Genomic DNA, 273176 nt, shown 5'->3' with positions numbered 1-273176 from the left:
GCACACATCTGGATGTACACAGTTACACACCTTCTCTAGAAAAGTAGCATGCCCTATGGGCTGGCTAGCTGCTACTCATTCTGATCCAGAATGTGTAATTAACACAGAAATAACATATAGCAATATTTTCTTCTCCTCTGAGAAGTTTTATATAGCATTCAAATATTTCATGGAACTTTCTCTAATTTTTCAGTAAATGCTTAAAAAAAAATCAAATAACTTGCACTAAAATATGGTCCTAGGTGATTATAAAATGAAAAACCTGATTATAAAATAAGCATTGCAAAAATAAACAGTTGTGTCTCTGTTTCCAGAAACAAGATGGTATTAGCAGACAAATTATTAAATATAATAATCTGGATATGTTATCCACATTCAAGTGTGTGTAGGGGCTGCAAAAGTAATTATTTCTTAGTCATGCAAATTACTTGAATCCAAAATAAAATTGCCAGTGTTGCTGGGGCAGCTTCAATGTTTAAAGCAGATTCCTTTTTTTTTCACTTTTTCCAATTCTGATTGAAATAAACTGTCTGATAGAGATAAATCACTTTCATCTACAGCATTTACATTAAGAATTTAGAAAAATATGTGCTACAGAATTAGGGAGAAATACTAGCCTCCTAAAGGATTTTCACCTCCTTTCTCCCTCCTTTCCCTTGTTGTGTTTTTTGTTTTTGTTATAGGTATGGCTCCAAGGTCTGTCTCTTGGTGCTTGGTACACTATTGGTGCATTAAAGGAGAATCTTTTACAGTCCTGTCTGAGATAGTTTCTCAGGGTGGGTCATATTCTGCTGACAGGTATCACACTCCTTGTCTCCTAGCAAATCATCAGTCTGGAGTCTCATCCTAACTGATATTTGCTCTTTGGGGATGGATGAAAAACCACAACGTGTTCTATAAAGCTCAAATTGGCCTTATCAAACAAAACATCTGCTAGATGTGTGAGTGACTTGTGACAGCAGGAGACATCAGCACTGGCCTCCCCAACAGAAGACAGTTCTATTAATGGAAGCTATTATGGAAGAATTCTGGCAAGATTTTTTTTTCCAAACAGCTAAAAAAATTTAAAGAAAAAATATGTTGTTATGGTAACAGCTATTTGAAAAATACTGTAACAATAGGCAATTTAATATCAAACTACCAAGCTGTTAGTTTGACTACTTGGTTTTCTTTTTAAGCAGTTTATTTACAGAGATCCCCTCCCTCTCCCTTATGCAGTTGCAAGTATGAGTGTGCAGACACTCACACTTGCAAGTAAGGTAAGGCACCATCTGCAAATAATTAGTGTTTGTAAAATTTCGGTCTTGAAGCTGCAAAATTCCAGATACTGCAGGTTTTTGCACACCATTAGAACATCTGGTGTTATATGGGCTCAGTCCATCCCTCACATGGCAATAAACCACATTTTGTAGCATCTCCAGTATGTACTTTGGCACAAAGAGGTGCTCCTGTTGCTTCATGGAACGTGGCTAGTCAATCTGTGGGTACCACAGCTAGTCCCTGGAAAAATGCAGTATTGCATCTCTGTGCTCTGGAAATCAGCACTCCCCTCACTGCTGGGAAAGGAGGGTTTCAGAACAGCCTGTGGAGTTAAAGCATTACACAACTTACCTTTCCAAAGCCTGCAATTGTATTTTACACTTCACACCTTTTTAGAAAATTTAGACATTTCCTCAGAACAAGCACAAGTTTCTAAGTGCGCCAACTTCAACATCTTACTTTGAATAGGAGCATGTAATTCTTACTTGGATAAAGTCTCCTTTGAAGTTAGTGCACAACAACTTGGGTACTGGCTGAAAGGTCTGGTTACTTCATTTCACATCCTGATGTATGTACAGTGATAATAGGAAAGAGCTGGAGGACACTGCCTGCTCTTCTTCCTAGAACTGTGCTTTCAGCCACAATATTTACCAAAAACCAGACAAACAGGACACATTGACACATTTTTCTACATGTCTCAGGTGAACAAACCTTGGAGCTTTGCTAAACTTCCTCTAAAATGCATCATGGAGGATCAAGTTACACTGTATTAAGTAGTGCATGGGAATTGTGACCATCCTATTCCTTAATTATGGAGATGAGATTTTAGAAATGTGAAACTTGTATTTTGTTTCCCGGCTTTCAATCCATCTGAGGTGTATAATGGTCTGCCCCTACAGAGAATCACATTTCAATTAGAGTAACTAGCACATTTTATCTAAAAAAATTACAAATAGAGGGGTATGATGATAGAGATTTTGGCTTCTATTTGTTTTGCTGGGAATTTTGCAGTCATGTTGTTTTCTAAATAGACAAATAAAAAAATCTAGTTATGTTCATGTGCAGTAAAAGCCATGAGAAATATTAGACAACAAAAATCCACTACAGCTTATTTCACATCATTTTGTAAAAGAGAAAGTGAGCTATTTGTTCTCAGCCACAATCCAAATTCAGCAACAATGTGCTCCACAGGTCCTACTGACACTCATCTGCATATATGGGAATGCATTTGGAAACTGAATGCAAGTGGTGGTATTTTCTAACCTCCCCCCAAAATCCCCTGAGCATTTCAGACATTCCACTCAAAATGATTTTTTAATGTGGGACCTACTTACCACATTTGTTTTACATTACAAAATGTTGTATAGGTTGTTTACATATGGAAAAGTCAGTGGGGAGAGATTTCTGTAACTGCTCAGAAAGAAAGATTGCAACGTTATTGTAACAAGGACAATTATGGACAGACACAGGTAATAGCTGTTTAGAAAATGTTAGGAGCATTATTGTGGATAATAGACATTCTTTTCTTAGCATTGCCCTCGCCCAAGTTTAATTTTCCATTGGTGGTGTCCACCTAGATTGCTTAAGACAGCTGTAGTCTTCTCATTTACATGAAGGTAACAAAAAGTTGACTGCTGAGTTGTCCCAGGTGGAGTTCATCTGTACAAAGGTCTGAAACTATGAGAGAATACCTAAAATGTCAGATACGTCCAACATCTAGTGCTGCAGCAAATTATCACCTCCACCAGGTCACAAAGGTCAAAATAATTTCCAGCTCTATTTTCAAAAAGCCATTTTCATTTAATCTGTCCTTTACAAATGGTAAATTTAATGAGAACTTCAGGAATAATTCAAACTAAAATTAAGAAAAAATACCTTGATATATACGTGTTCAATTCAAATATATTTTAGTAAGCAACATCGTGGCCACTATTAAACTAGTTCTCAAATACTATTGAAATAATAAGTATGCTCGCAAAGGAAACCTGCTTTCTTTTAAAGTGACTGCATGCATTATTCCAGCTTCTTCTGATAATAGCACATTTAATACCGAGGCTAAGATGCAATCAATCTTTTTTGTTGGAAGAAGGTGTTATATTTTACCCGTATGCTTATACTCACCTAGAGTTCCAATCCACTAAATTAATCCAGCCTGAGATTCAGGGGGGCTGCTGCTGGCTTGGCCTCCACTGTGTTCTTCTTGCTGGCTTTGCAGAGCAGTGGGGAGCAAATCAGGTGAGAGAGGGAGCAGGGGAAAGGAAGAGCTCTGTCTCTAAACAGACACTGAATTAGGCTGGAGTGAATAGCTGACGTCCTCTGTAATTATACACACATTGAACCCTTTATAGTTGACTTAAGTTACTTCAAACTGCATTGGTCTGGCCCTCCATACTGATTAAAAGCAGCATCTATTTACCTTAACAATAAATGTGGAGATTAGTAAAAATTCACTTGATCACAATAAGAAGACAGATAATTAAAGGGCAATGCAAGCCAGATTGGAATGTAAGGGCCTGAAACAGCATATTAGGAAGCATAGGCTGCTTTTGTATACGTGTAGTTAAGGATTGCAGAAATCCCTTCGAGTAGACTGCTTTTGTAGCAATACTTAAAGTAGAGGAAGGCCAGAACACGTCCTGAGGAGATTGGCCCAGCAACTCTCCCGGGCAAAGTGACAAATACAAAGCTTTGGAAAAGGAAAAAGACTTTAAAGCACAATGTGACTAAATGGACAATCTCTACAAAATCTTTGAAAAAGGCCTCCAGATCTTTTATTCTTCTTTGATGTCTCCTCCATGATAAAGAGAAAGTTTAAGGTAAGCAGGACACTGTGCTGATTCTATGGGTAAAGCTCTTGATAGCGTAGGGGCTACGGGAGGAAAGGGAAGAAGTGGGTTTAGTGTAAGACAGACTCAACAGAAATGCTCTTCTCGATGTGGGATCTCCTTTGGGGAAGGGGGGACTGCCCTTATTCCTACTGCAACTCTCGTTTGGTTTTACATAGTGGAAATTGTATTTTAGTAATTCCTTGCTAGCAAGAAAGAAAGCAGCTGATAACCAAATAAATGAGTAGTATCAATCCCATATGGGCAACTTGGAAAATCAGGAACGGCTGCATCCATGTTTTGTAGCAAAAGGGTGGTATCTCTTGATAGAACTTGACACTCATTCCTTGTTTCTTTCCTTTGTACTGATACTGAGGAGCTCTGTGCTTACCTCCTTGCAGAAAATTATGGGATAAAACAGTGACTTTTGACAAGCATTGCAGCAATTTCCAGAGAGCAGATTGTTGCTGAAACACAAATAGTAATTGGAATCTTACGTTAATAACATTCTCTCTCGTATGATATTCCAAAATAAATTTCCAGCCGAACCAAGACTTACAGATGTTTTGGCTTTTTTTCTAACAAACACTGTCACCAGTTACACTGGTCCCATTAAAGTCGCGTTTTAAAGAATGGCTTAGGTAGTTCACATGTGTGGGGTTTTGTTTCTCAGTAGTTTTAATTTGAAGCATGTCAGAACTGTTTAACACCAAGCCAAAGATTTATTCCATCACTTTGTATGTATAGAGAAGACTAATTTTGGAGTGCTAAGTATCAAGGTAAATAAGGTTAGCAAAAAGGTAAGAAAAAGGCAAGAAATAGAGGGCATCCATTCAATGAATGGTAAATCATGGTCCCATTCCTTCTGAACTGAATCTCTATCTACCTAATAAATTGGTAGCAAGTGCAAAGTCACCAGTCTCTCCCAGCCCTTCATTTTGGGGTTGGCAGGAGCTAGGAGGAATTTCCCAGGTGTGAGAGGTTCCCTGGGTGAAAGGAGGCAAACAAAGACAGACCCAAGTCCTACAGGGTAGCATCTCTGGCTTTCACAGCAGCTGACATTTTGTAGTTTCTTAGCTGTAGAACGTTTAGAATAACCACCCATGGTGGTGAAGACTGTGCCTACCCCTGAACCTCCATCAGCAGGCACATGCCAGCCTGCTTTCCACTCCTTGGCTGTCTTGGGGCTTCCAGGGATCGTGGTTCTGTGTCCAGACTGTCATTAAAAGGCTAAATAATCTAACCAAACAGTTCGCTGAACACATGTGGAAGCCACTGCTTTCCTCCTTGTGTTGCATCTGCACAGCAGATTAGTGTCCCCTTTAGGAAGCAGTCAGGGACCTCTTTGTTTCCTTCTTTCAGGTACAAGGTGAATTAATCCATTTGGAAACCAGCAAATCCACCCCTCCCTTTCCCCCCCACAAACTCAAATTCTTCCAGCCTACATCTCTTGACAATAAAGAGATAAAGCTCAGATGCCCCACATGACGAAGAACTGAGCCTGTTTGTCTGCATTAAGTTTTACTAAATAAATTGCTTTTGTTATTTAAAGCTGTGATGAATGGAGACAGAGGGCCAGGTTGGTCGCTGGAACAGTACAATGGATGTAAGAAGGTTTTTTTCTTTGCCATATAAATCATTCACATTGTTTAAGGTACATTGATCAATCTAATGGCTTGTAATAGGCTCCTAATTGCCACTAGGAAAGTATTGCAAGCTTGCATCTGAACGTGAAATGGTTCATGATCTGAGCTGAAATTCACCTTAAGCCTGAGTTCCAGTAATTACAGAACACAGAAAGAGCATAATGAATGGCTCCCCTTCTTTCCTTGCCCTAATCCCAGGACAGGGTGAGGGGGAAGAAGAGAACATAGGAATGGGGGTCTGGCATATTTTCCTCTACCAAAATAGCAATTCATTAAATGGCAAAAGCTGCAGGAGGATTTATTGGTCATTGTGGACCGAAGAGAACTTTGTAATGTCAATCATCCTGCCAATTACCCTGCCACATATCTCTATCTCTAGATAGACAGCTTGCTTAATCGCAGTCAACATTCTGAGTCACGCCTGGCTAAAAACGCGGTATAAAAAGCGAGGAGGGCACCGGAAGCGGGATGCCAGGAGCAATGCGGGGACAGGGCTGCTCCGCGGGGAGGCTGCTCCGGCGAGGCACCCGCCCGGCGCTGCCGCTTGCCCGCGCCCCGAGGGGAGCCGCGGGGCGGAGGAGCCGGGCGGGCCGGGGCGGGCCGGGCGCTGCCCGGGACCGCCGGGCTCGGCGTCCCGGCCGCCGCTGCCCTGCTCACCGCACTCACCTCATTACCGAGTCAGCAGAGCCGCTGTAATGGGCTCGTGCGGAAAGGCGGTTTTACGCTCTATAAACGTTGGGTCCAAGCGTTTACTAATTAAACTCCTTCTATTTAGAAACACCTGCGTTTTAAGAAAGCTTTCTGAACGCTATCACCGGCTGAATTTCCAACCTGCTGCAGCCTGAGCTTGTCATGTCTAAGCTATACATCGTAACAGCACTGGAAAGCATGTGAACCAAGAGGTAAAATCCTCGTACAATGCTCCTCGCACAGTGTTCCCCAGACTTTCATACCAAGGCAGAAAACAAATCTATGATGCTGTTGAATAATCTCCCAATAATTGTAGTAATTAAAATCATCATCCAGTCTGCAGTCACCTTCCTTCCTTTGACACTAGTCTTCCCTGGAATTGTTAACGTGTCTCCGGCTGAGATAAACAGAACAAGGGAGCTTTAAAATTCACAGTCCAAATAAATTTAGCGGAAGAGAATTCATTCCAAAGACACGCTTTTGAGTGCGTTCAGTAAACGACAGGATTTCTGAAACTATTGTGCAGATTTTTTAAACACAGGGTAATATGGGTCTCCCTGCTACTCCTAAACAGCGTCACCTTAAAGATCGAGAAAATATGAAAGCCCAGCCCGACGCTCCACCTCGGGGCTCAGTGTGCAGGGGGCAGGAGGAGAGGGGAGTGCACCACGTAACAAACATCATATGAAAGATCAAGCAGAAATTGTGGGAGAGTGCCATAATTTTCATTTAATTTCCATTATCTATTTGATCCCGGTGCTCATTCCCTTTTTATTAACTATAAAAGATTTCCTTCTAATCAAAAGCTGCACTTCATCTTTACCCACAAATGAAAAACTCTATAGCAGAAAGAATTCAGTGGACTCAACAGGCACCCAGGTCTGTATTTTAACACTATCTCTATTTATACATCCCCCTTGTAGTATCTAGTCTTGGGCAGAATAGCAGGGAAGCCTTTTCCCAACTGAAGTTATTAATTTATCACCAGGTGCCCCTCTGAGTTGCTCTGATAATCAATGCTGGCTTCTAGACCACGTAAATGAAGAGAGTAATTGAGGGGGGGAGGGGGTTTCGCACGGAAGAACTGTTGCTAAAAAAAAAAAAAATCTGGCAGGACGCAATTATTTATCTCGGCAATGAGCAGTTTGCCTGTTTCCTGCCCATGTCCCTTCTGTTTGGCAGAAAATTAGGCTGCTTCTCTTAAACTTGGAAGGGTTTTCCCCCTTCCTACCCATAACTGCCACGGGTAAAACTCTGTGCCCCTCCTAGAATGCAGGGGAAATTGTACAGCAACCTTACATTTAATTGCTGCTAAATCGATTTATTTGGAAAATATTTGGCAGCTCTTTCCCAGAGCTCTTTTTGAACAGACGAGCCATTTCATCTGATGCTCTTGAATATAAACCCAGGAGCTTCCCAACCATCTGTAATGAAAGAATTGTTTCCCAGCTCTACCTCCTAAAGACAGCAACTTTAGTAGTTGCACAGATCAAAAGACACTCGTAGAGAGAAGATGGGAAACAATATTGTTCAAAGAAAGTGAACTGTTGCATTTAATTAGGCTATTCTTTATTAGTATTCATATTGAGATTTTTTTTTTTTAGATTTGCGTTGATTTAACTGTAATGTATTTATGATGTAAATATATTCTGAGATGAAAACGTCACGGATCAATTGTAAAGGACCCGGATACATAATTTTTAAAAATCAGTTTCAGTTTATATGAGGTTCTCACCCCACTTTCGCTTCTTAGTCAGATTTGTTTATGCAGAATCGACATTTAATAGTGCTAATTGCACTCCAGTTAAATTGCCCTGATTGCAGAAAGGGAAGCAATTTTCGTGCTCTCTGTCTGGGTTTGGAAGAAATTGTTTTATATTCACCTCTTTATAAAGAAGTGGAGATAAGGCACCGAGCCTTTGCACAAATTGCACTTATGGGCTGACTGGCAGCATTCAGGCTCTATAATAGAGCATTATTTGGCCGTTTTGAATAATGTAAAGCATTTGCTGAAAGCTATTCTCCTGAAAATTGCTTTAACTTTTAAAAGGGTGATGATTCACTCCAAACCAGGCCTTTGTTACATTGTCATTATCCCCCCAAATGTTTTAACAGTCAGCTCAACACTTTAGCATAACACATTGATCTTTGTTTAAAAACTCGATTTTTGGAGTATGAAAAAAATCTGTCAGAAAATACTTGACCCCCTAAAGATTTTAGCAGCGTTCCCCCTTCCGCCGCCGTTCGCTCAGCCTTTCCACCGCCTGCCTCGTTCCTGCGGGTTTTAGTTACTTTTCCGACTACAAAGGGGCGAGGAGATGGATGTGCGGCAGGCAGAGCCGCCCGCCAGTCTTCAGGCACAGCAGAATCCCTACTTTGCTGTGGGAGCGCAAGCGGGCAGCGGATGCCTTTACTCGCTGATGTAGAGGCAACATTTTTAAACGTCACGCTCTCGATCTGCCTTCCAGCCGTATTTTATTGATGCCTTTCCCCAGGATGAGAGGAAAGACCCTCTCCCCCCGCCGCCCTGGGGTTGGCCAGAAGCGCCGCGCTGCCACTTGACGACCACCATGGCAGGCTCCTGGGAAGGGAAGGAGCGGGTTTCCCCCGGAGAAAAGGAAGAGGGAAAGAAGGAAGGAGGGAAGGAAGGAGTCACCTGTTGGGCGATGGCTCCCGGGTGCCCCTGTCGGACTCCTCGCCTCACCCGTGGGGGTTATGTCGCTCCCCCCGCCACCGCCTTTCTGCCGCCTCCACCCGCCGAGCGCTACAGCCCCCCCGGGTACAGCCGCCGCTCAGGACCTGCTCCGGGCGGGCCTTTCGAGGGAAAGGTTTGCCATGCTCTACCCGGACCCCTGCGCCGGCTGCGAGTCAATGTGGAAAGAATTAAGCGCAGAACAGTATTTTTTTCACCTACTGCCCCGACTCTGTTTAATACCCGGCGACAAAAAGGCGAGCGCCCTTTGAAAATCGCCTTAGACGTTTAAATAAAAGATAATCTCCAGGGACATCCATGGCAGTCGTCCTATAGATTGCATAACACAATGTAGAAAAAACCGCAATGCCCACCTTATTTAAGCACACACACACTCGCATATATATATATGTAAATATGTGAAGAAAAGCGAAATCATAATCTCAAATTCCCGGTTTCTCCATCTTGCTCCTAAGCGATGCTTATTTTGCATCTGCTACAAGGTTTTACACTGGATGGCTGAGGCGGCACCGAGAAGGAAATATTGACTGAAATGCAGAGCAAGGGCCCGGCATTGCTAAACGCACTCATCACACTTCTGGTTCAGAATTGTACTCAGCTGCACTGGAACGGCAAAAAGGAAGGGGAAAAGCTCCTATTCCCATTCTCACAGAGCCGACCGCGATGATGAAAAGTTGCACACCTATTGATCTTCCGCGGGCACAGTACGGGCAAGTTCTAGCCAATTACTTAAGAAGCCTCCAATAATTACAAATCAAAGGGACTAGCTTGCAAGACATTGAGGAGCCGAGGTTTGGACTTACATTTTGCACATGCAGAGAGCAGGTATAGTCTCTGTCGCTCACTGGGTGCGTGGAGTGTGCACAGTGCAGAGGCCACAGGCAAGTGCTAGGGCGGCTTATTCCAGCAGCGCCCTAGCACTGCTAGGAGGGAGCAAGCTTTCTGCCATTAGCAGCACTGCTTCCACGGGAGTATATGAGGCTTGAAAAACGTGCTGCAGACTGCGAATTTGACTTTCAAAGTGTTTTGCTGGCGATTACTCTGTAAAATAACGTCCTCTACCTTAAGCGACAAGATGTCAAATGCCCCTCGTCCCCTCTCCCGCCCCGGTGCAAGAGCAAAGAGATGCCTGGCGGTTCCCTGCCTTTGGAATTTTTTGGCACTTTATATAACCACAGAGTCTCCTCCGTTCTTTTTGCAATAAAAGTAAGAAATACGTTATGCACGAAATCACTTCTGGCATTTAGTAAGTAAAACAAAAAAAAAAAAAATTAACGTGTTTTCACAGAATATCATTAGGCGCTGTTAGGTTATTTGTATCCAACACGGATGCTCCCAAATGGCTTGAAAAGGAGGCAAAGGGCCTGTTGAATAAAAGCGACGCAGGTATGGTTTACGGGCCGCGAGGATGGCAGGTGACTACACCAGCAGCAGCGCATCGGACACCTCCTGCACAGTTTACAGGGGACCGTCAGGCGTGACACCAGCCCTCCGCCGGCGCTGACCTCGCTCTCGCCTCCTGCCCTCTGCGGCTGGCCCCGCTCCCCGGCGGGCAGGCGGTGCGGGGGCGGCGGGAGCCGCGGCCCGGCGGGAGGCGCGGCCCGGGGCGCCGGGGCCGGCGGTAATTGCGGCGCGGCCGCCGCGGGCCGGAGCGGGGAGTTTTCTCCCCGCGCGCTGACTGGCACGCGCCCCGCGCCCCGGCGCCGGCACCTCCGCGCAGCCTGATTGGCTGCCGGGCCGCTCCGGGCCGCTCCGCCCGCGCCCTCATTGGGCGAGCGCCGCCGCCAGCGGTACTTCAAAGCGGGCGCTGCCCGCACTTAGGCAGAGTTTGGCCCCGCCGCGCCGGAGTGTCCTTAGTGCCGCCGGGCAGCGCGGGGCGCTCACCGAGCGCCGTCCCCTCCGCCCCACCGCCCAGCCCACGGACGTGCTATGGCTACGTCTATCCTCGGGGTAAGTCGCACCGCGCGCTTCCTCGCGGCTTCCCCCTGGAAAAACTGTCGTTGCCGCCGCGTTGTGGCTGCCCCTTGCCGAAATCGCGTGGACCCGCGGATGGGAGGTGATCCCGGCCCGCCTCGGGGGATTTCATTGCGGGCTGCCCATCGGGTCGTTCCCGAAGAGTTTAGCCTGAAAACTCGCTGGGCCGGAGAGAAGCTGTACTGCTTCTGCTTTCTTTTGTCTAGTTCTTGATTTGGTTTGGGATTTTTTTTTTTGTTTGTTTGTTTTTTAACTCGAACTACGCTCGATTTCCAAAGATTTTCGCCGGCCCGGCGTTGCACGAGGCGACAGTCGGAAGGCTCCGCACACTGCTCGCCTTGCTGCCATCCTTTTTTTTCCCCGTCGCTCCTGTACGGTTGCTCGAGGAGACGCCGCATTTCGTTCCCACGGGATTTTTGGTTTAACGGCGGTACGCTCGAGCAGCCCTCTCGGAACACGCGTGTCGCTTGTCCCCGTCGGGACCCGCTTGCGATGTAAATCTCTCGGGCGATGAGACCGGTCCCCGGCAGAAAACGAGTTGTGCCCAGCGTGGCAGGGCTGGAGCCTTCCTCTAAAATAAAAGAAAACTTTTCCGCGGTACCGCTCGTTGCGCCGCGGTTCTACCCGCGCTGCCGTGTCCCCGCGGGAGCCTGGCGAGGTGGCAAGGGTTAGGCTGACGGGCCGGCTTTGTCTCTTCCCGCAGGAAGAGCCGAGATTTGGAACGACTCCCCTGGCCATGCTGGCCGCCACCTGCAACAAGATCGGCAACACTAGTCCCCTGACCACCCTGCCCGAGTCTAGCGCCTTCGCCAAAGGGGGCTTCCACCCGTGGAAACGCTCCACCTCCAGCTGCAACCTGGGCTCCAGCCTCTCGGGCTTCACGGTGGCCACGAGCAGGGGCTCCAACGGACTGGCCAGCGGCACGGGCACCGCCAATAGCGCCTTTTGCCTGGCTTCCACCTCGCCCACTTCCTCGGCCTTCAGCAGCGACTACGGCGGCCTCTTCTCCAACTCGGCGGCGGCGGCGGGCGTGTCCCCGCAGGAGCCCGGCGGGCAGTCGGCCTTCATCTCCAAAGTGCACAGCTCGGCGGCCGAGAGCCTCTACCCGCGGGTGGGCATGGCGCACCCCTACGAGTCCTGGTACAAGTCGGGCTTCCACTCCACGCTCTCGGCGGGCGAGGTGGCCAACGGAGCGGCCTCCTCCTGGTGGGACGTGCACACCAACCCGGGCTCCTGGCTTGAGGTGCAGAACCCGGCGGGGGGGCTGCAGAGCTCGCTGCACTCGGGCGCCCCCCAGGCCTCGTTGCACTCCCAACTGGGCACCTACAACCCCGACTTCAGCTCCCTCACCCACTCCGCCTTCAGCTCCACCGGCCTGGGCTCCACGGCCGCCTCGCACCTGCTCTCCACCAGCCAGCACCTGCTCACCCAGGAGGGCTTCAAGCCCGTGCTGCCCTCCTACACGGACTCTAGCGCGGCGGTGGCGGCGGCCAGCGCCATGATCTCGGGCGCCGCCGCCGCCGCCGCCGGGGGCGGCTCGGCCCGCTCCGCCCGCCGCTACTCGGGGCGCGCCACCTGCGACTGCCCCAACTGCCAGGAGGCCGAGCGGCTGGGGCCGGCGGGGGCCAGCCTGCGGCGCAAGGGGCTGCACAGCTGCCACATCCCCGGCTGCGGCAAGGTGTACGGCAAGACCTCGCACCTGAAGGCGCACCTGCGCTGGCACACGGGCGAGCGGCCCTTCGTCTGCAACTGGCTCTTCTGCGGGAAGCGCTTCACCCGCTCCGACGAGCTGCAGCGGCACCTGCGGACTCACACGGGCGAGAAGCGCTTCGCCTGTCCCGTCTGCAACAAGCGCTTCATGCGCAGCGACCACCTGAGCAAACACATCAAAACGCACAACGGGGGCGGCGGGGGCAAAAAGGGCAGCGACAGCGACACGGACGCCAGCAACCTGGAAACGCCGCGCTCCGAGTCCCCCGACCTCATCCTGCACGAGGGCGTGGGCGCCGCCGCCCGCGGCCCGGGCAAGGAACCTACCGCGGGGCCCGGCGACTCCTAGGGCAGCGCCGCCGGAGCCGCTCGCTCGGACTGAGCCCCGCGCCGGCCGGAGGGACGCGAGCCGCCCGCACCGACGGCGCCCCGGGCCGCAGCGGGGGCGGGCCCGTGGACGGCGGGGCCGGAGAGGCGCGGCCCCCGTCCCGCCCGGCCAGTAGGTACCGAGTGACACTTTCTTCCGTTTCCCTTTTCTCTTTCTCTTGGAAGGCAAGCATCCTAAGAGAGGCTTAAGGTGAGAAATACAGCTGCAACTCTGAGACGGTCCCTCTGTATCCCATAACCATCTGTATAAATAGGGTTCAAAAAAGAAGAAAAACAGGAAAAAAAAAAAAAGAAAACCAGATCGTGTTCCCTTATTTTTCTTGTAAATGTTGATCTGATAGGGGGGGTGGGGATTTTTTTTTAATTGGTGAATTCCTGAAATTCAGGGAGGTTTTGGGGTTTTGATTTTTTTTTTTTAATTATAAATTTCTGATGCACTTTGTGGAAGTCAGTATATATGTAAAAGATATTTAAAATGTTGAGTTAACACTTCACTCAAATACACGTAAGTTAAGGTCTCTTAAAGAAATTAAATGCGTTTATCTGTATGGAAAAAAAATCTTGACATATTTTCATTTTGGTATTATTAAAGGACTCTGAACAATATACTCACGGGTTTGTTCTTCTTCGTGTCCCCTCCTTCCCCCCCGCCCAGTCCTCTCAGGGGTCACTTTTTGAGCAGGAGCTCTCGCACCCCTTTCCATCGTCCTTACAGTCACTGTGATTAAAAATACAGTCAGCAATGATATAGCTGGGAGGGGATGGGACCGGCCCCTGAGCCAGGCGCACTGAACCACTCTGCTCGCTCTTTTCAAGCCGCCTTTGCTTTGATTTACTTAAAAAAAAAAAAAAAAAAAACCAAAACAAAAAACCAACAAATTTTAACCAAGCCCGAGCCCTGCTATAGCCGGAAACCATGCTGAGACCTAAGTGGCTTTGGTGAAACCGTCCCCAAAATCGAGTGAAGGCAAACTGCGCTGAGGAACTATTTATTTAATTTTAAAAGCCTTCAGCGCCACAAGGCTGCCTAGGCTGGGAGGTGATCTCGGGGGAATAAATCGCTAGAGTCAATACTCCGGAAAAGACATTTCATGCCTAAATGAAAATCTTGTTAAATGTTATTAATTTTGACTTAGAGCACACAGCAGCCCCCTGTGCCTTGTATTCCCTTATTAGGGATTCATGTCTTATCAAATATCTAATTAATCTCCTAGACATCATTTGTTCTGGCCAACTTTATCTCAGCTGGTCCGCGGGGAAAACTCCGAATATTCTCGGTGACAAAGCTCCCTTGAAGATCCTTTTAATTGTCCAAATTAACTGCACCAAATTTGCATGTCAAACGGTAAAGGGCAACCTAAGATAAAATGTAAACGTTTTAAAAGCCCCAAACTAAGCACTTGATTTGATAACTAGGCTTTTTAATGTTATGGAAGACAACTGCTCCTTTCCTTTTCAAAGACAGTTGATCTATGCAAATAGTGAATTGGAAATGCTTATGTCCCCATGCAGTCAAATGGTCCTTGCATGTTATTTGAATATCAGTGGCTTTGCTATTGAAAAGGTTCAAGGATGCTCTCTGACTTCTTTGTGATTACTCAGTGCAGCGTCTTATTCTGAAGAAAAAAAACTCAGGAATAATTAAAGGCTGGGCTAAGGCCTGGGAACACATTTGGGACAGGAATCTCATTTAGACAGGCTCTTTCAAAATAAGGCACAGTTAAATTGACCAGAAGGCAATTATTGAAATGAAAATTATTTTCACTCCCTTTGTCTCCTGACCACCAACCTAACAGCCACAGTATTTTTTTAAAGGCAAATTGTTAAATGAGATAATTGTGTTATTAAAAAAAAAGGAAAAAAAAAAGAAGAGGGTGAGGAAAAAAAAAAAAGTTAATTTACTCTGGCCGGTACAGATTGGATGAATACAAATATTTTAATCCTCCATAAAACAGGGAATGCAAATAACATCGAGAAACGGATTCTGCTGTCGGCCACCAACTGGAATAAAGACGTTGCGTTAAAGAAAATACATCTGCCGTGAATACTAATAACCGCGTCCCACCTCCTCCGCGCCACTGTTGCACAAAAGCGGCCGGGCAGCGCCGGCACCGCCTGTGCCCTGCGGCGGCGGCGGGAGCGCGGCGGGCCGGGGACAGCAGCCTCCCGGGAGAGGCACCTCGCACCACAGCTGCCGGCAGCACCTTCCCCGAGAGCCGCTCCGGAATTTTCCCGGCCAAAAGCGTCCCGGCAAGGTGTCTTTCCCGGAGGGCAGGGGCGGGCAGCGGGCGCGGGGCGCGCTCGGGCGGCGGCAGCACAGAGCGGGCCGGGCGGCGGGAGCCGGCTCTCCTCCCCGCCGGGCGGCCCGGGGGCTGCGCAGGAATGCACCCGCGCGGGGTGCTGGGCAGGAGGCAGCTTTGTTTTCGATTTATAATAAAACACATCAAAGGACACCATGCAGGTCCAGTTTCTGCCAGGCCGGGGTTACAATTCTCAGCTCAGTGATCAAGGACCTTTTTGCATTGCCTTTGCCCCTTCGGGTCAGAAAACGTCCATCACTTACAGACTCCCCAGAAACGGGGAAGGGAGCAGCTCTGGGCCGCAGAGCCGGTTCGTTTAACCAAGAAAATAGAAAGCGTGTCACCTTTTTAAAAAATAAATGACACCATTCATTCGTAAATGTTGGAGATAATTATATGGTCTGGGGAACGTCTACACACACACAAAAAAAAAACCAAAAAAAAAAAACCCAAAAAAACCCACCAAAAACAACAACAACAAAAAAACCCACACAAAAAACAAAACCCAAAAAACCCCCACAAACCCCCCCTCCAGAGAAAAAAAAAACAAACCACAACAAAACTAAAGAACAAACGGTGTCAGAACCCGAAAAATAAATCTGATTTTGGTCTTTGAATTCATAGTTCACCTCTTTCGTAAGAGGACGCCAACCCGAGAGCGGGAGAGCACCGGCAACAGGACGGGTGCCCTCTCGGGCCCCGGCGGGTAGGGTGGCACAGGAGAAGCCGGGCTCCCCGCCTTGGCCCCACTCGCCCGTGAGCTGAGCCTAGCTCCCATTTACCATTCCGGTCCAGCTATTGCTGCCCATTTCCACACCTCGCGGACAGCAACTCCAACCCTGCTCCGAGAGCCCGTCAAAACACGACAAACAACCAGCCAGCGACGGCAACCACCACAGACGGGAGAAGGTAAAATGTCAGGAAAAATTATCCACTAAATGACATTCGATCGCTAGGTCCCCCGTTCGCAGGAAGCGTGTCCCTTGCCCCCCGCGGCGAGTTACAGACCCAACGGCTCGTTTTACACTTAAAAGGTAACATTAATGTTTTTGTTCTAATGAGATAATACATAAACACCCGATCTCGTGCCTGGACAGCCTCTTAATTGCGTCTTTTAATTCAAATGGAAACTTTATCTGCGGGAGCTGTAATTTATTTGCAGCCATTATCTGTTCGCCAGGATCCTCTCCCACCCTTCCAAAACGCAGATGAAGGGAAGCTAACAGACAGCCCGCCCCTTTGAGTAATTGCTGCGCTAAGTGTTTATTTTAAGTGAGAATAATTTAGCTACAAATTTCCTCAAGGAATAACATCCTTCGCACGTTACAAAAAGGAGAGCAGGAGCCAGCCGGGCGCGCACACCGGGACGCCCACGGCGCTGCCCCGCGCGGGGCCGCACGGCGGCGGCCGGGCGCCACCTACAGGCGGGCCCGCGGGAGGGCCGGGGGCGCGGCCGCGGGGGCGGCGGCGCTGCGCGGCCCGGGCAGCGGCGAGGAGCCGCCGGCAGGAGCGCGGGGGCAGCGGCGGCTGGGGAGGGCCCCTGGGAGCGGGCGGGTTAGCGTGAACTTCTGTGGGAGACGGCGGGGCGGGACCGCGCGCACACCCAGCCCGGGGCAGCCGGCCCGGCCTCGCCGCTCCGCGGGCCGGCACGCGGAGGGGCGGCCGGGCCCTCGACGGTCACGGCTCCACAGCGTCCGCGCGGCCCCGCACGGCTCCCGGCGGGCCCCCGCCGGCGGGCCCCGGGCGCGGCTCTGCCGCCGCCGCCGCCTCGGCGCCGCTGTTGTTCCACAAACGAGCGGCAGCGCTGCTCCCGAGATGGGCTAATTGGTACCTGGCTGGCAGGGCGCGGGGTCCCTGTCCGCTCCCCGGCACAAAGTAGGCTGCTAGAAAATTTGAAATTGCCTTTCAGCCTAAAGCTGCCTCACCTGAATGTCATAATTACAGTAATTATGTACATCCAAATTACATGCTAATTAAATTAGAATCAAATCGTTCTAAATCGAAATCAAATGAGGTAGCGAGAATTAATCAATGACAACATAAATAGAGAGCTTCCTTCAGGGATATTTATTGTACCGATCCGAGCAGGAGCCCCATCTGGGAGTAACCCGCCTATTTACTTTCGGAGAAGCAATAATTTATTGCTTGGCTTTAATTCTAAGCCAAGGGTCCGGCGGGGCGGCACACCCGAAAAGCGGCCCGGGACCCCTCGCCCGAAGCTCCCCGCCGCCAGGCCCGAACCGAGAGCCATCCCGGCCCAGCTGGCCCCGTCCCGAAGCAGCCCCAAGCCCTCGGGCCAAGCCGCAGAAGAGCGCCCGGCAGAGCCGCCGGGGAGTCCCTGCCACGGGTCCTGCCCCCCCCGCCAGGCTGAGGGAACCGCCTCACGGCGCCGCGGGCCCCGCCGCCCAGCCCCGCAGAACGCTAACCCTATTCCGCGGTTCTTACGAAAATAAATAAATAAATGAGGGAATAACGACGTCGCTGGAGCTGCTCTTACCTCCATCCGCGGAGCGACAGCACCTCCTGCCGGGCCCCGCCGGCTCTGCCGAGCGCCGCGCTCGGCCCGGGGCGGCGGCGTCCCGTGGCCCCGCGGGCCGGGGCGGGGCCGGGCGCGCGCAGCCGCCGCGGGCGGGGCCCGTGAGGGCAGCGGGCAAACACCGCCCGCCCGGGCCGCCGTGCGCCCCTCGCAACCGCGCTCTCCGAGCGCTCCGGCCGGGAGCCCTGTGGCGAGGGCGGCCCCACCCGCCCGCAGCCGGCCTCCGGGCCTCCTCAGGTCGCTTTCGTACCGGTGAGGGGACACAAAGTGGCCTAGGGAAGGTACCGGGAGTGGGACACTACCTGCACAGCCACATCGACCTTCCTCTGGTAGTCTAAGACAGATCCAAAATATGACTTTTCTGCCAGTCTCTCCCTAAGTGGAAAGGCAGGATACACTGTTTAACGACATGGAAAAGAGTAAAGTGCAGAGCCCACAAAAGAGCATACAGCTGTGTCCACTCTTCTTCAGGTGGGAGTCAATTGCATTGTAGCTGGCAGGATTCCTGAGCCAAACACAAAACAACTGGAGAGACCCTTCTTTGAAACAGAGGCACCTTCCAGTTATTCCTCTTTCCTGCTGCACTTAACACAAAAATGTTGATACCAGAATATGCCTTTCCCCTATCACATTACTCTGTCCTCTCTTTCACAGAGGTATTGTTTAGATTGCTAAAACAAGCATTTTTGCAGTCTCCTCCTGTTCTTTCTAAATCAGAGCTTCCACACATCAATATAGGGGGGCTGACTCTACTGCAGGGGCTCTTTAACTCCCAGCTACTTCAGCAAGAATGCCCAGAGCAACCTAATGCAGACACATTGAAAAGGTGACATCTCTTAATGGTTCACCCTTTCAAACTCTTCACATGCACTTAAACGATAAGCCAGGTCACTTTCACCATGTATTATTATACTCTGTGCAGTGCTGAAAATCTTCTGAGTGAAGTGGAAGTGGACTGGTAATAAAAGATAGTCCCATTTGTCCTGTGAGTGAGGAGGGTAAGAAAGTTGCTGGAATACTGAGCACAGTGACTGTTTCACGTGTCCACTAATGAATGTGCTTCCATCTACCATCCTGAAAGAGCAGAGAAGCCTTTCCTTTGCAATAAAAACCTTGTGAAGTGTTGCCTTGTGCATTTGTACTGACTCAGAACTCTGAAGAAGATGGCAATTATTACTGGTTTTAAAGAATAAGGTATTTTATTATGGACGTTCATCTTCATAACAACGTATGCAGAAAATGATTGACAATCACTAAAAACACAAAAAGGTTCATGAAAACAAAAGGATGACTATTTACACTAACTTACTACCACAAACAATGAAATACCTGAAACAGTTGAGGCAGTAAATATTCCTTTCATGTCTTGAGAGATTATTGAACAATAACTTGACATTGTACTGACACATACCAACAGGGGTTCAAGATGTTTAGATAGCCCTGACCAAGATGTACACTGCAGGAGGCCAAAAAAATGTTGGCTATACACTTATGTGAACTATGTCTCTCTGTTGTTTTAACTCATGAAATTGATCTCTTACAGGGAACTTTAGGAAAAATGTTTCGGTATGAAAAAACAAAACCCTCTACAAGACAATGCTTTGATATCTAAAGCAGTGATCTTATCCAGAACTATCTCAAATGCTTTCTCTGTTCCCCCTCGCAGTTGCATCTAAACAAAAATCATGGATGAAACCAAGAGTATCACATACTGCTTTTAAATATTTTAAAATCCTAAAATCAGGTTTGTGAATTACTGCTTGTATACAAGAGGTATTTGCCAATAAGCATATTTAGACAGTAAAAAAATACCTTAACGTTTATACCTAATTTACAAATATTCCAACATGACAGAATTGAACCATACATAAAGCTGTTTGCTTTATGTAGGAAATGCTAGCTCCAGAGGTTGGAAATGAACAGCAGTATGTAACTGAGCCCTTGTTAAAAGGTATTCATCAAAACCCAGAAAAATTCTTGTTTGCACCTGTCCCCTAGACTATCTATTTTTTTTCCTCTCTCTGCTTCTACTGCGTCTGCTCCTTTCTCTGTGTTCCACTTTACTGCACTTGTCCCCATAGCCTTCTCTACCTTTTCCCCTCTCTCTGTGCACATCTGTGCTGGGGCTTCTGGTGTCCTTTTTCCTGTGCCGCTCTTCGCCAGGGCTTTGACTTGGACTTCTTCTTATGTGCCTTTGCCTGGAACTGCTGTGATTTGAGCACGGGCTTCTCCTGCTCCCTTCATTCATGTTTTGGCTTCTACTATCCTTCTCCTTTCTTTCAGTGTCTCTTGTGCTCGTGCTATGGTATCTGCTTGTGGACTTTCTTTCCCCCTCACAGGAGCTCCATTTGTTGTTCTCTGCAGAACTATCTCGCTTTAAAAGCTTGTACTTCTCCCTGTCTTTGTCCTTGTTACCGTGACTACTGGAGAGATCTTCATAAAGTTTTTCCTTCCTCGTTTTTGCCTCTCCTTCTGAATCGCTGCTGCTGCTAGCCTCTGAAAACTTGTCTTTTTTTCTTTTCTTAGAATCCATCTTCTTTTGTGCTGCTTTATCTCTGCTGTCAGTCTCGCTGTCACTGCTGCTTACTGAAGTCTCACTGGAGGATGAGGAAGAGGATCTCATCTTATGTTTCTTGTGTTTACTTTTGCTTTTTTTCTTTTGCTGCTTTTTCTTCTTTCTATCTTTCTTCTTCTTTTTCTTCTCTAGACGATCCAACTTCCTTTTGTTTTCAAAATAAAAGAGTGGCACATTCAGACATGTAAAGATATACTAGATTGCAAAGACATTGTCTTTCAAAGTTCAGTACTTCTGATGACCTACACAGTAAATACATTCATTTTCATAAAAACACATTGAAGTCTTTTCCTTTTTCAACAAAGTTTCATTTAAAAACTTCTAACCTGCATTACCTGTAGTATGTAATCCACAGCTGCTCCCTCAAAGCAGGAATATGACTTTTTAATTTTCAAAAAGATAAGTAAGAGATATCAATTTGGGCCTTGTGACTAGGAGTAAATACATTCAGAAGTGTTTTTTTCCCCTTGTCAGGCTGCTCTGGTGACTTTAGAAAATCATTGCTGCTTTTGTTTGTGCATTTTAAAAAGGTATTTTGAAAATTAAAAAAATGCAATTAGTATTCACTTTCTATTAATGATGAAAACTGAGACTAAAACATACATCTTTTAGTTCTTTAGGCAAATAATACAGCAAATATTTAGGCAAATAATACAGAAATTTCCAGTAACCTCTTTTTTCACAACTAGAAACTTACATTTTCTATCTGTAAATATACAACATCCATCATGTACATGCATTCACTATTATTCAACTACTTTCATGTAGTTTTTATTTTTCTTTCTGTATTTATGCTCAGAAAATCAGTGAGTGAATAGTGAAACTGCTTCTAGTGTATTAAAAAAATTCGTTCAGACTAATAAAGCCCAAATATTTACTAACCTTCAACTTCTAAAATATAAAGGATTATAAAAATTTCAATGTGTTGGGCCAGCAGAAGTTCAAACAAAAATAACATTTTAAATTACTCCATCTACATACACATTCCTTACTTAAAAGGAACATAAAACATGTTGACTATTTTCAGAGAATTATTACATATGTGAATACCACATGTACCTACCTACTACCTGCTCAGCCATTCACCTTTTCCCCCCTCCCCTTGCACTCCCCACATATGTGACACCTAAAAGCTTGTTTTATCTGCATGCCTCTATGGGATCTACCTGACAGTAGTTAGCAATTTTGATTTTAAACATTTTGAGATTACTTCAGGAAAACGTTGCAAATTAAGAGAGAAAAAAACCCATTGGTCAGCTGGCACACAACATCAGATGGATAAAGGCAAAGCACAGGAACCTCAGTAACTCAGACCCACGGGAGCAGTAAGCTGCAAACCCTGACATGAGCACAGGGTGCAGCTGGGCCAGCCTTGCCCTTGGGGTACAGGGTCGGGTTCAGTTCAGCCACAGGGAGAAGATAAACTTTGTCAAGTTGTAAACCAGTGAACAAGAGCACAGATTTTTTTCATCACAAAGAAGATACTGTAAACAACAGAGTGCAGAATAGTATTTTAAAATAGCAGCACAGCATCTCTAGTGAGCCAATTAGTATGTCAGTATCCCAGTTAAACTGGGAACGAGCCCCAGCCAAAGGCATCAAAATTAGATTGTAATAAAACAAGTAGATTAAAAATCATGCTACATAATGCCATTTGTGGTCAAGTGTATGTTAAACTAAGCTGATTTTCTTCTGTACTGCTGGTGCTAAATGGCACCAAAGAGTTACAGCGGCAATCATGGATGTAGTCAGAACTAAGTACCAGACCTACCTTAGAAGTTTCTGTTTTTGTTTGGTTGATAGTGATTTTAAAAATTCAACTTCTGGATCATCATCTCCTTCACTTGTAACAAACTCCTAGAAAAATGCAGTAAGACATTAGGTTCTTATAGATAAAAATAATATATTCATTCAGTTTTCTGTTTTAAAAGTGGTGCCTCTATAAACCTTATTTTTGCACAGACACAAATATATTTGTATTACTAAGTCAGCCTAAGACACTGGTTAGAACAGAATACCCACTACCAAGTGAAAAACCCGAACATTCTCTCTCAGAGCTGAGTAGGTGTTATAATGTGGGGGCTATGCAACAGAAGTTATTACTAACACATGAAAAAAATCACTGCTAGGGAAAGAAACATTTCTCAAATAGTTAATAAAAACGAGCCGATTTTGAAGCCCACGATTCCCAGGATAAGTCATTCCATTGTTATCATGCTTGGATGAATAGGTAAGACACTAGTCCTGCTCAAACTCAGAGTAATTTAAGCAAATTACTTTTCTGTCTCGGTTTAGTCATTAGGAAAATGGGTAACACATCCACTTCGCTGTTGTGTTATTAGTTTTTAAATGTGCACAAAGACTTCTAGCAATGCAAAATACTGTAATCATATAATCTACATACAGTAACACAATCAGCAAAGCAAAACTACTTTGAAGGCCCTGAATTCCTCAAATTATATGCATCTGGTACACCAGAGTTTTCCACAGTGATGTTTTTAATTTTAGCCATACTCAGAAGACGAAAGAAGAAATAAAGATTAAAAAGCTCTTACAAACAAACCCCAGCACACATAACATAAAGCAAACATACTGATATCAATATGATTCATTTAACAGTGCCCATATGCTACATTTTTGGGGGTACATAGCTTTTTGTAAAGGCAAAGGTACATCTGTCTATGGAGACACAATGAACTGCTGATTTACTGAAGCTTTCAAGACCAGCTTGTGGTCATCCCCTCTTTACTAGCAGTTTGACTATCCTGCCATATGAACAAAGGTTACTTCAAGGACTGTATGTTAATCTTTCATTTTACACTTTTATTCAAGCAACTCAATTAGTAATAAATTTTGGGCAGTCTGAGTAAAGGCTATTGAACCATTTTCACTCCCAGAAAAAATAACAGGAACAATAGTGAATCAAGTAAAAAAATCCCTTCAGATATAGCATTCCTGGCAGTAATTATTGGTGCATACTGCCTCAACCTTCATCCAAAGGGTGTATTACAAGGATGCAGCAGAAGCCCTTACCACCCCACTATGAAGAATTCAATTTCTAGTCACCCAGAAGAGGGATTTAACTTATTATATGTGGTTTTAAAAGAAGTAATTTATGATTCACCATTCTGTATGAAACAAAGCAGGAAAACTAAGTTTTCTGACATTTTTCTACTGGTACAGCTCTTCAGCTTTCCTATGGATATGCATATTTGAAAACATTAAGTAACAATTCACAAGCAATCACATTTAGATTTACAGACATTTTCAGCTTACTGGTAAAAAGATATTACCTGTGATGGATCATTTGCGGTCAAGTTTCTCCCCAGTACATTTTGTTTCAGTGCAAACCCACTGTTTCTCATCTCCGCTATTAGCTCCGAGGGGTGCATTGATGGCCCTGTTCACAAAAATCACAGTTTGAATGTATCATTTATATCTCTCTACCTTTTTTGGACTCCACAGTAGGAATTCAGTTGAAGCTTTGTTAAGTAAAATCACAGCTAAATCAACTCAATAATCTTCTGCTGAGCAAATAATCAGATATGATTTTCTAAAACAGCAGTCTGAAGATTCAGAATGGAAAATAATTGCATTTTTCTTTAAGTACAAGGGGATTCTCTTATGTAACTTTGTCATGTTGAAAACAATATATTAGATAAGTCTAGTAATATATTTTTATTATAGTAAAAAAGCAGAGATCTAAATAAAGTATGTTAAATAAGACTCAGGTACCTCCTCTCCTTTAAAACAATGAGAAAATGTGCCTCTAATATGTCACTAATAACTGATTTTTCATAATGACACAAATTTTTGAACTTCAATGTAAAAAGTAACATTAGAAGAACACATATAAAAACACTTGAAAAATATCTATGTCCTTATTTATTCTAGGGATTGCCAAATACATGTAGCCTCTAGACTATTATCTCTTCAGAGATTTCTGGTTTTATTAGCTTAAAAACCATGCTGTATTTTTCATTAGAGTAGGTGTTGGCATTAGGCATATGATTTCTTTCTTTGCAAAAATCTAACAAGGAGTAAAATATGGGATGTATTATGGATCATTCAGACTTGACTGCGTATTTTTCAAACCTTGAAACTCACTCTTATGCTTTAATTAAATCCCATCATAATGTCACGTATTTGATTAGGTACTTTTTCTTCAGCCTAAATATTCACTCTCTTGTGAAGTCACTTTCAGTAAATTTCCTTCCCAGTTCCTTCACTAACCTTGCTGTCAATGAACTGTGTAAGGTAAATATAAATTAAAAGGAATGTGAAACAGGACATGGAGCACACGTTCACTATTACTTCAGTAAACTACTGTAAATTATAAGATTAATTAGCCTCATGATACATACTGGTCGTGCTCTGTGGTTTAAGACTTTCTTAGTTGTGAAAACTGACAAAACTCATAGACTTTTAACAGACAAATATGGAAAAATAAAGTGAGATTTTTTGCTATAGAAAATATATGGAAAGTAATATAGCACTTTGTCAAAAGAAGTAACATTTTTCTTAGTTTTCCTGTATAATATATTACGTTGCAGAAACAAACAGGTCTACATGTAAAACAGGAAGGAATAAAACAAAATTCTGGAAATGGTTTAAGGAACCCCTGTGTTAATGACATTCTTTTCACAAGTTCCTTATTTTTCCAGGCAAAAGAATTCTCAAATTAGATACTTTTTAGTCTTCCTTTGAGTTTACATTTTTCTTAAGTAGGGGGTTATTTCCCATCCCCCCTGTACTCTACCTGAAGTGCTTTTCCTTTTTCTGTGTTATAGTGTAATTGTAAGCTCACAATTAATGAATGTGTATAGGACAGGCCCCAGTCTCTACATTTTGGCCTATTTCAAATTTCACATCTTGGTGTGCTCGCCGAAACCTACTCCGGCTGGAACAGAAACTAACATCAGACAGACACCTACTGACAGAATTTGGCACCAGAAGAGGCTTTGGTTTGAAAAGTCCAGATAAAACATACAATTCAGTCAAAAACCCTGTATGACGAAGCCAAATGGAGACAAAGCATAGAGTCATGAAAGATTTCTCCACACCAAAGAAACCAAAACACTCGACCAATTCAACAGAATTCCAGAATACCTCTATTATTCAAAGGTAGTTTCTCCCTATTATTCAAAGAGCCACTGCCTACAGAAGTAACTTAACTAACTTCTTAGGTACTCCTCTTCAGTGTTTGAGCATTGTGCACATTTTGGTGTGTATCCAATACCTAATTGTTCTCATTAGTGTGATTAGATCAATAAAGAAATGCAACTTGTCCAAATCTACACAGCAGACTTGCTCAAGAACCAAGACAGAAGGCCTAACTTTGATTTAGTCCTCCTATGAGGACTATGGTCAGAATTGAGACCAGAGACACATGAAGGCACATTAGCCTTCAAAAGTACAATTCAAAATTATTTTCCAGAAACAAACATTTTTGGCATTCTTTGTGCACAACACTGGCAAGAGGCAAGGAAAATAATTTATTCTTTTTAAAGAAAAAGCTTGTAATGAATGCCCAACACTGATTTTTGTGCATCTGTTTCCTTGTATATTTATGACGTCAAAGAGAATTTCAGAGCTCCACCTACAGTATTTCAGTTGCAAGTCAGTATCACCATGATAAGGACAGTTACCAAACTACTGTTATTCCTGTTCTGTGGACATCTACAAGCTGCATCAAATGCACCCACAGAAACTTGAGACTAAAGTTGTTTATGAAATAAATTATTCCTGTTTTGGTCCCCCTACAATTGTGAGGGAACCAATCACTTAGGTTCAGCCAAGTTTGTGAGGAGATGCAAGAATCTCCAAGAAATTTTATTAAGTATGCTATTTTTACTATAACTAAAGGTTTTAGAAAACATTAGAAAATGAGATTCAGAAAATAAACCAACCCCATAAATGGAAGTAGAGTCAAAACACAATCCTGTTTAACAACTCTTGTGTGTGGAGGCTCCAGCCAGGCACGACATGGGCAGCTGTCCAGAGCGGTTGGTTATGGGAGACATTTCCTTGCAGTATGGCATCTTTGCAGTTTAAAAAAACATTAACATTTTTGAGAGGATGAAACAGATGAACTTGCTTATACTTTTTTTTAAACAATGATACCACTGAGCTTCTCAGAAGTTCTGCTGCCCAATGACAGCAAGACACAGTAGAGAGAAAACAGTATCTGATCTGTAAAGAGACTGTTTTCTACATGGTTACAAGTTCAGGCTGATAAATTCAATTAAGACATAATATTTGACAATGGCTGCACAGCTTAACTGCAAACCTTTACTACTAACTACTTTCTGCAACAGATCAAGAATCAAGAAAATTGTAATTCTCATAATTAAACTCCTTTGCTTGGAATCGAGGGAATCAAATGCTTGGTGACTTTCTTCTCTCATCCATACCTCAACAGACTGCTTTTGATTTATATTTTAATGATGTTGATAAGCAGATCTGATTTTCTTTGAAATATCAGTGACAGGTTAAGCTCTCTCAGGATCCCTGGGCACAGCTATTTTATGTGACAGCACTGAGGTGTGTAACATGCTTCCTTTTGAGATGCTTTTTCACAGAGTTCTAAAAGATGCCTAAATCTGTGAGTAAAAAATTACATTCTCATTTATACATTATAAAATGTATAGAGGATTTGTCCTGGCTAATGTAAATGGGAGAGACAAAGCCTGTAAAAGGAGCCCTAAAAACTAAACCTCACTTAACAGAAATTTGGAAAAAAGCAACTTCTCAGAAGAGCCCTTGGCTTCTCTATTAAGCAGTTAAAGCTCATACCTTGAGGCCAGCAGGCTGCCTGGCGACCCAAAGTGGTAAATCTTTTCAGCTTGCCTTTGGCTTATGACCACAGTTGTGTCTAGGTACTAGGTATACCTGGCAGCCCTATGCTCCAGCTGAGTCATTAACAGTAAAACAGATGGTAGGACTGAGCTGAGAGGCTCTCAGTTGGCTAAAATCTTCCGCTATGATGATAGCTTATTGCTCTTGAACAGCACCCATCACTTGCAAAGACTCACTCCTACATCAGGCACAAAAATCCTTTACATGTTATGAGAATCAAACTCTTCATATAGGCATCCCTTACAGCCTTGTGGGACAGCCTGTGAAGAAGCTACCTCTGTATCCTCCTGCAGGTGAAAACATCTAGAGATATTATACCACGAGCTGGCAGAACTTTAGATACAGCAATCCTATAAAAAGAGCTGATTGCTACAACTTCTGACAACTAGTCTCTCAGCATTCTTTCATCAGCAAACTTAAAATAAGTTCAAAGTTACAATGTTTCATCATCTGTTTCTTATTCTTCCTGAAACAAGTCAAATACAGTACCTTGCTATTTTTGAATATGACTGCTAACGTTATTTTCTGAAATTCACATTTTGATAGGGGAAAAAAAAAAGAAAAGAAAAAAAAAAGATCTTCAAAACTTTCCCAGATGCCACTTGGCAAAAACTAAACCATTTATCTGCTTTAGAACTAATTCATAGTCCTGGAAAAACTTTTTGTCATATAGTGTACTTAAGTGCTTGTGAATGTGACGATTATTTTTATGCATTAAGACAAGTGACAACTTCTTATATTTTCTGTAGTTACAGGTACTTAGCATTATACAAGGGCTTGCACAAAAACGTCTCCATCCTTAAATAGTTACAGATTTTTAAAGAGGTTTTTTTGGCTATTGTAATTCTCAAGAAACAGTGTAGTCATGCAAAGAGGTTACAGTTTCTTCCTGTTTCTTACTTTCCACAGAAATTCTTGCTGCACTAATTCTCTCTGTTATCTTCTGTTCAAGATACTATTTAAAGATACAATTTAGATAGCTCAGCTGACTCAAAGAGTTGGGGTACAAAATCTAGAAACTCAAAACATGCAATGAAGTGTGAAGATCTGATTCTTTACAAAGCACTACCCAAGTACAATCTTAGCTTGACAGCTTTTGGTGCATCTTTATAATACTTGTAAAATTACATAAACAGAAGACATGTAAATAGTTTTTTTCTCAGGCTTATATGAGCATCAATTACACTGGATTGCAGAAGAATATCATATTAGGATTTCTATAACATATGGTAAATTTGCTTTTTTAGAACAAGGAGCACTCCAATTTCTCATCACACAGCTGACATGAATTAACAGAATCAGTTTTGCTTCTATTAAGCCATCAGGAAGGGAATACAGTGCTGGATTTCAATTACTTAAGTGCCTGCCTTTACAGCAAGCTCTCCCACCCTGCATTACTGCCCCACACCTGTCCCAGAAACCAGAGAAACCTATAGCTGCAATACATTTTCTGTTCTGTCTGTACTTCTCTGGATGCTACAAATGCAGAGGGCAGGTAACACTCTGTTGTTTTCAGGATGTTTTCTCTAGGAAGCCCGGGCACCCTTAGGAGAGCAATGCCAGCTGTAACACAGCATCTAGCAGGCCTCCCTTACAACCTGCAAAACACTTTTTTTCTAATTATTCAACATGAGGGAGCAGTATGCTAAAACACTTTGTCGTAACACCTGTGATTAAATACCACATTTTCTGCAATAGCTTCAGTGGCAGTGAGGACAGACCATCAAGTTATGTTGCAAGTATCATCAAAAATAGCAGTTCTACATCCACCTACCCATGATGCACAATCTTGACAGTATTTGCCCAATTTACTGATAAAAGCTTTCACTACTGTCACCAGTGCAGATAAACAAACTGAATTATTCTTTACAATCAATCAAGTTTTAAGTGGATTTTTATAGTGGAATATAAATGGAAAGCAAAAACACAAGAAACAATAATACTGTAAACATTACTGCTATCTTTGGCAGAGGAAATGACAGTAAGCACTGTACTTACATTGTGGCTGCAGCTACAGAACTATAGGATATTTAAGGTTGTATGCATGTTTTATTTTGTATTCTACGCATTGTTACAAAATTAAATAGAGTACACTATTAAATACAGTATACTATATAAAAGTTAGTGGAAAATGATAGAAAATACTGGGAAAAGTAGATTCTTCATGGTGTCATTTTAATTGCAACTATTTACCTTTATTTTAACCACTGCTCATTTTTGCATATCATTAAAACAGTATTTAGAGTATGGCTTTTAGAACAAGCTTTTCTAAAAACGTGTAGGTTACAAATATGATAATTTTAATCTAAAAACATCACCATCACACTTCTCCTGGCTTGGTAAGAGAGGTAATTTACATGAAATGCAAACATAGCAAACCTGTGTATCTGCTGTCAATTTGTCAGTATACGTCATGGTCAGTAAACTCCATGCTACCATGCTTAAAACTTCATTAATGAATCCAGGACAAGATACTCTCAAGGTTTCTATTTTATTGCTACACATTTTTTGTTAGCAAAATAGGCCTAAAGCATGTTCTCACCATTCTTTCTCCTAGGCACCTTGGACCAGTGAGGCCGTAACTTCTCCAAACTGAAATTTATTTATGGTTTTCTACACAACAGTGGTACTAAAACCATGCTTTGCTGTGGCAGATAAATAAATACCTGTGGAGTGCAAAAACATCTGTTTTGAATTAACTAGGCTTTAGAAAACATCCTGATGGTGGGTTTCAGCCTAGCACACAACCACATGAAGGATAAATATACTCTGAATGCACAATACTAGCTTTTTTTTGGGTAGTAGCAAAGGGAAAACATATTATACAATGCTTTTTAGGTTTTGCTTTAAAAGAGAAATTAACTTTAAAATTAGAATAGACAGTTGTGTCAATACATCCATATACTTTCTTGTTCTGTCCACCGAGAGTTTTCTATGGCTTTTGTTAATATGGAAATTGAGCAAAAATGAAAAAAAATTACAGACTGAGCTTCATCACACTCCACAGTCTGTGAACTTTTACTCAGGTTGTGATAGAGATGAGAGTAGGCACTTATTTTATCTACAGGACAAAGAACTATAATCAAAATTATGTGATCATGATACACAGTAAGTTCATGCTGCCTCCACTAATTCAGAATCAATCATCTTTTACTGATAATTTTTTCATCTATTTCAGAGATGAGTGCATTCAGACCATATTTACACTTCAAAGCAACTGCTGCAGTTGGCATTGAGAGAAATCAATGACTAAAACCTCTGGCTTTTAATTAGCTCTTCTTCAGAGGGCCTGCAGTTTAACTGTATTTAACACTTTAGCACAGAATTTCGGTGTAATTTGCCATGCTTTTGTGATATGGTATTTCAGAGAAACCTGAGTTTCCTTTTTACTTTTTTGGAGTAGTAAAAGCCATTTAACATTATCAAACTGCTACTGGAATCCATATTTATCACTTAAATGCTAAGCACAAGATTTCTAATAGAATCTGTATTTTATGCATTCACAACAAATACCAAGGCTTCTGAAACATAAATGGAGGATTATTCTAAAATGTGACAGTTCTTAAACTATGTGAAGATTTAGTTAAGATTCCTACTGTTCACAATCAAAGGTCTCAGCTGCAGATCATAAAGGAAGGTTTCACACACTGTACGTTTCTACAGATGACCATTTATACAAATATTCACAGTTAATATATTCAAATACATTTTCTTGGTTGTGACAAATTCAAAAGAACATTAAAAAAAATTCCTGCATTCCCAATACAATGCAGACTTTCCTCTGTGGGGAAAAAAGGTACTGTATTTGTCCCTGGGAAACTGCAGTGAGATGCAGACATAATGTAACATAAACACAGATTTCATTTTTTGCTGTCTCCACGTGACTGGTAACTTCCATGATTACTCTGGAAAGGTATTTCACCCAAAATCTTAAAATCAGTGGAACACACGAAGTCATAGACAGATGGAAACAACACCCCCAGTTAGTTTAGGGACACTCAGGAGATGAAAAGAGAGGGTGCAAACCCCAGAACTGGGTAATGAGCCTTTAGAAGGCAGCACCTGCACAGCAATACCTAGAGTGGCTTTATCATGGTAGAGCATAAGACACTACATACACATACACAGTGCCCCATTAGATTTTTACCTTGATTAGCCTGAATTTTCCAGAATGTGCTAAGCACTTTACAGTACTTTTTCCTTAGGAATTCCACAGCATGGCTCACATCTAGAGCCAGTCAGCTGTAAAAAGTGCAAAGTAGCCCACAGCAGAGAAGGATGCCCAGCACTGTCCAGGCTTAGCTTTCATAGGCCAAGAGTGCAAGAACATCTTTTAACCTCACCATCCCACTTCTAACTATGCTGTTCATACAGTCTGAGACACTAGCCTCACTTCCTAAGATTGTATACCTTTCTTCATAAGAAAGGAACAGATACTGGGTTCTTTGTTCTAAAAACCATATAATAAAAATTGTAAGCATTCAAGCTTTCATAGCTTTTTAGTAATCCCTCTCCACATCTGCCCAAACCATCATTGAACAGGATAGGTTGTTTGCAGGAAAGAAGGGAAAGGAAAAAAAAAGTATTCAGCTTGTCCTAACTTCACCTGACCAAGAAAGTATCAGGTAATTTTGAAGTGAAATAACAGTATTATTTCAAAACACTTTGCACAGGACACCTAATGATCACTGTTCCAATCAAGTTAATGGTTTTTCAGGATTCACAAAAAAAACCTCACAAACCCCAACAGATGCTCCTGGCTAATAAGAAAGGACTGTAAAAACAGGCAAACTTTGAGATGCTAGTGAGCTGGTTTTTTTGCTGGTATGCATTCTGTATTTTCTACATGCATAAATACACAGTGGCACGTAAAGTCAGAAGCACAACCGATATTTTCATCTTGAAAGAACTTTGAAAGTTAGGATTTTATGAGTAAAACACTCTGCAAATCAGTTTAGCCCAAAGAAGCATTTTGATTGCCTAATTTACCTTTGTAAAGGAGAAGCAAATCTTCTAAGTTGGTCTCTGTAAGCCTCACAGCTGGAACATTCTAACACTACTTTGCAGTTTTCAGTGATCAAAGTTACTTTATATCTAAAACTAAGAATTTCATAATAGAAATAATGCAACACCAGGGGGTGCAGTTATCATGCAATAATTACACTCCTGGGAGATTACAGACAAGGCTGTACCCCAGGGGTGTGATTATCCCATGATAACCACATCCACTGAAATTGCCTTATTGAAAAAATAATCTCTAGTCACTGGTGAGATATTATTCAATAGGTGCTTTTTAATGGTAAGATTATTATTTTTTTGTGTGAATTACCAGCTAGATTAGTAAAATGGTCCCAGAAGCAAAATAACCAAGCCACCAAGCCCATGTTAAGGCACTGATTGTCCCTATTTTTGTTTGCTGAAGCACTGCAATGTATGTCAGATCTTGAAAGCCAGCAGAACACAGTTCTGTGCCACAGACACCCTCTGCCCTGCACTGGTTTCACTGGAGGAAACTGAACGCTGTGACTGGTCTTTGCACACAGAATATTCAACACCAAATCTGACACAGCAATTGCCAGCCAGTTTTATGTGTCAAGAGGAATACTACAATGTAGTTTTCACGTCAGATTAAAAGACAGCTATTCTTCTGCTGAAATGACAGAGTCACAGCTTATAAGATTTATGGGAAAGAAAAAGCCTACATTGGACACGATGTGGGGAGGAAAAAAAATCTCAGTCAATAATTCTTCTTTTCCCCTATGGAGAAACATAGCAGGAACTTTAGTGAAGTCAACTAAATCAGACACGAGTTTCACTTTCATTTATTTGCAGTCAAACCTTTCCTCTGATGCTGAAAAAAAATAATGAGTCCAAACAAGACATTTTGTTTTGCTCTTTCTGAAGCAGGAATAAATTAGAAACAAAACAAAAACTGAACCTGTATCAAGGCCTGTGACAAATCTTTGACAGGGAAGCCAGATCTTTTTTTAAAACCTACTTCTGCAGAAATGGAAGCCAGATCTTTTTTTAAAACCTACTTCTGCAGAAATTAGTGATGCCAGTGTCCTTAGCACACCAGATTCAGAACCATGAAGCCCAATGTTTCCATAGCCTGACTGGGCAGAGATTCACCACCAGCCAGGATGCTCAGCAGCACATGGACCAGAGCCTTCCAGCACTGTGCTGATGCATGGTGTGCTCTAGCAAGGGAGAGTATTTGCAAAGTTGGAAGAATTCTAACCTAAATTTAACTAGGGTAACTACCACGCACTGCCAAAAAAAAAAATTCCACTCAATTTGCATGAAAAGGATGTAAGATTGACTTCTATTAGCATGAAAAGATTATAAATCAGAAGAAATAAAGCCCTACCAAGTAAGTAACTTCAAAGCAATAGAGCTCTTTCCAAAGAATATTAAAAAAATCTAAAGATTTGCTCTTTAAAAAAATGCTTAGTTATTTAGAACTTAAATTTGTATGAACTTAAATTCATTTCACAAACTAATTGGAATTCTTGTACATTGACTACTGTGCTAAAATTTTCCTTGTTATAGCTGTACCCTTTCATTTATGAGGCAATATTTATATATCAATTTCCTGAAACACCAGCTAGAAAAAAGTTTATGACTACTTCCTAAATGTGGCAATACTTCCTAACCTTTGAAAGTACTAAATGCTCTAGTAATTTAACCAAACGTTTTTCAACTTTTTGAGAGTTCATTGCAAATGTATTTTTACATACTGAGCTATTAAAAAGCCCAGTCAAATAAATTTAGCACACATCCCAGACCTGCTGTATACTACCCGTAATCACTGCCTATCCTTGAAATCCCTATTCACTGCTCTATTCAGAGACATGTGTTTTAACCCCTAGATTTTAGAAATGAACAAACAACTTCAGAAAGATTTAATGAACTCTACCTGACCTTAGAAGCCAGTAGTTTTGCACTTTTTTTTCCCCTGTTGCTGACAACCACAAAAAATGAAAACTGTGGCCTATCTCCGTGGTTTTTTACCAGCTTTCTAAGCATGAGGAGACACTTGTGACATGTGGAGGAGGGAGTGCTTGGGAAGCAATTAATGTGCAATTCAACTTGTTTCAAGTGCAAGGGATTTTTTTAATCATCAGTTCACAAAACACAGAACAGTTTCACAAAAGGATTTTCTCATTAAATGTCTCTGTCCTTTCCAAAGTGGCTTTTTCTGGACTTCTAGCCAGTCTAAAGAACAGCGTGGCAATGGACACTTTTGCAGTACTACAAAGCACTAAAAATAATCAGGAATTTAGTCTAGAGAGCAGCTTAGGAGTGCATGCAATTACTTATAAAGAGAAGCAGGAAGAAAGAGAGGAGGTGTATTGCACAGAGCAACAGAAGAAGGCTCTTGGAGGTAGAAACAGATGCAGCAGAGCTGACTGTGGATCTGCAGCACTGTAACAACTGGGCCGAACTCTCAGCAACCCAAAGTAATTATTCCCATCCCAGCCAACATAGAACTACTTTCAGGGTTTCAACAACAACAACAAACCTCATACTTTTAAAAAAAATACGTTGCATTACATTAGCATACCATGTGGATGAACGATGAGTCTTAAGAGAAGCAGTGAATTCAAGAATTTGTGTTGTCACTTAACTGCAGTGCTTCATTTACACACATTTCCAGAAGTCATCAAAGGAGTGTAACTTAACTTGTTATTAAATCAGATGAAGTTTTAGAAAAGTTGATGAAAGGTTTGTATTCCTGAGGCTAGAACAAGCAGACAACCTTTTATTTGATGTTGTAATTAATATTACCACTTTCTCTAAGCCTTGTATTTGCTATTAAATCAAGAACTTTAAGCTTTACTTACAGTGTTCTTACATAGTTTCCCTGCAAGAAAGAGAAAGTAGCAGTATCATTACAGCTGACTATTCAAATTCAAGAACAGTGTCTTACAAATTATATATACAAATCCTGATCTGTCGCCCACCCCTACTCCCTAAAAATCCTTCCTCAGCCTACAGGAGTCTAAGCTCAGCATAGCACACTGTCTTCTAAGTTCCAGAGTAGAAAATGAGAGGGCACTGGCACAGTCTGAGAACATCTAAGTACTTCTACATCATTTTCCTTCATGCAAAATTCATTATATGTGCTAAATGCTCTCTTTAGGCTTAGAAAGATGGTTTGAAAAGCCATCTGGGGGACATCTCTTCAAGTGGGAAACACCCACAGCAGTCAAACGTTGCCTACACCTATGTAGACAGTTCAGTAAGGTTTGAAACAAGCAGTTATTCTTCTACTGACACTGCAGAGTGCCTGTATTACACTGTAACAAATAATAAGGAATGCATATTCAGGTTTGTGCAAGCACAAACAATAATTTCTGCTTTTTCCACCAAACATCCCTAAACTGACCCACATCATTTGAACTGAGGTGTGGACAGTGAGTTCCATAGCACAAAAGCATCTCTGACACACAAGAGCTGCACAATATAATTCTACCACCAACAAATGCTCAAAGCACAATCTTTTTCCAAAACATGAATGATGCAAGAAAGTCATTTAGCTTTATAACCAACTGAACAGAAAGGCTGAGCAAGTCAGCTACAGGATGAGTAACACAATGGCATAATCATCAGACAAGGCCTAAAAAGACAGGAGAGTCAGAGGCACCATTTCCTTGAACTCAACTCTTCTAGGCCTCATCCCAAAGAAAATATGTATCTATGTGACCTAATTCTGAAAAACAAGATTGTTGGTAGCCTAACAAAGCTAGGAGCTTCTACATAAAACAGATAACCTGAAGGAAGACAAGAAAAGCAGAAACCATGGAGTGTGTGCAACTCCATGTAATGGTATCCCTGCAAAATCCAAGACACAACAAGTGACCTTAAAGCACAGTACAGCAAGGCTGAAGATTCAGCCACGCTACCTGATGTTTCTTTAACATGCCCCAATTTTAAAAAACTTAAAAGCATTACAACTTGGGTTAACTCACAAAAAATATTCAATTTGAATGTTCACACCCATTTCTTCAAACACAATCTAGCACTAACTGCAGTGTGACTTCAAGTAACAGGAGAGCTAATAGAAGAAAAAAAATTGTAGCTCGAAAAGCAAAAAAGTCAGATAAAGGGAAACCAGACATTTGGAAATCTAGGTGTCAATTGCTTTTCCACTTACACAATTACATATTTTAAAAAAGCCCACAAATCTCTCCTTGTTACCAAGTATTAACAAAGATATAATGGTATATTCCATCTTACCCAAGCAGTTCACTTGAATCTGAACTGGGACAGTCTTTGACAATCCATTCATTTTTTTGGCGACACCAATTTTGTCATTCTGATCTAAAGTCTCATTGCAGCTTCTCAGTTTTAGGCAAGACAGCATCAAAGCAATATGGAATCTTTTTTAAATGAGTTATTAATTAGAAAATTAGGTCCCTGCAATATGAAATAATTGGATAAATAATTAAACATGTGGATCCTACATTTGGAATTAACTGTCTTCCAGATTTCATCAACTCTCTGAAATATGATAAACTTAAACCTTCTAAAATTAAACATGATAAGCTCCCTCCATATATGTCTAACCAGAACTTTAAAAACCATTCAGTGCCTACCTGAACCATCACTGGAGACTGAACTTGCATTGATCCCAGACAGGCCAAACAAGGGACATTCTCGATCAGTGTTTATGTGACCCCACTTGTGGCACTTAATGCATCTCACGTTCCGCACCTAAAGCAACAAAGTCAATTGACACAATTTAGTCACCAAGAGGCATAAGAGAAGCTTTTCAACCCACTGAAAAGGAGATGATAAAATTAAGAGAGTCCATGTGAAAGTTCTGCAGCCAGACAACCTTTGAAATAAACCCTAGACATCCAGAGAGTGAAATGTATGTAACTTGCCTGGATTCCAAACGGCTGATCTCTGATATTCATATCATCCTTAGCGTACCTGCACACAAACACAAGAGAAAACAAATACTCCTTTCACCACTGTTTTTTAAAAGACATCATATACAAAACTACCTTTTTGTGTGTGCACCCATTTCAGAGGTGTAATTCTTGTAAACGTTGTTTTTAATGCGTTTTCAAACATGGATGCAAAAATCAAATGAAAATAAAGCTGAGCAAGGAAATAGTTCCAAGTTAATAGTTCCTAATTAAGTGTCAGGATGTGACAAGATCACACAAGTGACCTGCCCAAAAATAAAACAGGGGAAAAAAGGGACAAGAAGAAAAGTATGTGAAAAAATCCAGATATCTTACTTTTCTCGAGGAGCAACTTTTTGCCATTCAAATTTGTATTCAGTCTCTCCTTCTTGCTATAAAACAGAAAACATGGTAAGTTTGAAGCTTTTCAGAATATATTTTAAGCAAGCAAGAAAAAAACATAAAGAAATAATGTAATGAAATACCTCTTTTGTTTCCTCTTTGTATTTTCAGAAAGCATGCAAAGAAAACAAATTATGCATTAATTATATATGTAAAATCCAGATGGTGCTCCCCCAACTAAGCCAAAGAAAAAACATTTTATGGTTTGTACTAATCAATAGTGCAAATACTCAGTAAGTAGCTTTATATAAATAGAGTGCACTTACAAATAACCAGCCTCTATTATATAGCTTTAAATGCTGTACATCCAGAATCACCTTCTAAAACTATGCTGATTTGTTACACAGATAAAAACTTCACTTTTTGCAAGAGTAGCAACAATACTTTCAAGATATTTAAAAAAAGAAGAAGTTTAGTAATAATTGCTACTTTGAAATTGCATTTCCTCTAAGCTTAAGAGATTACTATTAGAGCTTCTAAAGTTAAATAATTGCAAAACTTGGTCTACAAGAATGAGTCCATCCAAGCATTTCCCAGTGATTTCATGCAAATGGGAAAGATGCATTTTAAAGGGAACATGTTTTCTCTTAAAGGAAATATATTTTCTTAGTTCTTCACTTACATTCAGATCTTGCTCAAATTAAGTGATTGGTATGAGTGTCCAGCAGGCATTTAGAAACTTCCATTTATGACACTACCAAACAGTCATAAACTCACCAGACACAGGTCAGGCAGCACTTTTGACTACTGAATTTCAGCATTTATTATTTTTATAACTTCTGATAATTAATTTCTTGCTCTGGTATTTCCTATGTTTGACAAGCATCAAGCTGAATTATGGGCGTAACTTTTAAACAAAAGCAATCTGCTACTTCTGTAAAAGAGAGCAGGCCAAAATACAGGTTTGTGTTGCCTGAGTCACTGCCCTGGTAAGGTCTAGTCCCCCTCATCCAGTGGCTTTATAACTGGCTAAAGAAGCATCCGTGGTGGAGGCCAGAATTTATGCTGTTTCCTGGAAAGGTATTTATCTGCTCTTCCCTTCACGTTGAACTGTAGTTTAAAAAAACCCCAACCATTCTTTTTGAAAGAAATTAAAGTTTTGTGTGATCAAAATGATTACATACTATATATATATATACATACATACATATTGATCTATCTATCTACATCTATGTCTGGATATTCTCACAGAAAGAATTTTAAAAATCACATCTTCTACCATGACCTCACCATGAACACGTTATTTTAAAATAAAATACACTGTGTTTATTTCTTCACAAGGCTTTTAGCTTTGCAGTACTCCCTGCCCAGAATCAGGAAATTGCAATACCTTTCTTTGCTCCAGGTGGGGCCTCATACATGAAGTTAAGACCATTCTTCACACGCTCATCACCCATAAGCAACCTAGATAAAAAGGGCAGTTTGGGGTGTTACACACCAGTCACATTAGTAACACTCAAAAACAAACCAAAACAGTATGAAATTGTTGTGATAACTAGCATTTTTTCATTTGTTAATGTAACAAAATCTGAATTTCAAAAAATTTGAGAGACCAGTCAATGCTTTGGCATGACCCGCTGTGTACAAAAATCACACATTTCAATCTCAACTGAAAAGTATGTCCAGAGTTCTGAAAAACAGATTTCTGTGTGATACAAATCTATTATTATACAAGGTCACTGACTGTTCTGCGAAACATAGCATACTTTGAAATTAATCAGAAGACAGGCATAAACCACTAAAGAAGGTCTTGTGACTTCCGCTTAATGAGACATCACTCATTAATCACTGCCCACTCCTACTACTCCAGTCAAAGGAGACAGTACTTCAAATTGCTCATAGCAATATGATCCTCACCACCATGAAAACAAGACAGGAGGAAGAAGGGAGCAATCTTAAGCCAATTCTCACCTATTATCATAGGATTCCTGTTCTTTCAGATACTGTTGCATTAATTCTTCTTGTTTCTTCTTATCATATGAGATTTTCTGTTCTGCCATCCATACCTAGTTAAAATAATTATAGTGTATAAATAACTGGCTTACTCAATTGAAAACACTTAACGAGGGATGATCACCGTTCTAATCAAGTAAAATATATTATTCTCATCCAATATTTTAACAAATGAACTTCCCACAGCAGTACTTTTTAGAAACTCCAAGTTCCAGCGACACTTACACACAGCAAAGACAGGAGAAAATTTGGTAGCTCAAAGGGAAAAGCAGGCTCAGAAGATACCCTGTGGACCCTTGCTCGGGGTCTCGACAGACTGCAAGCCCCATGTCCCCTGGCAGGGGCCACAGTTCTGGCAGGGGCACCTGCAACCAGCTGGAGGCAGGCAGGAAACACTGGGAAACAAGGGCGCATCGTGACAGCTGGGGTTTGCCTGGACGGGGCACAGCGCCTGTTTGTTCTGAGAATCAGGTGTTGAAAAGCCCGAGCCAAGAAAATGCCATAGTCCTACACACCTAGGAACAGGAAAACCCGAAGCTTCAAGTATTTCTTAACTATTTCCCTGCCTCCTCCTTCCTCTTTGCCGCAGCCCCGGTGCCACCCCGGGAAGGTGAGGAGCCCTGCTCGGGCCGCTGCCGTGCCGGCAGCCCGTCCCGCCGGGGCACCCCCGGGCCGCCCTCACCTTCTTGATGTTGGACTTGGAGGCGGGGTGAAAATCCTTCTTGCACATGAAGTTGGCGAACGACTTTCCCATGGCGGCGGCGGAGCGGGATCACGGACAGGGACAGCGGCGCTCCGGGGCGGCCTCGGCCGGGCCTTCCGGGTCGGCGGGCGGGCCTTCCGCGGGCACCGCCCCGCGCCGCCGCCGCCGCTGTCGGGGCCGGAGCTGCCGCTGTCCGCGCCGGGCCCGCGCCCCTCGGCCCTCAGCATGTTCCCCCGGCCGCCGCCCCGCTCCTGCGACACCTTCGTGGCGCTGCCGCCCGCCGCGCCCGGGGGCCGCGTGGTGTTCGGGAAGAACTCGGACCGGCCGGCAGATGAGGTGCAGGAGGTGGTGCACTTCCCGGCCGCCGCGCACCCGCCCGGCGCCGCGCTGGAGGTGAGGGCGCGGGGCAGGAGCGCTCCGGCGGGAGCACGGCTGCCAGCCAGCCGCTGCCTGCGCGCTTCGGCCGGCGGGCCCGGACGGTGACGCCATCCAAGTGTGCTCTGACCTCTTGCAGTGCACCTACATCAGCATCGAGCAGGCGGAGAGGACCCACGCCGTGGTCCTGAGCCGCCCCTCCTGGCTCTGGGGCGCCGAGATGGGCGCCAACGAGCACGGCGTGTGCATCGGCAACGAGGCGGTGTGGGGCAGGGAGGAGGTCTGCGATGGGGAAGCCCTCCTCGGCATGGACCTCGTAAGGTGTGCACAAGCTGCTTTTTTTTTTTTTTTTTTTTTTTGTTAAATGGTACCAGATTCCGTTTACGTGGAAACAGGTTGTTTAAGTTACATGGGGAAATAGTACTTTCACTTTCAGAAGGCACTCCTTCCACTGTTCCACCCACGGTTAAAAGTAAGTATTTCTTGGCACAAGCACTAGATTTCTGCCAGGAGCCCGTAAGAAGTATCAGGCGCTAGACCAGAATTTGCCAAAGGAACTGGCAAACGTTTTTCTTTCTATAAAATTTATACTAAACTGGAACAAGGCTTTTTCAAGAGCACTGTTTTTTCAGGCACTACTTTTGGGCCTTTTCCTAGGGTCTGTACTCCTCTCCTATTCCCCCATCTATCACTCACATTATTTTTAAGTTTTGGTCTCAGGTGCCTATTTCCATGTAAATAACAAGTTCATGTTCCTACACTACAGGTGCCAGTGTAAATTCCCTTAACCTACAGCAGTCAGTCAATTCTCTTGGTAGTTTCCCCCCACTGTAAGCACTTTGTAGGATCCCTCTCCCTGCCTTTCTGTATTTCCATTTGGTGTTTTTCCCCACATCAAGTTCATAGAGGACCCACTTCAAAGAAGCCCTTTACCTGATTTGTGTTTTTCCCTTACCAGATCATACAACTGGCAGCTGCATATAGAAATATCATTCCAGGTCAATCAGAATACTCAGGCTGAATAGTTCTATGTGGAGTTCAAAGTTCCAAAAATAACATTTTTCCTTTGTTTTAGGCTTGGACTTGAGAGAGCAGACACAGCTGAAAAGGCTCTTACTGTCATAGTTGATTTGCTGGAAAAGTATGGACAGGGAGGAAACTGTATGGAGAGCAGCATGGCATTTACATACCACAACAGTTTTCTGATAGCTGACAGAAAGGAAGCATGGGTGCTGGAGACATCAGGAAAATACTGGGCAGCAGAAAAAGTAGAAGGTATGTATGATGCTCTTTGTTCTAAACATTTCAAGTGCAGTGACACTTGGAGTTCTCCAGTTTTCATTTACCTTTTCATTAAGGCATCAGACTAACCTCGAGCTGCACACATGTGCCTGTAAACAACAGGCATTGCTTTCCTGGGGCATGAGTGTGGAGTAGCTGGCAGTTTGTCAGAGGAGCTGAGGGACAGGGGCCTTTTCAGAGGCAGAGATAACCACTCCTGCACTTGGAAAACAGAGGACAGCAAGAAAGTCAGCACGAGAATGACAGCAGTATGCATTGTCTTAAGGATGGTAGCAATGCATGACAATTTCATTTAGGGACAGGGCTGATGTACTGGGCCCTGAAGTGGCTGATTCTTCCAGTGGACGTAGGAGGACAAGCTCAGTCTTTGGGTGTCTCAGAAGAATGTAAAGGTGGGAATAATCCGGACAGAATCTGAAATAAAATGTTGGCAATAGAAGCAAATGAGTCAGAAATGAGTGGCAGTGAAAATTCAGTCAGAAAAATAAATGTAGCTGGGGAGAGAGGGCCAGAAATAAACCACCAAGGGGCCAGAAATAAACCACCACTGATCTTGTAGGAGATTCTTCAGGGCTAATTTGTTTTACTAAGCTAATTGTAAACAAAATACCAAGAAAAATCATTCAATGTATTACAACAATTCTTTCTGCAACTCACAAGCAGGAGGCGTACGGAACATTTCCAACCAGCTCTCTATCACAACCAAGATTGACAGAGAACACCCAGAACTGAAGGAATATGCCAAAAGCAATGGCTGGTGGGATGGGGAAAAGGAATTTGATTTTGCTGCCACATATTCTTATGTCAATACTGCCAGAATGACCACATCTGGAGGCCGATATTGTGAAGGCTATAAGCTTCTGAACAAACACAAAGGTACCATTTTGATTTTTTTTTCAAGATATGCAAAATATTTAGTGAGCTGCATTAATTAAAGTAATAAATTCTTATACATCTGATGCAGGCAATCATTTGCATGACTTGGTGAACCACAACTTACTAGGATAATTTTTTGCCTAAAAGAGAAGCACTGAACTTGGAAGTTTCTATCCATTTTTGCTAATTTATTGAGGAGGAAAAATTAAAACAAGGGTCAAATATCAAACATACAGAGCTACAGTAACAACCCTGAGAGGTCACATTATGACCATAACACTAAATGCCCTGTAAGATCTGTTCTGAAACATTTTGATAGGCTACATATTAATATTGTACTGCTAAGGAAAAAACCTAGAAGCTAAAACAGATCCCAGCAGTTTGCAACCACAAAGAACCTTATGAACACCTTCAGTCAGGTACCATTTATATAAGGCAACAGAACAGCATTCAGTCACATATCTTGCATTCATTTTTGACATTAATTTTTAAATCTTTGTCATTTCACTGTAATAGCTACTCTAAACTTGCATAGTCTACTAAAACACACCAGGAGCAGAACAAAATCATTTTCTGTACTCTAGGCAGTCACTACATCAAACGCTTACTTTTCAGACTCCTAAAGAAAGAACCTATTACTTCACTTCTAACTGCATCCATCTAGCAGGTTTTTGCTGTAGCTGTAGTCATTTGCTCATTTGAAGTAATTAATCTGAATCAAGATTACATTGCAACCATTTGTTTCTTTTTTTAATTTGGCTGAACTCTGCTAGACCAGGTTTAGCATTTAGTTAATGCATCAGAGTGAATTACCATTGCTCTCTTGCTCTAGTGATCATGTAAATCCTGCATTCATTTTGGGAATTGCAGGTTCTGAATACTGAAAGCATTTTCATAATACCTGTATTTACTTGTATTATAACAATGCTGAGATTGTATCTGTGTTTTCATTCTAAATCCCCATTTTCAGGCATTTACCTGAGCCATTTTAAAAATCCCACTAGGTGTTCAGGCTATCAGTCTCATATGGTTCACATTGTTTAGATTTATTTTAAATAGGTGCCTTAACTAAAAGCTATTTGGTTTACAGCATCAGTAAAATCACTGGTTTCTTCATCTACCCTTCTCTGCTTTTTCAGTCAGTGGCATTACAGTTCTGGGGTTTTTCTAGGCTGTCTACTATGTGAGGGCCACTTTTAGAAAAAGGGAATGTATTTCAGGCATAAAAAAATAATATAGTCTAGTGTAAAACATGCAGTACCTTCTTCCCTGCTGGACAGGTTGCCAAGTTGTAGCTGACAAAATGACCATTGCTTCTTTTAATCTCTTTGATTCACCTAGCTTGCTGATTTCTTTAATTCTCTGACCTTCCCAGGTAACTGTAGATATATCTAAGTGTGATTTCTTGTTGAAATGTAGTGCTGCATGCCTGTCTACAGGCAACCTGGGTCATGTATGAAAAAACAATATTGGAGACATGTAACTTAGCAGCAGAGTAACTATTTTAAGAGGAAACAGCAAGGTAGTTAATAAAAAAATTCTGCAGTTAGAACTCAGTAAGGGAAACACTAAAATAGTAAAGTGGTAGACGATACCTTCCAATAAAAAATAAAGAGTAAGTGAACTAATGTTTTACTGCCATAAGCATACCCTCTACTGGTACACCAAATGTGAAAAGAAAACCATCCTGCTAGAGCTGCCTGTTAGAATATTGGATGGTTTGGTGATACCATGCCAGTATCTGAGCTTCAGCATACACTAACAGCAACAGTGATTTCACTGAACAGACAGATGTGGAAAGGGTTTTGTTCCTCCTGAGCAGGAGTTATTTTCATAGATACTTGGCAATAAACCCCACACAGCTTGCTGATAAAGACTTTTCTACAAATAGATGTACTACTGTGGCTTCTGAGCATAGAATGTAAGGCCACCCAGTGCCTCTTTGGAAAGGATGAAAATGAAAAAAATCCACTCACCAAAAAACCCCCCAAAACAAGTGACAGTCTTGGTGTTTCATTTTAAAATTTCACACAAAATCCATGCATGGCTGTTGTTATTTTTATAACTTTAAAGCAACATAGTGATATTAACTTTTTTCAAATATCAACCAGTATTATAACGATCTGTCTTACTTCCACAGAGTGCTCAAAGTTCAGAATTTAATCCAAGTTACTAATTTTTGTCTGAGAAGTTACTTTGTGAATGACCATTTGCTAGCCCTGTGAAATTTACCTTTCATTTGTCTTTCTATTCCCCATTTTTTAAGGCATGTTCTTATCACCTGTCTTTGAAATACATACTTTGGGGAAAGTAATACAAGTGTATTCCATATTAAGGTTTGCCATTGGGATGATTTTTTTCCCTGCCAACACAGACAAACTAAAACTGGCATTGCCAAAAGCAGTCAGTTGTAGGGAACATGTCAGTCAGTTGGTAATATATTAGCTCTGTGGCTAAATAATTGCATTGTATCTTGAACAGGATCTATCACTTCTGAAATAATGATGGAAATCCTTCGTGACAAAGAGAGTGGCATTAACATGGAAGGTGGATTTATGACAACTGGCAGCATGGTTTCTGTACTGCCTCAGCAGCCTAATCTGCCCTGTATTCACTTCTTTACTGGAACTCCAGATCCTGCCAGGTGATGTAGCAGCAAGTAAAGTGGATAAAAAATTACAAATATCTAAGTGAAAAAGTGTTGCAATTTGCCTAGTTATATTATAACCTTTTTGCTTTGGGTCGGTTTTCTTTTTCCCCCTGAAAAAGCACAGTCAAAATGTAGGTGGAACATAAATGTACATTATGTATATTAATGGTATCTACCAACCTACTTAATGGAACACTGCTGTGACAATGACTTTAACACCATTAGATGGTTTTTAATACTTTTTTCTTAAAAGAAGCAAGTAAAAGAATGGGAAAAAACACAGCAATTTACTGACTCAACAATTTTAACAAAACAGTGTCAGTAAAGGATCTCTGTTCTATTTTTATTTTCTAGATCTGTATTCAAGCCTTTCATTTTCGTGCCCGGTATTACTCAGTTATTAAAAACTATGTCCCCTACATTTGGTCATGATGATCCAGTTAAGAAGCAACCACGTTTTCAGAGTAAGCCAGATCGAAGACATGAGCTCTATAAAAAACATGAAAGTGCTGCTGTAGTTATGGAAACTATCAAGGTATGTTGATTAAATTAGATTTCAGTGCAAGCAGGTGGTTTATATAAGGTCCTGGCTCACATTTGGTTACTGTGATACCAGTTGATGCCCTTTGATGGATTGCAAGAACAGTGCAGTGCCCCAGAAGCCCAGTGTGTTGGCATCTGGCAGGCACGTGTCCCTGGCACTGGGAGTTGCCAGCAGCACTGTGCTGTACTGGCAGGCTGAGCTGCAGGTGAGGATCTGTGCTGCTCACCTTGCACAGCAGCCCCCGCAGACTCCCACACCAGGCACATAACGGGGAAATGCCCCAGCAGCCACAGGCCAACACACTGCTCCTGCCACGAGTTCCTGCAGCTACTCAGGCCCCTGGGCTCCGGTGCAAAGGAGAGCTTGCCTTTCATCACTGAAAGGAAACAAGATGACAAAGATAGCTGAACACACACGAGAAGTGGGAAGGTAGCTGCTTACTTTTAGCAGAAAATCTCTCCTATCTACAGATACATCTTCTCAAAAGTAACCCATATGCCAAACCTTAAGTTTTGGTAACTAATACCTAAGGAGCCTTAATATTTCTTCAATCTATCAGACAAAGGAGATTAAGTGAATGGTAGATATTAGGAAAGATATCTAAGAAAACTTTTCATGATACTGATTTCTACCAACATAAATGTGGACCCTAGAAACTCTTAAAAGATTAAAATAAGGACAGTAGAACAGAATTTTGTTAGGGTGATTACTCTGTGCTCTGTATAATTTTTAGTGAAACAAATGTTTCTTTTTGCAGGACAAAGGTAAAAAAATGCTCAAAGAGATACAGGAGTTGGAGAAACAGAAGATAAGTCAAATGGAATCAATCCTGCAAAATGGATGCCTTGATACTCAACAAGTAGTTAATCTTTTTTCACAGTGTGTAGAAGAAGAACTCAAAATATATGGCTAAGAATATTATTTGAATGTGGTAAAATCTGGATTATAATTGGGTCTTCTAATGAAGAGGCTATATAGATTAACGTCCTGTTTTTAGTCTATCACATAGCATGGACAGTTTTAAAGATGCAGATTCATATTCAGGACAAATGGCTTTTGATTATAAGAATGCTGGAAAGGCTGCTAAGAGCCAGGCAGTGGCATTGTACATGGCACAAAGCTGTCAGCAGAGATTGATTTTGCCAAACAGATGCAATTAGAATGCAATAGCTTGACTAAATTAGTGAACAGCCCCATCTCTGAATGAAGAACACTAACTCAGCTCTGGAGAACCCAGATCTAGTGTACTCACATGCAGCTTTTATAGTCAGGAGAAATGTAGCAGAATTTCAGACTACTGAATTAAAATGGCCATGCTGAAGACTTTCTAAAATGTCTATTTTAGATGATGAACTATGATGAACACTGAAGGAAAAAAACCCAAACCAAGTAAGATTAATACTCAGTTGTTTGGTAAAACTATTCTAAGATACATTTAATATATGAACCTTCTATTCCTTCAATGTAAAATGAGGCTGAGTTCAAGGTATATTAAAAATAAATCATAGTTACAATAATAATATTTTGCTGGGAGTGATTGTGAAATCTTATTACATGAAATTCAGCAATGCAAGCATTCTGTAAGTTCCCCACAGATTTCACTTTCCTGTCTATTGTTCCCACCCCAATAGTGAAAAATAAACTTATTTATATACAAGATTATTATTGTCAAATTAATTTTGCAGTGCACTTTATAACATCATGGGGGAGTTCTAAAATATTTCTTGAATTGTTACTTTTTAAAATTGGGCAATTCAAAAGGAAGAGGTTGGGCTACACAAGTATATACAAGTACTCAGCAGGACACTTAAAAGCACTTATTTTTTTTCATTTTAAAGCCTTTTAAACCATGATTTTTTTTTTGCCAGAGTGAATAGACTATGGACTTAATTTAATCAAGCTTTTTGCCCTACCAGAAACCCTTCCTGATCCTGTTTAAAAGTAATGATCAATATATGACACCACTTTTATTATCTGTGGCAGAGGCCAAACTAAACAAACAACAAGGAAGACACTGATTTTACCTCATGATCAATAAGTCAGAAAAACAAGCATGACTATAAGGAAAAACAACAAAAAAAACCACTCAAAATGCAGGACTTCTGCAAACTAGAGCTGCAGCAGCAATGTGGGACATAACACTGCATCCCTCCCCACACAGCAAACCACAGAAAGATCATTCTTTGACAATTTTTCACATGCAGTTTTCTTATTCTTAAACTATTCAATACCCCACTGGTAAAAAACGTTAAATATAAAGAATAGATAGTCAGTGAAGTTTGCAGAGTTAATATGAAAATGAAGAGCTTGGTAAAATTCTTTCTGATCCTACAATAAGAGTAGAAATTAATTTGGGATGCTGTGTTCAGATTCACAGCAAGAAACTACTGAGTTAGGAAGGGCTGATGAACTTTCTATTTCTAGTGACCTGATGTGTACCACATGGCAGTAGCAAGAATGGGAGTAAGTAAGACAAAGTATGTTTGAATTGATTGAACAATTTGTGCCTCTGTTGACAACAAAATTTCTTAGATGTTCCATAGCACAGTGGTTCAATACAGAAGTTCAATAGTCCAGTTTGATAACTGGAATATAGATTTATTAAAAATTTGCTGTATTTACCTGTTTTCCTTATGAGATGTCCTTATCCAATAATTATGTTTCTTTTCCTCTTTTTGCTCATGAGCTGTTCCACACTGATAGCTTTAAAGCATCAGTAAATGCCAGGTGAAACTGTGCTGGAAACCAAGGTATGAATCAAGTTTTCAGGCAGCACAGCAAACCAAGTGAAATAGTTTTATGCTACATTGCAAAGACTGAAGTTATACAGAAAGAACAGCAGTGAAGTTGGGGCAGGCCTTTAAGCAAACTTCTTGGCCCCTTAATCATGGGGTGGCAGTGAACGGGGTCAAGCACATTGGTCCAGTCCTAACACAGATACAGTCCAACTGTGCCTCTTATTTATGTGTTGCCTTTTCCTTGCTGGTCTACAGGATACAAAGTAAAAACAATGTAATGTGTGGAGACAGTTAAAGTGATTGCCAACAGAGTACAGGATATTTCAGTACCTTTTTCCTTGGGATTTTCTTCTCCTAGAAGACACGCAGTGTAAAAACAGAAAATAAAGATGGGATCAGGAGAAACAAATAATCCTCCCTCCCACAACCTCATATTAAAAAAAAACAAACAAAGAATGTCCCCTAGAGGGCAATCTTCTCATGGGTTTGCACCTAGGAATGTATCTTTAAAAGGTCTAGAGCTTTATGAGAGAAGGATCATTATTGAAATAAAAAAGTACTAAAATTTTGTACTAGAAAATTAGGTGTTACATCCATCCCTGTTTATTATGACAATTATTTTGAGATTAGTCCTAGAAGAAGATCCAATCTTTCACTGGACATTCCTCTAGACTTGTTCAATAGATGTTTTCATCTTCCAAGAGATTCATCCCAAACTAATCCACCTTCAAAATAAAGGAAGTCATTGCACTAGTGACCACTTCTTTAAAGCAAAGCTGTTTCTAACTACCAGAAAAACACATAGGAATATATCACCTATTGACAGAACATCAGCTTGTCAACCATTCAACACGTGCCAGTGCTCCTTGGTGAAAGCAAGCATTTACCAGATAAAAGGGTTACTTAACTTTCTAAAACAATTCAAAGTCTATTATTGGCTTCCAGAAGTACCAAGTGATTTAGAAACAAAATATTATATCCTGTATTTCATTCCTAGCTTCTTTATTTATCAACCATCACACACTCATCAGACTAATGGGTATGACATCAGCAGTCACAATATTGTAGCAGTAAATCTAAGAGAATGTGGTATTGGTTGGTAATCAAAGGTGTTCTCTGTATTAGCTTTGTAACAGAGAGCCTTTTCTAGGCAGCAATTTTGAGCAATTTCTTATTTAAAACAGATATGTTGTGTTCAAATCTAGGGGAAACAGGACTTCTATGATGAAAATGAGAAAGAGTGCAAGAACATCGGCTATAAACAGAACTGTAAAACTGCCCTCAGATCAAATTCTTGAATGTTTGAAGAATTAATTAAAAAAATTGCATTTAGTAAGTAGATGAGAATGTGGCACACTTCCAGTATGGAGGTATCTTTGGATGGACACCAATTAAGAAGTGCTCCGCCTGCTTGTAAAGGATCAAGGATGGATTCAAGAAATACCAGGACTGAAACCAAGAGCCACGTTACCAAATCTCTCAGAAACTCACATCTGCTGTAAACCTTGACATGCACACATAACCCTCTCACACACCACATCACAGCTCAGAACTCTGAAATCAAGTAACAGATTTATTGACAAGTTGCAGTGTTTAGAAGCCAGACATACTTGCAGTTTCTGCTCTTAAGTCACATATATCTAATTATTCCAAAATATAGCTGTCTTCTACATTCATCATGGAAATACACTAACATTCTCCTTTGTGGCCACAGCCTGATACAAACATCAATTATATTGTTGCTGGAAAACATTGAAATATACCAGGTTGTACAGCATACATAAGCAGCAGGATGTTATGTTTCTGTGCACACTGCAATCAGACTGACAGCAAAAGGAATTATTTTTTCAATTTAAGTCTTGCAGGAAATTATAGCAACCAGAACACAACTTCTTGTTGAATAGTAGCTTATGCTGCTAAAATCACTTTAATTCTTAATACAAAATAGATGCAAAGGTAGCTGTAATAAAAATCTGCGTACTTAAAAAAAAGGGGAAAAAAGAAGGGAAAGATTTTTTTAAAAAAGGATGAGAAGACTTATTCATATGCTTGAGCAAATAATTTTTAATACCTGGATTCCTTTCCCTCACTGCATATAATTTTTATATAGACATATAAATGCTGTTCTTGCAATTTTAAAAGGGCAGCATAATTGCTATCAGATACAATACTTTGTCTTTAGCCTTTTCAAAATATTGCAGAAGACACACAGGTCCTCAGATTCTGCTTTTAGTGCACAAGAATCTGAGTGACACAAAAGTAACTAGGAGGATACCTGAGGTTTATTAGAAACCTGTGTTAGGCACTCAACTAAAATCTAGGATGTTTAGCTACTCCAAACCCTAATATGGATGTTCATTTAGGATTTTTTATATATTAGATTTAAAAGTCATTAATTTAATTTAAAAACTAATATGATTTGAAAAATAATTTTGTCTTGACTTGCACATGTATCCAAGGCTTCCATAAAATCTTTACTTAAGGCTGGCACTTCTGATTTAAACTCTGAATGCTAATTTCAAAATGTAAAAATCTGCTCTTGATAAAGCTGTCACAACCATAAGGCAAAACAAATTGTTTATTCCATTATATAATTTCCTGTTCTGGGAGAGTGCTGAATATTTCTATGGTTTTAAGATTTGGTAGATTTGTACAAAACCATTACTTATTACTTACTCCACTCAGTATTTGCCCAGCTTTAATCCCCTGATATTGGAAACACTGTCACAGCAATTCTGTCTTTTTAATTGGAGTATTTTTTCTTTAGGAGAGGAAAAAGCCCACCTGATCTCAGGTGTAAGCAGCTAAAAAAAGTTCCTGGTGTTAGACAAGAGCAGAGTAGTAAGACTGAGGTATGACAGAAGAAATCCTACTTCTGTGAAGTCAGGAGGAAGCTTGACTGTAAACGGGCATCAATACTTCATCACACTAAAATATGGAGAACATCCAGCAACATGAAAAATACCTTTCATGGGGTTTTTTTTTCCTCATTTTGGCATCAGTATTAAAGCTGCAGTTATAATGCCTCTAAAATACAACAGTGACACATACCATTTAGTAAAATTTGTTTTGCTCAAAATAGAAAAAATGTTCTAAATCTGGAGCATCTGGTTGGAATTCTGACTAAATATAACTTTCTACCGTTTTCTTCAGCATAGACGAGTGGAACCACATCTCTTAATTTTACAAGGGAGAATAGCACAACAGTTCTGTGAGAGCTCTGAGAAAGAACTACCAATTTCAGTAGTGAAGGCAGACGAGGTGGTCACTACCTGTCCTTTCCTGCTTGCTCAGCTCAGTGGCTCTCAGCTGCAGCAGCTTTCTTGGCAATGAAGCGGTAGTACAGGTACTCGTCGCGAAACTCAAACTCGTTGGTGATGTGCTGCACGACGCCTCCTTTCAGCAGCCTGTCCCCATAGACCACAGCTTCCCCACGGTCAGAGGCAAGGCCAACTTGCATGAGCCAGTTCACCAGGTCACAGCCAAAGAAGATGCCAGTGGAGATCTTTGCACCACACCTGTATGTCAAAGGAATGATTCACCCACATGTTCTGTAAATCTGGTATCACCACTGCACGATGGGGAAAGGCAAGGAAAAATAGCAGGAAACAAGGAAAGACATCGTGATAGTTAAGAGCATGTTAGAAAAGAACTTGCAAGTTTTGTATATTCGGGACATGCTAGTGTTCACTACCTTTTCCTACAGACATTTCAATGGGAAGCAATGTGGACATACAAAGTTGTTTTAGGCTTCTAAATAAAATTCAAATTGCAAATAAAATTCAGTCGATATCAGTAGCATTTCCCCTGAAAACTCACACAATCTAATTCTGTTTCTTGGATACTTACTTCCCATGTACTGCTTACCATGACCCTTTCTGCAACAAAGTATCTGACCTGACAGCAACCTGACCCCAGCAACAGGGATTCTGTTTGAATTTTAATTAGTTTTATAATTTCTGAAGACTTTTAAACAGACACTGCTTACACATATTGTAAACAAGCCCATTTATAACTTGCATATCCTGTTAAATACTGACCACACATGCAGTACTAAAAATAAACAAAACCTTTACAACAAGACTACTTTTTAATGTATTCATGAGGCAATGATGCTATCATCAAATTTACTTGCAGCAATGTATGTTCCTGGTTATCTAAAATTTATTATGTGGAACCCAAGAACAGGGTTTCTAGAGGTGATTAAGAGCTAAAAGACAGCATTTCCCCCCCCATTTCTTTAAGTTAAGAGCAGCAGTAACACAGAGCAAGTGTTAACTTCTATTAGCATCTATTAATGAAAATAAATTAAAATCTATGGTTACAATGTCTCAGTTACAGCACATTTAAATCAAAAAGGATAGGATCAAGTTAGATGAATATTTAAAATGACAAGATAAATGCATTGTTTTAATTCATAAGGGGAAATAAGACATGAACCAAGTTCTGCACAAACATAGTATTACAACAATAAGGCAACAAATGTCATAATTTCATGTATTCTCAGGTGGATATGATTAATAAAAACCACAAAGTACAACTAAATGAACAGCCCTAAGCTCAAGAAACCACAATAGCAGCAGAGGCACAGGAAAAACAGCTGTAAAACCTGTTCTATTTCACAAGACATTTTTCTGATACATCTTTCTTATGGGACATAAGAGACTGAACAAAATCATGATGCTGTCTAGAACAGTTTTGCAATATGGTTTTGGACTACCTGACCATTAAAAGCCCACCCCACCCTGCCAAGCTAGTCCTACTTAAAAGCTTACATTACAAGAACAGCCAAAGTGTCCTGTTAGAACAATTCATGTCTCCATTTCATATATTTAAATAAAGGCAGAATCTTCCTCTTGTTCCTGCTGCTTCTGTCTGCTTTTTTCTTCTCATCTACCTACACATATCTGAAGGCATAATCCTTGATTTAGGTAACATAATTTGCCTCTGACATCTTTACTGGACTCATAAATTGAAGTTAAGGCCTCAGAGGTATGAGTAAAAGAAATTATATAAACTCAGAAACTGTCAAAGTCCTAAACCCACTCCAATCTCACACGTTGAGTGGCTCTGAGTACACACTAAAATCAGCTGCAACAGTTTTGCCTCCTATAAAAGCTACATATTAGTAAACATTTAGTTACAAATATGGACAGCATCTTACTCTACAAAACAAACAAACAAACCAAACAAACAAAGGGACTTAATGCATTTCTACAGGTGTTATTGTATACATTTTTTTAGGAAGATTTTATCCTCTGAGCTCCAGTTAAATGCAAAACCTGGAGAAATCCCTTAGTGATATAAAACGTTTAATCATTTATTAAAAACCCTGGGTGGGATAATATGATAACTTGTGCCCCAAAGTTTCAGTGTTAAGCTAGAAACATTTCTGTTACAGTTTCATTTTTAATCCTTATCTTGAGGTTTGAATAGATACACGCAACAGGAATCCCCCACAAAATTAACTGCATTTCATTGTGTTCAGAAGATGAGCTCTGTGCTTTGTAACAGGTTATATGTGCAGGGAAGAACCTTACCTTCTGCCTTTGACAATACTTTTGACACAGTGATCTCTATGATAACGAACAAACTGTTGACAGGTCATTCTGATTTCCTCAGGTACAGAGGCATCTGTGTGCCCTGCTGCTTCTCTTCCACCCCAGAAAAACTCAAGTCTAGAAAACACACACAAAAAAAAAAAAGAGAAAAATTCAAGACAGCAAATCAAGGAGGGGCATTTTTGGGAAACTGCAAATAATAGAATGTACCTCCCAGGAAGCTTATCACAACCTCTTTTTGTGCCCAATACTTGACATATAATATTCCTAATATATTTATATGACTTTTGAACACAGAGGTGTTATTCTAGGCTTGGGCAGAAGGAAAGTCAGAGAGTAGCTGGGAGCCAGCTCTGGCTGCTGGATTCACAGGGCAGCCAGTTAGCTCCAAGGTAAAGGCAGCTTGGTACAACTCACTCCTCCACTGTGGAAGGGCCTGTCCACTCAGTAGGCATGGGGTTAACACAGTGCTTTAAAACAGTGGTGATACATTCTGATTCAGCATCCAGATCTAAGCTTTAGTTTATCAGCTGAAATTATTTCTGAAGATCCTTCATTGCCAAAAATTTCACCTCTAGGGAGCCTGCAGGACTTTATATCTCTGAAAGTGTCATTAGGATGGCAGAACAACCTCTCTACAAGTGGGAGAGAAAAGAAATTTGGAAGATTAATGAAATAGGACACTGAATACTCTAGCACTGAAAACTCAACACTCATCAAAAATTATTGTTAGTAATAATTAGGTTTATCGATGTAAGTGCAAAGATTCTATTTACCTTCGCTTGAATGGCAGAATGATTAAATGCTTATCTAAGCCAAAAATACCAAAGCAAATGAAGCCCTGGAGAAAAAAAAAAACACATAAGAAAAAGCAACATGAAACCAAAGTTTTTGTTTCTATAGAACAGAAATTATAAACTCAGTGCCAAATACATTTCATGTATACATGGAAAGTATCCCTCTTCTCTAAATATCATTCAAAATGCATTTTGATTTTTCTGCTTTGATTTTTCACTTGGACCTCAGAAAGACATATCAATATGTAACAGTCACATATAAAACCTTCAATAAATAGTTCAGTAAAACTAATTCTGTGACATGCCACTTGACACTTTGGGATAACTGGCAACCTTACATAGCCAGGTATTGAATCTGTCTTTGTTAATGCCACGGAAAGAACAGATTTACTGTAATTCAAGTGCTAGAATGCTCTCTACTTAATTCACTTTTCTGTGCAGCTTTTATATAGAACTATCATTACTAGATGCTGCAGTGCATCCTGTAGGCACATGTGCCATGGATGTGTAAAATGTTCCTCTGGTGTGTGTATTATCACTGCCTGGCTTTCACCTTCACAGGTGGCAAAGCTGCCTTGTGTCAGGGGCACTGAAACAGCCCAGGTGCAGCCAGAACCAGCACCCATCTTCAGCTCTTCACTGAAACCAGAGAAATCATTTAAACCTTACAGAGACAGCATCCATGGAGCTGCCTTGCAACTGATGGAACTCCACAGAAGAGACACCAGTGAAGCTTTGGTAGAAATAAATTCCTAATCAGTTTCCATGAGCATTGGCATTCAGTTGTCACTTGCACTTTTGAAAGTGTTCTTGGTCATAGGAGATGTGCACTACCTGCTGCAACACCCACCAACGTGGTCACTTTCAGAACAAACATTGGTAAGTACCTGACCAAAATTAAACACAGCACAGAAGAACTGCAGTTCCACATACAGCCTTCCAGGCTCTTGGTTGAACAGCCACCACAAGCAACTGGAGAGATTCTGTAAAGAAAATAGAAAAACAACAAACCCCACAAACATAACCTGACTGTTAAAAATCAAAAGCTTTCTTCTCCTCACATGCTACTAATTCTTGCACAATGTTAATGGTTTCTATTTAACAAATTATTCAGATAAGACAAGTAAGAGGGAATAAACACCTTAAAATATCATCTCAGTTAGGCTTAATAGCTTGGCAGGAGGGGGAACCTTGGCTGTTTTAAACATAACAATGCAAAAGATAGCAGTGTAAGAGGTCCTGCCTCTTTGCATGTTTATGTAAGGAACTTGCCTCAAGCATACTTGGGTTTTCAGCACAACACAGGCACTATGAGCCCAGACAGATTTGCAGTGTTTGTCTTAAGGCTGCTTAGCTGAGGCCAGTGCTTTCTACATATTTCTTGCAGAGTTAGGATTATGTTAAGGTGAAGCACATACCACTTCAGCTATTTGAGATGCCTGATAGAACGAGAAAACCTCCAAAGTTAACCCATTTGGGTGTAAAGGCTAATTCTTTAAGGTAACTGATCTTATTTCATAGTATCTATGTAATCATTCAGATACAGCTAAAATATAGGCTAACAGTTGGGGTACCCCTTAAATATAAAAGATGTAAAAAAAAATACTAGCATGGAATACTTGATACAGGAAATTTGAGAGGGAAACATTTCATTTTGTAATTTAACAGAACTTGAAAAGCAACAGCAGTAGCTTTTAACCCACATTGTTGTGCTGCACTGTCCTGCTTGTAGTATATTTTTGCCACAGTATTTTCCATTTCAAATAAAAATGCTTCTACCAACTGACATCCACAAGAAACTCAACTAAGCATTACCTTCAAAGAGCAGCTTCTTGCCTTCGTCACAGCTAAAAATTAAAATTATATCCCCAGTGCATTACATTCTGGTATTTCACACTTGTACACAGGAGCAACCACCAACACATCTTGGAGTCAGTAATGATGAGCGGCAACACTAACTTAGAAACATTGCTCCAAACACCACTAAAACAACAAAATTGCATTTTCCCATTTAAAATAATCTTAAGATTATTCTTAATACCTCAGAGAAATCCAAGTTCCAATATAAGCCTGACCAGATAGAACAATTTTTGTAGTCTCCTTCAGAAGCAGAATTTAGTCTATATTTTTAATTGATAATTGTCTAGGGAAGAAGACCAACTCTTGAGGGAGATGGGCAACTCTTGGGAAGAAGGGCAGTAGTGATGAATGCTATAATGATATAACTTCACTTTTTTTCCCCCCTTTAGGGTTCTCCTGTATCTTGCTCACCATCATCAATCTTAACTTGCATTTAATTTATGATGTGGTGCAGAGAAGTTAATTTTATTATATACCTCTTCCAATAAGGAACCAAAATATAGCCTCTGCTTTATTTAATTAATTGTTACTTAAGCAACTGGAAGATTTTTACTAGACTGTCTACATAGCTTTCCTAAAAATCATTCTACCTCAAGGAGTTAACATGGGGAAAAAACATATTTACAGCAAATAGGCCAACAATAAGAAGTAAGCACAGCAGCACATGTCTGGCCAGCTGTTTGTCTCCAGTCTGTAGAAGCTGTTCTTCCTGAGCCAACACACACGTTTGAGCACTGCAGTGACTCACACACTGATCCACTGAAAAACAAATCAGAAATTCTTCTTCAGGCTTCTATCTTCAGAACTCCACAAACAAACTTGTTAATGTAAGTTGCTGAGTCAAATTACCTTGTTAAGTATCTCTACTGAAGTGACACACACAAAATTTAATATTGGCTTGGACAATAACCTGTTCAGACATCTACTCTCAAATGAAACAGTTGAAGTTTACGTGTGCTCCTAAAATGAAAAAAGTTTTTCCAACAGAATTTTTCTTTCAAAGATTTAATTCAAAGTGAATGTGTGGTTAACATTGAGAAAACACTATTAGAATTAATGAAAACAATGCAAAAAAAACTCTCTGAACACTTTTTAAATTTTAAATTTATTTCTGAAAAAAATCAAATATACTGTCAGCTCTAATGTTTTTACTCTGCATCTCAGTGTTTAGCTCTACATCAGACAGACAACCATATTTATTTCAGGTCTGTGACTGTATTTTTAACACAGTGTATCAGAACATGATCACAATTCTACCAATGAAAGGAGTCAAACACAAAGAGAATGGATGCTTGTCTTCCAGCTACAGAATTCTAAGAAATTCTGAGTAACTTCCTCTAGATGGCAGTGAAAAACTTGCTGGCAAGGCCATACATAGGAATTGGTACCAGATAAATCGAAGCACTTCAGTGAGACAGTAGAAGAATTAGTAATTATTGCAGCCAAGGTTACACAAGTGTATGCACTACAATTTGCTTTTACTGATTTATGGTTTTGAAGTGTTCACTCAGGAGGTTGAAATAATTTCCACTCAACCATAAGGTATTTTCTACCTTATCTTTTAGGATAAGAAAACTTAATTGGCCTTCCTCTATTCTTGAAGACATTTTTATGGTGCTTGTCTGAATTACTTAACAGATAAAATAGTTGGCAATAGGCAGAAAGGGAGCACTTTGTGAGACGAGACACAACTGAAGTATGCTTCAGAGTGAAATATTTAGATTTATTGAAATTTACGTTGCATGCAAACAAAGCATAAGGATATCATCTTCTTGTTAAGAATGCATGAAAACAAGAAAAAAAACTAGGAAAAAGAGCCAAGTTGTACTGGCAGCTAGCTTTGATTACTGACACTGATGTACAGTGAGAATGCACTGGGCATGCAGTTTTCAGACAGGTGTTGAACAGTCAGTTCAATCAATTTTTTTTGTATTTTAGTGACTCCTAAGGCCCTCTTAGTCAATTTTCTCCATCTCCCTTCTGTAGACATAAATAGAACACAACAGCATAGACATTTAATCTAATTTGCAGTAAGCACTTACTCCTCTAGATCTTATCTAGTGTTCAAAACCTGTGCCTGATTACAACAAAGGCTTTTTTAAAAGATGCAAGATGTGGATATGAGGATGCAAAAAAGTGGTTTATGTTAAAAGCTTGATGCAAAGTAGGATTATTCATTCAACTTTCCAGCAAATAAACAAGACAATAATGGAGAGGCAAAGTCTGAATGCTCAGAACACACCAAAGTAGCTTAGTGGTAAAAAAGTGACATCCAAACAACTGTCTATCTGGAGCGCTGAAAGACTACAAACAACTATCAGTAGAAGAGAAAAACAGCTATAATATTGACTAATAACTGAATTTAATACAAAATATCAGTTATCCAGGTGGAGTCGAGAGAACAACAGCTCCAACAGCTTCTTTGTGAGAATAACACACAGATGTTGGGGAGGAGCCTGTAGTGTTAAAACAAAGAGATGCTACTGCTTTACCTGTCTCAATTGGAGGAATCTTGCTTTCAACAGCATTTGACACTGCTTTGCTGTCTTTAGCACAGGATAATTCACCATTTGTTGTTTGACAAGAACAGCAACCTATTAAATATATACAGTAATAGGATAGTTAGCTTCCTTCACTGCCATAATTTATTTTCCAGATGTAACAATATATTCTATGCAGCTTTAACTATTATGCTCAAAAATAACCCAAAAGGAGAAGACAGACTTAATTTTTCCAGTTTGTTGAGAGGGTAAATGGGTCACTAATACTAATAGTTTAACATAACACTACCACCACTGAAGCAACAGAAGCACTTCTAGTTATAGGCAAAAATCCAGGAACTGATCAAAAAGGCTACATACAAAAAAGGATTAGAAACACAGAGTGCTTCTGTTGGCATTTAATTCGTTCTCAGAGAGACAATTTAGTGGGTAAACAATCTAAGATGCCTAGTGGGCTGCATTTATTACATCCTTATCAAGGTATCACTACTTACATAAAAATCATCCACGGGCTTTTCTTCCTGTCCACTTATACAACTCTTACAATGGTAACAATCAAACTTCTTTAGAAACTCAAACCTAAATACTTGGGCAGTTATATCTAGATTTTCTTCTGCCCTAATCTAACACCTGAAGCTGTAAACTGTCCTTCCCAGGCCAGAATTACATCTGAAATATTAGTTTATAGCACCCTAAGCCAGTTGTTCTTTATATAAATATACTTTGTCTACCTTTTTCTGCAGATGTCTGTGCAGAAGGACTTGGAGAAGACTGTGCAGAAGATTCTGGAGAAGATTGTGCAGAAGATTCTGGAGAAGACTGAGTCATAGTGGCTGAAATGTTCTGCCCACTCCCTTCCACTTCAACCTCCTCCATTGAGCTACGTGGTGAGTATGGGTTCAACACCCCATAGCTGGACCCTTGCCTACTTCTGTTCATGCACATCAGTGAGATACCTGACAGCAATATACTGATGAACAGTACCACTGCTGTGGTAATTATCTGTTAAGAAAGCAAAGAAAATGCACTTAAATACAGGGAAATAGTTGATATGTCTGTCTTTCTAACTTGTGTACTTTTCTAAATACACCTACAAATGAGTCTGAACAAGACTATGTTTCCTATATTTACTGCTCTTGCACCTCATGGCACTGAAAGAGACTAATTTTCCCTGCCTGAGCAACTTAGCTTTTTAGTTTGTTTTTTGAAGTGTGGACCCCTGTTTCCCATGCAATCCAAAAACATCCCCTCATTGTCTTCCCCCTTCCTCTCAGGATTACCAGTGTTCTGGGTTAAGTTCTGCTCAGGTACCTTTTCATTCCAAAGAGGAATGTGCTCTGATTTACATTCTTTAGCAAATGGGGAGCACCCTATTAATTAACCTTTCCTTCTAATCACCTGCACTGATACCCAGAATCCACTCTGAGGCTATTTAGTACTTGTGAAAGTGCCACAGGAACAATCCTGAGTGACTCATAGACTCTCTGTCCATGAGAAAGAGAGGGAGAAAACATGACAAATACCTATGCTAGTACACTTTATATCCTCTGAGAAGAGGAACTATTTGCTGGTAAAAATGGTAGTTCAGGGTCTTTCAATCTATGATTGTGCTGAGAAGCCTACCATAGTGCAAGTAGTTACTGCTACACAGGTGATGCATATCCTATCTATTACAGACCAGAAGCCATTAATTAGATACTGGATAATAACAATTCTAGATAACTATCATGCTAGAATACAAATTAGTCACCAGGAAAAGACCTCTGTAATTCATTACCACTCCTAAGTTTTTTCTTTAAGAAGCCTACTCCCTTTTTTCCTTAGTCACAGTTGCCTAAGCATGAAGATCCTTCTCCAAACATATGTTCCTAGTGGCTCATCACAGAAATACATTTTTGTATCAATCTATAAGCATTCTACAATGATACTTCAAGTATAGTAGCCTGCACTTTGACTGACAGCTACTTGCACAGGTAGCAAGGCAGAAGTCTGAAGTGATGAGGACAGGACATGTTCCTACCTGATGTTTTCCATAGAAAAAGGCAGAGTCAATACTAGTGTTGTTACGTTCACCAACAATTAATAAGATTCCCACCAGAACTGTTGGGACTCTGAAAGAACAAAATAGGAAGTACATAACATATTTATCATGCTCCCACTAATTCAGCAGGGAAGCATTTGAATTAACTTACCCCCATCCAGCTATGATGATAAACCCAATGGGAATCTTTATTGTTTCTCTCTTCTTCAACAGAAACAGAGAAAAAGATAGAAAACCTAAAAAAAAAATCAAACAAAATCAAAACAAAAATAAATGTCTTATTATTAAAAAGGGAACTGGTAAATACAGAGCCTAGAAACTCTATGATATGACCTGTTCAATAGCTTAAAATATTCTTCTTGGACCTTTAAATATTCCAAAATTTGTCTGATTGTATTCTGAGAAAGTAAATTAGAAATACCCATTGCCTAAAAAATCATGTTAATAGTGAAACACTGAAAAACTGCCAGGACATTTTATATTAAATATTCACTTCTAAATGTTAAAAAAGGTTCACAAGAGTAAAAAAGAAGTAATGAGAACATGTAAGATATAAGCAACTGATTTCTTTAGCTATTAACAGCACTTTTCTATCTCAACTCTTTTGCAATCAACAAATAGTGTTGTATTCAGTTACAACATTTCCTTAAAAACTGACTGGTCCTTTGTAAAGTCAATGATAAATTTAACTAAAAGGTTTTGCATGTTTTTATGTATCTAACTCTTTTGGATATCTTCTGGAACTACCTAGTCTACTCACACCTCAGCAACATTCTCATGTGGAAGCAAAGCTAGTATTTATATTAGGTCCCACCAATCATGAGCTATGTGCTTCAGCTAAATAAATACAACTCACTCCAGAAAAACACCACAGGAATTAAACCTGTAGATTCTGGACAAAAATATCTTGAATTCCCAAAGTCTCTTTTCTTTTAATCATACATGTAAGGTTCTCCAAACTTCTTGAAGCATCTTTCAATTCATTCAATTTCAATTCCTGCATTAATCTTACACACATATATTGTTTTTAGAAACTACAATTTCCAGGGGAAAGAGGTGTTAAAGCTACTTGGGTATTTCCCTTCATTCAGTATTTTGTACTTTTCATTGCACCAGTTTTTAAATCTACTTAATGCTGAATAATTAAAATCTTAAACTCTGCATTAATTAAAAATCATCATGAAGACTTTGACTAGCTGAAGGGCAACCCTCCATATTCACTCTATTTGTAGCTGCTTCTGCCTTGAAAGCAGGCTCTTGTCTCCTGTCACACACCAGCCAGGCTACTGTACCCAGCAAAGGCAATCCACAACTGCCCAGGCAGAAGCTTCCAACAGCAGCAGCAGTGCCTAACCTAAACCTCAGCACAACTTCCAGGCATCCCCACTTGTAGAACCACAAACAAGTGAAAGGATCAAGTACTCTGAAGATTGTAATTAACCTTATTTCAGGACATTAATCTTTCATTTCAGTACCTGAGCTCTGCCTAGAAAAACCATACCTGTCCATAGGTAGGTGCTGTAAAGTGAGCTGTAGAGGAATATGAATACGAGGATCTGGATGGTGATGTCTTTCTCTTTAACAGTGAAATTCCATGCCACCATTCCAATGCAAGCAATAAACTGGAAAGAAAAGTAAGATACCATCATTCAAACTGGGAAAGCAGAATGACAAAAAAAAAAAAAACAACAACTGAACAGAGAGCTATATAATTGTAGTAAGCTTTAAACTCCACCCCAGATGCACTGGAGGGTGATTTTAAGAACTGGATACTTCACTTAGCAGTAAAGTACTGCCACAGTAAATTCAGTATTACAGTTGTGTCACTTGACTATGCTACCTTATTTTCAGGAGGGCTTTTTTGACAGCAAGTATACAGCTCATATAAACTAGGAGTAAAGCAAATCAGGTAAACCCCCAACTTTATATACCTTATAGTAAGTAAATGGTGATGGTTTTGGCAAGTACAAACCATTTACCTAAAATTATCTGCACATGAAACTGAGGTAAACAGGTATTTGTTCAGCCAAGAACTACAGCAGTTGTCACCCAGTGTTACTGCATATATGATAATTTTAACACTGAAGAAATCTGAAAAGATAGGCTGAAGTATTGTGGAAACAGTAACACAATAGTCCAATTTTTTTAAGATGAAAGCTAGCTTTGTTGGTACAGAACAGAGGCACCTGCAGTTCCCATACATGACGTTTTTTTCAAATCATTTTTCAAATAATTTTTCAAATTTCCATGATCAGAGCTCAGAGAGTTTGCAATATACAGAGATATTAAAAAAAATAAACTACAGAACACTTCAGAAAGCACAACCACACAGATGCTATACAAGCACAGGCTGTTCCTGTTGTGCAATTGACTTCAAGGGAATAAGGAGCATGTAATCTGCAGTTCTCTCTCAGATTAAATAACAATTAAAATTAATCCAGAGCCACTTGGCTTTGGCCTTCCCTAGCCACCAGCCATGCATTCCCACACAGCCTTGCACGTCCTTGCACCAGCACTTGCACCTGCTGATCTCCCAGCAAGAGCTTCAGGGACATAAACAGGGATTATTTTTCTATTTAGCTCCTTGAATAGGGTCACTATAGAGTCCAACACAGGCTGCTGCTCCTGGTATTGCCAGCTTCAGATGGGCAAAACTGAAACAGAAGTGCTCTCAACAGTACTGGGCAATAACTAAGAAAACATCTCAGAAGCCACTCTCTATTCTGATTGTTTATAGTTTTGTTTAGGAATCACAGTGCCCACATTAACTGTCATTTTCTTCAAGGGTGTATTTCATAACACTGAAATTGTTTAGACAAGTCACACATTAGATTCACCTGCCCTCCACAGTTGGCTATAAAGATCTCACTGTAAAAATCAAACTTCCAAAATTGTTAAAAAATACTTAAACCCTAAACCTCACACAACAGCATTCTCCTTACTACTGACCTGAGCAACAAGTAGATTTGTTGTAATCATATGAGGAATCTGTTTGTATTTCTTACTCAGAACAACAACAGTAAGAGACCAGGTCTGTAACATACAAGAAGAAAAATTAATTTAAGAATAAAACAAAACCCAAAGGAACAAGATGAGTATTCTAGCAAATGATGGTGAAATTAAATATACAACAGATCTTAGCAACATGACTGCTACAGTATGCTGCCAGCCCCTTTGCCTCAGCAGCTGTGGTCAGAAAAAGCAATGCATATTGGTGTTCTCATGGTGAAGTACTTCCAGTAAAGACCAAGCACTTGCCTGGAGCATGCAGAAAGCTGTTAGTTCCTCAGGACACAAATGACCACAGGGTAGCCTGGAAATTTAGAATTTAAAATCCACACCCACCTCCCCTGAATCTCCCAAAATTATCTGACCAGCAACAGTTAGCATTCACTTCTGGCTTCCCTTCAGGCATAGTTTCAAGACAAGAGGACTTCGGTGAGACAACAGCTTCAGAAAATTCCAACTCCTTCCAACAGGGATGTTTTTATGTTTATAAAGCAAATAAAATAATCATACTATCTGTACTTTATTTAAAACCAAAACAAAATTCACATTGGACTTCTGGATTATCAACTCACTTTTTAAGAAAATCATTTCTAGTAAAGGAATTTGATAAACATAAATTTTTCAGGCTAAACTATTTCATTCATGCTCATTAAGACTTCATTAAACAAATATGCACTGACATTTCTGGAGCTGAAGTTTGTACACAGCCTTCATTACTGTGATATCCAAGCACCTCACTTGGCTTGATGCAACTAGTCTCTGTGGTGTAGGGTAGTACTTTCATTCCCTCACACCCTGTTATTAAAATAGGAAAACAAACGTAACAAAAAAACCTCTCAAGCTCTGCACTAAATACTCTAATTCAGTTACTCATCTTTCTCTACAGTGCAGCTTTCCAGCAGACCCACTGCTTAATCAGGATTTTTAATTCCTTCCTCATCCCTCTGCCTCAGGATCTGATGAGGAAATCAACTCCCACAATGACTCAGTCTGCTGCTTACGCACCCAGGCTGCCCTGACCCAGAGCTCCTTTGTGCCTCACCCACCAGAGAGATGAGGCTGACGATGCTGATGTCAAAGCTGACGTTCTGGAGAGCAGCTGCCAGTGGGTTGGGGTCCATGGATGGGATGGTCAGCAGCCATGCAGAAACATACATGATGGGGGCAGACACAAACGTGCTTATCACCATGCCGGAGGTAATCTGATGAGAGTCAAACAGAAACAACAGAGTTAATCACACCTCAGGCTAAATCATCTGCTTTCAGGAATACAACAACTGGCAAAATTGGAACTCTGAATTAAACATACCTAGAACTTGAACAAATAATGAGTTGTTTCTATAACAAATTATTTAGAATTTGAGCCAGAAACTATCTGGTTTATACACAGAGCTAAACTGAAAATTTTAGCAAGCTTCTGAAATAGAAGGAGTAGAGTTTCCTACTGCAGAGTTCTACAGAGCCTTCTCTGTAGGGTGTCAAATATACTAATGACTGCTGTCTAGGGGTAAATTTACACTGCCACAATTTGCTTTTGGATATAAACATTCACACCATAAATAACTAAAAAAACCCCATGTAGCTATGCAAATATTAATATACACCAATTCATGAGAAGAAACCATATATATTTGGAAGTGATTTCTAGTTTGGCTTCTCATTGTCTACTTTTTCAAATTTGCACAGTGATGGAAGTGTGAGTTGTTACTCATACTAGAGACTCCGCTTTAAAGAAATTTCTTAAGTTTGTAGAGTAAAAAATTCTATCTTGCATGATTTATTTTTATTATCCTTTTTTCTTAAAAAAACTAAACATATCTAAACAACTCCAAAATATAAACCATCAAAAACAATGAAAATCAACACAAGTGTTGATTCCACTTCAAGTGGAAGAAACAATTCCAGAATTTCTAATTAAAGTTGAAAAGGTACCCTCTACTATGTACATATTAAAAATAATAAAATGCTTTCTATTACAAGATTTAAGTGAAGGGCAGCACAATGAATCAGTTAAAGCTTAAGATCTTCCATAAATTTTCAGCTATGACACTATTCTTACTGAAGTCAGTAATGTAATTTCTTTTCTCCCCCTACAAAAACATCTCAAAGATAACGTCGTTGAAAAGAAAACAGACAGAAAACACAATCCCAAAAAACAACAAAGATACAAGTTCTTTATATCTGAAGTTATCCTATCTCCTTCTACTAGAGCCACAAATGGAAAAAAAAAAAAAGATGAGGACTATCAAGACACTTAAGACATCAGGAAAGATCCTGGGAGTACAAGTAATTCTAAGGTATCTATACTTCAGAAAAGCAAATTCTTCAAGCCTACTTATTTATTTATTTAATCAAAGAAGTCAAGCTCACAGTTAGGACACATCTGGAAAAGTTTAACTACATACAATTCCTACTTCCATGTTGAATTGACTTGCGAATATTGCGACACCAGGTGCTGCTGGAAAAACTCCATAAAGAAATGCATAGTTTGATAAACTGGTGTGATTGACCACGTTGTCACTCTTGTCCAAGAGCTCCACCATCTCTCTACAGAGAAATGGCATCATGAGCCTGAAAGAGAAAAAAGTAATTGAAAAAATATTACTCAACCTACAACAACAGTCTGACTCTTCTTTACCCAGAAAATGAACAAAAAGGAAATTTAAGGCTTGTTTGAATATTACTTATGAAAAGCAAAATACTGACATCACTTTGAATGACTGCTTTTATTGTTATCAAAATATTTCCCAGCTGCTTAAAAATCTTCCATCACAAATTACATTCAAATAAAAAGGACAAACATGACAACAAACTTGCATATAGAAGCAGCTTCCCTGAATGTGACACATTCTTTGTACAAACTTCAAATTTAGAATGGCAAAATATTAAAAACCCTCTCATTTTTCAACTGTTAAAGTCATAGTAGCTACAAGCAGTCAGCAGCTCTGAAATTCAGTCCACCTTTCTGCAAGCTGTCCGAAATATAATAAGGGCTCAAGCTTAAGTATCCCATGCCAAAATTTTTGGCCAGCAAACCACTGGCATAAAGGCTATTTGAGCAATAGCCCAGATCTCACACAGACTCAATATAAGTCTTACAGGCTTACAGTAAAGCAAAGTAGCAACATTAAAGCCCAGTGTTTTTCACACTTTTTTCATTACAAAATTTGTCATTAAACTGGTTTACTGACTAGGTCTTCAGCTTTGCTGGTTAGTTGTACTTGATATTGAAATGCACCTTCAAATTTTACAATCTAAACTTAAAACCAAACATTCTATTATGTTAATTGTAGCTCTGTAGGAAATAAAATATTTTATATTAAATAAATAAATAAATATTCCCTGAAATATATTCAAGGGAAGATATGACAGCATAAGTTTTAAATAGAACTTGGCATTTATTCATGCTTAAAAGTCAAATAGTTTGAGAGCATGAAGTGACCATATTTACGCTCTTCCAGCATAGTTGTTTCAAAGACTTATAGATAAACCAACTAATTTGGAGATGCATTGTTTAAGGCAAATAAAATACAAATACTAATCAAATATACTTAAACTCACAACTGTCTAACTACTGATTCAGTAGATTTTGTTTTAAGCTACTAATTCCCCAAATACCCAGTTCATGACAGATGGCCTGAGGGCAGTCCATGAAGGCACAGCACCCCTGATTTTCTTTCTCTGCAGAGCCTGACAACAGGTTTTTAGTCTACTAAATGTCCTTTGAAAATTTACAGCAGTATTCTACCAAAGAGTTTGGGAAGCACTCACTCAAAATACTGGAAGCTAAATGTACTATTATCATAGGGTTTTTGAGAGAAAAGCCATCTGACCAGGGTATACAGAGCTTAAAACATCTAGAGAACAAAAGTATAAAAATACATAAATTGAACTTACAGTTTAGCTGTGATGAGAAGGATCAGTGCAACAAACATACCCTTTGTCAGTTTTTTGGTTTGTCCCACCATAGTCAGTCCAAGGTAAAAAAGTGCAGAGCCAGAAAATGAACTGCCCAGTCCATCAAGGAAGTTTTCAAGATATTCAGGAATTTTCTGGCCAAGAATAAAGTTTGAGGCAATTCCTATGAAGACCATGAATACAATTGGGTTCTGCAAAACTCGAAGGAGTGCTAGGCCCACTATTTTGATTTTGCTCTGTGACACAGTGCGATTATTCCTCCACTTCTGGATTTCACAGAAGATAAACCCCAAGGGGTTTAGCATCATAAGAGATATTGGAGCCACTAGGTAAATGTACTGGAGATACTCTGGATAAGTGGTTTGATATAAAGCTTCAACTAGAAGACAGGAAATGAAGAGTTATGAGTGATAACACTTCAGCAGAAAAATACATTGAAATATTGAAATTAAATTTTACTTTCTGAAAAGTAAAGAAAATCATTTACATTTCCTCCAGAAGGAACTGAAGAGATCCATTTAATTAACAATCAATATAAGACAATGCAGGAAGAGAAGTATGTCCTATCGTATTAGGCAACAGTTATCTAAACAACACATTAAAGACCAAAGATTAACTATCCAATACTACTTAACCATCCTACAATTAGCCAACTTTTACAGAAAAAAAAGAAAGAAAACAATGTAAAAATTCTATGTTTCCTTTGAGTCATCCCAAATGCTGGAAAAATTTTGGCTTTATTTCTGACTTGCTTTTCCTCCCCAGAAACGTGACAGTTATGGAGAATTAAATGCACCTTTGCAGGATACAAGTTGCTTCCCATCTTAAGGGAGTCTCACTTTGGAATTTAATCAGTTTTCAATGGGTAAGTCAGGTGTGATCTTTCTACATTGATTCAATACAACACAACAAAGCAACAACTGGGGAAAAAAAGTTTATGACAAAATTATTGGTTCATTCTCTGGGACTACTTAGGACAAGAGTTACTGCTGTAGTTATGGTCCCTCAAGGAACTCTAAATCATGAGCTTTTGCTTTCATTGCTACTACATACTTCTGAGTCAAAGTAGAATTGCTTCTTATTTCCAGTTTGTACTAAAGGCACTTCAAAAATAATGAAAATACTTTGGAAATATAAAAGATTCAATTCTAATGTAAATTAAAAAAGCCCCCAATGCTTTAAAAGTAGAATGTTCTTTTTTACCTCATGTACAATTGTTATATTTAATATTTTTGTTATTAATAATTATAAATAATGTTATAACTATTAATAGTATGTCAGTTATATGTACATGTAGTTAATTTTATCATAATAATTACATATACTATGTATTAGATACATACTATGCAATGCATAATTATTAATAATATTATTAACCTTTTATGAAAAAGTTTTTCCTCGTGACTACATTTTTCAAAATCCAAAAGAGTTTTACCTTTGTATTATTTAAGCCTCTGGAATGACAGGAACTTCCAAGTGCTAAATCAGCACTCACTTTGAACAGTCTCCTCTTTAGAGCAAATAAACTGACATTCTCAACTAGCTGATTTCTTACACATATAAAAAAAGGCACTAAAGGCATTTTCACTTTTACAGGCCATTATTAAAGTACATGTGGAAGAACTACCTGTATAAAATCCTAAATAGACTGCTGAATAGAAGCACCAAGTTTGGGGTTAGTTACTGCATTTAACAAGCCAGTTTTAAGCACTAAACACAACCTGGCAATCAAAACCACTTGAAACATGCTGGACACTTTTTATGCAAATAGGTTATTTCCTAAAACTTCAAACCTGAGACTGATGTTTTATATTGCTTCATGCAGAATGCCCAAGTCACTCGAACACAACTCCACCCAAGTCATGTGTAATTAATGTCTGAGTGAAAAATTTTAAAAGCCTTTACATTCTGGTAAAGTGAAGCTGCATACTTAAGACAGTAAATTAAGGTCTATAAGTACTTTAAATCATGTATGATGTCAGAAAGCATTTTACTGGGTACAAAAAGTAGAGTTAGATTAGTGAGTCAGTGGGTGGAAAAAAAATAAGAAATCAGTCTTAAAGAATCATTAAGACAGTAAAAATAATCCACAACTTCTATCACTGATGAAAAGTTTTCTTTTTATTTAAATCATGGTGCCTGCTTGCTAATAATAAAAAAACTGAAGTTAAAGATACTTTAGTTTTTTAAAAAATCAATTCCTCATGTCCCAGCTGCTCAAAAGTAGATATAAAACACACACCATGCTTAATACAATGAGTATGATTAAAGTCACAGTGACTGTCACCCACACAGCACGTCTGCTACACCTGTGCTTTAACACACAGCTCTAGAGAATACCTGAATCTCTTTGTCAGACTTGTATCATTATTACCCTGTAATTAAAAACCCCAAAGCTTTCCATCATAGTAATTCTCACTACATCAGGGGTGTGCTAACAAACCTCTCTGCCAGTTGGTTCTTTTTCACCCCAACATCACTTTTAAATCTAGAACTATCATAACCATGACAATAGAAAACCAGTGATAAGCTTCAAAAATTTGACCCGTATTTTGATTTCGCTATGTGCAAATCTTTTCAAACTGCAAAAAAGAGCATAGTAAAGAAATAATAAATAATAATAGTCAGGTATTAAAGAAATTATATAGGATAAAGACTCAGGAATGATTAACAGTTCAAAATGCCTTTTTAAATAGTGTTGATTTAGTGCACAATTTGTCAATATTGATTTTTTTCTTTTACAAATTTCCACTGCTACAGCATTTAAAAATATTTTTTCATTAAAAGATCAGCCTTTGTTCAAAACACTACCTCTACCACATAAAAAACAGCAAGGTATTCTTTGTTGACCAGTCCTGCAAACACTTCAGAGAAGCTTGGGTAATATTTTACTAACAGCAAAAAGTTTGCACAGGTGACAGCATGAACCCAACACCAGTGAAAGTTTGGGGATGGGAGAAGGGAAAGGACAAGAGGAAATAAACCTCTAGAGCCTACAATGTTTCTGTTGCAGTAATTATTCCAGCAAAGCTCTAAAGGTGTGTGAATTTTGTCAAGATCATACATAGAAAAAAATATAAATCATATCTTATAAATCATGAAGTACCTAAAGAAATAGGCAGTCTTACAATAAAGTAAAAGTTGAAAGACTGTTTTAACCGGGACACAATGGAAATACATTCAGAGACCGCCAAAATACATATATATATAAAAGAGAAACACTAACGGGCATCTAAAATGCATACCAACAAACAAAGATATAATTCTCACAGCCCCATTTGTGGCACACTTCTGATTTCTTTCAAGAGGAATACATCTCAGGAGATCCAACTGAAACACAATATTTTCACTGAAAAAAATACGCAATCACATTTGTCTAAATTTTATATACATATCAAGCAAATTTGAAGAAAATAAGAAAGACTGAGGATTCTCCTGAACATGCTGCCCTGGAATAAGGAGAAAGATATTGTTAACTCCTAAAGTAATCTAAAATATGGATCTAGTTGTTACATATAATCTGGAATTGCATATTTGACGTTGCCTTTGTAATTGTACTTTCAATTCTGTAATCCAACATCTGGTTTTTTGTTTTGCTAGAACTAATTTGCTCTCTTTTTTTATTTTTAACGTTTCCTAGATTAACAGTCTCAAAGAGAATTTGAGAGGCACTTCAGAAATTACTTCAATTGCATGGGACTTCAATACAGAAGTCAATTTCAAACTATGGAAATATAAAAGCAAAGATGTCGAGAAGAGTGACAATCAATTTTAAAGAAGAAAATGCACTCACCTATTGGATATCCCAGCGCAAAGTCATTGCTTTGTGTAGCAAAAATAGGGAACAAACCTGCTTTGCTAAATCTGTTCTCAGGACTGGCTACTAACAATGTTAAAACACAGACTAAAAAAAACACAGCAGCTTTGGCAACTAAAACACTGTACAGGAAGGACCAATTCACATTAGAAAAATTAAGTACCACCATGTTTTTGAACAGTAGTGCCGGGAGTGCAAAACGGGACACGAAATTTCCCAGTCCTTTGGCCTGAGTTGATGTGATAATGTTGGCTCTTCCAGCTATGTAGCCACAAAGAATTATTCCAAAGCATTCCAACAGGGCTGGGAAAAGCCTGCTTATTGACATAGAAGGGGGACTGCCAGTGGTATTGAGTCCAGCTTGTCCAGGCAAAGAAAGAGACATATTAGCTGAAGATGAGAGGTTCTTTGCAGTGAAGTCTGAATAGCTATCCATTTCCTCTGACCACCTCTTCCAAAAGAAGAGTGTGAAATGATCTCATCTGTAAAAGGAACAAAAGTACATTTATTAACTTCATTCCTTTTAAGTACAAGCTTATGCCCTCTTAAGTTATTACAGAATGGACAACAGGAATAGCCCTTACAAGAAGTGAGCACCAGGAAAGAAAGATAAATTTGATGAAGAATCAAAGCTTCTCCACTCTGGTACAAAAACATTTGGCAAGATCCTCTCTACCTTCCAAAAAAATTTAGAGTTTAAATTACCATATCACCCTTGAAGTTTGTACCTTGCTTTGTGCAACTTTGACCTCTCCCAACATTTCAATATCATGTGCTAATGATACACTTTCAGTTAGCAAAGAATCCACAGATGACACAGCAGCCAGTGATCTAATTCATTGCGCTAGAGCTGACCCATATTTCTACATACAATTCTTTAGGTCTGGAGCAGGCAAATTTAAGCATGTATGAAGCATTTATGTGCAACAGAAATATCTGCTGACCCCTGTTCCTCACTTGTTAGCAGCAATTGCCTTTGAAAGGGCTGATTACAACACCACAGGTTCTATATGCAAGCCGACATGTAGAGTCTGAAAATCAGATTAAGAGAGTGGACATCAAACACAAATATTCATTGGTCAACAGCAAGGTCCTGTCAGAAACAGATATGGCTTTGGCAATATAGCTCTGCAACCTGTGCAGTCCATCAGGTAACTCTGCACATGAAGTTCTGACATGACTAAATCCTGAAGTACTTTGTTTAGGAAGTCAAGATTTTGTAGGGATCATTTGTAGGGATTTATATCCCTCATTTTGTAGGGATAGAAACTAAGGCAAAGGTGAACTGATTTCCCCTAAGCTATTTAAGGTATCAGTGGTACAGTCAAAATTGGCAAGTCCCAAACAATGCTTTTTATAGTACAATCTGTGCAAATTAGCAACTGGTTTAAGAATCTTCCCAGCCTCTTTGTATCCTATCCACAAGGAACACAGAACACAGCAGCCAGGTAAATAAGCAAGTAAATCAAGTCAGTGCAAAGGTGAGGTCTTGTAAGGTCTACTCACACCCTGGCATCCAGCATATACATATTCACAAGCTTCAACTCTTTGACTCATGACTTTTATTTATGCCTGAGGCTTTTTGTAAGCACTTCTGTGATGCTCTGGTAATTCATCTGGACTGAGCTGATGCATCATCCAAATCCATCCAGTAGCCTTGGCTATCCCTTCTCCCAAGGAAAAGGAGTCTCACTCCAAGTAGGGCTTATTTTAAAGGCTGTACTTTCTTATGTTATAGATGATAAATTAGCTTAGATTTATTTGGACCAGGAGCTCAAAGTATTATTTGCTACAAAACAATGGGAAAACTTGCAAGAAATTAAGCAAACAACAAATTGTTTCTTCTACTAAAAAACTTAAGGATGTTGTTGGAATTTGCAAAATATCCAAAGAGGACCAGAGACAGATTTCCAACACCGAATTCTTGAAAGAAATCAGCCACATTCTACACTAGCTACAAGGTTCTCAGCACATGTCAAATTCTCCAAGCTTACAGCACTGCATAGAGGTAAGGCTCCCAGCACTGCACTGTGTTCAGCCTACTCACTGCTCTCTCAAGGTATTTTTCTTCAGCAATAAGATACAGCTGAAACTTTTTTAACCAAATGCAACATTTGATCTGTAGTGGGAGTATATTCCAGCCGTATCTATCCCTAAATTCTAGCATTCCTTCTCCTGTGCCTTCCTATTCAAGGCTAATGACAAGCCTCTCTTCCTTCTATATTAAAATTATTATTTCTCTTCACAAAATTGCTACAAAATACAGAAGTGCTCTTGTCCCCATTTCATAATTCAGAACATAAATATGACTGACTCTTATGTTGTACCAGTCAATAGCACACACTAAAGCCCCTATCTTCCTCACTAGATCAAAACTGACATGGACACACACCCACACATCCCAAACCATCTCTTGTAAGACAGATAGAGAGATAGATAGACAGACAGATAGATAAGATAGATTGCTGCAGCCTTCCTTAGCCTACCTTCAACTTCATTACAAGGGACCCTGTCAAGTCATACAGGACAAATTTTTGGTAAACCACAAGAGTTTCAAAGAGAAGAACTCCATTACAGTAAAAGCTGCTACTGACACTCCTCAGAGGGCTTTGAGAGTGAATTATCTCTTCAGCTCGAGAGACATGCACATCCCAAACCCTTCATATTTAACACAGGGCATCTATTGCCAAACAGTGTTTTCCAGAAATGCAAGCTTTTGCATTCTGCTTAACAGAATGAGTACATTTCAGCACTTTTTGCTCTATAGGATACAGACATTTATATAACTGTTATGAGATTATGTAATGACTAATCGCAGATTTAATATACAGCTTTGTTACACCTCAGGCTTATCCCAAACTAGCATCTCACAAGAGTGAAATTATCTTCAATTCACAGTTCTTAATGAAATCAGAGGTAATGATCTCATGCACACCAAAAACCTAATCTATTCTACACAGTTATTAGTTTGTTCTTATAGTAGATGTAGCAAACTAACCAGACAAATGACACTAAAATAAGGAAATATAACACAGTTGCAAGGGAAAGCACTTAGCTTTGACTCCACAGAACATACAATTTGTAGTTATCCCTTCAGGGATTGAGGGTTGAGATTTGAATCCTTAAGAACTCAGCCACAGCTGCATTTTTGGGAACTGGAGGCCAGTGCAGACACAGCTTTTAGGAATAATGCTGCCTTATCTGCTGTAGACTGTGCCAAGCATAGCTGCTTGCAGCCAGACTGTCAGCTTGTACGAGAGGAAGCCTTCTATGAAGACCAGCAATAGGCACAGAGCAAGTAACTAGTGCAGTTTAAACTTCCCGTGAAACATTTCTCTTCTAGGCTGTCAATATTTCTAAAATTTTAAAATTCACCAGACCAGAAACTCAATTCTCCAGCAGCTGTGAGTTAAGTAACATCAGGTTCCTCTCTGAGTACAGAAATAGAGAAATTGTCTCCTTCACCAAAGGAAGGGGAAAATCCCTTTCATCTTCTTTTCCTAATGAAAGTCAAAGACAGATGAGTCAATAAAAGAGATAACTTCAATGTATATCTCCCCTCTGGTCTCTCACTCTTAAGCTTTCAACTGATAATCACTCTCAGTATAACATGGTGACACTGGCAAGACCGTGCACATTGCTCATAAATTATATCCCACAACATGACCTATTTCAATGCAATGCAGGAACTCTCCTACTTTAATGTAAGGATGACACATTATTTTACTCAGGAAAATTAAAATGGAATTGGGGTAGGAAGAGTTACTGCTCACAGCAGCTCTACTACCCCATTCTCAGCTAAGATAAGCATGTACTACATGCATTTTTATGTTAAAATTTGTGAAGTCAAAGAGGAAGCAACTTCAGGGAGATAAAATGATAAAAGTAAGTGGGAAGAAGTGATTACCATAGTTCCTATTTTTGCAAGTTAACCACAATTTTTGCTTTTCTCTATATAGGGCTAAGAAAACAGAGAGGAAGAGAACAATATCGCTAGAGCAATTAGCACAAGAAATGGGCCACCTATATCTAGAAACCTAGACAACGCCACAAGAAACATCACACACCTCATGTGTCTCTGAGCAGGTGTTTTTTGAGATCACACTTCCTTTGCCATCCTTCTCCCACGATGCCATTCCAAGAAAGCCCCTGGGCACCCGGGGATGCTGAGGCCTGCCCTGAGCACACGGCTGGCACGGCTCACAGCGACACTCCGAGCGCCACAAAACTCTGGCAGTGCAGGAGCTCACACAAGACCAAATGAAGCAACAGCTGCCAGCGGCACCGAATGTCAACTCAGAAAATGAATGAGAAACACACCTCCCTTTAATTTTCACTTAAGCTGTCATTTGGGCTTGTCAACAAATAGGCACATACTTCTGAAGTAAACAGCAAAACATTTTTCAAAAGGTAGATAATATTTTCTTGCCAGCACTCCTTAAAAAGCACCTCACTTGCACCACTTGCCGAACTGGGATGTAAAATCCTTTGACTCGCAGCCAGGGAGCGACATCAAAGCCAGCGCCTCTCGCCTGCCCCTTCCCGGCCCATCACTGCCCTCCTTCCCACGGTCACCCCCGCCAGGAGCACGCAGCATTTTCAGTCAAAGAGAAAAAGCCAGCAGCACTGCCCTGGGTGACAGCTGCCTCAGTAGAAAATAGCGCCAGAAGCCGTGGAAATCAGCAGGCAGCTTACCTACTTAGCTTTCGGTAGGCGCCTCCGCACCGGGGTGCGTGGAGAGGGTTTGCGCTCTGCCAAACTGAGAACCCCTCTAAGGCCGAGGCCGCCGGTACGGAGGCCAGGCAGGGGAGGTCTGGCCCGCCCCGGCCCGCCCCGGCAGCGACAGCCCCGCTGCCGCGGCCGGCCGAGCGCCCCGGGCGGGCGGGCTCCGGGCGGACCCCGGGCAGGCCGGGGCTGCGCGGCGGCGCGGGCGGGGGAGGGAGCGGCCGCAAGATGGCGGCTCGGCGGCCGCCGCGCGGGGGGCGGCCCGGGCCCGGCGGGTCTCCGCCGCCGCCTTGGCCCCGGGGGATCCCCCGCGCTCGGAGCCGCCTCCCCTGGAGCACGAGAGCGGAACGAGCTCCGGCCGCTCCCGGGGCGGCCCTCGTGGCTGCCCAGCTGCCCGCAGCCGGCGCTGCCCCCGCGGACGGCAGGCCCGGCAGGGTGACCCCGTTATCGGCCCGAGCCAGCGTCACCTGCAGCTCGGCGGGCCCGATAGCGGCGCTGGCTCCGGGCAGCCTGGCCCTGAACCTCCCACTCCCATCCCAACTTTCCCCGGCAGTCAGAGCGCTTAGAAATAAAAACCCCGTGTTCTCCACGTGCCATCGGTTCCACAGATCTGACCAGTCAGTAATTTCCCCAGTAAAAACTAAAAACTGCTAATGACCGAAGATTCTGTTGCAGAAAAGGAGGACGCAGCTTTCTCAAGGCCATCCCTTTGTACTGCAATTGAGGGCACAGCAGTTCCAGCTGTCCTTTGCCTAAGAACCAGCACAGATACTGCTGCAGCAGAGACAGCAAGTGTGAGTTCAGTGTGCCTCGTTCTCCCCTCCTGACCAGACTCCACCAGTTTGCCTCACTTGCTGAGTAGCGGCGATAGGTGTCCCACTGGGAGTAAGGCAGTATTCCTGACTGGTGCAATGTCGACCAGTCTGTGTGCTCAGTAGCTTCCCATTCCAAACTTCCAACAAAAAACCTCACAAGTACTAAAAAAAACTTGCAAGGAACTTCCAGGGAAAATACCAAACATACAAAACCCAAAACTTCTTTCCCTTTCAGATAACATCCAAAAAAGACCAAAACAGAATGGAAAATTATCTCAACCAAAAAAGATGTATGTGATTGACAATTTATGAAGTGTTGTGTCAGATTTCAATTTTTTCCATAGTCAGTTCTGTTCACAAGATTACTGTTGAAATGCTTACCAGAAACTTACATAGCAAGAGCAGCAATATAACAGAAATAATACTTAAGGGAATTAATTGGAAGTCTAGTTAAGAATATCCTGTAAAGAATGCAGACAGGGACAGAAACTTGTGGGGATAAACACAGCTGTTAGAAACTTTTAGAAAGTACTATATTGTTGATATCATAGCTCTGCTTTAAATTTAATTTAAATATACTGATGCTTAATTTTTGTCTTTCTGTACTAGTAGTGTATACACTTACTAGAACCTCAGCTGACATGAAGCAGCAGTGTCAGTGCTTGACTCCTCACTGCCTCTCATTCCTGTCTACATCCTGTCCCAACTCTGGGTCAACACAGCCCAAGCAAAAGATCAGCAAGGTATTATTCTAAAGCTGTGCCAAGGTTTATTATGTATGTTTACAGCTGGAAAGTGGTGCAGCTTGTTGGGTAACACTCACCCACTGGTAACGTTAGGGTGAGACTTTGTTTTGATGCAAACACTAATAAAGAAGACTTTTGTTAATTTTTTCACTGTTGAAGTTTCTGTGTTTGGCACCTGACAAAGAGCACTTTCAGACTGATTTGGGTTTGGAAATACAGTATAATAAGGCCTTTCTGATTTTTTGGCTTTCTGTCATTTGTTCTTTCCTATAGAAATGACACCTTAGAGGGACATGCTCTGGGGAGTAGCAAGGGAGATTTACCAGACCATAAAAAGAGCTCCTGGTAAAAATGTATGCCTTCCCTTCTCTTGAATGCATTTTCCCCCTTTGAAAAGATGATTAGTGATTTAGCATTTAATAAAGTATTTAAAATAGAAGAATCCTTCAGCTGTTTGAAAAGAGCATACATTTGGCTGGATAGGCTGCTCATTGACTGCTATTGATATCCACCAACCACCAGGCTGACTTCCCAAGGGATCAGCAGAAACAGGACAGAGCTCTGCTTCCACCTCAGCTCTGGCATACACAGTGTGCTAAATCAAGTAAGCACACTTGACCCGAGTCTTGTGTCTTCTTTTGGGGAACACAAACAAATTAAAAGTGTAATATTCAAAAAAGTAAATAGTAAAGGACCTCAAAACCCTGAAAAAGTAAAATACTTTAAAGTATGAAAATGTAGCATCAAAGGCATGTGAAAAGGTACAATAAAATTATTACAGCTGCTGTCTAAATACATGAAGTAAAAGTATATAAATAGGACTTATAGATTTTAATCTTTATAGGACTTGCAGATTTTAATCTTTTTAAGCACATTATAAGCAGCCTAGCAACTATCTCTCGTTGACATGCAGCCTCTTCTGAGATGAACAGAGAAGAACACTAGGGTCTTATCCCTTGCTCTGTTAAGAAACATGAAATCAATATTAACCAGACTGTACCACCAGAACAGCACTGTCAATAACTCAAGCACCAGACCAGTTCTCCACTTGGTTAGGTAAAGTTAGGAACACGGTTTCCTGGCTTTTTTCAGTCTGGATAATTAGCAATGATAAGTTAATGTTGAAGTCAAGAAACCTTTCTAATGCAGTATTCAATATACAGGATACTTCTGACCATATCCAAAGACCATACAAAGTCCTGCTTCCCAGAACAGCAAAGGACAGTATTTTCTCACTGTTTGACACCTCCTCTCTGCTCCCTCAACACTTAATCAAAGCTCCATAGGCGCTTTCTTTGAGCCACATTTTCTCTGTCCTTGAACATCCCCTTATGTTCCATGGAACATCTTTCTGTTCCAACATCCTGCCTTTACTATAGAGTTTAATTTCTTTTTCCTTGTAAGATCTCTGTAAACTAAGGGTGACAGCCATGGACATCAATTCTCATGGAGTTTCACATGAGAAGTTTCATCCCACAGAAGTATCAAAAAGTTCCCATGCGTTAATTAAACACCCAAACATAACTATACCTACAGGTAAAACAGTGCAAATAATGAATGGGGAGGGCAAGTTTTTGTGTACAACCTCCTGGGAGGACAGGTTTATAGAGTCCATCAGCTCTTGATCACAGCTACCCTCTCCCACTGGCAACTCAGCTCTGGCAGTTGAACTGTGCATCACAGAAAACACATTACCTGCCATTGCAAAGCCAAGCTTTCCAAAAGCCACTAAACAAACACAAAACTGAAAGTTGTCCTCAAAATTTTAATTCAATCCTCTTGAGCATTCCCGTAACACAACATAACATTGTATAATCATTAACTACTCTCTCCCTTGATTTTTGTTGTTTTTCACTCAAATTGGATATTTCCATCCACTTAGGTGCCACCAAAGTAGTCAACAGATGATATGGGAGACAATTTCTTCTTTTTGATCTGGGCAGCAGCTTAACCAATGCAAAGCAGCTGGAGCAACCATTACATGAGTCGTGCTGTGGCTTTCATCATACTCATTTCCCTGCAACAATTACACGTAGGCAGGCTGGGCCCACCCAGGAACTGCGAGAGGTTCACTCTCTCAGTGGGAGCAGGTGTCAGACAATGTCCCTTTCAAAAACTGGCAGTGACCACATAAAACCATTTTACAAAGGCTTACAACTGAGCCAGTTTGGAAAGGTTCTCTGGAAAGTCACAAATGCATCTTTGTACTGGGTGTGAAGGCTACTTCACTGGTAAACTCAAGCACTTGTTGCAAAACCTGAAATGATGGGGTATTCTAAAGAAAAGCAGTCAAGAATTTACTGTAAGCAAGTACATTTCTCCAGTTTGTTTCTGAAAATACTAAAATTGGATTTTTAATTTATTTTTTTTCTGGAGAACTAGCATGGAAGTTATAGTCAAATTGTTAGGGTGTGGTGATGACTGAAAGACAACCTTGCCTTACAACCTTTTGAAGCTCAGGTGAGCTTCAAAACAGCATTATTGATTAAAAATGTAGAAAATTTCTCTAAATAACCTCTCAGTAGGGTATTAGAAAACCATACCTTTTCCAACAATAGACAAAAAAAAGAATACAGAATGTGAGAAGACAAGAAAAATGTCAGCAAATGATCAGGATGAAATCTGTCTGGAAATTTACAGACAGCATTTTCAGACAGCTGCACACCTTGTTTTCAACAGCATGGAAAAATCCAAGTATCTTACCAACACAGGAATTGCAGCAATGGATAGAGACATTAGAACTTCTTAGGTAATCTCCTTATCAAGCACAGGAAAAATACTTCCTCAATGCTCCTTGGTTATTGACAATGAGCCACACAATATACGAATATTGGATTTACACCTACACACAATGTGGCTTTGTAACTCCAGTACTGGAAAAAATACCCTTTTCATACTGCTCATTGCTTAAGAAGTAAATGGATTATATAATGCACAAGGCAGGGACCCGTGCTTGACCTCTGTTAAATTTTCTTAGCTGACTCCATCCACAAATGCATGCCTAACTTTGGTTATCTAAAACTGTAGTTCAGCGGTCAGAAAGTTTGTTGGTTTGTGATGTCTGCTCTCCTACAGTTGTGCGTAGGGCATGCAGGAAGAACATGAAGTGCTATCAGTACCTAGATGTGTCTGGTCACTTACATTGACTCACATGGTTACTGGCAAATAAACTACACTGTACAATACACAGATGGTTGATGAAGCAGTTAAGCAACAAGGGAAACCTGAGGAAAATTAATCTGTAAACAGGAAATAGGCCCCTGGATTGTGCCTCTGGAGGGTGGTATCAAACAAAAAGCTTTGTCTCATGAAAGAATTTCTAAAACTTCTGAGGCTTAGACAGAAAAATCCAACACCTGAGAGAAATTCTGAGTGTCCTTAAAGCAATATAACACAGAGATGAGGAGAATGCCACATACTGTTACTCATAGGCTTGAAGCTTGTTAATACAGAAATTATGAGGGATGCACTGGATGTTTACATTCACCTCAGTTACCTTGGAACACTTTTGTAAAAGGTCTTCCTTCTTAAGAAAGCAATTTATCAGCTCATCTGTAATTTCGCAGTAGTCCACATCATTATCTGCATTGGTTACGGGAACTTAATTGGTATTTTTCATATAGCATCTTTTGTAATACAGTGTGTATGGCCAGGCTGGTTTTGAAACCATGTTTACTGTACTCCACTCATTCACTTCTACTTTGTTCTGTGGCTGAGACAATTTCCCAGAACTCAAGGTACAATTATAGCCTTCAAAATACTGCCTCTGCCAAAGGAAAATACATGAAGCTAGTACAGACAAATTGCAGAAAGTCAAACTAAGACTTTAGCAATAATTATGTATGTTCAGATGTGTTGAAATAGACTGCTTTAGAAATTAAGCTCAGTAAACCTTGTGCATGGTGAAATTCATCTCTCTAAAGCAAAAAATAAAGAAATGTTCAAATTAAATTACATAGAATTAAATAAAGTTCAGAATAACCCCATTTGATTTTAACACTCGAAGTTTTTTTCTGAAATTGCTTTCAGAGGAGACAAAACAAGGTTGGAGAGACCTCCTAAACATACAAATTCCATCCTTATTGCTAAGGCATCAACATTTTACTTGGCTCAGCAAGAAGGTACGTGTGCTAAACTCAAATGCAAGTACTCAAAAATTAGCTACATAGTTAACCAGACCAACTGGGGAAAAATATGCAAAAGTCAAAGAAAAAAAAATCACTATTTTTACTTACAGATTACAAATGCTTTAGCTGGAAAATCATTATTAAGTTTTGTCCATTTGCCTCATATTATGGTTAGAGCTGTATCTACTGTACATAGACACTTAAAATATTAAATACTTTTATAATATTTATATTATAGTATTTTCACATACTAACAGCATGTGGTGAAATTATTAAGAACAGGGCATAAGAGTTACAGCTCTTCCTCAACCTAAGAAAACCTTTTCACTCATTTTGGTATAGGCAACATATTACTTACATGTTCTCAGTACTCTGAGTGCTCAGTCACTGGAAGACTACTCAAATTTGTCCTGAATCCTCAAAAACCCCAACCAAAAAAACCAATAAAAATCAGGAGAGCTATTAGCGCTACACACAAGTTAGCAGATGCTGCTAAGGAAAACCATTAAACCTTTTTGCTCAGGAAAACCATTTAAAAGCAAGCTGCAGTGCTTAAATAAGCTGCTTCTGGTGTGTGACCTGCTGCAGCTGTTGCTTATTCAGCAAGAAACTGATTAGTTAGTAAAGAAATCCCACCAAATATACCACCTCCCACCCCATTCCCCCCCAATCCTAAAAAACCCCAGCAAACCTACCAAACAACCAACAAAACCTATTTTGGTATCACAAATTAAAAACTTTGGAAATATTTTCAGAATGTTACCCACATCTCTATAAAGTATCTCCATCTATTAAATTTCCACTTGTGGTCACACCATATCCCACCATTTTGCAAGACACTATTTATTACTTACACAAATACAGCTTAAATGTTGTCCATCAAATGTATAGATTGAAGTGTATTGCCTCTTGTGATAGAAATCCAATAGGTTTTTGTTTATTTATTTCATATTCATTTCACCACTACTACCCCACTAAATCCTTCCTGCTACTGTCACAGACCTGTATTAACAAGCCCTCTTGTTCTTGAATTCTCCAGCAGAAAGCTACTGCACCTTCTCCTCATTGTGTTCAGCAGTTTGTCACTACATTTAAATTAATGGCCAACAACAACACAAAAAACTTCCTTTCCTAACTATTTGAGTAAGGACTGATTTTAAGACTGCAATATTGACAGAGTAGCTTCCTTACAGCTGCTACTTCCACTTGGCATTTTCAATTTAAAAAGGTATTTTGTTTTAATTCTTAGCTCCTTTTCCAGCCGCAGTTAAACATTATTAGCTAAAGACTTGATTTATTTAGGTCTAACAGCGTGCTGCTTTCTGTTGAACTGCAATGCAGTAGTCAGGTGTATTATTCTGTTGCATCATTTTAATGCCAACACAGGAATTTGGCTCGCCCAAGAGCTGTGTAACTGCATGAAGAGTCAGGCCGGATGCAGCTGGGGCGAAATCGCGGTGGTGAAACAGCGGCAGCGTTCCCGCAGCGCTGCAGGGCGCGCAGCCTCCCGCAGGAGCGGTCCGGGCTGCAGGGACCTGCACCCTCAGCGGGCCGGGACAGCTCTGGCCGGCTGGGCTGGGGAGCAGGGCGGACGAGGCGCGGTGGTGCCGGCCGTGGAGCGGCGCTGGACGTGCCCGCTGCCCGTGCCCGCTCCCACGGGACGCGGCCACGGCGACACCGCGCGGCAGCACCGGCACCGAGAGACCTGCCGGGCTGCGGCTGCACCGCACCGCTTCCCACCTGCTCGGCTGAAAAACAAACACACACGCAAGGCGTCTCGTTTTCTGGTGCGTGCCTGGACGTGGACTAGACACGTTCCCAGTTAAAAAATATATTTTCAATTCCTCCCCTTGCTCACAAGTGGCCATATGTATATAAGAGAGGGAGGAATGACGGTTCTGGCACATACGGTAATACTCCTATAGCACACAGCAGGGTATTGTTTCTAAATCGGCAATAAACTGGAGCAAACACGCCAGCCCCCCAGTTGACTGGCACTTGGATGAAAGCACAGCAGCAGTCCTGCAGGCACAGCTCGGGAGATGAAAGTATCTATTTAGAGGAAAGGATCATGTATCTGTCTGATTTCAAAGAAAGACTCTCAGGTTTCATAAGGCACCCAAGCTCCTGGTCAAATAGCAGAAGTGAAAGTTTCTGTTTTAAGTAAGGAGGGGAAAAAACGTCAACAGAAGGATTTCAGCAGTTTGCAGTGAGGGCTGGTTTTGAGACAGCACAGAAAGTACTGATGGGCTCTGCAGTCCCTGACAAACATCACAATGCTGTTATCTACAGGTACACTAGTTCCAGTATCAAAATACCTACAACAGGCTGGGGTTTCAGCCTGGACCTTCATCCACAGCCTTTACCTTGCTCTCGTCAAAGTGCTCTGATTTCTTCAGCCGCCTTTGGCTCTCATGGCTTGCTAGTGCTCAGCCTTCAGATGCAGGGGCTCTGCTGCTCCACAGGACACACGGGGGCTCACCAGTAACTCTGAATTTACTAAAATTTCTGCTAGAAAGGAGAAGGACAGGAATGACTCATTTTCACATCCCTGTATACATGAATGCTTCCTTCAAGTTGGGTTACACCCAACACCCACTGTTTAAGCAGCCATCTTTGCATGAATACAAAAACATTTTCAGAAAGGAACTGATTACAGGCCTTCGTGTACACTGTTCACACCAGGTTGGAGCCAAACTTTTTTTGCACACAGGCACATGCAAAAGGTAGCCAAAGTGGTGCCCTTTGGGAAGGGCATTGCACAGTGATAAAGCTCTGCCCCAACTACAGGGAGAGATCACCAGTTCCTGTTTTGCAGAGAGAAAGGATGGACAGCAACCAACAGCCCCCTCTCTGTCCACTTTAACTTAGAGATGCTTAGCAGAGGCATCTCCTGTGTTCTAGCAAAAAAAGAAAAAATAAATAAATAACAAGAAGAATCCCATTTTGAAAAGGAGAAATGTATTTATGTAGGCTAAATCTCAGCATTCTTGAAGAAAAAGCTTTTTTATTTGCAGGAAAATGAAGAGTGGTAAAAACAAGGAAGAAACATGATGGGAATGATAAGAGCCTTACTGCAGAATCATACAGACAGCTTTCATGATAGATTGCTATTTTACATTTTGAATATAGCTTTTGCTGAAGTCATGTATCTTAAACCACGAATTTGTTTTAGGATTAAAGAAGAGATTATCTGATGTTGTTCAGTAGACACAAAGTAATGTTAGCAGCAACCACCCAATTTATTCTCTATGTTTAATCAAAATATTTTTGTGCCAGTCATTCTTTCCTCAGGATTGTTTCTGCACCTGGACTGTTGTTCAAATCTTTAGATAGGTTAAGAGCTTGATTGCCAATGATCTATTTCATTAGTTAACCTAAATAATACATTGGGTGTTTTACAGAGATATATGGGCCAATATTTAGTTCTGAAATCAGTAATTTGCTGGGACTAAGTTACTATGCTCAGTGTAAAATGGAGTCAGACAGGGTGAGAGGGCAGAGGGGGCAGCCTGTGCACAGGAGGCAGGAAGGTCACTGGAAACTGCTGAGCCACGATCAAAGGAGTTGCATATTTATGTGTGTGCACATGAGCATTCCTGCAACTGCAGGGAGCAGTCAGAACTGTTTTACAGGGTAGCCCATGGGTTTCTTTTAAATCAACAGCATTTTTTGAGTTAAATGAAGGAAGGACGATGTTGTGGTTATGACAAGGTCACAGAATGCTCAGCTCAGTTCCCTCTTTCTGAAGCCAAGCAAGCAATTTGATTTCTTGAAAACCAGGAAAAACCACGATTTCTTTGGTAAAACATGCAAGAGACAGTCCTATTAGCTGATGATCAGATTCATTTTCATACCTCTGTGTTCTCTTTCAAGGCTATTGCCGCTGAGATCTGCAAAGGTCTCAGCCTGCTGAGCCAGCTCCTTTACAGCTCACCAGCTTCCCCCCACTCTCCATCATGGTTCCTCTGTTTCTACAGCCCAGGCACCAGGATGCTGGGTCTGCAGGCTACACAAGGCTTGGTGGTCTTCTAAGAAAGCAGTCTTTGTCTCAGTCAGTCTATAAAATGAAGGTATCAACAAGCAGTCCCCAGAGATGTCAAAGGATCCTCAACCTGCATGAGAGTAAACCTGTTGCTTAACTGTTTGCAAGATAGATGAATTATAGTAGAGAGCTTTTTAGCTTTCTAAATGACCGTTCTAACTTCTGAGGAGAAGCTGGAAGTGCAGCCTGAATTTGAACCTCCTGTGGACTTTTATCAAAGGGTCTTTCTTTGAACCTGGTCCAAATTATCTGAGAAGTTTAACACCTATGATAAAGAACAGGGCTCCAAAGTCAAAAGGAAGATTTAATTTGTTTCTTACTCTCTGGAAGCTTTCTGCCTTATGAGTGGAGACACAACAAATAAAAATCTACACTTACCTACAGTGATTTTCCATGTCATCTTCCCCTGGCAAGTGCCTAGCTTGCCCTGCCAAGAGCCAATGGCCACACCTCACCCAACAGCAACTTACAAGTACAGCATCACAAACCACTGGTTTTCAATCATTCTTTATCCTAAAGTAAACTCATTATTTCTCCTTATCTGCAGGTGTCCTTCATTGTATGTATGGCCAAAGTCCTCTGAGAATTGCTGCTGTGCTGCTGCCCAATGGCAGACATGAGGGGAGGGGAACAGCTCACCCCAGCTGCTGCCAGGCTCACTGCTATGCTCCTGCTAAAGCCAAAAAGTGCTTTTGTCAAAGAAGTAACTGTGTTTGTCCTCAATGTAACAATCTGCACCACCAATTAAATAAAAGTAAAATTTATTTGGTATAGGACAGAAAAATAAGAACAAAATCACTTACAAAATAAATGTTAAGCAAAAAAATTCACAGAACTAGATTAATATGTTATAAAAAGCTCAAACTTTAAGAATCTGATAGAAATACTACTTTTTGCTCAGCCTGTTTTATGCTTCCCTCCCTCTTGTGTGGCTTTGGAAGTCCAAATTTAGATGTCTTCTTTATGTAAACTAATGCATGTCTTCTGCATGCATTAGTTTACACAAAGGAATATTTACCACAGACAAACTGTATTTCAAAATGGCAACATACATAAAAGGTTACTCCCTTAAGACATGCAGTTTCCATCTTTGCTTTTTACATCTCCATACCTACCTGCTGCATACTCACTGGGACCATACACACATGCCCTGCTTCTGCCTGAGTTATTCCAATACTCCCCTCTTTGCCGATGCTCCAGTTTAGATTTTAACTGAATGGTCCAAACACATCCATCTTGCAGGCTACAAGATCCCTGTTTTCTTCCCGTGTATATGAAGAACCATTCCATGAATTTACCCTTTAAGTGCTCCTGGATATCTTAGGTGAGAGATTCTCCTTATTTTCTGCTGAATCTTTGAAAGATGAAAGCTCACACAATCTGTGTTACATGGAGTCAATGTACCGCTGTATCAGGTTGTTGCACCCAGCTGTGAGATGAAGGTGTTCACACCACTGCCACGTGGAGCTCTAAAGTGCACTTTTTATACCGTATTTTTTACTCTGTACTGGTAACAACAATTCAGCCAGTTGGCTTTTATTTCCTTGAGCAATCTTCTCTCTTCCAGTGTCCTGTGGCCAAGGGGACCTCTCTAGGTCTCTCAACATTTGACATTCTGCTTAAAGTAATCTGTTTGATCAGTCATCTTCATTCTTTACCTCCAATACAAAAAGTACCCTTCCTATTTCCATACTTCTGTACAGAAGATTGTTGTGTTACAATACATGTGATGCATTATAGCAGTTTAGCTCCTTTATCCCCTGCTCCAACACAGATCTACTTCTACAAGTATCATGCAAACAGCTGATGCTGCAAGGAGAAACTACTGCTCAGTTTTTTAACTGACAATATAAGGAACTTCTTTCACAGTGCTGTCTTGCAGAAAAGAAAAAAAAAAAAACCCTTATGATTCTTTTAGTGTTGGGAAATGCTGGCTTTTCAACAAGAACTTTGCCATGTTATTTATTTCATTTATAGAAATATACACTTCCTGAATCACAAGCTGAGTTTCCTTTAACAACGCTGAACATTCATCACTGTGACCTCTTTTCCCAATGGCTGGTGCAGAAAGTTATAACAAACATAACACATGCTTTTCTTTCAAAAATATAGAACAGAAATTATTTTTACATGGTACAAAAGTTACTCTCATTTTATTTATGGAGTTGAATTAGACAGAAATGAACATCCATGGCTGTTGTCACACAGTGCAAGCCTCAGTGGTAACATAAAAAGATAGGTTGAGGTGTGAGGGTTTATAATACAATGCCATTGAAACAAACCCAGCAAATCTTACATGCAAGCAGTGAATCAAATTTACTTCTGTAACCTATGCAACCACACTGACTGAAGTCAGCTGGGCTGTGTGGACAGCAGCATCAGACACTGATTTTGGGACAGGTCTGAATTTTGAGAGCAATACCAGCAATTGATTGTGAAGCCAACCAGTGCCCACACACACCTCACCTACACACTGATCCAGTGGCTTCTCCATACACTGAGCTCCACCTGGAGTTAGCAGACTGAGCACACAACAACAGCAGGGCTTGGCTCAAACACTGTAAAATGCTACTGTTGGCACTATTTAGTTAGGACCTGGAAGAGCAATGTCTATTAATTCTTCTAATAAGACACAGAAAACTTGAATAAAAAATTCCTAAGGCACCATTTGATTCAACCTGTTTTGTATTATTCTTTTTTAACATTTCATAGTGAAATAAATACTTTAATACTGATCATATTGTAAATAGCTACTGCTACGTGAAGCAATATATTGAATGATAAAATGCTGCATTGTTCTGGAATATATCTAGGGACTTTTACAGCAAAACACATAAATGGAAATGCTCTTGTTATGTGAAAAAAATGCCCCTTTCTGCAATATCAAGCTATTTTACATGTATGACAAACATCTATTCTGAAGAGGTTTCTAGAGTAAAAAATAATTGCTAAAACCTAAGCAGCTCAGGATTCTTGGCTTGTTAACTGGGGGCTTTTACACAGCACATTTTAAAGTGAAACTGAAGCTGGTTTTCCAAGTCTTTGGTAGTGGTCCAGATTTCTGGTCAGAAAATCTTGCTGAAACAATCAAATGCAGGATCTTTTGAATGATACAGAGTATTGGTAGAACACTGGGCAGCGTTTTAATTGACTTACCAAAGTAAAACAGTCATGTTGGAAGCAGGTAAGTTATAAAAAAGATATAATTTCTGGAGGGTTGGGTGGGTTTTTTTGGCTGCATAGCTATTTGGATATTAACAAGGATTTGGCAAGTCAAGATACTGAAAATATTGTATTCTTAAATTCAAACTATTGTTCCTTAGAAAGGTATTAAGTGCTTCAGTTTTAAAACATGAATACAATAATTTATCCTTTACGTTATTAGCCTAAAAATCTTATTTGGACTTCTGTTCACAAAATAATATCCCAAAGAGACAGGCACTTTAAGTGACATCCATAAAATACATATACAAATTCAGCATTGTGCCAGGTTTGATCCCAAGGTGCACATGTCACATGGAGGTCCCACCAGTATCTGTTTGAGGAACTCTTACAGCCACGACCCTGCAACTGGATGTAGATACATCCCTGCGCCTGCGCATTTAATTGCAGGTTCAAGACCATAAACAATAACTAAAAATAGGTCATTCGATACAAAAATGTAAAAAACAAGTACATAATCAAATGCTGTCACAGCTAACAAGATGTTGTAAACAAACACTGAAAAGACCAAATGAAATTTGATCTGGCCAAATCCAACCCTAGTCTCACCCCCTTCAATGTGATGTCCAGGCTGAAAGCCGATCTGCCCCTCCCTGGTCACAGAAGAGCAAAAAGCCCTATTCACAGACATTTCAGCAGGGTCCAGACTCTTTTTGGCTGAATTCCCTAGATTTGCAAGGACTGACCTCATTCTAGCCACAGAGTGTACTTAGGATGATATCTCCCATGCTAGAGAAACATTTTCTTAACCTACATGACTAGTTTCTATGTTTTATTTCGGGTTTTTTTTGAGCAACACCCTGTGAAGCACAGCTGCTGACACAGGCTTGGTAGGGATCCCAAGGAAAACACTGAAGAAACATACTGCTGATGAGACTGAGAGGACAGTTTTCAGACATCCAATTAATAAAGAGCTATCATTCACCAATATTTCAAATCCAGAATTATAATCTTCCTCTAATTTCCAAAGGCATTTTATACACACTTAGACCCACTTGTAAAATTAACTCATACAATGAGCTATTTTCTCATACACAAAATTCAAAAGCCATTAAACATATTAACCACTTGCCACAGTGTTAGAATACTTTACTCTTTCTTTTATCCATAAACCTTGCAGCTCTCTGTAGAGACTCCTTTCAGCAAAGTTTGAAAAGACAAGCTTCATGGCCAACTCAGAAGACCAAATCTTTCCATTTCTCTTGAACAAGTGCAGACAGCAAATTCTGAATGCTTCCACTTGAATGTACAAACCCTGGACCCCCCTCACAACATCAAAGGGCTTTCACTGAGGAATGTTTTTGACCTCAGCTGCTCTACCATCATGAAAGTCAAACACAAGCTCTCTCAGACTTGTGACCTAAGTGCCAAGAAGCTTTTTAAGTCAAACCCCATCATTTAGTTGTACCAAAGAACCAAGTGGAAAGCAGTCTGTAGAGCACTGGCATTAGTGATGCTTTACAGGAGGAGCCTGCAACTGCAATAATTGCTGCGTTTACACTCAGACTACCTTCTGAGGACTGTTCACATGCACTGTCAGGCAGAGGGCATAACAGTAATCCAAGGCACGGATGACATGATGCGGGCTGGTCCACATAAGTGTAGGAGAGAATTAGGTCACAGACCACATAACACTATTTAAAAAATAGGAAAGAGGGTTAAAAATATATATATTTTTTTATGCTGATGAATTCTTCATTTGTGCTTTTCTTTGGAAGATTCTCTGCAGATAAAAACAAGGCCAGGGACACTCCATCCTCGAGGCATTGCTTAAGATTTGCTTGACTAAGCAGAAGTAAAAAAGTTAAAGATGAACTCTTTGTCACCATGTAGTAGGTCTATGGCTTGCAGAAGCAGATAGGCTGAGTTAGGCAAGCAAAGAAGGATCCAGGGGACTCTTGGCTACACTTTTTAGCCAGCAACTGTTTTTTAAAACTTCATACTTTATCATTAAAATAATACAGCTACTGTACCCGAAGTGAACGAAACAGCTTTGTTCAAGCTCTATCAAATTCAAAGCCAGACTTCCCATGGAGCTCTCCAGGGGACAGGGTTGGGCATGGTAAGCATGACACATGTATGTTCTGTAGGGTCCACAAAATGCCTGCAGTTTAAGCAAATAAAATTCAGAGCTTTGAGCAACTTTAGTCCATAAGCCACATCTATTACTTCTGTAATAGAGACTGAAGTTTGTTCCAGCTGACAAGCCAAAGTGGAAATCAATCATGACAGACAACTTTCCAGTCATGTGGACAGGAGAGCGGACTCGAAGGAAACTTGAGAACAGATGTCACCCAAGGATGGGCCAGGACCCATTTCACCTTGGTATAGGCGGGAGTGGGGGGGCACCTCTTTCTTTTCGGACAGAGCCACCTAGAAGAGAAAGAAGGGTTTTTTCTGTTACTCCTCCTGGAATACTCCTTCTTTTGAATTATTAGTAAATAATTCAGTAACTGGTGAAGATCTACTAATTTTCATGCCTGGCCATTAAAAAAAACCAAACAACCCAACAGGTCTTTGTAGAGTTTCTGGTTAGTTTATTAAACAACATCAGAACTTCAAACACTGTAAAATAACGTTTTTAACTAATGCTATCCCTAATGCCTGAAAAACATATGTATTTTGGTCCATTTTCCCCTTCCCAAAACAGACTGATAGTTCTTGTTAGCCTTACTGATTTATGTGAACACCCAACTTCTCAGTGCTACTTGCAATACATGCAATCTCAACAAAAAGTGGCAAGCTCTAAACACAGTAAAATTTCAATGCTCTTAATGTTTTTTTCTCTATGAAAATTTTCATAGCAAACTCACACAAGGAAACAAAAAATGTGTCTGTTACTTTGCCTTCCTTTGTGGACTAATACAAATGGGGTGAAAGCTAACAGGGCAAAGTGAACAGTCAGAGACCAACAGGAATCTCTGCTTCAAACCAAAACATCATCTGGAAGCAGGAGAGAAGCATCTGCATATACAGACGATTACAGGATAACTATGAGCCACCAATGTCACTGGTTGTGAAAGAAGTAATTGATCCTTGGGTGTATCAGGCAAAATACCACTAAAAAAGTTTGGAAACATTCGTGCTGCTGTAGAAGACATGTTAGAAACCTGAGCTGGAACAGCATGTAACACAGATTGGAAAAGAAAAAACAAACAGAAGTGTATACCTAAGGAGATCTGATAATCAGAGAAGGTGGCTTGGAAGCAGAGTGTAGTACATCCAAATTTATTCAGCCCAGCAAAACAAAAACTGAGAGGAGGATATGACTGTTGTCTTAAAAAACATGAAGAGTTTAACACACAAGAAGAGAGGAAAACTAAACTCAAGGATGATGCTGGCACAAAAATAAGTTGTGTATGAATTTAGATGGGAAATGAGGAGAAAGTCCTGAGGGGTTTTGTGATTCTGGTTGCCTAGAGCAGAAGGGCTGACTATGATGGCAGAGTTGATCACTTACAGTACATGTTTCAACTTAAAAAACAAACAATTCCCCACTCAAAATGTTTTAGAGGGCTTGTACCTATGAACTTGCATTTAGCTTTTCCTGTGTGGTGAGGAAGGATGACCAGATTGTTAGCCTGAGAACTCTGGAAACCTCAGCATCCAGACTCTTCCCCATGCACACTGGTTTTAGGACAATACACTGAAATTCCAACTTACCTCTACTGTCATTTCTTGCTAGTTTACTGGGATAACTTCTGTTCATGGGTACGTATGGCTCTGGAGGTGGCAAATCAGATATCGGATGAAAAGAAAATCTGCTTTCCCATTCATCTGAAAAACATCCCATGCAATTTACTCATTAGTTTTCTGACATAGCTTAGGAAAGTCAATTGACACTGACATCATGTTTAATGCATGTTTTAAATTGCAAAATGCTTACACAGCTGCATACTAAACCAGCATTCTCTTAAGAAGTCAGGGAAGATGATGCTTTAGGTTAATTTGGGAATGAAAATTTCTATCAAATCAATCATTTTGCCAATTTAATGCAAAATTACAGATCAGGAAAACAGCCAAAATTCCACTAAAATAAGTCTTACTCTCCCTTCCATGTACAACAGATCTGCTTTTTTAGCAGACATACACACACACATATATATATATGTGCTACCAGAACTGCCTCGTTTCTCCTATTTCAGAACAGTATTTTGTTCCTGGTACAGAATTTACCAATATTCAAGTGTCATTGATATACCAAGCTCAAAAGCATGATTAAAAGCACACTCCTATAAGAATTGTTTTTTTTTCTCTTAATCTTTATACTGGAAGAAGAAAAATACCCATTATGCCAGATGTTATGACAGAAAATCCTGTATATAACTAGTGTCAAAAATAGAAAAATGTATCACTTGAAGCTGTATCTCTTCAGACTACAGGGGCCCTTTTGCTGTACTTACTGAGTCTATAGAATTCTAAATAAAGGAAGCATACAGGTTTCTTGATTGAAATAATAGGCAATGTTCCAAGAGCTCTGTTCTGCACCCGATTTTGAAAGCCTAAAGAAGAAAGTGTGGGCTAATTTAAACTTTGTCATTTCTTCACCTGCTTGCTTCAGGACTTTGCAACCATAACTTTGAGATATTGCTGTATTTTACTGCATAATGTAATGAACAGCTGAGTAAATTCTACCTGGCATTTGTCCATGTGGTTATTTGCTGGATCCAGTTTTCCTATGTTTACTTCCAACGGCTGCAATCAGAAACCAGTGTGTAAAGAAGCTGCATGTTCTGAACCCTGCAAATGACTTGTGTAGGAAGAAATATGCCTGTGATCCTTCTGCCTTACCTGATGTGTGAAGATGTTTCAGAAGTGTGAGCTATAGTTTCATTTTCTGTTTGCTTTTTTCTAACTTTATAAACGTCAGGAATACCAATTTTGGCCTCACATAATTAACTGAAGGATTTATCTGGTCTATGCAAATAGAAAACAATTAAAAAGAAAGGCATGACGAATCTTTAAAACACAGCAATCTTGGACCTCATCTTTTTAATAAACACTAGCAGAAATAGATACTTGACATTTTCAGCAATGTTCTGACAATCTCTTCCCTCATCTGTTTTTCAGCTTTCAGCTTTTGAGTCATCTAACTTGTTCCGACTTCCGAAGTGTCGGTGTAGCTGTGGCTTGAATGCATATTAGAGCCGAAACAATTCCCTTCCTTTTTTCAGGGTATTTTTCAAAGGGTTATTTTGGAGACTGTACTGATGACTTTACAATTCTGCTCTATGTATGGCATATTTATTCTGTTCTTACTTGCCGAGGTTAATTGAGACCCAAGCGACACCTCCTGTTGGTCAGAAATCAAAGGCTGGCACTAGAAACAAAGTCTCTATCCCAAACCTTTTTTAAAAAGCCACTACAGCTTTACTAGGGAGGGCAGAGAGCTGGCTCACCATCAGCTGGATCCTGGAAGCCGTTCCTGACGGCTGCGGAAGGCGGCGGCGGAGGCGGCGGCGCTGCCGAGGCCGGCCGGTCGGGGGGCAGCGGGGGTCGCGGGCCGCCCCTCTGGCTGTCCAGCCCTGCCCGGGAGGGCAGCTGCGGAGTGCTGGGCAAAGCCCTCGAGGCGCTGCCGTTCCTGCTGATGGGAGGAGGCGGCGGGAGCGGGCCTAAGGCAAGCAAGAAGCAAACACACACATGCTGTTAACTCCAGGGGTTACTCTGCCAGTGCAAAGCCACTGCCGGCACCCCAATGTTTCAGGACACTTGGCCCCAAGGGGGAATGGCCCTCAGCACCTACTTCCCTCCTTTCCAGGGCTCTCTAGGGATTTAGTGCTGATTTGCAGAGTACAGCTGAGAGGAGCAGCATACATCTAAACATAAACACACTGCAGCATCCACACTCCTATTCTCCTTAGCTACAGAAGCCTCTGTGAAGGTCCTGGAAGCTACTTTTAAACCACTCTAATTTAACAGTGGCCACAAGAAGCAGAAGTCACAGCTGGAATTCAGGGTGCTGTGGAGGTCCAGACTGTAACACATTTCCTTTTTATGGGCCACTGCAAGACAAGAGGACACGTAGCAGAAGACACCTGCTACCTTCAGAGGCTCTTTGTCCATAGGGGTGGTTCCTCTGGGTGTGTGGTGGCACATAGGGGAGCTCTGCCCAGGAGTGGCTTCGTTAAGCAGCAGCTCATCAGCTCACTCATCTATAAGCAAATGAGCTGCATGACAGGTTTTTCAGTAGTTGGAACATATCCATCTCCCTGTAAACTGGAAACAGACCTCACACACAGACTGGCATTTGCAGTGTTTCTGTATCTGTAACCGGCACAGATGTGGCAGGTCAAATACGAAGGCACAGTTTACATAACACAGACCTAGGGCTGTCCTGAGTGCAGGGAAAGGGTGCTTCTACAAGAAAAATAAATAAAGACAAGAAAGCTGCTTTTGCTAGGGAGACAAGTGCCCACGGTTAGGACACAAGAAGGTGAAGCAGAGGGTGTGGAGGGTTATGCATGTTCAAAAGTCTCACTACCTCTGTTTGGTGCAGTTGGGCAATTGACAATTATGTTAATTTTCAATAAATGCTTCCCTGTCTTGATGAAATCTATCTACAGACATGCACTTCAAGAAAGAGAGCAGTAGATATTGTGTCTCCACCAGAAAGCATTGAAACATTTCAAGAAGCATGCTGTACTTTGTGTATTTTTGCTCCCCTTCTTATTTTACAAATTACTGAAGTTTGCCTTCAGGGAATGGTTTCAAAGAATGAGAAGCATTCAGCAACTTTCAGAATAGTTTTGCTTGCTCTCTCTAAATCTAGCTAAACTCCATTGTCTATACTGAACTGCTGCAGAATAGGTGTATTTATGTTTAGAATGTACTGCTACAACTCCCTTCTTCTTACTGAGCCAGAACTGAGCCAGAAGAAAGTTAGGGCAGGTTTGCTAAAACCATCTGCCAAAGAAAAGGGTCAAGTAGGAAAGCACTGGTGAAAGTCAAGGCCACCACAGAACAAACTCTTGGAAGTGACTGAATAATTGCAGACACTCTCTGCAACTCTGATCCATCAATTTGGTCAGTTGTAATGGGATTTCTTTGATTTATTTACTGCAGGCTGCGCTAGTATTGTGCCATCCTCTGGGCTGGCAACCAGCTCCACAAAGCACAGTTATAGGGCCACTATTTTCTGTACAGCTGCTGCAGGTGTTGGAGCTCCAGACTGGTTCAAGGAGCTGGAAAGCAACATAGGTGTCTGTGGGAGCTCCCATGACATTCATTTCTATTGTCTAGGACTGGGCAGGCTAGAGACGATTTCTGAGTTTACTCCAAAGAATGAAATGAAAGGCAGTTCTATGGAGTTTGCCAGCACTATCTTCTGTGCAGTGCTTTTCTCCACCCTGATGTTACAGGGCTCAGTTGTGCCTAAATTTTCTCATCTCCAAAGGGCCAACTATCAGGAATCAGAGAGCTGAGATATGATGTAAAATTCTTAAAAGTTATGAACAACAGTTGTCACAGAGGACAAAATACAATATGAAATTGGTCAAAGGAGATGATTCCACTTTTAGTCTAATTTGATATCTACATACGGTAAGTAACAACACTTAGTCACGCTGTAACAAGTGCTATTACATTTAACAACTGTTGGCTAGGTCTTTTATTAAAGCTATTGTATTTGACTGTGTGTCTCTGAACACGTAGAAGGTCAGGTTCCACAAACCTCCGCTCGTGAGAACGCGACCATTAACTCACGCTGCCTGATTCAGGAAGTCAGATGCTGTCTTTACCAGAAGCTTCTTTGCATCAAAGAACGTAATGGGGAAATCCCCTTGCAACCCTCTTCAATTACAGTGACTATAATGAAAGTTACCAAGGTCTGTAAAAGTACACGTGAGCACACTGGTGATGCACTTGGACTTTCCTAAAGCCACCTTGACGTCCACAAACCCTCGCTTCGAACTGCAGAATTCCTAGTGCCTAAGAGGGATGTCATCCTGGGATGCGTTTGTTGTGCACGTGAAACTGGCGCGGGCATGGCCAAAGCACACTCTCCCCGTGCCACCTGTCCCGGCCAAAGCACCCTCTCCTTGTGCCACCTGTCCCGGCCAAAGCACCCTCTCCTTGTGCCACCTGTCCCGGCCAAAGCACCCTCTCCCCCTGCCACCTGTCCCGGCCAAAGCACCCTCTCCTTGTGCCACCTGTCCCGGCCAAAGCACCCTCTCCTTGTGCCCGCTCCCCACCTGAGCGGCCGGGCGGGTCTCTGACGGGCGGCGGCGGCCTCTCTCCGGGCGGCGGGGGCAGCGGTCCGGAGCGGCCCCCGCCGGGCGCCGGGCACGACCCCAGCGAGATGTTCCTCTGCGGCAGCCGCGGCATCTCGTCGCCGCCGGTGGGGGCGGGCGGGACGGGGGGCGGCCCCGGCCTGCTGGGGGGCAGCGGGGGCGCCGGGGCGCCGAGGGCGGGCCGGGGGGCGGCGGGCACGGGCGGTTTGCTGTTCTGCGGCGGCGGCAGGGACGCCTCCCGGGCGCTGGGCGGCCGGTGCCCGGCGGGGGGCGGCGGCGGGGGCGGCGGCTTGTCCTCGGCCGGCCGGCCCGGGGTGGGCGGCAGCGGCGGCCGGCCCGAGAAGGGGGACGCCGCGCCGGGGCCCGGCTGCCGGAGGGGCGCGGCCGAGCCCGAGCCCCGGCTGCCCGGGAAGGGCGGGGGAGACGGCCCCAGGCTGGGCTGCCGGCTCAGCCCCGGCACCGGCGGCGAGCCCCGGTTGTGCAGGCTGGAGGCGATGGGCCGGGGCGTGCTGGGCACCGGCGGCGGCGCCGCCTCGGGCTTCGAGCCGGCGTCGGGCCTGGGCGGCGGCACGCGGCTCCTCTGCGGGTCCGGGGCGGCGGTGCGCGGCCCCGAGGGCGGCCCCGGGAAGCGCGGCGGGCCGCCCGGCGGCGTGAAGGGCTTGGCGGCGGCGGAGCGGCCTCCGGGCGGCAGCACGGGCGGGCGGCCTGCCCCGGCGTCTGCGGACACAGGAGAGCGAGCATCAGCACCGTCCCACCACCCCTGCCCTGAGGCTCAGCCCCGACCCATTGGGAAACCACCCCAGAGTACCAGGTGACATCCTAATGTCGCTTATGAGGCGCGACTTAAGTGGCCACAAAGTAACACAAGTGATGCAGCCATCATACAGCAAGCAATAAAACGGGGAGGGAAGAAATGGTGAAGAACAAGTACCCAAACACCATCAATCTGAAAGCAAAGAAATCTTAGCTTTTCAATTACATTTAACAACAAAAGGTCATCAAAAAGCTCTTTTCAGCCCTTTCTAGTAGCTGTGATCTAAGGATGTAGTTGTGCACATCAGGAAGAAAGCAGCTGGGCTTGCAATTCACAAGTACTATTCTGTGATGCCAGGAACTTTTGTATCAATACAAGTTCCCAAAAATAGACTGTGACACAATAGAAAACACAAGCTCTGAGAGACTGTTTTGTACACATGTGCTGGAAAATTATGTTAGGCTATAAAATATGTAATATTTGTAACACTCTACAATCCCCATAACATAGTCCTTCTTCAACAAGTATGAAATCCTATGTCCTTGAACTTAAAAAACTTAGTGGCCCCAGATGTCCTTAGTTTAAATGGGCATGAGGCTTGGGGCAGCTGTTTTGTCAGCCAGAAGCACACTCTACACAAGCCTCCATCTGCAGTGTGTGTACCAGCCAGCTGGGATGCCTCATGCACTCCCTAAGCAGCAAATCATGCTGTTGTGGAGCTGACACAAGTACTTTCCATTTGGAAAGTAGATCCTTTTTCCTGGTGCACAAGAAAGCATTAGCATGGATCCTCCTCTGTTCCCCTCTTGTCCTGCACACCCAACAGCTAAGGCAGGATGTAATTTGCCTGACTGTAATTTGCTGGTAGCCATTCAACACTACCAAGATCTTTAGCTTTCATCAATAATGAGGAGGATGGGTGGAAAGGGAGTCTGGCTTCTCCCTCATAAAACCTCATAGTAAGAGTAAAGCAAGATTCAAGCTGAAAATTACATTTCCTAAGAGCCTAAGATATTTGATGTCTTCCTCAATCCCAGCAGGTAATTTATTGCAGTGCTATGAAGGTTTTAAGCAATGCCATTTTTTCAACCTGGAAATTCAAGGTCTTTCTTACCAGCATCTCGATTTGCAGTACATCTGAGCTTGGGCATTCCTGCTTGAAAAAGGCCACCAAGGCCAGGTGGTCCACCGCCACCGAAGCCACCACCACTGCCACCACCAAAACCCCCGCCGCCGCCACCTCCTCCAAAGCCACCACCGCCACCTCCACCAGATCCTTTGGGTTCTGTTGGGAAAAAAGATCCCCCATATTAGTGAAACAGGACTGATCCTGCAAAGTCACCTCTTTCATTAGAGTAATGCTTGTAGCTGGGGAAAAATGGATGGACTTCCAAAACACACAAGGTTTGGATCATCACAGCTACCATCATCACCACCAGCACTGCACCGTGGAGGAGCTGGTGCAGTAACCATAGCCTCTGTGTTTTATTATGCCATCATCACTTTAATCTGCTCTAGACTGGAGAGCAGAGCAAATTGCTGCAGAGAATTTGGAACTGAGCATGGATGGGACCTCTGAGAACATAACGTAGTCTATGTTAGCACCTTAGTTGCTTCTTCCCATTTCTTTGTACTTTTGCTCTCTTAGCCTTCCCCTACACTTCTCCACAAGCAGAGACAGGGCAATCTCATGGGAAAAAAGGGAAGGAAAGAAGAAGGCAGAAGGTCCCTCCTTTTGAAGGTGTCTCTGGGAATCACTGCTGTGAACGCACAGAACTCTCTCATTATTGATGATATTGCTACATATCTACTTATTTAAACAAAGCCTAGTAGCAAAGGAGATGTCATTTCTGTAGGTTCAGAAGTGCAGTGACAGGATCATTAGCTGTTAATGTTTACAATAGGCAGGAATTATTTAATCAGCCCTCCCCCTTTTCTAATGTCAATATTTCCTCTGTGACAACTGAGTTGCCAAAAGTAAAATGAAAGTGTTTCCACAACTACATTATACAGAAGAGCCTTATTCAGAGCATCACTGCAAAATCAGCAGGTGCACAGGCTGGAATATCTGTGGAGATCAGCTGTCAAATGCTGGGCCACATAGGTTAAGATCATTTGCTTAATTTCTTAGAATCCTGATTTTCATAAGTTTGGGTGCGTAAGAATTTCACCGACTTCAAAGTAATTAAAACCTGTGGATGAAAAGCACTTCTAAAAATTTCCCCAAGAAGAAAGGAAGAGTGTATCCATGGGGGAATGTTTCACATTATCCTTCTCTTTCTTAAGCATGTCAGCTCAGTTCAGCTGACTCAGATAGGGTGTGAACCTCTGGAGAAATGCTGCTACCATGGTTTAGTCTTTCATCATGATTTGTTAATTCATGTAAATAAGATAATAGGCTGCATCATTTTTATCTTACTGTTTACCCCCTCCTTTAATCCCCTTCAGCTCATTACTATAGCTAAAACACATAACTTCACATTCAGAGATAATCTTTAAAACCTGTAGCTGGTTGATTGCAGGACTGTATCTAATTTTTTAAAAATTATTTTTATTTGGTCACACTCCTCTGGGCATTTCCTTTTTTCGTCATCATGCTCCTATCACGGTCCAGCCTTTAACTGCATGGCCAAACCTAGACTGAGGTGTACCACATTTGCTTATCAGTCTGTAGAAGTCTTTTCTCCTCAGGAAATGAATGCTGTTCCCCTGTCAGCACAGGCCTGTGTTCCTCACTCTTCTCTTGCTTCTGTTCTGCATTCCCAATACTTTTGCTACTTCTCCAGCCTCCTCTTGGCACCTGCCAAGATATGCTGTGAGACACAGCAGCAGCACAGCTGGATAGAGACCTTATTTTCATTCAGGTAAGTAGAGTCACTGCCTTGTGCAGTACTGCTGGGCTATCTAAAAAGATAACACCCCTGAGTCACTCCAGGAGTGGCAAAACTGTGTGCAGCAGTGACACACAGGTAGAGCTGTAGCTTCTGGCTCTGGTTTTGCTCTAAGTGGTACTGGAGCCAATGGTGTCATGCCAGGCATGCATTTATTCTTATATTGTTTATGCAAAAGAAGAGTCTGAAATTCCACTTTATTCTCTGTCCTCTTCTCAGTCCTTATGGGGTTTTGTTTGCCTGATCTGCTGCAGGTCCTCAACAGAGCTCCTGGTAGGACTTGCGTATTTTTCTGAGATAAGCAAACAGGAAAATAAACCACTTTTTGAGAATTAGCAAACAAATTAGCATTCACATTTCATAAGCAGTACTTGATTTCTCAGCTGACTGTTCATTCATGATGAATAGAATTTATTTTTATGCATGCCAATTTCTGGCACTTTTATCTACTCTCATGGCAATTCATCTGATGATATATAAAATAATTTTCTGCTTTCTGATCTGTAGAACCATTCATGCCTACAGAAATTCTAACATGTAGAGTCATACTTACTGTCTAGAATTGGAGCACTTCTGTCATTAGTAACAGTCTTCTTGAGCTTTTTTCCTTTGGTAATATCAGATAATAGAGCATTTCGTCCTGCCTGTTCTGACCTGCTTAGGGATGGCTTTTCAGTATTTGCCTGCAAAACAAAAATTAAAAATGAGGAGGCAAAGTAAACTACAACCTCTAGATACAAATTTCTGCTTAAATATGGCAGTTACCTTTGTCTACTATTTCAGTTTAAAAATGTCAATTGCCACTTCAATATTGACTTTCATATAGATCAAATAAAACCTTTGGACATATGGGGTTTGTCTCAACAGTCCTCTCTTTTCACTTTATGTTCTGGTGACACAGATTTTCAAGAAAGAACAAAAAAATTCCAAACAACACACTTATATGCACATACACATGCACATTTCTTCTAATTAACAGTTCCTGAAACATTTTGTAGCTTATCAGATCAGTGTTATGAAGATTTCCTGAAAGGTGAGGAGAGTTGCCATGGAGGGACCAAGCAGAATCTGTATCTTGCTTGAGGTAGAAAATGAAGGAAAGACTCTTGAGAGACAGCCTATTCTGTGTAATCAGCTAGGGTTTTGCTCTGAAAATAACTAGGTACTTCAAAATGGCATTTCAAGAAGGCTTCCTTCCTGTCAGTGAGGTGACTCACTGCTGGGAGGGCAAGCACAGCACAAGCTCTATCCCAGTTTAAGTCAGGTCTGATGTAGCTTCACCCACCATGCTGTGCCAGCAGTGGATCCTGTGGTCTGATAGCACAGGCTGGCTGAGGGTGCTATGCTAGCTAAGAGCTGTCTGTACCAAATTTAAACAATAGAATTTATTTTTTTGGCTCAAGTCATGGAAATACTGGAGTAGAACAAGGGAGAAGGTGGAGTACAGTTTTGGAGAAAGGCAAGATTTTAAGTCCTCTTAGAAAAGCTGTTTTCTCTCCACCAGATCAGCCACCAGTGAGGGAGGAATAAAAGGATGGAGAGTTAGAGCATATTGTGACATCCACATGAGGACTGGGAGGCAGCAGAAGTGATGGTGGCTCTCGCAGGATCAATGATCAGCCATAAACAATATGTGGGACAGCCTTCCCCAAATATCATGGATACCCTCATCCACATCTCAGGACATCCTGTTCTGTGACAAGCAACAGCAGAGTACAGTGCATATGTTTACCTCCTATAAAACTTACCAAGGCCAGTGTTGGGGGTGGAGGGGGAGCTGGAGGGGGAGGCACAGGCATGGTGGAAGGCTGAGCTCTGTCTGCTCTTGCTAAGAAACCTGCATAGCAAAACACAAACACACAATGTCCAGAGATTAATACATCTTCATAAATAAATAAATTTATACTCAGCTAGAAAACATCCTTGCAGCTAACAGGTTTATCTTCTACATTTTTGAAGTCTAAATAATGGGTAAAAAGCACTTTATATTTAATTGTATGGAAACCAGTTGCACCTTTAAACATGGGCTCCCTACATGATCCCCACTGCCAGACAAACTCATAGATATACATCCAGTTTTGAACACTTACACAATCCATGCATTGCTGTGGCAGTGCACAAAATGCAGTAACCAAACTGAACTCTGTTAAATCCAACAATCTTGTTCCCATGGAAGTGCTTCAGGATAGCCCCATAGCTACACCATCAGCCCTTACTTCAAGAAGGCATCATACTTTAGCATCATACTCAGAAAGAGATGCTGACTTGTTAAATCCCTTTAGTTATTAAAAGATTTCTCCACCTCCACTGTTATGGGTAGAGTGGAACAGCAGAGCTCCAGGATGGACTCATGCTTCTCTCTCTCTCCCTGCTTGCTCTGAAGATCCCAAGCTCCATCATCATGCCTGAATGCACCTTCCTCCTCCTCAGAAGCAGGACACACAGACATGTTCTGGATATTCCCCCTGAGGAGGAAGGGCAAGCAGGCAGCCTGGCCTCAGCTGCAGGCTGCTGCAGACAGAAAAGCCTGCCTGCTAAAGCTCTGCCTTTCACAAGCTTCACTGCCACTTTTCCCCACCCCAAGCTGAACTTTCAGCCTCGACAATCCTAGGAGGGTCACACCTGAGATATAGAGATTTATTGCAACCAAATTATGGAACACCAACAACAAAGAGTGCTCAAAGTATCAAGGACTATATTTTCAAGTCACAAGGGCTTTTTGTGGCATTTTGGCACACAGCTTGCTGGAACTGTGCCTATCAGGGACATTGGGGCATTTCTAATAGTGCTATGGCATTTCAGCATGTGCCTTTCTCTTTCATCTGAGCTTTCACCCATGCTGGCCATTCACCTGAGCCACCTTTAGTAACAATGATTTGCCACCACTTATATAATGTTTGCATAAGACAGGTAAACACAGGGGGAACAGGAACAAGGGTAATTCTCCAGACAACCCCAGGCTGATGGCTGAGGTTCCCAGGGCAGTTATTTACATGTATACACAGCTCTTATTTTTTAAAGTAACTTAAATGTTTTAGATGAGACCAAGGGGAAGTGTAATAGCTGTCAAGTCACCATCATGCCAGGTACAGTACGCTTTACACTTAAAATGAACATTAGGAAAATGTGCTGAATGAAACAAAATGGCATTTGCAGTGAGTCACCACCTACAAAGTCTGTAATGGCATCTGACATGATCCATGACACGTGTGTCAGAAAAAACTGCTTAGGAGTACAGATTTATCTCATCAGATGCTCATGCTTCAAAAGAATTAGAATACAGCTGTAACACCCCTTCCCTCCCCCCAAATTGCTGAGTTACCTTCCTCAGAAGAAATATTTTCTGAAATAAGACTTTAATGAATTTTGTGTAATATCTTTGGGGAGGAAGGAGTCAGAAGCATCACCCATAGCTCTGGTTGACCATTTAGAAAAGTAATGGAGTTCAAAGTGGTGTGAGGCACTAGTGCCTGCAGGTTTTCTTCTCCCACACTGCAGAAACCATTTCCAGTTACTGCAAAAGAGAGAGCAAAGCAGAGGGGAAGATGGCAGATAGACAGAGCGACTGCCAAAGAGGAAACCGTGAAGCCGAGCCTACGCAGCGCTGTGCAAACGCACGCATTCAGAGTCCTGCAAACAGACCAGCCTGCTCCCAGCAGTCCTCTGCTGCAGTACTGAGCACCTTAAGCTCCCCCAGAGAAACAACAGCTTCATATTCAGAGGATCCACTTGAATTTAGTTATATTCCCAAATTTGTAGCTTTCAGCTGTTACATAAAACAGTGCACAAAGCCCTATCCTTTCCCAATCAGCACATTCTAAATGCAATATTTGAAATCTGAAACCTATTAAAAGCACCAAGACTAATGCAGCTTTGTTCTTCAGCTTCCTGTTTAAAAAAATAGTCAACAGGAAAATTATTTCTTACAGTAGACCACAACCATCCTGTTTCTTAACACAGTCTTTTCACAGCTGCAGTTGTCTCTAGCTTAACTGTGCCATGAGGGTATTTCACCAAGCATTTAACTGCTTCATCAGATTAAAAAGAGAAATTCTTCTCTCTGCACTGCTTTGCTAAGAAGTCAAAGCAGTCTAGATAATGTACCATCTCTTTGGCACTCCATGTGTCACAGGTAAGTTTCTGGAGCAGGCAGAATACAGTTTGGTTTGATATCAGACTTTTAAAAGAATCCTTTTAAGCAGCAAGTGAGCCAGGTGGTCTGTGAAGTACTTCCTGTAAACTACCCTAACTTGTCCACCTCCCTGTCAGTTAGAGATTGTTTCCCTCTTGGGCTGCTCTGTTCTACTTTTTTTCCCCTTTTAATTGGATTGCTTTAGATCAGCTTCTTAAGGAATTGGTGGCATAAAGAGGAAGTAAGGTGATGCTTGAAGCCTGAGTTCTTTAAGGGGAAGTCACTACCCACAGACCCATCCAGCTTCTCCAAAACCCTCTCTGCACACATGATTTGCAAGGAGCAGGGAGGAGAAATGCACTAGGTGTTCCCTCCTTCTCTATCCCATCTTGTGTGTTCCTGTACTCAACCACTGCACACTAGGTGGTATTTCTGGTACTGAGGGGCTCTCTCAACTGAACCGCCATTGAAATTGGGTATACACTGCTGAGCTTGCATTTTGCTGCTGTTGAACAAGCCCTACAGCCCTCAGAGACAGGCTGGAAATAGCATTTTGGAAACACAGGACAAGCTTCTGTAATAAACCAAACTCTGGCAAAACTGGCCTGAAGTTTAACATGAGCATCCTGCAGGGTTATTTACTCATGGGTCTCTAGAGCACACACTTCCTTTAGAAGCCATCAGAAAAGAGATCACATGGTGTGACTGAGAAACCTGTGTGCCCACACAAAAACGTATCATGCGTACACTTACAGAGCCCATAAAACACCCCAGACTGTCAAATTTTAGTTTAAAACCAAACTTGCAATACTGCTTCACTCTTACTTTTGTCACTGTGTCTCTGCTTCTGCTGATGAAGAGATTTTTTGAAACTCAAGCTGAAACTTTGCAGGAAGAAACAGCACCTCTGCCTTTGAAGCTCTAACTCATCCTTGCTGTTTGGTTGTTAGATTTTGTACACTCTATTTGTCTGACTCACTATAAGCCTATATGAAGAATAACAATGGTCTGAAGAGATGCAGTGACCAGGTGACTTGCTCCCACAGCACAGGGCAGTGAGCAGCCCTTGGGAGGAGAGTACCTCTCAGGCTGCAGAACCAAAACAGCTGAGTCAACACAATGCTGAACTCAAACTCTGTAGCTGCTTTGTTCATCACCAATTCACAGGATGACTTTCTCACAGAGCACAGAGATGTCCTGAGATGTTAAGTGCAACTCTGCCATTAGAGGAAAGGTTTGGTTACTGTCCTACACATCTGCAATGGACTCAATTATTTGCTTTTGGCCAGTGGGAAAGAAATGAATTTAAGAAAAGGCTATTATGTTACATTGCTAACAACAGACACTATGAAATACCTGAAATAGTAACCAATCCACCTAGTAACAAATTTTACCCACCAAATCTTAACAACCTAGTTTCTTATAACGCCTGGTGCAGGAGGGTTGTTGAAAAGGAACTGGTCCCAAAAGACCAAGGCTGAAAACCCAGGACACATGTCCTAACATATTTTCTGAACACCAGTGTAAATTATCACATCCTTTAAGAAGCTATAAAAAGGTTATGTCTAGGTGAGTGTTGGTGGGGCGGCAGAAAGGACTGCAGTGCCCGCAGCATCAGCCGGAGAGCCCCGAGGTCAGCACTGGCAGCAGGAGAGAAGCGCTCCCAGCGCTGGCCGCTCTGCGGCGGCGCCGTGCCCCGCAGCGCCGTGCCCGAGCAGGCACCCACCACTGCCACCCTCACAGCGCCTGCCCTGTCCTGGCACAGCCCGGGGCTGGGGCAGCCTCCCGGGAGCGGAGCGCACACAGCCCGCCTCTCCTGCCGCTGGGGGAAGCCCAGCGCCGCCAGCAAATGCGAGATGCTCCAACAGCGCCCAAGGAAAGAACACCTCATAGGAAAGCTCTGATTTCTGCAAACTACCAGCACATGGCAGCAGCCGCCATCAGGAAAGATACTGAAATGCTATGTTATGCCACGCATCACGATAAAAGCTCCTTTCATTTAAAAATCAAAAGAGAGGAGAGAGGAAGTACACATCACACTCCTTGCTCTGTAGAGTGATCTGTAAAGAGTAATGGGCAAAAATGGCAGTGAAACACAAACTTTGGGCACTTCAGATTTAATTTGGTATTTCAGAAATCATTTCAGGATCATTACAAATGCTAAAAAGAAACATGACCTTTATTGTGGGACAGACAGTGTGAACAACCACACTGCAAGTGCTTGGTTTGTATCTGGTCAGACATTTTGAGCTGCTTGAAGGGCCTCCCTCTTAAACATTGAGTCAGAGGCAGACAGACAAGCTCCCTGTGGTTAATCATTTCCTGCATGATTAATTTCCAAGCAAAAAAAGAGGAAGGAACAAACAACTGTAGAAATAAAACAATGTATAAATTTAAGGGGAAAAACCCTTTAAGTTGCCAATTAAATGCTGATTGCTCCCTATGCAAATGGACCTAACTTCCAAATCACTGTTGATTTGGTTCTTTCAAAATCCATTACTTTCTCCTAATGAAAGAAGGGAATTTTTGTTTTAAAATTTGGATTTGAAGAAATTGGGCTACATTACCAAGTACTTTAGTAAGGTAGCTCTCAAAACAAAAAAGTCAGCTAACTATAAACGCATTACAAAACAGTTGGAAAATCACTTGCAATCAGTTTCATATAGACCACAATATTTTTTTCATTAATCATTTTTTAACAGAGTACTGAGCTATTAAACCTTTTTGCCATAAACACTTACTGTGATGTCATGAAATTTGAACCCCCGCTGCTCCCACTTTCCTTGGCAGACCTGAGTCATTAGCAAGCCTAAATGTCCCACCACAATCTCCCAAGGCCAGAGGGGCTGCCTGCACCCAGTGTCAGTCCAGGAGTGTGGCACAGTGTGAATGAAAACTTCAGAGGATGCTGAAGGTGCTCCTCCCATGCAACACCATGCCAGTAAACCCCCCCTGAAAAAAAACAGGTGTTTTTCTTCTTTTTATTGACGTTTCTAAACATAGAAATCTATAAATAAATATACTGATAGATGAGTTTAAGTCCCTAAAGAGTTCAACAAGGTTACCAAACCAAATTCAGTTGGGCATGAAGCTACTGGAAGATACTGAAGAAGAATTCCCTTATAGGGTAAAGAAAAAATATTTCTGAGACTCTCTGGCCTCAGGTTTTTCACTCCTCCATATGAAAGTGACTATCTGGCACTCAGATAGGTATCTGTAACCTGATAGAAGCTTTAATTAAGACACTGAGGACTGCTGTATAAAAACATATTCAGCAGGAGAGCCTGGATTTTCATTCTCCTGACTGGAATAAAGCTTCTGAAGCTCAGGAGCTCCAGGGGAACAAAGTGACAGCTAAAATGTTACTGTCAGTATTTTCGAGTCCTTTAACACCAGTGATGGTCTTTTAAGAATAGTTTTTGGCTGAGAAGACAATTTTGGTGCAGGGATTACAAGATTCTGTGGCCTGAGACAGGACATTACAAGGGTGTGAGAATGTAAACAGTCCAGTCCTGTCTGGAGGAAGCTGTGGTACCAAAAGGAGGCACTAACTTTTCACCCTTAAAACCACTTGCAGAGATCTGGACAGCCAAAAGAGAGACCAACAGAGGAGAAGTTACTCTGGGTGTTGGAGACCCAGGGAAATTCTGGGCAGCTGCTGATGCCAGAGAGAGGAAGCCTACTTTACTGGGGACTTTTGGCATTTCAAGGAAACTTTCCGCAGCACCCGAAATGAGTATGACTTTGAGTATGACTTTACAGCACACTGAAAAATGCCAGCCCTTACAGAAAATGCCAGGGCAGAGGAGGTGTACCAGGCAGTGATGGAGAGCTCTTGCATAGACCCATTGGAGGGATGAGAGATGACAAGCTTTATTCACAGGCACATGTGGAAGTGGATGAGGTCTATGTGGCCCTGAAATAGGATTTGGCCTAAGCTGAACAACACACAGGAGGATCTCCCATAGGGAAGTGCACCTTTCCCAATTCAGCAGTGATTGACGTGGGGGATGCAACACCATCCTGATGCAGGCAGGGACCAAAATGGGGAGAAGTGGAAGGCAAGAGCCTGAAGGGTCTCTAGCAGAAGTGTATAGGGTAGTTCTTGGGAAAGAAACATGTCAAGCCAGTATCACAGTGAGCATTTTTCCTGCCCTACTTCAGTTGCAGAGAGGATATATTTTTTGCTTTGTTTTGGACATATCCTTTTCAATAAATTGCATAATTAGTTTAGCTCAGTTATGCCATTGCAAGAGGTCTGTGAAAGGTGAAGGGGTTGGGGAGCTAGTGGGGACCAATAAAGATAAACAATAACAAGAACAGACAAAAGACATTACTAGTTAGGAAAAAAAAAAGTGAGGATGCTGTCAGGTGCTTTCGTGTCTCTATGCATGTTATCCCAGGCCCCTGTGCTCTGTCAACCCTACAGCATCTCCATCTTCCTCCACACTCCTCACGCTCACTCCCCCATCCCAGAGCACCCAGCCAATTGCAGTGATCCTCCAGTCAGCATGACCTGCAGCTCACACTGGGTGATTTCCCAGAGACCTAAAACCCCCTAAACACCTTGCATCTACTTCCTAGCACTGCAGGAATACAGTAACAGAGCAGGTTACTGTGTGTGTCAGTGACAAGTGAGCCAGCACACGGCCCCAGGTGCCAAAAGCAGCAATAGCCAGATGCACCTATGGTCCACAGCAAGTTGCATCCAGCAACCCTCATCTGTCAAACACAACTGAGACTTTTATGGAGAAAATCCAGAGGTGCTGCATCCACAGGAAATTACAGGTAAGAAATAGGCTGTTATGGTGACAGAACCTTGTTTTAATTAAAGTATTTTAAAAAGATTATTTTTTTCAATGAAATACTTTTCAAGATATGCAGAGGACCACAGGCAATGGCTAACTTTGGAGGACTGCCTCTAGTAACCAATATAGTCCCTATTTGGATGAAAGCTGTGTTTGGATGTTGACTTTAGAAAAGCTGATAATATAAGAGCAAACACACTATAGCAGAAAGTATCTGTCTCACTGAAAACAGGAATTGCTTACATCTAAACCATACTCCTATCATTTCTTTCAGCCAGTACGCCCAGAGGGGTTATACAAAAACACTCCTGTCTGTTCAGGCAACAAGGGTCAGGTCACAGTCCCCAGCAAAGCAACCTGGTCCTGGGGAACAGGACCTCAGCACTGCAAAGGACACCAGGAGCAAAGCCCCTGCTGCACCAGGCACCTCAGGAGGGAGTTCACTCTTCTGAAAACAGGCACATGTGTGTCATTCCTCAGTAGGAGGCCAGGACCAAATCCAGCAGAAAAATCTAATTACTGGGCTGCATCCCAGTCCTCAGGACAGGCGACACATGCTCAGACACTGCAACCTCTGACAGCTCCATACCATCAGTGCTCCCACACCAAAAAATGAAGAGCCCTTCCTCCAACCACTCTGCAGAAAGCCCTAGGGCAAAAGGCTTCACCCTCTCTCCCGGACAGAAGTGATGGTTAAGGATGAGCTGTTTGTGAACTCTCCTTCAGCTGTCCAGAGCAGAGCTGCCTGCAACACTTCACCATCTAGCACCCACTGCAGCCTCTCCTCAAGGCCAGTGCTGGAACCAGCACAGGAGGCTGTTATCCAGGCACTGCCCCAGCCCAGCCAAGGAGGATTCACACAGGCTGCAGGTGACCTTGAAAGGGACACTTGACTGCCAGAGCTCTGGAGAGGCCACAGGGACAACATACGTGGGGCAAGAAAGGACCTGATGTCTCTCTCCAGCTTATTCCCTCATCTGTTCCTCCTTCTGAACATTTTGTGTTCACAAAATGGTGTTCCAAATATATAGTCCAAGAGCTTCTCTGCAATGGGACTGCTTTTTCCAGTGTCCCATTACTGTAGTAGTGACCACTCAATGTCATGTGGCTGCTCAGCACTGCACAGCTTTCTCCCCAAAATTGTCTTAAACTTGAGGAGCTGTTGGTAAGGTGAACAGGCTAGTTCAGAAATTAGGAATTTCTGAGTATTGCCTCCAGATTATTCAGTCCTAAATCAGAAAAAAAACTTCACTTAAGACCAGGACTTTTTCCACCATCTTATCCTTACAACATGGCACCACTCATCTCTGACCAGGCAGGGTCACTGATGGCCTGGCAGTGGCAGGCAGCAAACAGGAGCAGGGTAGGATGTTTCCCACAAGCCACACCTGATGACCCAGAAGCAGAAAGGCACAGTCTGGCCTTTGAAATCCCCAGCTTGTTACCATGGGAAAAAAGCTTTTGTTTACATGAGCATATCCACCTTTTGCCTTTCCACCTATTGCTCCACTTCTATTTCTAGGTTGTTACTGCTCTGACTTGTTTACTTTGTGTAACACAACAGCCATCCTGCTCTTTGAACCAAATTGACAGAAACCTGGAGCATTTTTTCCCTCCTATCCACTTTTTTTTTAGCATAACAGGCCAAAAGTACCATAAATTAGTCAAAATGGAGGGTTTGTTTGGACATTTGAGCTGTTGCAACTTTTAGTACACACAGAAAAAAAAAATCAAGAAAGTAATCAAATATGGAAAGCAAGCTCTGGGATTTTACTGGTGGACTTCTGCTGTCCACAAGTGCCCACAGGTGTGCTGCAGTCCCCTTCAGAGCAGTAGTTATAATGAGAGGGGAAAATCTCTGCAAGTCCTGAGGCTGGGATGAAAAGAACCAGTCTGGAGCTGCAGATTACACAGTGGGAGCTATGGGATACCTCACACCACATCCTCTCCGTGCCCAGGGCACTGAATTAATAATGGTCACCTGCACCACCCCCTTGCTGATGGTGCCTTCATTCATCTTTCTCTTATCCACAGTTGGACACAAAGCAGCACTTGAAAACATTTAACAATAATTGATACTTACATAAAAGGATCAAGGATCTCCCACATGATCAGATTATTTTATTTCTCAGTAGATGTAGGTTTAGAATTCAATTTAGCACTCAAATAGGCTTTTTTTTAACATAAAGCATTTTCTTCATCACAATCAACTAAGTCTTACTAAACATGCAGTGAATTGTGACTGTTCTACTAAAGGCAGCACCTATAAAATGATATTAAAATAGTAAGTGCCTCTAAAGGAGAAATCTGAGGCATATAAGGGCAAGACATGTGGAATGAGTTTAAAGCATTGCTTTCCAATCCCTCTTATAAATATTACAATATTCCTATGAGAATGTTGAAAAACTACAGTGCACAGAGATCAGCTCAGATTTCACATCAAAAGCCCAAACAAAAAGCCAAGTGGCCTGGGCAGTCATCAGGGAAAGACCAACTGCACAAGCAAGAGTGTATTAGAGTTTTTACAGCCCAGGTGTTGACATAAATTAGAGTAACTTGAATACTTGCCATTAGAGGAGCAATCAAAGACTGATCTGCCTGGAGTGTGGGAAAAACAAAACAAATGCCAGCCCCAGATCTGCATAATGTAAGGACCCTGCTCCACTACAGAGAGTGCAGAAAACCACCACCTCAGAGCCAGGCTACTGTCAATAAAAGCCTCGGTTCAATGCAGCAAGACCATAAATCAGTTTTGTGAGAAACTGGCAACCAGGCCTGGAAGAGATTTTAATTAAAAAAAAAATCTAATTTTCTATAATTTTGAATTATTTGAGGCTGCAAAGTGGTGAGAAACCCCCACTGGACTGGGTAGACATGGAGAGCCTGAATTTATTCTCATTAGAGTTCATGGAAACGCTCAGGCCACTTTTCAGAGGCAAGTGGATGAGACTCATTGTACCTTCTGACTTTGCTGAAGCATTTGAACTTTTTGAGATCAGATTTAGAGATTAAGAGGAGTGCATCCCATGAAGTCCCTTGGTGTTTTCTCCTGTGGAGGGATTTGCTGTAGCTCGAGGTTAGTCATTAAACCAGGTCATTTGTGAGGCACCAAATCATATTTGCACTTCAGTAATGAATTTGAAAAGTGTCACAGTTAGCAAGCAAGGCTGGCACTGACTCCTACAACACCTTTGGATCAGGAGGGCTGGTGGAGCAAGGACCACAGCCACAGTTTGCACAGAGATGCCATGCCTTGTGCTCAGCACTGCTGGTACCTTGCTCCATGAACCTGGGGAGAGCAACCAGCAGGAAATGCTGTCATCTGTCTCCAAGCACCACAGCCTATTGACAAACTGCCCATAACTTACCCAGCTCACACCACATCTTACTGACTGACGAGGTACCACAGGAGAACTCATTCTGCATATCCCCTGTACCCCCTGTGTTCTCAAACCTTCTCTGACCTCCACTTCAAAAAGCTGTGAAACAGCACTTGATCTGCCATTTGAAGGCTTATTTCAGGAAGTTGGCCAGGAAAAATTAACTTCTTTGTAGACACTGCTGGGCTGCTACAAAACAGTTACTTTTTTACAATTCACATTGCCTGAGGAATTAGTACAAGATTGCAACAAAGCAAATGAAAAATGTCAGTTCACTGACTAAAAAATGAATACACACAAAATATACCACTACTTTGCATACTTTTAGTATTTACTGAGGTATTTTATCTTGGATCCTCCTCTGATAATAGCTACAAAATGAAACTCTTACAAATTTTACATAATAGCTTACAGTAATAAATGAGTATCACTTTCAACCCCCCAAAATGCAGATAGATGTGAAGCTGGGCAGCGTATGCTGGGAATCTGCACACACAGAAGGTGGACAACAAAGCACCCATTTGCACAAATATCCAAAGAAACTCCCAGTATCCATTCTTCCTTGCTTGGAAAAGAGCTCTGCCTCTGAGGTTTGGCCTGCTCTGCAGTTCATACCGTGTCTCGGAAAGCTGTCACGTGGGCTGCTATGCTTTCAGTAATTATTTTTAAAGGATCTGGGCAATACAAAAACAAATCTGTGGAAGAGACTTTAAAATCAGGATGGAAATAATAAAGGGGAGGGAAAAGAGGGGACAAAAAGTAATCTGAAGCAAAGAGAGGGTTTTCTTGAGCAAACAACCCCTCCCCAGACTCTGGGACTTCAACTGCCCTTTCTTCATATTGGAGCCAATCTTAGCTCATCCCAAACTACTCCAGATACCATGGCCAAAAGTCCATCATCTGTTCTAAATGGTCTACAAAACTTTGGAAATTGCATCCAAAACAATAAAAAACCCAACCAGAAGGTAAATCGAGGATAAGAGATTAATTCTAAATCTCAAATATCTTACCATACACATTGTGGTTTGAAAAGGATCAATTTAAAAACAAAAAAGAAAAGCAGTAATATTACTGAAAACATTACTGCACATGTGAAATTACATGATCACCTAATATCCTGGCAGTACTGGCAAATAATGTCTTGTTCTACTCCATATTAACAACATAGCCAAAATGTTATGCTCCTGCACCACCCAATTATCTTCCTGGTTGGAATGTAGCAGTAAACTTCTGCAATGTCAGAGATATAGATACAGGAAGCAATACAATTACTACTATTAAAAATGTTCAAGAAGACAACTTTACAACTACCTTTAGATGTATTGTACAAAACTAACAGACCAGACAACCATTAAGGAACCATTAAATAAAGCAGGCTGAAGGTTGTAATTATCTTTGCATTGTCTGGGTCTTCACATAATATATAAAAATCTACTAAATCTGACCATTATTTTCTCTTTTTTAAAAAACATTGATTATAAACTGATATTGTGCTGGAACTGAAAGAAAAGCTTAATTTTAAGAGTCTAATTTTTTCATTAAAAAAAAAGCACCACCTGTCCTTAGCTGATAGGAACTGCTCTGGTTTCATTCCAGACCTACGAAGTCTTCTTAGGCTTAGAGGAAGATATAATCCAAAAGTAGTAATGAGAATCTGTGTGATAAATGATGAGGACTGCCAGTTGCTAAAGCATGGACAATAAAGATTCATGTTTTCCTCTTGAGTACTGAATCTGCTGAATCCATCATATGCCTTATCCCGAGCTGACCAGCACTTCCTGCCTCCAACACCAGTTACTGCACAAAAAAACTGCTACCTAAAGGAAATATGTATAGAAACCCTGCAGAGGATCTCCTGCTCTAGACTCACTCCTAGGGAAGGGCAGCTCCAGAGCAAATTGTGGCCTGCAGAGTGCCCTGCAGAAGGTCATCTCCAGCCCAGGGGCTTTTGGAACCTGTGGACTGGTGTTTAGAGATATCCCCAGGCAAGGAGTCTGACACCCTGGTGGCTGCTCGCTCAGATTCCCATCTGCAGCTGAAGCAGTGCAAGGACAAACCTCAAATTCTTCCTCCTCTGTTTGGATTAATTTATCTCTTTGCAGAGCCATCAAAACCTAACCCACAGCACACTGAACACCTCTCCACAGGTTACAGGAGAGACCTCAGCCTTCAGCATCTGAGTTTGCATGTGTGCAATCACCAGCAATACTCATGTGCTGTTCCTATCACCAGCAATTTCCATTTGGTCCAATCTGGAAAACATCCTGAGTAATACGAGGATGAATTTTTCTGTTAAGTATTTCCAACACTGGCTTTTGGCAAGAAAAAAATGTCAAAAGTCACTTGGAAAAGAGGTACAGCTAAGAGACATTTCAATTAGTTCATAAATAAGCTGCCAAAATGCAAAGAACAAAATCCAGGCAATACTAATATTCTTCATATTTACATCATTATAAACTAATCTGAGATCAAAGTATTGACCAACCACAATTACACTTTGTTTCATTTACTAGAACAGAGCTACAATAAAAATTTTACTCACAATAGCTTTGTAAACCCATTTTTACATAAATCTCTCCATCTGCTTTGCAGCAGGACTTGATATTTATGCAATACATACGTTTATGAAATATAGGTGATATAACATTGGAGGCTTCAGATTATACTCTTGGGCCTTTAGCTGAATACCTAATGATACTGGGACCATGAAATTTGCATGTATGCATCCGAGTACACAGCACACACCTGCAGCAGGTGATGCCAATTTAAACACCTACAGTAAGGGCACACAGTTAAGTTGCCTGTGACTAATCTAAGGTGTCATCGTTCAGTTGGAAGGAAGCCCTGTAAGTAAAGATAGCTCCTGAAGATTTCATTTATTAAATAGGCTTCTCTACTTGTTTTGCAATTATCTAATAGATGGCAAGGTACCAGTTCTGTTCTTCATCAGTGCATGGTTCCTTCAAACTCAAAGCAATTCTAATGTTACATGAAAGACAATGCAGGAATTTAAATTCCCTGATCCACCTGGAGAGGCACTAACATTTGTGTGTGTTTAATAATGTGGGCTTTGGGTTAAAAAAAAAGAGAGAAAGAGGGAAACTATTTTTATGTCTTGTCAAAGTTTGAGACTTGAAGAGATTTCTATCTTGATGTACTGACATCATGGCACTGCTGATGAAGCACAGGGCTCTCTGACTGATGTTGACTGCCCCAGTTATCCCCTGGTCCCTCAAGGGACACAGGCAAATTGGTGTTGCTCCTGCTAGGACTGGGAGGACACGGATTGCGGAAGCAAGAGGGCACGCAGTCCTGTAAAGGGCTCTGGCTTAAAGCATGGCACAAATGAAACAAAAAGGATTCAAGGACAACAAATTGAAAACGCCCATCTGCTTTCCTCCCCATCTCCAATTACAGAAGTTTTTGCTCCAGTTTATTTCTCTTTGGAAACAACTTTTTACAGCTGCACATGGCAAGTACATAACTAGTAAGCAAAGAGGAGAAGCTGGAAAGAATGATTATTTATGGATTCTGCCAAAAAAATAGTCAGGGCAAAGTCTTTCACAGCTCAGGATGCAAACTAGTCAATCTCCCCCTACACAAAGACAGAGGCATGTCCTGGACTGCCTTCCTGAGAGGGAAAACAGCACAGCTGCCTTGCCTACTGCAGCTGCCCAGGCTGGAAACATACAGCACCCCTCCACTTGATACTTATGAGTCAGTGAACACATGTCAAAAGAGAGTGTTTCCCAAGTCATGGTGAGTAAAAACCAATAAGTTCCACTCAGTTATCTGCATTTTATTTTAAATATTTATATCCCTAACTGTTTTCTATGACCTTCAACAACAAAATATTTCCATGAAGCAAGTGTAGTCAAAGGCAGTGTGCCATGTGGGCACCTGCCCTGGAGGGCATGGGTTTACCGGGGGGCTCAGGCCACTGCAGTGACAGCCCACGTGAGGCCACAGCTAGTGACTGCATAGCTCAGTCCCAGGCAGACGTGCCAGGAAGGTGAATATGCCAAGAGGGACAAAGCCACGTCTTGCCTGAACTCTGCAGGACCCACAAGCCACTGCCTGAGGAGAGACAAGGTGCCTCATCCAGCTGCTCCAGGGTCAGCAGTACCTCCTGGCTCTTGCCAGTGTTTGGAAGTGGTGGCCAGCCAGCATGGCACATCTGTGTTAGCTGGCAGCTCTGAGGCAGCCTGCCACACAGGTGGCACAGCAACTCAGTGGGACCCAGGGAACAGCCAGGTTTGCAGCTTATTGGCCTCCACCCAAGATAGCAGGTCTAGCTGAGCTCCTGCTGGTATTCCAAATGCAGGTTTATTGCATGAAAGTAGTAATTTAGTGTAGTTCAAGCTAAAAAAAGTATGTATGACATAGCACTGCCGTGAAAACATACCCACAAAACCAAAAGCAGCCACATACCATCATTCAGCACTTGCATTTCCTCTTCAGAACATTCAACAAATTCTCTTATTCCAAAGAACTGCTGTAATTTGTCCTTGCTAGTGGCAGTCTACCAGCAGTTCAGAAGAGAAAACAAACTGGTACCTGCAGGCTGTAGTGCTCAGTGCAGGTGCCCTGAAACAGCAAGTATCAGAGGGTGGCAACCCATTTCCCCTTATTTGTAATGAGAGTGGCTGTCACAGCTGTTGAACCCCAGATAAAGTTATCATCACATCTGCTGAATCCTGTAAAGATGGCTAAAACCCTCATCAAACCAGCTGAATGATTTGGTTAGCTTGCAGGGGTAAAACCAAACTTTAAGTAAATTTGAAGACTAAATTTAGCATACAGACTGACCTGTAACTACTAACATCTTCGCTTTCAAAAACAGAATTGTAATTAGATGGAGAGGTAAGAGCTACTTCAAATCTGAGGCCACAAGCTTCCAGATAAAAAGCAATTTTTTTCTGAACTCAGAGAGCTGTAATATCTAGATCAAACTCACAGCTGAAAGGAAGCTTTGGATTGGTTTTATCAGGTCATAAGACATTATTCCCATGAAGTCTACTTTCTCTTTTAAACTGCAGCCCTGATGACTGGCAGTCCTCAAAAAATGATGGTGCAGGGATCATTGTTTTCTTCCACATCTGCCAAGGCCCTTGTGAGCAGGCAGGCTCACAGGAGGCTGGGTCACAGGGAGAGCCAGTCCAGGCACCACCACACAGAGAAAAAGCCCTGCTTCTGCACAGAGAGGGTACAGCAGCACCAGGGCAGCTGCGTGAACAAAGCCTCAACTCTGCAGCCAAACACTTCTACAGGTGAGCACTGATCCACCAAAACTTGCTATTAGGGAATGCTGCTCAACATGAATTTGAAGTTTGCCATTAGTACCAGACTTCTGAGATCTGTGATGTAAATGAGCAGTTTTTTTGGCTTCCCACAACTGCTCACCTGAGAAAGCAGCAGGTCCTGCCTTTCCAGGTGCCCCTCTTACACCAGGAGCAGACCTGGTCATTACCCTGCCAGCTGCTAACAATAACTCAATACCTTCCCACAGTGCAGAGTATAATGCACTCATTTTATCTGTTTACTTCCAAGAGAAAGATCTCCTCAGGAAACTCAGACACAGCATTTTCCATTCCCTCCCTGAAAAGTGGAGTATGAAATACACTGTACCATCCATATAGAAATGTTTATTGCCTTTAAAATAACTATTCAGCTTTCATCAATAACCAGAAAAATTCAAAGTCACTGTCAACAAGGAGACTGAAATACAGAACAACAGGCAGCTGGGCTGGAAGAGGGCATCTACCCTTCCTTCCCCTGAGTCACCATAGATTATATCATTCCTGGCAGTATTCATCCTTTTTCTCTAAAAATCTCCACTGGTGGAAAGTCTGCAATACCCCTGTCATCTATCTTATCCTAACAGCCAATGAAGCTTTTCCCAGTACTTTAGACCTCCGTTTACTGTGATTTCATTTACTATTTTTCACACTATTTACAAGTGTGATGCATAAAAGAACTTATTCCTTTCCTCTTCATGGTTATTTGAAAAGTGCTACATGTCTCTTTGAACTTCTCTTTAGGCTATGCAGTCATATTTCTGCCAGTCTTTCCAGGTGGTATTTGTGCTGTCATCATTACTGCTGCTCCTGGGACCTTCCATAATCCCACATCACATGTGAAATGGGTGAGTATCATCTTTATCTCAGTATTGCATTATAAGTTTATAAATGCCAGTTTATAAATACTCCTATCTTCCTCATCTGCTTGTCCCCCTTCTTTGAACAGGCCATCCCTTCCTACCCAAACAGGCAGGTTTGACTACTGACCACACAGTAGTACCATCTTCTGCAGTCCTGTGGAATAACCCTCCAAATAACACTCTTTGCACCAACCCTCTTCCAGCAGCAGTCCATCATGCCTGGTAAGAGCTGTGGATCCACAAATGAAGTGAGACATTTGTCTGTTCCTGGGGTTAGCTCCTCCCTCTCACATCTCCCAAGCCTAGCACCCACATTTCTGCAGACTGTGGTTTCCAAAGCACATGCACTGCTGAAACTACACCAAAGCATCAACCCACTTGGACCAGCTATAGACTTAATCTAGAAGAAACCCTGCATGGTTTTGTGCTCATGTCTACAGAGAACCAAAATCCCAAACCACTCTGGGACCCTCCCAGCATCAGTTTCTACATGGCCCATTAACCATAAGGAAGCCACAGCTGGGGTTTACAACACAGAGCATTTGTGATAGGAAATACTTGATCTGCTGGACTGCACCAGCTCTAGATCAGTACACTGCAGCCTATCTACAGCCCATGCTTTCTGATGGAGCCTCTGCTGCAACAAGAAGAAAATTAAACCAAAAATTAAATTTAAAATTATTAAACTAAAATTAAAAAAAAAGAGTAAACATACTGTTCTTTCTTACTAACCACGTGTTTCAGTGAATCTTTTCATACTATACCTGTTCATTAGCACCAAACTGTAAATGTTGGAGGCTTCACTGTGCAGTTTTCAAGTGTAATATCATCTGCTCTAAGTCAGGACAGATTCATTGTACCTGGTCATATCATACCTTTGGTCTCCTGACCTACCTGCTAAGCCTTAAATCCCTTCACTGTTAGCCTTATACTACTGGAATGGGGGGGGAAAAAAAAAAACCAAACAGAAAATAACTCACTGCACATGTTAAAAGCTTATGGATTTGGCATAAAATCTGATATGACCTAAGGCACTTAAATCTGACATTAGGAAAGGTGTGGCACATCAGAGCATGCCTGTGAACTGGCACTGCCATTAATCCTGCCCTGGAGAAGAATCCTGTACTGTCACACTGCAACCTAAGACAAGAGATGGCTCTGTGGCTTCCAACTCTTCCAGGCCAGGGATGACACACTGCAGAGGAGCTTCCTGTGCTGCTGCTCACACCATGACTCCCAGCCCTCAGTGCAAACCCCACAGACTGTACCTGGTCACCAGCAGGAGATGCTTGCATACAATAGCAGGTCTGGTCAATTCAGTCCAGAATACACTTTCTGAAGTTAGTTAAATGGCAGTAACATTTCCCAGGTTGCACAATCCTGCAAGGAAGAAAGGAAAATAACTATTAATTGGGAACCATTGGGGATCACAGAGCCTGAGCAAGTGTCCATTATGTATTTCCTTGAATAAGTAGAAATTCTGCATAAGAAAGTGCCAGCGTACTGTAAAGAAGAGTCCCTCCTTCTAAAGAGGAATCAGAACAGGAAAACACACTGGCTGGGTTCTCCTTATTGCTCACTGAGGCCAGAAGACCCAGTTTATTCTCAAACAAATTTAAGTCCATTCTTCCAACTTCAGCATAGCATACATACTATAGTAAAAGCCATTATAAATGGTGGAAGGAAAATAAAGGCATAAAAAGCCATGGATGTGATGGTAAGACGAATAGAGTTATCCACTACAACAGCTGCTGCTCGTAAGAGACATGGTTCAACAACCAGCTTTGTAATTAGGAAGTTTCTGTAGTTTAGGCTAGAGAAAAACGTGCAAAAGTTGAAACAAATGTGTGGGGGAAAGAAAAGCAGAGGCAACAGCCTGGGAGGTGTGACAGATGTGCTGCAAATAGCACCCCCACAAAAAATACACTTGACCATTTGATGCATTCAGTATTAGAACCAACAAAATAAAATCTTTAAAATCACTAATTTTAAAATAAAAGGTAAGCACAGTAGCCATCAGCATTTTACAGATTTACTACTATTTAGAAATCAGCCTCAAGACCCCAGTCCCTCACAGCCACGCAACCCTGGCACACGCTGTGTGGCGAAATGAAACCCACAAGGGGATTCTGCTGTCGGCTCTCTGAAGCTGGGCTGTGCAGTTCCGGTTGGCAGTAGCTGGTGTTGCACATTTTAACTCCTACTTTTTCCCTTGCAGAAAGTAGAACAACCCTGAGTTATGGATCCAAGTGCACAGTGGACACAAGTTCAACAGTGCAACGTAGCCACTTAGGTTTTGGGGAGTAAAACCAGCCAGTGATTAAGGTGACATTGAGTGGTTTGTTCTATTTATTTGCAGAATTAAAGATTCTTTAATGATGCTTTAATCTAAATTTGAAGATCCCTCAAATCAATAAACTTCTGTATTACCATTGCTGAAGGGAAAGAAAAAAGCAAACAAAAACACACAGAAAAACGAATTTTTCTTCCGTAGATAAATGCACAGACACATGCACACAGTCTCTCCTCCTTCTGAAATGCAGTAAAAGAGTAGCCTTTGTTTCCTAAGTACAGAATTTATCCCCATCTGTTTCCATTTTTTTATTATTTTCTCTTTTGGTTTCCTTCTCTCTCATTCCAATGCAATTTTAATTCATTTTGTTTAGTCTGTACTTTTTATTCCCTTTCCTCTTTTTGCAGATTTCCTTTTTAATTTGTTAGAGGAAGAAACATTCTTTCCCTGGTTTTCATAATACAAGCTGCTGGAAAAGGCCCATTCAGAAATCCCCCCTCTTCAACAACTCTCCTGCTCTTTCAATCCTGGTTGCCTATGTTCACTCTCAGTAGCAGAGTAGCAGTGTTAGGGTTTATTTATTTAGGAATGTGTATCAGTTTATTTTTTAATTCCATTTCAATTATCTGGCACAAACCACTGCATGGAGGCTCAAATCTATTATTTACAAGCCATTACATTTAGCTTAAAACAACTCCTAATCTATTTGAGATGAGTTGCTGTAAGACAGGATTAGGCTGAAATGAAAATGTCTGCAGTGGGATTTTACTAAATTGCTTTTAAATCACATTCCTAGTTAAACAGTGCTCCAGTGAAGACTATAAACCCTAATACATCAGAAAGGCTGATTTGGGGCAGAACTGTGGCTCTCTGAATACTTGCTTGTTTTACAGATGCAGACGAGCCCAGCTAAGGCCAAAGCCTTCTCTGCATAGAAAGCCCCAAAACCTGAAATATGAGAGCAAAGCTCTGCAAGGCTGAACCACAGAGCTGTTTAACTGCCCAGGAACAGGGCCCTGCTATTCCCAGCTTGCCAAGACCTCTGAACCCTGCAGCAGGGCCTGGTGCAGCATCCAGCTGCACGTGCTGGAGGCAGCAGCAGCCTGGCATGAGCTACTGCCTTCATCTTAGGCAGATGTTTCCATACTGACACCAGGATGAATGCACCAGGTGGTACGAGGAGGGTGAGAGCTGTGAAACTTAGTCTGCTTTTCTACATGACCAGAAAAATATTTTTTTAAACATTTGGGAAGAAGCATGGGCAGCTTTAGGACTTCCTGCCTGATGCTGAGCTCTCTGATTTTAGTGCCTGGCAGGACCTTGCTACAGCACTGTCATCCTCAGCAGCTGCACTTGGTGTGAGATTGCTGCCACCATCCCTGTGCAAGCCTCTCTGCCTCGCAAGCTGTGACCCAAGGTGCAGATTGAGCACCTTGGCCTCCAGCCACCATTGCTGGAGCTGGCCATGGGGCCATCACCTCCTCTTCCCCATGCTCTCCCAGCACCACGTGGACTCCACACTGGGGATTTCATTTTAGTTCAGATTCTGCGCACTTACTACTGTATAATACATTTCATCATCCTGCAGGTTGTTTTCTTTGTAACTTTCACTCCAACTTGACATTTAAGACTTGCAATTAATCACAATTGCCCAGTAATTTAAAAGTAACAAATCTATATTTGTGCTAGAGTACAAAACATACATCCCATTAAAGAGTCTCCTTCTGAGAGCTCCCAAATTCTCCAACACCAACCTAGCTTCATTTCATTCCTGATGCAATGTGCTCCCAAGTTGAAACTCTCCAGCACAGAAAAGTCATGATGCAATTTCTCAACAGAAATCACCAGGAATGAGAGAACACCTTAAAAAGAAATTGTGCCAGCAAAATCAAAGAGAAGAGCTACATACTTGGTACAGCCAAAACAAACTAACAAGTTTTCACTACAGTCAATGATTTTAACCTCTACTTGGAAAAGTGCTTTCTGGTATTTATTAACACTGAACACACCTATTAAAAATCCAGACCTTTAACTTATTTTATGAAAGTCTTAACAAGATGGAGAAGATTTCATCCACACTTCTAATGTGACTCAGGCCACGCTACTGCTGTACTGCAAGGCAGGCTCCAAGTTTCACACAAACCAAGCTAACCCACAGATGAGCTTCCTATTTTTGCGCTGTAGAGTTCTGCTCTGAAATCCCACACTGCTTACTACCCGCCAGCACAACTGCCACACAGAGCACTCCTCACCCACTGCTGCCAAAAATCAGCAAAAACACACGTGTAGAACCCCTGCAGGACAGCTAAAGAGATGTTTTAAGAGAACTAACCTGTTCTATTTGAATCTGTTGGAGGTCACCCAGTTCTGAACTTCCCCAGCAGCCCCAAGTCTCGTTTCCTGTGGAGGAGCATGTGACACACACTTCCTCACCGCACCTTGCTAGACTAGCTCTGCTTACGTTTTGACATCAGATGAAACAACTAACTGTCCCTCACAACATGTTAAAGAAATGTCTGATCTAATGTTGAACCACTGACATTTCTGCGTAGCCAAAAAGCCCTCCTCTACTGCCTTCTGAGTCACTCCATGATTCAATGGACCTTTTTGTACTGTATATTAATACCAAATGCTGAATGTGATTCTGCCACAGTATACTCAGTGTGCCTCCCCCCCTTCTTTTAAAGGGGAAACAAATGCAGTAGTGGAGAATGTAATTACACTGCAGGCGTGGGAAATTTCAGTTCAAGGGTATTTGTTTATCAAATGTTCAGAGTAGTAGCAAATTGATGAAGTCAAACAGATGCAGTCATCAGCAATTTTGAGAAATACTGTCATTTGAATACAGTAAACAGAAGTTGGGGTCCTATGAAAAGTAGTTTATGTCTTCAGAAGAGTAGAGATTTTCTCAGTTGTAGCAGTGTGCATCCACATATTGTTATCTAGCACTGGGCAAACAGGTCTGAACATATGTCACATAAGGAAGGACAGTCAAGTCCTGCATTACAGTACTATGTTTACAGGACTAGTCAATAGGTGGTGCCTTATCAGAATTTTTTTAAGATGCATACATTTTGGAAAGGCAATCTAACCCTGAGTGTGCTGACATAGACTGGAGATAAAGTTTGAAGACTGCCACGCCACAGTAGAGGCAGAATGGTCACACCAGACTCAGCAAGGAGATACTGCTCTGCTGGAAGATGCTCCTTGTGGAAAACACTAAACACTCATCAATCAAGCTAACAGAGGGGTGAAAATAAATGTCACATTCCTTTATTTAGTGCAAGCTGAAATAACAGACAATGCTTGGGGGATTGGTCAGCCTGGCACGGCCTGTGTGAAAACAGTGGGTTACAGACACAGAGGGGTTCCCTTACAGACTGACTGCAAAGATCTTTGCTGGGGCACAGATTTGCTCTAGCTGTACCCAAGTGTGAATGTGAAAACCTTGAAGGTAGGAAGAGAGTGAAGAGACAGTGATGCTGAAAATTTGGGATGCAAATCTTTTGGCAGCAACAGTCATTCGTGGCTGTCCTGCCTCCATTCAGTTCTCCCACTGCACCCCACAGTTGCCTCAAGTGTGTTGGCACAGTGGCTCCACAGCCTGTGCCATGGACCACACTGAGGAGCTGATCTAGTGGTCAAAAGCTCACGAGATTTTTTCCAGCCTTTTCTCACTTTCAGGCAAAACCAGACAAGTGCTAGAAGGAAGCTGGCTCTGCCACTACCCAGGCTGTCACACAAACCATGGCTACAGTGAGAGACCCAGAGCAAGCCAATCAGAGCTGCTTCTTTGCCCATGGGTAGAGGAATTCTCTGCAATTTCTACATAAATTAAGAGGTTTCCCCTAAAATGTCATCTTTATAATTAAACCGCACCAGATGAAGACATCAATGTTGTAAGCAGCCTCCTGGTGACCACCAGCCAGGGATTACATTCCCATCTGCTGCCTCAGGGCTTCTTACCACTGCTCACTAGTTCATTACTATCAAATGAGCCAAACTAGCTCCAGTAATTTATATCAGTGGGTTAAAATAATTGGAAATGGAGTAACAACAGTTTTGAGGATCCCTCCTACCCACAGAGATGTGAGAGTAGTGACCTCTGGCAAAAGGGAAACAACGACAGGATTTACATCGCAGCAGCTAAGTGTTAAACAAATCACCCCCAGCTAATAAAAGATACAAGTGTTTTATGCATAAACACACATAGGACACCCATGCAAAAGGAAATACGTGCATGACTGAAAAACCCCCAACAAACTAGCCAATAAAATGGATGCTTTTAAATGAGAGTCACACACACACCCCCTTCTCATGCATGCACCTCCGAGCTCCTGCAGCTGCAGTAAGAAAGCATGTGCAAACACATGCCTGCAGATGCACCTGCTCTGCCCCCACTGAAGGTTTTGGGCCAAATGGCCAAGATATTATTTACACTGGAAGACACTTGAGAGCACTGTGAGCCTCATGCAGCTTAAGCATCTTTCCCTCGGTAAGCGTGCAGAGACATGACACGCCAGACCCCGAGCTCCAGAGGCGCTGAGGGGAAGTTGAAGAGTTCAGGAAGTGGCCATGCTTGCTCTCAGCACACTGCCTCTTTGTCCTCACCCAGCTGCTCCCCCAGGAGCTTTCAGACAGCTCAGATCCCTCACAAGAGATGGGTTATTTCTCTCCATTTTAAAACGGGGCTACGTTTACAAAGTCACTTTTAATGTGTCAACCTCTCTGTGAGGATCCAGTCTCACACAATGGACTGTGCCAGAGCTGTGCTTGGAGCTGCTGGTGGGGCAAATACACTTTTATAACCCCCCAGGCACTTGGGATTGTTCTAGATGGGAGGAATTTGCTCACCCAGCAGGTAACTCGCAGCAGCCTCGCAGCCACTTTTAATCCATGCCCAAAGAAAACAGCCTCCCAGGGTGCTGCTCCAGCCAAGCTCAGAGTGCTGCATGCCCTTCAGCAGGGCCATGGAGAGGCACTGCAGGGACAGCAGAGGCAGCTGTGTGACACGGGGGGACCCACCGTGTCTGCAGAGCTCTGGCACAGCGGGGTTTGCTGAGTCACCACCGACACCAGAACATTTGTCAGCTCTGACTGCGGACCACTAAAACGAGAAGGGAAACATCTGAAGCCTGATAAATCTCATCCCTTGTGAACAAACCATTTATTTCTCCATCCTTGTCACAGATGAGAAACCTGTTGGCTGGCATCTTTCAGAGGAGCAAAGCTCCAACAGGGATTTTTGGCAGTCATCTTTTGTAAGCCAACCACTTGCAACTAACACTATGTCTTATTTTACAAATACACATACACAAGACAAAACTATCTTGTTAGCTTCCGAGTGGAAAGCATACATGAAGCTCTCTTTTATGTGCACCTGTGTACTTCATAGAGACACGTATTAGTAACCCTGCAGATGGCACAGTTGTTTTTAAAGCCATAAATTAACTTCCCCTCACTTGCCATGAGATCAAACAGTGTTGGATTCGCAAAAAAAGGACCACCCCAGCAGCAATAACAAGTTGCACAGTGGCCTGACAGATAAGCCACAGAAAGATGTTAGTACAAACTGATGTAAAGCTATTTACACAAATGATTTGCTTGTCCTGCGCTATGGGGATAAGAAGCCAATCATGGGCTCTGAAGTTTTTTGTTTCCATTAGAAACTTGCACTACCCACACATCAGAGTATACTGGACATAATGATCCAGACTAACAGAGCATGCTGAAGCCCAGCACTCAAGACCAACACATACTTTGTGCCTTCTAAAAACAGGCCCTATTCATTCACTATATAGAAAAACTCCCTATTCACCAATATGGCTATGACTACACACACAGACAGAACAGTGGATGTGGTGAGGACTGTTTTCTATCTGGAACCTGTCACCAGCAAATTTGAGCAATTAACATCTCCGTGCTCAGGCAAAACAATCTGCAGTGCCCCAACTTTGAGCAGGCACAAGACAGGCGAGTGCAAGAGTAAACCATGGTGTGCAACCGTGAATGTGCAACCACAAACAAACCAACCAAGCCCAGATCTGTCAGCCAAATCACCAGATCCAGGCACTAACACAGAGGTGTTCCAACTTCAAAGCAGGAGCACAGTTGGCAAGAGCTTGTTGAAAGAATTACAACCAGAAACTGGGACTTCTCAGTAGCATGTAATCCCTGCTGTTTCCATTTCCTCTTTCTCATTATCGGCACAGACGGGGGCTGAAGATTAGTAAACAGTGGGTGTTTGGGGTGAATTAGAGCATGTGTGATGTAGAGCTAGGTATCCTGGTGGCATCCGTGTGACTTCAGAGAGACGTAAATATTAAATGCTGCCCACTACATTTCTTCAAAATGATGAAATATTAACACATTCCATGGCAGTGGGGAAAAAATCATACTAGATAAAACAGGGAAACTATTTTGTCCCTCATCTGGAATGTGAACAAAATCTGATGATCAAAAATGTTCTGGCAGATAGTCATGACTATGAGAGAGTGGCAATGTGGAAAATGAATAGTTTTTACACTGTTCCAGTCCTGTCTGAAAACAGTGAACCGCCCCTCCCAAACTCAACTCAAAGCCCTTTACAGAGCTATGTGCACGAGATTACATTATCAGCTATCACCCCTGGGTTTAGCCACAGGCTATCCTTTCAGAGGACAGAACATAAATAAAAGCTATTCCTGCAAAAACTTACTTTTGCCTAGAAATGCCTACGTATTTCTTGAGCAAAAACTGCTGAACTGACAAACCTTGCCCTCAGAGTTACTTGTCCTCCCTGCTCCTCCAACACAGACATTAACATACTCCTGAAGAAGCGTTCTGCAGTACACATGTATTATTTATACATGTGCATATATATATGTAATTAGGTGTATTTCTAAAATGAGAACTCTATTTGTCTGGAAGTCCCTTCATATCATTGTAGATTATTTCTAATAGCCTTAGTATGTTCTCAGGAACCAAAAAGGAAGTTTTAATAAGAGTGCTGCTTGTGGCTTCCAATACTTGTTTTCACATAAAACCTGCTTTCTTAGTTTGTAGCTTTTTTGTACAATAAACTTGGGACACAAGCTCTTGAACCCTATCAAAGAATATGGACTTACTCAGCAGGTCAGCCAAGAGAGAAACAATCCATGCTATCTTTCCAAAGGGTATTTTCAACATTCTTTATCCAGTAAAGTCTGCCCAGCTGTTATTCTAGAGCAGTGTTTGCTATACTTTTCCAATGGCATGCCTCAGCTTCAAGTACCTTTTCTCAATACATAAGCATTGCTATGATGGCAAAGTTAAAATACATTTACTATTGAGCAACTTGTGTTCAGCTATTCACATGAGTCAAAGTTTTCAAATATTCACCTGAATATTTGATGACAAATTTTTATATACTCAGTTATTTCAGTAGAAAGCATCAATGGGTTTTAAGGTCACACTTGAATCTGAGTAATACTTTATACTCAAACTTCCCATGAACATCTGTGTACATATATATACACGGATACATATATGTTCATGCAAATAAAGCTAGACAAATCTACACCTTAGAAATCACAATCTACCAGAACATCACACATTTTAAAGCCACACAAACAATATTCATTGATAAGAGCAGTTTATCATCTTTTCACAGGCCATACAATTTCAAGCTGTTACGGATGCTTAGTTTACTTCTCCTTTGCATTCTGAATCTCCTAGTCAAAGCTCACAGTCTCTTAATTTTTTAAAGGGAAAGGAAGTCCCAGTCTTTGGGAACTTTAGTCTATTTCTTGCATTCTTCCCATGGGTGGTATATTTCACATCAGGAATAACTGGATGCCAAATATAGCCACAGATGGGAGTCTATGCATAGTTGCTGGGTAATTATAAAATAGAATCAGCTTCTCTGCTGTGTAACAGATGAGATCTTAGTCTTTGCTTAGCTACAAGTACCAGCAATCCCATACTGATTTGAACTATATCCAAGTAAGGTGAGTAAGATGAGGTCATGCACAAGATCAGACCATATCTTTGTGTTTCATTGATATTTACTGACAATTATATTGTCCCCAAAAAATAAAAGAGGAGAAAGGGAGGCTCGGTATATGAATATGTATATGCTCCATATATCACATTATTATTCAATTATCTATGTAATTACTATGAATTAGTTTGCCACTGTGATTTCAGAGAGCAGTAGTTAAAGTGACAGAGAATTGCAGAGTCCATGAAAAGCATCCAGGTAACAGCCCTGGAGAAAATACGCTCTTTCCTTAGACGATGAAAGAACCTCAGCCCTGTTGTGAAATCCCACATCTCACCTACACGTGAAGGGTAGCCACATGGGACACATCCAAGCCAGACTGCTCACACCCCTATGCCCAATGCTGGCCCTGGTCCAAAAGGATCACTCATTAGCCATCAGGAACAGCCTCAATCCTTGCTGACAATTCACTACATGATGACTTTCAGCATAGAATTCATGCAATGCCACTTTGAGCAGGAAATTTTGTTTTGAAGACCTGGGATTACCAACTCAGTGCATGTAGACTATGCTTAATCTGACAGAAAGCAACCTTTCAGTACAGCTCACCAGGCTTAGAGAGTAAACTTTTAATTTAGAAATAACGCACCCTTATATTGCCATTCATCAAAACCTGGTTTCATCAACTGCTGAAACTGAGTCAGTTATCAGGAGACTGCACTCACAAGACAAACCACACCTCTACCTCAAAAAGGTATGTGAGTATCCTGATGTTCCCACAGCCAGACAAATACAAGGAGCTGCACCTCTGACACAAATTCCCATAACACGCTTGGGAACTGACAGTCAGGATAGCCCAAATGGGAAGGCTGAGCTTGAAAGCAGAGGCAGTAGTATGCTATTCTGGCTCAAAACAGCTTGGCACCTGGTCTCCCTCATTAGCAGAGGTTCAACACACAACTATACCTGAACATGCATTAATCTGTCTGCATCCCCCTCTACATGTGTTTTGTTTCTTCCTTACTCTCCCACTAGCAAAAGGCCAAGTATATAGCAGAGAAATGAAAAATTAAATTTACAGCTAAGTTTATGGCTTATGGCACCAAGGGCATTACCCATGCTCAACAGAAATACCAGACTGGGTAATTTGAAGCAGGGCTGTCTGAAAGAGTGCTACTAAAAGAGTAGAATACCTTACAGTCCAATTTCTAGACTATTCAGCAAAGCTGGCTGGCTTTCCTGAGAGTCTGTACCACGACAGTGACCTAAGAGAACAACACAGAGAAAAGCAGCAAAGACCTCCTAAAACCCCTCTTGCTTGGCCTAAAAACATGGGTCCCTTTAGGTAGAAAAGATTAGTCACAGGCATTTTGGTAGAACCCAGTGGTTCCAGTTGGTCTGTGGGCCAAGTCCCAGCAGAGCTCCTTATGGAGGATTAATTGTGAGCTGATACTCCTGGCTCTCTCTCAGCAATGCCTCAAAGCATCCCCGTGCACTGTGGGAGTCTAAAGGTGTTTCTTCACCTGTTCCCTGCCACTACATGCTCCCAGCAGGAGCTCAGCTGCACAAGCTGTGATGCAGGCTGTATACACCTATTTGATGTTTCATGATGGTACTAGTTCAGGTTTTAGTGAACTTTGTGACATATTTAACTTCAGGCTTTTTCCTGGTAAATGGGACAAGGACTGTTCTCAGCCTCAAATGCCAAAGCCAGCATCACTTTAGGAAACTTAGATATTGAAGACCCTTGGCTGTCCCAAAGGCTATTTCCATAATTATACCCTTAAGAACTATTTAAAAGCTCTTTTACACTTGTTCTCTGCCAGACATTATTCCCTAGTGGCAGGGTCTGAAATCCTGATTCAATGCATTTTAGAGGAAATTACAATGATACCAGGGGTCATATGCTCCATTGAGAAATGAAGAAAACAGAACCTGTACAAACCAGACTTAATACAGAAAAACTGTAATTTTTGACAATGTCACTTGACAGAACTCAGGTTTATGCACCAAACAAGCCCACAAATAATCTGAATTTTTTCCTCCTCAGCACAATCACATAACAGTGACCCTGCAAAACTTTAAAGCAAAGACCCCAAGGGCACTGGGGCTTTAGAGCAGAAGGAACAGTCATCCTACCTTGAGAACAGTGATTTCCAAAAATAACCAGCAGTGTCTACCAGACAAGAAGAGAAAGCCTCTACCAGAAGCCAAACAGAAAATAGCTCCACAAGAAAGGCCTGAAAAATGCCATCCTGACCTTTTCTGGAGCAATCCTGTTCCACTGTTGTCATCTCAGCACTGATCTTCCACAGCAACCACACACCAAGGGCAGGTGCCACAGCACGCGTCACAGTCACAATAGGCAGAGTATCACCATACAACATCAGAAGGCTTCAACCCATACAGAGTGACACCACACCACTTCAGGAAGCTTCAGGCACCTGCCCAGCTTGTTCTTTAGCCCAGCCTTTTATCCCCTCATTGTTGATGCACTGCACCTGTGTGCCCCTCATTGTTGATGCACTGCACCTGTGTGCCCTCTGCTCCCTTTGGTGGTCGGTCAGTGCCCCTGGGCACTCCATGGCTCATTGCTGTCAGTGCTGCTCACCTGCTGCTCACAGCTGTGCCCATTGGGGATGAGGCTTGGCCACAGCCCCACTCCCAATTACCACAAATTGTGCACCTACAGGACTGGGCCCAGGTTACACCCATCAACCCCTCTGCTACTTCAGAGTGATTTTTTTGTGTATCTTTGTTCTCACTTCCTAGGGCATAAAACCTTGACTCATTAAGAAATGCCAGTGGGACATTTCTTTATTTCTATCTAAAGGGGAAAAAGTGAAAATACATTTTTGGGTTAGTTTTGTGGTTTTTTTCTTTCACTTCTTGCAAGTTTTCCCTATTATCTTCTCATTTGCTTCTGTCCATATCTCACAGTAGATGGCCTGGAGCAAAGGCCTTGGAAGTTGTAAATGCTCTAGTATTAGATATCATGTGGTAAAATTTCTATGGTTTCTTTAGTGCCTCCTCAGTCTGGCCAATTAATGAGTGGATGGTGAACAAACATTTTTTGAGAAGTAGAAAAGCTTTGAAATAAAAAAGAGCAGTCATAAACCATTCTTACTATGAACTCCATTATTCCTCCTAAGAGGAAACTTTCTTGGGGAACTTCAAGTAACACAAAACAGAAGACAACAATGACAATTCTTTCCCTTGGAAACACAAAATCCCTCAGTGTTCTCATTTAAGTACTGCACATGATGACATCCAACTGGGTTTTACCCTGCAATTCACTTGCATTATCAGGGATGTTCTGCTAAACAACTGACACATTTTAGATGAATAAAGAGGGAACTTGTGCAGTCATCTCAAGCTGTTTATCAGTTGTGGAACACTTAATTTTCTAGTTCCCTATAGCGGCTCAAGTTAATTTGTCTTCCTCTTGACACCAGACAGCGTGCACACTATTTTTGAAGGATGCACAAATGAAAAAAATAAGAAAAGCTATAATGAAACTTGGAGACACTGATCCTGCAGAGAGCTGCTTGGAAAAGGATAACCACTAAATGAAATATTGCTCTAGTTCCACCTAAGGGTACAAGTAAGTGTAAATATGCAGTAACTCCTCAGAGTAAGATGTTTCATTTTGAAAAGGATTTTCTGGTTTAGTTTTAATTTCAAATGAGATAAGAACATGATTTGTTCATTTATACCCAAGGGACACTGGTCAATTCAATTAAGAATACTCTATTTCAAGTAAACTGTGCCATGAAGCAATTATTTTGTCCCTCCCTTAGTCACCTATTAAGATCAAATGAGGAACGTTTATTTGAAAATACAATACGACGTTCCAAGTGATTATTATTTGTGGTTTGTTTCTGCCTAGTATTAAAACAAAACTTTGGGGCTGCCTGCTGCCATTTGAGAGTTTCAGATTCCAAGATGCCATCAGGACTACTGACTGGAAAAGCTGAACTTTTAAGGAATATCTTCTTCTGTTTCAAAGTAATAATGGTCTGGAATGGTTTAAAATGTAACCTGCAGACATAAACAATGATATACTGGTAGGTGTTGCCCATGTGGCTCATTTGAATGGCATTCTCTGTAAAACTGAAATAATCACACATGGATACCACCACATTGCTATCCTTTGATTTTTCCTTTCATCCCACTGGAATAGAAAATGTATTCCCTATTTCAGGGGTCTTAAAATTAAAGACAAAGCACTCAATCATATGAAATACACGAAGGAGCATCTGATCAAATCGAGATCCATATAAAGAGACCACTACACTGGGTCATGCAAGCTCACTTACAGGAGCAAGTGGCTTCTTTACTTACAGCATACACAACACAGCAGACTTTTTGGTTTACATTTAATACTTCCTTTGAAAGCTGTCTTTGATAACTTCAAATGTGAAAGTAACTGTGAAAATTTTCTATTTTGCATTCCTATGCCATAAAAACAGTTTTGTGAATATGTTAGGCAAAGTAGGTCAGTCAGTGCTGGGTAATGAGGACATGAGGAGAGCAATGACTGATGTGATGGTCATGAGAGGACTGATGAGTTGGAGTAAACTGAAGACAGGACAGTAGAGATCAGTACTACATGGCTGATGCTGTTCATGTTTGCCAAACTGCAAATCAAAATGAACCAAAAGAGCATCAAACAATAGTACCCTTTAATTACCAGCTGAGGAATCTTTCCACAGGTAGGAGGTGAGGGGAGGGAAGAAGCAATCCTCTCTTCTCCCCACCACCATATACTTTTTGTTCTCCACGTCTTCCTGCACAACAGGGACCTAGCTGGTACAAACAGCTACCATCCTGCTCAGACTACTCAAAAAGGAAGGCTCCTGATCCATGCCACACTTGCAATTCTGGAGTGCTACTTCAACTGGAGCTGCAATGTGCCTCCAAGCACTTACAGCCTTCCTCAGGAACCAAAGCAATTTGAGGGCAGCTAAAGGTCTCACCATTTGCAGAGCCTGCTGGTGAGGTAAGCAAATGAAGCACTGCCCGTTGTTCCCAGCAGAAACAGCACAGACACCACTTATCTGGGGAAGCATCCTCACTCAACTGTTCATATCACTGCTTTAAAAATGGCAGGGGAAATAGGGGTGGGGGGAAAAGGAAAAAAGACGAAAAAAAAATAGAAGGGTTGGAGAAAAAATGGGAGCTCAGCCAAACTCCTCTGCAAGTCTTGAAAGAGGGAACAGGGCTTAGCTCTGAGACACCAAGTTCTGAGACACCAAGTACATGGGCTGGTCTAGAGGAACTCTATCTGCTGAAACTTATTCTATCTCCTTAATTTCCAAGAACAGGTATTGTAAGGATCATATTTTAGTAACACTGTACTCACCATTTCAGAGTCTTTGTTGCCTGTGGAGATCTTTAAACCAGCAAAAGAAAGGATGAAAAAAAACCAAAGCCAGAGTCTAAATCAGAAAATTCATTACATATTCTATGACTTAAAAGTCAGAACCACAGGAGATTAAGTTCTCTGTAACCTCAGGTCCAGTGGGAAGAAACACACCCTGCTAACCAAATCCTGCAATGTGCTGAGCTAGTATCAAAAACCTGGGGGCAGAGGCTGGACCTGCCAGCCTCGGGCTGCTGCTGCTGCTGCCAACACACTCACATGTGCACTGCAGGTATCTCCCTTGCCAAGACATTCCAGGCTCTCAGCCCCATACATGCAAAGATGCCTTTTCTAAAAAGAGACTGTTGTATTCAGCCATATCACTAAGCATGGCTAATCTGGGATCCATGTGTGAGCACTCACACTTGTCTTGCTCCCACAGCAGCCAGGCATAGCACTCATACCCACTTTCCAAGCAAAGCTGCCCAGACAAATCAGGTTTATGTAGCTGGCAGGCTCAGCTGTTCCAGGGCATTACTCTGACACAGCTCTCTTCACAGAACACCAAGGCACATGTCTAATTGGACAGCAGGTTGTGGCAACAATAAAATAATGCATTATCCTATCTGATTTCCATGACTTAAAGAGATTTCCCAACTTGCCATGCTTGCTGATGCCCTCTTAACATTTAGGGGTTTGTGTCAACTGAGCTACAAAACTGATCTGTTGTTGTGGAGAATGAGCAATGGATAGATCTGCAGAATGGTGCAAGGCTCCACTGACTTTTAGTTATGCTTATGCAACTCCACAATTCCACAGCTGCTAATACTTAGCAGATGACCTGCGTAAGTGCTAGACAAAAAAAAAAAAAAAATTAAAAAAATCCTACTTCATCACTTAAAAAACAAGCTACCAAGACAAGAGTAATTTTTTTCATCTGACATGATTTTCTTTTTTCTCCTCTGAACAGAATTTAAAAGTACGCAGCATAACAAATTCAGCATAACTTATAACTGAACATCTGAATGGCGCCTTGTTCGTAGCATTTGGATTTGAAACACAGATGAAGTTAACTCACAGCTTAACTCTTTCCATGATACTCTCTAAAATGCTGATCTGTGTTCTTCTTAGCTTCCAGATTTTTAGAAGTTTTCAAGTGATTTTTTTCTTTTTTAAACAAAGAGATATTCAAACTTGGATTCAGTGTGTACAGTTTCGTCTATTTTTTGCTCTTAAAAAATATGAGATTGTTGTGCAACTAACTGGGAATAACATCACTTTCTAAAAATTTCCTTTGCAGCTCTTCTCTTTATTTCAGAGAGAATTCTTTTCCAGACCAAATTTTCTAGGTTTCTGAAAAAGTCAACACACTACATTTTTCTTTAGTACTAAAACTCCCTATAAACATGACTGATAAGGCAAAAAATTTTAAAAAGAGAATATGATATCTCTCAGCAGGTAAGTGTAGTCTCTGTTGCCAAATGATCTGAAAATAGTTGAGTAGGGAAAGGAGGTAGTTTTATGTGTGAAGACAAAATCTTTTAGCTACCAAGGTACTAGTCTGCCAGCCAGGAGATTTATGATCCTCTCCCAGCACTATTACTGACCTGCTGTTATGAGACTTTGGGCAAAATTACCTCCTTACACTATGCTTCTCTACATACTTCAATTTTTGAAGTCTTTATTCAGAGTTCTCAAGGCCTTTTTCAGTTATTTTAAGACTACACTGGTTTTGGGGACAGACAAAGACAGCCATGCTTCCCCTGTAATGCAAAAACATGGCAAACAGCCAGCTGGAAGGAACTGCGGGATCTCATCTAGCTCAGAACAGGGATACAACCTGGCTTCAAGCAGATTGCTCAGGCCTTATCCAGTTTTTAGACCGCCTCCAACAACAGACTCCACAATCTCTCTGGACAACCAGTTTCAGTGGTTTAGCCCCCTCACCACCAAGGACCTCAGTGGAAATTTTTGTAGGAAGGACACTGTGCCAGGGAATGCAATTTCTGTTTAGGGCTCACTTCTGGCCCTGTTAAGCCAGGATCCAGAAGAATAAAGAGATGCCTGCTCCATACTGCCTGCTCTTCATGGCAAGAGGATTTCAGCACTCAAAATATTACAGAGAGGGAAGAAGAGGGAATCACCCCCTTTCCTGAACTTATCATAAGAGAAACACACAGAAGCTATTTTGGGCTCACTGAAGCTGCTAAGAGCATTTCTTTTCACATCTGTACTACTTCCCGTTAAAGAATATCCTGTAGTTGCTTCATCAGGAGTTCCGTGCTCAAGCTTAGCACAAACAGAAAGAGGGCTCTCGTGAAAGCATGCACAGGCACACAGGAGAGCCCTTCTCATGGGCTTTAGCCCACGAAGGAAATGGTGGGAGCTACAGACATACATACACTGAGCAGATCAAAGATGAGGAGTGCACATGAACACATTAAAACTCAGAAACTTCTGCTTCCACAACATTAGTAGTTTAAGGAATTACAAAACTATTTTAACATTTTAACTCCAAAGCATACTTTTGTGTAATTGGATCCAAATGAAGAACACTATTGAAGTTATGGCTGAGTTCAGTGTTACAAAACAGACTCTCAAACTACTCCTTGTGCTTCCCGTTTATCTCCTTCCAGGAATTCGGAAAAACTTTCTATTCTGAACTCCTTTGATGTCTCCGATTTAGACGAAACTGCTCCCCCGCCACTTGTGTCTCCAGGCTCAGACACACTCTTGACTGATCTTTGTGAACTGTGTTGGACGAGGCCCAAGGACAGCTGCGCTTGCAGACTTGTGTGTCTGCAGGGATGAAGAGCAACTCCAGTACCTTTCAGGGCCTTGATGCTCAGGGTTATTGCCACTGAAAAAATAACCTTTTTACTATTCAGATTTCACCCTCAGCTCAGCAGCAGTGACACAGTCCCCAAGAGGATCACAACGGAGTACTAACATAGTAAACAGTTTGTTACTTCTTCCTGCTCTTCAGACACCCAGACAAATGCATGTGTGTACCTGGTGAACACTACGCTATCATACTGGCCACCACAAGCACACAAATTACTTTAAACAAAGCAGCCTACTAAAGCATGATTATAGACATCTTCATTAAATTTACTTTTTAATAATGCCTTTTCTGGGCTATTTGCCAACTAACAGTTCAGCAGTTATTATTCAATAACAGGTTTTCACATACCTCTTTGAAGTAAGGAGCTAAACAAGTAGGTGTTAACTGTACACAGGACAGACAGCTGCCTTGAAGAGTTGTGTCTACTTATAGTATCCACTTCTTCAGTACTACCAAAATCTGTTCTACCATCCCAGAATTTAATTATCTCCCCATATACTGGGTCTCCACACCCCTACTCAACCACAGCTAGCAACACAGATTCTGAACCAAGACAGTAAACAGTCCTTTTTATAACAGATCCCACAGACCAAACGTTAGAGTGCACCAGATGAAGAAAATGAGAAAGTGTTGGAGTCAAGAATAAGAGAAATCAGTAGAAAGAACACAGAAGTATTTAATTAAATTTGAATTTTTATAACACTTCATTATTGTGAAGCCATAATTAAGACACATTTACCTTGGCAAAAGCATAAACTTTAAAGAAACCTGCCCTTCTGCTGCATCATTATTTCATATGGTTTCTATACATAAGCCCGTTAACCAGATGAAGATTCAAGGTAGTTAAAAGCACAGAACATGTCTCAAAGCTGCTGCATAAAGACATTTTACTAAATTTTACATGTAGCCATCAACAACACGTGCTCCAGAGGAAGCCTATGCCTTCCTGTCATGTCACAATTGTCAGACAACACCAACATACACTCTTTTCTCCCCACAAAGCAGAGGAGTGTTTATACAAGTAGGGTACAAAACTAAATAGCTGTTAGAACTTTATGCAGTGTAGGTAATAGAGAGAAATACTACAGCATGCTTGCTTCTCAAAGGGATTAGCATTGCTTGTGCTTCTCAGTGGCCTTTTCGGGGTCTGGATGTCATCAGATGTAAAGATCATACTGTTATCACAGGTGGGAAATTGCTCTTCCATAGCCAATACCTTTTCTTAGATGCACACTTTCAGTTGTCTGTACTACACAGGTAAAAGCAGTGAAACCCTGCTGGGGTAGGTAACTGGGTTTTCCATTAAGAAAAAAAAACGTTTAGTGGTCTTGTGGCCATGCAGCCCTCAAAGACCATACCTTACTACCTGATGCCATTCAGAGAGTAAACTAATCCTGGAGAAAGCTGAAAGTGCAATTTCAGAAGAAATAGCAAAGCAGCAACAGTAATTAGGACATAGCTAGAGAGCTTCAACTGCTTTAAATTCCCAGTTGTTGGGGTGAGGGATCTCAAAGCAGGATGCAGGGGAGAGTCAGCACAGGGCTCAGAGGGAACTTCTCTACAGACAAGGCAGTAGCAGCTCTCTCTTCTCTTTACTTAGACTTCTGATCTATTCAGCACAACCCCACAGACAACTGGGAGAGGCTGAAGCAGCTGCAGCATGGGCACAGAACAGGTGAGCAGCAATGAGACATAAGAGAAGGGTGGGAGGGACAGGAGCAGGAATCCCTAAGCTGCCAAGGACAACTCAGAGTAACCACAGCCTCCAGGCACAGCTCCTGTCCCAAAATGCCTGCACTCCACTCAAGGCCAGCCACAGGAACTGGCGTGCCTCTTGCTTCACATTCCTCAGAAACTTGCCTTAACCAACTATGGGAATAATAATTTCATGTACAACATGGAGAACTACACATTTGACAGGCAGAAGCTAAGGGCAACGTCCTGCTCAGCTTGAGGTCAGAGGATGCTGAAGAGCCTAGAAGAGTTGAGGCAGAAAGACACACATAATACTTGAGGAATGAAAAGCAGCACTTTCTGCAGGAACAATAACAGGGACTCAAGAGATACTACCTCATAATTTCAGGCTATTTGCTCTCACTCTAGCTAAACAGATCTTTAAATAACATTCGTGCATACATAAAGAGCTTTTCTTCTCCATTTGTAGCTTTCCTCTCCTCCCCTCACCCCTCCCCAACCTCCCATACTCTCTTCCTGAATCTCTTTCTGCGTTGGTCCTCCCCCCTCACATGCTCGGGCTGGACAGAGGGCAGAAGTGCTCTGGAACAGCTGTATTTCCTCCTCATCTGCTCCTTCCCCTCACAGCAGAGGGGAAAGTACATGCCAGCTCAGCTGGCCTCGTGCTTTACAGAGCTTGAAAAAGTGCACTGCCATGCCTCCCGCCTTCACTGAAGGCAACACTCCCAAGCTGAGGAGCTTTTCTTTGTTATGTGGCCTCCCGGGTCTCTGCATCATCCTCCCAAATTGGGCTTGGAAGAGCTAGTGGACAGAAGAAACAGAGGGGAAGGTTGATGGAGTTAAAAAGGGTGTGAATAAGAAGCAAAACTTTTTATTCAGCCCATCCCCTGGAGACCAAAACTGAGAGCAGCTGCTTATTACAGCCCTGTCCTTGAGAAGGCACTTCAGGAGTAAAGGAGTAACTCAGAAGTACCTCAGGGTGGGTTCCTGAACATGCACACCTTGGTGCCAGAGACAAGTGCTGTTATCACGTTTGTTTTAGAGAGGCCGCTCAAACAGGCTCCGTGGTAGCTGAGGAACACCTACTCTGAGAAGGCACACAGCCCTGCACTCCAGGAGGTGTTCATTAGAAGATGAAACACAGCCATTAGAGCAGCAGAGGCAAAGTGCAAAACAAGCTCAAACTTGAAGACTGGTCACTTGAGGTTCCCTAAGTTGATTCCTTCCAAAAAGCCCCTGAGGCCAGCTCAGAGGGCAGAGACCCGCTTTGTTGACTCCACCACACAGCCTAACTACACGGTCACCCCAACATCCGCTGCAGACGAAGGCACTTGAGGGAGGCTGCAACACGAACACCTCCGTGTGTGACCACAGAGCGATGCCCAGCGTGGGTGCCACACGTGCGGGCAGCGGTGTGTGCCACGGCTCCAGCGTGAGCCACGGCCCCAGCGAGGCTCTCCCCACCCTGACACGCCGGCCAGGATTTCACAGCTGTACAGCAGCAGAGATGGACAAGGATGCCAGCGGGCACCTCCCTGGCAGCCGGGGCAGGAGCGCGGCCCGCGCTGCCGAGGGGCCGGGGCTGCGCCCTCAGGCAGCCCGGCCGCCACCGCGGGCACGCGCCCAACCCGGGGGAAGCGGGAATGCGAGGGGAAGCAGGGAGGGATCCCAGCCTGCCAGCACGGCTTCGGGAGGCAGGAGGAACGCGTCCAGCCCAAGACAGAGCAGTCTGGAAGAAAAGAGAGAAAGAGCAGACAGGCACGAGGCGAGACTCGGCTCCCGACCCTTGTACCCGCAGGGCGCTCGTCCCGCGGGGCCGGGGGTGCCGAGCCGCCCCAGCGCGGCGGCCGCTGGAGCCCTGCCCGCCCCAGAGACCCCCGCCCCGGCCCGCCGGGAGCCCCGCGCGGCTGCCGCAGCCCCCTTACCGCGCTCCGTGCGGGCGAGGCGGCGGGAGGGCACGGCGGGTCCCGCCGGCGCTGCAGCCGCTGCGGCGGCCGGGACATGTTGGGCCGGGCGGCTATTTATAGCGGCAGGAAGCGGCGCGGCGCGGCTCTGGGGCGCCGCTCCCCCGCCGCCCGCGCCGCCGCACATGCCCCGGCCCCGCAGAGCGCGGCCCGGCCGGCGGAGCGGGCTCCCCGTGGGATGCCGGTGATGGCCATGCCCAGTCTTTCTGTGCCCGGTGCCCCGTGGGAGTTCAGTCAGAGTTACAGAGAGCCCCTTGGAGATGGGCTCGGGCCCCCAGTGCCAACGGCCTGCACTGTGACTTGGGTGGCTCTGCCGAGGACACGTCCCGTTCAAAGCCCCCCCGGTTCCCCTCACGGCACGGGCCCTGCGCTCTCCGTGCCGCCCGCTCTGCCCGGCCCCCGGCGCAGCCCCGCTCCTCCCGGCCCTGCTCCCGGGGCTCCCTTTGCCCACAGAGCTCGCAACACGCTTTGTTCCCCCGACCTGCCTCCACGGCCTCGATGGCAGCCAGCGGGGAAAGCGTAGTGGCACCTGGGGAATAGCAAGGCACCAGGCTGAGACACACGGTACAGTAGAACCGTAATTAAACAGTGGGAAAGAGATGCTTGCTTTTTCTCTGTTAAGGTTTGCAGTATACTGAAATGTGGGAAGGTCAATTACCCATCTCGGCAGGATGCCCCAGAAGGTATTTGTGTTTCATACCTCAATTAACTCATGCAGAGATTGCTTTGCCAGGCAAGCAATAGATTCTGTTCGCTTTTCCCCCTCAGCTTGACTAAGTTTTCTAGAACAAAATTTCTGTTAATGTTTTTATGTCAAACACTGAGGTTTTGGATGGAAAGATGCCCAAGTATATGTAATGGAGTAGCTTGTGCAGATAGGAGCAAGGTTTGAAGTGCAAGAACTGTGTCCTGAGTGTCTATTTGAGCCAACATTGATCTCACATGCTTTTGTCTCTGTAGGATTTCACATTTTGGAGGTGTTCAGATGGTTTCTGTTTACTCCATGCTTTGACATGGTCCAGCCCAGCAGCTATATAACACTGTTATCTAAAAATAAAAATGTTAGGGACAGGTGTCCTGGAGAACTGAAATATGCTCTTGATTCACTTGTAGCAACATGTCCTAGCAAGGTCAAAGACTGAGTAACCTGTGTGCTAAGTTAACCTGCTGCAAGTTACTTTCATGTTTTCCTCAGGAGATGAGCTGTTGCCTGAAGGCACAGCATTATGGTGAGACGTGCTGTCATAAGAGCAATGGCATTACTGTGCTGTCTTCAGTGGAAGGCTGGAAACATTGCCAGGCTTTTATGTAGGTCACGTCTCTGTTTCTGTGTCATTGTATGCTTGGAGCATTACAAGAAAACACAAAAACTGGTACAATTTTTTATGTGTACTCTTTTTTGACCTGTACACACAATGTAGATTAGCTTGCAAGCAAAAATTTCAGTGCTCACAAATAGTAAAACTGCAGGTACTCTGTGTTTACTGTCTTTACAGTCCCAAAGCTCTCTCAAGAGGGTCACAAATCCACATGAGGTTCCCCAGCACAGCAAACTGCATTTGGGTCATTGGTTAGCTGAGAAGTCACATAGAGGCAAACAGCTTCATCTTGTCTACATGCTGGGGAAATACCATGTAATGTGTTTAATCCAGGCTCCATATGGGATAAATAGATAGGATGACACAGATCTGCTCAGCTTTTAGAAGTTGGGAAGATGTGCTGCAATGGGAGACTTGTGCTGGAATGACAGGAAAGGGTGACAACCTTTGCTAGGAAAGAATTGTCCCTTTACGGGGAATCCACTGAGTGATCCATCATCACTGTGATGCAGTAGCCTACAAACTCCCTTGGACTTCTGCCTGCTGGTCAGGCTGGCCTGTTGCATGGTAACAAGAGAAATGGTCCTGTCCTTTCTGCAGATAACCCACCTGCAGCCAGCAGCACTCAGCATGGCTCTCACAGTGGGCATGGAAGTGCTTGCCTACAGGTTGGCTCTTTCCCATAGCTGTGCCAGTCTCTTAGACTTTATTGGGGGCTGAAGCATGATCATTTTAGAGAATCTTTTGCAAAGCAGTGCATGATTGCCCTTTCTCTACTTGGGATTTGAATTTCAGAAAGAGAGGAGTGCTCTAGAGCTTTGTTAGAAGTCAGTATCTGTGCAACCTTCAGAAGCTTGGGAGACTTTGTATCAGATTCACAAGTTTTAAGAAGTGAAAGAGAGAGGTAATTTACAGCTATCAGCATGCCCAGGGGCCTGGAGGCTGTGCTACAATTTATCTATCACTAGTAAACATATGAAAATGCAAGGTCTCCTGACTGGAGCCAAGGACAGCAACATTCTAGAAGTGTCCAAAGTCAGAAGCATTTCTGATGTGCTGAACGATCAGTGACTTCAAAGGTGATATCTTGCCTGTCACCATACCAGAAAACAAACCCTTCAGGGAGGTAACGTGCCCTGTCTCCAGCAGCAGCACAGTGTTTATGCACTTATGTGGGTCCTGTGTTACACGTTCTCTGTTGCCCTGTGTCCCTGCCCGCTGTGGCTTGCCTCAGCTGTGGAAACAGGAACTGCTGAGTCAGCAGGCTGATGAAACTCACACTGCTTTCACACTTCTCTGGGGAGACTGCCACAGCAAGGAGGTTGGCAGCAACTTATATCCTGGAGGAAAGAAAAAAGAAAAAAAAAAAAAAAGAAAAAAAAAAAAGGCAGCGTACTTAAACTGTCTTGAAATTGCCTGAAACAATAATCTGATTTTTTTAAAAACTCTCAAACTGAAGGAGGCTGTGGGACCCAAGCACTGGTGGCAGATGAATGATCACACCTGGCATACACAAGCTCATAGCAAAGTGCTTGGAGTTCAGCAAGTGTCATTTTTCTGCTCTCTCTCTTGATCAGCTCAACCACATTTTAAAAAGCCAAGATCCAACTGGCTGAAGAGACAGAATAAGGACATGGAGTTCAGCTCAGCTGTCTGGTAAGGATGGAGAGCAGCAGCCTGTTCTGATTACAGACTCATGCAGAGGTGAAACTGCTCCCTTGGAGCCGGTACAAGATAAGGGACTGTGAAAATTCAAATAACCCTCTCAGAAGAGTCAGGTCTCCTGAAGAGCACAAGTGCCAAAGAGGAAAGAGATTTGGGAGCGACTGCATCTCTGAGAGCAACATATCCATGGCACAGCAGAGAGTAGCTAAGGTCAGCTAAACAGATGGGAAGGGGAAAGTTAACTGCCAAATGATTTGAAAACTGGAAAGAGAATCAAACTGAAAAAGATGGAGACATTCCAGGAAGCTGTTCTACTAAGGACATAAATATGATGTTATCGACAAGCTCAAAGTGAACAAAAGCAGCTTTAGTAGCAAGAAGGTGGCAGTTAACTGCTGCAGGTACTATCACTATAAAAGCAACACCTTCCCACCCAGATGCCCCTGGTCTGCCTTCATTTAAATGAGGTCTGCTTACTTCAGCACCATGATGTTTGCACGTCATTATTTTTTATACTTATTAGAGAAATTTAACAATAAGTATGTGATTCCTGTTTCTTGCTTTGCTTATCATGAGATTTGTTAGTTGAAGCTCCAGGCTGAAATATTCCTGTTCAAGGCAATGAGGCAGCAGAGATGCATGTGTGGGTTGCAAAGTATTATCCAGGGTCATCTCCCTGGGGCTGCTGATTCAACCCGTGTAGGAGAGAGGAGAGTTTAGTGTTAAGGTTGCAAGAGGTGGGGGGCTACAGAGCTGTAAATGAGAAATCATTATACTATGCATACTTACATGTGTACAGTGGATTTTCTGTGGCTGTGACAGAACATTTACAACCTCCAAAGCTACTATTTGAGCAGGGGCTGACATTGAAAGGACAGTAGCAGTTGAGAAGAGGTAGTCTGCAGGTAGGTAAGAGCATTCTGCCAGTGGATGAATAGTGGTAACAGGGGATCTTAGTGGTATGCAAGAAAAATGTATCATAAAGGTGATCGAGGAAGAGAAAATAGAGGCTGGTACAGTCCAAGTATTCAAAGCAAAGCAAAGAAAAAAAAAAAAAAAAAAAAACAAAAAAACCCCAGAAAAACATGCACTTATTTGATGCTTGGAGAACTCTGTTTGGAGAGTCAGAGTACAATGCCCAGAATCTGCAACTAAAGAAGGGAAGTTGTTAGCATTTATTTTTGCCTCCTGTCACATCTTTTGAGACACAGCTAGTTCATCAAGAGTCAAAGTGACCGAAAGGCAGAAGATTTGCTGTGCCTATAAAACAGGTCAAACCATCATAAATGAAAATTTTTGAATAAATAGTTTCAAACCTTTTTCTGAGGAAGTGGAAGGCAAGCACTGGTACCTAGCTGAGTATAAGGAGAGCTGGAGAAGCAGGCAGGCACACATTGACTCTGGCACACAGATGAGGGAATTTGGAGGCCAAGACTCAGATCTGCCTTGGGGAAGCTGAACAAAGATACTGTGGACGCTCACCATGAATCTTGTTACTTGATGTTTATTTTTAATGCTAAGATTCAACCACATGCTGCTCTAAGAGGATTGTTCTGTCAATTTCAGCGCCAATCAGAGGTTCTCAAATTAAGTTCCAGGCCCCGTTAGGCTGCAGCTTAACTCATCGTGAGCCGGGAGCTGCTGACTCCCCCAGGGGCTGGGAGCTCCCACCGGAGATAAATCCAGCTGCAGTGAACATTCCCTCTGTCAGCAGAGGTGGCGCCCAGCGATACATCTTTGGCCTTCTCTTGCAGGGTTAATGATCATCCAGGGAGGCAAAGATTACCATCCTTTAAACCGTAAGAGCAGAGCAGTGCTAAAAGTGATCTATTACTTCAGACAAACTGTTTGCTTAGCACTGCAGCTCACCAAAACATTGTCCAGCAAACACTACGCAATGCTGGGAGTGTTGCTCAAGTGCCTCATTTTCCCTCTAGTGCTTCAAATGCCTGTCCTCTACAGGCATGACATGTTTTAGCATAATACGAATTATTTTACTAAACTCACAGCAAATTGTTTACAGCTGTTAGCAAAGCAGTCCTCTTGGCTTGGACAAGCAGCTGGAAAAGATGACTAACTTGTCGCAGTTGCCCCACCTATCCTTATTTATTTTTGAGAAGAAGAGGCAGCGCTGCTGGTATTGCCACACGGCATTATTTGCACGCAGAGAGGCTTCTCGCTTACGTCCAACGTGGAGTAAACAAAGTCCGGCGGAGTCGGGCAGAGGCAGCAGTGCTTTGCTTCAGCCACCAGAGCGAGCTGCTGCTCCACTTTTGAGCAGAGCCGGGGCAGCTCCCGGCGCTGCTCCGGGAGGAGCGCTCCGCCAGCGGGTCCCGGAGCGCGGCTGCGACCCGCACCGTCCGGCAAGGAGCGCCAGCCCCGCCTGGCTCCAGGGCTCAGGGCAGGGGACAGTTTTCCCAGACAGAGAGGACTGTGTTTAAATAAACACCCTCAAGTCGAAGGTGCCCCAGCATTAGTCATCGCTCCAAATGCGGAGTGGAAACCAACCTTCCAAGAGCAGAGTAGGCTGAATATGGAGATTATTCTAGAAACAGGTTGGATCCTTTCCAAGTAAGTCTCTCCACTTTGCTGCAGCAAGAGCTTCTACAGGTAGAGTCATGCATGACAGTCAGTTCAGATTTGTGCATCAAGTGCTTAAGTATGGAGTTTGAGATATTTCTGACGGTTATATCTAGTATTATCAGGGAGTGACCCTGCAAATATAAAAGCTACAGAGCAGATATTAAAACCAGCTTGAATGCCAAAGTTGGATACAGATTTACAGCTCAGCTAAAGCTTATTACACTGCTGTTGACTTCACTGGAATAGTATCTGTTGCTTACAAAGTCAGACAATCTTATTAATACATTAACATGTTTAATAAAGGATAAGACGGATCAAAACCTGGCCGACAGCAGTTCAATTTTACCACTAATGCAAGTGTTTCTTTTTGGCAATTAAATGCTACTGAGCAGCAGCTCAGTATGGGGCCTTACGTTTTACTATCCCTGCTCTTTCCCAGTGGTTCCTGATTCCTGTCAGTGAACCTTTGAGAGGCTGGCCAGATTCTGATGGTTGTGGTGCTTTCAGATGTTCAGGGTAGCAAATAGTTTCCAGCTGACGTTCATCCTTGCTGATTTAATTCAATGAGGCGACCAGCAAATACAGCTAATGTTCCTATAAAACAAACTAGCATAAATATGCCAAGGAGGAGATGATCAAGCACCATTGCAACAAACTTCCATTCTTCTGCAGCCTGGGAAAGAAACAAAGGAGATGGTAAAATCTCTGCAGAGCCCTGTTTGTTACAGCATTCTTGTAATTTACTGTCTTGAACAAGGGGAAGGCTCTTCCCTAAGTGCCATTATTGCCATACAAAAATGCTCATTTTCTTCTCAAAAGAAGGTCAGTGGTTAAAAAAAGCCTCAGCAACCTAGAAATACAGGTTTCAACACCAAACTAACCAGAAACCCTGCAAACTAACCAGAAACCCTGGCAATTTGCTGGACAATTTCATTTTTTAAAAATGTTGAAAAGCTTAATTGTTAGGCCAATTGTTGCTTCTGAAAGAGAGTTTAAAATCTTAAAAGCAACATGTTTATTTTGTCCCAAATGACTTTTGTTTTTCCTTTGCTTTTTTGTTCTTGTGGGATATCTAGGCAATTCCTATGAATTTAACTCTAATCCCTGCTTTCCATACACTCCACTGTCTTGTAAAACCTTCTTGGTAGCTCTATTAGTCTTTTTTTCCAGTTGTGGGACACCATGAACCACTTGCCCTGTACCTTTTCACTGGATACTTTTGGTGGGAACCCAGCACAGTAGGAGCATGCAGAGTGCACCAAGTGCAGCAGGGCTCATGATTTCCACTCTGGAACGCCACCTTAAGGAGTGACATGTGCTAGCCTAAAGCACCTTCTGCTTGTGCCTTGGTTCTCCCACAGGTAGAAGAGGCTGTTGTGATTTATCTAAGGACACTGACAATGAGTACTGTTTTGAGGTGGTTCAGAAGAAAATGCAATGAAGTGATAGCCTTCAGAAGCCGCAACCTGTAGTTTATTTAGGGAATATGACTTTTGAAACCCCCTGGAAGTGATATCTTACTAGTGCCCAGATGACACAAACAGCTGGGCTCCACTTCCGAAGGGGGCATTTGCTGGTAACCTGAAGACCCCCTTGTAAGCCAAGGAGGAAGTGAAGCCCAGAGATGTTGAAGCCACGCCAGCCCTGCTGAAGACAACAATTTGTCTGCAGAGAGGCAAAGGAGTCACGGGGAACATGAGACTACAGCCAGAGCCATTTCACATGCTCCAGGAATTTGGTCACAGGAACAAACACTGTGGTGTAAATCCTGTCAGTGGGAAGGAAGCACCTCCTTTTCAAGAGAGTGGGTCAAATTTTTTTTTCAGAGAGCTCCCCTGTCTTCAGACTAGCCTGCAGCTCAACAGGAGAAGTCTATGACCACCTAAGAAGGTGAAATACTGGGACTGAATTACCTCTGCTAAAGCTATGTGACCTGTGAAAGCTGAAATAAAAGAGGGGTTAATTGTTCTGAATGTGCTAGAAGGAGGCAGAGCTAGGTTTTCCTAGGGAACACTGCCATGTGTGACTCTATATGCTTTTATCCTTCCTTTGGCTTGCAACGTGGAAAAAGTCAGTAATCAGAGTAGCTCATAACATACTTCATTTGGAGGGACTACTTGTATTCAGGAGTAAAACAAAACCTTATCAAAATTGGAAATATAATTTGTAAGTTACATTTAACACTTCTGAGATAACACTACTAGTCTTTTGGAGTTTGCCTTGCTTCCTGGGTTTTCAAAAGCAGTAGGATCTTACTACAGGGCCAAGATGTCTGAGTGAGAGACAGAAGAAATGTGTTTTGGAACTTGCTTACAGTTCTTGAAACTCGTTTCCTACTCACAGACACTCCATCTCCATGGCTTCACATATCACACAAGAAAACTTTAACACTGACACTTTTTCCTTTTCTGTTATTCTGGGAATCCAATATTCAATTAACACCTGTGACAATTATTTATTGCTCCTTGTTGACTCCATTAAGGGGAGAAGACTGTCCACTGCTGGAGCAAAACCAGGGCTTGGAGTGTTTTTGTAAGACAGGGATATTTTGCCAAAAAAGTAAGATGAAGCAAATTGAAAGCTAGAAATGAAAAATACACCAAAAAAAATGCCTTACATTACTGGCTTCTTGGTCCGATTTCATCGTTTCTGCAATGTATTTGATTCCTTCTATAGCGTTTTTCACATCTGGATTTTTGGTAAGTGGGGAGTAGAAGTTCACAGGCATAGAACCTGACTTCCCAGAAATGTCAGAAATGTCAATATCTTCTGCAAAAATATTTTTGTCTTGTTTGTCTCTTGATGGTCGTTTCATTGTAGAGAAAAACATGACGTTTGGGATTGTGTCAATAAAGATCTGAAAACAAAGGCAGAAGATGACAGTCGCTGGTGTGTGGGGCTGTGTTACAGCTGCAGCTGTGCTGAACAAAGACAACCTCTCCCCTCCCAGATCGCTCCCCGTGCTGGGTCTGCTGCAGATTCCCTCTCTGTGTCACAGCCCACGCCTTATTACACCGGGGCTTTTGTCAGCCTCGTGTCCCGGGGCAGAGGGAGTCCTGGCAGGCCTGCAGCACGTTTTCTGACAGCCATCCCCCCTGCCCTACACCCAACATCCACACGTGGAGCAGGGGGTGATGCCATGGAGCAGATCCTCAGCTGGCAAGGGCTGACAGAGCTTGATCCATCCCATCTAACTTGAAACATATTGCCTACAGATCTGACTTGAAGAATGGGCTACAAAGAAATTATTTTGGCTACTTAGGTTTGATTTCGCTATTATGAGTGTTTGCTATACAGGCATACAAAGTTTACAGTAAATTCCTTTGGAGTGAATGTTAAGCACATGCAGCATTTCCTGTTGAAATTTCCCTTCTGCAGGGGTTGTTTGTGCTGCAGAGGGAATCTGATATAAGCTGTAACCTTAAAAGCACTATTAGAAATACACAGAAAAACCTCCTTTCGTGTCATGGTTTAGTACGAACCCAGGCAGCCTTCAAAATGGCAAGGATTACTGAATAAATCAGATGATCTTTGGTACTGTCTCCCTGGCAAAGAACTTGTAATGACAGGCAACCAATTTTTTCTGTGTCTTATGATTAACATTTAGACTTCTGTGCAAGGATCTCCCAAGGGCTGCAGAGCAACTGTGTACTGGAAAAGTACAGAGAAGATTTTTTTTAGCTTTTACTAAACCGTTTTTTGCAAAACGGGATGCTGGTATTCCCAGTGTCCTTTGTGCTCTGCACTCATGCAGGCTGGTGGCTGGTCACTGGCAGGCAGCAGTGCCTTGCAGTCAGTGGAGAATTAGGTTATGTAATTCGAGTCCAGATGGACATTTTCTTTTCCCATTCCTTACCTTTAGCTGCCCACATTTTGTCTCATCTGTTCCCTGCAAAACTCTACCCCAGTGGACAATTTTGTTACTTAAAGGAGCACTTTAGCAATCTTGCTGACTTTACGCACAGCTAAGTAGTAAACACTGGCTCTTGTGCTCTTTAACATGATGCATCTACCTCCCCAATTCTTTTTGACTTTTATTAGAAGACCTGCCAATAAAATATGGAGCATTTGGTGGAAAACAGCAAGCGTGCCGAGACACAGAGCTCACCTTCCTGACCCAGGGGGGCATGGTGTGCGTGCTGGGGGAGCGGTGGTGGGTGTTGATGACGATGACGGTGATGATGATCGAAGCGATGACGAACACCATGGTGAACAGCATGTACTTGCCAATCAGAGGCACTGCGCTGGAGGTGGAGGGAATCAGCTCCACGATGACCAGCAGGAACACAGTCAAAGACAGCAGGACAGAGATGCTCAGAGTCATTTTCTCACCTGTCATAAAAAAGCCCCCCAAAATCATTGCTGCTCCCATCATTCAGTACAGAGAGCATTTACTCGAGAAGCAGGGTGTGGGTGAGAGCTGTTCACACAAACACCTGTGTGCATTTGCTGTGCTATCATCTCTGCCAGCATCCAAAGCAGCGAGTAGGCTGGGCAAACCTGAGAGCCTAACAGCATCAGCTCCAGCAGTAAGGTGGGAATTACCAGGAATGACTGGGCTGAAGTGTGGGTGCTGAATATTTTTACTTGCTAGGACCATTTTGTGGGCTCTGCATTTTGAACAGTGCAATCTTAAGTAACATATGCACCTTCTCAGTGCTTTAAGTCACATATGCACCTTCTCAGTGCTTGCTCCACAGCTTCCTGAGGGTTTGCTTCCCTTACTCTCTGTCTCTGGGCTGAGAGAGCAGACTAAAATCACATCTGACATTGGGTCAGTTGCTATGCAAGATCTCCTCGCATGTGGAGGGTGTCAAAAATGAATTACAAAACTTTATTCACACATTTTTTTAATCCAGAAAGTTTTCCACTCAAAAAATGCGTCAAGTATTTAATAAGAAGAGGCTCACACTGCAATTAAGCAGTATGAAAATCTGACAAAAGGCAAAAAGAATGAAGCAGAGGAAATGGTTGCAGGGAGCATGAGTGGCTCAGCAGAGACAAAGAAGGCCAGAACAGGTCAGGATTGCTCTTGTGTCACACAAGGTGATGTGTGAGCAGGTAATGAGCTCTCTGCTCTGACACGATGCAGAAGGGCCTCTGTCACACCTGTGTGCTCATTTTACTGCAGGATGGACTAACACACTGACTACCTATGGGAAAACATAAAAATTATCTAGCTAAATCTTTACTTTGCAGAAGTTAACTGGATAGACAGCAATTTCTGTGGGAAAGCATCCCAATTTATTTATATCAACAGTTTCAGTTTTCAGCACTTATCCTTTCTTTGCAGAATATTTAAAGCCATTATTTTCAGTGGAAATGTCCACTGGCCCTCAAGTTGGCTGATAATTTCAAACACTGGTAATTTCTCTGGAACTTCTAAGAAGAGCAATTTCTATGGAAGGAGAATGAATAAATGTACATACCTGAATCTGTGGGTAGGTAAAAAACTAACCCAGTCAAAAAGGAGAAGAGCAGGCAGGGGATGATGACGTTCACAATGAAGTAGAGAGGCAGGCGTTGCATGAGGAAGTGGTAGGTGATGTCCAGGTAAGGGGTGTCAGGGCAGCAAGCGTAGTAAACCCAGTGCTTCCAGCCACGGTAATCCTTCATCACCCACTCCCCACTCTCCATAAAGTTACTCAGGTCTGGACGATCACTCTCCTGGCAGCAAAACATCCCAACAAATTCTTAATACCAGGTATTCTGAACCAAATCAAAACTTAGCAGGTTTGGCTCAGGAACAGGATTCCAAATAACTCATGCACTTTGTGGGGGTTTTTTGTGAGCAAACAGCTCTCATCTATGTTATTTTTCCTTAGAATATCAGCCTCTACACAGCATTCAACTGAACATTTTACAGAAACAGTCAGGGATAGTAGACTGAAAAAATATTACAGAGAGACATAGCTGAGGGGACAGGGAAGGAGTCTTAGGCAATGGAAAGTCATGAGCAGAGAAAATGTAGCCCCTCAAAAAAACCCTAAGCTTGAGAAAACAGAAGCAGAACAGGCAGCACCATAAAAAGTCGTGCAAAGCTGCCAGAGGACAGACAGGATACTTTTAGGGCATGGGGATAATATGTAAGCAGAATTTAGGAGCCAAACCAGAAAATCTTGTGCTAGATCTAAAAATGAGAATTTTCTATTTTACTGGTAGAGTCTGCTTGTTTTTCCAGTCAAAACTAGGTCATATTCTGTTCTAAATCTGAGATTTCTTTTAAAAACATGTACAGGTCTTTGCTGCTTTTCCCAATTACAAACTCCTTGCTTACCGGGTTAATAACAACCATTGTGCCATCGTATGTCCAAGTTCCCAACTTCATACTGCAGTTCTGCTGGTCAAATGGGAAGTGCGTGACTATAATTTCACAGTAACTCTTAAAAATAGCGGGTGGTGTCCAGGTGATACGCCCTGTGTGCTCCAGAAGGACTTTGGTGTATTTTACAATGGCAAAATCACCGTCTGCACTGCAGAAGGAAGAAGGACATTAAAAGCAATATGGGCAGCATAATCAACAGAGTCACAAAAGGATTGCTCTGGCTGAGGGTCAAATGACGCCCCAGTGCCTGCTCCTGGAGAAGCTTACCCTGAGGAATTGTACCCACTGGAACAGATCTCATGGGAAAACTGTCCCACCAGAGCGGTGCCACAAGGCAGAGCTCCTCTCCCCTCCCTCCCTCGGCAGCTGGCACCCCTTACTTGTTGTAAAGAACAAGGTCTGGCCGCCAGATATCATCTGAGGGGATGCGGATTTTTTTTACGCCGCCGTAGTCATCTGGATTCCATCTGAGGTTGACGTCTGTCCATTGCTAAAGAGGGAAGATTTTAGCCCCTGAGAGCCTCTCCCAGCACTGGGGTTAGAGTACTTCCCAGAAAGAGCTCCTCCCTTGCTTTGGGGCATGCAGGTAAGCATAAACATATGGGAGTGGGACCCCCAGCTCATTTTCTACATTAACTTATATTTTGATTTAAGAAGCTTATTAAAAAAACCCAAAAGCCCTAAAAGAAAATAATACAAAGATACCAGAAGCCTACTGTTTGAAATACAACCCCAAATGCTTTTCTTAAAACTCTTAGTATCTAGAGCACGTTATTCTTTAGATCTCAGTAAGAAATACTCTGCTATCTGACCCACCTCTCCATGTTGCCCCTGAAGGTAAGAGAGTGTAGTTAATTCCTGACTGTGTTGAGTGCATTTATTTGAATTAGATCAAATGGTTAAGAATATTCAAAGTTACCTGTTTCAGGCGTACATTGGTTGTCACAATCTGATTTACTTCATCCTTAAAAAGAAGGAAAGTTTAAAAAAAAAAAATCAGTAGGATTAAAGAATAAAAATTGTTTCCTTAGAACAACACCACCATTTGGCACTATCACATGAGCCAGAGGCTCAACACCACCCGTGTCCATACTGTACCACGCTAATGAGCTGGATGAGCTGCAGCCCCACGGTGACAACGACGGCATCCCGATGGTCCTCCACGGGCCGCACCACCTTGTTGTAGTTACTGAACAAGTGCTCCACCAGGCGAGTCTCGTCCTCATAGCCCAGGGCCAGCCCAGCTGCAGAACAGACAGAAAGGGCAACAACAGTCAGAAGGGGCAGGGAGCAGGCTACAGCACCATCAGTCTGAGGCTGGCATGGAGGAAATGCTGCCAGGCAAGCTGCTGTTGCAGGGATAGCACCAAGTCCCCCCTGTGACCATGGCCTCCAACCAGGAGATGAACAAATGCAAAATAGGCAGGATCATGAACACCATTAGAAGTCTTCCAGCCTGAAAATGCACTAACATGCAGTATTTATGGGCAGTTAAACATAGAAAATGCCCAGTCTCGGATTTCTAATGTTGCGTTTTCCACCTTCAACTCCACAGACCTTCCTGTGACACTGACGTTAAAGATAAGGACCAAGCACACCAGTCAGGGAGAAAGTATCACGATCCCCTCTCCTTGCATCTGCAATCTAAGAGGAACAAGAGCTCCTCTCTACAAAGGGAGTTGCTCGGGCTGTGCAGTGGTGAGAGAAGGAAACCACTCACTGTGTGGGGTAGGTCCATGGACAGCTCTGCCCACAGGCTGCCCAGCATGACTTGGCCATGCTGTGCCAAAGAGCCTTGAAAGAAAAATGTCACAAGAGAAAATGGCAGGGAGCAACCTTGTTCCAGTGGAGCCTTCACAGTGCCTGTGCATGGCACTGCACTGCCAAGAAGCAAGGGCACTGGAAAACAGATGGGCCCTGCTTCCAGAGAGCCTGTGGCAGAGGAAGCAGGCACACGAGGACCTCAGATTGTAGCTGCTTCACTGTTACAAGGGAGGAAAGCAAGTGGGAGGGGTGCTTGGGGGTGTTTTTTGTATATCTCCCCTCTTAAAGGTAGTGAGAGGGAACAGAACAGTTGAGCCTCACTGCAAGAATTTTTGGCAGATTGCACCCTTGTTTCCCCCCCTCTGTTGAATCCTGGGCCACAGAAGTCAACAAGAATTTTACTGCTGACTCCAGCCTAAGCTAGGATTTCTGCTGGTTTCCTAACTGACTTTTCATCAACTTCTTTTACAGAGCTGAGATTGCCAAGGATTCTGCCTTAGCCCTGTCCTGCCATGAGATTATATGAAAATGCTTGGATGCCAATCAGAAAAGCTGTCTGTTGCAGACAGACACTGTTTGCTTCCTCTGCCAGGAGGCTGAGCGAGGGTAGGTAGGAGGCATCTTTCAATTTTCAAGTTATGATTACAGCATCAGGTAACTGAAGCTCTATGCTTTATTAACGCAACTAAAATACTTTCACATTTGCTCCCTTCTGGTGTAGCTTGGTAGCAATTTAATATACTGCCTGAATTTTCTGAAAAGCTTTTAGGATCACAAAATATTTATTCTTTTAAGGGACAGTTTAAAAAGAATTAGCTCAGTACAACACATGCAGCTGCCAATCAATTCTACCTCCTTGTCAGTCACCCCACAACTGAATGAAACCTCTTGTAATGTTTTTTCACATTCCAAGTCATGCTTACTAGATCCTTTCACATATTTTGAAATACATCTAGCACTGAGGCAAACGGGAGCACGAAAAAATATTGCAGGGAGAAAAACAATTAAACACAAACTTCTCCGCTCAAAATATCTGGTGCCTGAAATTACAATTATCTGAGCTGCTATCAATGAACACAAAAGCTTTCTTTTAAATGATGAGGTGCGCTCATAAAACCTTACCAGTAGGACAGGCGCTCCTGGAACACGCGCTTGCTCGTGCTGATGTGTATGCAAAGCCCTGGTCCCACATGCTCTGGAAGGAGACACCCCCCCTTCAAGGCAATGGCTGGAACACCTTACCTGTGGAGATGAGGAGGAGGAGGACACAATGGGCCTTCATCATCCTCTTGCCACAGTCAGACAGATGGAGGCACGCACAAAGCACCTCTGAGGTCTCTTCAGAGGGGGCTGTGCTGCCTCACCAGGGTACTGCCAAAATACACCCACCAGGGTGTTGGCTTACAGCACCTGTTCTGGGAATGACAGAACAGCTGAGGGCCACTGCACCACCGGGCTGGAAACGGGAGCACAGTGTGTTTCACCCACCAAATATCTTCTTCAGTTTACAGAAGGTCATTTTTTTTCTAAGTATCAATGTGATCTATGATTTACTAAACAAATGCACACCCAAATAAACTAAGAAAGAATTATCTGTAAGTAACTGAACATCTTGGTGAGATCTCAGAAACTTTTTGTGAACAGAGCAACTTGCCAGGTTTAAGGTTTTGTTTCTCTGAGAAAAAACAGAGCAGTCACTTATTTCTGATACACCCCCACCAGTGTACAGACAGCAGGCTGGGAGGAGGCTGCTCCCTTGGCTTCACAGAGGGATGGGAAAGCTTTGAAGTAAACAAATATTCTCAAGAGAGATCCATCTCCTCGAGTCTACCAGGACTTCCTGGTGGGATCTCCACCTTGGAAGCTATTAACTAAGTAAGAGAAGACACCCCACTCTCCTGCTGCCACCTCTATACTTAGTGGACTGAGAAAGTCAAGTGGTAGAAACATGACTGGTTTGTTTCTACAGCAGGGCAGATCCAGTGCATTTCTGTAGAGCATGAAAATGCTTGCTCTTTATTGCCATAAATCACCTGGAAAGGAGAGAAAAGTGATGTGTTTGGTAACAATACTCAGTCCTTTGGGCTAGCAAAGAAAACAAGAAACAGTGAAGGATTTTAAAAACATATACACACACACCCCTATTTACCTCGTATATACATGATTATCTACTTTGAGCTCAACAGTATCACTCAGAAACACAACCTTGAGAGAGATAGTCCTGTGAAGTGTTGAGCAGCATAAAAAAAAAAGCAAGTCCATCAGTTTCTAGGACAGGAGATGAAGCAAAAAGGAAAGATGCCACTATAAATCCGTGAATGTTCTTTGCAGTTCAGGTCATCTGGTTTCAAAAGACTTGGAAAAGGCCCAGGAGAAAGTGACAACAACATCCACAGTGCAAATTGGCTTCTGTACCTGGAACAGATAAAGAGTATGAACTGTCAGTCTGAAAGCAAGAGAGAGAGCTTTGGTAGGGTCTGTAAAATCCCAAATGGTCTGGAGAAGGCAGATTTGGATTCACTTGCTGTCCCCATGCAAAAAAGTAGAGGGCATTGAGATAAAATTAGAGTTGTCCAGCTTAACCAAGACAGTTCTTCAGAGTGTGTCTGCAGTGGAGTTGGGTGCCACAGGAGTGTCTGTTTGCAGAGGTCTATCTCTGTTCAGAAAAAATAGTCTGCTAAATAATTTTATATTATTGAATGTACACACACACACATTCCCTCTAAGAAGTCTGTCACTGAAGACCCAGTCACAAGCCTCAGGACTCTGGGTGGTGTCCTGGGGATAGCTTGCCTAATGCTAATGGTGTTCTTGCATTTTTCTCAGGCCATGTGGAGACAGGACATGCCACTGGGTGCCCTGCCACAACCATTCTTACACAGTGTTCCAAATTCCCTTTTCCAGAAAACATTCCCCACAAAACCCTTCCTTAGCTTTGCCTCTGGGTGACACCAGAGGTATTTTCTATTTCTGCTGGATATCCTTTGTGCTGTCTGCCAGCTGGCTTAGTGTTTCATGCTGGATGCCTTTATTATTATTTTAATTATTTTTTAATCACTTTCCCTCACCCAGCCCCCTCCACTAAGCATTCAGCCTCTGCATTTACATTTATCCTCCAGTAAAATCTCTCCTTCTACATAACTCTGGCCTCCTTCCTGGCCGGCAGCTCCCATTGTTGCAGAGATCTTATTTCAAACCCACGTCTGCCTGCTCCCAGCCTTTATCCCAGGCAGGCAGCTGCCGTGGAGATACAATTGCATGGAGGCATTGTGGGAATGCTGACCAGGGCCCTCCGGATCCTCTCAGGGTCCCAAAGCATTCCTGCCCACCCCAGGCAGGGCTGCCAGGTTGGCTCCGGGATGGATGGAGGAGGGTGTTGCCACACTCTGGCACATGACAGCTCTGGGCTGACGGAGGTGTCTGTCCCTCCTCAAGGACTGTCCCTTGGAGCCAGCAGGGTGCAGAGTGTGGGGCCCCAGCAAGTCTGCAGCCCCAGCAAGGGGTTATTGCTCTTGCAGCGGAGCCGAGTGCCCAGCCTGGGAGCCAGCCTCCCCCGCTGGCTGGAAGTCAGCGCTCCTCTTGGAAGGGGAAGGAGCAGGTATTTGGAGAAGGCCTGTGGGGAGCAGCAGCCTGGCTGTGAGAAACGTTCCCTGGCAGAGGCACAAAGCCTTTTACCTCGCAAAAAACGCAAGGCAACCTGAGCTACTGCAGTTAAATATGGACAGAGAAGTGAATGCCGCTTGTTGTTCAGCTAGGGAATGTGACCCACCGTGACCGAGGTGAAAAAGCAGGGGAAGGGGCTCAGCTACACTGAATGCCTGAATTATATCAATTGCTAGGATGGGTATTTTTCTTTTTTCCTTCAGAGTATTCAGCGAATTTTTTGACAAACATTTCATTCCCACACAAAAACCCTTTTTTACATGTCTTGACTCCAACCTTTTCAGCTTGTTTTTATGTGCCACATCCTTGACACAAACCCACTACCCCCGTAGCAATGGCACACCAGCCTGATTCAGATCGATTGGAAAGCAGCAAACTCACTGCTTGCTGAATGTAGGGCACTGCTCCTTCCATCCATGCTCAGGAATGAGCCTGCAGGAAGTCAGCCGTGAAGCAATACTCCTGCAGGAAAGTCCCTTTGGCAGAGTGGTACTGTGCAGACACGGGCAAGGTGAGCACAATACCTGCTGCTTTTGGCAGAGTCAGGAATGCAAGATGTTAAGTGAAATTTTTGTCACAGAATTGAGTACAGAGAGGCAATGCCCGACGGAAGAGAGCAGGTGCCAGGGGCTCCAGGAGACACACGGATGACAGGGCCTGTGGGAGGGTGGAGGTGCTGAGAAGCAGAAGCAAAACTAATAAAAAGAACAGGTTAGATAGAGAGTACATCAGGGAAATTAAAGGAACGAAAGCTTGAAAATAAGAGCACTGTCCAGCAGTTTTAACTTCTGTTTTCAAATGCAATATATACCTTTTTAAATGCATTTTTGTATCAGGAAAATGGCATTGTTGATGACAGCAGATTAAGGCAGCGCTGAATAAGGCAGATGGTAGACAAGTGTTCGTGAGCTGCCGTGCGTTTGTTCCCAGATTGCCCCGGTCACGGTCACGGCACACGTTCCCCGCTGGAAGCCCGGCCGCTCGGCTCCATGGCCGCCAGATGGCAACAGCTGGATGAGGGGATGCGCCGGGACGCGGGAGAGCAACGCAAACTGTCCCTGCCAAGGGAAAACGGGGAGCAAATATTTGCCAGAAGAAATTCACAAAAAATTAATGACAATCTTGACTGTACTTACCCGGTTTATTCCAGTGCACATAAGAACATGCTAAGCATTAGTTTAGCAATACGTTCTGACATGTATAGTAAAGATTAAATTCCTCAAATCAAGAAATCCAAAGTGGCAGTTTTCCATACTCAGACACATCTCCACCAACCCACAAATATGTTTTATCCCCACGGATGTTTGTAGCAAATTTGATTTCAGCACATATTTTCTGTTTTCTGTCACACCACCCAAAGGAATTGAAAGTACCAAAAACCTGCTCAAAAGTGATGTTAACCTCTGCAATTACAGAGCTTTCATATTATGGCAGAGACAGGGCGCAGTTACCTAATCTAAAGGATGTTTCTGGAGAGAAAGAGAAGAACAAGGAAAAGGTCCCCAGTCAAACAGGGAACCCAGAGTCCCAAAAGACATCATTAGATCAGTAGCACAAGTGTAAATCTAATGCAGGTGAGAGGAGACACTGCTTGCCTTTAAACTGGCACTGGCCCTCATGGTCACACTTCTCAGACAAAGGACACTGTCAACAGAGGCTTATTTCCCCACTTTGGGCAAGGCTGTGCCCAAAGCAGCAAGAATGAAGACAGGAATAATTGAAAACAGAATCAGGAGAGGTGACAGGCACAAGCTGAGCAACCACAAAATGTCCAAGGAATCAGTAAGCAGGCTGCAGTGTCACACTGCCTTTTTGTTATGGGCACACCAGTAACCAGCCCTGGAACTGCACAAAGTTACTGAATGGAGCAGTGGCAAATTTAACTCCAGCTGACATCCCTGACATGGTATCCTCTCAGGCTTCCATCCAAATACAAGGCTTATTTCTGGGGCCAAGGTGAGGCATGCTGGAGAGCCAAACAAGAAACAAAAGAGGACAAGTCCATTGGCTGTGGGGTTTGCTCTGCCCTGCTCCTGTGGGCTGCTCTGTCAGCACAGCAGCTTGTGTGAGCCATGCCAGAGCAGTGGGGACAGCAGAGGAGCAGCTTTGCTGGTCCATGCCCTCAGGAAGACTTTCCTGCACAGCAGGACTCCTGAGCTACTCTGCTTCTGTGGCCAGGAAAATTTAATTAATTTTCAGATGCAACTCAGTGACAACTAAATTTATTTATTCAGCGCAAGCTGAAAAATGCCCTTATCTGACACAAACCACTACTGCTACCTGTTCTGAACTTTGTCATCACCAGCCATGAGTTTTCTCTCTGCAGCCACAAAAAAACTCCACAAAATACAAAAGTCAGATAGTAAAACTGGGCAGAAAGGGTGGCCTGGATGTCAAAGCTGGGAACCAGTTCCACTGCCAGTTCTGCTGCATCCTGAGACAGCAGGATGTGGAGACATCTAAAGCAAAGTTTAAATGAGTGTTAGGCATCCGAGTGCTCTCCTAGGAGTGTCTGCCTCTGGAGGTGACATTATTCTATTTTAAGTGCATATTCAGATGCTGTTTGTAAGTATATAATTGAGTTACTACCAGTGCAGAAAGTGGAGCTCAGCATTACCTGACTTCTGGAAATACATGTATCATATCCCTATCCCACTCCACACAGAGGCTTTCACGAGTGGGACCACAGGAGCATTTAGCTCGAAGTATTTCTCTGGATGCTCACATTTACCTGGTTAAATACATCTGTCTGTTTCTAAAGGCAGATGATTCTCCACTGGAGTAACTGCAGAGCAGGCTGTTCAAGTTTAGCTTCACATAAAAGCTGCTTGTTCAGCTCCCATGAGGGCTGACATATTTTGGCCAGAATTCCATAGTTCAGAGTTTTCCTGAAGGCATTTTGAGGGGTGCTCCACTAAACAGCCAGGGGAAAGAAGAGGTGGCAATGTAGGATTGTTTTAATGCTTCAAGCTGCTGCACAGATTGACACAGACCCTTCTCTGCTGCCCACAAGGATATAATTGACTACAGCCCTTCTGCAATGTCATCATTTCCAAATACAAAATAAATCCTGAAACCTGGGGCACCTCACAGCACATTACCCATATAACCCCAGCTATGGGATGAGAGCATAAATACCCATTGGGATGTCACCTGCTTCCCATGGGGCTCCAGTGCTGTGGTGAAAGGCAGACATGCTAAACCATCCCACATCACACCTGCAGTGACTGCAGCTAGCATCAACTTTTGTGATCCTGAGAACACCTCTGTAACCCTGTGAGAGCCTCAGGGTGCCACCTTTGGGGTGCAGGTTCTCTCACTGCTGGTGTGATCTGGATAAACACATTGAAACAAGTTTGTTTTGTTTTTAATTCTGCCAGCAAGCTGAGTGGCAAAGCCCTCTCCCTCCCCACATGGTGCTTCCCCTTCATAAGCCCTCACTGATCCTAGAAAACCCCACAGATCTCTGCAAAGCATCCCTCTCACCTGGGGCTGCAGTGTTTGCCTTCCAAAAGTCAACATCTACCCCACTGGGCTACCTGAGCCTTCAGAGTGTTTTAAAGCAGGAAATGCCACCCTCCAGCCATGCTCCCAGGGACAGATTTCTACTCCTGCACATGACACACTTGGAATTGTTGATATGTGCTTTACCCAGGACTGACCTCATGCCAAATACTCACTTTTATTGCTTATGTTGGGATCTATGCCAACACACACAGAATTTTCTTGGTAATTAGTGGAAAATACTGACTTCTGTGGCTCCTGGTGTGTAGCTCTCACCTATCACACAAAATTTATTTTGCCTCCTTGGCAGCCTGCAAGATCTTGGCTGTGTTAGACAAAAGGGAACTTACAAACTTGTGTTTACAATTGATAAAACAGAAAAACAAAAATACACCCTAAAGCCCAGAAACACCTTCAGAGTGATAACTGGGTCCCTGCAGGAGGGTGGGGGCTGGCAATGGCAAGGCACAAATGGGTGGGACACTGAGCCCTGGACAGGAGTCAGAGGTGGCTCCTGCTCCTCTGACAGCCCCACAGATTTCACTCAGCATTTCACATGAAGACAAATTCCGGATTTCCCTGCTCACCAATATTTGGGATTTGACAGGAGTTCAAAACACCATACTCAAGACAGTTGGGGGAATGTCTTGGTAAACACACTCCACAGTAAGGGGAGCAATGTGAGTGTAACCTGGGCTGTGCAGGAGCCAGAGGAGCAGCCCCGTAAGAGAAACTGGCACTGAAACAGACAGTGCCAGTTTAATGAGGCTTAACAAAGTCTAGCTTATGGATTAGGCTGATGGTGAAGTTCATCCTCCTAGCAGACAAAGGCTAATCTACGCTGACATGCCACACAGCCCTGGAGTTTGCACACTGCCTGTGCTCACACGTGAGAGGTTTCAGCACTGAAGCTCAGCACAGCAGTGGTTTGTGCTGTGAGCAGTTCTGCAGTGTCCAGATGATACACATGCAACACCCAGCCCAACCACACTGCCTTCACTAAAAAATATTCCATGTGACCAATGTCCTTGGTCACTTTTCCTTGCTACTTTAGGTAACCAATTCTGAAAACTTTTTCTCTTCCCTTTCTTCTCTTTCTGTGCCCCCTGCACTTGCAGGTCACTGGTGATGTACTGGGATGGGTCCTGGGGTGGCTGCTGGCTCTGCAGGAAGGTTGTGACAGCGGCAAGAGCCTCACCCCTCACTGATGCTGTCAGCACACTGACCATAGCTTAGGTGTGAGGCTAAACCTGACATCAGAGCTGCAGGGCAAGAGGGAACATCACTGGGGGATTCCTCCCACCAGTGCAGGAGAAAGAGAATGTCAGATTCCTCCTAATGCTGGGGGAGGTTTCCAAACCAGGAATGGACACAGAGCACGGAACAAGCCAGTCCCCACTTTCCATGGCAGTACCTGTGACTCCTCCTTGAGCTTCCCCCACTGCCAATATCCTCACCAGTCAATACCAATATCCTCACCAATCAATATCCTCAATATCCTCAGCAGCCACTTTGCTGCAGATTCAGACCAGCCCTTCTTGATTTAGGCTACAGAGAGAGAACTTCAAAGTAAGCTGTGGGCAGACCACAATTCTTCCTTCAATGAGGAGGCATGAAGGAGCTGTAGAGACTCAGCACTGCATTTTAAATGATTGAGAAGAGTGAGCATTTGGACTGCTGAGCATAGACTGCTGGGATTTTGGGGATTTTTTTGAACACAATTTAAACCCAATGTAACCACTGTACACATTTGGGAGCTATGCCTTTTCTCTGAGTGGCAAGGAGAAGTACTTCCAGGAGAAGCTCACAGTTTTCCATGAGGAAGGGATTTGCAAATCCCTGACCTTGCAGCAGCTTGCAACAAATGTTCCACCTCCTCCACATCTATTTCATTATTGGCCTCTACCTACTGTAAATAAAAGTACTCAGCTGGACTTCAAACGTCCCTTTTTGTGAGGTATCTTGTCCTCCACCACATTAGGAGTGTCTAACTCACCTTGCAGCCATCTCAGTGTACCTGAGTTCCAGCAGTTTAGTGGAAGATGTCATATGAGAGTTGTTTCATGGTACAAACAACATATGTCCAGCATCATTATGCTGGAAAACATGAAAGGGGATAAAAGAACAGATAACAAATTAGAAGAATCTCTCACCTTCCCCTTTTTGACAACAGAGTAGGTGCTGGATTTGAGCAGTGAGCAACAGCATGGTGCTGTGTTAAGTTTTTTTGAGTTTAGTGAGTGGTCCTTCAAGCAAGCTTTAGGATACACTACCTTATGAATATCAGTCTATAAAATGAGTAATTTTAAAGTTTGTACAATCCTATTTGCATTAGTGAGAGAGTTAGTAATGAATCTTAAAAAAAATGCAAAGAGAAAAAGCTTAGCATTCAATCTCTAGGCTTGGTAGGAAGAAAGAAATATTACAGGCAACGTAATGCTTGAAAATAAATCCTGGTTGGCTGCCAAATATATATTTCAAAATAATGCCTAATTGCCTCAGGGAATACATTAATCAAAAGCTCCCAGAGGCCTAAGAACCACTTGCTCCAATTGACCAAGGCAGAGTACTGATAAACACCTGAGTAATGTAAGGAGCTATACATGGCCTTGAGACAAAATATATGAGAAATACAGGAGGACATCTAAATAAAAGCTCTTAAACAAGTTCCTTGAGCAGCTTACTGACATCACTCTTGGGAGAGATCAAAGAAAAGTGTTACTCTGACCATGAAACCAGCAACAGACATTCGATAATCACTGAGTCATGCTGTCCAAATTGAGATTTAGGAAAGGCATCAAGAAGAGTCTCTCTGTGGTGTGGCCCAGACCACGGAGAGAGACAGTCAGGCCAGCATGAAGAAATGATCAGATTATGCAAGGGCTCTGGTGAAGAGCTTAACTCCAAACGTCCATGACCAAGGCAGGGGAAGAAAGTGCTGAAGAACTGAAGAAGAGCTGGACCCCTCAATGTACAGCTAAGCTTCCTCCTCTCAGTGCACCAGCCTGGGGTCCCTGGAGGCAGAGCTCAGGGGGGGACCCTGGGGGAGATGTGGGGGGCAGTGGCAGTGCCACCCCAGCCCCTCACACCCCTCCATGGGGCACAGGGCCCCTGCCCTTGGCTTGCAGCCCTGCCTGCAGGTGGCCAGAGCACCAGGCTCTCTGCTTGCCTTACCTGGTTTGCTCAGAATCCCTTGGATGCACACACATGTCCTGGCCCTCCTCCCCGTGTGTTACATAAGCTTCCTAGGGCTGAGGTGTAGTTGCTAAGCAGTAATTTTGCACTACTAAAAAAGAAACCCATGATTGCTAGGTTCACTAAATGTTTTTTTTCCCCAACTGCAATATAATTATAGCTATAATAAAAACATTGCAGAACATTCATTGGCATGCAAAAATTAGGTCAGGAACAAAGTGAGTACATCATATATGCCTTTTAGAAGCCTTTTTTCCTTTGCCATTGGAGGGGGAAGGACCAGAGAAGTTTGTTATTGCATCAAATCGTAAATAACGGGTTTTTCCATCCTGTCAGCTAACCTGACATTAGCAGTAGCTCATGTGCTTGTTTCAGAAGGCAGCTTGCTTCCCTCATCACAGAGCTCTCCTAAAGCCTTGCCAGAGGTTCCCTGCCCACAGCCTCTGCGCACAGTGTTTTCCCTGAGCTCTGCAGTCTGAAATGGGGATGCCCACACATCCCTCCAGTGGGGAGCTGTAGTTTAATCCCTTTTCCCCATCTTTTTGTGTCCAGCTGCCCTGTGGTAAGGTGCTGCCAGTGAGCTGGCTGCAGGGTCTCTGCCAAGCTGTCCACACGTACCCACAGCACTGAGACAGCAAGGTCAGCTGAAACAGAGACAGCACTTACTGCTCATGGAAATCAATTCCTTCAGAGAACAAATCAACTTGGTGACAGCCCTTGCTTCTCAGAGGCCTAGATTATTTATTCTATTGCCACTTAACTAATACAAATAATAAAAATACTCACTTTCTGTGTTTAATTAAAAAATCAAATAAATGGAATTTAAATAATGCAATTTGCTTGTATGCCTGTGCAAAGCATCTTCCTGGTTATCAAAAAGAAATATCAAATTCACTGCAAAGACAATGTTTTTTTCTGCACTACCTGTTTAAAAGATTATTACTCAGGAAAGATCAGAGTTTCATACAATAGCAACAAAACCAAGATTTAAATGGAGGGTTTTGCCTACACACTTAATAAAAAAATGCAATGAAAGAGAATAAAGGAAAGTGACTGCATACAGATTCCTGGGATTCCAAGTCAAGAAAGCACTTCATTGACTGTTGGGGTCTTCCATCCCACATTCCTGCCCCTAACACGTGTGACCCACATACCCAAATCCAAGAGATGTGCACCCTGTAGGGGCAGCTCTGCTCCACGTGGGCTGAGCAGGGTGGTTGGCACACAGTGTCAGCCCTAATTAGTTGAATATTGACATTAGCTGGTGTTGAACAGATTCTGAAGCTACATCATCCCTTGGCATGCAGTTTCCTTCACAGCCCATCAGAATGTGAGACCTGGGGAGAGCAGAGGGTGCTGGTGCCAGCAGGGCCTGGCTGCCTGACCCCGGGCTCCTGTCACCACTCACTGGGGCAGCAGGGAAAAGTTGCATTGCTTGACATGGGTTTTTGGAGGGTGGTTCTATTTACTTTTGGGTGTGGGGGGTTGTAGGGCCTTTGCTTGCTCTAGCTTTGGAGTTTTGTGTGTATTATGTTTGGGCTTTTTGTTTCAGCAGTGGCTCCCCATTTAAGTTTTCCTCTTTTCCTGCAGAAACTTCCATTATTATAATCACTTCTTAAACTGTGCTTGAGAGGGGACATCTCCCGCAGGAGGCTCATGGTTATTAGTAGCCAACAAACCTTGTTTGCCCCTCTGGTGTGCACTGACCATCCCCAGAGCAAATCTAGGCTTGCTGTTCCTGCAGCCTTTTCTGCTGGGGCCACCTCTGCTTCCCAACGCAGCCAAAAGCACCTGGAGGGGAGCAGCTGTGGCAGCAGCACCTGCCTGCTGCTGCTCCGAGAGGGACAGGCTGGATATTTCACACCAGCAGAAAAGGTAATTATCCTAATTACTGCCATTTACTACGTGCTCCCTGCTACACGCTTTAGAAAGGGCAGCTAGGACTACCCAGCCCAGGTTTATTTGCACAGCGCTGGGGAACAAGAGCTGCCTTTTGCTCGGGGAAGCCGAGGGCTCCTCTGGCTCCCAAGGACACGGAGAGCCAGCCCCGCAGCTGGAACTGCTGGGGACAGCCCTGTCCCCAGCATTCCCTGGGAAAACATCCCTTTCCCTGGGAAAACATCCCTTCTCCTGACCACAGAGCCCAGGGCACCTGAGCAGTGCCACTGCCGGGGGCTGAGAGCTGAGTGCAGTGACAGGACACTGCACAGGGCCAGCCAGAGCCACTGCAGGGATCCCAGGGGAATGCAGGAGCGATGGATGGCCTGGGGAGCCACCCAAAACACAGGGCCCAGGGAGGACATGCATCACAAAGCATGGGGGCAGCAGTGGGTGACACAGCATGGTCAGGAGCTGGCCTGGTGGTGAGCATGTGTGGCTGCTGCAGTGCCAGGCAGATGTGACTGAGCAGCATATGGGCCACTCCTTCTGGGCTGGGGGGAGGCAAGGCTATGGCCAGAGACACAGAGTTTTCCATCTGTTGGAGATCATTACCATAAATAAAGTGATAATGTGCACTAATTGGTACAGGAATTATAACAGCAAGCCACTTTCACTGCTACAGACTATTGAAAAAAACCTCAAACCAAACCATACTTTAGATTCCCTCACAACTTCTCCCATTCTGCCTCCCCAGCAGCCCCCAGCCCAGAGCAGCATTCCCCATATGCTCACCAGTGTACATCCCCAGCTTCACCTTTTCCTGCCTGGGATGCTTCAATCCCCAGCTCAGGAGAGCTGCAGAAGAGCCACCATCTCCCCTCTCCTCTCCTCAGCAGACATGCAAGGCAGGGTGGGGTGCAGTGAGGCACCTTATTGCTGTCAGCCGTGCTGACAGCACAGCTGCTTCTGATCACCAGGGGATTGTTCCTCCTTGTTCTCCTCCCGCTCCAGGAGGTGTTCCAGGGCTGACAAAATTGTTTGCACCAGAGCTGAACCTCTGAAGTGCAAAGGAAATGTCCAAGGATGTATCTGCATGTGAAATTCAGTGGTGTATCCATCTACTGTGGGCACCTACAGTTGAGTAATTGTGAACTGCCATTCCAGTTCACATTGAGGCAATTATAACAACAGATATATTTTATGAAGTAGTAGATGGCTTGACAATACCTTTCTTGGTTTATTTAAGAATTCTGAAGCCTTCTTGAGAGGTATCTTGGACAAGGAAGAAAGGAGTTTTCAAAGTAGACAGGAATTTGTGGGAACCTTAGCAACGTGTCAGGACCCAAAATATTTAGAATAGTCTTGTCAAAACTGGTGAAACTCTAACTCAATTCTTTAAGTCAGAGGTTGTTCAGCATTAAAGTGCCAATGTAAGAAATTAAGCAATCGGTATTTTTGAAACAAGTTCAGAAAGTAAAAATAAATAGCATAATGTTAGAGTTCTAAAAGCAAAATTTAATAAATTAATATATGCATGCCAGATAAAAATACAAAATTACAATTGAAATAGCAATAATAATAAAGGAACACTGTTCAGTATTGCAGATTTCACTGCAACCACCATAAACATCATGGAGAATTACTTAAAGTAACATTTAAAGTACAATTTTGTTTCTGTTAAAAACAAATTACTATATGATGAAAAAATGGAAAGAAACCCAAGAAGAAATCAGCCCCAGAAGTGGAAGAGAATATGAAATGTCAATAAATGGCCAGAGGCTCCATTTCACAGAAGTCTGCCTTCTTTTTAGTATTAGAAACCAATTACATAGAACAAAAAAAGCAAATTCACAACAGGTTTACACGGAGAAACATGCTGAATTACAATCACAAACTATCCAGAACAAAGATGCTGCACCAGTTCAGTTGTTTTCTTCATGGAATGAGTCTCACCAGAACAGGGAGAACAGGGAGCAAATCATGCAATAGCTTTAGGCATTTTGTTTTTTATTTCAACATGATAAACACCCAGGATTACTAGTACTGGAAAGTATGTGTTAACCTTTTTCAACATCAGCTGAATGGCACTACAGAAACGACAAAGAGTTCCTTCATTTTTATTCTGAATACATCGAAAGCTCTAGCAAATATGGAAATCAGTGACAAGAGCCATTAAATTACTTTAAAATATTCCTTCATCCATAGAACACTGTTGCTTCCTTTTTTATTACAAAACCCCCAAAATATTCAAAATAAAATGTCTTCATTTTTTATAAGCATCTCCACCACAAGTCTCTGATAGCGGATGTCGTTCAGCGCAGCCATCGCGTCCAGCTCCGGCGCTCTCATGAGAGTTGGTCCAAAAACTATGCCCAGGTTTTCTGCACTCATCAGGTTCTCCTTTTCATGGAGCGTTACTCTGTAAAAAAAGCCCAGTGATTCTCACATGGGTGCCAGACCATGCCTGCATATGCTTGAAAATCAGGGACACTGGACAGAAATGTGTGCCTTTCCCAAGGAGAGGCCACTGTTCCCAGCAGGTGACACATGGGAGTGTCAGGTGAAACCTCGGGAGCGAGTGAAAGCAAAGGCTGTGTGGGTTTGTGGTGAGTCAGTGTCTGTCCTCCTCAGAGCACACAGACCGTGCTCACTTGCACTGCATGAACAAGCCCTTTGGTATACAAGAACTACAAACTCAAGATTTTTCTTCTGTTTCTCCCTTTCTGCCTTAGTTTTTATTTAAAAACAGGTCAGACTGATGTTACCGAGTTGCCGTGTCTCTAGTCTGTAAGTATTTCAAATAAAGGAGCTGTTCTGGTTACCTGAATTCAGCAGCAAGACAATGGCCTGTTGAGCAGCACAGCTCCTTTTAGCAAAGCATTAAACAGAAGTTTAAAAATAGTGAATTTTGTCACCTTTCTACCTTATCATTCACCTATACCAGAAAACAATTTGCTAGGTAGAGCAGCAACAGCTAATCTTGAACAGGGTGAGGAAAAATTAACTTCACACATCACAAGCTGTAAGGTGGAGTTTTTTGTTCCTATGTCTCTCATCCCTTTGTCCGTTTTAAAACACCCATTAGAAATGTCATTGAAATAAAGGGACAAATCAGGCAGAAACTCAGTAGCTGAATTTTGCCTGAGGCACTCAGCAGAGTCAACACAGTCCTACTTGTAGAGGAGCTATATAATGAAAAAAGGCAGAAGAGACCTTAAAATAAAATCGTTTTTCTATGGAAAGGGGATGATTCTTACATATTGACAGTAAGTTCATGTTACTTGAGCAATTAAAATGGACACCCTAACATGCCACCTTGGTTTTGTTTTGCAAGGGATAATCCCCTGTGTCTGAGTTTTGCCATTGTGTACAGTATCACTCCTGCCACAGGCCCTTTGGAGGATTTGATGGGCCTTGACCAGACTTTTCTGGAGGTGCTAGCATGGATTTTTGCTAGAATTGAGTGTGGCTTAGAGTTCTTTGCAGCTGTTGCACCCACCTCTTCAGATGTGCCATGAGATACCGTAATGTTTCACAGTGTGCAGGCGGCAGCAGCTTCAGCGCCTCGTGGAGAATTTCCAGCTGTTCATCCGGATCCGTGGTTTCTGAAACACAGATGTTCAGCTGTCACCACACAAACAGCCAGATTCACACACAGAAAGGCAACAGCCTGGCCTGCACAGGAGACAGGGTCTCACAGCTCTGCTGGATTACTCATGGAGGATTTGTCTGTCCAAAGAGGTGCTCAGAGCACTGTGAGGATGTGACTGGTTTTGGACACAGAAAACTCCCCAAAGCAAACTGCACTCCACTGAAAGATTCCCTGCAGCCTACTAAAAAAATCCTCTGGCAATCTTGCTAACTGGACTGGTTTTGCACAAATAATCTGCAGGTGCAACTCCGGGAGAGCAGAAGGTACTAGGAACTTTGCCATCAGTGCCTTTGGCTGCCTCCATACGAGTTGGAAAAAGCCTTCTCCAAAGGAGCTGTAAGGCCATCATGCAGTCCTTGTTTTCTACCCACGGCTACCTCACACCTTTCCAGGTGTGGCTGGTGTGAACACATCACAGAAATGCTTCAGGCAGCCAGGATGTTTGGGAGAGATATTCCAGCAGGGCTTACTGCTGTGCTTGCAGGCCCACTTTCTGCCAGGCCAGCCCCAAAGCTGGCTTTGGGAGAATGAGTGGTTATCAGCTTAGGAAAACACTCAAAATGGACAACTCCAGAAACAAGCGACATCTTATTTCTAAACATTTCCATAAATCACCTTTCTGGCACCATAAAACCAGCAGACTTTAAATAATCACTGTCAAGTACCCAGGACTCATGCAAGACACACCAGTGATGTAATCCATAATGTGTGATGAAAAGGAAACATTCCTGGTGAAAAAGGCAAAGGAAAATGTGACCATGCCCACGTAGCATCACATGGTCAGGCCGTAATGTGCACTGCATGTTCAGTCCTGCAATCCTTACTAAATTGGGCATGCAGAGTAAGAGCTGGTGGGACAGCTATAAAACAAATAGGACAGTCCTGCAAGAAAAGGACAAAAGGCTAAGAATGAAAAGTAGACCAAAAATGTGTTATACTTACTTGCAGACTCTATGAACTTTGGGTAGGCATCATATGTGATGAGTGGAATTGGCAAATCCCTGAAGTACAGTTTAAGTGCACCAGTGATAATATTGATATCTTCATACATATTCACAGAAATATCAGCTTTTTCCCCATCTGTGTGGAGAAGGCAGTGATATTAAAGCCTTGGAAATGTAAACAGATGTAGAGCAGCATTCAAAAGAAAAATAATAACTTGCTTAAGCAAACATTATTGAAAAGGAAACAACTACAGATTTTGGCTGTGGTACGTAAAACCATTACTGGACTGTGATGTTCATGGTTTCAGGGTGAAAACCTCAAGCATTTTATAAAGTAACACATCTTTTCTTTGTTTCAAATAATTACTAAAAAATACAGTTTGGGGTTTTTTTAAAACCTGCCTGAATGATCTTGCAGTATCTGTCTCGTATTAAGGTATGGACGTTTAGCTATTTCTGAACACACTGCCTTGCAAAACAACACATTCATCAGCAGTGAATGAGAAATCAGGGAGTCTGGGAAAAAAGTAAAAGGCAGAAAACCAGCTTTGTCCACAGCCCCCCTATTTTATAAGAAAAACATGTGTTCACCATTTAACTAGAGCATACTACCTACTCCAAACTGCAGTGGACACACATCCAGAGCTTGGCTTCTGCAGCACGTCCCCACCCTGCTAACACCGCAGATGTTGTCCGAATCGGTCCAGTCCCCCAGACAAACAGGAAAGAGAGTTTCCAGCACGGATTCTGGACTTGATTTCTACTGGCATAGAGGGACTGCAGCTGGAAAGCCTTTAATTTTCCCACTGTCTTTTCTCAGAGAGAAGATTTTGTTCTCAGTGACCTTCTTTTAGTCTGTAATAATTCAAACTTTGTTTGCACTATTGCATTCATCTTATTATTTTGGAGCTTTCATCCAGAAAGATGGATTTAAGTTGCACAGCTCTCTTAAGGCACTTCACCACTCACTCTCTATCCCTCCCCCACCCCTCCGAGCACAGTTTGACTTGCAAACTAGGGCAGTAGTTCACAAAGCTTTGTCCTTCCTACACACATGGTTACTGGAGCACAGATACTGATGGAAGGAGAAAAGGAGATTTTTGTAATAAAGGCCAGAGTGAAGCTGATGTGCTTTTCTGATGGGGAGTCTCCCCTCCTGCCAGCACAGCCGTCGGACGGTGCAGCGGAGCGTGAGACAGGGGCTCTGCACAAAAACTGTGTATATTCTATACATCAGCACCAAGTTCCAGCACGCAGGAAAGACTGTACCTCTGTCAAATGCCATTTTGACATCTTCAATAAGATCACTAAATCCTGAGACTCGGTACAGTCCTTCAGAATTAAGACCTGCAATGAACATTTTAACAAGATTAAAATTAGTCCTGATTTTTACAGTTGCCTTCTTCCCTTGGCAAGTTTTTCATTTAAGGTAGAAAAAGCAGACAGGCTTTAAAAGCCTTATCAGGTTTTTCTTCCAGAATGAAACCTTATCCTGGGTTTTTAACCCTGACCATTGCAATAGATGCCTTGTTCTATCAGCACTAAACTGTACTTACGAAAATGACTTCAGAGCTGAAGGAACGTATTAAACCAGTTACAGCTCATTTAAAAATAACTCAGATTAACATACTTAATGATGATCAGTCATGATTTCAGAATAAAAACAAGTACCCTAATTCTAGAAAAGGATACTCAGTGTGGGCCTAGGGAAACTAGCAAGAGTGAACACATTAATATGAATCCCCTTTGTTTTGCCACATTAATTTAATTTTTAAAATTAATATATTATTGGAAAGATAGGCACTAATATGTAACTACAAAGCAGTAACTTCCCATTAAGCAATTTCTAGCAGAATCTATAAAAATTATAAATGGTATGAACCATGAAATAATGCACAGTATAATATTAGCTGTGCAGGGTAATTGGCAGTCATAAAATGTCTTGTGCAAATCTGTTTTGAGCAATCATACATTCAGTAGAAACCCAGATGACCCAGATCAATCTAAATGGATTATCAGGAAAGCAACAGAAGTCCATTAAGGATGCCTTACCTCTAGATTCAATTTCCCTAATGCACATATCTACCACCATTGGTCTCTTGGTGAAGTGTGCTTTTACTAGTGTGGTAAGGTCACAGCTGTACACTTTTTTGACATGCTTCAGGTCTGGCTTGCAGTCATTTGGGACCATCTTGGAACATTGCTTGTGCACATTTAAACCACAATCTGAGGGAAAAAAATGAAAACATGATTAGGCTGGTGTTTGCTGAAAGTGTATTCTGAGATCAGTGCTGTGGAGTACAAATGGCTCCGGCAGGATCTGACCTCAGCTCACTACAGTTACTTCTCTTCAGGGCCCTTAACCACCAGATACCTGAAGAAGGGACAGCCCTGAGGTCAGAAGGATTTCCTACCCAAGACATTTATTCTGTTTCTAGAAGGGCTAACACAGAGTGACAAGCTTTCCATATGTTTTCTCAAATCAGGAGCTAGGGATCAATTGTGTTCCCCACCACTATTACATACACTGCTGTCACAATGAAGACTTTTCTCCCAAATTACTGGGGATTTCCTAACACCTCCAGCTTCAATGTAGCCCTGGATCTGGCACTTTAGACATCTCCTAGGGGAGATGAAGGTAGGGACTGGGTTAAAACAGGCTACAACCCATCTGCAGTGAGCTGGCAAGGCAGTGCCAAAACCTGAGCCACTTCAGGGACAGGTGTGGCAGCCCTGCCCTGCCCTGCCTGGAGGGGAGCTGACCCCTGGCACTGACCCTGTGCCTGTGCTCAGTGCCATCTCTCCTGCCCTGCCATGCAGACTGCCCTGTGCTTGCCAGGAAACAGCTGAGCTCAGTGAGAACAGCACCACATCTCAGCAGGGGTGGCTGCCACGCTCTGCTGGGCACTTGGGACACACAGGGACCCCTGTTCTGCAGCTGTTCCTGCACCCTGCTGCCCTGCCATCCCGAGTGCCCTGCACTGTCACAGCATTAAGGGATGTAGGAGCTTGAAGGATCGATGCCTTGGTGAAAATCTGCACTTCTTCTCTCACTGCAGGACTGGGTATCTATCTACTAAGAATCCCTTCCTGTTTTGTTCCTGCTGATTTTTCCAATACTTGTACTTCCATTAAAGCTCCAAGTTATGTGACTTAGTTCTTTCCAAAACACTAAATCCCAGAATTCATGGCTAGGCTTAATTTCCACTAAGTCAGCTGCAGCCTGCTGCTAAAAGCACTTTGTTTACTTAAAAGACCTGTAAAACAACCGGATTTGTCACTTAGGATCCTCTGGTTGCAATTAAAGTTTGGCATGTCACCTTCAATCCATCAAAACTTGCTCAGATCCTGCTCCAGATGCAATGGCTGATTAGAATTCTCTGGAGGTCCCTCTGTGCAGGAGTGACCTCGTTCCTCCTGAGGAGCAGGGAATGCACGGGCAGGGAGCTGCGGTGCTGATTTCCCTCCTGGCTGCAGCTCTGTGCTGTGAACCCGCCGTGGGCAAAGCCTGGCCACGCACACCCTGCACACCCTGTGCCCGGCCCGGGGGCTGCTCTGCCCCAGCTCTGCCCAGCAGAGCCCAGACCCCACTGCTGCCCCTGGGGAAGCCTGCTTTGGGCACCCGGGCTCCTCAGTGTTGGCAAAGAGGGAACAGTGACAGCCTTGCTTTCACCCGAGCACTTCTTTAAATCCCACACTTAGGCAAGTGCTCCAAGACCCCAAAGTGACCCCGCAGTGACCACATGCCCAGCATTCTCCCTACCTGCAGTTTTGGGGCACAGAACAAAGAAACCCTGAGCCTGCCAGGCAGCACGGGCAAGGGGAGCCCCTCCTTTGCTTTAAATATCTGTGCCCTGTGCCACATTCTGCCTGAACTTTGAAAAACCAGGTCTTTGTGGGCTTTAAATAGGGAACCCACATTCACTGAAACACGTGACCTGGGCAAGGAGAAGCTGTTCTTGCCTCCTCCGAGTCTTGTAGAACCAAATCAATAAATGTTTGTGGAAATGCACAGGTAAAATAAGTCTTTTTTGGTGTAAGGTTTGAATACTGTGTCATTAGTAACACCAGCACTTTTAAAAACTACAAGACAAAATACTGAATAGGTGCTATTAAAACAGTCTGCTTTCAAAATAAAGACGAAATTGAGGAGTAAAAATAAAAAATAGTCAAATAATTAGAGGCAACATCTTAACACGCACACAAGGGAAGCAAATTGAGACCACATAGGAAATCTTAAATCTTGACTTCCTTTATTTAGGAATAAACCTTAACATTGTAATAATAGTATTTACAAATGCAAATATAATTACTGTACATACAATTCCTAAAACTGCCTCAAGAAGCACCTCTTCCAACAAGCATGAAATATCTGTCTGTCAAAAATGATGTCTACAGCACTGGGATGGCAGCACCTCACTCATGAGAACTCATGAAGGATTCTGTGAGTGCAAATTAGCTGCTTCACACAAACAGCAATATAGCTCAGAGTTACATTTCTGGAAACCCAAGGATAATTAAGAATAAAATACACAAGAAAAAAGAAAAAAAACCACATACTCCCAAGTATCTTACACTTGACTTAAACCAATTATTGCCTTGACTGAGATAATCTTAATTATATTTATATACAAGAAAGTTTCAATTCATTAAAATCTCAATTTACAGAGATGTTTTCATTGTGAAAACCTTGCTTCTGACAGTAATTGTGTTATTGCTAATCCCATAGAGTCAGATAGGCTTTGAATCTGACCTCATTAATCCCAGAATAATAATTACAAATGCAGAAGTCAACTTTTCTCCTCTCTCATTTGTTCTTCCTTTGCATTTTATTAGATTTTATGCACTAACCCACTGCTTAAGGGCTTATCAACACTCCTGAGAAACATTTAAAAACTGGAAATATATCAGATACCTAATGTTCAGAAAATGTGCAAGCCTTATGTTCAGGATTATTGGGCTGTGTGGTGTCCTTGTGATAACTAAGGCTTTTGTGTAAGCACAAAAATCCATCTTTAGCAATTTCATATCAGGAAATATATCAAGGTTATTTCAGTGAATTTACATCAGAAGGTGGTATTTTTTTCCAATGAAGAACCTGAAACTCACCAGTGCTGTGTTTCCTGAACCAAGTGGGCCTCTAACCCCAGCTGACAATACTTCATAAAAGTCACTTCACTCATCTCTGGTTCACTTGATAACTAAGGATGATGTCTTGCTAACTCCACCAAGCTCAAAAGCACCAGGGCAGGAGGTCAGTCCTCCTCTCCACAGAGCACTGGGAATGTCCCAGTTCTGTACTTAACTATACCCAACTTACCTGTTAGTCCTAAACTACAGGAATTGTACTGCAAACTGAATACTGTTAAATTAAAAAAAAAAGTCCTCTGTTCTCACTGCAGATGCTTTGAAAACTACAAAAGCCATTATTTTAGAATCAAGTGGGAAGGAAGAGGAAAGCCAAGTCCTAAATCTCCTAACATGCTGCTGTGGGTAAAGTCTTAGGAATGCTTGCCTTGTTTGCATATGAGCTTCATAATTTGGCTTGGTTCATGAAGATCAAGAGGATTAATTTAATTTCAAACAGAGGGTCTATTTACTTTTCATTATGTCAAAATAAATCCAGAATAGCAGCTTTACTCTGGATCTAAAGTAACCAGGAGCCTTATCCATTTACGGAACCTGCTGGCTGGTGAGGAGCTTCAGAGAAATCCCCCTAAAGCATTGTATCTGCTGATAAATCCTAGAATAATACAGGACAGATGTAAATGATGCAGTCATGAGCTCTTGCAGTCAACAGTAAAACTTCTGCTGACTTTGGTTAATCAGTTTCACCTTACAGAGATGATTTCTAAGAAGTAGAATTGTAAGTCACTCTTACTGTTCCTTTTACAGTGCTATCAAACTGTGGCCACCTTTCAAATATACCACATGGACCAAAACCAATGCAGTCATAAATTCAAGAGTTTATAGGAAGTTTGGAAATTTAAGGAGGGTGCGCAGAAAGTAATTTTAGATGACAGGTCTGAAAGTCGGTGATAAGCTGCCCTGGCTTTAACAGCATATTGATCTAGGAGTTCAGATGGGCTGTGACATTACTTCTATGGGAAGTAATAAATTTAAAACCAGCCTGACAAGAGTTTCCTATGATGCCCAGAATAAGGTCTGGTAATTTTATGGAAACAGCTAATACTGATGTTAGTCCACGGGGCTAAGAGAACAAATAACATGTTCATATTAAATGCATGAGCAAAGCCAACAGATAGATGCAGATACTACTGCTCCATGAGCACACAGTATAAATATTTGCAGAGACTCAAATATACTTAGCTGTCGTGTTTTGTTATACTGTTGATTTGACTTCAGTCAGTTTTAGATTTCCTCTGGTTTATGATTTACTGGCTAACATGGCTGCTGATCATGCTCCATCGGAATGATACTGTGTGTTACATACATCACTCTAATTATATGTCCAAATTATTCCCCCCAAAATTGATGTGTTCTATCAGTCTGGAGAGCAGCTTTAAGAGCTAAAGGGTAGATATACATTATCTGCAAGAAGTCTTGAAAGACTCTCCTGAGGTTTGTGGTAAGTGTGGGAGGGTGGGGAGCACGGAGCTGCAGTGCTGGCACCGAGTGTTGCCTTGGGCAGATCCATTGCAGCGCCCACCAGACAGGGCAACACCCTCACACCTGAGCTGACACAGGAACACTGGGCTCTACACAAGCACAACGTACTGGCATCACTCCTTCTTGCAAGGGTGAATAGGTTAGAAAGCCATTTGCTCTCATACATCACTCATGAGCTCGTAGCTTTTCTTTAAAAATGTAACACTTTTTCTGTAGCAGAGGGAGCAGCGTTTTCTGTTTCCTGGGATGCAGCGTGTTCCAACAGGCAAGTGAAGGCAGCAGCCCCAGTGGCCCCACGTGCTGCACTCTGTGCTTCCAAGCACGATCCAGCGGGGTGCTGTGAAGGTCTGCCCTCTTTCTCCTCCTCAGCTGCGTGGCTGCCACTTGGCTGGCCACACTGGAGCTGCCACAGTGCCTCAGATATGTGCTCTGTGTTCATCTGCAATGCACATCTGGAAGCAACCCTGGTCCCACAAAGAGCCTTAAGCCACTTCACCAAGCAGCCCCATGGCAAAAATTGCTTCCCAGTATATGAGTATGCTCCCTAAAACCTGCTTACATCCACATCACTGTATCATGCACTACAGGGTACATTGTTTTAAGGCAGGAATTTCAAGAGGGCAGCTAGTTACTTGGCAACGTAATTACCTAATGCTACCAAAAATCGGGGTTGATGAAACAAAAAGAAAAAAAGGCTATCAAACCAGCCAATATTCCCTTATCTCAAATCAAAAGAATACTTACATTTGTGCCTCCAAAGTGCTTAGTGACAATGGTTTCATTTTACAGAAGTTTTGAAGGATTAGAGTCAGTTTGTTCGAGAAGTCCCCAGGCTTCCTGCCACGACACCTGCCTACCTCCTCGACAGCTCCCTGGCTGTGCCACTGGCTTCTTCAAGGCTTCCAGGTCTGTGTGGGCTTGGAGATAAAGCTGCTTTTAGGACTTACAGCTTCAAGAATATATAGCTCCAGAACAGCTTCCCCTGGGGAATGGCTCTGAAGCAAGGCTCTGCTGTCTGATTAGCATTTCAAAATTCCGGAGCTCATTCCTTGCAGGAACACCACCAGATCTCGAGCTGGTGGAACAGCTTGTCAGGCAGCACACATCTCCAACAGCATCAGCACCTGCTGATGGGCAGGGGCTGTTGTCCAGCCCCCTTCCCACAGCCCTGACCTCTGTGACTTTGCTTTGCTCCTCTACTGGGCTGTCTGTGCCCGGCATTCCACAACCAGCAGAATCCGGGTGTTCATCCCAGAAGGAGCGGGGATGTGTTTGTAAGGCACAAGCGTGGGCAGAGGGGAAGCTTCTCATGACTGAGCCATGCAAAATACCCTGAGAGTGGGCAACGTGATGAGAACACCTTGCCTTTCCCTTTGCTGGCTTCAGTCACAAGAGCATCAGCTGTTTTTCCAGGCACAGAAAGCGTGAGCACTCTGCCTGCACAATCAGTGCCTGAGGATGCACAGGCTCCTTTGTGCTCCCCTTCATCCTTACACACCAATGGGCCAGCACAGGGCTGTCCAACACAAAGGATTGCACAGCAAGGCAAAACAAATAGCAAAGGAAATGGGGCAAGTGGAAGACATCTTTCAATTGTTGGAGAAGGAAATGGAAGAAATGGGGAAATTAAACTCTTAAGCAGTAATTCACAAAACAATCCTGCTTTGAGACTGTACTTCAGGTCTTTTGAAAATGAACTCCAAGATCTTACTGTGGTCAGGGCTGGCAGCAATATTGCTTGGGGTCTGTCAGTGGGAGCTGGTTATCTGCACTCTGATAGTTCAGCTGCAAGTTAATTTCTATCAGTTCTTCAGAGAGAACTTACCTGCTCCAAGGAAAGCAGAAGACAGGAAATGTTACATGTGTAGCAGGCTGAGATAGTCTGGAGCAAAACCATGAAGGCTGCAGAAATGGTGCTTTGTGTACAGCCTCAGAGGGTTGTGCTCACTGGTGTTATTAGGAGCAAACAAAAATACCACCAAAAGCATCCAGGGAAACAGAGATATATATATATATAAATATCTTTAGGATAAGCTAATTAATGCTTTATAACCAGCCTGTTAAAAAATAAATCCTCTGATTAAACTGGTTATACACAATGAACAACAAGCAAAAGCACACAGGGTATCTAGCTGAAGGAGAGCTCTGATGGGCTGGAGACAGGTGGCAGCTTGACAAATCTACTGATCTGCCAGTCTGCCAGTCCATTTGGGTAGCACAGGAACAGCACCAGCAGTGCTCCACTCTCTGAGAATACACTGGTCTGGAATGCTACTGTGAGTTACATGTTTGTATCATTCATAAAAAGAACATGCTGGTGCACATCTGCAAATTTTCATTTAATACCATTACAGTTTATCTTCTGAACATTGGGATGAGCCCTGTGAACATAGGAGAGCTTTACATAGGAGAAATGTAGCTAAGAATACATTTTTCTAAGTTCATGCATTGGATTTTGTTCTGGGGTAAAATCTTATTAACTTCATTAACTTCTACTGACCTTCAGTGTTTACACAAAGTGATGGCATTATAAATACTTCTTCATTAATTTCTACTTATGGCCAAAGCCTGCAGGAAAGCACACTAGAGATGGAGCATGCCATCAGAAAAAGCAGATTCCTCACACACGGATGTGTCTTCATCTCACAAAAAATTTAAGGGCCTGTGGCTTGGATGCAAAAGTTGGAAGTATGACCCTCTGAGGCAGTAGGGCAGATATTTATTATAAGGATTCCCTCTAAGGAAGCAAATCTGTCTTTAAAGATGCTGATGAAATAAAGACCAGTTTTGAGAGGATGACATTTTAGGAAAAAAAGAAATTATTTCTGTTTTGCTAGATACCTTCAGCAGAAGTCAGACTACACACACCAATTAATTTCCTACAGGATCTAAATCCAGGCATTACCCCAAGTTCTAAGTTTGGAAGACAATGAAGTTCCTCTCATGTTTGGTAGTTTGTATTAATTCCCAAACCTCTGCAGTCCAGATAACACCCAACATCTCATTTCAACCAACAACTACTCATCAGGTGTCCAATGTGGTGCCTACATTTACCTCTTTAAGGTAGGAAAAGACACAGTCCTCTTCCTTTATCTACCATAAAACCTGAACAAGGATAAGTTAGGGAGAATCCACCTTCCAGGAACTAATAATACAGGACTGCATCTGACAAGATCCTGACCACACTCTAGTCTTTTGGCAGAGACACATTCAGCCATGCTGGACTGAAACAAAGCACGACTCCAGTTGAATTTGCTAAGGCATCCTGCTGGTTGCTATGGCATGTGTACTCCTAGGAGTGTTTAGTTCTGGCTGATAATTTTTTAAAGGATTGGCTTACTTTGTGTAACATAAACTATCAGCCATTAGAAATAAGCTCTGTTTTTTCCACTGGCTCTTCCTCCTTTCTGAAATGGGTGACATTTATCTTTGCTGTCCAGTCTTGGACTGTCCTACACTTCTCTTTTTGCATGTTTTTGTGCTTCTGCACAGAATAGGATTTTAAATGGTTGAGAGTAGACTATACAGTAATCCATTTCTATTTGTTAAACTCATCACTTCTGTACAGCAAATAGAGTCCTCTTGAGATGTGCAACTATAAAAAGCAAATGCTTTAAAAAGTATAAAATTACCTATGATCCATGCAGTTTTGCTTGTAGGTATTTTCAATAAAATGATTATACAGACCACCAAACAGATTTCATGGATTTCCCTGAAGTGGCATTGAACCCCACTTGATTTCAAGTGGGCTGCATCCTGCTAAAAGCTGTAATTTATTTTTTTTAGTACAAACCCACTCTGAAAAACAATGGCCTCATGTGGCTCCTGGCTTACTGTGCCTCATTGTTTCCATATTAAAATGACTCAGTTCAGAAGCAAAATTTACTTTTTTTTTTAAAAGCACTGTAAGACCACATAAACTTGGCCAAACTCCCACCACTCAAGGCTGAGCTCCCCTACATTAGTACATTAGCACTGGCTGTGCAGGGCTGCTTTCTGTGTCTGTGCAGCTCCAGTGTTTCCCTGGAATGCCCAGATCTGGGCAGCTTCTGGCTCTGATGGCTGCACAGCCTCAGCTGTGGGAATGGGTACACACTGCTGCAGCCTCACCCCACCCAAATCCTTGCTGACACTTCAGCAAGCATGGTTGTACAACGTGGGATTTTAAAATACAAATAAGATCATAGAAACTACTGGAAGCTACCAACGCTGATGTGAAACCTCACACAAGACAGAAAGCCCTAATTATAGTTTCTGAACCTATGAAGTCATCTAATACACATCCTTATGCTGCAAGGAGAGAATGGGTGCATGCAGTACTTATTACCATCCTCAGAAGGAGGAAAGAAAACCAGATTTTGGAAGCTTTTGGAAATCCACAATTTAGAAAAATCTGCATAAATCCAGAAAAATCAGCTGTACTTCAGTTAAAAGAAAAAAAAAGGCAGTACAAAATAATAAGCAATTTGGGTTTAATTGTGAAAGTAACAGAATTAATTCCACAGTGTCATGCAGCATTCCAAGCCTTCATACCGTTTATTTCTATTGTTTTTCTGGATCAAAGTTACTTAACATTGATCTGCAAAATATTTGATATCTCTCCTAAATGCCCAAATGGAGGAATCTAAGGCAGGGAATAAATACAGCATACTTACTGATTCAAGTGTAATCAAAAACATACTAATCAGAAAACCAAAATCAAGCTTTCTCTTCTTCTCCTAGCACTGTACACCCTGTATAAAATCAAGAGCAGTAAAACCTACTAACAATCTTCACTCACAAGTGGAGGACATGGCTGCAATCCTGTATTCTTAGTAGAGGAAAAATACTGAGAAAGGAAATGCCATTTTTACATAATCATGTCTTAAAACAGAGCTGCACTCTCTAATGCGTCCTGGACAGTGCAGACTGTAATGGTAACAACAAAATATTGCATTCAAATAGTTATGGGCGAAGAATTTAAAAACATTTCAATCCTATGTGGCTAGAAATTATTTTAAATATTACATCATTTTGCAGTTCTGTGATAAAAAGCCTTCTTATTTGCTTGAGACAAGACTTCAGAAAGCTTTAGACAGAGCAGATTTTCTTAAATTAGCTTGAAAATTCAGTTTCCAGGGCAACGTAAGCAGGTCTTCATACATCAACATCTCTGCACCATTTTTATAAATACGGTTTGCTAGAATGTCATAAAATACTTTTTTAAATACAGCAAACTATTTGGATCACTTTGATCCTTTTCTTTGCCTTTGAAAGAAAGCCGACTGTCCTTTCCTTTCAGAAGAACCTTATCAATAAAGCTGTCCAACTGCTTTCCTTTGGAGAGGCTTTATCCCAGAAATGCCTGCAGTGATACCCAGGCGTGTAATACACTTCTACCAGCACCTGAATGTTTATGTAACATTTCAGCAGGCATCCTTTATGCATCATCCCTTTTCAGTGTGCAAGTAGGAGATGTGATTTGGGGTCTGTGGCATGCTGGGACACAGCTGGTTTATATATAAAATTAACCTGAATGTCTGTTTGACAGAAGCAACGTGGAATTTGCTGAGGTCCACCTTGCCCATCAACATATCCCCAATGACTTTCTCACACCTACCAATACATGGAATGGTGTAAAAGAAATCAAGGTAACTATGCATCTACTTTCTCCTCCATTCTAAAAGGGTGGGGGAAAAAAAATCTTTTAATTATGATTGTCTCCTCTCTGTGAGTGCTGGAGGGGTGCTGTGCATCACTCCAGTGAGTCACTTTGACAGATACCTGAAAGCAGCAGCAGCAGAGTGGGTAAATTTCCTCCTTCCATTGAACAGGGAGCAGACTGACCCCAGCCCCAGTGACATGGCACAGCAGGCTGCACATTACAGAGCTACAGGGTGAGGAATGACGCAGGAAAAGAACACTGAATGACTGTTACCTGCACATTTTACTCCCTGAGCAATGAGGCCCCACATGAAGTTGGCACAGTATTCACACCAATGCGGGCCCCTGAACGTGTGCACCTGGAAGACAGCAGCAGAAAGGAGAATTACAGAAAACGACCCAGCCATTTCACAGACATCAGCATCAATGCATGTAAACAGTGCAGAATTCCTCTTCTTTGAAGGTACCACATGCAGTTTCTGGAAGCTTCCCTTTATCACTGCAGGAAAGGAAGAAAGGAACTAAGAAAGATTTAATAACCAGGACTCTTTCAGACCTGTGGAAAAGCAGAGTCCTCCACCCCGAGCCATCCAGAGCAGCAGAACTGGGTCTGTGGGGATCTGCTCCAAGCCCAGGTCAGAGAAGAAGGCAAGGCACAGATAGCCCTTCTCCCACCTCTTGGCATCCCTCTGTCTGGGCAAGGAGCCTAGCCACAAGGCAAGGCTTTTGCAGCAACTGTGCAAGAGTTCACTTTTCAATCTCAAATGCCTTCTGCTGTGGCCTCCTCTTCATAAGGCACTGTGTGAAATGGGTACAGGGCTGCAAGATTCCACCTCGCATGGAAAGAGTCCTGCCAGGCAAAAATACCAGTGCCACACAGAAATACTGTAAATTTGCCTAGAGACTTTCCAGTTTAGAATAACTCCAACAGGAATTAATTTTCTTCAGACTAATGCTACATATTGAAAACCCAAAATAAAAAAAAAGAATCCACTGAACCAGGAAAAAATTCAAAGCTAAAGAATTAAAAAAAACCCCAATGCTGCTTTCATTCCTGGCTCACATGCTTGTTACAAATCCTGCAGCCACCATTAACTGCTTCTGATTTCACTCTGATAAAGCTCCTGCTGTAAGAAACCACAGGATTCTTTACAGAGAAAATCATTACTTCCTTAGCCAGTGTAAAAGGCTTTGAGCTGCTATTTAGAATAGACAGGCTGAAAATAAAATTAGTAGCTGATGATCATAAAGAAATGAAATTTGCAGTGAAATACAGCAAAACTGCTTTAGGCTGGAGTCACACAGCTCCTCCAAGTTACTGAGCAGGCAGTAACCTCACGTGTGTGCAGCGCCCGGTCGGATCAGCGTGGAGCAGGAGAGAGAAGGAGCTGCTGGAAGTGTTTGTTCCTGACAGCTGCACACAGCTCTGGCTATGAACACTGAAAGGCAAAGTGGCCTGACTGAGGAGGCAAGTGCCACTGATGGAAGAGGCAGCTGGATCCAGCTGGCACCCCCACGAGTGACAATTCAGGCCACAGCTCCGTTCTGGCTACAGGATTGTCTGCAGCCTCCTGGGTACCCTCAGAGCAGCAGTGACATTGCTGAGGCAGTCTGGAAAGTTACTGCTGAATTCACCAAGAAATTCACACGCACATCTGTGCCAAGTGATTCCTGATTGCCTGGTCCACAGCGAGCACAGCTCCCAGTGCCCTGCCCTGCCTGTCCCCACCCATCCCACTCGCCCCCGGAAGGTGAGATGTGCTCCACGAGGCCTCTTCTCCCTGCAGATCTGGCTGACTTCCACAAACCAAATGATGACAAGACTGTCAGCAGCTGTACTCTCCATTTTCTTTCTTCCTCTCACCACAAAGAGATTTTTCACACCATTCATTTCATTACCCACCTGCACTACCCACATCCTTTTGACTTTCTTCCTCAGATTGGTGGTTTTTATCCAGGTTTTTGGCAGTCTTCTCTTCCCAGAATAAGAACATTCTAATACCCTGAAGCAAAGCATTGTGCTTTAATGCCTGCAGAACTAGCAGAACTTTTTCAGGGAAAAAAAAGAAGGCATAATTTGGGTCACCATTTTTTTTTTTGGGTCAAATTTCCCTGAAACATACCCTTTAAAATACTTCTCAAAAATCCTGTCAAGGAAAATTGAAACAAAATTGCCATTTCAGAAATCTGAAAAATAAAGAATTTATTTTCACAATATTTTTCAGTTTCCTAAGTTGCTTTGATTTCATTATCTCTGATTGCACAAAGGAGGGGAACTTTGTTTTGTTCCTTAAAATGCTGACGGATACATTATTAATTCTTTCTAAATAAAAAGAATTATACTATCCTACCTTGTTACTCTGTGGTTGCTGATTTCAATTCATCAAACATCAAATCACTGAACGTTCTATTTGCTGAAGCATTTCTAATGCTGTCCTTAGGTGCTGGAGTCCCAGCTTAGCTTCTCCAGAGCCACCCCCAGTGCTGACACTCATTAAAGCTCAGATGTCCTATCTCTAACTGGCTGTTCTAACAGTGAACATTCTTCCTTCTCGGCCTCTTGTTCCCCACCAGGGTCTGCATTCTTCCATCTCCTGATTCTCTTTAGAAACTCTTCTGCAGGATCTATCACATCCCAAATCTGCCACTCCAACCTTTTGCCTCCATTTTTAATATGATGAACTTTTCTAATGAGCTCAGTTTCTCTTACATGTAGTAGCTGTGATTCACCTAGATTCTACCACAACCAGTTCCCCGGCATCACCCTGGCTCTCAGCCTGCTCCTCAGAAGAGTTTACATGACTCATCATCACCTTAAAAACGACAAGGACAAGGTGGACTCTCCTCTTCCCTACCAACACTGCATGTGCTGGTCACCCTTCACAACACCAGGACTGACTCTGTCCTTCAGAACCACTGTCTCAGCAGCATTGGCATTTCTGCCTCATCCCATACAGCCAGGCTTCATCCAAACACTGAAATGACTTTCCATATAATCAGTTGGATTTACCCAGAGCCTGCTCTGCTTTATGCTGCCCCATCCAAATTACTATTTCTTATCCATTATTCTGATTGCAAACTCAAAGCAGATTAAAAGGTGAGGGTAGGTTTTTCTGTGTCCCGTGATGCGCCGCCTTGCTTCATCCTTTCTATGAGATGGGAGGTTCTCTGCCAATATTAAACAGGAGGCCCAAAGGTCACAATGTCCTTCCAGCCCTGGTGTAAACAGCTCTACAAGATCAGCTCTGAAGCCTCTGTTTCTGAGGGGGTTCTGAGCAGTGCTTTCTTTTCCCAGAACATCAATATTCCCACTTCTGTGGAGTGGAACTGGACACCTAACCCTGCTCTGAATACACACCCTCCCTGGGAATTCAATCAGACACAGTGAGTGATGCCAGGAAATACTGAAAAATTGGTCCTCTGAGGTAGGTCAGAACAGCCTCTAATCCTAGAGGATGGGTGGGGTCTGGCAGCTAAAAAACACCTTAGCATCCATCCCTTTGCTAGTTCAAGAGCCAGTACTTGCAAACAATATTGTATTTATCATATAACACTGTTTAACACAGCATTCTGGTTTTATATCCAATTCCCCATTCTAAAAACTAGCCAAGCAATTTGTCTGTTTTCAAAACTAAAAGATGATTTTCAGAAAAATTTCTAAAAACACACCCAGCAGAGTCCCAGAGATCCTGACTTAAATTACAAGGGGTTTCTTTCCCCTTGTAAAAAAGAGCATCTGCCATATGCAGATTTTACTGTCTCATAAAATGTGAGAGAGCAGGATTGCCAAGTGTGGCTTTAAATCCCCAATCCATCCATTCTCACACCCACCCAAAAATCTTCATTTCTCTCTGTCCAAATGGGAATAATTTTTTTAAAGAATCTGGAAAATAAATGAGTGGGAAAGCAAATTAAACTGGTTTTAATCTTAATTTGTAAAATTCCAAAAGAAAATCAATTTAAAAGAAAAGTCTAGATAATTTTAAAGAAAAATATCTACTTCAGAAACTACATAAAATACCATTACTAAGCCGTCCTGCAAGTCTGAGGCAAGAAGAGAGCCTCACGTTAGGTTTATACCCTGGGCATTTCTATTTTGAACTCTCCTGCACTATTAGCAAGGCATAATAAACATGTAACTGCTGTGAACCACGTAGGAGAAGCTTTTTGCTCAGCCTTAAAAAGTATTTACAAGGAAAAATAGCTTAATTCTTGTGATTAACAACTTCGAGTGTTAGAAAATGTCACTCATTTTTGTTTTGCAGTTAATTCAATTTTTTTAGAAAGGACAAAATTTCAGGAGAACCAAATAAAAAATGACGCAGTGGCTCTGACAGCAGATCCTACCACAAGCTGTGAACTGCTCAAGCAGATCTCTCCCCATTTTTTCTCAGGTTCTATAAAGATCACTGTTGAAGTTAGTTACCTTGTTACTCCACTTATTTTTTATGCTTTTGGTTTTTCCAAGGCAGTTATTCAGCTGTCCTTGATTGCTAACTGAAGATCAGGAATGAGCCAGCAGATAATTTTTATTCTTAACTGGAGACCTACATTTTATCATTTGTCAAGGCAGGGAGGAAGAAAATGAGAAAGTATCAGTGAAGTGCTGTGCAAATGTGATATGAGGGAAGATGGTGGATCAAGAGAGCTTTAGCAAAACCACTGACAGGAAGAAAACAGGATTGGAATTGAAAAACTATGGTTACAGAAAACCAGCACCGAGCACATAAAACAGAAGTGTTTGGGACAGTATACAAAGAAAGCTTCCTTTGTTGAGAGGCTGCTGCCACGGTCTCACTGAATGCTTATTCCATCAGACCCTGCTCCCTACAGAGCACCTCTTCACAGCCCTTCACATCAAACTGCTGGTCAGAGTAACAGGGTCTGGGAAACCCAGGCATTACCATCTGTTGTGGGATGGAATACATCACCATGAAAAAGGACGGAAAAAAATTGCTGCTCTATACTCTTGGGCTACCAGAGCCTTACACTTCAGGCAGAAGCCTTGTTGGGGCTCAGAGAGGAGACCAAGTCCACCAGGGACTGAACACACCCCCAGCATTTGCACCACACGGCACTCCAAAGGTTCAGGTCTGCTGGCTATACTGTCCTTCAAACAAATTCCCAAGGATGATGAGGCACTGCTGATGGAGACTGTCAGCTCAGAGGTCCTAGCTGATTTGCAATTCCATCAGCTGAATTCTGCCTATTGGGGTTTTACCAAGCTTTAAACTGAATATGGGAGACATTGTAAATCCCAATTAGAACGATGAACTCAGCCTGTATTATTAACATCTGTTTTCCCTGTCACAGCTGATTTTATCAGGCACTGAGCACACCCATGCTGGCATCCAACAGGCACTGTCCTTTTCATCCATCCCTGGTCCAGACAGAGATTGCCTGGACGTGAAGGGTAAAGAAGAGATACGAGTGAGAAACTCAACCATCAGTTTGTGCAATGCTTCCATTTGTCCTTGTATCTATTATGATGATTAGATAGTGCCTCTAAAACAAGGGTCTCAAATACTCCAGCACATGGTAATTCTCCTGTGAGGAAAATATTGCTGCTGACAAGTAATCTGAGTAGCAAGAAGACTGCCATGACAACCCACATGGCAGAGCAGTACCTGCAAGGTAACTGCTTTCACCTGAAGGTGTAACAGAAATGAATGTAACTGAGAGCATGGAACAGACCTTCTCCAGAGCTAGAGCTCACTCTGCTTAGCCCAGCTGGGCTGTTAGCCATGGGGAGCCAGCCTGGGAGCTCCCCAGTGCCTTTGTGCAGCAGTTCTGGAGAGGAGAGATGCTGTCAGAGCGTGGGGTATAAATAGCATCGCTATCGCCGCTGGGGCACTGGGAATGTGGAGCAGGACAACCTCCCTCAACATCCTCACCCACTTGGAGCCAGAAGCGCTGTCAGATCTTGTTTACTCTCTGTTTGCACTGCTTGTGTCAGCAGAGATGGGAACAACAGGAAATTGAGGTTAGTTTGTGCTCTACAAGAGCCGAAGTGAGAAATGAGAATTGCAGGTTGTTGGCTTTTTTGCTTGTAAATTGAGTGAAAGTGGCCACCTTTCCTTGAGGATGGAATAGCAGATTTTCTTTAAATTGATATCTGGAAACATGAACATCTTGCATTTTATTCCAAGTCCAACTTACTTGATCTATGCCATACAAAAAATTCTGAAACTAGAGGTGAAAATTGAATATAATCCTTAGAATTAGAATTGCATATACACATGTAAATAGAATATAAATCCCTGAGAGATTCCTAAATGAATGCTTTTGTCATGATCCTAAGGCTAATATGGAGGAAAAGCTGTTGGTGATGAGAGAGCATAACATGCATTAGAAGCTTCTAGAGGCAAAGTCCCAGTCCTCCCCAGAAAAGCACTTCCTAGCCTTACCAGAGAAATGAGCTGGTCTGGCTTTGGGCTGTGCACAAGGCAAACTCACAGGATTCACATATGCAGACTAAAAAACTGCTGGTGTGGTGGGAAGAAATTACAGCCCAAATAAATGAAGTATTTAGAATAAAGGCTTTCTCTCTCTCTCTTTTTTTTTTTTAATCAGCGGCAAAGCATGAATTCAGGGACTAGCACTAGGAAACCAGAAAGGTTTAAATAACATTGTGCTATTTGGAATCTGTTTTGGGAAAAAAAAAAAAAGTGCAAGTAACATTAAATAAATACTTTAGGAGACTAAAATCCATCAATGACTAAAAGCTTTTCTGGATTGAACTGTCTTATAACTGAGTTTCAGAAGGAACAACATAGAGTTTTTGAGGTCTTCTCAGAAGTTTTTTTCCAGTTATATTCTCCAGGTATTTTCTATGCCTTTAAACCATTTCCCCCCCTCAAGTCCTAGGAGTCTAATAGAAACATTAAATTTCCTGAGGTGTCCTTATCTGTGGGAACACACACTGACTCTCCCCAGGGATTATGCTAGAGGCACCCAGCTCTCTCTCTCTCTCTCTCTAAATATTTATATTAGTGCAGTGGCTCAATTAAAGATATTTAAAAAAATGTCCAGTGCCAGTTTTGTTCCTAATAAAAAATCCAGCATCTTCTTTTCAGTGGAGCTAGATCAATTTACCCCAAATCGGCTTCTGCCCCAGTTTTCAGAACATCAGAAATAGAAATGAGTTCATGTCAGAAGTCACAGAAAAATGGCTCTGCTTAATATAGTATGAGTTTGTTATAGTTTCTGGCCTTTTTGAAGCACTTCTGCATTTTCCATCTCCCAGTTTCCCAGTGTTTAGGCATGGCTCTACTGAGAAGCTCTCTCGAATAAGATGTGGCATAGAAGTGATTTGCTATGACTTCTTCCAGTAGCAAAGCACCCAGCATATGTTCAATTACCGCAGTAAAAAATAGGGCAGGGCCAGATGGGTTAATTTGTTTCCAAGATGTGATACAAATTTCATGAGCAGAGTAACTCTTGTTAATATCAGCAGTCTCTTCATTAAAGTGGTGCCTGAGTCTGTCTGTACTAGCAAAGTCTTTCCAGGGACTGGTCCTCACCTGAGCCTTCACTCCTTGTGCATATTTAAGGTAATATTCTATCTCCAGTTATTTCTGAAAAACCATGTTGTCTCCAGTCTGGAGCTCCCCATTTGGCCTTTCAAATCCTCATAGAGAAAGCCAGGACACTGCTTCAGTCGAGGAGGGGGATGAGGAATCCTAACAAACAAGGCTCATCAGCAGCTTGGCTGACTCACTTCAAGCAACCATGGAAAAACATCTCTCTGGAAGAACTATTGGCTTGAAAGGGAATCATGTTGTTAATGTTCACTGATTTAGCAAGCAGCCTTGCAACTGTTATTTTTTACAATTAACTGACTGTGCCCTCAGCACTAGTAAGACAGTGACTAAGAAACAGCATGAGAGTACCCAGCACCACGCAGAGATAGCAAAAAATGAGTCTTCTGGAGATAGATCTGGTTTGTGAAATGCAAGAGAGAAACAAGACAATATCCTGGAGAAAATGATGCACAGGAGCACAGCTTTCAGTCCAGCCCTGACAGGCACAGACACCTTCTTGCTTCAGTGAAGCACCATGGCACTAACCCAGGCAGAAGAGTGGGTCTGTGCCTTGGACTAGCAGCAGTAAGAAAACACCTGCAGGGTGTTCTGCTGGCTCAAGGCATCAGGAGCCAGAGATGTCTGAAGGAAAACCTGTAACCAGCCAAGGGAGCTAAAACTTCCCCAGGGCCTATGAGTCACAAAAGCTGAAGGGGAGTGAAGACCTTTAAAGTGTTTTGTCCAGGCTTATTTTAAATTTGCCAAGTGATGAGGAGATTATTGCACTGACTAACAAATGTCACAACCCAGGAGATTTCTTGTTGTTAATCTCAGATTTTCACCTTTCTCTTCCTTTGAAACTATCATCCCATTAATCCCAGCTCCTCTTCCACAACTGCCCTCCTTATCCAGAACATTTTTCAAGCACAGTTTTATCTCCTTCCCCAGCCCCATGCAAGCAGCAGGCGAAAGAGTGAGGTCAGTGCCCAAGTCCAAAGCACAGCACCAGGTGGTGAGGAGATGCACAAGATATTCCATGTCAGATAGGGTGGACCCAGGGCAGAAGATACCTCATTAGATGCACCTTTTTATCAGCAAAAAACTAGGGGATGTTTTGAAACAAACCAAGAGCAGAAATGGAGAGACGAGGAGAGGAAGAGTGGGAAAGTGCAGAGGACTGAGCAAGGAGAATCCTATGTGTTCACTACCCTAATAAACTGCCTCACCAGAGAGAGAAGATGGAGAGAACCTTAAACCCTTCTTGGATAACTTGGCTATCTAAGTCTTTTGGGCTAGAGCCCACTTCACACCTTCCAACCCAGAGCTGGTCCTCCCCTGGTCCTCCTCTCATTTTCCATCCATATGGCATCTTGCCCCTTTTCTCTTCAGATTTACTGTTCCTCTATTGCCTTAATCTCCTCCTTCCTCTGCCTGCCCAGAAGTGCCCAGCTGCTTCCTATCCTTAAACCTATTTAATAGATTAAATATCAGCTGGGTAAAAAATTTTATTTTAATTTACAAGCTATCACAGTTATTGCCTTTTGGGGACAATATAAGCAACTATGAGAACTGTAAGGGACAGTAAAAAGCATTCTTATTGGTAGGATATAGGAGTACAATAAATTTATGAGAATGATTAAGTATTAATCTATTTTGGTTACTTCTATGAAGTTACAGAACTTTTTAACTCTTCTGTTACAGAACTTTCCCCTGTGATTATTCCCCTGGCTTCAGCTATGCTCCTTGTCAGCACTTCCAAGAGCACAGGTCCCCCAGAGCTTCCAAATAAAAGATGCTGTTGTTCACCTACACTGGGTGGAATAACGAGCTTGATATCCATCACACACAGACACCCCTGTCCATATTGACACATTTGTGCCACAGTCTGTGGGGAGATTTATTCCCCATAATGGTAAGTGAATTGAAGGAAAGTAAAAGCCTTTCTGTGCGAAAAGGTGGGGCTGAAATTTTGAGGACGATGAAGTGACTGTCCTCACTTGGTCTAAGGATTCAGTTTACAAGAGATCTCATTAAGTGTGCTGGATTTTAGGAAAACGCAGTAAACAGAGGGAAATGAAAAGTAATCCAAATATGCAAAAATACAGACCCAATCAAGTCACACTCATGTCAAATTCCATCATTCAATTAGAGCTAAATAAAATGCTCTATCAAACAATGTAAGTCTCTTTAATCTGATATATTTGAATTATTGGAAAATGGATCTTTTACATTAGATTTATAGAGAAGAACACAGAAATATTAATTTATTTTTTTTATAACTTGGAAAAGGCAAAAATATGCTTAAAAGAAGAATACTTTTCACATCTAGCTTTCATCCTGAAGGACACACATTTAAAACTCAGTCAGAACTGACATTTACAAATAATCATTCCTTTCTTTACTTATGGAGATTAATTTAAGAGAATTCAGGCACTCTATATTTGCATTTGAGATGTGCTCATGAGAGACCAGACTTCCCCAGCCAGGAGAATATTACAGAGTTGGAGATCATTACCGACCAGCTCTGCCTGCAGAGCTCCCTGTCACCCTGGCTACCCAGCCTGTTCCCTTCAGGCAGGAGACAACTCACATTCCAGGAGATTTAAGTAAGATTAAATCCTCTCAAAAACCCTGCCATGTCAGCACTCTCAGTAAAACTGTCTTTACATTCTTCTTTCAAACAACGCTTGGAGCAAAACATAGGTTAATGGATTTATTCAGGAGACCTCTTGATGATTTAAAAGCAGCTTTCATGTTCACCCCTCCCCTAGGCACTGCACTCCTGTAATGAGGATTCACTACACTGCCCCTCTGCCACCATGCTCCTCTACCTGAGCCTTGTGCAGGCAACAGAGTCTGAGCGTTCAAACTGCACCTGAGCCCCAATACCCACCCCACAGAGGCAGGAGGTGCAGGGACACCTGAGATCCCTCAGCCTGTCAACTCTGGGATGTTTGCTAACCCCAGGCTGCCTCTGGAGTGGCTGCAGCTGTCACCTTCCCTCCCCCAAGAAAACACCGCTGCTTGTTGTGCGTGTGTGGTTCTCCATTTCTCCTCTCTCTAGCAGGATGCTGCAGCATTTCCAGTATAAAAGGATTTTTGAGACCCCTTTATTTCTGTGAGCAGCGATGTGACTGACCTGCTGGGAGAGGGTTAGGGCTCCCTGTCTGATGCCTGGTGCCTGCAGCACACACAGCAGATTAGCTGCAGAGGTACAGAGCAGCGGACACACTCCTGTTTGCTGTGGAGCCTCTGGGGACAGCAGTCACTGCTGATTAGCTGAACTGGATAAATTTATTTAATTTCTGAGTTGTTTTTTCTTAGCTTGTTACAAAAGTCTAGGTTGAAGACTCTGGGCCTGACATTTCCTTCCTCTCCACATGGGTGGCAGATTTGCTGCTTGGCAGGCAACCTAGGAGACTCATGCAGACATTTTAAATGATGACATCTATACATGTGAGGAAAAAACCCTGACAGATGCAAAGAAATTATAAAGGAGAGAAGCACACAAGCTAACATTCATTTTAGAGCCATAACACAGTACTTGCTTAGAGCTTATGTTTTTGCTTTTTATTCTGATGGGAGAGTGGACACATTTAGAGTTCATGAATGCCAGCAGCATTCCTTCCATGGGAAGGTTGGTTGCAGCACACCCTGTAAGGAGCTTCTCCCCTTCTAGTCTTTTACAGCAGAAATCATCCGTGAAAGGCAACTCCATTCCACTGATATGAGAATACACTTCTCAAGGTATATTTTTCTGGCAACAGTATGTATAAAGGAACTACAGTACAACTATTATAAAGAAAACAATCTGTGTGGAAAGTTTATGCCATGGCTATGACCTTGGAGCAGACATACAGTCTGTTTTTGGAAAAGACTGGAAAACTCACAGCTCTGAAACTTTCCATGGAAGAAAAAGAAATAAACAAACCCGAATGAATGAAAATCAGGTTATCAGATTATTTTCAAAACAGGTATGTTTCAGGATGTTAAAGAAAAGCAACTAGGGAACACAGATGTGCAAAATTAAATACTTAATATCCTACATACACCGTAGTACATGGAAAATCACAATCTGCTGGCATCTGCAAGAATTATCTTCAAACTCTAAGGAACAAATGAAAATTGCAAGACGTTGCAGATATTTAGGACACCTCAGGAGCCTGTGAAAAAATGCTCTGCATTGAACTGTCAGCCAGCACAAATATGTTATGCCAAGCATTTGTATTAAACGCTTACATACCATTCTGTACACAGTTTTCAAATTTGTGCTTAATGGAAGTACTCAAATGAAACAAAACATCCTGATCACATAAAGTGTCCACTTTTGGTGATTATCTGCACTCAAAAGCCAGAAGGTGGCTTAAATAAAGTCAGATGGAGGATAGGTAAATTAATACATGTGCATGCATGTGGATGTTCCCACATTCCTACATGTGTGCGTGATGGAAATCAAAACTGAAAACAGGAGACATTTAAATGCATGCTTATATCATCAGATGCCTGTATTATATTAACAATCTGCCTTTCTCTTAAAAGAAATAAAAGTAGGGTTTTTTGGTTTTTTTTTGTTTTTTTTTTTTACATTAAAGACAACATTTGGCCTTCAAACTATATATATGAAATTTGTACTGTCATCTACAGGAATCCAGTAAAACATCAATTTACACAGTCTTAAAATTAATGTATTTGACCACCAAAAGGTTGCATTACTGAGTTCTTACTGGATACCTATTACAGACAGACACAAAACACAAATACGTTGTACTGACATGTATCGCTCTTACCAAAGAACACCGGTTATTTAAAGTAATTAGAACAATAACTAGAAGCTACATAGAAGACTAAGTAAATGTTATTAAAACACAAGGTAGTTGCTGATGCCAGCATGTCCAACAGCCTCATGGCATAAGCCTCGCTGGTTTCAACACTCAATTCATTGACACAGGAGAAAAGCCAGAAACTAAAGGAAATGCAGACCATCTGCTCAATCCAGATGCAGCAGAACACACTTCTTACCTCCAAAGCTATTTACCATCGACAAACTGAGATAAGATCAATTTAGTCAGTTAACTACAGATCTAAGAGATTTTTTTTGCATTGAAAGTAAAACTGCACTACATTCGAGTCGCAAGAAAACTTTGCTGTTTTTCTCACCTTTAGCATCTCTCTCGGTATGAACCAATTCTAAATAAAAGAGATAACTAGATATAGCAAATGTTACTGAAACAAATGCGTGCACACAAGCAGCCAACAACAAAATCCCAGTTTCTCTGCTGCATGTCCTAAATGTACATCACTGATCTAACCGGCAATAAGCTTTGCTTGCAGCTTTTAAGTTCCTAGAAAGCCACGGTGTGCATATCTATGATTTCCTTGCGATACCAGACCCATTTCAAAACACGAGTTAAAGTCCCTTTGCCTGAAAAAGAAATTAGATAGGAAAACGTCTTACCTTGAAATTATGAACCTTCTCGTATTTCGGAACGTGTTCATTTTCCTTCAGAGTTGCTCTTCGGACGAGCGACGTCAACTGCGAATAAGCAAAGAGTTTAAGAGGCTGCCAGATTGTCACAGACGCCTTGCGAGCGCCCAGTTTCATGCCCAAGGCTGCGAGCAGCAGGTCGCGCTGCCGGCCCCCGTGCCCGGCGCGGTGCCCCGCGCTGCCGCCGCCTCGCTGCGCTGCCCAGGGCTCCCTGGCCGGCATGCTGCCGTGTCACACGCGGGCTGGCGGCGCGGCGCGGACCATGCCGCAGCCTAGGCTGCAGGGGCGGGCGGCGCGCCCATGGAGGGACCGCGCTCGGCGGGGCGCGGGGCTGGGCGCTGCCGGCGGGCGGCCTGCGGGCCGGGCACGGGCGGCAGCCGGCGGCGGGGACGCGCAGCCCGCGGCCGCTGCCTCCATCGGCGGCGGGCTCGGGGGGCGCGGGGACGCGCACGCCTCTCGCCCCGCGGCCCGGAGCGGGGGCGTCGCGGCCCCGCGCGGAGCGGAGCGGCCCCGCCCCGGGGCGGCCGCAGCCAATGGAGCCCCGGCACGGCCCGGCCCCTCCCGGCACGGCACGGCCCGGCCCGGCCCCTCCCGGAGCGAGCCCGGCACCACCAGAAGATGGCACGGGGTGCCGCGGCAGGCAGGGCAGCCAGCAGCAGCCCCGGGAACGCGGCGGGAAGCGGCTCTCCCCGATCCCCCCCGTACCAGGAGGTACGGCCAGGAGAGGGTAATGCGACCGCTGATGGGTAAAATTACAGCTTTTCAGTGCTTTTCGTGTGAAAACATGCTCACCAGTCTCACATCTATTAGGGATGTGAACACAAATGTCAGCCCAAGTCCGTTGCAGCCCTCCACCCAGCCCTCCACCTGAACTCCGAACTGCTGGTGTCACCTCTCTTTAGAGATTTACAGGTCCTAACAGAAGGTGAATGGCCACAGTCTCCCACTGGAGTGAAACCTGAAGTTTGGACGGATGCAACTGACGATGAAATGTGCTCAGGGCAGTCTGGTCCTGGCCAGCCCTGACACAGACTATTTCACACAAGCATTAAAGCCCTGAACTTCACTGCCATAGCAGCCAGAATCAAGGGCTCAGGAAGGAGCAGGGCAGACGATGTCACACCCACCCGGGCAGCCCAGCTCCTTCCAGCCTGGCAGCCGGCAGGGCTCACCGCGACGGCCACTCTGCCCCTCGCTTTGTGGCTCTCTCCAAGCATTTGTGAACAGTCTTTGTCAGAGACAGCAAAATCGGCCCCTTGACCTGCCCACAGCCAAGCTTCACAGCGTGGGGCTGACCACGCTCCTGGGACACAGGGTGCCCGGGGACCTTTCCTGTCCTGCCTGTGCAGACAGCCCTCCCTCCCCCTGCTCAGGCTGCCGCACTGCAACCGCTCTCCCTGCTGCAGCGGAGGTATTTTTATCTCTCCTGAGTCAGAAACAGGCGACAAGCACAGTTTGTCACAAGCTTCTGGGTGGAATTGGTATGTGCTTTGCAGCTGGATCACAGTGTTCCAGTTTAGCTCAGTCCTGCCAGTACAGCTGAGAGCAGCGCTCACTGGGAGCCCCTCTTCTGTTCTCATGTGGCCACCCGTACCTTCCCGACAGCTTTTAACAATCTACTGGGTTTCAGCATGGGCTTCATGGTGCAGAGATTAAGGATCAAGGCTGGTGCTTCACTAAACACTAATCTGCAATAAAACTAATAATTGAAACACTGGCTACAGATTATATAGGAGAATAGAATGCGGTCAGGCATTACTGGCTCACACAGAGGTCTAACTCAGCTCCCGGTTTCCATACAGGCAGGAGGCTGCTTGATCCATCCTATTAAGAAATACTTTTCCAACGACTACCTCAATCTGCTTGTCTTGCTTTTAACCACTCCTTTCTAATGCAGATGAATGCTCCTCTGGCATTTTTCTGTCCATCCTTGCAAGTATATTAACACACCATGGCAACAGAAGATCAAGAAAACTAAGATGACGAGTAAGAGATGATAAGAACTGACACTTTATCTACACAAAGTGTAAAAATAGCATGGACTCAGGGGACCTTTTCCTCTCCTCTCCTCTCCTCTCCTCTCCTCTCCTCTCCTCTCCTCTCCTCTCCTCTCCTCTCCTCCCCTCCCCTCCCCTCCCCTCTCCTCCCCTCCCCTCCCCTCCCCTCTCCTCTCCTCTCCTCTAAAGTCACTTCATGGTTTAATTCCCAGGAACTACCATCAGGTGAAATCCTCACGGAAGAAGGTGGACCTACACCTGCCCCAGAAGAGTCATCCTTTCCAAACAACTCTGAGTGATGACAGGCTCAGGAATTAAGTCATGAATTCTAATAACATTTCATTATGCATTTCTCTGTAACCCAAAATTCCTCTTATTTTTTAAGGGGAAAAAATGCATCACCAAAACTTAATTTTGGAAATAAATTCTTTGAAGATGGAATTTGTTGAAAATAAACAATGCAGTGATTTTCAAGATTAAATTTACTATCAGAATCAACTCTTATTATTTTGTGTAATTTCACTTAAGAAGCAAGGTAAAGCAGGCTGAATTTCCCTTTCAATCACTAGTAGAGCACATATCTGGGTTTTGGCATACTTACTCCTTAATTGTCAGCTTCCCTTTTCCTAATTCTGAAGAACTGAGTTATTTTCAATGGCGCTTTAGAGTCATGCTAGTAGAAACAGATCTCTGGATCCTGGAAAATTAAATCTAAGAATGCCAATAAAAAGGTAAGCAAAACTACCCAACAGGGAAAGGTCCTATCTCATGGCTGTAATTATGAAAATGCGTTATAATCTGGAAAGTAGTTATACAATTATGAATTTTAATTTTAACACCGCTTTGTGTTACACTACTCTAACAGAGACTGCTTATTGGTTTGACATAAATCAGCTTCCCATTGTTCAATTCATAGCATTTTCTGCTGTTTACAAATAAAGAGTACTGGGCTTACCACCTTTCAGCCTACCCTTACAGCCTGGGCTGTATGCTCTACAGTAGTGTACACCAGGAACAGATTGAAACAAAGTTAAAGCCATAAAGCTAGAAACTGAAAAATTAAAATTTATAGAACTGCTTTCAGATGACACAATTTTATAATGGGTATGCTCATTCTTGTGCCATTGCCTAACTTTGGGCATTTGGCTTTGCAAAGCAGTGCTTTCCTTTACACACACCAAATCCCTGATTTCAAAAACCAAACTGAAGAATGAAATTTCTGTTGTACACACCTTCCTGACAACAGTTTGGGTCATCAGGCAGGTCCAGATCTTTAACTTTTTAGTATGTGAGATAATAAAGAAAGAGAGAGCAAGCCACTGTCCTCAGGCAGCCCTGGTCACTGCAGAGGTGAGTCATCCCTGAGAGCAAACAAGTGCAGTCAGGGACCTGGGGCTTGACTCAAATCCTGCAGGAAGCCATCCACTCCTGCAGGAAGCCATCCACTCCCTAGACACTCCTGCTCCAGGCTCTCTGTGCTGTCTCTATTGCTGGTAGCCTGCAGGTCCTGCTCCTCTTCTTACACCTTGGGCTGGCTTTTGATTCAGTGCCTGCTCTCCACCAGTGGCTCCTGCACTCCCTGCCAGCAAAGTCTCCTCTCCAGAGCCCTTCATTTTCCAACAAATTATCTTTGTAACTTGCTCTGCCTGAAGATACTGCCTGAAGATACTGTCTGCTACATACTCGAAAAAGAGGTAAAAATCTGAAGAGGAAAGTAATTTCCTTTCTACTTTTCTACCTCTTAATTTTTTGGATCACAATTTTTTGGGATTTTTTTAGCAATTGTGTGCGACAAACATTTGCAATCACAATTGCACGTGCAGGGAGGAATATGCTATGCAGACTGCATGAGAAAGGAAACTGCAGGGGTTGTCACTCTTAAATTTAATTTCAGGGCATGATTTCACAGGACTGAGGTGAACTGTAAAATGGAATGACTGGAAGCAACAGCTGAGCAACTTCTCAGCAGAGCATGCAACCAGAGCAGCCTCAGTCATGTACATTTTAGTGATTTAAGCACTAAAAAGCCAAACCCAGCAACACAACAACCTTTAAAGTACATCTGTTTAGAGGTTCTACAATTTACATATGGACTGAAGGGGATGGGGGGGGGGGAAGGAATAAAAGGCTGTAATGTGCTATTTCAAATGTTCCCATTTGCTGTAAAACCTCAGCTGCAAGAGCTGTTCAGTGTAGGTCCTACTGGGGCTCCACTTTCCTTACTTTCCCCTGGAGTAGTCCTTCAGGGTGCAGGAGAAACAGCTGCTCTCTGGAGCACTATTTGCTCTCAGTGTCAGCTGGATAATGTATGCGTGTTTTCTGGTACTAATCTCCCAATCAGTAAGTCTTATTATGAAGCCTTCACAGAATTGATTTAAAAGTCATCTGCGACTTGCAGTAAATTCCAATTAGTCACTCTCTGAAAGACACATTATGTAAGTTTAATCCAGTCACACAGTTCAGTCAACATCGTACAAACTATCTTTCTAAAAAGGGAAATCAATGCATTCCCATTTGGTGAGTAATAAAGTGAAACTACTTCAGGAAAACTCTGCCCCCAAAACCAAACCCCAACCAAAACAGAAACATTCAAGTCAGGTTAAGATCACAGATCCTAGAATAACCAGATTAGAGTTGATCAGTTGATCCTGAAGCCCAGGTGCATTTCCAATACAATGGAATGCTTCGTTTTCTGAGCACCTGGCTCCACTTTCACACACATAATCATGTTTTCTTCAGAATGCATGTGTAGTACACTGCAGGCTTTACGTTCTCAAATGGTATTTTCATGTTGTTATGACTAAATATGCCTTTGTTGTTTCAGAATGTATATATAATATGATCCCTTCCCTGTATTTTACTAATAACCAGCAGTTATTTGCATGCCATTTTTAAAAACATCAAAGATGATGCCCTATTGTACATGTATAAAGAAACAAGACACTTGGTTTACTATGCAGTGAGCCACTGTACATTTTGCAGTATTCTGTTTCACTGTATAGCTAACTTAGCCAAATGCACATGCTCAGAAAATGTATGAACACTTTACGAGCACATTTTATGGCCTCAGTACATGATTTTCAAAAGCTAATCAGTAGGATTGTGAAACCGAGCCCAACTTCCTCAATGCTGCTCTTAGTGGAAGTTTGTTCCAAGCTAAATATAACTTTCCCAGTCATATCTTTCATAGGATTGTTCTGAAGGGAAAGACGAGCCCAAAATTTTACTTTTTAAATAAAAGTGGTGATAACTTGCTTTCAGTGAATTTTCTTTACTTGTAGAATGCTAATGCCAGGCACAGCCTCTGCTCACATGGTGTGAGCAGAGGGTAGGAATGCTATTAAAAGAAAAGTTCAGCTGAAAGGTGCCATCTCAGAAGGTGGGTGGGAAGGACCATCATGCAGCCTCAGCCACCAGGGACTTCTCTTGCTGCCACCCCAACACAGCCACACTCACCTGGCACACGGACACCTTCAGGCTCCCACAGTGCTCAGGCACAATGGAATCCTCAGGCAACACCGAGCCCTGCTTTCAGTTACCCACAGGGGAGCTGGGTTTAACTCATGCTTAAATGATGAAATCTTACTCCTGAGAAAAGTTCTGGTTTTTATAACAAAATTTTCCAAATGGACTGACTTCTAATTAAATGAGACCTTCCCCACTCTCTCCGGTGACATACTTACAGCAAAATCTAAATAAATGGGTATTTATATTTTTGATAAAAGCATACATTATTTCTGTAGCTGCTAATGAACATCTAATATCTAGAATTTTAAAAGAAGGTTTAAAAAATGTTTAATTGAAAATGTAATTAAACAAATTCAGCCAAAATGTTCTCTTGACTTATAGTAAGGGTGTTAAATAAATAAATATAAAGTTTAAATCATGGAAAAAATGTTGCCTGATATTTCTGCTAGAAATTACTGCATCAAAAGTGAGTTCCTTCAGTGCTGTATTGTAGAATACAATTAAAGTGTATTGGCATTATTTGGGAAGACTGTATGTTCCCAGTGGTGTGCTTACCATGCAGAGCATACTCACAAAAAAAGCAAGGAGATCTTAAGGGAAGCCAACAGAAAAGTTTTTCTGTTGCTTTACTCCTAAAACCCACTGGTCACCACAGCTGATTGGGATCTGATTTGTTTTGTTTCCAGTGGCTGACAGGTTGTATGTTTGCTCCTGGCAGTACTGATAGGGGCCCTTGGAATGACAATTCCAAACTGTGCACCAGCAAAGAGCACCCCTGTGACCATTCCTCTCTTTCAGTCACTGGCAAGGCAAAAACAATGAACATTTACTTTTCTGGAGAGTGGCACAAAAGCAAGGAACTTTTCAGTGGCAAATACAACCCCTTCTTTTCCAAGGGGTGGGGGGATATATTTTGGTATATAACTACGGATCTAGACATGGCAAAAATAAAATAAAATTTTCTCAGTACCTTCACGAAGAAGTCCTGCTTTTGATCTGGATCTGGAGGACTTTGCTAATATCAAGTGACTTAACTTTCAGGAGGTCAGCAACTGGCCTGCCATGCACAGGTAATTCCTGGGGTGTCCTCCACACTCCATAGGTACAAATCCCACTACAGGGGTGTATGTGGGCACGTGGTAGGGGTGGGCACAGGTAGGGGTGGGATGTTGCAATCAATAATGGTGCTCACTGGGTTTTATAAGCTATAGCTACAAGTTCCTTTATGCAGCATAAGTAGTGATACACGTCCTCACAGAGCTGCATTGTGGATGAAGTGCAGTCCTGCCCTCAACCCAGGACAAGCAGCAACCAAGGGGCTCTTCCCTGCAGACACCAGTGCAAGATGTCCCCATGGTCCCAGCTGCCTGTGTTAAAATAACCCACTGCTCCAGCCCTTTCCCTAAAGACAGAAACTACTAGACTGCTTGCAAGAGGCAGGATGGGACTGCTTGACAAAAGGAGAGCTGCCACCAAGCTGTGTGACACTGAGGCGGGAGATGCCAATCAAACGCCATGATAAAAGCTACCCAAAAAGCTAAGAAATGAGCTCCTAACTCTGACCGTGGTGAGAAGTTGCCATGACTATGAGTTCAAGCGGAGGCATCAGCCTCAGAAACTCTCTCCTTGCTTTGTAGTAGCTCCTTACCACAGTCCCATTCATCTGCCTGAAAACAAACTGCATTAAAAGGGGGCCAACCCCAACCAAACCTGGAAAAGCACAGAAGGAGACCAAGAACTGGTAGAGTACAGAAAGTACCAACCTCCCTGCCTCAAGGGGCCTGGCAGCATCACTGTTCCCCAGGCAAACCATCCAAGATAATATGTGAAAAAGAAGAGAAGCATCATTAAACACGGGAATTTGTCTCCAGTAAATCCTCCAGACAGACTGTCCTTCCCAAGCCTTCTGTCCTTCCCATCTACCCTCCATCCTTCATAGTTTTGGTTTTGGTCCATCCTATCTTCCTCCTCTCCTGCCAGAGGAGCACTGCATTTTCTCCCCATCCCTTTGTCTGGGATGTGTCTCCCTGCTGGTCTGCAGAGAGCTGTGCTGCTGTGACTGAGGCTCCACTGACATTCATTGCAGTGAAGGGTCACTCCAGCAAAAGCCTCTTGATTCACAACATGTCAAGGCAGACTGTACTCCAATAAGACCTTAAAAATAATTTATAAATGTCATGTGCTCTATAGGAGTGATAGCAGTTAAAATGTAATGCAAATTGGCAGCTGCATGAATGCTCCTCTTTTGGCAAATGCTCTTTATTACTGATATACAAAATTAAAGTATTGCAAGAACAAACAGGCTATTAAGACTAATTGTTTGAAACCACAAGGGACTGGTGGTTTTATTCCTCATCTGACCCATACTGTTATAAGGATTTCCTCAAATAAAAGGAAAGATAAAAATAAGAGAAGTTTAACCATATCTTTGATGAGGAAATAAATGTTACATTTCCTTTATAATATCCATTTAAAAATATTACCGATAAAATAAATCTATAATCAACCTCTGTTATCTTTTGTGACTGAAAATGTATACACTTAGGGAATGAAAATCGTGTAATCCACTAAATTTTTCTATTCATATATTTATTAGGTGTTTTTTAATTTTTTCCTTGTGCAATAGGAGTTTTGGCTACTGGTATGGAAATTTCTTTTTATGTCTCATCATAATTTTCTTACCTAATGTATTATGCTTATTTCACATTAGTCTAGTCTTGACTGGCAGTCTAATGCATCTAATACTAGCCTTCTTTTGTTCTACATGGTAATTCAATTTAGAGTAATTCAATGTATGTTATAATTGAAAACTGCAGCTCATTAATTTCTAAACACTCTTTGTATTTCAGACTACACCTGCTCCTTTGGCACAGTGTCTATTTTGAATCCATGCACTTCTTCCTGAATAAGCTATGTTGCTATGGTACATGTGCTGTCACAGTTTCTTTCTTAATCATACTTTCAGTCCATAATCATAATTATTTAGCATAAATAAGAGTAAGAATGCAAATTCTCCTAGCCCTTCCTGAATTACCATTTGATTTGAACCCATGAGTCAAGATGAAAAAAATGTTTAACCTGAAGGAATACTAGAGTTGTCAACTGGCTCTATGCAACCTGCTTGCCAAATTTATGATGGTGAAAACCTGCTTATGGACCACCTCACTGCAGAAAAATTAAACAATGGGGTAACCCCCAGTGCTCCCCAACACTCCTGAGGAACCCTGATTACCAGTTTAGTGGTCCATGTGTGTCCATGGGCATAGCTGCACCAGTGGGTCAGGGTCTGTTCATTTTACACAGTGCAATCAGGCACACTTGAAAAATCAGATGGGCTGATCATCCTTCAAATGAGTCTCATGTGGACTCCCACTTCCTTGCATAAATCTCTATTTAAATCAAGACTGCTTTGAAACCTGCAATGAATGAAACCAGAGTGGAATTGGCAACAGAATTAGTCTGCTCCCAAAGTCACATTATCAATTTTCAACAAATTATCAGTTTATTTCCACCCATAAAGTCTTCTAATCCCTGATCACATTCTCAGAAAAGGCTCATTTCACTTCTGTTGACCAGTGTTCCAATTTTCTCCTCTCTCTTTTATATATATGGTTCATCTTTCCTATTTGTTCCCTCTAAGTTTCCTAATTAACATTTTAAAATGCTTCTGTCAGGAAAAAATTTCCTATAAGGGCAGTAAACATCCCATTTCCCTACAGAAAGCTATGACTGTTAAAAATTCTTGAGACAGGCACTCAAGAAATCATCATCTCAAATGGTCAAACACAGCATCTTTGAAACAAATTTAAATAACCACTGGATTTGAAAATGGACTGATTTTGAATGATTCAAAATGGGGCTGGCAACGTAACCCCCATCATAAATCTTGGCTACACAGAATATTTACCTTCAAGGGAGAAGCATGTGGACAGATCATACAACCTCTGTTACATAGGAGAGGCTCTAGGGGTTTTTATTTTTGCCCCCCAGCAAGTCTGTGGTTTCTTACAACATACTGCTTAGTTGATGTCTGTTTTCAGTTGAAATACACTAGTCCCAGGTCCCAGTCCACACCTGGGATTTCAGATGTGTGTGGTCTTTGACCAACAGCTTTTATTTTGGGTACAGGTCACATCAAAGCTAAAAGACTAAGTTTAGGGTATATTTACTTAAATTCACTGGAACTAAACAAAATGTTAAACCAGCAAAACTTCTTCTTTCTTTCTTAGCATGCTTTTCATCTTACCTTACAGGGCAATTTTTCATTTGTACTGCCACCATCAACTAGCACTTTAAAAATGACACTGCTTGTAAGATTTCTAACACTGAAGTTGTATGAATTTTCAACAATAAAAACAGCCCAAGAGAATTAACCCATCAGGTCCATAAAAAATTGTCCAGGAAGCTCTCAGCATGATCAGCTTACTGAGCAGGGAGTCTGCCTGGAGAACTGCAGTATGGCAGAGAAGCTCCCAGGCACCAGCTGTGACCAGCACTAGCAAGGATTGGGATGGAGCTGGAGGGAATAAGAAGCTGTCACTTAAGACATTGAGCACTTGAAATTCTGTGCAACATAACACAGGATACTTTCTACAGTTTTTGTGCATTTGCATTAAACATACTGCTCCTTTAATCATCATCCAATTCACAGAAACGCCCGAATGCAAATGTAATTCACGATCATATTAACTTTGGGAAATGGCTTCAAGACTGTTCCAGCAATGTAAAATCATCAGAAATCTTCTACCAATAAACTATTTGACACATGATATAAAGCATAGAGTTTTTAAAATGTTTCACCATTACATGCAAAATGGAAATTGGGAACAGAGCCTTTTCATAATTTCACAGTATTCCTCCAATCCCCTCTCAAAAAGGGTAAAAGCTGCTTTCCGCTAAGTGCTACTAATCTAATTCACAAATTGGAAAACATGAAAAAAATTATTAAATCACATACACATATTACTAAGGCTTAATAGAAGATACTATACTCTGTGATACTAGCTATAAGGTTCCTTAGGCAACTTTTTTCTAACTGTTTAAGCTCTAAGAAAATGCAATAATAATTCCCACTACACAGCAATATAATCAAAGTGCATTATAATATGAACCTCACTATTAGAAACACATAATCCTTTACTTATTTTGGAAATTGTATAGAAGTTCAAACTGAGGGATATCAATACTAACATGATGAAGATTAGAGCAACAACAGAACTGAGAACCAGAATTTTCAGTGTGGTGATTCTTACTTTACCGAAACATTAAGATGTAGAAACACTAGATGCCAGAAGCAACACTGTTTCTAGCTGCTGATGCCATGCAGAATAAAGGTTAAATATGGAAAAGTTTAATGTTCTAAAAGTTAATGATCAAAGAAAGACTTTGCAAAACTGTCAAGAGTTGCTGTCTTTGCTGATGACAAGTGTGACAGGTTTGAAATAATAGGAGCAAGTAGTTTGTTGAGCTTAGTAGTAAAACTGCTCCCCTTACTTTGTTCAGTCAGAAAACATTCAGCTAGAAACTAAAATTAAGCATGAGAAGCTTTACTGAAAATATATTTTTTCTTATGAAAGATTAAAAAGAAAGAAACAAGGACCAGAACAGATCAGCTTCTGTGGCATTAACCACAGGAAAAATGTTGTTCTTATTTTCTTTTTTGTTTTAGGCACACCTAACTACTTCTCTTTCTGCTACCACCTCTAAAGCAAGCATTTCACTCACCATGGGTCTTAAGCACCTGATAACCACTTATGACTGGGCAATTATTAGTGGAGCAGATGTGCCTTCTCCAGCTGGATGGGGGTGACACATCAGACCACCACAGCTCCACGTCCTTTCCATCTCTGTACAAAAAACATGGGTTTGTACTTGGAAGCATGTAAACAGTGACCCATGTAAAATGCTGTCCCTGCTTCCATCTAGATACACACAGAACAAACCGTAAGGAGAGAAAGGAGTTTTGCTGAATGAAGAGGGAGATCACTGGAGAAAATCCCTGTTAGTCAGACTCCTAGGACAGGTTTGAACTGGCTACACAGAGCTGCAGAAAGCATAAAATGCAAGATATTTCAGATATTAGTTCACAACCAATTGTGCTACCAGCTGCAGTGCCCCAGCTTCTCCTTGAGCCTCTCACATTCTACGAATGACCAGACCTGACCCTGCCCAGTTTATGAGATTGGACACAATCATAGCCCAAGGTGATTATCACCAGCTATACAGTGTCACGCTATAAAGTTTAAGTGAGCTAAGAAACCTGTAAATAACAAAATTATCCTTTTATAGGGCTCTTAATTCAACAGTCCAGTCTGTTTCCTGTAGAAGTGATTAGTAATAGAAAATAATTAGGAGATGCCAGATGGGAGGAGGAGTTTAAAAAAAAAAAGACCCCAAACTCACACAGCTAAGGAATGAGAACAACAAACGAGGGAGCTGCCAGCTAGCAACCCACCGCAGTCCCTCACCATCCAGAAAGCCCTTTGCACAAGCAATAAATCAGAACCACACTCCTGCTTTAGAGGCTGCTCTGAGACACCCACCTTTCCCTTCCATGGCACTGCATGGATTATTCAGTTGTGAGAAGGCATAAAAAGTCAAGGGTAGCTACAGGGGTTTTTTAAAAACAGGAGGAAAGAAGGTTGTAATTTACTTATATGTGTCTATGTGGCTTCTCCATTGTACCTCTGGAAGCCTGAAGTGCAAGGCCCATGGGGAAGGTCAGCAGCAGACTCCTACAGCATGCTAGGACTGAAGGCACAGCTCTCCATTGCTCATCCAGAGCTGAGCTGGACCTCTGTATTTCTATGTCCCAGCTACTAACGTCCACTAGGGTGGGAAAATTAATTCTCACCCTGAAGAGAGTCCAAAGAAAGCTATCCTCTTTGGCTCTTCAAGAGTCCTCCCTCTCTCCCTGTGTGTCTTCTTGTACTAGCCTATCCCAGTTACAAAACAAATTTCTGACAGTACATGTAAGAGAGGCTAAGGCTGTACAATACTTTCTGAAGGGCATTAAAAATGTAGCCAGATCCAAACCACCAAGTCTAGAAACCCTGAAAAGAACTGAAGTGAGGGCTTCACACTGACTGACCTCACAACACTGAGAAACACAGGAAAAGAGTAACAGTTTATTCACTGCTAATGGTTTCATTTCATCAGTAACAACACAAGCATTATACTTCAGAATTAATTGCACAGCAACTGTACTGCTTTACAGCCTTTATAACAGTTCTGCACACTATTCATCTTACAAAGGCTCAATCAGGCACAGGGCATATGCTGAGGGTAATTACTCACCACACTTCTGCTGAGGGTCTGCTGTGTGAGCCTGAAAGACTAGCTGCACTCAATTTCATATGGCAGCTGCCTGTCTCAGTATAATTTGACACTAAACTTTCTGAAGATTATCTTTGTGTACACATCTCACATGTCAGATCATAAAAGAGCCACACTTTGCTGAAAAAGCAGAAAGAAACTTGAAAGGTCATCTCAGCAAGCAGTGAAGAGACACGTACCCATGACAAAAGGCTGAAGCAGGATGCTGATCCTCAACTGTGTTTACCTTCAGAACACAGGGAACAACTCTACAGGAGTAGCATAGCAACAGGGGGTGCAGTCTCTGCTGGAAATGCAGCCTGACCTAAGGCACAACTCCCTCTCTGCAGGCTGTGGAGCCTTATTTGTTCTGACCCTTGTAATATTGGACCAGCAACATGCAACTGGGCTACCAACATGAGCACACAGCTTTTAGTCCATGTTAATCCCCACACTATGGTGTAAGCATTACATTAATGTGCTCTGGAGGTGCAGACACGCACACAGAGGCAGGCAAGTCCTGCAGGGCTCACTGGGATCAGCCAGGAGGGCATTTGTAACCTGCAGGAATGAACTGAGCAGAGCTGGCACCAATAGAAGAAGAAAGAATTTGTCTTGGGAGAAACAGATGAACTACAGGACAGTGTTTAACACTGGAGGTCCAGTTACAGACCCTTAAAAAACAATTTTTCCTTCCTAATTTATCTTTTATAAGCATGAGATACTGATAAGAGTAAACTAGATATTCCGTGTGTGACCTGGGGTTTAAATTAGCAACGTGCATGCTTCATTTGGAAGCTCTGAATCTTAAAACAAAATCAGTTCATATGAGCTTTTTTAGTGAAACAATTTTACTGCCATAATGAACACAAATAAGGGCTTTGGTTACTGTGGGTGTTTATAAGTAGAAAAAGCACTCTGCAGTTTGGAGAAAATAATTTTCTTTGTGCTGATGTCTGTACACTGGGCAACACGTGCACTTAGCTCTCTTTTCCTGAGCATTGATAAATACAGAATTAAGTTAAAACTATATATGTTTGTAAAAATGCATTGTAACCACTTGCAGTTTTAGTTTGGCCTGTAAGTGCCATACATAACACCATACATGACACTGGTTCCACACCAACATAAATGCTAATGCTCAGAAAGGAGAGATGAGGAAGACTGAGGCTGGGCCAATCTCTTCTGAGCACAATGTTGCTGATATGCTGGAGCAGCTACCTAAAAAGTAGGCTCATCTTTCATCCTGCTAAAAACTTTCTTGGAATTTACAAAATTGTCTGTGCTTTGAAGTCTCTGCTGAAAGATGGGCTAAACCCAGAAGAAATAAATAGAAGTTTCTGCCTTCCACAGAGTTATGTTTTATTTATAAATTACATTAAAGTTACAGAGTGATTGTCATGGACACCCGCGCAGGGACTGGAAAGGAACATTTGTGAGAAAAGAGTTGACAATCTCCTCCAGTTAACCCATGGGATCCCCCAGTGCTCAGTATCCTGCATCTTTAAATGCACTTTAAGGCAAACATTAGCTGCACTTCTAAAAACATTACTGCTTCATTATTACCCTTGTTACAGCTATGGCTTGTTTAGACGTTGTGAACATTATACACCCATCTTGAAGTTAATTCAAGTAAATGGAAATATTTCAAACAACTTCCAGCATGAAGATTGCTTCAGCTCTCAAAGCACACTTTGCTCCCTGATTATTAAGACCAGGTCTTTTTTAGCCCCATCAGTTCCAGAATTGGCATTACTGGGCACCAAACAGTGCTGTTCAAAGCTCTGTGCCTCTATCACAGAGCTCTATAAGGGTGCCTGTACTTCCATGCCAGCTACTGCAATTCCTCAGCTACAGATTCTCATGTGCTGTCCCTGAAGATAAAATAAGCCACAGTGAAGGAAAGGTTTAAGCAGATCTTACTAACAGATTTGACTGAGACCAAAAGTAGAAAAATAGTAATGTCATTAATGAAAACAGAAGTGTTAGTTTAAGGCTGGAAAGTAAGACTGGTCCTCTGCAAACATCTGAAAGTATCACCCTTGCTTTTGTATGTGGAGTCCATTATGAATTTACTAGAAATGTACACAGATCACAAGGAACTTTGTCATCTATATTATCTTTGGAGGCAGGTGCAAAAGCATGTTTCCTACTAAAATAATACAGACTTACATTTTCAGATCTCCTTGCACAGAGTTGCAGAAAATCAGCCTTCTTCACTATAGAGGAAAAAATGGTATCACCAACTAAGGTAATTGAAAACAGAAAAAGAAGATTGCTTTTCTTGGGTGACTGCTGCCACAAACCTTCTTTCAATTCTTTCCATCTATAGGAATTGAATGGAATGTAGTACAGTCTAGAAGGGGTCTTTAATTGATTTGCAGCCATTGAAGTGTCTTGAAGAAATAGCACATATCACTGAAGTAAACATGAATAGATGTGATTCAGTTGCTATCCTAACATTTACCCCAGCATTTCATTTTGAAAGACAGGATAACTCATAACTAATGATTTCATTTTTTTCGTAAAAAATACTAAATCTTGAATCAATCACTCATACACCTTCTTACACATTATACATATTATAAAGAAATCAAAAATATGTCAAAATGAAAAAAGAATGTTTTGCAAGGCTTTAAAGAAGGACTTTGATATATGTTTCTAGATATTTACTAATTTCTGAGAGCTACCATTTTTATAAAGTGTTTAGCTGAATCAAGTCATCTGCTCTAAGTCCATAATTGCCTTTGAAAGTACAGATGTTCTGAGACCCATCAGTATTCAAAGAACAGGAGGAATACTAAATCTTATGATACTGGCTATTATTTCCACTTCCACACTAGGTCACACAGATTGAATCCACAAGGGAATCCCTCTTTTAAATCATTCTTAGCCCTCTCTTAACACACAGACCATGATAGCCTCACAATTGACCTCTGAACAATTTGCAGACTGTTTTGAGAACCACCATCACCTTTTTAGTGCAACAGCTAAAATGTCTATTTGGCACATTCAAGCAGGACAAGCACTGTCCTGTTTTCAGTCTCTCCTCCTCCAGTTATCTCTTGACTAATTAGTAATTCCTTCATAGGTTAAGAAAAGCATTAAATCATTAACCAGGAATTTTAAGTTTTAATGTACACTTGTACATGGTATGCAGTTATATTCTTTCTCATTATCAGTGAAGCACATGCTGTGTAGAGGATTATATTTTCCCATCAAAAATTGCATCTTAAATCATGCCACAATATGGTCTCTTGCACAACTCAGGAGTATTGCAATTTCTGTCTTACAATCCTTATCTAACGATTGCATAAGTTTTGACTTTTCATCTCTTTCAGTCTTTAAATCTTTCCCCATTACTAGGGCTCCTTTTTAATATATTGCAAATGAAAAGTGTCACCCAACACATACTCAATTATTCTACCGTACATTAATTACAGAAAGAGCAGGGAACAAATGAAGTATTACAAGTGCCTGCTGGGAGGCATCTACCACAAAATGCAGCATTTCCTGCTACTGCCCCACACCAAACTGAAGACTGGGTGAATGCCCTTTAATATTTCACTCTCAGGCTTGGGGTGTATTCTCTAGCTGCCCAGTTTCCATGGCAGAAAGTGAGACTCCATTCCCACCAGCTGTTCCACAGGCTCTGACTGTTTTTGTGTCTCTTCTTTCCTTCTTCTGAAGGACTTATATTCCATACACCACCTACACATGACTGGGCAACAGTCACAGGCACAAATTTAGATTTGTATCTAATCAGCCTCAGAGCCTGCAGATCTGGGAACATATTTTGGCTCAGGATGATCAGATGATCACGTTAAAGACCCAGACTTCTTTCTCTCTTTACAGAGGAAGAAGCATACAGTGCAGGGAGAAGCTGTGTGACTACATTATATAACTGATAAAGATGCATTAATTGCCAGATGCTGAGGAAATTTTCATCCTCACCATGGGGCTAATGGGCACGCAGATCTTGCTGCTTGGATCATAAACAATGGGTTTTTTTCGTGTTGAACTCTGAACAATTTTCTTGGGTTCATTGCAATTCAATGATACTCTCTTCCTATTGGACAGGAATCAACCTGCCAGCCCTGCCACCAAAAAGAAGAAAAAACTACTTGACCTATTTACAAACAGCTGCTTGTTCCAAATGCTGAGGTTGCTAGTGGGATCAGGTGTTGGTCATGGAGCTGAATGCCTTACTCGAAGTGACATGCAGGAAAATCTGTGCCATCTTCCCACCAAAACGTTAAGAGGTGCAAAGACAGACTAGATGTCACCTCTGTGCCACTCCATGGTGAGAAAGACCACACTGCACTGTCCCCATGCAGCCACAGACAGCAATCCCAACTGGACATTGACTCAAAAAATAAATAAGAATCTCCACATTTAATCATCCCGTGATGTCTGTGTGCCGCAGCGTGTTCACATTAATATAGTTGCAAGAAAAAAAAATAAGAAGAGCATTAAAACCTGGGCTTCAGGACTGAAAACACCACTGCTGTTGAACTGTTTTGTGGCTGAAGCCCCTTTAGTCACATGTAAATTCCTGAAGGGAATGAGATGCTGAAGGGAGTGAGATGCTGAGATTACGTGTCTAACCTGTCTAAAGGTGGTCCACATAAAATTTCAATCTTTGAGAAATATTCAATAGTCCTTGAGCTATTTAATGAAAAATGTTTCAAAACAGTTGGTGAGTGACATAACACAATGTAATCCATGGAAAAACCAGCGCTGTTCAACACTAATCATTGAAATCTCTTTACTACGAACACTGTTTCATCAATATAAAAAATGTAGCAGAACAGAGTTCTGCTGTCACTTGAATGTTTCTAAATGCAGGAAAAGTTAATTTTACCAAAGAAACTCAAAGTGGTAACTTCCAGAAGACTTAGAGAAGATTTTTACCCAGGCTTTGCATTATAATAAACTGCCTATGATAATATGCAAAAAAAAAAAAAATAAAAAATCCTTTTGAAACAGCACGCTGGAAGCTGTGGCTGTCAGGAACTGTAAGTGATAACTCACCCCTCTGCTACTGCTACCTAACAGGCGAGAAATTGGATATTAAATGTGGTCAGCCAGCTTCAATATCCCAGCAGTATTTCTTTTGTCAAAATGATCTGATAACAGTGAAGATTCATACTTTAAGCTAAGTTGGGTGCTTCATCTCTCAGCAAATTCAGTGCAGAATGACAGATTCTGCTGAAGGAGGATTTGAAGGACCAAAGCTATGAGCCTCCCTCTCTCTGTGGACTCAGTACGGAGCTTAGTTTCACTGTGATAGCCATGTGTGTTGGAAATTGTCAGTCAGACCTTTCCTCCACATCCACAGAAACTAAAATCACGTCTTTCTGATTGGAGAGATAAAAGATCCCAACCAAGGTTAGCATTTCTTCTATGCACTATAAGCATATTAGATAGGCCTAATGTGTATCACTCTGAAATTGTGAAATAGGGAAACATATCAGACTATTATACATGCATTAACACCTACACCCATGTAAAAATAACTTTTAAAAAATAATTTAATTTGTCAGATTTTCAATAAACAAAGTATTTCATTTAACACAACAGAATTTACATTATGGTTTCTTTTTACGTTTAGTCTCTGAAATACAAATAAAATTTCAGGCAGCTACTTTGTCTGCCCAGTACACTCCCAATCTCCCTTAATATTTTTATGTTCACTGGTTCTAAGATTTTTTTCCTTCTTCATTGTTCTTTTATAATCCAGGATGCAATTACTTCTCAGCTGATACTGCAACTCTCTGAGAGAGCAATCCCTCTTTCTAAGTCTGGCTGAGGCCAAAAATAGCTCGGTCAGCTTCTGACAGGCTGAACTTAGCCAAGTGAAATGTTTTAACATTTTTTCAACTTAATGAACAGTCTTATTTATAATGTGGACAACTTTACTGTCATTATTTGCAGACTGCTGAATAGGTTATGGAATGCATTTGTTTGGGGAAATCTGAATATATTAAGAAATAAAATGCAATTGTCTTATATACTGTAAACAATTTTAAGGTTAAATATTCTTTGCCCATTTGAAATAAAGGCGTGGCTTAATGGTAACATCCATAATTATAAAAACACCTGAAGAACCACAATGACAAATAACTAACCTCCAAATAATGAAAATTTGCAATATGCAAAAATTACCATTACAAAATTCTATAACCAGTTTAAATATTACTGTTAATGTAACACTGGAAATAACTATGTAGACTAAATAGCTGCAGAGACCTTTAGTACTTATAGGAGAGGGGAAAGGTTAAAAGTACAAAATAAAAAGTCTAACAGAAAAAAAAGCGTGGGTTAACAATTGCTTACCCTCTTTTCTGCTACCTCATCCTCTCCTGTAGACTCTTTGCCATCATGTTCATCTCTCAGGGTTGGCATATGCTTTTTGTGTGCTGGCTCTCTGTTTAAGGTTGTATATCCTATGTGTTCATAAATTGGATTAATTGTCATCTTGGAAATGTATTCAGCTGCCTTCGTTTCAATATAAAGAGTAATCAATCCATCTGTCACCAGGTCATGGATGGACTCAAAACGTTTCTCCCCAACAAAGTGTTTTCCATCGTAGTAGAGTCTGAAGTTTCTGGTTTGACTTCCAAATCTGCCTCAATGAAATGGGAAAGTTGTTTTTTTAAAATAAGAGTAAGCAGAATAAATAAGAGTAAGCAAGCCTTTGCAAACAATTAAAAACACTTTATCACTTAAAGCTGTGACTATGCTCTGTGTCTTGTCCAGCCGAGCAGGGGAACTACTGCTTAGCACAGAGAGGAAGGAGAGATCAACAACAACTGCAGACAGACAGCCAAAACAGTACTGTCCCAGAAGGAGCTGTTTGTTCTGGTATTCTTTTAGCCTTTCCATTATCTATGGAAAAACTGAAAAATTACTTCGCACTCCTTATGGCTTTTTTTAGTGCTTTGCTACTTTATCACTGCAGTCAATTTGCTTGGCTGCGATATGAAGAGCTCTCATAACAGAGTCCTCTATTAGAGCCGATCAATACGCAGCTCTGATGCCGTCCTGCTCCTCTGCTCCCCTGCTTGCCTGCAGGAAGAGGCCAGTCAAGGTTCAGCTGAGCTCCAGTGCCAACAATTACACTGAGGCAGAACTGCTGCCAGAACCCAAGCAGCACAGGACAAAATGGCACAAGGGCAAGCATTCTTTATTCCTGGCCAAAGGCCCAGGACTAACTCTTCAAGCTTTGTACAAAAGTCCTTCTGTGTTATGCTTGTTAAGTCCCAAGCTTCAAGCAAATCTTTGTAATATACAGGATATATAACACGAAAGCTATCCAACACCAGCCATTCTGCATCAGGATGGAACAGCATTTTGATACAGGCTCTTAGCAACCATTAGAATGCTGAATTTACGTGAAGAGCAGCATATTTTTAAAAACAGCACTTAGAATCTGCAACTGTTTTCAGCCTCAAAGCAGTCTAAACATGTGAAAACACACTGGTGTTTGCACTTGGCAACATTTCCTGTGGAGAAGATGGAGGCAAGAAGCTGCTTTCACAGCTCACTCCAGTGCTGTTCTGTGGTCAGACAGCAGCGAGGGTATTGGGCCTCTTTCTTTATGAGGTCAGATGTGCCAAGTAAGTTTTAAGAACTAAATTTGAAAGGATGGATTGGTTTCACATTACAATCAAATGCTTCATTGGAGATGTTAAGGAGCACAGTAAATAATGATATTTTGCTGAAGTGGCTCCTCTTGACAGTGGGGCCTCACCAAACAGGGGAAAGCATAATTTTAGACCTTGCCTCAGGTGAAATATTGCATTCTTCTTGCAAATATGGACAAAAAAATACATGGTTCTGGAATCTGTATTTTTTTCTCTGTTCTATATCAAAATGCCAAACCTTCCCATCACCCTATCAATAGTTCTGACAGTGATTGCAACTTCAGAAGCTGCTATTCCTGCAAAACACTCAAATGTAAATGGAATCTGCTCAGTAAGGAAAGGGGACACAATGTGTAGGAACTATGTGGGCAGTTTCCTGCAGATTAACTGGTACTTCCATGCATATTTTCATGCCATACAAACTAAAAGTTCATTGAATCAATGAGAAATTACAAAATGACAAAAAGAAACACAATTTTACCCAATGCTCATTTCATCACAAGATGCAGTTCTGAGTGAATACAAGTCATTCAGAAAGTAGAAAGATAATGTCCTAAGTTATAGCAGAAGGGGTGGATGTATTCAGACTTACTCTTCAGGGCACCTTTATACTCAACACAGTGTATGGCAAACAAGCTTTGACCACGAGATGTCCTCTTTATACACCCTTGACTGTCAGGGAAGCCCACATGAGCCAAGAGCGCTCAGCACTTTGCAGTGCCAAAGTGAGCAACCTTCACTGCCACCTACTCAGGTCAGTGGGAATAATACACATTGAGCACATAGAAACACCTTGATGGTTCTCACTTCATCAGGAGAACCAAATAAGTTTGAAGGTGAAGAATAATGGGCCTTAAATGACTTATACATTAGAATTACTTATGTTAAGAGATACAGGTGAACTGCTGCTCTAATCAGTAACATCTGCTCTGACTACTTAAAGCAGAGTTTCAAGCAAGCTGGAGGTCACTTATTGTTCTTAGTTTTCTAAAAGTATTACACTAATTTTACCAAGAGATGATAAGGCACAGAAAAGCATCACAAGGCCTAATACTAAGTACACACAGTGTTCTGATTTTAGCAACATCCCTCAAAACCTAAAACCTGTCTTGTCTGGTTCTGAACTCCTGCTCTGAAAAACAAGATGACCAAATGCAGAAAAGAGACAGAACTTCTTAAAAGATTATTTGTCTTTCCCACAGGCTCAGAAGGTGCACCCTCCCACCCCAGGTATGTTTCACTGAGCAGCCCCTATGCTGTAGATCTGTTCAGACTGCTGCACATGAAGTGTGTTGTTGAGAGATACTATAATGAATAGAGTTTCCAAGAGATGCATGGTTTGTCTTTATCCAATTTCCCATTTGTTCCAAATATTTTTTTTCCTTTATTCTTTTCTAATTGGATATGTTGTGGAGAAAGGTAGTGGTTTTCAAATAGAATCCTACTAGTAATAAGGCAATAAACTCCCAAAATCTCCACAAATCAATGAAACACCAGTCTTTTACAAAGACTGTACTGTCAATAATGTGTCTCAGAATCCTGTTTTCTTTCAAATTAATTTAAATTTTTTTTCCTGACCACATAATGACACTATTTTTATCAAATTACAATATTAAAAAAAGCATACATGTTCAATTGAAAACTATTACTAAACACTTAATCTTCAGTCTTACTTAAACTATGGTTTAAATTTTTCCACTAGCAAGACTATTTTCTTATGTTTACTTTCTGCAACATTCCTGCAGCCGAGTTAATTATACATCACCGTGGCAACTAAGTAGAGCCAAGATTTGATATTTCAACTTCCTGATGCTCTCCTCCTAAAGGCAAGTACTAGTACCAGCTGTTTTTTGTTTAATAAGTAGAAAGTGGGACACAGATAAAATATGTTCTCTTTTGGTTTATACAGGGGAACATCAGATGTTTTTCCAAGAAAAAGAATTAGACCTCTGACATGTCAAACAGTTTCATTGTGTCCACTATGCATTTGTTTGCAAGCAGCAGGACTACAGATAAAAGACTTTTTATTCCAAGTTGTCTGAAAAGCAATCACTGTCTAGTTCCTTTGGTTGCCAGTGGGGCAGAGTAGACAACGTGGGAAAATGTATCAAACAGTAGAGCAAACGTGGCTGATAATAAAGGATAATAAAGGACTGAGGAGTTGAATTAGGCATCATGCCATGGGAGACAAGCCTCAGAATCAGCCACCTACCTGTCTGCAGCATTCAGTAAAGAAACAAAAGGAAGAAGGGAAGGATTGAGAGAACAGATACACTCTTACCATCTGAGAGGATTAATTTTACAGTCCACATACAGAATTTATAGTAGCTATTCACCACTTTCACAGGCTACTTTATGATGAGAAGAATTTCTAGACACAGGCATTGTTTAGAATGCTAGCTGCAACCAAATGACAAATTAATACCCCTCAGGACTACTCGTGTCCTCCTTAGTTTCAAGCAACTTCATACACTGAACTGGGAAAACTTAAGTCTGGGCTTAAAGGCCACTTGGACTTAATCTTCCCTTGGAGAAAGAGTCTTAATGGGCTTTACAGCCAGAAGGCAGAAGTCTTTCCTAAAATTAGGTGTCAAAATTTCAGTTCTATCTTCTGAAAACTCTCAACCAACACTTACGACTAGAGTCTTGACACTCCATAAAAAGCCACAGGAATATAAGCAATATTGCCATCACGAATGTCTCTTAATCATGCTGTGTTCTCGGGAGTGAAAACAAATTATTCCATAGATCCTCTTTTGGCCTATTTCCTTGTCAAAGAAAGACAAGCCTTGCATGCAGCCAAAACCTCTTCCACACAATTATCCCTGAAGGTCTCCAGCTCCTGAAAGCAGGTAATTTTTTTTTAAAATATTCATTGGCAACAAGATTGCTGACGATGGCCAGGGAACTGCAGAACTTGCCAACTTTCCAGAATACCTACCTGACAAATAAAGTGTTCAAAACCTGAGCAGTATTATACAAGAACACATATATATGTGAATATGAATATGAATGAATGTAATCAAATGCACTAGGGGTTGATACAAATGGAGACAAAAAAAAAAATCTATGCTGGGAAGGGTGGCGGAGTACAGTCTCTATGGATAGTTTTCCAGGGCCATTTGGAAGGGCAGTACTGGCTAGCAGACTGTTGCTTGATGAACATTAATTTAGTGTAAAGTTATCCCTAAAACCCGGTAACAGCCATGCTGAATGCAGGATACTTGAGTTCAGCATGGAAAAAGTATGGCATCCTCCCAAAGAGAAAAGAGATCTTAGACCTGGTACTGCAACATGTCTATCCCCTGCCAATGCAGACACAACCTTTGAGTCTCTAACCTCTGTCTAACCTGGATCAAACAAAAAAATTCAGTGCTTGTAGGGTATCACTGATAACAGCTTCCCAGCAGTCTCTCTCAACTGAGGCTGAAGACATCACTGCCCAAACTTCCTTGTCCAAGCCAGAAAACAATACTGCATAAATAGCATGCCAACAGCAGGCAGGGAGGACCAGAGCAGTGGCACTTCCCTGGGGATCATAAGCACTGTCAGGGACAAAACAACTGCTCTGGGCATCAGCAGTAGGCAACAGTTGCTGAAAGCAATGACAAAAAAGTGTTATCGGCTCTTGGAAATGCAATAGAGCATTTCACAAATAAATCTAACAAAACTAGAAAATAATTCCTTTGCTTCAATGTATTGCTTTACCATTAACAGCTGATTTTCACCATCTTAAAATTTTGAAAAAGTGTCAGCTGATCAGGTGCTATGATATGCTATTAATATGCAGTAAAACCATTTAATACTTAAGGTAAAAGTTACTGTTCTTCATCAGTGGTAAGCATTTGAAAATAACCTGTTTCGTTTGACCAGATGCATTACCTCTTCTTAGTACTGAGCCTGTATGTCTTATTCCATTTAACCTTATATAAATTGCTGGGTTTAATCTGAAGATTGAATCAGAACCAATACCAATGTTTTGGGCACTGTTTTACTGCCTTTTCTACCTGATGGAAGTCCATGCTTCCTGGAAGTAGACTCACTGTGGTTAGTGGTTAAGACACATTTGAATTCTACGTGCACATGGGAATGTATTAAAAGCCTGGTATATTCTCTTCACAAGAGAGCAGTATTTGGAAACCTATGCTGTCTTGCCTGGATAAGGATCATCTTGAAATGTAACTAGCAGGAAAGCTACTAACTTTCACAGTTTCCTAATACATAAATAAGGCTTACAAAATTTTTGAAGAAATGTTCTACAAGATTTAATTTTACCATGTGGCTTTGTGCTACAGAGACCTTTCATATTACTTTAAAATAGAACTGTGTTTCAAATTCATCTAAATTAAGGTATCAACCCTACCACTGTCTGCTCAGCAAACTTCAAAATGCGCATGCAAATTTTGCTCTATGTAAAACATTTTCATTTTAGGTCATAGATGACATTGTTTTTCTGGTATATTTTGAAGTAGAACAACATCAGCAACATAGCAGGAATTCCACTTCAATTGTGTACTATGGAGAGAAACTGCCAGAGCATAATGCTCAAATATGTTCATTTTTGTTCCACTTCGAGTAGCTTTTTCTACAAGGGCTTAAGTTCATAGAGACAAAGAATGGTTGGAAATGCACCTTTAAAGGTCATCCAGTCCAATCCCCCTGCAATAAGCAGTGACATCTTAACCTAGACCAGGATGCTCAGAGCCCCATCCAATGAATTCTCCCACGGATGGAACATCCCTTACTTCTCTGGGCAACCTGTTTCAGTGGTTCACCACCCTCATCATAAAAAAATTTCTTTTGTATCTACTCTTTTAGCTCAAAAGTTACTCATGGCTGTCGTATTTATCTTTTGCTTTTCTAGACATTCTCACACTAAAAGCAACTTGCTCTTAATTTATCCTTCTAAAACAATGTGGATATTTTAATTCAGTATGTCAAGGAAACCAGAGTGGAAGACATCAAGTCAAAACCCAAAGAAATGTTCTTATTGTAAAATAGCTGTGCAAGTCCAGAAAAAGTTTTTGGAGAGCAGATTGGAGCAACATTGCTTTTGCTGTTGTTCCTGTTTGTTTGGGTTTTTTCCTATGGTACAGAGCAGGTTGTTGTTCAGGGTCTCAAGAAAACCCAAATTCACTTAGATCAAAAAAAAACCCAACCTACAGTAAGATTTCTGTTCCACAGAGATTTTGTCAAACCTGATTTGCAATAAGCCACTGCTAATTCAAAGCTTACAATGCAGGTTTACTTAACTTACTTAAAGGTATTATAGAATTTGCTATTCACTTATTTTCTCAGTGTAGTCTACCTCTAATCTTCTAGTACTCATCACTCCTTTGCAAACAGTGAGATTCACCAGTATACTCACCCTGCTCTCTAAATGGTTTTCCCTCAAAGCTGCCTTCCTTAACAATAAACAAGCATAATAACATAAAATGAGATAGTTCCTGCATACATAACATGCATTGTTAGAATTCTTGGGGCTACTAACAGTTCATCAATGAAGATTAATAGCTGTTTTACTATTATATTCTGTTTTTCTAGAATACAATTTCTTCTTTCATCCAAGTGCAGCAATAAATGGGGCAGATGTCAACTTATTACTGAAACTGTTAGAGTTCATTTATCTCAAGACATAAAAGAAAAAAAAAATAGCTTGATTCTCTTTCTAGAACCTATAAAATCAGGAGGAACCATACTCAACTCAGCTGAGCTTCACTAAGTATACAGGAGGGAGAAGGACAAGGAAAACTGGGCCAGATAACACTTATATGTGTCAGTTCTTTTGGTGTTTGAATAATTAATACATGTTTTGATAAAAATAATTATGACATTAAACAACAACATACAGTTATTGAGTGTTATCTTGAAAATATATCTATAAAGTACCCACAGTACCTACAGCTGATGAAGTACAGGAAAAAAGGTGTCTCTCCAAAGACAAAAATTTCTAAATATTAATTCCAAAAATATACAAAATAAGAGGCCAATCAAAAGGACTAACTTGCAGATATATTTCTACCTAGCATTTTCTAAAAGCACTAGAGAAAAAGAGGCTTTCCAGTAGAACTTGCAGAAGACAGAAAAGATATATATGCTTTGACAGGAGAGGAGAGCACAACGTACTTGCACACACAATTTGATTAGCAACTGATTGCATTATGATTTGATTTTTTCAACTATTATTTCAACTCCAACAGTGCCCAAAAGCTTTGAACCAGGCAGACATTATGCTGCATAAAACCAGCAAAGTCCAACACAGATTCCTGCTCAGAAGCTGTGACTGGGGGTAGACTGAGAGATGGGGTACAACTTTCAGTCTGTCTAGGCCATTTTTAAGATATCCTAGACTTTAGAACTGAACAAGCATGTGAGACAACAGAGAAGAGAAAACATCTTCTCTAATGGAGAAATGAGTCCTGCAGAACTTCATGGCCTAAAGCCAAGTCACAATTTAAGCCAAGTGAGCCCAGATCTCCTGACAGCTCACCACAAGCCCAGTGCCCAGCAGATCACAGCAGAGCTTTGTGGCTCAGCAGGAGCTGCAGCCAGGGTGAAGGACACGGCATCAATGACATGAGCTGCGGACACTGAGCACAGGCATCTCTTGGACAAGCTCTCCCAAAAAAAGCTCACAACACACTGAAGCAGAGAGTATTCCTCTGAGAAGTGCTGAACTTAACACCAGCAGGAGAAAGACTGCAGTAAACTGAATTGCTAAAGATAAATTAGACACTCTAGCCAAAAGAAAACAGAGCTGACAACAACAACAGATGGGAAGAGGAGGGAAGGAGAACAGGAACACAGCAAGAAGACATGAACCATAAGGAAAAAAGCATTCTAGTCTGTGGGAGGACCTAGGTAGCCAGTTAATTACTCATTAAGGTTAGTAGCTATTTATTATTATTCTAAATACTTAAGTGAAGCCATTTCAGTAGTGCCCAGGTGCACTTACATAAGGCAGATGATAAACAGACACCTCAGGTGTTTACTGATGGCTGAACCTTACATGTCATTGACAAACTAACAGAGTCAATTATTTAGTGTGAAATTTTATGGAGGAAAAGAAACGTTTTATATGGAACATAATTTAGATAGAGGGCCAATTGTTTTACTTGAAGCAGAAGAGCAAGCTCCAGAATTTATTACCACTTTATCCCCCTTTTTTTTCAGCTAGCAACCAAGGAATATTGTATGAATATTTTAGAAAGGATTCTAGAAACTGAATTCAAGCCATGCTACTGCCAATCACTTCATTTGCAAATCAGGTAAAAAATACACAGAAAGATATGCAAAGTTTAGTCTTTAAAATGGCCTTTATAATTTTTCCCTACCAACTAGCATGATGTCAGAATACTGTTACCATGGTAAAGTGAAGAGAAGCAGTTAGCTACTGCTTTGCTGGGCTCCTTCTGACTACTTACAGATCAGCTGTAGATGCAGGATAAACTATGACCAGATTTTGATACATTAATAATTCAAAAAACATAATTCAGTTATTATCATGTAGAAAGTAGTTTCAAACAATCTTATTTCCCCAAATGCTCTCCCATGCCCCAGTATGTACAACAAGGCTTTTCAGCAGAACACAGATCAACAGCATTAATCTCTGAATTCAAGAAGCCTTTTGCAGATGTTGAATTCTACATGTGTAAGTAATCCCACAGCAATCCACACATGTTCTGGAACAGCACTACACGTGTCCCAAAAGAGCCCACTGAAAGTAAATAGCATCCAGCTACCAAAGCAGTCATCCTCTGAAACTTAAAAGGTTCATTTGCAGCATTATGCCCTAATAGCCTACCAATTAGATCTCCTTTTAAATGCCTGTGGATATTTCCTCAAAAAAATGTCCTAACTTAGGGATTGAGAATGTATGTATGAATTTGCACCATACATGTTGACTAAAATAAAGATAACTAATTTTTGACATTCATTTCACCTGAAGAATTCTTTCCTGGTGCTACACAATATTCAATGTGCCCAAACCTCCAAACATAAAGAAAACATGACTCATAATCATGGCTCACATTAATGGCTCACATTATTACCTTTTTTTTTTTTTTTTTAAATCATGCTGCAGAACCTTATTTCAATTCATTCTCAGTATCACAACAATAGAATTTGCAGGAAGGGAAACCATGGTAACCAATTAAATGTGCTACAGCAGCTATCTGCTCAAAAGAACATGCAGTACCATCACACTTCAACGCCTACCACTAGTACACTCTCTACCCATTTCCTCTTTATCCTCATCCTAATTATTAAACAAGCTCTCCACCACAGAAGGCTACATTGCAAACCATGTCTATTGTCACTGTCATTTGCTATAGGTCTTAACATTAAGCAATGTACTACTCTTTTGCCAAATGTAAAAGCAGATCTAATATCTCCAGAAGTGAATTAGGAATTTTCATTATTTCAAATCTGCTTGGAACATTGAATTAACATTACAATGTATTTTGTATCTTTTTATTCTAACAGAGACTTGCTGATATGTATGGACACAAAAATATATCTATGATTGTTTTCTCATGTTAGCAATTTTTTTAAACCTCAAGATTGCAAAACATTTTCAGTGGCAATCTCTGATTGATTAATTAATTAGTAAAGATTGGTGAATGCATCCATGATTAAGTACAGGCATTAAATATAGTAGGGTGCTGATTTGCTGCTCTCAGTTGTTTTTATGCTTCATTCTCCTTTACATGGTATCTGAGCTGACACAATTTTACAGGCCTTCTTAGGCTCTGAACATCAATTTTATTTGAAGGACAGCTCTGACTATTTAGCCAAACTTCTATACTTCAAAGAACATTTAAATTATAATTTTCTTTTTCTTTAAGAACACACTTCTATCTCTCTTACAAATGCTGAAAAAAAATTCTGAAAAAAACCCACCATCTTTTGTTTAAATTTATATTTAAAAGCTAGTCTGCCTTTAAAAAAGTCATGATGCAAATTAATTGCACAATAATGGATGAAAGTAGACAAAAATAGCTCATCATAAGACGATCAAAATGCAGCTTGTTATATAAGTGGAAAGCAGATTTTACAGTAACTCAACAGCAACTTGAAAAAATGAAAAGTTTTTTTGGGTAAGAGTCACTTTCCCTACCTTACTAAATTAACTATTCCACAGTATTGCACTAAGAACAGCTGACCTCTTTGCTTAAGCTTGCAAAAAGTATTATTTTTTCCTGTCCTATATTTGGTCATTTAAGTGGTGCTAGGCTATGTCTGTAGCTATAGCAGCTCAGGAACAAGATCTTTAGATCTACTAAAGCTAGTTCCATAAAAGCACCACAGCCTAATGCTTCACAGTGGTCAAAAACTCATTTAGAAGGCTTTAGAGAACAAAGAACTAAAACATGTGGTGCAGCTTATCTTGAACAGGATGTGCAGTCCTGGCTGGTATGGACACTGAGATTTTGGACATCAGCTACAATAGCTGGTGGAACCAAATGTAACACTGAAAGTGTCCCATGATGATTTGAGGAATTGTCTGGCTTGGGTCCTCAGGACAAATCACAAAGAGCTTGTTCTTCTCGTTTCAGAAAAGATGGCTGGAAACATTCCATTACAGAGACATCATACCTTGCCACAGAAGGGACATGATCCTGTTTCACTACACTGCTCTTCACGACTGGATGCACTGGGTTTTTCAGCATTCCCAGGCACGCTGGCACAAGCACAGGAAGAAGACATCTGCCAGAGCTGGACGTGCTGGGCCGTCTGTCTCACTGAATTGCCTGCCTCCCCAGCAGAGCCATCGGCAGCTACAAGCCAGGAAACAAACCTGTCTCAGTCTCAACATCAGCTGCTCCTACCCAGAGCTACCACAAGGCTTTTATGTCTTGATGAACTGGGATTTCATGATGCAATCACACTTCATAGGCAGTTTCCAATTTGCCCTAGCCAGAATTGACAGACTGTCAAAGACTGACACATCAGACAACAAACAGTGAGAGAGATTGAGTAGATACACAGAAATACTGAGGGAACCAAGTATTTATGCCAAGAGTTGGTAGAACCTTCAAGAATCCAAATTTTACTGAACTTTTCTCCATTTTTTACCAAAATGTGCCTGAAAACCAATCAGAAAACAAGGATATTTCATTTTATGTTTTGCCACTATGTTACTGCAGAATTAGAGCACCTCTAGAGAATTGCTAGGTTAACTTCATAAAATTATTGGAGTCTGTTCTGTGTCTGTTTTTTTATGTAACAGCTGACCAAGTTTTCTTTCCTCCCATATCTTCTAAGGGGTAAAACAAAGGTAAAGAAGGAAAAGCAAAAATCACACTGAAGTAATCTTAAAGTTAACATGGCTGCTTCAGAGACAGAGTGGCACTTAAACCTAGTATGAAAATACCAAATTTGATCATACAACCAGAAGAGAAAGGGTGAAATTAGAGACCCTGCACTCAATCAAAGCTTTCTGTTGAACTTGGAAAAGTTTTGCTCATACATACCATCCTACTGACAAGCTCTGGTTTTGGCCATGGAAATTACATTCTTAAATTCCTCCTGGGAATATCTAAACTGCAGATGGGGCTATCTTTGTCATCTGGCAGTGTAGTGACCCAAACACAAGTGATGCTCTCAGAAAATGACAGAACTACATAAACTCATCATGGCAATCACAGCAAACTTCTCACAGTCAGGAAGCACAGGGAGACTGCAGAAAGGACCTAGACTTGAAGAGAGGGTACAATGTCAGAAACACAGTCAGTGGGCATTTTGGCCAATGGTCATATTCTGCATTTATAATTCCAGGGACAGGAAAAATAAAACCTGAGAAAAACTCTCCCTCCAGTCAATGGAAAAGGAGACTCCTGCTACACTGCCTAGTAGTGATAAAAATAAATTCTAGTGGTAAAATGCCAATGTGTGGAAGACAGAGCACAACAGTTCACAGAGTTCCACCTAAGATATGAGACTTAACACCCTCATTCACACACTTGGAAGGCCTAAACCCACTGCCCATGATACACAAGTCACTTACCACTTAAACATCATGAAATGGCTGCAAGATGCTGCAGTTTCAGTTTCTGATGTGTTTTCCCCAACACTGAACTTCATCAAAATAAATCAATGATAACAACTTTGCTATAATTTGAAACCTCTTCCCAAACTGATCACTAACAACTTTTCTCTATTTGGTATAAATTTGATTCTATTGTTTTCAAAGGGGTTTTCCAGTGTGAGAGATACCATCAAACCTGGGAAAAAAGCCACCTTTTGATGGACTGGAGGTGCATTTGAAAAACAGCCTGTAGCAGCACATCATAGAAGATGCTCAACAGTTTCAGACTAGCCTACAGGCCCTGTGTCTTCTGCACCATTGGAAGCAGGGAGTGGGAGCTCTGCCTTCAAGCCAGGTGTTACAAAAACTGATTTCTTTGTAGCTTTAAAAGAATATTGTAAAAGCAGAAGATGATGAAATTGAGAACTATTTTAATAAGAAATACCAAATTTACACTGTTAATGAAAGTCAGTGTAAATGTCACTAATGTTTCTCTTTGAAATCTTATTACTACAGAAACAAATATCCTATGAAAATATACACTTTTTTCCCCTGAAAAATTAATTCATCACAACCTATTATTTCAAGACATTAGTATTTTAATCATAATCTTATCTTACCCATATAAAACTTTCAGTAACTGCATCTTCTCCTTCAATGTTTTTTCTGTCCCATTTAGATTTACAACATTGCTAATAATCACTACCTCCCATCTGAGTACTCAGGTGTACAGTACAGGCCAAAATATCCTCCAATGTCTTAAAAGTAATGAAGCTATTTAAACCTTACAGCTACTTTTTTGAGTTTTTTATTTATAGCTGACCCGCTTGCCAGAACTTTGAGGAATGAAGAAGTAGATCTGCAAGCACTGTTAGCTAACAGGTGTTCAGACAAAAAAAGGCCTCCTGATTTGTTGCCATCCCGTGGAGAGACTAGGGAGGACTAAGTGTTCTTCAGCTGCCTGGTCAGTACATGGCAGACTAGTCAGGCAACTCATAATGTGCCTTTTATTTCTTGATCCCCTGCTCTCCCAACATCTCCATGGGGTCACAACTGTATCATAGTGGGAAAAGGGCAAAATGAAGCCCCACCAGAAAAACCACAATTGCAGCTATCCTGATGGTGCAAACAATATGGAATGTTAGCACTTCAAAAAAGGGCATGAAAGGTCAAAGATACCAAATCTGTAACTAGGGTAAAAAAGTATAATGATGAAAAAGAAATTAAAACAATTACAAAGAATTTTATGATCTGAGGTCAGCAACACAGTAAAACCATTTGAATATTTTATAAATTTAAAAATGAAATATTAATTACTGACCTTAATGCCAAAGTGTAGGTTCCAGGTTGCCTTTGGCTTTCACGAATGAGATAGCTTCCCTCTGCAACACTTAATAATTGGTCAGCTTCCTCCCTTGAGATCATCCCATGGAATCTAAAGAACAAAGAGTTTTTTAAACACATGCCTCTTCTCTTTTAAATCACCTTTTGGTCTTCATTTAAAAAGCACCAACAATAGTAATTAAAAAAGAAACAAACATAAAAATGACTGATTTCCAGAAATCTACAGTTTGAATAAACTCCCCTTTCTGCCTGTATTTGAAGGTACTTCAAATGGTTTAGAAAAGCTTCTAGGAAAGAATATCTATGAAACAAGTATATTGTTTTTAAATCTGCATTTATCAATTTAATGTGTAGAAATAAATCTGTTTTCTCCTGCTGGCTTCACATGTTTTGTGCTAGTGGCATGCAATCAAACATTTTTAAGCATTCAAGGATATTTTATGTGATCCCTGAGATTTTAGCAAGTTGCTGTAATCTCAGTAATTGCTGATGCAATAACCCAGTAACACCACACATCTTTTACCAAAATAAACATAAGTAAGATCTTCTTTGTTTCTCCACACTAAATCTAACCATCTCTGCATTAGCAACCTGAAACAGAAGACACATAGAGACTGATCATATATTGCATTTGGGATCCAAATATCTTTTCTCCCTAAACAGAAACACATTTTGCAAAGCCAACAGGAGAGGGGGATAGAAAAAGACAATCCCTTGAAAGTACAGAAATGTATGCATGTTTTTCTCAAAGTAGCACTCAGTGATATCCATATCCATCAGAAACTGCAGCTGTAATTTCAGGCAGACAAAAGTGATGGCAGTGTAATAATGCTCTGATGATGAGACACTGCTGTAAAACACGCAGAAGAAACAAAGAGCACAGAGTAAACACTTAACACCTTTTCTGTAACTGCTATTAACCAATATGTCAGGATAAACCACTATCAGAGATGTCTGTTACTTACTCTCTTCCATAATATTTGGGTCTGTTCTCTACCTAGAAGAAACAACAGAAATTGTAATGTTTCATAACAAGAGAAGCTATACAGTAAGTGGACTGTTTACAATATAGTATTAAAACCAGAAAGGGATATTATGTGAAAGTACTGGCAAAAATAATCTAGAATAGAATTTCTTCTGTGATTAAAACTTAGGGAAACCAAAGGGAGACCTTCAGAAAACAATGCACTTGTAAATGGCTTAAAATGGAGTGAGAAAGGATGAGCCACTTGGATCATGTAATCCTAAGGATTCTGCATATATAAAGTGATGGCATTAAATATTGCTTTTACAAAGTGCCAGATAAGGGAAATGAGTTTGCACTTCATGCATGTAAGTGCACCATATTGCTGAGTGCACTAATACAACGAAACATCTATAAAACTCTTAAATTTACAGGTTGCCTTCCATCACAGACCTGTTGGTGCCCTGCTGAAATAAAGCCACTACTATACAGCCTCTCAGAGTGAGGGCAAATGGTTGAGTAAATTCACCAAGTGCCTAAGTCTTGTGCTTCTTGACTTCACTAAACTGTGTGATCTGCAGTATCACCTGAAAGACTTCAGAAGCAGGTGTGCATGTGTTATGTAGTGTAACTCCACCTTGCTGTGCCCCAGAGACCTCATGGTGTAAATGCACACAATATGCAGGGCTGTCAGGGTACAAGTTGCCTGATAATTATTTTAGATGAAGTAATGCATCTTCCTTTGTACAAGAAGTTTAGAGCCAAGTGAGGAACAGCATATCCCACAGAAATCAGCTAATAATCTAAACCACCAGGTTATCCTTTCTTGCTAAATTTAAAGGGCGAAACTCTTTGGGGAGTAAAAGTCAACAGTTATACAACTTGAACTACAGAAGTACAAAACAATCCAGCTATGCTGAAACCTGGAATGCCACATTAGTTTCTTTTTCCATCTTTTCAACAAAAAAGCCTATTAATAATATTAGTGCTTGTCTCCAGTTTTCAGTGGAGTATAAAGATTTCAGATATCCAAAACAACAAAAAACAACATACATCCTGATGTACTGTTTAATAACAATTCTTCAACATTCCCAGCAAATAAAAAGCTATTGTAATGATTCATCACTTTGGAAAAAACATTCCATCGCTGGAAAGATTTATCATGTTCTAAAATATTTCCTCTTTCTTTATAACAGCAAACGAGAGTTGCCTGGTGTGATAGCTGTTTTCAAAGGGCCTAAAGAGACGGGATTATTTCAAAAAAGAAGAAAGGTCTTAGATATTTTTTGTTAAATGTAGGCTATTTCTTCAATAAGAAGATAGCAACATAAACAGAAAAAAAATAAAGCATTTTATTTTTGTTATTACAGAAACTTGCAACACTTCTGAACTAAAACCCTTAAGCCAAGACACTAGTTTAGGGCAGTTAAAAGAAGAATCCTGTCACGAATAAGATTTTGTTGTCTGTCTAGTGAGATTTTATCTTTATCTCAGTGAATTCATAAGACAGAACTGGAAAATTTATATAAGCAAAGGCATTCCTTTTCAGACATGGATTAGTAACTTGACAGGGCATCTTCAGAGTACTTGCAAGTCCTAAGAAAATTTATAATATACTCTGTGCAAACATTTGAAAATGTGAATGGGCAGATGACTGAAACAAAGCATCCGAAAAATGTCCCACAGGATTTCCAGACATTCATAGCTAGGCTTGCGGTTCATTTTAGTGGATGATGAGTTAAAAAGGAAAATAACCACTTCTGTTAACACTGTCTCTACTGATCAGTTTTACAAACTTGCAATAACTTCAGTATCGATGTTGATGTGCAACATTTTTGCTTGCATAAGACTCAGTGCAGCTGGAACCTCAATTCACTGATATTTTTTTACTGTCTGTTTATTTGTGGTTTGGGGTTTTTTAATCACTTTTTACATTTACGATGATATTAGGGGGTTTTGACGTCTATACTGACACACATTAAGACTTTTAAGAAAATTCCATCAGAACTCAGCAGGGGCCTTCTAATTCACTCAGAATGACTGGGCTGCATACACAGTGCAGTTTGTGTGCACTGAGAAAACCACACAGACTCTCTGTAAGCCAAATTTACCATGTAAGACAGTAAACATTGTTCTCAGGCTTTCTGTAAAGCTTCTGACAGGTGTTACACCAACTGCACCCTTTGCAACTTAGACACAGTGTTCTTATCCTTAACTGCACTGGAACCAGCAGCAACGTGCAGCTTTCTTTGGTCTTTTGTGTTTCCTTGGACTTCAAAGAGCTCCTGGCAGACTGTATTCTACAAAATTAATTCTACAAATGACAATTGCAGGCATCCACGTATCCTCCCTTTGCACATGAGCACTGAAAGCCAAAACAGTTTAGTTCAGAAGTTTCAATAGTCCAACTTTCAAAGTTTGTCATCTGTAAGTTAACGAGACAAAACCAAAACATCTGGACTGGAACTAAACCCATCCAAGAAAGGAAATATATTTTAAAATAAGATGATAGCAAGAAATTGGTCCTATTAGCTAAATATGATAGCTGAAAATACAGTGCAATTATTGTCTGCAGAATTCTCTTCTGATTTGGCAATATTTTTGGACCAAAGCATTGCTGAGTGTGAGTAAGAGCAGCCATAGCTGCTTCTTTTTCTTTGTATCCAGCAAAGATCAGCTGAACACTGCCTTTTGACTTCTCAGGATTTTTACTTATGGGAAAATTTCCTCTTGCTGTTTGCTTGGCAAGGTTTTAAAAATTGCTTCTAACTTGGAAAAAAATGGGGGGAAAAAAGCATGAGAAATTTGTTTTCAAATGTGTTTATTTGTATATCACTAATAGAGGCCATGGGAAACAATTAAGGTCTCCCTGTGATACCTTCAAGAAACACAAAGATCAACAAGATATCTACCATTGCTTAATTTGCCATTGTTTCAAACTGAGGGGTGAAGGCAATGAAACCAAATTTATGAACAGACAAATCAAGTGGACATGGCAAGCACTTTATAGCAGACATTCCTTTGGAAAAGAGCTTAGCTATAATGAAATTTCGAAAGTCACCATGGTCAAATATCAAGAGATAAAGCCACCTTTACAAACAGCTCTAATAAGGATGTGCATTATATATGCCCATATTCTGTCTTTCTTGACCATTTTCACAATATTACACAGAGATGCTGTTTAACAGGTTTATTAACTATTAGCACTGAATTAGGATGAAGCCTCCTAAAAGGACAGAAAAATACAGTGTTTTTAATTATCTTTATACTATGTATTTTTTAATATAGTTATTTAAAATTGTTCATTGAATGCTTTTATATATCAGTCAAGGCTGCCCTAAATATGCCAATGCATGCACACGTGTATGTAAGATTATATGCATAAAAATATTAATTTCATGGAGGAAATACAGTATTAATTGGACAAACAACATTATAATTTGCAAGCAAGCCTCATGCAGAAGTCAAATAACCTTACAATGTTATGGAATTATCAACTTTAACCTCATGGAGTATTAAAAGGCTCAGCTCTGCTGCACCTTCACAATAAAAACTTCCAAATTAATGCAATGCTCTTTTTACTTCAGTGTCTCTCCACTGATCTGTGTTTTGCTCTGATATGAAACTGGTGTAGCAGAGCAGAAACTTCAATTCTTTGTATTTGAGAAGCATTTCAAGTTAAGTAGGTCATTCTGTTGAATACACCTCTCAGTATCAGCACTTGTACAATGTGTGCCTTTGCACATGAAATAAAGGGTTGGGGTTTTTTTATGGTATGATTTCAAATTATTCTTTAACAAGTGTTTTTTCCCCTAATCATCACTCCTGCTTTTGTCAACAAGTGGATTACAATAAGGCAAGAAGAGCAATTTATGTGTTAATACCTCACCAAATTACACATTGTTCATTCCCACTGACCTCTCTGATGTTCTCAGGACCAAAATTCTCTTCCTAATATTATGAATTTGTTTATACAGCTGAATAATTCAAGCACTTAGGAAAAGCTTCTGCTTCCCACTGACTCATGTGTGGCTGCTAATAGAAACCCAGCTGAGAAAGAACAGATCACAAAGCTCAACGCAAGCAGGAGAGGCTGAGACCAGAGAGAAAGGTTAACAAGTTACTGCTTGCTGAATATATTTTCATTACAAATCAGCTCAGCTGCATAAATTGTTCAACACTTATAATGAAAAACTCTTATATGCATTATAAAGAATTAATGCAGAAGTAGGAAAATGCACACTGATAAGGTACTTCTTCAATTTTACCTCTATTAGTTAAAAATAAGCTTTCAGTAATTTTTTTTAAATAAACTAATTCTTCAGTGATAGGATGTGCATTTAATATGCCCTGTTCTGCAGCTAAATACTTGACTGATTCTTTCATAGTTTTGTGTTATTTACTTCTATTCTCACTAGTTTCTAAATCGACAGCTTTTATTTCTCAGTTTCTACAACAATGTTCATGGTGCAGACACAGGTTTACTCCACAGAACTCAAGAAGCTATTTTAAAACACAGACTTGTCTCATTTTTTGTTCACTCAGGGATAGTTTTACCCTTACTTAAAGTTTGTCATATGTCATAATCTTGTTTTGGAATAAATTCATAGAAATATGACATTACAGACACTAATGTGTTGCATTTCATTCTCTACTGAAGACAGGACTTAGCAGTGTTTCTATTGTTTGTGGTACTTGTGCAACCCCCCATTGACTGTAACAGGCCACCACTACCTATAGGAAATTTTCCTTGCAAAACCAGTTCAACTTTTCAATTAACTATCTCTATTAGACCTAGTAACATTTTCCAATTAAGAGTTTAAATTCAGTGAAAATGAGGATGAGAAAGTTGTAGTAGTAAGTGTGATTCGCATCTAAAGAAGATTTACACAGATGCTTTTATATTTGGCTGGCAAGTTTCTTGTTCTATAAAGAGGATAATCTGTATCTGATCAACAGCTGAACAATTTCCATCACACCAGGGGCAATAAATTTTTTTAATTTTTAGATACTGATTACACATTTATGTCTCTGTTTATTTGACTGGATTAGCTAATAGTATTCTAAGAAACATTACAAAAAGGAACTGAATATGAAATTTGCCTGTGAGTTCTCACCACATAGGACAGAAGACCTCCAAGCCCTTCCCTGCAGCCAAACTAGCCTGGGATATAATGCTAACATATCTTACTGATTATCCCAGACTGCTTCATCAGTTTACAATTTCTCTCTGACTACAGAGCACATATACTTTGTGCAGTGAAATTATTACAAAATAATTACAATTGTTATGTTAAGCATAGTATGATTTCCTTAACTGTGCTGGTACTTTCAGTTATGGGTTGGTTTGGGTTTTTAAAAAGTCTTTTTTTTTTTTTATTTGGTTTTTTTTTTTAATTTTAAAGAAATAAAAATATATACAGAAAAATGAAGGTTCTAATGCTGTGGAAATTAAAACATTCACAAATGAGATCCTCATGAGAAAATGAGGAGAAAATATATGTTTCCTTATGTCTAAGAATCAAAAAGTATTAAATTAGTCTCGGTAAATGATGGTACACATAAAAATGTTTTAAATTCAATTTTTAGAACAAATGGATTTCCAAGTACCAGCGCCCCAAGGCTACTCACTCTAATCACAGCACAAAGTGTCCCAAGGAACCACTCTTTGGGCTGGACACAATTAAGTACAGACACGGAATTACTGGACTGTATAAAACTGAACACTGGTACCTACCTCACGAGTGCAGGTTACTCTTCTAGGATGGGGAGCTTCCTGTTGCAACTGATACACTGGAAGGAGGCAGAAGTTAAATTCTAATTTATAAAGAATCATTGTGTAAGTTAGGCATTTTAACATTAAACATTGCAGTTTAAATAAAGGAGACTTTCTGCAAAATTTAACACAAGGATATGAAAGATATAAAAATTTACTAACAAGTGGTCAGAAAAAAAGAATGTTGCAAGCCAAAATGGGATATTGATTTTCTTTACAATGAATTCATCAAGTAATATGGGATAACTAGGTGAGATCAGACAAGTTCCAAGAAACAGATCAGAAAAAGAATCATAAGTTCATTATATATCAAATCAGGCTGCTGTCACACTTTCTTTGGTAAGCAGATGGAGCCCAATCCTACTATGCTGGGCACACACCCAGTCACCTGCAATACATCAAGACTTTACAAGAATCACTCAAAACTGTGCACTGTCAAACCCTCTGCCTTTGCCACTGCTCAGTGAGGAACTTTCTGAAGAGAAGGATGGCCTTTGCAGATCTAAAGACATAATGAACTGAGTAGCAGAGTAAAATAGCTAAGGCCCAAATTATGACATACACTTACTTACATTTATATCTTTCCTCCTCCTTTTTCTCTAATTTTTAAAATAAGCTTCATCAAGCCATAACAGATCTTTGCAACCAGATGTAAATTTAATGCTACTAGTATGTGCAGACTTTATAGTATAATACCAAAGGAATGACTTTCAACTTCTATGCCAACTGAATCTGGTTTGGCAAGTCACCTTCAAAATGAGGCTGTCAACACTTAGTATTTCAATAGTACACTAGAAATGGCAAAATGGACATTTGGAATTGTAACATTTTAAAATTAAATTATGTTGCAATCATTAGTACAAATACCAAGGTCTACATTGTGCCATCACCTTCTTCAGATGAAAAGGCCATACATAAATTTAACCAATACAATTTGACTTAATTACAATTCTCATTTGATCCCAAATCTTTTCCACTAGCAAATGCTGTATTTATGTATCAACCTACATGGGAATGGAGAAAATGGCAAGATGCCCAATGACCATTGAATCATATGATAAACTGGAAAAAACCATTCCCTTTGTTGCAAATAAAAAAAACCTAATGGTTTTTCCTGTTGCTACTAAAATCAGTCATTTCCATGCTGGGTAATACAAAAATGATTTTTGCAAGTGATGAAGAACAGCACACTGGTATATAAAAGTGCAATTATCATTTTAGACATAGCATGACCATTTATATTGCCAGCACATAGATTCCCTAACTTCTGTTTTAAAAGCTGTATTTGATGGCACTGGATCTTGTCCATATCTAATTCTGGGAACTGCAGAGCCAAGTTCAAAGGGAAAAAAAACAAAATGCAAGAGCAATTAAGTTTTTTTTCTGAATTCCACAAAAGAGGAGACCGACCCACAACCAGCATGCTCCACAGAAACTGGCTGAAAAGTGAGAACTATTTCCCACCTTACTTCAAGCCAGGGTGAAAAGATTTTCTGAAAGGAAATTATTTTTCACCAATGGCAATATCTTTCTCCTCTTCCAGTAAGTAGCACAGCAGGCTGACTAGCTAAGTTACAAAATAGGATTGCTATCCCTCCTCCTCTGATATATGCAATTCAAATTGTTCAATGGCAGCTTTTCCTTGCTGTAATTATTGCCAGGGAAGTCAAACAAGACATTCCTCTTTCTCTGTCATGAGACAGATCTAATCAAACCTCGGGATCCAGAGCTTTCTTCTGAGACCCACAGGAAGGTTCACCACGGCAGGCAAACCACGATGTGGTAGGAGAGCAGGTACACACAAACCATACGTGCAAACCACGCTGGAGAGTGGGTGCAAACACATCTGCATGTGCCCAGCATTTCAGGTTCTGTCAAGTTGCCAATGAAGATCTGGTATTAGAAAGGTTCAAGCTCTTTCTTCTAGATTATGGTGTGGAATAAACTGGAGCAGGGCTCCCTGAGTTCACAGAAGGTACAGAGCTGAAAAAAATATCTAATCTGCCCTCTTGCACTTGCTCTCCTTCTAACCATGGTTCTCACCTTGCCTATAATTCTACATTTCTGATTAAAAAGCTTCCCACAGCAGGATGGAAGTTACCTTTAAAAGTTACCTTTTAAAGTAACTACATTTTCTCAAGTGATAAACCTCCTCAACCTTTAGAGAGCAAACATTTTCAGAATGTGAAATGTTGCTTGAGCAAATCCCTTTATCCAGCCTGAAGACACCAAGCTGAACATATACAAAGTAATGCAAATGTAAGTCTGACATCCCTAAACTGTTAAGTGTGTTATACATACAAACATTCTGTTTGCAAAATCTGCTTTTCACAAAAGACTCTTCTTTTTCACTGTGGTTCCTCATGTCCCAAAATGTCTCACGTCTTGGCTTTCGTATCTACGAAGAACTAGAATTTACAGGTGAGCCACTGTGGGAAGCTACAATGCTCTTTTACAGTTTGCTCATGCTCTCTTCCATGTCCCTAAACTTCCATTTGCACAGTCAAATTAGAGGTCATTCCTTTACATGGAATTATTTTGCATTTAAAAATGGCTGTTTGCTTTTTTGTGGTTTTGGGTTTTTTTTGAAAAATCAGCACGTTGTGAAGTTCCCAACAGAGTGGCACTGATTTCAGGGCAAGGCACCTGGACTGCTGCCCTGCACACCTGCCTAAGGCAGCCTGCAAGGCCAGCTGCCCCTGGGCACGGGCACAAACACACCAAGAACTGCAGAGCACAGGCAGGCTGGTAGCATCCAGGCCCTTCTAGTCAGGGCTTCCAAAAACCTGCTTGTGATTTGTCACACCAGGCCAAACAAATGCTCTTGTTTTACTACACCAGCAAACTCCTGAAGAAAACAATTTATTTTGAGTTTTCTTAGCCAGCTCAAGCTCAGCTCTAGTGATGCAAGGCACTGGATCACAGGAGCCCTTGACGTTTGCAAGGATTTAAGGCAAATTTAAGGCATGAATGGGGTTTTTATAAGCCCTGGTCTAGGCAGACAAACCGCTATAAGCAAGACCAAGCAGGAGTGGGACAAGGCACGTTAATAAGGGGCAGAGAATCTACTCCACTAAATAATCTATGTACACTTATCCTTGGGGTAGTGAACCTACCTCCTTGTACCTATTCTCTAAACAGAAGTGAACCCCTTTGATACTTCTTAAACTCACATTCTGATGAAAAGAGAAATGAGTCTTTTAAAACATCCAGCTGAAGCTTTTTCAGCCTCAACTTGGGAAAAAAACCCAAAATGCTGAGATACTTACAGTAAGATTTCCAAACAGGTGGTCTGTATTCATCAGTATCTGAAAAGAAACAAAAAATCTTAATGTTGCGTAGGAAATATTTTAACACAGAAAAAAACTGCAGAAGCACTTGCAGAATTATTAAGATAATATTGACCTAGGTTCTGAACTTACTTTTTACTATTTTAGAACAACCTGTTATAATTTCCCCCTTTTTACTTAAACTAAAAATGGAAAAAAGTATTTTCTTTATCCAGCTAGGAAAAAAAACTATAGAAACAAATCTGAAAAATGGCAAACATGCAGATCAGAAGCCAGCATACTGTGAGGAGGAAGAATGTATATTATTTTACCATGTGTATATCTATAAGTTCCATTTTCAACTACACCAGAAAGATTTTTTTAATCTCAATTTATATTCCAATAAATGAGTTTCCATGCAACTTATTCCTGCCATTGGCTTTTTCCTCTTCTGGATGGCAATTAACAACTCTTAAAATAAAATCAGACTATGCAAGGACAGCAAAATACTTTGGAAAAATTAAGGGAGTTTTTTTTCATACTGGGTACAAGCTCTTTTTGGAAGTAGTGAGTATATATTAAAAGTAACAACATATTTCTCCTCCTAGATTTTAATTCTCAAATAATTTTTATAAAAAATAAGAATCCAATGTATTTTAAGTTCTGTCACCCCTATGACTTGTTTTATAACTGATCCAACATTTTGAGCTCAGGGCCTTGACTCTGATCCACTGTTCTACTGCTCTGACCAGCTTCAGTTCTGATGCCACAAGTCACTGAGGTTTTCAGCAAGATGCTGTGCTTATCCTGAGAATTATTCCATCCTCAGTGCCACAGGGTCCCAAGCTGAGCCACCCACGCAGCCAGCCTTGCTGTCTGAAGCCACTGCTGACTGCAGCGTTCATGCCGGAGCTCTCTTTGCCATCGTCAGCTCACTGGAACTACCTGCTGCACCCAACACAATAGGAATTTCTAGTTATTATAAGGTTACATAAAGATCAAGCAATCTGGGAACCTGCTTCTTGGATTTTGGCCTGAGTGGCATCTCCACTTCAGAGTCCTTAAGGCCTGCAAAACTGAGCCTGAAGCTGAGATTTGGCTTTGCCTCCCCTTTGAGTAAGCAATCTGTCTTCTTCAGATACTTGCTGTAGTCCATCTTTCACACACAGTCACGTCAAATATCTCTAAACTAGAGCTTAGTGGAAGGAGATATTTCCCAGTTTAAGTGGCATGGGTTTTGCCAGACCCTCCCAGAACACTCCCTGCCCTGACTGCATTGCAATTTTGTTCATTTGTTTGTAGATTTTTTACCCCATATTTTAGCTCTGTGCATGAAGAGGGTGCAGACCTTGCAGACCACCTTGGTGGCAGTGGGTTTTATAAATACAATTCATTATGACTTTATTATTAAGGCAGCACTCAGTTAAACTGCCATCCCCCTGATTGTGATGGGGTTTGATCTTTGGAAGGTCCTGCAGATGCTCTACCACATCCTGCAGAACAGCAAGAACACCTTGAATCTGCAGAGAGACCTTAAGCAGCTCGTGCTTCACTGTGGTAGTAAAAGCAAATCAGCAGCAACAGATGCAGCCAGGGTTATTCATTCCTGCTTTGATACCTTTAATTAAGGCAGTGCAAGTCGATTCATTCCAGAAGCATTGTAACATGATCCCTTAGTAATGCAATGTCATGTGGAAAAGGAGCAAAATTTGAAAGTAAAAATAATGGCTTTAGTCCCAGAAGACAACTCTTACCCCACCACCTGAATTTACTTTTGATATACTCTTGGTTTTGGCAATATATGCACTAGTTGAATTCACAAATAAATAATTTAAGTAAAGGACAACACACACTGTATTTTTAAAATATGAGCTGACTGTTACAAAAATACAAACATCTTGGCAGTCTAACCTGTACTTGCTCACACTCAAGCCATGCAATTGTTACAGCTAAGGGCATTGTGGTTATAAAACTAAAAAGTGACAATATTTGTGCCAAATGAAAAACCCCAAACCTTGTTAAAGTCAGGGCAAGAACAGCAGTTACTTTCATACAAGAAATAGCTAACATTCAGAAATGCGAAGGAATGATTTATGTTACACAGCTGTGCAGAAGGATTTTGTTAGAAAAAAATCTGTTGGTGAGCTTTATTGCCTTTACAGTGTGAGAATACCCTCCAGCCATCCCACACGAGGTAATGAAAAAACAAAAGGTGATTTCTATTGTGATTTTTTTTAAAGTGTAGCAGCAAACATAAGCACAGTGAAACAGTGAGGCAGAGGGTTTGTAGCGTTTGTTTCTGAGCAAGAATGTTTCTATTACTAAAACTATCCTACTACACAAAGATGAAATAGAATAAGCATAAACACCAGCCCTGTCTATTAGTCACCTGTTTTTAAAGGTTAACCAATGTGGTCCCATTCAATACATCAAAAGTATTTAGAAATTCATTATTAGGAAAAGGGTTTGATTTTCAGATAGTACAGGCTTCCACGTACAGCATCTCCAATTAGGCATCTGAAAAGCACTTACAGGCATGATAAAAAGCCCACGAAAAATGTGGAACCCAAAATACATTTTCTCACTAATGCTGCAGCACTTTCTAATTAATGCAATAAAGTACACTGTCAGTTCTCAGATTTTTTTCACAGTAACTCAGCTCTGCTAAATGTTTCCAGGATAAAATAATTTTCTACAAGCTGTGCATCAGGTTCTATCTTAACTGTATTTTCTGCCCTAAATAAGATGCGATTCAACTTAAAGCTACTCTTCCCCAAAGGCCCAGAGCATTAGGGAAAACATAAATACATAAGCTGATGCTATCAGCTCTGTCCAGATGTGATCCTACCAACACTGGTCAGGTCTTTACCAATATGAAGGCACTCTCATCAGCAAGGACATTTTAGATCAGGGACACTGTCCATGTACATAAATTGCAATTTCAAACTGAGACCATTTTCAAGCTGACAAATACTTTCCCTTAGAATTAACTGGGCTACAAACATGTTGCAGATGATATGTATTTAAAAACCACACAGATTTCCCATAAGCCAAATTTACAATGTGAGACAGTAAACACTTTTCTTCAGCTTTGTATAGAGCTTCTGACAAGTGGTGTTACACCAAGTTTACTCTGAGCAACTCAGACATAGTGTTTGCTCTTACTTTGGCAGTTTGTACCAGCATTCTTTAATGCCATCAGTTCATATATGTAGTATCCTGAGGATGATCAAGTGGCTCGTCCTTTCTCACTTTGTTTCATTCAGAAGTGCAAAGTTTCCTGAAGATCCGCCATTGGTTTCCTTATATTATAATCACAAGAGAAATTCTGGATACTCAGCACTTGCTTGCCGTGTCATCCTCTTCACTCCTTTCTTTTCCAGGACTTTGCCTTCCCCCAGTCTTAGCAATCTCCACCTCCATGCAAGACCTCTCCCCTCATCCTTGAGCAGCGCTTTGGTTTGCTTCCCCATGTTGTCCTGTTAGGAGTCACCTATCCATCCCACTCTATCTGCTCAGCGTCTCATTCTCTATTCATCTCTACTCCAAGGTTCCTTGTAATTTGCTTAAACGCAGAGAAAACAGAGACAGAAAGCCCAGAACAGTACAACAGGCAGCTTCTGGCAACAGTCAGAAATGCCACAGTGGGCAGGAGCATTGCTCTCTGAGTCCAGAATGCCCTCCTTTGACCACACCAATTCACCAAAAAAATTAAAAAATATTAAATACCCATTTTGAGCATGAACCACCTGCAACTAAGAATTGAAAAGCATAGCCTGACCATCAGAAATACTCCCACAGAAATGGGCTTCTGCCAACAGACAACCATACAGCCGTTTACAAGTTCTTATACAGACACAAACACTAAGAGAACATCTCAGATTTTCTATAAACACAAATGTGACTAATTGTGACATTACAATGTAGCATTTCCCTGCATTATTTTGCTTCTTTCTTACCCACTCCTATTCTATCCCACTATATAAATTTGGACAACTGCAGTACTTTCAGAGTGTACATGTTAACTGCAGATATGAAAACTGTTACTATTGCCTCAAACCGTTTAGAGTGCTTGTCTCTGTATATTCCTTTTAAAGAAAGAATAAAGGTGTTTACCCCTGCTTGAAATGGCTGTTTCTCTTCCCACCAGAGATCAGCCAGTTCAAGGGTAGAGGAGCTGCAGCAGCTTAACTCTGCAGGGTAACCCCACAAAGCAATGTAGGACTTACAGAGAGATTTACTCTAGAGAATTTAGTTTTAGTTTTCTTTTACTGTACGTCAGTACCTGCACCTTGGTCATCTCTAGCAGAGACAGATGATGGTTTCCTCCCAAGCAACATTAATCTGCTGAGACAGCAGCTCTTACTCCAACCTTTGGTTTTATGTGATAATATCTCTATTGAATACAGGTGAGGCCTCAGGTGGGGAACTTTGTGGAAGAGGCCAGTTCCCAGCCAGGTGGACCAAATACCAACATGATCAGGAGAAAAAAAAAAAAAAGTATAATTTCATGTTCAGAACTGGTCTAGGACCTAGAATGGTGTAGGTCACAAATATGAAAAGATGCAAGAAAGTACAAACATTCTTCTGTAAGCTCCAGCTAGGCAGTAACCAGAGGCATGTCTTGTAGGAGGCTAATCTTGCTTTGTTTGGCAGCAGCATGTATCAAAAATTAACTCCTGGAGAGATTCACAACCAGCCCAGTGGATGTGGCCATTTGCTGACCCATAGAACAGACTCCTTTTTGTGCCTGAAAAGCAACTTCTAGAAAATTTGTCTCCAGCCCCCAGATCTTCCTTATTAGCACCTTCTCCATGCCCAATGGATGCACATAAAAAAAATCACTCAACTTAGAGAAACAAAGCCATAATTTATTTGCTGGTGAGATTCTCAAGCCACAAAACCAACACAATTTAACAGAAAATGTCATTTCATGCCTGTTTTTCAGAGTACAAGTGCCAACAGCATTTCAGAAACTAAGCTCAAACCATCACAAAATGTTTTCAGCAGCAGCCAAGCAGGCCCTAGCAATGAGGGCATTTACACACTCCAACCAAAATAAAACTCACACAGCACTGAGTTAATTGAAGGATGAATACAGCCACTGCCCTAGGCAGCAGCACTAAAACAGATGGGCTACAACTCCATGGTTTCAGGGTAAATATGAGAAGCTGATCCTTGGCTGCAGCGTTTTGCAGAAATCCCTGTGCAGCTGGCAGCAGGAGAGGAAGATGATGCCAGGCAGCTTCTGGAGAGGGGCAGCAGGATGGAGGGTGCAGAAAACACCAAACCATCCCTACCTAGAGCACGTGTAGGGAAAAAGTAAGGGACACACACCGAACATCCTTCACTGCTCCAAGACAAGCCCTTGGGATGCCCTTTTCTTTGCACAAAGCCTCTTTGCACCCCTCTGCCACCAGGAGCAATAAGTTAGATGACAATCATGGGGTGGTGGGCAGGAGCAGGACCTTGATGCAAAGAGCAAGTGCCACATACATGGCTGCTGCCCAAGGTCCTGTGGAAACCAACCCGCCCCACCCTGGCTTTTGGTGCCACACACAGCTGCCAAAGGCTGCAGAGAACTGCACTTCAGTCAGTGTCAATAAACAAGGCAGACAGCTGTGGTCAGGCTTTCTTACCTGGCAAGAAATGTTTTCTTAGAAACAAATACTTTTTCAGCATTTAAGTCCTTCACGTGAATAGAAAAAGGGAAATGATCCTCTGGCTCAATTCTGTCCTACCTTCATCTTTTCAAAGCAAAGGGGCAGCAAACTATTTCTGACCAAAATATCTTGCACAGGTTTACAGCACATTTTTAAAGATATGACACACAACTTTTTTAAATATTCCTTTTCTCTTAAAACAAAACCTCTTATACTGTTATTTTACAAAAAAAAGTTGGGGTTTAGAAGCCACTGAATAAATAATGTTAACACAAATGTAATGTTGCTCCATTAGTGACTTAAAACAAAGACATTAATGACAAGAATCTGATGGCATATATGGCCTGGGGCCATGTGGAAAACGCTTAGGGTTTCACAACCTGAGCATCACAGAATTTCCTTTGTTTATGGGAACATCCCCAAAGGGCTGAGAGCACCCCAGGCAATAAGCACCACATTTCTGTATGTCACTCAGCAATGATGACTGATACTTCTAGAATGTTACTGAGTCTTTGATGCGTCTCTAATGTTATCTTTGGCACACAATTTCCTTTGAATTAAGAAAAAGAAAAATGCTTTGAGAACTTTTAAATGTATCAAGGCTCTTCCTAAGACATCAATGCTGTAAGGAGCTTCAGTGGAAAAGTCTCCAAATAAACCACCTATTTTCTCCACCTTCTCCAGATAGGGAAAAGACATTGGACAGGCATCCAGCTCAACGTGCTGGCAGGTGCTAGAGCTCAGCAGGCACCTCAGTGGTGTGCAGACAGCTAACTCTCCCAGCAGAGCATTCCCTGCTCCGAGCCCATCGTGCTGCTGACACGACACAACCCACCACGCTGGGGAGCTAAATGCCAACTAAATCCCAGTCTGACCACAGAGACAAACTGCCTCCAGGTCCAAAAAGGAGATTTTGCCAGCTTACGTGGCTCATCTCTTGCCAGGGGATGGCAATTTGCAGGCAGAGGTCCCAGGCAGCCGGCTCAAGAGCACCCAGCTGCTCCCAGGCCAGCCCTGGGAGAGCTGGCACACAAGAAAGGCACTCCACCACTGAAGCATCCACCCACAGGGACATGCTCAAGCTTGTGGGTAGAGGTGACAGTCACCAGTGAAAATGCTTCTTATACTAAGTGTTACTCCTTTACCTTGACCTTTGGCACAGGTAGCCACACTTTTCAATGCCCATAAATTCAAATGCACATGATCAGCTTTAGACGTTTAAAATTAAATTATGTTTGAGTTATCTAAGCAAGAAAACAGTTCAGTGTATTTTCCTCTCTTTTTCAGAGGCATTCCCATCTGGGAGGAGAACAAGAGTAAAATACATCTAAGGGAAAGATGCAAATCACTGAAAACAGACACCAGTAATGAAAGCATCCCTTCAGTTGCAAGATGGCACTACATCACACATCCTGTGCCTCAGGAATTTTTAATATTAAAAACTTATTTTTATTTGCTCTTTCATCCTCATGTGTTCTTATTATTACTGGAGAAAAAAATGATTAAGAGAAAGTCAGTGTGAACAAGGCCCCAGAAGGCTACAAGGGCTAATGGCATTTCTCTGCTGTGACCAAGGGGGAGACAAGAAAGCACACTCAGCAAAAGTGAAGGGGCCTAAAGAGGGGCATGCTCTGATAATTACATCAGTCTTGAGGAGGAAAGAAAAAATGGATCACACTGCCATCCTGTTTCTACAATGTCTGATCTGGCAACAATAAATTCTGTGGGAATGCTTCTAATGGGGTTGAATGAGAGACCCACTGAAAACAGCCAGAGTTCAATGGCTTTTATGAGCAGCTCTATTGTTATTGCCTCTTTATGAATGATGGGAAATTTTAAGAAGTAATATTTTGCTTATCACAAGCACTGCTGCAGTGAAATGAACTCATCCTCTAAGTGATTAGACCAGGCTGCAAATCATTCATTTCTAGATTTTCATTTAACCAAAGCAAAGGAAGCAAGTATTCATTTTTCCTCCTCTTTGCCAGATAAAATACTGGCATATGACTGCATAAGTAATGAAAAATAAAAAAAAAAAATTATATCTTTTACAGCAAAAAAATAACCTTAAATTTTAAGGGGAAATTTTCACATATGCAATGGTAACAAGGAAAACAGCTGTTTTTGTCTTTCTCTTGACAGTAGTTTAATGGAGGGTTGGAGAAATATGCCAAGAAATCACAGGTAGCTTACTCTTTAAATTTCAAAACATCTAGTATTATTTCTTAGTGTTGCTGAAAGTATAGAAATTTGACTCTTGGAGAGGTAAAAAGATGACAAGTGCCACCTTGTGGGCATTTAATAAAGACGGAATTTAATGTTACTTTCTGGATCTCAGTCTCCAGAAAACAGGCTGCTGCTGATTTTCAGTATTCCTGGGAACACTCCCTTTGCTCTCTAAGAAAAGACACAATGGGAATTGCTTCCTGACATGGCTCTGCAGGTCAGCTGCAGCTAAAACAACAAAGTCAGGCCGAAGGCTGTCTTGTAACCCTCTTGTTTATATCACCACACGTATCCTGAAATGTCTAATTTACACAGTAAACAACTTCCAACTAAAGATGTTGTCAAAATCAAATATGCCTCTCTAATATATCTATTTGAAAGAAAAACAGCCTTTTTTTTTAATTCATTGTGACAGAGCTGACTATGTCTGACTGCAGCCCTGAAGAGATGGATCAATGAGTTTGGCAGTTTCCCATCCTCCCTATGGGTTATTTGAAAGACCTATTGCAGACTAATTTTGCAAGGTCAAAATTTTCAGAAATAGGTCTTTATTGGATGAACTGCCTCTGTTAGATTTAACAGGAAATTTTTCCAAGTACCTTTTAGAGTCAGTAGAGCAAACTCTTATTCACTTTAAATTCAGAGTAAAGGCAGGTTGCACAGTTTGAACACTGCAATCAGACTTCTTTGTTTTGAAACAGAGACTGGTTTTCTCTGTAGACACTGTTTTGGTCATGGCCAGTGAAGTTCACATGAAAGACTGGAGAAATATCTGTTGAGGCCATTGCTCTCATACTCTCTCATTCCAACCATAGCAAGGGATAATACAAGAGAAAACATTTACCCTTTGACATTTCCATTCCTATTTTTTCTTCTGCAAATCCTTCTTTGTCTCCTATTTTAAAAGTCTGCCTGCACAAAGACAAAACTCATTTCCCATCACTTGCTTCACTTCCTCCAAACATTAATAGCACTAACAAGGGCACAGCAGTTTTACCATAACTTCAAGCCAGTGACAACTGTTATAGCCACTGTCTCAAGGCATTCACAGAAATAATTTTTGGCTTCATTTCTCTAACACATCTAATAGGGAATATTGATTGGGGTTTGATTACACAAATATTCAGAACAGTTACCCTACTAGTGAAAAAACCCAACATGACAGGGTATAAAAGTGTCTTCTAGCTGTAAATTAATCTTCTCCCCTGAATACAATGTCTGTCCAGTCAAAGTTGATAGAAAAGACCCTAAAAAACGGACAAGCTCTTTTGAAATACAACCCCTCCATCCATTGCATAATCCCCTAATTTGCTGAACAGGGAGATGTGCTTTACCACTGTTTGCTTGCTTGCTTTGATTTGTTTTTCCACACACAACACCAACATAATGAACATAAGTTCACTTTCCCACTCTAAAATACACTTTTAAGTAGACCATTGTGGCTTTACCAAAAGCTAAACCTCAATAAAAGAGCACAAGACTGACTCTGCCACCCTATCCCTTGGTAAAAACCCACTGAGAACTTGCCCACCTTTGCATTTCAGACCAAGATAGCTGCTGTGCATTCATTAACCTCCTGGGGTAAAAAAACCCCAAAAACTTAAACCAAACCACCCATTAGCAGCCCAGGCAAAAATCAGAGCCTTCCAGAGAAAACTAGGAGCAGATCTGATGTCTGACTGCTGTTACAACTGGCATCAAGATAGACTCACATACTCCAAAGCACATCACTCCAACTGTGTCAGATGGTCAAACTGATGTAGCTTCTCCTTCCCCAAACTTGACCCATTTAAACTCTTAGACCATCAAGTTATAAAAACCTATAATGATTCCTATTACAAACAGATTTTTCATTTTCTAAAACAGCTGTCAATAACACACACCATTGCTCAGGCAAAAATATGGTTTGTATTTACGTCCTTACTTTCAGAACAGATGCAACTACCGAGTAAAGTAACCCGGCCCAATATCATGATTGCTTTTTACAGTGTCATGAAGGAAAGTCCTAAAAAAATTATTGGCAGGGTCTGAGACAGGAAATGGAAACAATGTGGTAGAGTGCCTTTTTTTAAATTGGAATTTAAGATTTTATTCCAAAAGGCATTCTCTGATTGCTGTGAGCTTCTCCCCTGAGACATACCACTCCTTACCTCGTCCGCTTCACATGTAAAACATTCAAGAGGCCTCCAAAGAAATGAATTAGGATGCTCCAGGTAGAAAAGCTGAAAACTTCACATTTCCTTTTGGCAATGCCATGGCTCACTATTATAACTGCAGCCAATGAACTATGGTGAAAGCTTTTCTCCCAATAGCCCCTCCCTGTTTATAGCATTACATCCATCATTTTCATAATGGTTTTCCTCCTTGGCAGGCTCATCTGCTGCACTAGGCAGGAACCAGACAAAGAAGAGAGAGCAGGGCCAGTCCATGGAGAAGCTGTGCTCTGGGTCCCCTCCTGCACACCCAGCACACTGAGCAACTGGAGCAACAGCCAGACGGTCTCAGAGGGCCTTAGCAGCCCTGCAAGCACTGAGAGCTTTCCTGCATGGGCTTCCCCTTTGTCCTCTGCTCCTTCTGGGTTTGGGGGGAGAAAAGCAGATCAGGGGAGCTGGGAACAGGCTGCTGGAAGGAGAGCTGAACAGAGGTTTGGTACTGCCCTGAAGGAATGGGAGAAATAGCTGAAAAGCTTGATCTGATCAATGCTCAGAGATAACCCCCTAGTCCTTTTCCAGATAACTCCATGTTTCTTTCCCCCTACAGAAGATGAACTCAGATGGTTTCCTTGTCTCTGTTTTGAAATTGTTTTCTTTCTCCTTTTTCTCCACTAATTAGAAGACAGACGAATTTGTCCACAAGTAATAGAAACTTGGGTTATTAACTCTCATGTTATCATGGCACTACGTTAAACAGGTTTCCAACAATTATGAGCTGACTTTCTAGGATATCAAAGCATCCTTACTGGAACTAAGATCCCATGGAACTGTCCATAAGTGAAAAGCAGACTCAGTCCTACATATTTTCTGTTTCCTAAACAGAAAATAGGAACAGTAGCTGGTGAGAGAAGCAGAGGCCCTTGTAGATGAGTTCATCCAAGAAAGATCAGTATCTCTAGTCCCAAGTCTTGCTAACCCAATATTCCCCCAGCCAGCATTGTCTCTCTGGATAACAGCTTTTTTTTGTGCCTTCAACCCCACTTTGACTTTATAAAAAGAACCCTATCATGGCAACTGACAGCACAGGAAAACACATACAGACAGACAGAAGGATAGTGATAGGATGGGACAGATCAAAAACCAATTTATAATTTAAAAATGGTCTTGGCCTAACACAGCTTGGTGAAAACTGCTGTGAGGCAGAACGTTGCAAGCAATTGTCAGACACTGTGATACACAGGATATCCGTAGAGAAAGAAGGGCAAATGCTAAGACAGCTCTGAGACATGGCAAGCCTGCCTGTGTCTTCCACAGCTGCTCTTTCTTGCACAGCAGTGGGAGAAGGAAAATGCTAGGTTTTTACATTTAAAAATCACTATTAACAGCAGAATCAACCACCCCACCAAAAAAAAAAAGCAATTGAAAATATCTTTCTGCTTCTTATAGAAGTGAGAAAAAAAGGCAACAAGCTGAGTTAGCCAGAGTGAGCTCTCCCTCTGACAGAGCAGTCTGCAGCTCACCCATCTCAGAGGCTGCTTGGGCTCCTGTCCCAGGAGTGCTGCATGCTCTGTGCCAGCCTGGGGCTCACCATGCTTTGGGACAGCTGGCACACAGGGACTGCTAATGCTGAGCCTGCAGAAGAGCAAGTCAAGACTAAATTATCATCTTTGGTCTAATGCAGCTGGAGGTGGATTGGGGTGGGGGTATCTTCTTACACAGCACAGTTTCAATAAAATCTAAGGAATACAAGATGCTCCATCGAGTTGCTGCTGTGCTTGCTGCTCTGCCACTGAGGAGGGGCACACGGTGGTGCAGGGAGAGGTCTGTGGCCACAGCTTGCTTTGACATGATGTGGCATTGGGAGATACACAGGCCAGCCAGGAGCTCCCTGAGCACCACAATAAAGGAACAGCACAGCTACAGACACATGAGCTCACCACTGGAAATGAATGCTGTGGCAAGCTTCCTCCCCTTCTGTTTCTATCAAACCACTGAAGATTTTTCTCAACATTTGTTAAGTCCCATTTATAAATATACTGCTTTAAAAAAAAAAAAGCCAAAAAGGAAATCAGTAGAATCAATTGCTGTGTCAAAATAATGCTTCCTTAATTGGAAGGATAAACCCACATGTGCATGTTCTGCCTGTAAGAGAGAGGTGAGGAAGAAGTACATCCTGTTTGGGGTTTTTTGGTAGGCTTTTTTTAAAATGAAAAATGATCCCAGATTGCACTGAAACATTGTGTCCAGATTCACATGGAAACCATAAAGCACAGCTGAAAAACACTGGAAGAGTGGCCCTACCAAATAATTATCAGCAACTTTTATAGTCTGTACTCTGCTCTGGACTGCATATGCATCAGATGCTAATTCAGCATTGAGGGACTGACTCGTACCCTGCCAGAGTGAGCACAAGGAATGGTCAGGTACTGCACTAAGGCACCAAGTTTCTTTTTCAGATTTGTTCTCCTCCTTTTTTCACAATCCCCTATTTACACCACAGAAGAAATAATTTAGTTTCTCCTTATCCAGTGCTGCAGCAGTACTCCAAAGCTTTCCCACATTAAATACTCTACTGGGAGGGTGCTGAGGCACTGGAACAGGTTGCCCAGAGAAGCTGTGGCTGCCCCATCTTTGAAAGTGTTAAAGGCCAGGCTGGACAGAGCTCTGCTCCAGTGACAGGTGCTCCTGCCCATGGCAAGGGGTGTAGGAACTAGATGACCTTTAAGGTCCCTTCCAACTGAAACTCCTCTGTGTTTCTGTGATGCTCTCTTGTACTTGCTGTGTAATTTAAATGGTTGCAGCTGTGGTTCTGTAGCTGTGGTAGCACACCACAATGCAGTGGGCAACAAAGCAGTTCTAGTATTTAGGAAGCAGAGTTTTACCTTTATGCTTAGAGTGAACTTTTACACAAGCAAGCTGCCTTAGGATATTCAGCTTCTGATCAAGATCAGAAAACTTATATTTTTATTTCGGTTTCTTAAATGGCAAGACAGCTCTTGCAACAAAGGAAGCAGGAAGGGGATGGAGATGAGGGCTGTAGCAGAGAGGAAGCCACCACCTCCCACCAGCACCAGGAGTACCCAGACCCAACCACACGATGTGCTCAGCAGAGCCAGGTCCTGCCACCTGCAGCAAAGCTGGATGTGACAGTGGCTTCCTTACAGACTGACAGACACCAAAAGGAAGTCACCTGCTCACTGTGAGCAGGAAGGTCCAGCCTGCAACCTCTTCAGAGATCCACAACCAGAGAATGCAGTTTTCCTAATGCATTCCCCCAAGGGACTAAGCTTTGGTCACATGAAAAACAGACCACTTTATCACATCCTATCAGCATTTACAAAATTTTAACCAAAAGCAAACCAGCCCTGACATGACCGGTCTTCCATGATGCTTATCACAGAATAGTTAATAAGGTCATGAAAATAAATTCAGGGATGAATATCTCAAAATATATAATGAAAAATAGACCTACAGATGAATAAATAGAATTTTATGAGCACAATTCCAATAACTTTCAAATCACTTCATATATATAATTTTCATTTTATATACCTTTTTCATTCAGAGTGCTGTAAATGTCAAATGTCAACCAATCCTCTTACACATTCACAGAGGCTGCTGCACACACAGAAACACTACTGGCTTCCAGCTGGGTGTGACCAACCTCCCTCCCTCCCTCCCCCTGACTAGAACCAGGACAATGACCAATCACTCCACACACAGCCAAACCCTCAGAACAGCATGGGGAACTGCAGGAATTCTTCCCAGCACCTTCCTGGGCATAGCCAGCAAGGGTGCCTGAGGCCCAGATGTCATGCATTTACCAAGTCCTAGCTATATTGTTAAATGCTTTAGAAAACATTTCAGAGACCTTAAATAGTATTTTTCCTTGTTTCAACATAGGCTCAAAAAAGCAACTTCTAGAGGGTTTTAAACTTTCTGCCATCATTTGTGAAGATGTACAAGCCAGGTACAATCCATGGCACTGGAAGAATAACCAAGCCAGTTTACAATTTTATGAGGAAGTAGGAAGCATCTTATCTTCTGTTAATAACTACAAAAGAGCCCTTGGGGCAGGTCTCGGGTCTGTTTTGTTTCCTTGTGAAGACATTTGTGTGCAGAACTGTACAATCTCTGTCCACAGGGTGGAGCAGCTCAGTAGCCTGAGCTGTGGATGCTACACCCCAGTTCAGAAAAAACAGAATTGTCCACAAATGCTCATTCACCTTAGACTGCACAGAGCAGTTATCCATGTCTGCGCCCTGGGCGATTCTGATTAATCTGCCTTTATTCAACAAAAATAGCACAGTCTTCCAAAAGGCTTGAGCTTCGAGCTTACTGTTAGAGCAGTATTTAAATTATGACTATAGAACTGTCACTGTGAGTACACACAGTCTTTTCTGGACACTGAGATATTCTTTCTGTCAATAGAAAACTTTTCATACACCTGAAAAAAACAGGCAAGACCTCTTGAAGAGAATTAGTGGCAGAATAAAGTCCCAAAACCTGACAAAGCAAAAAGCACCAACTGAGTCCAAAACAAACAGAAGACACCCCACATTCACACCTGAAACATCAGCCCTTGGCCGATGTGAAGTGTACATCAGGACACCTTCCTAGATCCTCACATTCAGAATGCCTTCCACCTTTCTAATCATCAGATGAGATTCTGTGTTACACAGACTGTGTCTGTTCTTAGTGGATCTGCTGGTGTCAAGGGGGAAAGGGATCCAATTGACAATGATGTGCCTGAGCTGATTATAGCATACTAGAATCTTCTTGGAGAAAATTAAAAAATATCACCTTAATTCATTACTTGAGCACAAAACTGGACACGTCCTTTCCAGTTTCAGCAACAATCCTCAAACTTCTGATTTCTTTAGATTCTTATTCTAATACTCACAACTGAAAGCAAACACAGTTTTTATACTAGCCACTGTGTGAAGCACACAGTTCTAAGTACTAAGCTGAGAAGCCATAACTCAAATTTTTTCATCCTTGTCTACACTGTTAGTTCACTTCTCTGGTATTTTGATCAATTTATACCAATTTACTAGTTAATAGATCCTATACAGGTTTTTCTTTTCATTGCATTGTTGGCAAAACCTTTTCAAGCCTGCTCTCTTCATTTGTTTCATTTATAAATCATGAAAGGTTAGCACGGCACCTACGAGAAAATGTTCTTACAACTCTCAGCACCTGGACACTTCTCCCAGACACATGAATGGGAGTTGGAAGGTCTAGTTTCTTTCTAAAATGGTTTCAATTTTTAACAAATCACCTTCATTTTTAAATGTTAAAAAACCCCCCAAACCTAAACATTGTACTAATGTCCCTAAATAGTTTCATCTAATTAGAATATTTGTAGTTCCCATTGTGACTAGATGTTGAATTCCTCTAAAATTAGCTTGGTATCAGTCAATATTGAATGAAGGCCAAGTATTTTAAGCAAGGGCTAACCACTTCAAGAGTATCTGTTGCAACCAGGTTAAAAAGATGACTTTGTATTCACTGCTTTTCTGCTGAAAAAGACCTAGCACATGCCACATGGGATATGTATTCACTTTGTTGCTCACCTTACACTCTTCAAACAGTTTTCAAAGTTTTTACTTTCTTTTTGGCCTAGAAGCATCCATGATAAATACCATTCCTATCATTCTACATTGATGTTCCCTGTAGTGACAAAAACCCTGCTATAAATGTCCCAACTCCATGAACAAGCTTCCATTACCTACTTCAGTTAAGGAACATATTCAGAGACCACTTTTCTGGTACAACTGGACTCTTGAGTTAAGGGGCTCTGGCAATAAACTGTACAATCACAGGTAGCCACAAGGTTTAAGCACAGCTCAGGGCCAAATATAGAGAAAACACAGAGAATAACTTGAATTGTAGGGGATCTGTTTATTTCCTGTTTTTAGAAGGCTCTGCACACAAGACAAGAAATGAGCAGATTAATTTTTGAGTATTTCCTATCCTACAGAGAATCTGCAGCATTACTTTTTGTGAGCCATTTTTTAGAGGAACACTTACTTTCTCTGTACCTGTGCCAACCAAGCACTCTAAAAATTAATGCCTCTTCCCAAGCAAAGAAAATATTTATTTAGAGAAAAATTTCTCTCTTTAAGACTGCCACATTAGAAATTATGTGCTTGAACCAAGATAAGTATATCCTACCTTTTGAAGCAGGCATGAGTCAGTAAGTACAGTTTGCATGGAGAACAGTAATCATAGATACATAGAACTTGAAACAGTAATTTGTTAATTATTATTTCAACTATGGAAGAACTTATTTCAAAAGGTTCACTTCATACCCATACTGGAAAATAGTCACAGAAAATTAATTCTGTGTAGTACAACATCAGAGCTCACAGCTGTGGAAGTAGTTCTGCTAAGTGAGCAAATTACTATTTACATGCTCCTTCAGAAATGCATGGACACCTGAAACAGAGGTACCATTGGCTTCTCAGTCCCTGCCCTTTCTGCCTGTAGCAGTGTATTGCTTGTTCCTTTTACTCTGATATTTTCCCTAAAGAACCCTCTAAAAACTGCCCTTGTTCATCATCTCCTTATAAAACCGTATCTGTCATGCTGACTACAGCTCTGTCTCTAATCCCATTCAGCTGCAGCCACTCATCAGAGTGCAAGCACTTTGAAGATTAAAAGAGAATTGCTTCGTTTCTCATTTCTTAACCACCAATACTCAGGGATGAGTTTTTATCCACTGGCAGGCTCCGAGCAAGAATGCAACAGCATGGATAACAAATGACAAATATGACCATGAAGATCTCTCCTGGCTGTTTTGAAATGTCTTCCTTTGTTCACACAAGAGTGTTGATGAGCAAATAAATGAACAGGAAGGGAATTCATAAAAGAAAAGGACAACCTGCGAGCATTAAACATAACAAAACTATTTTTCTTTCAAAGTACAGTGTTGACTCTCTTTAAACACTTTTCAGGATATTCAAAGACACAAGTAAACAGTGGGATAACTTAATACTTCCCCTCCTTTTTCCTCTGTGTTGTTTGTTATCTTTCCAATAGCTGAGTCATCCAAGTGGAATGACAGTGTGCACCTCAGCCCTGTCACTGTGCAATCTCACATCTTAGGCTATTAACAGATGGCTTTAGGAAGTCTAGCCATAGGAACGTGACTGATTGCTCTTCCTGTCACTAGGAAGCTGCTACCCTGCAGGGACTCAGCACAGCAGGAGCGGTGGGCATCCCTGAGCCACCTCTGCTAAGCCAGGCAATGGCTTCAGCCCAGCTTCCCACAGGCTGGGCATGCAGCCACCAGACTTTGTGCTGAGAATGTGTTAGAGAATGGCTTATACACCATTCCAGCTGCTGCATCAGGCAGCAAGAAATAGTCAGAGAGAAAAAGGAGGCTACACCTGTAATCACCACAACCTTCTGTAAGGCAACAGGACTGTGCTGTAGGAGGAAAAACAGCAATAGAACTGGACAGCTGCTTAAGTTCCAGACATTTACACACACTGCATGTGAAAATTCCACTTTTTGTGGAATAAGATGAATTTTAAATCCCCACCGACTCTTAATAAGCAATTCACATGGATATCAAACCAATTGCATCTTTTACTTGCAACAAACAAAAGAATCAGACAGCAATTATTTCTGCTTCTCAGAGAAATTGACTGTCTTCCAGTCTTTTGCTCATGCAGTCCTTGTGAAGGACCTGCTTTCCACTGTTAGATCAAACTTGCATTCCAAGTGCTTGGCCACTGGAACACAAACTGAATGTACTGGTGAAACCCTTTGGTATCTGCTTTGGCTGGTACCTTGAAGAGGCATGGCACATATGGGTGACCACCTCTGGTCACAACAGGCTATTTCTGTCATTGCAACTTTATCACACAGTCATTGAATATCCTGAGCTGTATCCCAAAAGGATCATGGAGCCCAAGTTCTGGCCCTGAACAGGCCAAAATCTCAGCACACATCTGTGAGTGTTAACCCTGCGTAACTATGAACCCTGCTGGGATGACACATTGCCTGAAGTAGCCAGCATGACTGAGGTAACAGAGGTCTGTTTCCACCTAACAACTTCCAGGCTCTCCCATTGCTGACTAATTCCAACAGGGCTGCTCTTCCTCTTCCCATCTGTGGAGCAGCTGAACCCCTCTTTCCCCTAACCCACATCACAGACTCATCATCCGTACCACTGCACCAGGGGAACATGGGCAGCCCCCTACCTGCCTTCCATCCAGCCAGCTGTCAGCACAGGATATCTGGGAAGGGCATGAGAGAGAGACAACGACAAGATGAAGAAAAGAATTTCAAAATAACTAAAACTGATAAAGTGAAGGTCTTAATGTTTTCTTCCCTTGTACTTTATTGCTGCATCATAATCTTGCCAATAGGCTGTAACTGAAAAGGGATAAGTCAGGAACCCCTTAGGCTTTATGTGGTTTCCTGCAGAAAAATGCTGTGGATACATTTTTAATACTAAAAACTCTTTTCACTCCAACTCTCCAAGAGTCTCAAGCTGCCGCCTCAAAGGTGCAAACTGCAGACAGTGCTCCTGTGGGGCTGCTCTGATGACAATGGCAAAGGGCAACCTCCACCAGGACCTGACTTTCAACCTCCTGGTAAGCGTGCCCCTCCTAATCCAGGATCTGCAACAACGTCAGCCTGGTCTCCAGACCTGGAGCAGTCTTTGCACTATGCACTGGAAGAGCCATAAAACACTCCCTAGAGCACGTTAGGACATTTGCCAACCCTCCCCTCTCCCTGGCTGTGCACATACAAGTACACACCGATTGAAAGGGACCCAGGACACTTGGGGAATTTTCTCCCCCACAAAAGTTGACATGGCAATTTATGTCAAATTTTACATGCCTTTGGAGTGCAACTTATTAGAAGCAGCCTGAGAACGGTGAAATTTGGTTCAGAGTGGTATATCATTATGGGCTAGGGAAAATAAAAACACAACATTGGTTCTGCTCACTCATGTAAATTCTAGGCTCAAAGAAACCACTCCCCTGAAATCTGTTTGCTCAGGACAATTTTACTGGTATAAGATAGATGTGAATTTAAAATAGCACAGTTACAGCTGCTTAATGCCTTAAAACAGATAAATTAATTCAGACATTTAATTTGCCTTTCCTCAGATTTGCTGATATTGGTAGGGGTTCCATTGAAATAAACAAAAACCCCCTCTTTTGTGGGTTATATTTTTAATGATTTACTGTGGGTCAGCTCCAGTGCAGTAACTGAAAATGCAACTATCCATCAGCAGCCAACATTTGTAATAAAGGCTGAACACTGTTCCTGGAGCTCAAAGCAAGCATGCAGTAGTGTGTCTTTGTTGTGTGCTGAGACAAAGTGTGGCAAGCTACCCCAGCTCAGAGGACTCACAGCAACACAGTAATCTGTGATGGCTCAACCATAAATTAATCACAAGCACATCTGCAAAGACATGGCACTCACATACACTTGCTGCATTTACACAAGTCACACTCCTGCATTCACAGTTTAAGGCATACTGTAAAGCTTTTACATTTGTGAAAGGCATCACATTCATTTGTTGATGCATATGAGCCATATTTGTTGCACTGTTTTATCGTCACTTTTTGTTTTCTTAAAAAGGTGCAATCTTGAGGTTTTACCCTCAGCAAGACAATGTTTCAAAATGAGACAGACACAGCAGAGCACCCCATTCTATCTTCTCTTAGCTCATTAGCTTTTACATGTATCAATGACATTTACTGTAACAACAGATGTGATAACACACAAAACCACCAAGTTACTTTGTAATGCAAATTTGTATTAATAGAATATGTCATGCAGTTGATTAAACACATACAAATTGGAAAGGAATCACATAAGTTAAAAAAAAGGTAGCTGATACAGGAACACCACTTTCTTTAAAAGTTAAAATTAAAATATTCTTCATTTTTGCAGAAAAAGATTATAACGACACTCAGCATGGAGCATGTGTGTGTTTCAGCCTAAAAAATGTTTTTCTGTTAGGGAAAATGACAATGTTTACCTTCAGTGCCAGTGTAACAAACTATAGATTTTCAAACAATCTAATTCAAAATGATACAATGTAACATAAACAAGGAGTTTTTTCCAAACAGCCAATCTGCCATTTGATCTCTGCGCTCACTTTCCCTTCTAAGTTAAAGAGCTTGATCCCCACCCTACGCCCGACAATCTGCAGGGCCCCCCTACCTGCAGCTCCTGCAGTCCTGTGGACTCAGTGACGAGATCAGGCACATAACAACAGAGACGGTTTACTCTGACCTATGAACCCTTTGCATCCTGAATAACTCGAGCAGGAACTATAAATATGGGAGACAGCACTGTAGCTAAATCCAACACAGCATAGACTTTGTTTGAAGGGAGCTATCTTGCAACACGTGCTAAACTTCTTCTTAGATAGGGTTCAATATGCAGAATAATATAGCAGGTGTAAATTTTTAAGAAAACCCAAAAAACTGGTTTTAGTCTTTTAAGGAATTGTACTAGACCAAGAATAAGGAAATGAATGAAAGCAAGCCATTTGCTTACATACGAAATAAAATCCACAGTCTAAACACAATGAACAGACTTCGCATGCTCTATTCACTAGAAATCACTTGTGGTGCACGAGCTTCTTTCAATAAAGGGTATCCCGATTATCCTGTTAACTCTGTACTGACCTTACACTCATTTCTGTTTTCCTTTGCATTGCTGCACTTACCTAACGCCGCCAGACACAATTTAAAGCCTTTTTGTTTGTTTGCCCGCCGTAAAACCGCGCACGTTAAGCACAAGCAAGCCTAATTCAATAACGTTACTTGGCAGAGCCCACATGTTCAACAGTTTAAAGTGGAGTTTTCTCAAGCCGCTTCCCAGCCCGCCGTCCCAGGCTGCGAGGCGCGGCCAGAGCAGCACTCCCGGAGCCTCCTTTCCCGGCTGGCCGCGGCCCCGCGTCCCCGACGCTCCCGGGGGTCCCCCGGGCCAGCCCGCGGCTCCGGCACAGCCCTGGGCGGCGGGGGCTTCCCGAGGCACCCTAACTTTTCTCTGCCGGGCAGCCGAGCCCCGCCGTGCCGGGGCGATGCTCCACAGCCCCGGGCCGGGCCCTGCGGGCGGCGCCCACGCCCAGGCGCTGCCGCGCCGCAGACAATGGGGCGGCAGCCCCGCGCCCGCCGGGCCGAGGCGGCGGCGGCGCTTTACTCACCGAACAAGGTCAGAGCCATCGCGGCGGCGGCGGCGGCGGGGCGGGCCCGGGGGGCGGCGGGGGCTGGCCGGGCGGCGCGGCGCTGGCATTGGCGCGGCGGCAGCTCTCGCATCAGCGGCGGGGCGCGCCTGCAACACAAGTTGGGCGCGGGGCTGTCAGCGCGCCCCGCGGCACCGGCGGCCGCGGCCACTTGCTGCCGCGGGGCGGGGCGGGGGCGGCCCGCGGGGAAGGGGAGGGGAGGGGCGGGCAGGGCCGGGCCGGGCCGGGCCGGGCGGTGTCGGGGGACGGTGGCCGGGGACCGCGGCAGCGGGGGCAGCCCGCGCCCGCCCGCCCCCCGCCCGCTGCTCACGCTGCGTCCCGCCGCCTCGGGGAGCCATCTTGCGCCGCGCACGGCCCGCCCCCGCCCGCCGCGGCCGCCGGGACGGTTCCCATGGCAACGCGGCCGCCGGGCACAAAGGGAAGCGCGTCCCTCCCGGGACGGCCCGCGCCGGGCCCGGGCCCAGCCCCGCACGCCGCTCCCTCGGGCACCGCCGCTCCTCTGAGGAGATGCCCGTGGGAAGCACCGCTCCCCCGGCCGTGCCAGGGCTGCGCCTGCCTGGTCCGGCACAAGAGCCAAGGTCCTGTGAAAAACATGACTCCTTAGAGCGAGGTGAAAATTCCCACTTATGTGCCAGCAGCCATGAAGAGAGCAAACACACAGATTCCCCCTCAAAACGTTTCGTGCGAGAAATTTCAGCCAGCCCAGCTGTCATCGTTTTTCGCTGTCCAGGACTGTAAATTTCAGCGCCAAAAGCGCTAAATGGAAAAGGCAACGCCGCTGCTGGTGCAAGCGGCTTGTGCAGGTGGCATATTCCGGCCGCAAGCGGAGCCTCACCCGGGATGAGCCCCGCGTCCCCGGGCTCGGCGCCGCCCGCGGCGCTCCCGGCCCCTCACGGGCTGAGCATTCACCGCCCGCGGCGCTCCGGCCCCTCACGGGCTGAGCGTTCACCGCCCGCGGCGCTCCCGGCCCCTCACGGGCCGAGCGTTCACCGCCCGCGGCGCTCCCGGCCCCTCACGGGCTGAGCGTTCACCGCCCGCGGCGCTCCGGCCCCTCACGGGCCGAGCGTTCACCGCCCGCGGCGCTCCCGGCCCCTCACGGGCTGAGCATTCACCGCCCGCCGCGGCCGGGATCGCACACCGGCCCGGCAGGGCGAGCGGGCTGTGCCGGCGGCTCCTCGGACACCACGGAGCCGCTCCCGCCGTCTCCTGGCGCACTGTGGCGGCGGAGTGCAGTGGGGAGCCTGCCCGCAAGAGAAGGCTTTTGTCAGAGAAGAGCCTGAAGGAAGAAAAGCGTGTGCATAGGATGCAATTGATGGTTTCAGTTCTGTCAATGCAGCTCAGGGTCAGCAAGTGAATAAAACACCTTTCCTTCCACGAGGCAGAGAAAGCCTAAAGGCCTGTCTAAAAAACAGGTGGTTTATGCATTCAACTGCACTCAGGTGTTCATGTGCAAAATTCTGCCTAATCTTTGTTGTAGAGAACCAAAGGAAAACATCGTGGGGAGTTTTCAATATATCCAAATATCCTTTAAGAGAAAAACATGACATTTGTTACATCTGTCATATATTTCAAAAACATAGGGGTTTATGTTTATATACTCCACTTAATGTGCAAAGTTCACAGAATAATGAGGTTGGAAGAGACTGCTAAGATCATCGAGTCCAACCTATGTCCTAACACCTCAACTCAGAATCTAGACCATAGCACCATGTGCCATGTCCAGCCTTCTTTTAAACACATCCAGAGATGGTGATTCTACCACCTCTCTGGGAAGAGCGTTCCAGTACTTTATTATTCTTCCAGTGAAAATTTTTTTCCTAATATCCAACCTATACCTTCCCTTGAGACATAGCTTGAGACTGTGTCCTCTCATTCTGTCAGTTGCTGCCCAGTGGAAGAGACCAACCCCCACCTGTCTACAACCTCCCCTCAAGAAGTTAAAAAAATAAATGTGAGAGTAATTGTTTCCTTCTTCTTATTCCTTCCCAAAATGATGGGCCTGATTTTACAAAACATTTTCATTTTGTATGTATAAAGCGCAAATGTTTACTAAGCAGATGGACTACCAAGAAATAATATTTCAATTGCAGGGCTAAAAGAAGGCTAAACATAGATGAAAACTGGCTTGAAAAAAAGCAATGCAAAAAAATCTTTGCAATTCTGCCTGCATGATTTGACCTTTGTGTGCACAGAGTGTTTTCCTTGGCTTTTTGAAAATAAGCTGGATCTTCAGATTTTTTTTTCCCCTTACATTTCCTGGAATTAAATCCCAAGATTTCATTCCAACTTCCTTCAATTAAATGGCCAGCTTTTACTCTTCCACTGCTCCCAAATCTTTTTTTGCTAACTATTCAACTGCATGTTTACATTAAAAATGCTTTCCTGTTCAGAGTGTAAAACTATTTCTTGTGATAGGCAGTATGAATACTACAGTTAAGATCAGCCTGAGTGATTTGATTAGTAATTTCAATTGTCTGATATAATGCCTTTGCTATTAGTGCAGTTATTGCTAAAACCTAGGGAAGCGTGTTGTCATTTCACAGTTAGTTACTGTACTTTACTGTGCCTGGAACAGTAGCTGATCAGAGCTTTCAAAACAGAGGTCAGTTGTTATTTCTGATTAGATTCTTTGCTCTGCTCAGGAGGATGTTTTGGCCCTGGCTCCAGCAGCCTTCAGGGAACAGCAGCAGCAGCTTTTGGAAGGACTTCACCATCAGGCTCATCCCCAGAGCCCCCACAGGTGCTGGCCAGCATGGAGTGTGCCGTACACATCTGTACATTTACCCGTGGCACATCTGTACATTTACTCATGGCACATCTGCACCATTTACCCATGGCACATCTGTACATTTACCCATGGCACTTCTGTACATTTACCCATGGCACATCTGTGCACCTACCCATGGCACATCTGCACATTTACCCGTGGCACATCTGTACATTTACCCATGGCACATCTGCACATTTACCCATGGCACATCTGTACATTTACCTATGGCACCTCTGTACATTTACCCATGGCACATCTGTACATTTACTCATGGCACATCTGCACCATTTACCCATGGCACATCTGTACATTTACCCATGGCACGTCTGTACATTTACCTATGGCACCTCTGTACATTTACCCATGGCACATCTGCACATTTACCCGTGGCACATCTGTACATTTACCCATGGCACATCTGTACATTTACCTATGGCACCTCTGTACATTTACCCATGGCACATCTGTACATTTACTCATGGCACATCTGCACCATTTACCCATGGCACATCTGTACATTTACCCATGGCACCTCTGCCTTTACAAGGGCCGGCAGCCTCAGCACAGCAGGGACAAATCAAAGGTGCAAAGCAGAAAAAACCATTAGCCCAAAATTCACCAGGCAAAGGTCCCTGCCACCACATCCTGCTTTTGAATGGACCTGAAATCCTCACGGAGATATCTCTTTAATAACAACATTATCTTAAAATTACGTAATGCCTTATCAAGGCAGCACATCTTCTGCACAAGCGATAACAATGATTTAACTACAACTCTGGGAATTTCATTAGCAAAGAGCAGGAGCTCCCCGAGCCCCAGCCCCCGTGGCTGTGCCGTGCACAGGCACCGCGGGAGGAAATGCGGATGCTCGGAGCGGCCGGCACAGCTCCCACCTGGCGCTTTTGGCCGGAGGGGCTCTTCCTTCCTGGAGACCCCAGCTCACAGGTTTGCTCTTTCGCAGGGGAGAGAGAACAAAAGAGAACCTCGGTGAGCACGGCCTTGGTTTAAATGGCAGCAAGGATGAGCTTGGTGTTTTGTTTCCCTGGATCTTTAGCCCTTGAAAAGCCCTCCCTTGCAAGCATCACTTTGTGTAGCAAAGGTGCCACTGTATTTGCCACCTGGTAGGAATATTTGCGGGTGTATTACAAAGTGTGCCTCAAGGATAAAGGCTCCAGAAGAGAAATAAATGTGTAACATGCTATTTTCTGGCCTTCTCATTGTCTTTCAAAGGTTTCTTGCCTCATCTTTCAAATCTCAATGTTCTTTAGAAACTGTACTCAGTTACTACAGCTTCATTATTAATGTAAAATATCATCGCTGGGGTTGGGATTGGTTTCTAGTGTTTAGGTTTTTTTTTTTATTTTGGCTCCTCTCCTTTTGCTGTCTTTCTCTGGGTGCTGAGCACCATGAGTCCAGTGGCCTATTTTCCAGTGACTTTTCTGTGATCCATCACCTTGTCTGAGAGTCTGGTACAAAATTGCTTCTAATTACTTGACATTTATTCTTCAAACCTTAACTAATGCACTAATCATATAGTGATAAATGAGATTTTAAAATTAATCACTGACATTTTTAAAGATTTATACACAACTGTAAAAACAGGTTCCCAGCTAGTAAATATAATGTTGTGTGAAGGAAAAAACCCCCAACCCACCATAAATTAAAGCTGTCCTGTATTAATGGGAAGCAGTAAAAGTGAAGACATGGTGAGATGTTACCTGATGAATAGGGGTAGCATCTTATCACAGTTAGTGTCTTCCTGCTACAGATCCCCTTGACAGGAGGAAAACAGCATTTGTAGAAGCCTTGTTACGTGCAGAATTTAATTTAGCTTTTAATGTGTAATTGCTGGAAGTTTTTGGGGCAGGCAGGGAAGTGGCCAAGGGCTGGATTTGGAGTTCACAGTATTTGCAATGGAACATTTATTCCTCGGAAAACAGCAAGGCAGATTTCTGCCTCTTGTTCAGTAAGATAAATTCAATTATTTTAGCTAATTTAAAAGTCATCAATAAAAAGTTTGAAGGCTGACCAGCCAGCTTGCTAGTTATAATTAATATTTATGTAGATGACAGTGATTTGAATATAACATCAGGCCTATTATGAAACCCAGAACAGCCATTGCACATTGCCAGCATTTTGGATAATCTTTCTCCCTTTGATGACAGAACTGCCATTTGAGCCTCTCTTTTGGATGCTGCTGTTTATTATTAATGGCAAAATCATTTAAGACTGATAATACCAAACACTGTGCAGGCATAGAGGGAAAGAGAATCCTGCATCAACTGCAGCAGCTACAAACAAATTTTGCAAATCTGACATTAGCAGTGTTTTACTAGGATCTGTCCTAGTCTGTAGATTTTTGAGGTTTTTTTTTTTTTTTCCTTTTATCCGCAGTGTACAGACTAGCAAAATAACAGCTGTTAGGAAGAACTTGCATCTTGCATTTTCTGATCATTGCTGAAGAAAGGGAGATGTGTATAACATCCACCACTGCTCCTGTTTTAAATCACAAAATCACAACTACCACATCAGATACTCACATTTGGCATCTTATCCTGATCCACAAGACTTGCACTGTGTTCCCACAGCTTAGAGCATCTTGGGATGTGGTGTACATCAGTGAAAGGAAAAATGGGCTGAACACATCTGCTTTTGGCTCTCTGGGTCATGAAAAAATATTCAACAGAAATAGGTGACAAGGACAACCTTTAGATGTGGATGTTTTTTTCCTGGCTACAGTAGAAGTGAATGCCATAACATCTAATGGGAAAAGCACACAAGCACAGTGTTAATTTTAAAACTAAACTAATACTGTTTACTTGAAATCTAAAGATTGTTATGTGTTTAGACTGATGTTAGGAGAAATTATGCCGTTTTTGAATGGAAGTGCATCAAAGGAAAAAAGCTCCTTCTTGCCTGTGTTTCCTGAATAAAGTCCTTCATGAAAGAATTCTTAAGGATTTTACATCATGACTGCACTTAATTGGATTTCCTAGATGAGCATAAATGTGTGAGAATTACATCATAAAACAGGTACTGTGCATAGGATATAGTTAGTGCTACCTGTGTAGCATGATCTTAAACTTTGATGCTGACATGCACAGCATTTCTCTGAAGCAGGTTCCAGGTGATCTTTAGAGCTAACAGTATCAAAACTATTTATAATTGCAAAGGGCTTGTTTGGTTTTTTTCCCTATTTGCAGCTGCTCTGAATACACTTTAACACCAGAATTTTTATGAGCTTTCGTATTGCTCATGTGCACACTTACTGGCATATCCCATAAGCCTAGACTTCTAATGTGAAATCAGTAACAAAATTATTAAAATACCAGGAAATCTCAAAATTGATTGCACTTTTGCTCAGATATAAGAGCTACATACTTTATGTTACATTTTCTAAGAATCCTGTGTAAGAAACACAATATGGTTTTGATTTCTTGTTTTATTAAGTGAAATGAACAGGCTAATTAAAGAAATTCCAGGAAGTTTCTGCTTTCTGTCTCCTAAGGACAAGCATCAAGTGTCAAAGGAGATAATACTGATGGCTATAAAACATCCAAGTGTGTTTATACTGGCTATAAAATGCAGCTTATACCTTCTATTTAATTTTCATAATATTTTGTTTTTATACCATGCTTAGAAATTCATGTTAAGCATTAGTTGCAGTAGTGCTTGTGTATATTTGGAAAAAAGCATGGTAATTGCAAGTTAAAAACAGAAGGCAAGCCCCTGGCAAAACAGTCATAGGAATAAACTGTTACGACTATAATTTCATCCATAATCACTAAAAACTAAGCTAGCCATCAAAAAACATAAAACCCTGCAAGATATTCTAGTCCCATCTTTCAAAATGCCTTTAACGCTGAGTGATGATCTCCTAGTTGGAGCCATGAGCTGTGCCACAGAACTGGCAGTGGCTCTGCCTGCAATCATTTGAGCCTTCTAGAACTACAGACCCACTTCTAGACCTCCTGGATGGATCTGAGGATTTTTTAAAGAAATTGAACCTTCTCATAACAATTCAGCAATTCTGAAGTGCTGTATAGAACCAACACACTCTTGGTGCAATTATTTGATTTTCTAGTATCAGTCCCTCAAAGTAATTTTACATTCCTCGACAAGCCAATGTATGTGTTACTCAAGCCAGTCAAAAATAATGTTTTTAATGAGGGTATTAGCTATCCCAACTTGCTTCTCAGAGAGGGTTGCACCTTCTGCAATATTTAGTGTTCTTTGAGACAGTGTCCATGATTCAGATCACATGAAATATTTAGAGATATTTTAAGGCTCAGTAATGCAATTCACATGAACAAGGGTGTCTGGGCCCTGGTAAGACAAACAATATCAGATTTGAAGTTGAATTTTTTGTAACTGTTTAGAAAAATAAATAAGAAATTAAGTCTAGAAACAGTGAGAATTTTCTGCTGTATAGACAGATGCAATCACATTATCAAGGGCCTTTGTAGAATGAAATTTAATGACTTGAAGATACTTCTGCGTCCAAGCCTCAAAATGTTGAGATAGCAGAAGCACAGAATCACTAATTAGAAGTTAAAAAAAAATCTCAGATACATGTGTTTACTTCCACCAGGAAGACTTTAGAAGGAGAATATAAAACCTTCCAAAGTGAGCAGGCAAGCACATGCACTACTGGTACCTCCCTGCTTTACTGCACAGCTAACCCTGTGAGCAGCCAGGTAATGGCAGCAGGGCACAAAAGGCAAGAGAATAATGTTGGAATATCTTTCAAGAACATCATTAGCTCTTCAGCGTTGCAGAGAGATGACATTAACCAAAGCAACTTCAAAGAGCTGAAGGAGATTAAAGTTTTTCATCTTAATGATTCTAAAGTGTTATTGAAGGGATCAATAGCTCTTCCTGTTAAATAAGCTGTTCAAATCAAGTATTCCTGGAGCGGAGATAAACCATTCCTGGAAGTAATAGTGGGATTTAATTAGGATTTGAAGTTTTTCACTATTCGTTAATTTATCTACAAGTATCACAATAGTTTTAGTAAACTGTAAGTTTACAACAGTAAGATTCCTTGTGAAAGGAGAGAATTACCTGATGCCTTCTTAGCCCTTAATTGTGCCAAAATACGTTATTTACTGTGTCACCCACACAGAGAGGAGTCTCTCTTTCCTGTACCTGATGCCACTGTTTTGTTTTTTTTTCTGGGGGAGGAGGAAAGAAGGAAGACAGAAAAAACCCACATTATTTCCCCTTTCTTTAATAATAAAATAATTACATCCCATAGTGGTGCCTGTTTTGCTTATTGTAAACCAAGACACGTGGAAAGCCCCTTAGCAAATCAAAACTAAACTAGACTATTACTAAGACTTTGCAATTTTTCAGCTGTGCAAGCAGAAATTTTATTTTAAACAAAATCAGAGAAAACTGATCTTGCAACCTGACTTGCACATCACTACACCAAGCTCAGATCTGGAATTCAACCTCATGTATTCCATTGTAAAATCATGCAATCCTCAATCAAGGACATATACAGAAAACTAATTCCTGGTTGAGTCCTTCCCACACTCAGTTTCTAGTGGTTTTCAACACAGAGATATGATAGCAATGCTTTTAGTGCAAACACAATGACTTCAGAATTCAGAGTTTATCTGCACCAACGAGCCACTGATAAGGGAAGCACTTTCCAAAGAGGTTTGGGTTTGTTTTTTCTTTTTTTTCTTAAAGGCCAAAAAATGAAGAAATTACATTTTGAAAAGCCACAACCAAGCAAAACTCTTTGGCAAACCCTGTGCAATATTGCAGGAGCAGAGGCACCCAGGCCTCAGCATTTCTGTGGGCATTGCAGCAACATTTCAGCTGCCACTTTGCTGCTTGTTGTCAGACAACAGCTTCTTGGGCCCCCACGGGAAAGCTGCTCTCCTTTCTGCTCCCACGTGGATGCATTTTCATGACAAATGTGTCCTAAACTGTTCAAGGGTAACAAGGGCCAAAAAAATCCTATCAGTTTATTGTCTGAGTGCTCAAATCAAAAGCAATAATCCAGATAATAACGTTACACAATAGTAAAATAATTTCCTCCTTACAACATATAACCATTAGCCATATAAAGACAAAAATCTCCACTAAAACACTGGAAGTAACATTGCCTGCATTCTGCCCAGTTCTTTGAAGGAATTAAAAACATTGGGTAGGCACGACATTCTATTTCACTTGTTTTTGTCTGGAGATAAACAGCTTCAAAAGCAGAAAACAGAAAACCTGAACAGCAAAGTTCAGGTGGATCATTACTGAACAGTTTTTTTCCCTATTCCTTCTCCTTTGTTTCAAGGCTTGATAACAAGGCTACTTGCTCTTAACATTTCTTTACTGTGTGCACAACAGAATGCCTTCCTTCTGACTGTGGAGAATCATAGCCTCCTTAAAGCACCCTGCTGCTCTGAAAACTTGACACTGAAGGGCAGATGCAGCTGTAACAGCTGCAAGACTGCAGTCGTTTCTCAGAGAAAGGCACTATTCTAGCTTTAAGAAATTGTCCCAGATCTAGGGATTTCCTCATCTATTTTTAGCAAGCACAAACAAGACAGATTTGTTGGTGCTTTTCAGACTGCATTTGCCAATCTCCCCAAACTCTTTTTGTTCTGCACTTAAATGTGCTTCCATGACAATTTACTCCCACGAAACCAGCATTGCTCTGGTCCTGTTTCTACTCCCTCCTCTTTCTCTGCAGCTGCACTGGCTGTTGGCCAATGCCAGTGTCTAGGAAAACAACCAGCAGCACTCCAGAGGGACAGAGGAGCACGAGTGCTGCATCACAGCAACAGCAGCGAGCACAGAGCAGCCCACACTCTCAGATGACCCTTTCACTGACTTGTGCTCTGAGTGCCCTTGCAAACCAGGTGCTTTAGTCTGCTGCAGTTTACTCAAATACCATACAAAACAAGAGTCAAGGTTAAGGATTTCTTTACCCATCCACAAACTCCTTCCCAGCCCACCAAACTGATGTCATGCCATCTTCAGAGACTTCTACAGTGACGTCAGGGGGACAGATTAGATTTCTGCACCAGCCTGCAGAACACATCTCAGAGACTCTCTGACTACAGCCCTGGCAACTGCTGCTGCCAGCATGGTGCAATGGAATAGGGCAGCATGGATGCAGGAATTCAAACACTGCATGGAGAAAGCAGATCCATAAGCAACACAACCCCTGTCACAAAGAAGTGCAAACCCATAGAAAGATGAAACACTGCAGAGCTGTCTTCAGTTGGCTCCAGATATAAAGCCAGACTATCTCCATCAGTGGGCTCATATCACTTGCAGGCTCCTATGCCTTATTTACACTTATGAATATATTTAAATAGAACCATAAAGTTTTATTTCTCTTATTTTTTCTTGCTGTACAAATAAAGTCTGTTATTCAACTCTAAAAGGCAGTTTATAGCTGTTACTTTTTCAGGAATCTATTCTAGAGGCCAAATTTTAGTTTTAAAATTTTTTTAGAGTTTATATTCTACTCTGAGGAGTCAAGGAGGCAAACTATGTCATGGAGAATCTTATACTGGTCCCTGGTAGTTCATAAGAAGAGCAGAAGGGATGGCTTCCCCTATCTCCTTGGATAACAACAAGCCAGAGGGAAAAGCCTCCTACCAGAAGAGACAGATGAGCAGTCAGGGAAGCAGAGGTGGCTTTCAGCTCTTTTGATACAGTGATGGCCAAATTGTATTTTAGTAACAAGTAACAGTAAGGTGAGGCTACCAACTAGGTACGAAATTTTTTCCAACCCTTGGCAGGGGAATCCTCCCTGACCTGCCTGAGGCCAGTTGCAGAGGCAGAAAGAGAGCTCCCAAGCAGCTGGGCAGCGTGGTGTCCCTGCTGCACCTTCCCTCGAACTCTGTCTTCTTCTCTCAAAACCTTAATGTGCTGTAAAGTGTAGAATACCGGGGAAAAAAATGAAAACTTGGTGTCAATATAAAAAACGCATTTGC

The 273176-nt window shown here is 42.0% G+C and overlaps 7 protein-coding genes and 2 long non-coding RNA genes across 32 annotated transcripts; 4 read left to right on the top strand and 5 right to left on the bottom strand.

The window, feature by feature from the left end:
* Window positions 1–10894: 10894 nt before the first annotated feature.
* Window positions 10895–13811, top strand: SP9 (Sp9 transcription factor). The gene is made up of 2 exons (XM_064434406.1): window positions 10895–11084; window positions 11812–13811. The coding sequence occupies exons 1-2, from the start codon at window positions 11064–11066 to the stop codon at window positions 13165–13167; spliced, it is 1377 nt and encodes a 458-aa protein (XP_064290476.1). The 5' UTR covers window positions 10895–11063; the 3' UTR covers window positions 13168–13811.
* A 5400-nt stretch (window positions 13812–19211) lies between these two features.
* Window positions 19212–40584, bottom strand: CIR1 (corepressor interacting with RBPJ, CIR1). The gene is made up of 10 exons (XM_064434405.1): window positions 40432–40584; window positions 39708–39802; window positions 39127–39200; window positions 37880–37893; window positions 37731–37786; window positions 37368–37416; window positions 37077–37194; window positions 23910–24016; window positions 22388–22473; window positions 19212–20761 (listed from the first exon to the last, which is right to left on the bottom strand). The coding sequence occupies exons 1-10, from the start codon at window positions 40501–40503 to the stop codon at window positions 20041–20043; spliced, it is 1392 nt and encodes a 463-aa protein (XP_064290475.1). The 5' UTR covers window positions 40504–40584; the 3' UTR covers window positions 19212–20040.
* A 5-nt stretch (window positions 40585–40589) lies between these two features.
* SCRN3 (secernin 3) lies at window positions 40590–47858 on the top strand. Of its 2 annotated transcripts, none has more exons than XM_064434403.1 (7): window positions 40590–40845; window positions 40967–41148; window positions 41903–42102; window positions 42790–43005; window positions 45487–45649; window positions 46010–46190; window positions 46957–47858. In XM_064434403.1, the coding sequence occupies exons 1-7, from the start codon at window positions 40678–40680 to the stop codon at window positions 47110–47112; spliced, it is 1266 nt and encodes a 421-aa protein (XP_064290473.1). In that variant the 5' UTR covers window positions 40590–40677; the 3' UTR covers window positions 47113–47858. The 2 variants fall into 2 exon arrangements, with proteins under 2 accessions (XP_064290473.1, XP_064290474.1); XM_064434404.1 differs by having other exon boundaries at window positions 40591–40845; window positions 42793–43005.
* Window positions 47859–50490: 2632 nt separating this feature from the next.
* Window positions 50491–86968, bottom strand: GPR155 (G protein-coupled receptor 155). 8 transcript variants are annotated; one of them, XM_064434396.1, is made up of 17 exons: window positions 86712–86968; window positions 85221–85365; window positions 72418–72923; window positions 68604–69003; window positions 67112–67277; window positions 65753–65908; window positions 64647–64730; window positions 63199–63319; window positions 61849–61933; window positions 61677–61767; window positions 60388–60658; window positions 59648–59749; window positions 57781–57914; window positions 56183–56278; window positions 55275–55339; window positions 54478–54615; window positions 50491–52455 (listed from the first exon to the last, which is right to left on the bottom strand). In XM_064434396.1, exons 3-17 carry the CDS (start codon window positions 72875–72877, stop codon window positions 52233–52235), a joined length of 2592 nt encoding a protein of 863 aa, XP_064290466.1. In that variant the 5' UTR covers window positions 72878–72923; window positions 85221–85365; window positions 86712–86968; the 3' UTR covers window positions 50491–52232. The 8 variants fall into 8 exon arrangements, 6 of the variants coding, with proteins under 6 accessions (XP_064290466.1, XP_064290467.1, XP_064290465.1 ...); XM_064434397.1 differs by having other exon boundaries at window positions 85221–85362; XM_064434395.1 differs by lacking the exons at window positions 85221–85365; window positions 86712–86968 and adding an exon at window positions 83213–83366.
* A 675-nt stretch (window positions 86969–87643) lies between these two features.
* Window positions 87644–142703, bottom strand: WIPF1 (WAS/WASL interacting protein family member 1). 2 transcript variants are annotated; one of them, XM_064434400.1, is made up of 11 exons: window positions 132867–133184; window positions 127793–127874; window positions 121743–121854; window positions 120602–120703; window positions 103743–103831; window positions 102548–102677; window positions 100218–100388; window positions 98311–99066; window positions 95521–95733; window positions 93785–93898; window positions 87644–92494 (listed from the first exon to the last, which is right to left on the bottom strand). In XM_064434400.1, exons 4-11 carry the CDS (start codon window positions 120615–120617, stop codon window positions 92439–92441), a joined length of 1545 nt encoding a protein of 514 aa, XP_064290470.1. In that variant the 5' UTR covers window positions 120618–120703; window positions 121743–121854; window positions 127793–127874; window positions 132867–133184; the 3' UTR covers window positions 87644–92438. The 2 variants fall into 2 exon arrangements, with proteins under 2 accessions (XP_064290470.1, XP_064290471.1); XM_064434401.1 differs by lacking the exons at window positions 120602–120703; window positions 127793–127874; window positions 132867–133184 and adding an exon at window positions 142558–142703.
* On the top strand, window positions 139989–140990 carry LOC135308852 (uncharacterized). Its single transcript, XR_010369201.1, has 3 exons — window positions 139989–140124; window positions 140538–140612; window positions 140858–140990. It is a non-coding gene; the product is annotated as an uncharacterized LOC135308852 (long non-coding RNA).
* Window positions 142704–143978: 1275 nt separating the features above from the next.
* On the top strand, window positions 143979–146016 carry LOC135308846 (uncharacterized). Its single transcript, XR_010369197.1, has 2 exons — window positions 143979–144583; window positions 145493–146016. It is a non-coding gene; the product is annotated as an uncharacterized LOC135308846 (long non-coding RNA).
* CHRNA1 (cholinergic receptor nicotinic alpha 1 subunit) lies at window positions 145493–169789 on the bottom strand. Of its 10 annotated transcripts, none has more exons than XM_064434378.1 (12): window positions 169288–169412; window positions 165416–165516; window positions 158402–160973; window positions 157375–158285; window positions 155587–155732; window positions 155408–155452; window positions 154869–154978; window positions 154441–154636; window positions 153593–153830; window positions 152272–152495; window positions 150781–151020; window positions 145493–148836 (listed from the first exon to the last, which is right to left on the bottom strand). In XM_064434378.1, the coding sequence occupies exons 4-12, from the start codon at window positions 157442–157444 to the stop codon at window positions 148705–148707; spliced, it is 1401 nt and encodes a 466-aa protein (XP_064290448.1). In that variant the 5' UTR covers window positions 157445–158285; window positions 158402–160973; window positions 165416–165516; window positions 169288–169412; the 3' UTR covers window positions 145493–148704. The 10 variants fall into 10 exon arrangements, with proteins under 10 accessions (XP_064290448.1, XP_064290447.1, XP_064290449.1 ...); XM_064434377.1 differs by having other exon boundaries at window positions 157375–158667; window positions 160727–160973; XM_064434379.1 differs by having other exon boundaries at window positions 157375–157494; window positions 160727–160973.
* Window positions 169790–169989: 200 nt separating this feature from the next.
* Window positions 169990–263060, bottom strand: CHN1 (chimerin 1). Of its 6 annotated transcripts, XM_064434368.1 has the most exons (14): window positions 262762–263060; window positions 262413–262540; window positions 241183–241221; window positions 237875–237930; window positions 232139–232170; window positions 231151–231264; window positions 217491–217779; window positions 198343–198420; window positions 185639–185723; window positions 175144–175317; window positions 174361–174438; window positions 173090–173227; window positions 171995–172100; window positions 169990–170914 (listed from the first exon to the last, which is right to left on the bottom strand). In XM_064434368.1, the coding sequence occupies exons 1-14, from the start codon at window positions 263043–263045 to the stop codon at window positions 170743–170745; spliced, it is 1773 nt and encodes a 590-aa protein (XP_064290438.1). In that variant the 5' UTR covers window positions 263046–263060; the 3' UTR covers window positions 169990–170742. The 6 variants fall into 6 exon arrangements, with proteins under 6 accessions (XP_064290438.1, XP_064290439.1, XP_064290440.1 ...); XM_064434369.1 differs by lacking the exons at window positions 262413–262540; window positions 262762–263060 and adding an exon at window positions 245468–245537; XM_064434370.1 differs by lacking the exons at window positions 262413–262540; window positions 262762–263060 and adding an exon at window positions 244348–244396.
* Window positions 263061–273176: the final 10116 nt, after the last annotated feature.

The sequence above is a fragment of the Passer domesticus genome, chromosome 10, assembly GCF_036417665.1.
Source record: "Passer domesticus isolate bPasDom1 chromosome 10, bPasDom1.hap1, whole genome shotgun sequence".
Lineage (NCBI taxonomy): Eukaryota > Metazoa > Chordata > Aves > Passeriformes > Passeridae > Passer > Passer domesticus.
The sequence above is the reverse complement of the archived record's forward strand: the minus strand, read 5'-3'. Positions and strand labels throughout refer to the sequence as shown.

Excerpts from the sequence above, each read along its gene's own strand:
- SP9 (XM_064434406.1), top strand. The coding sequence starts at position 11,064 with ATGGCTACGTCTATCCTCGGG. Across the intron at positions 11,085-11,811 it reads TGGCTACGTCTATCCTCGGG|GAAGAGCCGAGATTTGGAAC; the intron begins GTAAGTCGCACC and ends CTCTTCCCGCAG.
- CIR1 (XM_064434405.1), bottom strand. The coding sequence starts at position 40,503 with ATGGGAAAGTCGTTCGCCAACTTCATGTGCAAGAAGGATTTTCACCCC. Across the intron at positions 39,803-40,431 it reads CCAAGTCCAACATCAAGAAG|GTATGGATGGCAGAACAGAA; the intron begins GTGAGGGCGGCC and ends TATTTTAACTAG. Across the intron at positions 24,017-37,076 it reads AGTCTCCAGTGATGGTTCAG|GGCCATCAATGCACCCCTCG; the intron begins GTAGGCACTGAA and ends TTTTGTGAACAG.
- SCRN3 (XM_064434403.1), top strand. The coding sequence starts at position 40,678 with ATGTTCCCCCGGCCGCCGCCCCGCTCCTGCGACACCTTCGTGGCGCTG. Across the intron at positions 41,149-41,902 it reads CTCGGCATGGACCTCGTAAG|GCTTGGACTTGAGAGAGCAG; the intron begins GTGTGCACAAGC and ends CCTTTGTTTTAG. Across the intron at positions 43,006-45,486 it reads GCTTCTGAACAAACACAAAG|GATCTATCACTTCTGAAATA; the intron begins GTACCATTTTGA and ends TATCTTGAACAG.
- GPR155 (XM_064434396.1), bottom strand. The coding sequence starts at position 72,877 with ATGGATAGCTATTCAGACTTCACTGCAAAGAACCTCTCATCTTCAGCT. Across the intron at positions 55,340-56,182 it reads CTGTGTTTAATTTTGGTCAG|GGCTTCATTTGCTTTGGTAT; the intron begins GTACTTACCAAT and ends TTTTTTCTCCAG. Across the intron at positions 54,616-55,274 it reads ATTCTGCCATTCAAGCGAAG|ACTTGAGTTTTTCTGGGGTG; the intron begins GTAAATAGAATC and ends TGTGTTTTCTAG.
- WIPF1 (XM_064434400.1), bottom strand. Across the intron at positions 100,389-102,547 it reads AAGTGCTCCAATTCTAGACA|AACCCAAAGGATCTGGTGGA; the intron begins GTAAGTATGACT and ends TTTTCCCAACAG. Across the intron at positions 92,495-93,784 it reads AGCAAGAAATGACAGTAGAG|GTGGCTCTGTCCGAAAAGAA; the intron begins GTAAGTTGGAAT and ends TTTCTCTTCTAG.
- CHRNA1 (XM_064434374.1), bottom strand. The coding sequence starts at position 169,613 with ATGGATACACCACTGAATTTCACATGCAGATACATCCTTGGACATTTC. Across the intron at positions 155,453-155,586 it reads TCATCCAGCTCATTAGCGTG|GATGAAGTAAATCAGATTGT; the intron begins GTACAGTATGGA and ends CTTCTTTTTAAG. Across the intron at positions 154,637-154,868 it reads GACCTTGTTCTTTACAACAA|TGCAGACGGTGATTTTGCCA; the intron begins GTAAGGGGTGCC and ends TTCCTTCTGCAG.
- CHN1 (XM_064434368.1), bottom strand. The coding sequence starts at position 263,045 with ATGTTTTTCACAGGACCTTGGCTCTTGTGCCGGACCAGGCAGGCGCAG. Across the intron at positions 232,171-237,874 it reads GAGTAACCTGCACTCGTGAG|GTAGAGAACAGACCCAAATA; the intron begins GTAGGTACCAGT and ends TGTTTCTTCTAG. Across the intron at positions 175,318-185,638 it reads TCAGGGAGTAAAATGTGCAG|ATTGTGGTTTAAATGTGCAC; the intron begins GTAACAGTCATT and ends TTTTTCCCTCAG.